Source organism: Hibiscus syriacus, unplaced genomic scaffold (genome assembly GCF_006381635.1).
Source record: "Hibiscus syriacus cultivar Baekdansim isolate YM2019G1 unplaced genomic scaffold, ASM638163v2 tig00110332_pilon, whole genome shotgun sequence".
NCBI lineage: Eukaryota > Viridiplantae > Streptophyta > Magnoliopsida > Malvales > Malvaceae > Hibiscus > Hibiscus syriacus.
The window spans coordinates 8,856,066-9,118,106 of NW_024062688.1; the positions used below are offsets into that span (position 1 = coordinate 8,856,066).

General features: G+C 33.3%; 19 protein-coding genes, 2 long non-coding RNA genes, 1 other non-coding gene and 8 pseudogenes across 27 annotated transcripts; 11 read left to right on the plus strand and 19 right to left on the minus strand.

Moving 5' to 3' along the window:
• The first annotated feature begins 4,893 nt into the window (after positions 1–4,893).
• Positions 4,894–12,108, plus strand: LOC120119728. Of its 2 annotated transcripts, none has more exons than XR_005515858.1 (5): positions 4,894–6,017; positions 6,104–6,175; positions 6,257–6,349; positions 6,429–6,505; positions 11,964–12,108. It is a non-coding gene; the product is annotated as an uncharacterized LOC120119728 (long non-coding RNA). The 2 variants fall into 2 exon arrangements; XR_005515857.1 differs by having other exon boundaries at positions 4,895–6,017; positions 11,961–12,108.
• A 411-nt stretch (positions 12,109–12,519) lies between these two features.
• Positions 12,520–14,288, plus strand: LOC120119727 (SUPPRESSOR OF ABI3-5-like). Of its 2 annotated transcripts, XM_039139545.1 has the most exons (5): positions 12,520–12,618; positions 12,701–12,792; positions 12,875–12,943; positions 13,610–13,785; positions 14,045–14,288. In XM_039139545.1, the coding sequence occupies exons 2-5, from the start codon at positions 12,754–12,756 to the stop codon at positions 14,085–14,087; spliced, it is 327 nt and encodes a 108-aa protein (XP_038995476.1). In that variant the 5' UTR covers positions 12,520–12,618; positions 12,701–12,753; the 3' UTR covers positions 14,088–14,288. The 2 variants fall into 2 exon arrangements, with proteins under 2 accessions (XP_038995476.1, XP_038995475.1); XM_039139544.1 differs by having other exon boundaries at positions 13,610–14,288.
• Positions 14,289–24,052: 9,764 nt separating this feature from the next.
• On the plus strand, positions 24,053–28,492 carry LOC120120099 (annotated as a pseudogene).
• A 3,754-nt stretch (positions 28,493–32,246) lies between these two features.
• Positions 32,247–36,446, minus strand: LOC120119934. The gene is made up of 11 exons (XM_039139724.1): positions 36,142–36,446; positions 35,948–36,053; positions 35,707–35,720; positions 35,392–35,610; positions 34,947–35,018; positions 34,533–34,622; positions 34,373–34,411; positions 34,193–34,297; positions 33,617–33,782; positions 33,412–33,521; positions 32,247–32,755 (listed from the first exon to the last, which is right to left on the minus strand). The coding sequence occupies exons 1-11, from the start codon at positions 36,346–36,348 to the stop codon at positions 32,669–32,671; spliced, it is 1,215 nt and encodes a 404-aa protein (XP_038995655.1). The 5' UTR covers positions 36,349–36,446; the 3' UTR covers positions 32,247–32,668.
• Positions 36,447–39,678: 3,232 nt separating this feature from the next.
• LOC120120100 (two-component response regulator ARR11-like) lies at positions 39,679–41,353 on the plus strand. Its single transcript, XM_039139834.1, has 3 exons — positions 39,679–40,138; positions 40,217–40,293; positions 40,829–41,353. The coding sequence occupies exons 1-3, from the start codon at positions 39,679–39,681 to the stop codon at positions 41,351–41,353; spliced, it is 1,062 nt and encodes a 353-aa protein (XP_038995765.1).
• Positions 41,354–44,168: 2,815 nt separating this feature from the next.
• Positions 44,169–48,322, minus strand: LOC120119732 (nicotinamide adenine dinucleotide transporter 1, chloroplastic-like). Its single transcript, XM_039139548.1, has 9 exons — positions 47,945–48,322; positions 47,621–47,716; positions 47,104–47,210; positions 46,403–46,451; positions 46,186–46,298; positions 45,135–45,229; positions 44,950–45,038; positions 44,749–44,843; positions 44,169–44,618 (listed from the first exon to the last, which is right to left on the minus strand). The coding sequence occupies exons 1-9, from the start codon at positions 48,033–48,035 to the stop codon at positions 44,277–44,279; spliced, it is 1,077 nt and encodes a 358-aa protein (XP_038995479.1). The 5' UTR covers positions 48,036–48,322; the 3' UTR covers positions 44,169–44,276.
• Positions 48,323–50,352: 2,030 nt separating this feature from the next.
• Positions 50,353–83,959, minus strand: LOC120119731 (protein PEP-RELATED DEVELOPMENT ARRESTED 1, chloroplastic-like). The gene is made up of 11 exons (XM_039139547.1): positions 83,625–83,959; positions 83,240–83,395; positions 82,577–82,645; positions 82,275–82,445; positions 81,132–81,275; positions 80,646–80,804; positions 80,460–80,525; positions 80,266–80,325; positions 79,719–79,830; positions 71,956–71,965; positions 50,353–50,378 (listed from the first exon to the last, which is right to left on the minus strand). Exons 1-9 carry the CDS (start codon positions 83,925–83,927, stop codon positions 79,786–79,788), a joined length of 1,173 nt encoding a protein of 390 aa, XP_038995478.1. The 5' UTR covers positions 83,928–83,959; the 3' UTR covers positions 50,353–50,378; positions 71,956–71,965; positions 79,719–79,785.
• Positions 52,245–55,526, plus strand: LOC120120102 (annotated as a pseudogene).
• LOC120119733 lies at positions 55,780–59,488 on the minus strand (annotated as a pseudogene).
• Positions 69,684–73,041, plus strand: LOC120119730. The gene is made up of 6 exons (XM_039139546.1): positions 69,684–70,124; positions 70,354–70,565; positions 71,505–71,763; positions 71,869–71,954; positions 72,042–72,133; positions 72,643–73,041. The coding sequence occupies exons 1-6, from the start codon at positions 69,804–69,806 to the stop codon at positions 72,873–72,875; spliced, it is 1,203 nt and encodes a 400-aa protein (XP_038995477.1). The 5' UTR covers positions 69,684–69,803; the 3' UTR covers positions 72,876–73,041.
• Positions 74,472–77,228, plus strand: LOC120119734 (5-formyltetrahydrofolate cyclo-ligase, mitochondrial-like). 2 transcript variants are annotated; one of them, XM_039139549.1, is made up of 7 exons: positions 74,474–74,775; positions 74,884–75,024; positions 75,101–75,250; positions 76,099–76,140; positions 76,428–76,473; positions 76,789–76,859; positions 76,943–77,228. In XM_039139549.1, exons 1-7 carry the CDS (start codon positions 74,490–74,492, stop codon positions 77,077–77,079), a joined length of 873 nt encoding a protein of 290 aa, XP_038995480.1. In that variant the 5' UTR covers positions 74,474–74,489; the 3' UTR covers positions 77,080–77,228. The 2 variants fall into 2 exon arrangements, with proteins under 2 accessions (XP_038995481.1, XP_038995480.1); XM_039139550.1 differs by lacking the exon at positions 76,428–76,473 and having other exon boundaries at positions 74,472–74,775.
• LOC120119735 lies at positions 78,012–78,968 on the minus strand (annotated as a pseudogene).
• A 4,913-nt stretch (positions 83,960–88,872) lies between the features above and the next one.
• LOC120119736 lies at positions 88,873–90,357 on the plus strand. Its single transcript, XM_039139551.1, has 4 exons — positions 88,873–88,963; positions 89,058–89,234; positions 89,729–89,866; positions 90,276–90,357. The coding sequence occupies exons 1-4, from the start codon at positions 88,958–88,960 to the stop codon at positions 90,327–90,329; spliced, it is 375 nt and encodes a 124-aa protein (XP_038995482.1). The 5' UTR covers positions 88,873–88,957; the 3' UTR covers positions 90,330–90,357.
• Positions 90,358–93,502: 3,145 nt separating this feature from the next.
• LOC120119737 (AUGMIN subunit 3-like) lies at positions 93,503–104,004 on the minus strand. 2 transcript variants are annotated; one of them, XM_039139552.1, is made up of 18 exons: positions 103,729–104,004; positions 103,576–103,612; positions 103,390–103,493; positions 102,902–103,097; positions 102,560–102,626; positions 102,012–102,115; positions 98,773–98,857; positions 97,773–97,830; positions 97,283–97,414; positions 96,770–96,839; positions 96,416–96,473; positions 96,273–96,328; positions 95,566–95,718; positions 94,744–94,855; positions 94,496–94,637; positions 94,294–94,369; positions 94,045–94,140; positions 93,503–93,697 (listed from the first exon to the last, which is right to left on the minus strand). In XM_039139552.1, exons 1-18 carry the CDS (start codon positions 103,902–103,904, stop codon positions 93,566–93,568), a joined length of 1,854 nt encoding a protein of 617 aa, XP_038995483.1. In that variant the 5' UTR covers positions 103,905–104,004; the 3' UTR covers positions 93,503–93,565. The 2 variants fall into 2 exon arrangements, with proteins under 2 accessions (XP_038995483.1, XP_038995484.1); XM_039139553.1 differs by having other exon boundaries at positions 93,559–93,697; positions 97,773–97,827.
• A 12,463-nt stretch (positions 104,005–116,467) lies between these two features.
• Positions 116,468–116,573, minus strand: LOC120120164. The gene has a single exon (XR_005515884.1). It is a non-coding gene; the product is annotated as a small nucleolar RNA R71 (small nucleolar RNA).
• An 8,164-nt stretch (positions 116,574–124,737) lies between these two features.
• On the minus strand, positions 124,738–126,129 carry LOC120119911. The gene is made up of 2 exons (XR_005515868.1): positions 125,960–126,129; positions 124,738–125,869 (listed from the first exon to the last, which is right to left on the minus strand). It is a non-coding gene; the product is annotated as an uncharacterized LOC120119911 (long non-coding RNA).
• A 7,953-nt stretch (positions 126,130–134,082) lies between these two features.
• Positions 134,083–136,066, plus strand: LOC120119739 (cytochrome P450 CYP82D47-like). Its single transcript, XM_039139554.1, has 2 exons — positions 134,083–135,032; positions 135,329–136,066. Exons 1-2 carry the CDS (start codon positions 134,100–134,102, stop codon positions 135,953–135,955), a joined length of 1,560 nt encoding a protein of 519 aa, XP_038995485.1. The 5' UTR covers positions 134,083–134,099; the 3' UTR covers positions 135,956–136,066.
• A 6,687-nt stretch (positions 136,067–142,753) lies between these two features.
• On the plus strand, positions 142,754–144,464 carry LOC120119742 (annotated as a pseudogene).
• LOC120119740 lies at positions 144,409–146,908 on the minus strand (annotated as a pseudogene).
• Positions 146,909–149,138: 2,230 nt separating this feature from the next.
• LOC120120103 lies at positions 149,139–150,593 on the minus strand. Its single transcript, XM_039139835.1, has 2 exons — positions 149,524–150,593; positions 149,139–149,235 (listed from the first exon to the last, which is right to left on the minus strand). Exons 1-2 carry the CDS (start codon positions 150,591–150,593, stop codon positions 149,139–149,141), a joined length of 1,167 nt encoding a protein of 388 aa, XP_038995766.1.
• A 14,005-nt stretch (positions 150,594–164,598) lies between these two features.
• LOC120119741 (ER lumen protein-retaining receptor-like) lies at positions 164,599–168,097 on the minus strand. Of its 2 annotated transcripts, XM_039139555.1 has the most exons (7): positions 167,884–168,097; positions 167,539–167,804; positions 167,341–167,456; positions 166,501–166,574; positions 165,267–165,330; positions 165,097–165,168; positions 164,599–164,607 (listed from the first exon to the last, which is right to left on the minus strand). In XM_039139555.1, exons 1-6 carry the CDS (start codon positions 167,972–167,974, stop codon positions 165,132–165,134), a joined length of 648 nt encoding a protein of 215 aa, XP_038995486.1. In that variant the 5' UTR covers positions 167,975–168,097; the 3' UTR covers positions 164,599–164,607; positions 165,097–165,131. The 2 variants fall into 2 exon arrangements, with proteins under 2 accessions (XP_038995486.1, XP_038995487.1); XM_039139556.1 differs by lacking the exon at positions 164,599–164,607 and having other exon boundaries at positions 164,963–165,168.
• A 5,746-nt stretch (positions 168,098–173,843) lies between these two features.
• LOC120120104 (villin-2-like) lies at positions 173,844–174,425 on the minus strand. Its single transcript, XM_039139836.1, has one exon. The coding sequence runs from the start codon at positions 174,423–174,425 to the stop codon at positions 173,844–173,846; it is 582 nt and encodes a 193-aa protein (XP_038995767.1).
• Positions 174,426–175,962: 1,537 nt separating this feature from the next.
• LOC120120105 (E3 ubiquitin-protein ligase RNF34-like) lies at positions 175,963–176,802 on the minus strand. Its single transcript, XM_039139837.1, has one exon. It carries the CDS (start codon positions 176,800–176,802, stop codon positions 175,963–175,965), a length of 840 nt encoding a protein of 279 aa, XP_038995768.1.
• Positions 176,803–181,199: 4,397 nt separating this feature from the next.
• LOC120119744 (phosphatidylinositol/phosphatidylcholine transfer protein SFH9-like) lies at positions 181,200–187,309 on the minus strand. Its single transcript, XM_039139558.1, has 16 exons — positions 187,264–187,309; positions 186,871–187,018; positions 186,464–186,776; positions 185,354–185,453; positions 184,896–185,162; positions 184,745–184,822; positions 184,541–184,642; positions 184,377–184,426; positions 184,183–184,282; positions 183,939–184,028; positions 183,754–183,837; positions 183,524–183,605; positions 182,512–182,900; positions 182,347–182,421; positions 181,502–181,658; positions 181,200–181,412 (listed from the first exon to the last, which is right to left on the minus strand). Exons 2-15 carry the CDS (start codon positions 186,875–186,877, stop codon positions 181,605–181,607), a joined length of 1,791 nt encoding a protein of 596 aa, XP_038995489.1. The 5' UTR covers positions 186,878–187,018; positions 187,264–187,309; the 3' UTR covers positions 181,200–181,412; positions 181,502–181,604.
• A 5,450-nt stretch (positions 187,310–192,759) lies between these two features.
• Positions 192,760–206,201, minus strand: LOC120120106 (annotated as a pseudogene).
• A 3,308-nt stretch (positions 206,202–209,509) lies between these two features.
• LOC120119745 (60S ribosomal protein L13a-4-like) lies at positions 209,510–211,309 on the minus strand. The gene is made up of 4 exons (XM_039139559.1): positions 210,998–211,309; positions 210,737–210,853; positions 210,553–210,640; positions 209,510–209,809 (listed from the first exon to the last, which is right to left on the minus strand). Exons 1-4 carry the CDS (start codon positions 211,267–211,269, stop codon positions 209,666–209,668), a joined length of 621 nt encoding a protein of 206 aa, XP_038995490.1. The 5' UTR covers positions 211,270–211,309; the 3' UTR covers positions 209,510–209,665.
• Positions 211,310–214,950: 3,641 nt separating this feature from the next.
• Positions 214,951–216,319, minus strand: LOC120120107 (probable serine/threonine-protein kinase PBL25; the record flags this gene model as incomplete). The annotated part of the gene is made up of 3 exons (XM_039139838.1): positions 214,951–215,432; positions 215,506–215,695; positions 216,086–216,319. Coding segments are annotated over 3 exons (906 nt in total), but the record flags the coding sequence as incomplete, so codon positions are not given.
• Positions 216,320–227,265: 10,946 nt separating this feature from the next.
• On the minus strand, positions 227,266–228,139 carry LOC120119977 (basic blue protein-like). The gene is made up of 2 exons (XM_039139754.1): positions 227,901–228,139; positions 227,266–227,642 (listed from the first exon to the last, which is right to left on the minus strand). Exons 1-2 carry the CDS (start codon positions 228,085–228,087, stop codon positions 227,443–227,445), a joined length of 387 nt encoding a protein of 128 aa, XP_038995685.1. The 5' UTR covers positions 228,088–228,139; the 3' UTR covers positions 227,266–227,442.
• Positions 228,140–242,517: 14,378 nt separating this feature from the next.
• LOC120120109 (serine incorporator 3-like) lies at positions 242,518–243,876 on the plus strand. The gene is made up of 5 exons (XM_039139839.1): positions 242,518–242,594; positions 242,793–242,840; positions 243,111–243,200; positions 243,280–243,454; positions 243,775–243,876. The coding sequence occupies exons 1-5, from the start codon at positions 242,518–242,520 to the stop codon at positions 243,874–243,876; spliced, it is 492 nt and encodes a 163-aa protein (XP_038995770.1).
• Positions 243,877–256,323: 12,447 nt separating this feature from the next.
• LOC120119749 lies at positions 256,324–258,047 on the minus strand (annotated as a pseudogene).
• Positions 258,048–262,041: the final 3,994 nt, after the last annotated feature.

A 262,041-nucleotide genomic window follows, 5' to 3' on the forward strand; every position in this document is an offset into this window, starting at 1 on the left:
AAAAAGATAAAGGCAATGTTCAAGAATTTCAAAAGGAGGTAATGTCAAAATTTCGTCTTTTGGTAATGACCACGAGTTGTTTTGGGCAAAGAATCAAGGTATTTTATTCTGGGGTTTGAGACAAGGTAAGAAAGGTCTAATCTTTCCATAAGTCAAAAATCTATAATTCTTGAAGAATTAAAAGAATCATTAATTCATTTAATATTCGAAGAACTAAAGATTAAAATTTGTTCAATTGCTCCACCTTAGAAAGCAACATAAATTCAATCATTTAAAAGATTAAGCAAACATGAAAGATCAAAGACGTGTTCAAACAAAACAATCCTCTAAGTGCAAATGGTATATGTCATACCCCCTTCTTCGGCAAGCGCCTTACAATTTTCAGAGGAATGTTTGGGGCTTCTTATGTGGTAACAGCTAACAACTACAACATCGTATCCCTTAGGATATGGGGATTCTTTTCTTAGATCATCCTGGCAGGCTTTGTCCTACAATCAGCTGATCAGGCTCCCATTGTATTGTTTTCAGTTTTTTTCTTTTGATGTTACAATCTTGCTTCCATGTGGTGTCATGTGGTTAAAACCAATTCATCGAATCCTCTATGAAGAAATTTCATGTTTATGAAAATGCTTAAAAATGAAATGTAGATGCATAACACAAAATGAAAAAAATGCATGAAATATTTGAGGCATTGATCCATAAAAGTGCCCATTATTATAAATAATCCGTATTTCGACAAAAATATTTTATCTTGTAAGAGACATAAAAACAATCAAAGGTACATTCGGACTAAATCCTCTAGACCCCGAACAACTTCCAGTAGATTGACAAGTCTTCTGTTTTCATCTGTCACTGGTTGTATGCCTTGTTGGACCACTCCAACTTCCCTTGCCAGGCCGTGTAGATGGCAAGCTGCCTTCTGTACTTGATCCAGGAAATCTCGGATGACTGCGTCTCTGGCCTTCACCTTTTGTTGTGTTTTCTCTCAACGGAAACGCCACTGCAAACCCCCGTCGAAGGGCACTATCTGAAGCTCACTCGCTTGCTTTTTGAAGCTATTGTTTTACAATCTTTCTCATGTTGTTTCTCCAGATCAGCCATTTGGATTCTCAGGCGTTGGATTCTTAGGAGTTATCCTTGACTTTATCTTGGTACCCCTTTCTCAAGTCTTCAAGCTCAAAATAGACTCTTTTCTGCTCCCTTTCCAGTTTGTCTGCTCTATCTTTCTAAAAATTGGAATCTAGTTTCCATTGATAAAGTTCAGCTTCAAGTTCCTTAACTCTCTGTTTCAGCTCATTATTCACAGCTTCAAACTCTGTCTTGACTATCTCAAGTTCAGAAGGGACAGGCCTGAGATGTTCCTCCATGGTCCGGGTGTATTCACAGTCTGGCATCGGGATGCTATCATTCTTTCTCAATCTTCGCCACTCCATATAATCCAGAGTAAGCATATCTCTGACAGCCACGACATCCATCCGGGATACTTTCTTCCATGACTCGGCTACCTCTTTGATCCTCTTCTTATAACTGTCACCGTGATACACAAACTTTGATGTAGATAATCCATATGTTGCTGGGATAAACTGACGTGCCCCATACTGTCTGAGTGCCAACAACAGAGCATACCCAACTGCACCCCAAAGTCCAAGTAAGGTCATAGTGTTAGAATCCCCAAATCAGAAAAGAACGTCACTGAAGAACAACCAGGGGGCTCTCCAAGTAATATCCTGGTCCTGAAGATGAGTGAAGACCTTCATCCATTCTTCATTCGAAGCGCCTTTATGCCATTTCATAGTGATGAACTCTCCCAATGGTGAATAGGTAGCGTTGAATCGGTGGTAGGCAACCCCGTTAGTCTTCCAGAAATGGCTGTGAATCCAGACTTGAAGGAGCTGAACACATCTAATGAACCTTCCTCCACCAGTTCTTCTGTAATGATTAAGAGACCGAAAGGTCTCGGCTAAGATGGTCGGCGCTGGGTTGACTCGCCTTGGAAGTTGTTCAAATAGTTATACTACGGCTGCGTCGATGCACCCCAAGGTCTTCGGAAAGATAATCAAACCGTACAGACCCAGTGGAAAAAGATCTATAGTCTTCCATTCATCAGGGTGGTTCTTCATTAGTTGCTTTATATGGATCCACTCGATTCCTTCCCCGCTACCTTTGTGTCGGAGTCGATCAGTCACCCATTTTTCATCAACTCCTGCAATCTTGGCCAGTCTGTTCTTAAAAGGCTGACCCTTGATATGTTTGATATATGCCTTCTCTAGTCTGATGCTTTCACAGTGCAGTAGTGTGGTATACTCTTCGATAGTGGGCACCATGTCCTCCCGATTAAAGGTGAAGCAACTATATCCCGGGTTCCAGAATTGAATCAGTGCTCGGAGCAGGGGCTCATCAGTCTTGACATGAAGTAAGAGGGCAATATCACCATATCGTTGGCTGAACTTCTGCTTTCTGTCATTCTTCCAACTGTCCCAAATGTTTCGCAACTCTTGGACATCATTCTGTTTCAGGCTGACAGAGGCATAGCTAACCAACTCTGACACGTAGTTCCCATGAAGACTGTCTCCTTTCTCTTTCTGAGTCATCTCGGACCATAGTCGTGCCTCGGCATTCTTAATCTCTTGTTTTACAACACCTTTGTCCATTAATTTAGATTATTTTGTGTGTAACAAACGTTTTTTAAGGATCAATAGCCTCTTGTTATGATGCAAATGCTAAAAAAACAAACACAAAGGCATAAAATGTTAGTAAAATAAATAAATAAATAAATAAATGACGAAAGGAAAAAAAAGACATGGTTAAGGTAAAAATATCCTAAGTTTCGGAAATGTGGTTTTGTGATAGGCTCTAATTCTCCATGGTCTCCCAGTTTAGGTTCTAAAAACAGTACCCGAGTTCTCCTTGCCGGTGCCCCCTTGGGCTTGCCATACCCTTAGTCCTAAACCCATCACAAGCTTGTGTGGACTAAGTTAAACTCGAGGGGACACATTCCCTTATGCCCGCACGGTGAATAAATTCACACGAAGATATAAGGTATATGAATCCCGAAAGCTACTTGTTAGGCCCACACGGTGAATAAATTCATACGAATGCGTCGTTTTCACCCCCACTTAAAGCAGGGTTTGGAGCTCAGGTTTAGAGCATCAGATAAAAAATCTTTAAGGGCTGAAATCATTAAAAACGGTCAGTACAACTATTTACTCGAAAATATAATCAAAAGTAAGTAATAAGGATCAAAATGTTACCTTAAAATTTAAACTTACACTTTTCATTAAAAACACAACTGGAAATTACCTTAGCCTGACTCACTTACCTGTCTCCCCAGTGGAGTCGCCAAGCTGTTGCAACCGTCTTTCGGTTGGGCCCCGGAATTGGGCTTCGACTTGAAAAATGTGAATTGGAGTCGCCACCGATCATTTATTTAAAACAAATGGGTTGATCGGATACTCTATTTCTTACCTGATCTGCGTCTTTCCAAAGATGTGTCGGGTTCGGGAGTCGGTTACGGTCAAGGAAGGATTAGCACCCTTGAACCGTCCTTTCGGTACTACGTAATTTCCAGTTGTCTTTGATTAAGAAAATTGCAAGTTAAATTAAAAGGTAAAATTTGATCCGAATTACTTACCCTTAATGAGTTTACGAAAATACCCTTAAAAATAAGATTTTAAAAGAAAATAATAATAATAATAAAAGAAAGTAACAAAACTAAAGAGTAAACCAAGGAAATAAATGAAACCAATAATAATAAACATAAAATAATTAGATGAAAAAAAATGAAATAAAATAAAATAAATGAAGATAAAAATATATATACAAAAAGAATAAAAAAGGTAAAGTGTTTTTTTTAAAAAGAAAAATAATAATAAGAGCAAAAAAACTAAAAATATAATGAAAATAAATAAATAGTATAAATAAAATAATATATATATATATATAAATATAAAAATGTATCTATAATATAATAAAATACTAAATAGTAATAATAATAATAAATAAATGAAAAATAAATATACATATAATATTAACTAAAAAAATAATAATGATAGAAATATAAAATAAAATAAAGTAAGAATATATATATATAACGTTAGGAAAATATAGTAAAAAACATAGTAAATAAGTAAACATAGATAAAAAAATAATAATATAATATATATATATATATATATATATATATATATATAATAGAAAAATAATATAATATAACGTAAAGAAAAATGAAAAAAAATTATAATAAATAAAATAAATAAAATATAATTAAATATATACATATATACATATAAATAATAAGGGTTAAATTAAAATAAAAAATGAATTAGGGGTCAAAATTAAAAGCCAATCGAAGAAAAAAAGGACAAAACACGCGGATCCACACGACCCGTTTATAAAAATCCGAATAGTTTTTCAAAAACACAAGCTTCGGGGATTAGATCTATAAAAATAGATATTAAAAACGCCCCCGTTCATCGGCCAAAAACATTTCTCTCAGTTTTCTTTCGAAATCAAAACACAGCAAGGGTAAGGAAAAATAACATGCGAAGGTATGAACTTTACATTTCAAAATATAAATGCTTCGAAAAATGGTTATGAGTTGCTTATAATTTTTTGTTTGGTATTTTGTATATCCTCCTCCGAATCTGTTATAATAGTGAGTTACAATGACTATTTATAATGCTTGTGGATCTTATCTTTAAGAGTTTAAATAATTGTAGAATTTTATCTTAATTTTAAGAGTTTGAATCTTAATAAAATTTTATCTTATCTTTAAAAGTTTAAATCTTAATAGAACGAAAATGTGTATTGACAAACTGTATGGGTTTGGGATCATTCTCTCATTCCCTTGTATACACATGAAACAAAGCCCTGCAGCACTCGGGATATGGACTCTCCATTTGCATAATTCATATTACTTTCTCTCATTGACATAGCTTCTCTCTTCAATCCACAGGCTCTTGAGGGTTTTCCTGCTGTTCTTGACCAGAGTTACCGGTGAGTGCTTGCCCAGTGCCCACTTTCTTTCATCGTCTCCACAGTAAAATTTTACATTGAATTTCTTTCTTTTTTGTGCTTCCCTACACAGGTACATGGTTAACAAGTTATTTGTTGAAATTACTCTATTTTGTGTTTTCCTTTTGCTTTAATGCTGTTGCTACCAGTTTTCTGATTTCATCTTGCTATTGAATTACTAATTTACACCAAGAATTGGTTTCATTATATCACATTTTATCTTTCCTCTTCCTCTCTCTTTCTTACTGCTACGGGGTCAGTGTTTCATATGATGAGAGGAGGTATCTAGTTGAAAGATACTCGAGGGATAATGTGTATTTCAGAGGTTCCTACCACATAGATTTTCTGGAGAGGGAGAACCAATCCGCTCCGCCTGCAGCTTCTGGTATCTGGTCTCAATCAAGGAGGACAACTTATGAGGAAGAATATCCCCACAATCGGGATTCTAGGCGTCACCAGAAGCCTTATGCTGATTCTTATAGTGACATGGATACATTTCGTGATCACGAGATCACTCAATTTCAAGATTTTGATAAGTTTCGGGATGGATATCATGGTGTTGACAACTTTCGCAATCATGAATTTGACAGGTCCTCTAAGTTTGGGGGACGAGAAAGAGATAGCTCATATGATGATTATGACTATAGGCCACGCATTTCCCATCAGAGCAGGGACACAACAACAGTGAGAGGGATTATGAATATGGCCGACATAGTTATGATTCTGATTATGAAAGAGGCAGTCAGAGAGAGGGCAATTGGAGGAAGCGTGAATCGCCTGATCGAGATCGCTTGAGTAGAGAGAGAGATCAGAGTCCACATAAAACACATGAGAGATCTCGATCACGGTCACATGGACGTGATGATTGTCCTAGATCAAGGTCACCTCGAGGTCGAAACCATGGACGAAGCCATCGTGAGGATAGCTATGATGATGATCGGAATGATAAGACTTAGAGGCGAAGGGACCGTGAAGAGAAATATCAACGTGAACATTATTCCGTGGTATGCTTCATTTTCCTTGTTCTTTGTGCTTCTGATGCTGCATTTGTTTTAAGTTGGGAATTTGAGTAAAACTTCTGCTCTCTTAGGCACCATCTACAACAATTGTTGTGAAGGGTCTCTCACAAAAAACAACCGAAGAAGATCTATACCAGATTCTTGTAATATTTTGCTCTTTGTTTGTGTTGAATGTTCTTATTATCACAAGATATAATATTTCTTAATTTTTACGTGTCCATTAGGCTGAATGGGGACCACTATGCCATGTCCGAGTCATTAAAGAGCGACATTCTGGAATTTTTCTTGGATTTGCTTTTATTGATTTTCCTTCTGTGGTACTCATGCCTCTAACTGGTCAATGCTTTCCATTCAGTATTGTTGAATGTTTTATGAGGGAAATTGTTTCTGGCACAGGGGGCAGCAAGCACTATGATGGAGAGGATTGGTGATGATGGTCTTGTTGATGGTCGGAAGTTTTTCTTCGAGTACAGGTAAATTTTCATTCTACAATCATGATTGAAGTTATTCATGTAAGACCAACTTCATTAATCTTATGTTGATTAGTGATGCTAGCTTTAATGGAAAATATTTTACCTTCTTTTTTGGTGTTCCTTTCTTGGTTTGATAGTAGAAAACAGGTTAATTTGAGGGCAACACGGTTGCTTCAAAATATTGACTATTGACGGATAATTCAAGATATCTGCAAAGCAGCAAACAGAGAACACAAGATCCTCTTAGATCTGACTAGAAGTTTCTTTTATTTAGTTGCAAGAATGCTTCTTATCAATTGTAATTCTTAAAATGGAAACTGAAATAGAGAGCTGAGTTGAATATATAAGTGAGCTCTGAAGTTTGAGCTCCGAAGTTTGAGCTTTGGATTTATATGTTAGGAGGCCTCATGCAATGGAAATATGAAATTGCTAATATTTTCCCCCTTAGAAAACCTTAGATGTTTGTATAAACCTTCTTAAATTAGGATCACTAAATCCATTTGCTTATTGCGTGATATATACACACATATTATCTAAAGCTTCTGTACCATGATGAATTGATATGGTCTTAAATTTAATGAAACGTCTATTTCATTTTGTACAGATGCATGGGTAGATGAGCTTCCTTTAAAATATCTTTTTCCTAGAATATACGTGCTATCACCAAACAAATGGGGCAAGGTTGCTGAATTTGGCAGCTTTGAATTGAACGGTTGGGTGTGGAATATTCAAACCAGAAGGAATCTGTGTGATTGAGAATTAGATCAGTGGATGGATTTGATGACAAAACTGAAGGATTTTAAACTGTCAGATTCAGTAGAAGACTTTCTATCTTGGTCTGCAAGTGGTGATGGACTGTTTTCGGTAAAATCTTGCAGAAATGCATTCGGGAGGGTGTCTGGGGGCTCTGATTTGTGGTTAAAAGGGGTGTTGTTGGGATTGTCACCACCTCGTGTTGAAGCTTTCCTATGGCAGCTAGCTCATCAGAAAGTGGCAGTAAAAGCAGAATTGGGTGAACAGAGGAATGCAACTAGGTGATGATATCCTTTGTCCTTTTTGTAAGAAACACGAGGAATCAATGCAACACTTATTTATTTCGTGTTATGTAGTATGGGAATTGTGGAACAAAATAGCAAGCTTTTGGGATCTAGCCCTAGTCTTTCCAAAGGACCCTCTTTCATTGCTTAGCTTCTGGGGTGAGTTAGGGTGAAATCGTTGATTTGGAAATTTATTCCGGGAGTCGTATTTTGGTCTATTTGGAAAGCTAGGAATGCAATGGTGTTCGAAGGATCTACTCTTGACAGGCAGTCTTTGTTTTTCATTATTAGATTCAGGTTATCTAAATGGTTTCTAGCCAAGTAACCTAAGTTTCCTATTCAGGAGGATGTGTTGATTGGTGACCCATCTCTTGCAGATGGTATTCAAGTTCATAAATCAAAGGATTGTCAGCTGACTCGCTGGATCCCACCCCCTGTAGACTTTTTGAAGATGAATGTTGATGGAGCTGTAACACTAGATGGCTCGGATGGAGGTATAGGAGGTATTTTAAAAGATTGGAATGGCTGCACTCTCTTGAATTTTTCAGAAAATGTTGGTCAAGGTCCCCCCCCAGTTGTTGAGTTAAAGGCTATAAAGAGAGGCATTGAAGTATTTTTGTAACATCCCCAAAAGTCGGATCAGTGACTAAAATGTAAATTTTGGAAACTGTGTGCTCAATTTTGAAATAAGTTAAAAGTGTTGGGATTTAAGTAAAGAATTTTGATGATGGATTGAATAGCATAGATGGATAATTAAAGGGGTAATTTAGTCTTTTCAGATTAAAGGATATTTTGTATTTCCTTTAAATACAGGTGATATACATGGTTTTGGGAGAGTTCTGGAAGCCTTCTTCTGACTCTCTTCTTCTTCTTCTCGTAGCTCCAGCTTAAAGGTAAGTTTGATTTTTAACTGTTAATTTCTGGAATTTATAAGTTGGTTTTGAATCTTTGGGGGTTATATAAGCTTAAGGAAAGCTTGTATAAACTTAAAACATCAAGAAGGGAGAATTAGAAAGGAATTTCTATTAAGAGATTAGAAATGAAGTTTTGATATAGAAAGGTTTTTGAAATTCTAAGGATGAATTTGACTTGTCATCAATCTAATTAAGAAGTATAAAGTGTTAGAATTTGAATTAGAACACAATGAAAATTTGGTATGATTTTTGAATCTCGTATGGAATATAGGATTTTGAGGTTTAAGATGAAATAAATAAATATATATGAGTTTAAGTATGTGTATGAAAGTTGGGAATATTAAAGGGAATGAAGTATGATGTGTTGAGCTGAAAATGAAGGATTTTCGAGCTCAAAATATGATTTCTGGGCAAGGGGAATCGGTACCCATTCAAGGGGAACCGATACCCCTTCAAACGAACAAGAATTTCCAGTATGTCATGGGGGAACCGATACCCCCATAGGGGGAAACCGATTCCCCCTAAAGGAAAATTGGGAATATGGGTTTAATAAGTTCGTTTAAGTTGCTAGTATCCAATTACAAGGTGTAGGTATCTAATGATTGTCTCGAAATGTACATTTATGTAGATTCTACGCATAAAGCAATTCCAGAACGTTTGGCAAGTAAGATCGATCAAGGGAAAGATAAGAGATTGGAATTGACTAGTGAGGCCAGGTGAGTGCATATTCAATAGTATACGATGTGCGATGGGAATAAGACTTGCGATGAGTCTATTTCCTAAAGTGTTACACATGAATTCATGATTTAAAGGCATTAGTGGAATATGCATGTATGTATGTTTGATTATATGGATTGATCTGTTCTTTTATGTGTTAGATGATAAAGTATAAGTAATTACATAAGAAAGGTTATGAATTATATGAGATATAAACTATGTGATCATAGTAAAATATAATTATATTACTATATGATAAGTGAAATAAGCCGGATAATATTGATCTATAGGATGAAGTGAGAATAATACACTAACTAGGAGATTTGAACATAAATGATAAGATGAACATATAAGATACGCTAGATGGGAAAGATTCATATGTTTAAATAAAACTATAACACATGGGTTGTATGATAGAAATTTATGAAGCTATATGAGAAGATTATAGGAGTTATATGAAATTGAATTAAGTAAACATAGTAGATTATATATAGAGAAATAATAGAAGTGAGATATGTTTATAAGTCTGCCCTAGATGAATATGAATACGAAATATAAGAGTGCTATATGATTTATATTAGGATAATCTTGAGGATATATATATATATATAGATAGATATGAAATGAAATGAAATGAGTTATATGAATATACAATTATGTGATGAAATGGTGGATTACCTGAACATGTGAATATCTATGTATATATATATATAGGTCTAAGAGAAGGCATAAGATTAAGATATAAGCAATGTGACTATAAGTATATGTGCTCTAAGTGATATGACTTATAAGTATTTCTATTATAATGTTACATGATATGTTATGTATGTTAAAGGAATTATGGGATGGTATAAGAATTGATATGAAATATATATGTGAAGACAAGTATATGTTATGAGATAAAACCTATGATTATAAGCTACATGAAAGTGTTCCTATCTGTTATATAAAGTATATGATCATATGTGAACAAGATATGATGAGTATGTGACATGTGAATTATATGGAAATGATCTACGTGTAAGTGAACTACGTGACTATGTGATCATATGAAAAGAAGCTATGTGATAAGTGATATGTGAAAGTGAATTACAAGTTTATGTGAATATTTGAAATGAAATAAATGATAACGCCCATGTTATGTGTCATGAGAGCTAGGGGTATAGTTGGCATGCCAAGAGTCGAGGGTCTACGCGGTTCTTAGGGACATATGTATATTCTTTGGAACCTGTGTGAAGTCTGGAAAGACACATACTTGATCCCTAGCATATGTATATGATTCTTAAAGAATTCTATGTGGTCCTTATGGACATTATTATATGGCACTACGGTGCAATTCTACGCGGTTCTTAGGGACATATGTATATTCTTTGGAACCTGTGTGAAGTCTGGAAAGACACATACTTGATCCCTAGCATATGTATATGATTCTTAAAGAATTCTATGTGGTCCTTATGGACATCATTATATGGCACTACGGTGCAATTCTACGGGGCACTTCGGTGCATTTATACGAGCTGTGGTGACAGCATAGTGCATAACCTCTATAGACTCACATATCGATAGTTCTCACATATGTACATGGGCTAATCCAGAGATATGAACAAATATAAGTTAGTGGTATGATAAATGTTATAGAAATGATATGATGTTGTGTGTGTATAGTGTTTGATTGAAAAAGTATGTGATTATATGATAAACTGTTAATGATGAATTATGTGTATGTATGTATTTACTGCAATTAATCTGATATGATTTTATACGATATGAAAAATGCATGGAATTGCTATAACATGATAGAACATAACATGCATGTATCAATATATGTTTTAAAGTGCATTATAAATTGTTATGCCTCACTAAGTCTCCGACTTAGCGTGTAATTGTTTCACACGTAGGTTTCGAGAAGAGTAAGGAGTGATGCGGAGCAAGACAGGTTAGTTTCCTTACCAAAAGATCAGATCAGAAATATTTGACAAAGTATGTATTTGGTTATGTATAAAGTGTTGGCATGTAATAAGTCATTAAGTACGAGCACTCTGATAAAGTCTTTATTTTGATTTAAATAAAGTTTTAAATTTCCCGGGATTTTTCTTAAGAGTCAAGGTTTGAAAAGTCAATGTGACACTTCGGACTCGTATCCGGGTCGGATACGGGTTGGGGGGTGTTACAATTTTTGTCTTCTTGTTGGGTTTATGTTGGTAGGTTGATTATCGAGAGTGATTGTAAGTCTGCAGTGGAATGGATTCAGTCCCCGGCTTTGGCTCCTGTTTTTTTATTGCCTTTAGTTAAAGAGATTTCAACACTCATCTCTGATAGGGTGCATTCAGTTAAGTTGATTCCAAGGGCGTGTAATGGGGAGGCAGACAGATTAGCAAAGAAGGGGATTGGTTGATAGTATGGTTTCATCAGTGGTTTTTCCTGTTTGTGTTAGTGGGTTTATGTTGTTCGTAGAGTTCTTAAGCTTTATGTTATCCAGTATGGAGTTATTGTTAAATCTTATGTAATTTATTATGATTAATAAAATGTTTAAGGCACTCTTTTCTTTCTTCCGCTGATTAAGGAGCTTCCATTCAAAGCTCCATTAATCAAGAAGGGGGTTTTTAACGAGGCCTGCAATTCCTATAAAAAAAATTAATGAAACGTTCTTTCTCTCCATTTTTTGTTCTTTATGCTGAATTTCTGATGATGAAGGAAAAGAAAGGAAGCTCTCTATCATATAAAACATATTTGGTTTTCCTACCATGAGTTTGCATGTGAAATACATTGAAATCTGTTCCGTTGCAGTAGTAAGCCAACTGGAAGCACTGGTGGACCTTTTGGTAATGATAATGCCATGAAGTTGGGCCATTCGAATCATAGGGGCATCACAGTACCTTGTGACTGGATGTGCACCATATGTGGATGTGTCAATTTTGCACGACGAACTTCATGTTTTCAGGCCAGTATTTCATCCCACACTTTCTGGTATTGTTGTCATAAATTTTACTGTTTAAAGTGGAGTGAGTGATGCACCATACATTTACATTTCTGCTATTTCACATCACTAGGTCAAGAAGTGGTGCCTATAATTTGTTAGCTTTATGTTGCTTAGGATGAAGGCATACCAGAATTTGATGTTAGAGTCTAGGCTATGGATGCTCATGGATTGCAGATGGCAAAAGTTGCAATGCACTTTATATTGGCTGTTGAAAACTTATTATGATTATATACCCAAGTTTGATTGCTAAATCCAATTATTGTTAATCTATTTCTTTTACTTGGTGGTGCATTTGTTTTGTGTAAATTTGCTTCTCTTTTATTATGTCCAAAGATTATGCTGAGTCGATGTGTCCTTTCTCTTACCCATTTGTGTAGTGTAATGAACCACGCACAGACGATGCTCCAGCAGCTGACATATCTTTATCACATTCAGCATCCTTAGGAAAGAAAGGAACTGATTCAGGTCGGTAGTTGCTGTTATTTTTAGTAGGCTTGTATCAGTGTTTGTGTTATTGCAACAACATATTAAGTTGACATGTAATTAGGTCCTACTCATGTACTGGTTGTTCGTGGGTTGGATGAAAATGCTGATGAGGAAATGCTCCGTTATGAGTTCTCTAAACATGCTCCAATTAAGGTTTATGTTTTTATCATAATTCTCTTTCGATGGTAAACTCTCTTTTACAGCAGCTGCAAAATCTTATGGAATTAATCTGCAGGATCTTCGCCTTGTTAGAGACAAGTTCACTCATGTGTCAAGGGGGTTTGCTTTTGTTCATTTCCATTCGGTAAATCTTACTTCTTTATGGCATTGCTTTCCTATAGAAGCTGTAAATATCAATGAATAAAGCTGACTTTAATTAGTATCATATTTATTGCACAGGTGGGTACAAACGTTGTTTCATGTATTCGAAGAGCTCTTTTCTTTTTCCAACTAATAATTAACATTTTATGCTTTTGTACATTTTTTTGGATAATGGGTTTTTGTACATTTATTTCACAACAATATCATAAAAATAGAATGTGAGACTATTCTATTAAAATAGTGGTCTTTTTGTAAATGTTATCAACCCTCCGTGCTTATCTTTAGGCAATGGAGAGAAAATATCCGCAGCTGTAGGTTGCTTCTGCTGATCTTATTTCATTAACGGTACTTCTAACAAGGTCTTAAAATAAAGCAGAACAACAGTATTTGACACATAACTGACCCTGCATCATGGGGCCGCCGGTACTATACAATGCTTATACCTGTGTGCTCTGTTAAAGGATGTGTGAAAGCTATGGCTTACTTATATTTTTCTGCCTCTACCTTTTTCCTCTATAGGATGTTTTTCTATAGTTATAATGAATTGCCAGCAGAAGGGTAAAAAAACGAAAAAAAAGTATAGCGCTTTTGGTTGGCAGAATTATTTTTAATGTATAAGCTATGATTGAAAATGTTTGATATCATGTAGGTTGGTGATGCCACAAAAACTCTAGAAGCTACAAATGGAACAACGCTTGAGAAGAATGGGCAAATCCTAAGAGTAGCGTATGCAAAAAGCATTCTTGGGCCTGGATCCGGGGCATCGGGAGCTTCACAGTCAAGCAGCCTACTGCTGCAATTGAGGCTGCAGCATTTTCTCAACAGGTATTTGATGGTCTCTTTAGCTTTAATGAAGATGTCAGCTATGATACTGTTTTGAAAATCATATTAGCTGCCATGCAGTGTAGAAGCATTTGTGTTGAACCTCTAACCTCAATCATGTGTTTACAAAATGCATTTTAGTGTTTAGTTATCTCTTCCGTATGATGCTTTACATTTATTTCTCCCATTTTTTATTCTGAATGTATTGTATCAAGTATCAAGTATCAAGGAGTCCTTTCGAGAAAATTTGTTGTTGTAGCAGATTTCAACAAATTAAACTAAGAGCATACAACACCGCTGAATGAGAAGAGTGCAGCAAGCAAATTGATGTGGCTTGAAGGCTGAATTAGGGCTGAATAGATGAGTAAGAAAGAAGATGGAACTTCAGAAAACTTAGGGTTATAAAACTCCAGTTTCTTTCTACTAGTTCAAGAAAAGTAACTAGAATAATGCGGCTGTAAATATTTTACAGCCTATTTATACTAGGTTTATATATAAATTTGTAATCCCAGTGCAAGATCTAAAACCTCAAGATGAGAGGGAAGGCATTATATCTGATAAAAGCCATAAAAGAAGTGGGAAGTACAAATTAAAGGAGAAAATAGAAGAAGCTATTACTTGTAAAATATGTCATTATAAGGTGTCATTTAAAGCAATATTTTCCCTCTTTTTAGAGAAAGAGAGGTTATTACTGGACCTCAGCTTGCTGGGTTAGCTTCAAGGCTGGATAAGATTTTCAATTGTGGCATATTTCTACCAGTTGGCGTGGTCTTGAAGCTTAAAAGAAGCAATCGTAACGTATTTCTGCAGATTAGGAAACTGTAGACACCCTAATTTGTTGACAAGACAATTGCTTTTGCAGTATTTCATCTTCTTTATTGTAGGAAAACTGCGCGAAGTGTATTATCTCTTTTCATAAGATTGTTAACATTTATCCCCTTTGTTTTAGACGTATATGAGATTTAAGATTCATGAATATTTTGGACACGATGGTGAAAAAGTCTTTGTTAGTTATTGACTTATTGTTTTCAATGTGGAGTTAATCAATTAAAATGTTGTAAGGCCATTAAATATGACTGATTTGTCGGTTGTGTATTATAACCTATTAAAGTTTTCATGTCTTTTGTATGGTTAGTTGTCTTTCTTCTGTTGCATTTTATGGTGCGTACAATTTAGCAAGGGTGCGAAAAGTTTGACATTTAAACACACTTTCCCTACTTAATACTTTTGGGACATAATCGGAGCGGGTCTGCTCTATTGCAACCATAATTATTCTCTCTAATAGTTTCATTATTGTTCTCCATATTGGCATCATTAGACTTGGTGCCTTTTTTTAGAAGAAGAATGGTTTTGAATATCGAGTCTTGTATTCGTTAACATACATTTAGTGTAACACCCCAACCCGTATCCGACCCGGATACGAATCCGAGGTGTCACATTGACCTTTAAAAACATGTACTTGTATAAAATAGTGAGTAATTTAAAACTTTTATAACATATAAATGACTAATTTACATAAAAGACATTTTCATTATTACAAAACCAATCAGAGCATGTATCTTTCACTTATTATTTACATATAACTATTCGAAACATTTATAAAACGGTTCATAGCTTAAACAATAGATTCTTTTGAAAACATGCCAACTAGAACTTTATATACTAAAATACATATTATTCACATCTTTTCTGATCTGACCTTTAGTAAGAAGAACTGACTTGTCTTGCTCCACATTGCTCTTTACTCTTCTCGAAACCTACGTGTAAATCACTTACACACTAAGTCAAAGATTTAGTGAGGCATATAAACATATAAGGTAAACGGTAACTAATAATCATACCTAAACAATTACTACTATCATTTCATACCACTCATACTTTTACATGTAACAAATATATGCATACATATATGTCATTATCATTCATATCTCTTATCTCATGTTCCTATGATCTCTTATGTCCATATCATATAACATATACCATAACCAATTGCACATATACATATCATGTCATGTAAACTATATATATATACTATCATAAAACACGTACACCCAAGCAATTATATTATCATCTTCATTTCTTTCTTATTTTATCACTATCATTGATTTCTTTCATCATATGGTTTTATAAGTTACCATTTGTACAATCAATATCACCCATGAAATTCCACAAGGAAACAAACATATCATCATATCATTTTATTAATATTATCTATTTAATAGCCCATGATAATCATGTGAGAACTAAAGATATGCGTGTACATAGAGGTTGTGCACTAACGCTGTCACCACAACTCATATAATTGCACCGAAGTGCCACATATAATTGCACCGAAGTGCCGCGTAGAATTGCACCGTAGTGCCATATAATAATGTCCATAAGGACCACATATCATTCCTTAAGAATCATATACATATGCTAGGGATCAAGTATGTGTCTCACCAGACTTCACACATGTTCCAAAGAATACATATATGTCCCGAAGGACCACAATGTCCCGAAAGACCGCATATCATTCCTTAAGAATCATATACATATGCTAGGGATCAAGTATGTGCCTCACCAGACTTCACACATGTTCCAAAGAATACATATATGTCCCGAAGGACCACAATGTCCCGAAGGACCACATAGACCCTCGACTCTTGGCATGCCAACTATACCCCTAGCTCTCATGACACATAACATGGGTATTATCTTTTATATCCTTTTTCATATTCATGTAACCGTATCATATATTCATATAAGCTCATGGTTTCCTTCACATATACATGTAATCACGTAGTTCATATCCATTCTCATATGAGTTCATATTCATATAAACATAGGATTCACTTTCACATATCACATATACTTTCTTTTCATATAACTCATGTCTTGTGATCATGTAAACACGTATCACATAAAAGAACATGTCAAACATATCACATAACTGATATAATATTCTCATATATTCATGTAGTTCAGTATCACATATCATATGAATCATATAATTTATGTCACATATACTTATGCATACATAAAATTCACCAATCAAATAACATTTTAAGAGTTACTTATTACCATAGTAACTCCGTCACTGGCTCATTGCAAGCAAATGCTTATTCGATAACATAAGTATAATGAAATTGCACTCACCTGGCCTCACTAGTCCATTCCAATCTCTTATCTTCCCTTTTTATCGATATTACTTGTCAATGATTCCGGAACTCGTTTAGGCTCTGAATCTACATAATTATACATTTTAAGACAATTATTAGATACCTACACCTTGTAATTTGATACTAGCAACTTAAACGAACTTATTAAACCAATATTACAATTTTCCTTTAGGGGGGAATCGGTTCCCTCCTGTGGGAGTATCGGTTCCCCCTTGACATTCTGGAATTCTGTCGTTTGAGAGGGTATCGGTATCCCTTTGAATGGGTACCGATTCCCCCTAACCCAGAAATCATTTTTCAGCACGAAAATTACTTCATTTCCTCTTAAACACTCCATATATCATCCCCTTTTTCATTATTAACTCTAGTACACATACTTAAACCAATCTATATTCATTTAATTCATCTTAAACCTCAAAATCCTATCTTCCATATGTAATTCAATAATTACATCCATTTTGCAATATGTTTCAAATCCAATTCTATTACTCCAAATCTCTTAATTTAACTATTGACAAGTCAAATTCAACTTAAAATTCAACTTATCAACTTTATTTCAAGATTTCATTCAAAAACTCAAAATCTTTAATCTCTCCTAATTCCACCATCCTTTGTTTTTAAGATGATTTAAACTTTCCTGAAGCTTAGTTATCATCTAATAATCAAAACCCAACCTTAAAATCAACAATTCATTTATAAATAAAGAAACTTACCTTTGGCTCTTGGCTTCCACGTGAAGAAGAAGAAGAAAAGAGAAGAGAACTCTGGAGAATTCTCTCCCTTTCCACGTGTATATAATTCCATTTTTTTATTCCTTAAATGATCAAATGACCATTTTACCCTTTATTTCCTTTAATAATTACTAAATAACCTTCATCATATATATCCAATAATCATTGAACTATTTCATTCTTCTACTTTAGTCATCAAATTCTGAAACTTTACAAATTGATCACTAACCCATAATTTGGGATGTTACAAATCTCCCCTCCTTTTAAAAAAATTCGTCCTCGAATTTTCACTGCACATCCTGAGAAGGACATATCTTCTAACGTTCTCAAGCTGCTTTCTGAAGTTAATCTTTTGTATCATCTTTAATAACTTGGTTCTTATCTTTCCAATTATTCGACTACCTTTTTACTTTATATCTCCTATCATGTCACTTATCAGATAGACAATAACATTAATTCTTATTACTCAAACTCATAAATCAATCAAATTCCTTGTCAATCTTCAATTGTCTTTCAAGAATCACCAAACTTTTATTTCATCCTTACTTGACTGACTCCAAAACTTCCTTAATACATATAAATCTTTATTCATTTTTCTGACTACATTCACTTGACCAAGAAACATAACCTTAAATCTTCATCATAACTGATTAAACATACACTTTGCATAACTAAACAATTTCTCATATTACCTGACATACCTTTCTTACTTCTGGTTAAACTTATAACCTATATCTCAACATAATCTTTATCACATCTAATTCTTTAAACTTCATCCTTTTATTTTCTTCATAACTCAAAATCTTCTTATACACCAATCATATCTTTCTTTCATGTTCACATACTATTTTCCTATCACTTAAACTCATCTCTGATTACCAATCTTTATTATATCTTTATAACTTTACTAATTACTTCACTTATACAGAACCCCATTCTTATCGTATCTTGCTTGTATTTTCTTCCATCAAAATTTTCTTTAAAACACATAAATATTTATCTCCTTGCCTATATCATATCTATATGATCAAAATACACAACCACATCCAGATTCGTATCTCATTTGATTAACTTACTTTATGTTTCCTTCAAATCTGATAATTCTAACATCCATGCCACTATAGCTAATTAATAACAACTTTTCAATCTAGGGCGTAAGCCCTGATCAAATTAATCATACACATCATTTCAGTTAAAATCATCCCAGTGTAATTCACTTATTGAACCCATACTCTCATTCATATACAGTATTATACCTTGTCTCCTTTATTACCTTTCATTTCAATGATTAAAATACATAACCATATCTCAATCCACACCATACATAATTAGCTTACCCTGAAATCATCTTCAAATCCTTTAACTTTAATACACTACTATCTTATAACTCTGTTAGTCAACATCGATTCTTCCAATCTAAAACATAAACCTTCATCGAACCATTCATACACATTCTTTGCAGTCAGAATTATTTCAACAATAGTTTACTCAACTAATCAAATAAACATTCAATCTCATACACCATGTCACTTTCATTATTCAAGCTTAACATTCTAACTTCCTTTATTTATAAACTGATCATTGATGTACCCATACTTAAACTCTTCTTATCAATCCTTAATTTTACTCAAACATTCGAATCCTCACTTCCTTCACTCTATCACTTTACTATAATCACAATATACAACTGTATCCAGATTCACTTCATATTTGGTTATCATAACCTACCATATCTTGAAATCTTGTAATTTCAATACATTCCGTCCCATAATCTTGTTAGCCCACGCTAACTCTTTCCATCTTAAATACAAAAACAGTATCTACCTCACTTGATACATTTAAAATACTTCTTATCCTTCACATTATTTAATTTCTAACAAAACACTTAATCCATTCCTTGATCTTTATCCATTTATCCTTTTATAATCCGCATTGTCTTATACATAACTAAACCATATCATGTTCTTCATACTCCCATGCTCTTTTATATCACATATATTTATCCTTAACTATCACTCCTTATCACATTTTCATTACTTTGATAGTCAACTTTACTCACACAAAACCTTATTCTTTACCATTCTTATACTTATGTTTTCTCCACTTGTTTTAAAAAAATCACCAGATTTCAATACTCATCTAATCCATTTAAAATACTTTTTCTGCTTCGATTTACATAACTTCTAAAAGAGCTTTTAACCCAATTCACAAGGGTTGTCTTTAACCCTGACTTATCCTCAATTAACTTTTTGTTTAATCTTTCAAGATCAAACCTACGGTTGGAGTCTGTCAAACTCTCATCTGATTTGATTCTCTGACGGAGAATACAACTAATTCATGTCTGGTTTAAAGTTGAACCAGAATCTCTACCTTTCTTTGATGGTGCTAAAATTCTATGAAGCACTAATTCTCTTAATCATCTGAGATTTTATTTCTCCAAACTTTTCGTTCTGAGCTTTTTCTCTTTAAAGCTTTAACACAATTAACCATTTCTTGAAACGATAACAAATTCAAAACCAGTAACACTCTTTTAATTTAAGGCGCAAGTCCTAACAACAAATCACATGTATCATTTTCAGTAGGAATTAACTCAACAGCAATTCTGCTTAGCTTAATAAACTTATAATCATACTTATACATGGTGTAATTCCCTTGTTTCAAGCTCGTGTATTCCAGTTTCATCTGTCTTATAAACTGGTCATCAATGCACTTATTCTTGAACTCTTATACAATTCTAATCACATCATTTAATCTTTTAACGTTCTTATGGTGATAATTGTCTACCATACTAACTTACCAAAGTAGTAACAAAACTACTCAATTCAACATCTCCACTTTGAAGAAATGAAAATCTTCTATCATATCATTCAACCAAAGGTCTATAACAATAGAACCTTCCTCAAATCCACCCTTGAACTTGGGTGCTCGCAACTTTATCAACTAATTTGATACATTCATTCTATGAGTTAAAGAAGTATAAATTGAAAACACATCAGAACATTCTTCAACATGAAGAATAATTTTCCAAATTTTATACAGGCATTTCCTGAGGTGTTCGCTCTTCTCCCTGCCTGGCCAGGGCAGGTGAATGCTATTACCTTCAGGTTTATTACCTTTCACTTCTTTCGAAGCTCTTATTATCATACTTCTATTATCACATAATAATCTATTTTTTATTAGCAAGACAGCATACTCCTTACACTATCAGATAAGAATTTTTCACTTTGAGTTGGCATGTACACTTTTTAAAACACTTCTGACTTCGATTTAAGCCTAGAATCGGCTAAACCGTAGCTCTGATACCATTAAATGTAACACCCCAACCCGTATCCGACCCGGATACGAATCCGAGGTGTCACATTGACCTTTAAAAACATGTACTTGTATAAAATAGTGAATAATTTAAAACTTTTATAACATATAAATGACTAATTTACATAAAAGACATTTTCATTATTACAAAACAAATCAGAGCATGTATCTTTCACTTATTATTTACATATAACTATTCGAAACATTTATAAAACGGTTCATAGCTTAAACAATAGATTCTTTTGAAAACATGCAACTAGAACTTTATATACTAAAATACCTATTATTCACATCTTTTCTGATCTGACCTTTAGTAAGAAGAACTGACCTGCCTTGCTCCACATTGCTCTTTACTCTTCTCGAAACCTACGTGTAAATCACTTACACGCTAAGTCAAAGACTTAGTGAGGCATATAAACATATAAGGTAAACGGTAACTAATAATCATACCTAAACAATTACTACTATCATTTCATACCACTCATACTTTTACATGTAACAAATATATGCATACATATATGTCATTATCATTCATATCTCTTATCTCATGTTCTTATGATCTCTTATGTCCATATCATATAACATATACCATAACCAATTGCACATATACATATCATGTCATGTAAACTATATATATATACTATCATAAAACACGTACACCCAAGCAATTATATTATCATCTTCATTTCTTTCTTATTTTATCACTATCATTGATTCCTTTCATCATATGGTTTTATAAGTTACCATTTGTATAATCAATATCACCCATGAAATTCCACAAGGAAACAAACATATCATCATATCATTTTATTAATATTATCTATTTAATAGCCCATGATAATCATGTGAGAACTAAAGATATGCGAGTACATAGAGGTTGTGCACTAACGCTGTCACCACAGCTCATATAATTGCACCGAAGTGCCACATATAATTATACCGAAGTGCCGCGTAGAATTGCACCGTAGTGCCATATAATAATGTCCATAAGGGCCACATATCATTCCTTAAGAATCATATACATATGCTAGGGATCAAGTATGTGTCTCACCAGACTTCATACATGTTCCAAAGAATACATATATGTCCCGAAAGACCATAATGCCCCGAAGGACCACATATCATTCTTTAAGAATCATATACATATGCTAGGGATCAAGTATGTGCCTCACCAGACTTCACACATGTTCCAAAGAATACATATATGTCCCGAAGGACCACAATGTCCCGAAGGACCACATAGACCCTCGACTCTTGGCATGCCAACTATACCCCTAGCTCTCATGACACATAACATGGGCATTATCTTTTATATCATTTTTCATATATATGTAACCATATCATATATTCATATAAGCTCATGGTTTCCTTCACATATACATGTAATCACGTAGTTCATATCCATTCTCATATGAGTTCATATTCATATAAACATAAGATTCACTTTCACATATCACATATACTTTCTCTTTCATATAACTCATGTCTTGTGATCATGTAAACACGTATCACATAAAAGAACATGTCAAACATATCACACAACTGATATAATATTCTCATATATTCATGTAGTTCAGTATCACATATCATATGAATCATATAATTTATGTCACATATACTCATGCATACATAAAATTCACAAATCAAATAACATTTTAAGAGTTACTTATTACCATAGTAACTCTGTCACTGGCTCATTGCAAGCAAATGCTTATTCGATAACATAAGTACAATGAAATTGCACTCACCTGGCCTCACTAGTCCATTCCAATCTCTTATCTTCCCTTTTTATCGATATTACTTGTCAATGATTCCGGAACTCGTTTAGGCTCTGAATCTACATAATTATACATTTTAAGACAATTATTAGATACCTACACCTTGTAATTTGATACTAGCAACTTAAACGAACTTATTAAACCAATATTACAATTTTCCTTTAGGGGGGAATCGGTTTCCTCCTGTGGGGGTATCGGTTCCCCCTTGACATTCTGGAATTCTGTCGTTTGAGAGGGTATCGGTACCCCTTTGAATGGGTACCGATTCCCCCTAAACCAGAAATCATTTTTCAGCACGAAAATTACTTCATTTCCTCTCAAACACTCCATATATCATCTCCTTTTTCATTCTTAACTCTAGTACACATATTTAAACCAATCTATATTCATTTAATTCATCTTAAACCTCAAAATCTTATCTTCCATATGTAATTCAATAATTACATCCATTTTGCAATATGTTTCAAATCCAATTCTATTACTCTAAATCTCTTAATTTAACTATTGACAAGTCAAATTCAACTTAAAATTCAACTTATCAACTTTATTTCAAGATTTCATTCAAAAACTCAAAATCTTTAATCTCTCCTAATTCCACCATCCTTTGTTTTTAAGATGATTTAAGCTTTCCTTAAGCTTAGTTATCATCTAATAATCAAAACCCAACCTTAAAATCAACAATTTATTTATAAACAAAGAAACTTACCTTTGGCTCTTGGCTTCCACGTGAAGAAGAAGAAGAAAGGAGAAGAGAACTCTGGAGAATTCTCTCCCTTTCCACGTGTATATAATTCCATTTTTTTATTCCTTAAATGATCAAATGACCATTTTACCCTTTATTTCCTTTAATAATTACTAAATAACATTCATCATATATATCCAATAATTATTGAACTATTTCATTCTTCTACTTTAGTCATCAAATTCTGAAACTTTACAAATTGGTCACTAACCCATAATTTGGGATGTTACATTTAGTATGTGAACGAATATGAAGGGAGTTTTTAATGAGACCTCCAACTTCTATAAAAAAAAACATCGAGTCTTGTATTGTGTGGCTAATGGAGGTGAATTGCTAGAACAGAACCTACCAGTGTTGTGGCTAGAGTTGTTCATATTGACATCATCAGAGATGGTGCCTTTATTTTCCTTATTCGATTTTGTATGTGGAGTCTACTCTTGTACATAACCTACTTTAAGCCAGATGTCAACCCCAAAAAATGTTCCTAATTAGTTTTTCCAATGATTTGCAAATTTCTTTTGTTTTTTAGCTTATATAATATGTAATATGCCCAGTGATGATTCCTTGCAGGTTCTCTTTCTGTTTTTTAAGCTTTTCGAAATTTTCTGTAATTACACAGTACACAGTTTATTTCCTGCGTCCTAGTTCATCTTAGTTCCAGATGCTTCTTGGACTCAGTATTGCCATTTATCCTTTTAGTATGATGCTGCTGGATGGACACCAAGGGTGCGTTTGGTTCACGGAATGTAAGATTACCAGTGGGAATAAAAGATTACCAGGGAATAGGATTACTGGGAATGTTGTATTTTGTGTTTGGTTGGTTTAGCAGAAATGTAAGATTACCGTGTTTGGTCAAAGGAATAAAAGATTATTGGAATGTATATTTGACCAAATTGTCCTTATTATATATTTGTATAATATTACAAATTGTAAAATATTTATATATTTTCTTTAAAAAATTAAATTCATAATATTTATATAATTTTTTTACAAAATTAAAAATATAAAAAATGTTTAATGAAAGGGTAAAAAAAATTTAACCCCTAAACTTCATATAAAATTTTAATTATAGACTTTTTTTGTAAATCTAAAATAATTTAAGGATAAATTTGTAATTTAACATTCGTAGAATTTTTATTATTCAATGACAGAAGAAGGATATTTTTGAAAAAAAATAAAAATTTAAGGGCATTTTAGTCCAAAACGCCGGTAATGTTACAATACCTAAGGGAAGGGAGGTAATGACATTCCCCGGTAATATACCCCAAAAAATCTACTATTGGTAATAAAACATTACCGGGAATGAGATTCCCGGCCAACCAAACATGGGAATGTGGGATTCCCATCCCATGGGAATCCCACATTCCTTGAACCAAACACCCCCCAAGGGTATATAATCCGGATGACAAACAGTCTACTAGCTGGCAGGAGCAAGTTACTGGTACAGTTCCAGTTCAACAAGATGGTACGGCCTTGCATTCTGGATTTGTATGGGACGAAGCCTCTGGTTACTACTTTGATGCTGCTTCTGGGTTTTACTACGATGGAAATACAGGTTCATTTTTGCATTTTCTTCTAGCTTTCTATGATGGCTTTTTTCTCTATTTTTTTTGGCAATTTGGGAATCAAAATTAGGATCCTGGAGTTTTTGATTTTTTTTTTAAATTTAACATAAGTTTTCTTATAGGGGAATGGAACTATTATATCATTATCAGTTGCATTAATTGGGGGTGCATTTATTGTTGCAACTGCTTTCTTGCTCATAAAATTCTCATTACGCATGGTCCCCAGCTCAAGTTGTCATTGGGGGGGGTGTGGTTAGGTTGAGTCATAGCTTCAACCCTTACCAAGAACAGATAGATTGAATAGAACATGGGAATCAATCTGTGTTGGTAAAAGGATATATACTCGTGCTATTTCTCTTGGAGACAGACATGAAGTTATATGCTTATGCTTGACAAATTATGATCGAAAGTGTGCTGTATATGAAATTGGCTTTGTTGCTCATTGGTTAAGCTGGCAAACATTATATTTGATGGAAAGTAGGGTTAGGGTTCTGGAGTGAATTATGGTTCGACTTCATTGGCATGTGTTAAGCTGTCAATTCATTTTCGATGAGACTCGAGGAGAAAGTTGGATAATATGTAGGTTTTGAGATTACAAAAAGCTCTGATACATATATTAATGAACCATAAAAGATGATACTTCGTGACAGAAATGTTGCTAAATGTAACAGAAATTACTAATAAATAATTAGACCATGACTTTTATAAAAAAAAAAAATTAGACTATGACCTAATGGTTACTGAAAATAATTGAACTAATTCAGCTTCTAAAGAACAATTATCCAACTGAGCAGTCAATGTGCCACAGAACTATTAACTATACTAGTAATTGAACAACTTTTATTCTTGTATGGAGGAAAAATTTGAATGTTTCTATGTCAATGCTTACATACGGGAATTTTTTTTGGTTCATTTTAAAGTTCTTTACTTTTGGAGCTAAGTATGTGATAATGCTTTATTGTTGCAAGTTTAGACCTAATTTCTTTTAGTTGTTCAACGTGCAGGTCTTTATTATGATGGTAAAAGTGGGATCTGGTATTCATACGATAACCAATCTCAGCAGTACATCCCTTATGATCAGAATGACAACAAAACACCTAATAAGCAGTCTGAATCTTCCAAGGGAACTGATAGTAGGAAGGTAGTAATATCTGCACCTGCTGCTACGGTCACTTCAGTTGAGAAGGCAGCCTCTTTACCTGATGCAGTTCAAGCTGCTGCAACAGCAGCACTAGCTGCAGAGAAGAAAGAGAAGGAAAAAGCAAAAGAGATAAAACTTTTTTCGAAAAGCAGTATACTGGCTAATAAGAAGAAAATGAATAATGTTTTGACAATGTGGAAACAGAGGAGTCATGAAGGGCAGGCAACCCATATAACTCTTGATGAAAATCACTTGTCTGCATCATCTGAGGATAGACCTCTGCCATCTGGACAAGATGTCAAGAGTAAAGTTAAATTTGACGTGATGGGCCAGAAGGATAGTAATACATCAAGTTCAGGAGTCAATACAACCGCCCAAGCTGCGTTTACTGGGGGTTTGGAATCTCAAGTAAAGGCAAGGCCTGTAAGCAACAGCTCAGGGGGAACTTTAACGGGAGTAATAAGAGGCTCGGCTAGAGGGGTGGTGAAGTCTGATACCCCATACTCTGGATCATCCGCTAGAGTTTCCAATTCAGCTGTTATTGGAAGTGCTGAAGTTTCATCAACTAATTTAGATATGCCCGCAGTTATGACTCCGTTCAGGACTGATGCATCTGCATTGGGTTCTTATACACCTTCAGCTGTATCTGAGACTGGTAAAAAAAGGTTTTCTGAAACGTCAGTGCTTTCTACCACCAACAAGGAGCAGTCTCAAACCGGTTACAGAGATCGTGCGACTGAGAGGAGGAACTTGTATGGTTCGTCATCTTCCACTAGAGATGATTTACCTGACTAGGAGCTCATGAATTCAAGGAGCTGTTTGTTTGTCTCTTAATGGAACTATTCAGCGCTGAATGTTAAACCGTTCAACATTCAGTTTCGTACCTCTGAATGATTCAGTGCTGATTGATTCAGTAAAACAGTGTTGAATGATTCAACACAGAAGTGCATTCTGAATGATTTAGAGCCATTATCAAATAATGTCATATTCAGAGCTAATTCATACAGAACCTCTAAATCATTCAACATTTGAATCATTCAGCGCTTAATTATTCTGAAATAAACAAACAATCCCTAAGCTTGTTTATCAGTATTGAATGTTAGTCATCTCGAAAATAGACCTAATATTTATTCTAAATATTGCTTATTCAGAGGTCTTGGCTCTATGACTTGATGGCTTCTTTGTTTTATTTATAAAAATTTCTATTAATTTATGAGAAATTCTCTTTCAAGATTGAGATATGGCATTAAAAAAATTCTCCTCAGATCCAATGCCTTTCCCACCTGGTGTTGGAGGTAGTCGTGGGGTTGTTCCAGATGATGTTCAAAGCTTTGAGGTGATCACAGCAGAGAAAGCAATTGATGAGAAAAATGTGGGCAACCAAATGCTTTGCAATATGGGTTGGCATGAAGAATTGGTACCATTCTCTCCTTTACTTTTTAGTTGTTTATTTTTTTGTTTGCCAAGTGCAATTTAGTTTCTTGTTTTACCCTGTAGCTTTGCTTTTATCCTCCCTACCTCGAAAAGAAAAACCCGAGGAGTTTCCATTTTCTCATGCCCCGGTTATTTTTTTGTTTGCCAAGTGCTATTTAGTTTCTTGTTTACAAGACATATTAGATGATATACATGTCCTTTTGAAAGGACCCTCCAATTATATGGAAAAACATCTTCCAAGACGTGATCCTCATATAACACTTCTTTCCCCAAGTCCAAGCAACGATACTCAAACCCTTTGATTTTGTTCTATTGTAACGCTTACTCCCATGCCTAAGCAACAAGGACTCAAAACCCTTTGCATTCATTCTATTGGAAGGTAAAACGATAATAAGCTTACAAAGAGAATGTAGATGTTTATGCATCAGTACTAGTTACATTGCGACTGTATTTCTCTCTCTCTCAATTGTAGGTAAAATAGAGAGATAAATTAAGTGGTTACATAAGTTGCTATTTTTTCATATTTGAAGCAGAGAGTTCTAACAAAATGTTCCTTTTGTAAATCTGGGGGAATGCTTCCCTTTGTTTTGTTGTTTAGTGGAAATGAAATGAAAAAAAGGGATTGGGGAAGGATAGAAGTGGAATGAAAGGACCGGTACAAGCGCAGGCAACGGACGGTAGAGCAGGACTCGGAAGCCAGACAAAGAAGTTGGACCCAAGCCTTGAGGTGCAAGCCGGTGATAGTTACAAAACTGTGATTCATAAGAAAGCGATTGCTAGGTTTCGTAAAATGTCTTAGCATCCAATAGGTAGAAACTATGTGAAAATTAGTTGTTCATACATATATACGTCATTTCGGAAAGAAATTCATATTTATGGCCGTTATAGTTTTGATGTGACCTGAGTTGAGCTTTCGAATTCGATTTTAGAAATCAGATCGGATCGATCCCACTGGATCAATCATGAACCCGTTGGTCTAAGATTTCCTCCATAGTAATGGAATCGGAGAATAGACCAACCAGCAGAAATCGGTTTGAACTGAGATTTGGATGAATTTTTCTGGTTGGTTGGTACGGTAAGGATAGAAAATTTGTAAATTTAATTTGAGTTATAAATTGAAAAGACAAATGATAAATTTTAGTTATTTGATTAAATATTTTAGGGTAAATTATATCAGTAACCATCTAATTATTGACCCCTTTTCATTTTGACATCATTTTATAAATTTACTCTATAATTATACATTGGTATAATTATACATGTAGTCTTTATTACTTACACATTTTATAAATTTAGTTTTAATTTCAATTTAATTTAAAAAATTTACTCTATAATCAAGAAATTTCACGTGTCAATTGATTATAATGACATTTTTTAAAATCAATTTTAATATTTTAATTAAATAATATTTCAACCAATGAGCTGTTAACATCAAATGGAAAATGTATCAAACTTTTTTTGTTGTCGAAAATATGACATTTGGGGGAATAAAATCGATGATCAAAGGTATCTCTAACAAATCCTCAACCACTAGTGTAAAGCCTATGTTTATTGTATGTTTTCAAAATACTTTATATATGGCAGTTTAGATTATCGCAAAAAAAATTAAAATGAAAAGGTTTTGATGTGAATTCAAATTACATATTTAGAAAAACCTGTAACATTATATATATATATATATATATATATATATATATATATATATATATATATATATATATATATATATATATCTGTTAATGGCATTTAAAAAAATCTGTTAATAGCATATATTTAAAGTAAATGTATTCAAGATTTATATATTTGCAAATTAAATTAATTTTTTATGTTTTATAATTATTTTTAAGTGATTATAAATTTAAATGAAATGAAAAAAAATAAAAAAAATAAAAAATTAAGATTTGAATTATAAATTTAAGATTTAAATTAAATTTTAATATAATTTTATTTTTAAAAGGAAAATGATTTAATATGTATATTAACTACGATTTTAATATGTGTATGTATGTGAAATATAATTTATTTATTATTTTTTATCATTTAAATGTCCTAGTGGTCTGAGTTTAAGATATAACTTAATTATTTTATTTTTTCCTATTAATAATATATATTTAATGATATATAAAATAATAATGCAAGTGTTTTTCAAAAAAAAATTATTTGCTTAGGTGATTAAGGTGCACCCCTTTTATTTTCTTCTTTCCTATAATATAAAACATGGGGTTTACCCTAGTGGTTTAGGCATGCCTTATTTTGCCTTCGGTTTCGGGATCAAATCTTTCTTTTGGCAATTTTAAACTTGTTGCATTGGCGACACGTGTTATCATATGATTGTTGAATATATTATTTAATTAAAATATTAAAATAAATTAAAAAACTTCAAATCAAATGGTGGTATATGATATCTCTTGATTCAGGGTTAATTTTTTGAATTAAACTAAAAATTAGAACTAAATTAATAGAATATATAAATAATAAGGATCAAATGTAAAATTATACCAATTTTCCTAATAGACACGTCATCATCTCCTGTAAATGTTAACGACAAGTGGTTTGATTGAATGCATTTAAATATTTGAGTGACCCGATTGATAAAAATTCAAAAATTATGATCAAAATGATAAGAGATATTAAGTGGTCACTGATGTATTTTACCCCATATTTTATATAAAGTTAAGCGTAAAATTTCAGATTTAAACGTGTCAAGAAGATTATTGTGGCCATACAAAAGAGAAAAATTAATAATTGCTTTAAAAAAGGTTAAAGCTACTCGGTTCTAGATTCGACTTGTGGGTGTTTAAAAGTGACATTTTATTTAATAATAATAGAATAAACCAAAATACAACACACTAAATTATAGAAAAAAATTAAACACAATAGTTTATAAAATACTCATACACAAATGTAATATTAAACTTGAAGATGAAAAAAAAAAATTCATTGAGAATGACAATCAATATTAAAATAATTCAGTAACCTTCATAAGAATTTCTTGTCTCTGTCGAATGAGACGTTTTACGAAATAATAAAGGAGTGATGAGGGAATCAAACAATTTAGCAGATTACTTTGCTACACAATTCTGATTATATCGTCATACAACTTTTTACCAAAAAAGAAATATGACTATACATTACCACAAACAAACCAATCAGAAAATAAATATCGTGATAGTTTTTGTACGAGCACCAAAATGACCGCAAAGGTATGTGTAAAACATACCAAAAATTATAAGGATTGTACTACAAGAGCATAGAAAATTCATGCCACAAGAGCATAGAAAATTCATGTCACAAGAGCATAGAAAAACGTGTCACAAAGATATATTATTATTCAAAATTAAGGCAAGAAAAAAAATAAAAGACATAGTATAAAAAATAAGAAAACTAATAATCACCGACAGTCGACAATCAACATAGTGAACCATTTTATAGTGAATATTCGAATGATTATTTTGTAACTTTTAATAATTGATAGACTTGATAAAGTAATATTTTATAGTCGTAGAACCATTTTATAACTTTTAATATTAGAGAAATTTAATAAAACAATATCCGATAGTCGAGGTTATTTATGTACTTTGTCTTTGAAAAATAATATCGTTCAGAATTTATTTAGAGATGTAAATTAATTCACCCAATTAGAATTTGATTTTCATCCTACTTGATTTAAATAGTTTGAGTATTGTGTGTTCAGCTTTTTTTACTCTTAGGTGTGATGAAAAACTAAGAATAAAGTTATTGCAAAATCTAAATTTATTGGTGGATGTGATGTGATAAACTATTAAAAATATGGTTGATTTCTTTTTTGATTATTTGATTCATTAAATTCTCTTTGATTTAAAAGAATTTGGCCAATTAACTTTTAAAAAACCGTTGAAATTTTTCTTAAAAAATCAAACTTTTAAACTCTCTTTGATTTATTAATTTTAGAGTATTTTTCAAATGTAAATGGGGGATAGCTTGAAAAGAAGAAGAAAAATAATATATCTTGATTTTACGCTAATTAAATGATGAAAATTATAGATTAAATCAAGATAAAATCTAAACTTTGATTTGTGTTTTGTCTAATTCGAGAAAAAATAAGCTAAGAAAAAGAAAGAGGAGAGAAAAGGGAACATTTTGATCCGGTTACTTCACAAACTGCGACGATCGAATAGTGATAGAAGAAGATTATAGGCATTAGAAAGAAGAATGCTAATATTTTTAAAAAAAAATTATAGAACACAAAATTTAAACAACAATTAAAATAACAACTACGTGCATTAACAATATCAATAACTTTTAAATAAAAATAAACCAAAAACATCATAGAGAATTCAAATTCAAACACTAATTTATTTAAATCTAATAATTTCATATTGAAGACCCAACACATCAGATATATATATATATATATATATATATATATGAAAAATGGTACTTTGTATAATAAAGGATAACAAATTACACCACCTCAAGGACCTCATTAAAAAATCTCCCTAACCTTAAATGGAGGAAAAAGAGTGAACCTAGAGGTGGTAAGAGACAAATACACAAATTACATGATCGTTATACATTCGAATCCCCTCCCTCCCACTATCCCCCAATACACTCAAGACAGACGAACATATACAACCCAAAAAAACAGTGTGGAGGATTAGGAATGGAGCAACACTCAAACAACTAAACCAATGAAAAAAACCAATAATATGAAGACTAGCCAGCAGCATCACCCTGATCTAAAGCAAAGCTAGGCAAATAGAATCAGCTCCCAAAATTCAGCAGATGCCACTTATATCGCATAAGTGGTTTTAAAATATCAGTAAAACCACTAGAATGCATTCAAACATGAAAAAGGCTGACCACAAAAGCTGCACGAGTTCTAAAACACATATACATGGAAACACAGCTGTAATAATGCGGAAAGTCAATCGATGGCAAAGAACAATCGAGGAACAATAAACACAACACGAAGAGTCAATAACCACTGCCGAATATAATGGAATCCGGACATCGCACGAAATTGATTATGAGACAAACAAATCAAGGGCAAGGAACAACCGTAGGATCCAATGGTGTAGATATATCCCTTTGGCACATGTTGGCTTCAATGCTTACAACACCTTCTCCCTATACATTAACCAATTTGTTTATATTTCAGGCTCACAAATAAATAACAAAATGGAAATATAACAACATCTAATTAAATAGACTTTTATTTGTTTTAATCATTTTAGCATCCAACGTATCATTTTGAGTTAAAATAATCCATCACTAGATAAAAATTGTTAGTTTATTAATATCAACAGTTGTTTGTCGATGATATGACACTACCACATATACATAAGTAATGATGTGACACATATAATAAATATATAAGTGATGACGTGACACATGTCATGTTTTCAGAAACGATGACATAACATGGACATGTGGTATGTGATGTATCATTACTTTAGATTAGTGACGTGTGTTGCATTATCACTTATGTATACATAACAATATCACATCATCATTTTGGATATATGTTATGTGTCATGTCATCATTGATGTACACGTAATAATATCACATCAGTACTTTAAAAACATAGGACTTGTAACATTAACAACACGCGTTGATAGTTAGTTAATTAACGATTTTTATTTAATTAATATCCATTTTGATAAAAAATGAATGTTAAGACTAAAGTGCTTAAAAAATAAAAATTAAAGTGGTCAATCAATCAAATATTAGGGATGAATTTTGATATCATATATACAAATATTAATAAAATTAAAGAATGTACCTTTGCAAGATTTCTAAAGTAAGTGGTGGTGTAGTTTCCAGTTGGGAACAAAATCTCAATCAGATCAGCTAATACCAGTTGGGGTTGAGAGACAGCACCATCCAACCAATCTTTAATTGCATGTAAACACAAAACAAAAGTAAAATTTCGATTATTATAGAACTAAAAAGATTAAAAAAAAGATATTTATAAATAAAAATATTACCAAGGGTAGTTAAATTTTGGATTCTCTTATCATATCTCCATAAACTTTGGTTTGTAATAAATCCAAAACATGAATAATCTTCAATGTTTATGTTTTGGAGGAATGTTGTCTCATTGTACCCAACTGCATCCCAACTGTATGTTTCATCTATTACAACATCCACTGTCTGAAATAAATAGTATTAATTGATTAACTCATTAACAACAAAAATCATAATAAGAGTAAACTACGTATTTAATCGTCTACATGTTCCTATAATTCTATTTTGGTCACTCAATTATCTATTTAAAATTACACTTAACGTTACATTTTAGTTATACTTTGATCACTCGCTATTAAAAAAAATAACGGTGATGTTTATGTGTCACCATACGATAATGTATCATTATTGAAGAAATAAAAATTATCATGTCAACAGTTCTGTTTATATTTTAACGGCAGATGACAAAAACAAAACCGAAACACAATGTTAAGTATGATTTTGAAAAATAATAATTGGTTAACCAAAACAAAATCGTAAAAATAAACTAGTGACTAAATATGTAGTTTACCTTGTAGTAATAATAAACTACTTACACATAGGATAGCATGCAAGTCTTCAATATCATCAGGATTGGAGATGTTGTATGTAATATTGTTAATGGAGGCGTCTACATTTTCTCCTCCTGCATCTTCTACATACTATTTTAATCTTAAATTAAAATTAAATATTACTTTATAATGTAAACATAAATAATTGAATAAGTTATCAAATACCTTTAACTTATATAATTCCTTTGTGAAAGACCATATGCCCTGCATTCATGCATGCAAAGTGCAAAACGTGAGTTAATTTAAGTATGTAAATTATAAAGACCATATGTGTATGCATGTATGTATGTATGGCCAATGGTCATGTTGTGTAGTCTCTACCTACATTCTGGTATTCCATCCATGCCACTATTGGTTTAAATGTTTTTTCGTTGGCCTCTGCAACTTTAGTTAGGCATAAATAATTGGCTTTTACCTGCAAATAATTTCAATAGCAAGAGTCAAGCTAAAATTTCATTTCATTTATTGTAATCTCATAAATAGTATCATCTATATTATTTACTGAATTATTGATTAAATATTAGAGTCAAGTTGACAGAAATTTAATTAAAAAAATGATCAATATAACTTCATTTATCAAGGATAACAAATATTATTTTAAGAACATTTTTTTACATTTATACAAATATTTAAATAAAATAACAAAAAAATTATTATTTGAAGAGTTCAAATTAATAATAATAATAATAATAATAATAATAATAATAATAATATTTAAGAAATGAAAGCAAATACTAACCGTTTTGTAGACTTGATTTGCTCTATTTTCCAAATTTGCAAAAGCCCCCAAGAACTTGATCCATTCTGCTCTCTATCATAAAACAAACAAAGGAGATCATACATGCATTTGTACATATATACATGGTTGTATCGAGGGGCGGTTGGGGAGTCCTTGTCCCCTTAAAATTTGACAAGTTCACTCTCTTAGTATAAAATCTTGCATTATTCCTTATATATATGCAGGGGTGGATGTACATGGCTCCATAGGGGAGCCATTGCACACCCATTATTTTAAGAAGAGTGTTAAATTTAGTTTAGTTTACTAATGGGAATAGGAAAAAATAAGAAAATTTGTATACCCAAATTTTTTTAGAATCGAGTATTAAAATTTTGAATCCCATTTTTTAATTTTTAGATCCGTCACTGTATATATGTGTGGCTAAATTAAAAGGAAATAAAAATACTTGTAAAGGAGTGTCCTCCCCAGTAGCAGCAAAGTTGGCAAAATTGCAAGCTTGAAATAGATCAACGTTAGAAACAAAATGGGCTGCAAATGGAGTGAGCTGCTGAGGCTCACTGGCGTTGATCATATTGATTTCTCCTCCTCCAACCAATTTTAATACGCATTCCGAGGCCACCGAGTTTGATGTCATCCCCTTCATGCTTCCCACCAATCCCAAAAGCTGCATCCATATTCCATAACATTAACCTCTTCATCCCTCTAATTTCTTACTATGCATAACAAATACTTAGCAACTTGTATTGGTTTTAGTTCTTACCTCAAAAAATGAAACTGAGAGCCGACCACAAGAGGAAAAAAGAATGTTAGGTAATGAAATTAATAATGATATGTATATCAAATTGCAACAAAACAGAACTAAGTGAATTAAATTCATTATTTTTTAACATCTACCTGTCCTAAATTAAACCAAAATCACTAAATTTAACCAGTATAAGGAACTCTTTTAATTATTGCACCAGAACAGAGGTCGGTGAAATGAGTCATGGAGACCAAAATACCTGGAAAACTGTTGGTTGTATCGGCTGAGAAATTGGAGAGTGGGATGACAAAAGACTTAATCCTTGGCGTGCAGTATCTTGTCCTTCCGGCCATCCTTGTATCACTCTACATATAAAAAATTCAATCATTTCAACATGAAAATGAAAATGGCCAACCAGTTGAGATTGAGAAATAAAGAGAGTACAGAGCCAACCTGGATGAGAAGATAACTCTTGCCATCGATGCCATTCTTAATGACCTTGAAAGTCTGACCATAGTAGATATGGTAGTTCTTAGCATCTTCTACTTTGGAGATGTTGCCTTGCACTTTGACGTTGGCCGCCCCAATGTTCTTCCAACTCAACACCCACACCACCATTACCACCCCTTTGATCCAATAACTAGAAGAACCACCAGACATGATAAAGCTTTTTTGAGAATGGAGGATTGAACAAGTGAAGCAGTTGCTGCCTTGTTGGGTGGAGAAGAAGATGAAATGAATGAATTGGGGAACCCGTGAACTTTGCTCTCTCTTTTTTCCCCACCTTTTTTAGATGATGAACAAACCAAACCCGTGAACTCGAGTGTGTTTTGTCTTTTTGTCATCTTATGTTAACGCCGTCTATTTTGGTGCGACTTTCTTACCACCATTCCAAACTTCCCTAATATTCCCCTTCCCTTCCTGTAAACATGATCCCACTCCCGCATGTGCCCTGCACTAACACTACAACTCATCCACTTACCAACCCTGAAGAAACATCCCAATATGGGCTGAGGTTGCCTCTTTGATATGTTGTTGGAGTTGCATTAGTTCATCTTACACTCCTTTAGACTCGATTCGGTTTAGATGCTATTATCATACACTCCTTTACCCATTATTATGCTTGCATGTCGGTTTTGTTTGTTTTCTTTTTTGGCACCTCTCATTGATTTTTGTCTAACTTAAACAACATTAATTTTCCTTCCAATTTTATTTTTGGTGCTTCACCAGGCTCGAGGATATCAGCTTCTTTTCCTTGCACTAGTGTATTTCACTTCTAGCTTGGCCATTCGTTCATGAGTTATGAGGAAGTGGCCTGGTTGTAATCCCAATTCTGCTTCTTGTTTGGTGGCCAATAAGCAAAACTCCTTTGGAGAGTAGAGCATAAATGTTAATAACAAACCTATTTCTTACTGTGTCAAGGGCTTAGTTTTGGATGATAATACAACATTATTAGCCCTAAAATTAAATCCAAAACCCTTACTTCCAAGTTCCAACTGCAGCATTGGAAAATGTGAGTGAAGCCATTATAAATTGAGAAATGCAGCCCAACCCGTGCATTAGGAAATCAAAACCCATCAACTTACCTGATCGAACCCATTAGAGGAAAATAAATTAGTTTTTGTTTACCAATTTAAAAAAATATATTTAAGAGATTAAAATAGAGCATTAATATTTGTTTTGTGGTGATAACAACTTCAATGGTGACATTAACCATCCTTCCATTTAAGTTGAAGTGAGTTAAATTTTTGCCAATGAAATGTAACAAAAAACCCATCCATAGATGGTAGCAACTTTCCTTTCCATTTATGTTCACACCTGCTCATTAAATCAGTCAACACACTGCTGACTGGACTCCCCCCAAACCAGTCCACTTTCGTTGGCTGATTTCTCCACGTGTTGCTCAACCATTGGCTACCAGATGAGCCCCACAATAAGCACAAAGATGGAATGCGTTGCTGTTTTAGGGCAAAGTGCATGCATGCTCTCTCTCGCTATTTAATACTGCCAAGTGTTAACTCTGTGGAGTTCCAATCTTTTTCTTTCCTCCCCTTTGTCTGCTGCTGCTACTCTCTATCTGCTCATTTTGCACCGGAAATAAGCCGTGGAGATGGAGGAGGGGCTGAGAAGAAGCGCCGGCGCCCTTCCGATCCTGGTGGTCGATCGAGACACGACATCCCTCATGTGCCTCGCATCCATGCTAGAACAATATTCCTACAATGGTATGAATCTTCATTTGGAAAAATTATTATATGTAGCTTTCATATGCATCATCTTTTTTCTTTTCTTTTTCATCTCATACTTTTTTCCTATAGAAATTAATTTTAGTGGTTTTAATTTTTTTTATCAAACTATAAGTATGACATGAAAAAGACTTACTTGTATTAATAAGAACAATAACTCGAATTTATATAACAATATTTCCTTTAAAAATTCTGTACGGTAATCGATGATGTAATTGAAGTTTAACTAGTAAAGTCACGTGATTTTTTAAAACTTATTGGTTTGATTATTTAATTTTATCGTAATGGATGATCTTTTAATATTTTAATAAAAAATATATAAAACTTAAATATTTATTAAGTAAAAAAACTAATAGTATTCTTTTAAATGAGTATCCACTCCCATAGGAAGATTTACCATTCACATAAGAAAGACTTGTGTTGTGACCCAAATAATAGATCTACTCAGTCAAGTAAAATAAGTCTCACTTTGAGGGGAGTTTAGACAATTTCATATTTAAGCTATTTAATTTTTAAAATCAAGTAATTTTCAAGTCTAATAAAATTGGACCTCTATTGTTTGAAAAGAGTTGATTTTGAGCTAATATAATTAAAAATATTATTATTTAATGGTAAAATATCTACGATTAGTAGCTTATATCATAAAAAAATTATTTGTGTTATACAGAGTTGTAGAAGAATAAAAAAGACTTTTATCTGTATATTTTTGTAATTAAATTTATGATTAGTAATCAAATTATTTTTAACATCTTCTACCTGAGGAAAAAGATCTTTAAAAATTGTTATAAAAATATAAAAATAATAAAAGTAAAAAACATTTATCCCATGAAGTTTGGTGTAAAATAAACTTAGGCCCCAATGGTTTGGAAAATACCTACCGACCCCCTTAGGCTTGAAGAAAAGTCCATATATCCCCTTCGAATCCATTTACTATGTAAATTTTAAATAAAAATATAATTTTATCTATATAAATCAATTTCAATGGTTAAGGGATCCGTTGTTATTTATTGAAATTCTGAGTTTGAACACCACATGTGTAGGAGTACGAGTATCATTGTGATTGAGAGATTTTGAATTGCATTGTATTTACTCAAATTTATAAATAAATAAAACTATACACTAATTATTATTTAACACATTTATTTATTTATTTTCTCTAACTTTACTTACAAAATAAAAAATTAATTAGTTTTAAATTACATTGAAACATTATAAAATTAAAATTTTAATTAAATTAAATTAAATTTCACTTCAAGTAAAATCAAATATCTTAAACTTATGTTTAATTTAATTATATGTCAACCTTGAGATAAAAATTTGATTAAATTATAAAAGCAATGAAATAAAAGAAAATATGTAATCATTTCAAATGATAATAGGTAAAAGTAAATAACAATTAAGTTTGTAAAGTATAGTTATAAAATTAATTAATTAATAAATGATTATTGATGTAGTAATGAAATTATATATAAATTTATGTGCAGTGACGACAACTGAACTAGCATCGGTAGCAATTTCCATGATACGGGAAGGAAGCGAAAGATTCAAACTTGTTCTGGCCGATATTTCAAATGATGAAACCAACACTCTTTCATTGTTGATCGTATCAGTCAGGATGAATATCCCCGTCATACGTAAGTTTTTTTTTTTTAAAAAAAAAACTTCAAATCATTCGCTGAAGTTGTCTTCATTAATGAACTCAACTGAATCATCTCTCTCTTTCTGATGCCTATACATACAAGCAGTGATGTCCAATGAAACAAACCCTAAATTTGCCCAGCAACTCATTGGCTATGGAGCAAGCTTGTATCTCCAGAAACCCATTTCCCTGCATGATCTTAAATACCTCTGGCAACATGCGTTTCGATGGCCTCGAGTCGCCGCTGCTAAAACGTATACGTATCTACGTGGCACTGGTTTGTCGACCATTAATGATCCGGAGGGGAAGAACAAGGAAGTGATTCCGCCAGACAGGGGCAAAGATGATCGACAGAAGCGAGCAGTAGACATGGGGGAAGGTGGTCTGAAGTTCGGACATGTAGCATCCATGTCGAAGACATCATATGAAGAGAAAAGTAGAAATGGGAATAGGATTGCGTCGAGCCTGAATAGGTTATCCGGAAGCAGGACGAGGAAAGCGCGGCTTGTTTGGTGTAAGGAGCTCCACCATAAGTTTGCGGCCGCCATCACTGCATTAGGCGATGAGAGTAACAACTGAATATTCCACTTGCTGTGTCTCCATTAAACCAATCTATTATTAATAGACTTTTTTTTTCTGGATACAGAAGCTCGTCCGAAGTCGATATTGAAGATGATGAAGGAGCCTAATTTGACGCATCGCCAGATTGCTAGCCATCTGCAGGTTCCTTTCTATCATTTAGTAAACTGTTATTATCTTTGTGTCTCTTTGTTCCACTTCCTAGAACTACGCCACTACGGTTTACTAAAATAGTACAGGTATAATACTAAAATTCTCCGTAATAAAATAATCACTTTCATTCTTATTTTTTAATCACTTTGATCCTATCGTTCTATTTTGAAGAAAAATATTTCTCACTAAATGAATATCATTAATTAATTAACAGTTAACACTTGTTATTTATATAACAAGTCCTATGAGTTTAAAGTTCATCCCACCATTTTAGACACATGGTATATTTTCATCTAATTAAGTAACATTTTATCTTAATCAAACTACTCTAAAAAAAATCTGATTATTCATTGAAACATAAGGGATATTTTTTTATAAAAAAAATCTGATTATTCATTGAAACATAAGGGGTATTTTTTTATATTATTATCAAGTATTTCTGCTGCTGCATGCTATTACGTGGTGGGTATAAATAAATAAGATCGTTGAGTACTTGGCCTTTGTTTTCCATTTTTTCTCAAACCAGAAACACAAGGCACAAATGCATCGTACGCCAAGGTCTAGCCCCAGTAATTTAGCGTCGAATACGACTGCATCTACAAGCATTTATGACAAACCGGGATTCTTTTGCTTGCCTCAAACGCCAGAAGTAACTCTACAACCAACAGGTTCGGCTATTTGTTTTAACCGGAATAATCAACAGTGGCATCAGAAGCTGAATCATAGTCTAGGTTTCGATCCCATGAGTTCAATGAATGGAACTCTACAATTGCCACCAAGCATGCCTGCGTCTACTGGGATTATGGGAAATCAATTTCAGAACAATATGTGGAGTCAAACATTGGTAGATAAATCTGGGACAGAGGTGGAGAATGGAGCTGCAACACAGTCAGAAAAATGGACACCAGAACAGTCAGCACACTTGGTTGATTTGCTGAAAGTTCTTGATGATGATGCAGATGATTGTATGGATCCTGCCATTGAACCACTTCCAGCTGAGGTTGATCAAGTGTGCCAATGGCTCAAGGAAGCTATGCTTGGAAACGATTAAAATCCTTGATTTGCTACAAATATTTGTCCTTACATCCAATAATGGTTTTTTCTTCTTTTATTAGCCTTGTCAAATCCCCAAGCTTCCTCTTTCTCTCCAGATTAATGAAGCAGATGAAAACAACTTTATGAATAATATCTTAATGGAAGCAATTAGCTAAGTTGTGTGTTTTCTTGCATATTATTTCAAAGGATAACTCTCATCGATTTGTTCTTGGCGTTTAACGGCACTGTAGCAAATATCACTAATATTTTTAGGCTTTGATTTTATGGTAAAGCAAGGTTGTAACAAGGATAGATGCAATATCTTATGTTAAGAGATGAATTTAAACATATAAAATTATAAAGAGAAAAACATATCTTCAATAAAAATATATATAAAAAAATCTAAAATATACTATAATTTTAAATTTTTAAGAATCCGTCCTACCTACCAGCCTCTGTCCATCCATAGCAGTAACTTGTTCGTTTCTTTTGCGATAAAGTGACAGCCTGAAAGTACTCATCGCCTTGACTCAGTTCAGATGTTCTTTTTGGTAGTTCTAAGAAAAGGAGCCGAACGATGATATTTGGGTCGCTGTTGAAAAATAGCACAGCTTACCAAGAACCGAGACATTCCTTTGGCCCTGCATGCATGATGCATCCAACGATGAACCATCCCATTGGATATCACAGTGGATGCTAGCTGCTGCAGCTGTTGAAGGTATATACTAGCCGCCAGTGATAATTTACTCGTGACATTGAAAAGTTTCATCACAAGTAATTTATTTGTGATAAAAATTATTTTTATCATTTTTAAAATAAATAATTGTAGTTTATTTTTATTTGGTCATTCATTAGATAATTGTGACATATTATTAGTGACAATAAATGATAATTCAAAAAATTTATCACTATGATATTCATTAACTAAATTACTTGTGGTAGTGGGTGAAACTTAACCTAAGAAACATGAATTTTGCAAGGGAATTAATAACTGATAAAACTGAATAAGCTGGATAAATTCCTAGCCTGCATAATGTGGTAGTGGGTGAAACTTAACCTAAGAAACATGAATTTTGCAAGGGAAGATACCGACTTGGATGTTTTATTTGGAACCATTACATGGCCATTATGGGAAAAGCGAAATAGGATTATCTTTGATTTTTAGGTCATTGAAAGGGACTCAATCTTGGATAAATGTACAAGATTCACACAAGAAATGAATATTCTGATGATAGGTGAGATTAAGCATTATGAAGGGAATGAGATACATAATCGTACCCTGGTCAGATGGCTAGCACCCAATCTGGGGTGGTGCAAGTTTAACACGGACGGGGCACGATATCTCCATACGAATAACGCCACCTGCTGAGGACTGGTCTATAAGACAATAGGGGTTGTTGGAAGTGGGGATATGCAAAAAAAAAAAAAATTGGAATTTGTACAGTACTTGAAGCGAAACTCTGGGAAAAAAAAGTGATACTCAAAACAGATAATGATAAAGCTACCAAATTACTCCAAATGGATGATGCTCACCTTATTACAACATAGTGATGCTTTACTAGGCAGAGATTGGGTTGTCTCTATCAAACATGTTATGCAAGAAGGAAACAAGGTGGCGGATGCATTTGTCAAGCTTGTATAAACATTTTCAGTCAATCAAAATGTTCATAGTCGATTAATCATACTATATATTTAACTTAAACAACCAATTGATTGTTATAATAGTTATTAATTTTTACTAACCGTAATATAATTATTAAGAAACGGTCGATCATTTAACTATTAACCGTAACTGTTATAGAATTAACCGCCAAACATATATAATAGTGTTCTGAAGTCAGCAAGTAGTATGAAGGCCAAGAGGGAAGGAAGCTCTAGTGTTTAACCACCACCACTATTGATGCATATGGTAAAATATGTATATTAAAAAGCCGAAATGAAAGACGATCGTCAAATCTGTCAATGAGAGAGCTTGGATGAGTGTGGAGGATGGTTTGACAAAACCCACACCAGCAACACATGGCCTGAACTACTCCCGGTCGCATTAAGCTAATTCTCACCATATCATACATCAAGAGCTCTATAAAGCTATCCCACCTATGTCTACTTTACCGATCAGGTTCTACATTATGTTTACAAGGGTTTTACTACTATATTATTATTTTACCATTAATAAACATATACATTGAATACTAGTTCATCATCATATCTTTCAATCATGCAAACCTATCATAATTTTGGCTGTGAATTTATAACCTTAACAACAAATACAAAATTAGACAATAATTTATATTTCAAATCTTTATAAACAGAACATAATAATTAAGGTCAGACATGAGAATTAATAAGGGGGTAATATGGTATGTGAAATGAGGTGATGGGATAGATTGTAGATACCTTTCATGAAAAGGGGTCTAAGAATAAAAAACCTAATATTGACGGCGCTTATTAACAACGCATGCACATTCTATAACTTAGATAACAACATTCTTTTGTATTGCTGTTTACAACATGTGCACCATATAACACCCTACAACTAAGAAAACAACATTCTTTTTTATCATTGAGTTATTTTTTGTATCTTTACACGGGTATCATATAACATCGAGAACAACATTCTTTTTATGATTAAGTTATTTTTTTTATCATTGAGTTATTTTTTTTATCATTGAGTTATGCAAAAAGTTATTGTTAAATTTTTAGATTTCACAACTTAAATACAATAAATGTCTATCTTGGTGGAATTTTCTTCCTATGAACAAATTATGCATTTACATTAACAAATAAAACAAAACAAAAAAAAGTATTACACTTTTATTGACTTTTAATATTTTGAGTACATAAGTTCAGTTACATTTATGAAAAAATTTCTCCAACAAAATCTTAGTACACACTTACCAGGCTCTTGTTTGATCCCTAACAAAGCATCTACTGGGATTTTATGGTGTAATCTTATTTGACTGAGTTTGCGATAATTTATTGTCTTCCACACTTCCTCTATTATTAGGCCAGGATTTGACATGGCCATCATACCTAGGGTCCACCTCTGAGTTCTTAGTTCCCTGAGGTAAACCCTGGTTCAGAAATCTGTGAATCATCTCGTAACTGGTAAATGTGATGACAGCTGATGGTGTTGTTCTCAGGAGATTAGTTGCACAGCCACGGTAAAAGCCTGAAACACCTTCCTTCTGGAATACCTTTCTAATGCAATCAACCACCCCTGCGTACTGCACCTGAGTGTTCCTCACCTGCCCTTGCTCTTGCAGCCTCGATCGAACAACCTGAAGAAACAAAATCAAAGAGCAAGGAGAAAATAATCACAACATGATCCACGAAACAAGAAAGTTTCTTCAATGACGGTGATCCCCAATAGCAGTTGAGTACATATATCAAAGACCAACAATAACACACCTCATGTGGGTAAGTCATAATAGAGGCCAGCACTTTTGATATTGATGAGGCAATTGCAACATCAGTAGGATTTAGATGGTCAACCATTGTATCTCCTGTCTTGAAAGAAGTATGAAAAATTAATACAATCAGGACCACCGATGAAAGAAATTATATACAACCCGGAAATTATGTAACAATAAATAAAATTAACTGTTTTACCCTTTTTTGCCATATATGATTTGATCTTTTCATATGCTGGAAACTGGATCGCAACATGACTAATCCCAGCCAAAGATGGCAAAACTCCACTGTAAAATACAATGAAATGGAAAATTGTTTTAAGCTCGCAATTGGTGCAAATGAGCTCAAAATTATACCAAGCAGTGTGAAACCCGATCACTGACCTATACAGCCCTCGAAAGCCTTCCTCATGTACAATTCTTCTTAAAGCAGAAAGTACACCTGTATAGGGAACCACACCTGTCCTCATTCCTTGCGTCTAAACAAAGACCAAAAGGGAAAAAGAATGACAATTAATGCATAAAGAATGACCATACTTATAAATCCACAATGATATCTAATAAATACGATGTCAAGGTAAGTCCAGGTAAATGCAAAAAAAAATGTAATATTACTTGCCATATTAATTTAGGGATTGGCGCACACAGGGAATGGAGGTAAACTTATCATGCCGTACAAGTAAAAAGTATAAACACTAAACCCGTTTGCAAACTTGTTTTCCATGTAGATGTCAGCAAATTCTATGTTATTAAACAGATTAGCACTTGAAACTGATTGGATCTCTAAATTTTTGATAACCATGGTAAGTCAATGATCAGGATAACCAGGCCAGCTGAAATTGGCCTAGTTCATGTCGTGAAATAATCTTGCCCCAACTCACAAAAAAACTACAAAATGGAATCAGTCTTTACCCTGACCAAATGATAGAAAATAAATTTCTAGTCCAGTTTTATAGAAGGTACAATCCAACTTGCAGGATAAAGTCGAATAGACTTTATACAACAATGGAACTTCAAAGGAAGTTAAATTCTCTGATATAAAATCAGAACTGATCACTCTCATCCATGTGTCCAGAAAGGATTACTTTTACGGTTCAAAAACTAAGCTTGTTTGATCATGCTCCCGTAAAAGCATTGGTAAGGAGTTTGACCTTCCAAACCCTAGTCACTACACAGGTTTGGGTACCTCCAGAAAACAACATATGGAAGCATATTCAGCTGCAAAGAGAATGTACTCCTATTACCGAAACTAAGTACTAACTAGAGCCACTTAACACTGAATTATAAGTAATGTGTGCATCAATATCAAGTTCATATAGCACATCTAGTTATGTCTTATGAATGGATTATCATGATTGAGTGAATAGACCAACAAAATGTGATCCAAAACACAGATAAGTTTTAGAGGAACCACCATGCATAACAATGAACTTACTTGGAGTCTTGTCTTTACAACCCATAGTGGATTTGTTGTGATGGCTGTGGCAGCCCCAGCACCAGCAGCAGCTACCATATTCGCCCCAATTGTGAGCTGCCCACTGTTATCATCTGCAACATAACAATGTACAACTTTAGTAGAAATTAAAACAACTGAAGCTGGATTATGTAGAACACATGTCGAGCGTGAACTTTAGAAAATTACAAGAACCAACCATGTGAAGTGACTAGGCCTTTTAGTTGCTCATAAATTGTAAAATACACCTACATAAGAAATGAGAGTTTCAGTTACTTTGCACTGCAGAAGACAAATTATATCAAATAAGTATTTTGCTTTGTAATTGGGGGAAAATTTTTCCAAAAGCAAAGAGTTTTTGAACATGGTAGCAGATTGCTGAACTTTCCTGCTATAGATATAATGATAGGATAAATACACAGGCAAGAAATCACACACAATCCTTTTTCCATGGGATCTTAAGAAATTTAGTTACACAGATTGCCTTAAAGCTAGTTTCGAATAGAAGGGGGGAGATCATAGGGAAAGGGATAAAGTTTCCCTTTGGGGCTTGCAGGCTAAGGGAAAAAAAGTTGGCCACACAGTAGCATTTACAGCAGCATTACATCAAAAGTTATGTGATCTGGAATCCCCAGTTTATTGTTTATCATAACATACCCATGTCTGACACCTCTTGGAACTTCAGTATTCATATACAAGTATGACCACTTGATTCTAAAAATTAATCTTAAAAATTTCCAAAACCATAAATCACCAACACTCTATGACTGGTCCATCTAACATATCAAAAGTTCAAAGAGAAACTAGAATTCTGAATCATAAAATATAATGGAGAGAGAAAAATCCAACACTCCAATATGTAGCTTCCAATTACTTGATTAAGGGTGATAGGTTACTTACCGCCCAGTTTGGAAGTAGAGCAATTATTGTTGGTGAAAGTCCACGATACAAACCCTTCAAACCTTCATTTCTTATTATATTTTGTAGACTTGTTATAATGACACTGCCTGAGTATAGATACGAAACAAGGCAGGAAGAAGAGTTGCACGTCATCAATGATAGCAAAACACACCATCTATCATTAATTCAAGCACAAAGAATTTCACATACTATGTAAAATCAAACATTCTTGGTCTAGAAAGAAAACTGTACTACAAATTATAAAATAATAGCTCTTAGCAAGAAAAATTTGCAGATACATCAATTTTAGGTGCAGAGCAGCATAAGAAAGCAAGAATTTTGAATTCCAAAGATTTCTTACGAAATGATGAAAAAAATCAGAATCCCGGCCTCAATTAATATTTCAAGCTTATTCAACAATACAGTACCATACAAGCAATAAATTCAATACGAGTACTTGTGCTAAACCATGCATCTCAAATAAAAATCAGTTTCAAAGTCTCAGAATCTACAATACCTCTAACACCAGATTGTGAAGTTTGAGGGAGTCCATGCACTTGTAACCTTGTCTTGATTACATCTAAAGGGCACACAAAGGTGGCTGCAATTGCACCTTCGAATTCGAAACCAAAAGAATCAATAAATCCGAAATTCCGATCAAATTAAAAGCGACACTAATATTTTCAATTGTGTTTCGTGACATTCATAATGAAAGGATCAACCTGCAAACCCTTACTTTCATCAACAACAAAAAAATCCACGAATTTTTTAATTCATTCGCAAGAAGTGATAAAAGAAAACCCTAACCGAATACATCAAAGTAACAAAAGAAAAGCCTTACCTGCTGCAGCACCAGCGCCCCCGTTGCATATAATTTCTCGGATACATATACTTTGAGAAAAAGAAGATTGGCCACCTCCACCACTACTCATCTTCAAAAGCCTTAAAAAAGATTCTCATAGACAACTTAAAAAGAAAAACAAAAAGCATCTATGGCAAAAACCCATCAAAGATCTGTATATATAGCATCTGCCTGAAAAAACTCTCCCTCTATTTCTGAAAATTTTCTGGGTTTTGGCTTGTTTGAAGGGCTAAGAACGCGACTAAAACTTTCACCTTTATTCTTTGAAGGAGTCTTTGGCAAAAAAGATGGAATTGAAGTTGAATAGGTGACTTTTGTTTTGTTATCGTTTGTTCTAATAATCAGGAACGAATAGTAATGGGAAAGTGGAAGGAACCTCTGGGCTAAGAAAATTTTGTTGTGGTTTAGCAAAATTAAAGGGAATTTCAGAGAAATGGGTTTTCCTGTGCTGTGTTTTTGCGTGGGTAATGTATGGGGAGCTTCGGCCACGAGATGCATTGCATTGCGTAAGTTTGCTTCACCGGCTTCATTAAATATAGTAACGTAGGGTCGGTTTGTTTAACTGTAATTGGTTTTTCATAAAATGAATTACTGAAATTTAAATTACTAGAATTTGAATTACTGTAAAATAAATTACTGGAATTTGAATTCTGGAAAATGAATTACATTTCTATAAAATGAATTACATTTCTGGAAAATGAATTACATTTCTGGAAAACATCTGAAAAAACGTTTTATAATGTTTGGAAGATGTTATTTAAACATTTTTTCGGTATATTTTAGTGAAATAAAATTTTATAAATTATATTAATTATTTAGTAAAGTAATAGTACTATATTATATTTTAAAAATATTAATTAGTATATTTTAATATCTTTACTAAAATATTATTGAAATATATAAATAATATTATTCATTATTAAATATATAAAAAAAATTTATTATATATTATTAAAATAAAAATATAATATCTTATATTATTATAATATAATTGATTATTTTATATAATATTAAAAATATAATATATATTATATTATTATAAATATTAATAAATATATTTTAAATATTTTAATAATTAATATTTTGATGAAAATGATATTAAAATATTTTATTAATATTAAATTCATAAAATAAAATTATTTTGAGTATTTTTGCTTTGAAGTGAAAAGTTTGGAAAATGACTTACGGAAAATGAATCTGTAAGTCATTTTACAGAAAACACAAAGGAAATTCTGTTACTAGGAAAATGAATTACATTCCGGAAAACGAATTACGTGAAACAAATACGGGAAAATATTTTCCGAAAAATGAATTACGTGAAACAAACACAGAAATTCGAAAAAAACCAATTCTGTAAGGGAAACAAACATACCCTTATTTAATATTTTATCAAAATTACAATTACAAATCTGCTTGGCGGCTAGTGCTCTATGCTCTCAAGTCTCGAGTCGTATGCGGTTATGGTTAGGGTAGTCCGATTAATTCGTCTTTTTTTTATTGGGTAAAGTGCACAAATGGTCCTCCATCTGCTTTGTTGAATTCTATGACTATTAAAAATTATAAAATGATCGTTCGACTATTCGTTATGTTCCAAACTCATCTTTTTTCATTAAAAAATTAACGACATGTTGAGTTGAATGTTAACATATTGTTTGAGATATGATAGTCATTTGAGATTCTGGGATCAAATTTAATCATGCTCAAACAGGACAATATTTTAACATTCAACTCAGATTGTCATCAAATTTTTAATAGAAAAATATGAATTTGGAACATAATGAATAATTAAGTTACAAATTTGTAACTTTTAATAGTTGATGGACCCAACAAATCAACATTTTATAGTCAAAGAACTACTTTGTAACTTTTAATAGCTGAGGACTCAATAAAGCATCACCATATAGTCATAGAATTATTTATATACTTTACCCTTTATTATTTTATACATTATAATCTAAGGATTTATTAAATGGTTTATTTGGTTAAAGAGTGTGTTGTTCTCTCTTAAAATCTTAAATTTAAGCGGTTGTGTTTGTAGGAAATGTATTATCAATAGTTAAAAGAGATTATGAATATATATCACTTTATAATCATCTCAAATTATTAAAAAATATATGATTTAAAACTCAATAACCAACTTTAATAATAAATGTGAGTGTTGTTCTTCTTTGAGGTCTCGATTCTATAAATTATGTTTGTGACGATAGAACGTGTATTTTTAATAAGAAAAATATTAAATTTATATTATCTTGCAATTACCTTATATTATTTAAAAAATTAAATTAAACATAAAATTTATAAATAAATATTTTGTTTCTTCCATTACAATTATTTATTAAATATTAATACCTACTTTTGATATATTTATATAATGTGATACTTAACATTTTCTCGATAATGTAATTTGGTATTTAGTTTTTTTATTGTAATTAGATATTTACTAGTTTTTTAATTATACATGTTTAATTTTAATTTATTCATACTTGTAATTTTAATGTTGTTTAGTTGAAGAGATAATATACTTTATGGATTTAAAAATTAGACATTAAAATTATAAATAGAACATCTGTAACTAAAAACTATTAGATATCTATTATAGTAAACAAAAAAATTAGATACCGAATTACATCAATAAAATATATTCTTCAAAAAATTTAAATACTTATGTACAAAAATAATAAAATAAAATTAGTTATTTAATTATGTCGTTAAAAAGTTTACATTACACATAAAAATTAATATTAGGTAGAAAAAGTTATATTTAAAAAATATATAAAACAATATAATATTTATTATGGATCATTTAAAAAATATTTAATAATTAATGATACGTTTTAGGACAGGATTCAGATATGTTTAATTAGTTTTCTTACTAAAAAGGAGTATTATCATTAGGTATTTGTCATTTTTCAGGGAATTTTTTCTGACTGTGAATTTTCTGTTTGGATTGTAAAGATTCTCAATCTCTGATAATAAGTCACTCACAACAGTGACATTTTAGGGGTTTATTATCGGGAATGTGATTTATCCTAATCCCTTAGGTATTTGTCATTTCCTGGCGTTTTGGACTAAAATGTCCTTAAAATAATTTTTTTCAAAAATATCATTCTTCTGTCTTTGAATAAAAAAATTATACGAAGGTTAAATTACAAATTTATTCTTAAACTATTTTAGATTTACAAAAAAGTCAATAATTAAAATTTTATATAAAATTCATGGATTAAAATAAAATTAAACCCTTTCATTAAATATATTTATCTTTTAAATTTTGTTAAAAAAATATATAAATTTTATGATTTTAATTTTTTAAAAAAAAATATATAAATTAAAAATAATAAAATTATATATTTTCTATGATCTTCTATACAAATATTTTCATTTGAATATTTAAAATTTAACTTGTTAAAAAATAAATATATAAAAAACAATTTAATAAAATATATCTTATAATAATCTTTTATTCTTTTAACTAAACACTGTAATCTTTCATTTTTACTAAACGAACTAAATATAACAATACAACATTTTTAATAATGTATTAAATAATATTACACTATATTATTCATATTCAGAGATAATACTACGTTGCAATGAACTAAAATTACCCTCAGATTTCGCTCCTTTTGTACTCTTCTTGTGTGTCTGTCAGTCACTGACTCCACATTATGAATCAACTTCAAAATGTTCCTAAATTAATCGGAAACTAAAACAAACGCGGTTTACTAAAAAACTATTCGTTTCTTGAAGGATCTTTTCCACAGGTAAGTTCAAATTCACTCACTCTCTCAGTTTTGTTTTTGGTGATTTTTGTTTGGTTATTGTGCAAATTTGAAGGCGAAGAGACCCCGGGGGGGGGGGGACCAAAAGACGGAGTTCTATTGTTTTGACTCGTTTGGCCATAGCTGAGTGCGAGAGTCTGTTTGTCTCTTTGGTTTCCCTTTCTTTTCTTTTTGGTTGTATTCTTTGCTTCTTTGATTTGTGCTATTTTCTCGATTAAATTGTAAGCCAATCGTCCTTTTGATGCTCGGACTAAAACTGAATCACAACTTTCTGTTAGATTAGTCTTAAATTATTTGTCATTTACTTACTTTAAAATTAGCATTTTATGCTGTTGTTGACTCTAATTTATGGTTTGCTTGACTGCTTGTGTTCGTAACCCTTGTTTTCTTATTTTCTATATTGGAAATTATAGTGTCTACTTATGTTTTGTCAATAGAATATTGACTTCGTTTCGTTATAATGAATGGTTTATTTCATATTTTTTTAAAGATCAGAGAGAATGCCAGAGATATAGTTGGGTGCTCACACTTTAAGGTCCCATGGGGTTCAAGTTGCAAGGACTCACATGCATGACTGGCTTATTTTTTTGCTTCTTGTTGTCACAGAGGCCATCTTAAATGTTATAGAACCATTTCGCCGCTTTGTTGGAGAGGATATGATGACTGACCTCAGATACCCCTTGCAAGACAACACTCTTCCCTTTCGGGCCGTTCCTGTAAGTGCTAGTCTTTGAGATTTTCTTCCGTATTGGAATCACTTTTTGACATGAGATTTGTTCCTCAGATCAATTCAATGAAAACACTAAAAGTATAATGCTCTGTTCTTCCTTGAAACAGATGCTTTTGATACTACTTCCGTTTTTTGCCATTCTTGTCTACTATTTCTTCGGAGGAGATGTTTATGACCTACACCATGCCATACTGGGTAAAACATCATCTACCCTGAGATTCCGAAATTTAATCACCTTTTATCTGTTTGTTACTGCATCCAGTAACAGTTGGTGTGTTTAATCGTTATTCAGGCCTTCTGTTTTCTGTGCTTATAACTGGTGTTATAACCGATGCTATTAAAGATGCTGTCGGTCGACCTCGTCCAGACTTCTTTTGGCGGTGTTTCCCTGATGGGAAAGGGGTCAGCCTCCTATTTCCCCTAATTTTACTTTTTTTTTCCCCTTTTGTCATTTAAAGCATACATTATCAAAGAGTCTTGTTTGCCAACATTCAATCGGTTCATCATACTTGCAGGTGTTTGACCCTGTGACAGGGGAGGAGCTCCCTTAGGGCTGGGCCCCTAGCCCCTGTAAAATTGTTTTATGTTCGATAGATTTTGATCTAATAGTATTTTGGTTAATATAAAACCAAGTATTTAAATTAAGAAATATAATAATTTATTAGATATTTAATCAAGTAGGGGTGAACTAAAGAATGATAATCCAATACCAACAATTGGTTGGTCTAGCGGGTGAGACACTAAATCTCTTAAGCAATGTCAAGGGTTTGAATTTTGGCAATTGTGAATTGAGCAAATTGGTTGGGAGGGTCCCCTCGCCTCTGCAGTACCTGATCCGAATTAGTCGACCAATAGATTGAAAACCGGTGGTTATACAAAAAAAGAAATGATAATTCAATGTTCTCAATTTTTTTGTCTAATAACAATTTAGGTCATTATAAATTTAATTATTAGACAAATTAGACATTGTTTTCTGAATTGTAAGTTTAAATACATAGTAAGTCATTGTATTTTTCTTAAAAAAATTAATATTTCGGCCCCTGTATACATCTAATCCTGGCTCCTCCCTGCCCTGTGACAAAAGATGTTATGTGTACAGGAGTAAAGAGTGTCATTAAGGAAGGACACAAAAATTTCCCGAGTGACCACACTTCATGTACGCATTCTAGTTATTTCCAGCATTGTGCCTTGTTTTGCTTGAGTTTTGTTCTCAACATTCGATGAATATTTTATTTTTGGTTTGCATGCAATACCTGTATATATGTCTACATGTACATGTAGTGCACCATAACTCCCTGCCTTTAGGTAGAATTTGGCCTTGTTCTTTTTAGTAAGACATTGATACAATGATACCTTCTCCATTTTGATATTATATCTGCATAAAGATGCGTTCATTTGCACATTTTTCACTTCCCCTCTTCTTTCTTTCTTGTTGCATCACGGACTTCTCTATATATCCCTAAAATGATGCCTCAACTATGTAATCAACAAGAACTATTTCAAGTATTTTATTAAAATTACCTTGAAACAATTTCCCCCCTTTTATTTTACTACACTTTCATCCCCTTGTGAACAATTTGGAGAGTTCAGAAAAATAGGAGCACTGAAATTCTTATTTATTCTATGTTTATAGTAGTTCAGATAAATGTTTTATTTCTTGAAATTTGAAACAACTTGATTGAATAACTAGGAGATATTTTCACAAAGACTCCTAACGTGGTTTGGATCAATTATCTGTATAACACGATGAGCATGATTAATATCTATTCTCCAACTCGAGGGGCAGTGTTACAGATTTATAAGCTGAATATCAAGGTTCATATATATTGTATGATATTAAGTAGTAAAGGTAGGATGTTACTGTACGTATTATATGACCTTTATTCTTGTTTCTCAAGTAGTTGCATTTATTTACGTTGAGTTTTTTGCACAGCTAGAAAAAATGACTTCATGGTAACTTTGTTCTTAAACATACAGGTTTCTCTGCAGGCCTCGGTTTTCTTGCATTGTACTTGTCAGGAAAAATTCAAGTATTTGATCGTCGGGGCCATGTTGCAAAGCTATGTATTGTCTTCCTACCATTACTTGTCGCTGCTTTGGTGGGAATTTCTCGAGTCGATGATTATTGGCATCACTGGCAAGATGTTTTCGCTGGGTGTCTTTTAGGTTTGTCTACTGGCACTTCCATTCTCTCTCTCTCTCTCTCTCTTTTAATTATATGCTTGCAACAAATCACTTTTCCTTTGTGCGGCTAATACTTTTTACAGAGATAACAGTTTCATCATTTTGTTACTTGCAATTCTTTCCTCCTCCATATGATGTAGATGGTATGTTTCCCAGGACACTTTTCTCATCTTTTAGAAGTCATGACTATTTTCCTGATTCTGTTTGAGCTGTTGACTATTTTCCTTTGTTTTTAATCGATGAACACCCTGAAAAAATGCAAATAGGGATGAGTATTTGATCCAAACCTGATGAGTTCTGTTTGAGTTGTTGGTTCGGGTCTAGTGTTTTGAAGGATGGAGTTATGTTTAGGGTGAAAATTCAATTAGGTCTCTATTTTGGATAAAGAAAATATATATTTTTTAAAATATATATTTGTGTTGGGTCAAGTTGAGTGCAGATGCGATTTTTATTCAAAAATTAGATCTAATTTTAGGTCGTGGAGTTTCCCTGAATCTAAATCGAGTCAGGTGTGAGTATAAGAATATAATTTTTGAGTCGAGTTTAGATGGGACAGAAACCCGACACGACCCATGGTCATCGGTAGAGTAGATGCAGGCATATTGAGTGGAAAATAGAAGCTCATATTCGAATTACATTTAAATGTTGATATTGGAGTTTGTTAATTGTTGGTGAATGGACTATGTTTGTTAATTGTTGGTGAATGGGCTATGCACCTCATGCATATTTTCAGATGTTGGCAGAGTCCCAAACCATCAATGGTTCAAATTTACAGCAATCAGAGCTGGAGAGTGTAGGCGTAGATGGCTGGGAATTGTCAAGGCCCAATACTCACGACGACCCAAACAACGGGTTGATGATGTACTGAATTTTGTGTAAACTCAAGACATAATCTGCTATATATGTCACGGTGTTTGAGATTAAAACCAAGTATACCATTTTGATATGAGTTTGCTTCTCTTGGAAATCAAATTTATTTGTTCATTTTCAATAGGTTTAATTTATTTGCTGATGAATAGAGCTTATAATTTATTTATTACTTCACTATTTTTATGTTAATTCATATTATATGTTAGTTTACCATTTCAATAAAACCCCAATCTAAATCTTGTCATCAGCGATTCAGCATGATCATGTCCCATGACATATATATATGTTGAGATGTCCTTGATAAAAACTACTTTATCGAACACAATTTGTTTTCTTTTGTATTTAGCTATAAACTAACAGAGATAATGCCGATTCAATCACTCTCTAGCAACAACCACCACCTGTTTTCCCACATTGCGACCACTGAACAGTCGTTTTAAAGCTTCAAGTCCGTTCTCCAAGCCTTCAACAATGTCTTCAACATACTTAATCTTTCCTTCTCTTATGCAAGGCAATATAAACTCCAAGAACTTCGAATACTGCGGATAGTAATCCCATACTGAAAAACCTTGGACCCGGACTCTCTTGTACACGATAGTCATTAGATTGTGTACCCCTTCTGGTTGAGCAAGATTGTACTGTGATACCAACCCGCACACAGCGATACGACCATGGATTCTCATGTTGAGAAGCACGGCATCCAACAATTTGCCTCCAACGTTTTCGAAGTATATATCAATGCCTTGGGGAAAACATCTAGAGATCGGTCAACAGATTAGAATATATGTCACTGAAATTCAAATCATTTTTTTTATCTTTATAGTATTCATCAGTATTATATTATACATCTTATTTAGCTACCATGACTGACCTTTTCAAAGCTGCATTAAGATCAGGTTCTTCCTTATAATTAAAAGCATCGTCAAACCCAAATTTGTTCTTCAACAATTCAACCTTGGTTATCAGAAATAACAGGAAGTTAATAGAGATGAGTTTAGAGCCATAAATCCAAAACAATTCATGTAGTTTCTTGAGACATAATTGTGTCTAAATTGACATAATAATAAAAATATCTCTAATGCTTATTCAAATAGTCACTTTGATCCCTATTTTTTTGAAACACTTTGACCCCAACATTTAAATTGGGACAATGTGATCTATAGTTGAATAAACATTGTTAATCGACTAATGATCAGTGTTTTTCCCTTACATGGCAAGACTTGTGTGTCCAAAGTACTAATATGACATGACATGTATTGTATGTCCAAAATACCTCATGTACATGAGTGACAACATGGTATGTGTCAAGTGTCAAAAGTGATGATGTGACGTGTGACATTATCATTTTTGATATATAGATATTGATACATCAACAAAGAATATTGATCATTAGTCAACTAACGATTTTTATCTAATCAATAGTTATTTTATTCTAAAATAAAATATTAGAGGCAATGTTTATGATTATACCTCTAATATATATATATATATATATATATATATACACAGATTTATTCGTAGCATGTTCAATGAATGTAGCACATGTTAGTATAAATTGTTGGAAATAATAACTACAAAACAAATACGTTAGCACTTACTGGAAAAATTTAAATTAAATAAATTGAAATTTAAAACATGTCGCGGTGATCCATGATCTTAGAAGCTAATTCGACCCGGTGAGTGTAATCGCAACAATGGATGAATACCCCCTGAGGTTAACACGGTTCTCCAAAATCTTGTACACTCAAGAAACAAGAGTGGACAAAAGTTAGGGGTGTAAATGAACAGAGCGTTCAATAAATTGTTCATGAACTGTTCGTATAACGTTCGTTTATGTTTGTTTGTTGAGCTAAATAAACGAACATGAATAAAAAATAAATTATGTTCATTTAATAAACGAACGAATATGAACAAATGTGTGTTCAGTTCGTTTATGTTCACGAACAAGCTCGTTTATAAGCTCGTTTATCAACTTATTCATTTATGTTCATGAACAAACTCGTTTAGCCGATTCTTCTTTATTTTACATTTTAAATATTAGTGAATATAAGGATTAAATATAACACATGATAAAAGTTGCATTTTAAACTATGAATAATAAATAAATGAACACGAACACCTTCAAAAATAAATAAACGAATATGAACACGATATTAAAAATTTAAGTGAACACGAACCGAATACAAACACCTTCAAAAATAAATAAACGAACACGAACACGAACACAACCTTGTTCGTTCAAGCTCGGTTCATTTTCACCGCTAGACAAAAGTGATGTTTCTCTTCACCAGAAAGGAATTATAAAAGACAGTAAAGAAAGGAATGATAATAGTTTTGTAAAACGAGAGGAGAAATGTTGTTGGATGATTTGAAAATGCTGCAAATAACTTGTATTTACAGACTCATTATCTGGACCAAGAACAGATAATAAGGCATGAATTAAGCAGCTCATTCAGCTGCTGCAATATTACAGCAATTAAGCTGTAACGAAACAACTGTAACCGCTAAAATAAACGGAGATTAATATGTTGTTTGCTACGAATCTAGCTGAGTCTAGATTCATAGTCAAAATACACAAAAAATAACCGTTGTTAAACTACAACAAGAATAAATCTCGGAAATTATGTCATGCCAATTTCAAAAAAATTATACTGAAAATTATGTCAAAGACACATAATTACCACGATCACGAATCAATTCAGTCAGATAACGACGTATGCAAAAAGAAATTATCATTCCACATTCAATAAAAGAGGAAAAGGATAGTCCTTTAAATACCTTCCTAAAGGTGTATGCCTTCCCGACGTGGGGTATACGGGGTATATGTAATTTTTTATAGCATTACTAACATTTACCCATTAATAGGTAAGAAATGTCCTTTAAAGACCACGAGCCGGATTGCGGCACATTGTCAAGGAATTATCTTTTCACATTCAACAAAAGAGAGAAATTACACTCTTTTAACTACCTTCCCAAAGATATATCCCTTCTCAACGAGGGATATATGCCATTTTTTATAGCATTACCGACACAAATAGATAGATCAAACTACAAATAGAGCATGAGAAGTTAAGATCAAAAGATGTAACCTTTTCTTGAGTCCCTGCACTGCCAACAACATAGCAACCCATGAGCTTTGCAAATTGGCCAACAAGCTGGCCAACAGCACCGGATGCAGCCGATACAAACACATATTCCCCTTCCTTCGGACTACAAACCTCATAGAAGCCGCCATAGGCAGTCACACCAGGCATGCCTGTGTTACAATCAATGAAATATTATATGATGAAAACACAAAGGGATGGCTAAATTTTGAAGTCTTTTACCAAGAATTCCAGTATAGTAGGAAAGGGGCACATCAGTGTGCTGAGTTTGAAGAGTAAATTGTCTGGTTTCAGCACAGAATACTCTTCCCATCCTGTCATGCCCCAAACCAAGTCGCCTGCTTTGAATTCTGGATTCCCTGAATCCATAACTTTACCCACTCCGAGCCCAGTTATTGGCTGCAACAAATAATCCCAAAAGATTGTTAAAAAAACTGGGTTTTGATTGGGGATGCAAATGAATCCAATTCCAAAGAGATTTTGACAAGAAAAGAGAGATACAGAGCCAGGGGTATAGGGACTGAAAATCCCAGAACCGGTTTCCATTAAGAGGCGCATATAAGGATCACATGATAAGTAAAGATTCTTGACGACGATGTCTTTGGAACCATCCGCCACTTTCAGCTTTATATTCCCGGTAGTGATGATGGCCATGTCTGATTCCTTCGGAAACCCCGTAACGTAATCCTTGAATATCACCTGTTTGTTGCTTACAACTGCTTCTTTATCACTGCCATCCGCCATTGTTTTCTGTGCTCTCTCTCCAGTGAAGTTCTGTTTTCTTGTTAGCTTGACCAAAGAAAAGATGAATATTATCAAAAGTATTTAATATACAATCAGAAATAATTTCAATACGGATTAACATTGTCTATTTTTAGTTTGATTGCGTTTACGGGTAGTACTGGTATTTTTCCACAGAAATATCAGGAAGGCGTAATGTTTATGTGAGGCTGAAAAGCAAGCAACTTTATTCAAGCCTACTTTATTCGATAGTGGACGTTATTGCTTGCTCAAGTGAATAAAACTCAATTTTAGTTGAAAATTTTAATTTTTTATTTGATGTGACGTTAAATTTTTTGATAGAATTTAGTTTAATTTGTAATATAAATTTTAATTGATTAAAAAATAAAATAAAATTTAAATTATAAAATGAAAGTTGAATAACTTACATTTTTTAATAATTAATAAATTAGTTTTAAATTTTGAGTTATCATTCAAATTTGCATGATATATATAATGTATATGAAAAAGATATAAATATATATAGCATATGATTATAAAAATTGTTTAAATTAAAATCAATTATTATTGTAATATTATAAATATTATAATTAAATTTAAATATAAATTTGAATATTTTGATTTTGTTCGACTGAGTTTCACCAACTGTAATCAATTTGAAAAAAAATTCATATAAAATTTTAGTTATAAAATAGAATTTATCAATTTAATTAATTTTAAAAAAATAGCTTAATTCAATTCGATCGAATACTTATTCTTAATCTAATTTAAGTAGTTCTTGCTCCATAATATAAAATGATATAGGATCTAAGGTTTGCCAAAGACGTGGTTTTTTCAAAATCGTGGTGGAATGCGATGACACCATTGTTGTAGGCTTGCTCAAAATTGTGATATTTTTCTATTATTAATATATATATTAAAAATATTTTTAACGTATTCATGTTTGTTTCAAAGTTTTTTCCGACCAGGCTTTTACCTAGTAAACTGTAACCCAAAATATTATCTCAAAAATCGAAGACTAGAGATAAGTTTATCAACACGATTCCAATGGAAAAAAAAGGTTATTGAGAAATCATTGTTTCAGACAAATTCGCTTGTTTCAATATTTTGTTAAAACCAAACCATAAATAAATTTAAAAAACTTAAAAAAATCTAATAATGTCAAATCACCAAGAATAAAATAAATACTAGATTTACGGAAACGTATCTGAATTTATTGTTGGAGATTATCTAGAAGGTTAAAATCTTGAAGATTGTCATTTGATTATGATCTTCTAAGAATATAGAACTCCCTTTAGTATTAACTCTGTGACGGGAATAAGAGTAATACGAGATATCTATTTCTTTGGGACCATAACCCTTTTGTATAGCTAATTGAATCATTTATTGTCTGTTTTCATAAATCTGTCCCTCATCGAATTATAAATATAAATTTAATAGTATCTACACTTTTATTTCCATGACACTTTTAATACCTTTCGACTTTATAACATAATTGGTCACTTAATTTATGTCATATTTATGATAACATTATACACTATAAATATGTGCCCATAATTATGAATTTTAATCCAACAATCTCCCACTTGGGCAACATATGTTTCTTGTATAACCTTATGAACTCAAAATTTGTTATCATGCAATAGATATTCTATAACAATCTCGTCCATCAACTACATCCATATAGGATCAAAGGGCCTTTGCCATATATATCATGACTAGACCCATCAATGGTCACGTATACAAACACAATCAAATGACATAGATCAATCATGGAGCATAGCATGGAAATTACATGCAATGTGAACCACACATGTATATTTCCAATCGATCATCTTTAAACATAAATGAGGACAATCTTTAAACAATAAAAGAGAGTGAATGAACTGAATACTTTATTTCTGATTAAAAAAAAACCAAATACATAAATGTCTGAAAGCTAACATAAGTAAACAAAACTCTCACTTAAACAATGATATCATCAAGTGATATAACACCTATATGAGCAATGTGTTCATAAAAGACCTTGGGTACTAAACATTTTGTGAGCAGAACTGCTATCATGGAGTTTGTTCTAATGTGTTCAATGGATATTTGTCCATTTTGCACTCTCTCTTTCACAACTAGGAATTTTATGTCAATATGTTTTGACTTAGACGAGCTCCTATTGTTGTTGGAATATAGAACTGCTGATTTATTGTCACGAAATAATTTAAGCGATCTTTCAACATTCTCCAAATTATGCAACCCAACGATAAAATTTTGCAGTCATATTCCATGGTTTGATGCCTCATAACATGCTACAAACTCTGCCGCCATAGTGGAAGAAGCTACAAGTGTTTGTTTGGCACTTTTCTATGATATAGCTCTTTCAGCTAGCATGTAAATATAACCTGAAGTGGATTTTCTACTATCTTGGAATCCAGCAAAATCAGAATCAGAATGCTCGATGACCTCCAAATGATCTGATCTCCTATAAGTGAGCATGTAATTTTTTGTTCTCCTAAGATACCTCATAACCCTCTTGGATTCTATCCAATGGTTCATACTAGGGTTGCTTAAGTATCTGCCTAACATCCCAACAATGTATGCAATATCTGGACGCGTACATACTTGAACATGCATTAGACTCCCAACAGCTAGAGTGTATGGAATCTTTTGCATTTCCATAATTTCAAGGTCGGTTTTAAGACATTGAGCAAGACGAAATTTGTCTTATTTAGTGACAATGGTATCAACTGATTTACTATTTTACATATCAAACCTTTTAAGTAATTTATCGATATAGTTCTTTTGTGGCAATCTAAGAATACCCTGAGATTGATCTCAATGTCTAGATTCTTAAGACAAAAGAAGCGTCACCAATATTTTCATTTCAAAATTCTTAGACAAAAATCTCTTGGTTTCATGTAACAAACTTACATCATTTGTGGCAAGCAAAATGTCATCAACATATAGAACTAGAAATATATGCTTACTCCTATTGAACTTGTGATATACTTAATCATCAACCATATTCATCTCAAAACCAAATGAGACAACTACTTGATGAAATTTGTGGTATTGTTGACGAGAAGCTTGCTTGAGTCCATATATGGATTTAGTTAATTTGTGAACTATATCATTTGGATATCCCAACTCAAAGTGTTCTGATTGCACCATATAAATTGTTTTTTCAATGTTGTCACTTAGAAACACAGTCTTAACATCCATTTGGTACTTTCCATCTATACTCATCTTGTATGGCATCAATCCAGTTTTGAGAGTTAGTACTTTCCATGGCCTTACAAAAGTTGATTGGATCATCTTCCATCATTTCATTATCATCCTCATTTTCTTGAAGAAATACAATGTAATCATCCGAAATAACATTTCTTATTTGTCTCATGGATCTTTTTAATGGAACATGTTGAGTTTGTTCTTCTGGAACAATTACCTCATCTTGAATAGGGATTTGTTTAACATTGTCTTGTTGAAGTTCTGGATTTACTTCTTGATTAATAGGTATAGAAACCTAAACAACATCAAAAGTGATAGTATGAACTGAATTGGAATTCAATTCCTCCTCAAAAGCAATGTCTTTAACCTTATTTTTCCATCCAAACTCAACATCCTTAAAAAATGTTGCAATTCTCGTCTAATTTTTTTTCTTAATTGTGGGATCATAAAATTTATAGCCCCTAGATCGCTTAGAATATCCAATAAAGTAGTTCACTGTTTTAGAGTCCAATTTATCTTTATATGACCTATAAGACCTTGCCTCAAATAGACATCCCCAAATGTGAAAATGATTTAAACTAGGCTTTTGACCTGTCCAAAGCTCAGAATGAGTTTTTACAGGTACTTTAGTGGGTGCTCTATTAATAATGTAAACTATTGTCTTTAATGCTTCTCCCCAGAGAGACTCGGTAAGGTAAAATGAGCAATCATACTCCTTACTATATCCTTAAGAGTTATGTTACATCTCTCATCTATACTATTAATACTAGGTGATCGTGGCATGGTGTATTGTATTGTGGGACAATACCACATTCTTATAGGAATTTAACAAATGGTCCTGGACGTTGTTCACTTAAGCTATCATATCTACCGTAGTACTCACCACTACGATCAGATCCGACTTTCTTAATTCTTGTTGTATTGATTCTCAACTTCATCTTTATAAGCTTTGAACACGTCCAAAGGCTGAGATTTCTTGTGAATGAGATATAGGTACCTATAACGTGAGTAGTCGTCTATGAATATTATAAAGTATGTTTGACCATTCCAAGATGTCGTAGGGAATTACCCACAAATATCCATATGAATTAACTCTAAGATATTTGTAGATCTGTTGGCACATAATCTCTTAGTTTTGGTTTGTTTTCCCTTAATACAATCAACACTTGCATTAAAGTATGTAAAATTAAGAGACCCTGAAATACCATTAGACATTAAGCATTTAATTCTACCTTTTAAGATATGACCTAAGCTCTTATGCCATAATGATGCTGAATTTTCCTTATTTAATTTTCGCTTAGTACCACGTGATTCCACTTGAAAGCTTTCGGTATAGGATGCAATTGTATCGAGTAAATAAAGGTTGTCATACATATTCAAATAACTAGTTCCAACAACATTTGAATTTAAAGACAAAGTAAATTGATTATTTCCAAATGAATAATAATATCCATATTTGTCCAATAAAGAAATATAAACCAAATTTTGCCTAAAAGATGGTACAAAAAAGTGCATTTTAAACCCAAATAATAACCATTTCTTAATAGCAATCTAAAAAATCCAATTGCTTCCACCTCTACCAATTTTCCATCACCCATAAAATGTATCTTTCACCATTATTTGGTTTTTGAAAGTTCGGCCAACCCTATATAGAAACACTTATGTGAGTAGTAGCACCAAAATCTATCCACCAAGTATTTCTAGGTACTGAAGTTAAATTAACCTCAAAACATACCTAAGTAAGAATCATACATTTCTTTGCACTCTAAACGTGATATTTGGTACAATCTTTCTTCACATGTCCAGACTTATTACAATAGAAACAACTTTCTTTATCATGTTTTTGTTTCTTTTGAGTTGGACCCTTAGCAGCTTTATTCTGATTTTTCTTTTTCTTACAATTATCTTTAGAGGCACAGGCTAAATGATCACTTTCAGTTTTGTCTTGCTTCAACCTTTCTTCCTCTTGCACACAATGAGAAATAAGCACATTTAGAGTCCATTTCTCCTTTTGGCAGTTATAATTGATTTTAAATTGGTAAAACTGCTAAAAAAGCAATACCAAAACCATAATAACGAGTAGATCTTCAGAAAGCTCGATCTTAAGTGCCTTAAGTTTTGAAGTAATATGGAACATTCCCATAATGTACTCCCTCACATTTCCTTGACCCTTATACTTCATAAACAAAGAAGTCAGAAGTGATGTCATCTCAACCTTATCGTTTTTAGCAAAACATTTTTAAATTTTGTTAAGAAAAATTTTAGCCTGAGTAATCTTTTTAGATTTTGTCCTCTTAAAGGCTTTCAGAATGTTGTGTTTCATGACCACTAGACTCGTGCGATTTGAACGATCCCACCTCTCAAAATCCCTTTTTGCATCAGGGTTACTTTCTTCAATGAGAGGTTCAAGTTGTTATTCCCTTAATGCAAGGTCTATGTCCATACAACCAAGCACTATGAGTAAGTGTCTTTTTCATTCCTTGAAATTTGTCCCATCAAGTGTAACATCCTCAATACCAGGTTAGTGACTAAATTGTAAAATTTCAGAATTTGGTGATAAAAGTAAGATAGTTGAATAGTTCAATGATTTATTTGAAAATATTACCTGAAAGTTATTAGTAATTTTCAAATGAATTAAAGGGAAAATGGGTCTTTGGACAAGGAAATAATTAAATAAGAATTTATGGGTATTATAATAACCCATGTTGAGCATGTTTGGAAACAAAGTTTCCATACAACTCTCATCTTCTTCCATTCTCCAACGTGAAGACCCATGTCAAGGTAAGTTTAATTTCTTTTGGTTAATTCTCAAAATTCAAGAGTGGGTTTTGATCCTTAGGTGATACTTAAGCTTAAGGAAAGCTTAAGTTGTCTTATAATCAAAAGATGAAGAAGTTATGAAAGATTAAAGAGAATGAGTTTCAAAGTGAAATTTTGAATAAGAGGGTTTAAATGAATTTAGAGGTTGAATTTGACTTGTCTTCAATCTAGTTAAGACATAAGAAGTGTTAGAATTAAATTTAGAACATGTTGAAATTTGAGTATGATTCTTGAATTTCATAAAGAGGAGAGGATATTGAGGTTAAAGATGGGATAAATGAATATTAGTAAGGCTAAGCATGTGTATGTATGTTAGGATTATTAAAGGAGGTGAAAGATGAAGATTTGAACTGAAAAGAGAGTGAATTTCGTGTTTAAAATGGAATTTCTGGGTTGTGTGCATCGGTACATCTTCAATGTGTACCGATGCACTCTCAAATAAATGAACATCGAATGCAATTAGTGCATCGATGCATAAGGAGTGCATTGATGCACCCCCTTAAAATACAAACATCGAATGGGATTTGTGTACCGATGCATAGATAGTGCATCGATGTACATGTTAAGGGATGCATATATACACTGTATAGTGCATCGATACATATCTTCATTAAGAGATGAAATTAGCCTTTCTTTTAGCCTAAGAAGTGATAGTTTAGAATATATCAATTAGTATATTGATATGTATCAATGTATTACTATGTTGATATAGAACGTAATCTTGTTCCGGAACAATCGAAGAATTAGAATCGAGTCAAAGTAAGCAAGGCTAAGGTGAGTGTACATACTAGATAGAATTGTATGGAGATAAGACTTGTGATAAGTCTATCTCTTATAGTTGAATTCATGATTTCATATTCATGTACATGCATATATATATATATTGAATACATTGATTTCATGCATAATTCATTTATGTTTTAATATGATATTATATGAAAGGATGCAGTTGTCAGAGAATCAATCCAGGTATGTGAAATAATGGAAATGATCATATGTGTACATGTGAAGTTAAATATGTGTTTATATGAAAAGTGATGAAAAAGATATGAAAATGAGAAATGTATTCATATTTAAGCCAATGTTATTTAATATGAAAGTTGTAGGTATAATTGGCATGCCAAGAGTCGAGGGTTATACAGTGGTCCTTCGGGACATATACAGTGGTCATTCGAGACATAGTGGTCATTCGAGATAAATATTCAGTACCCCTAGTGGGAATTTATTCGAGCTGTGGTGACAACATTCGTGCACAACCTCAGTGTACTCATTTACCTCATGTTCTCAATAATGTACATGGGCAATACAAAGATAAAGTGAAATGAAACTTGCATTAGATGATAAATTTCATATATGCATGACATGATCATATATGTTGTAGTGTAATGGATACATACAAGTTATAATGTTACAATTGAACGGTAAGAGTGCATGTTTCATGAATTTATTATTATATATTTAATTATGCCTCACTAAGTCTATGACTTAGCGTGTAAGTGATTTACACGTAGGTACCAAGAAACAAGAATAGCAGAAATAGAAGTGGCAAAGACAATATCATTACTAGAAGATCAGATCATAAGTAAACAACAAAGTATGTATTTTGATTGTATATAGTATGTTGGCATGTAAGAAATGTTTTAGTACAAACGCTCTGATCGACTTTTCTAACGTTTTAAACGTATTTATGTAAATATAAATGTATAGTAATGAACGGTTAATTTTTTACGAGTTTTATGTACGTTTTACGAAAGTTACTATAGCAGTTCATCGATGCACTGTTCATTACTGTTCACGGCACTGTTCATACCGTATTTTACTGTTCATCAAATGTATATTTTCTTAAATTGGTTACAACAAACATAATTAAATAGTATATTATCATATTTCCTTAATATGAATTCAAATGTTTTGTTATTTTGTAATAAAAGTGTTTTAAAAAGTCAATGTGACATTTCATATTCGTATCTGGGTCGGGTACGGGTTGGGGGTGTTACATCAAGCATGGGAATATAATTGATGTTAGCAGAAACTGTGACAGTAGAAGAACTAGCTGAACAAAATAAATGACAAGCTCACATAAGCAAAAAATAAATTGAGCGGATTATTAATGAGATGTTCTAATACTGGTGTAAGTCATTGTTGATAGTTTAGTGGCTAACTTACATCAATGTAAGTCAGTGTTGTCAGTTAAATCGATTAAAATTGAATAATACTCACCCTTACTAATGTATTTGATGTGATCTGAATCCATTTAGCTGTGGGGGTGTTAGAGATGGATTCATCAACACGATCTCAACCAGAAAAAAGATTAACGAGACATTATTGTTTCAGGCAAACTCATTTGTTTCAATGACTACCTTACAACTTTATGTTATCTTAGAGGTGATAGTTGATAGAGTAGAGATGATAAAAAAAAAGTCAGAGAACAACGAGATAACTGAAACACCATTCTCCTTAACTCCTTCAACATGATGTTGATTCTCACTACAACAATCATGGTTAGTGTTGTTGCTGCAACTGACGACAGTGACAATGTTGGGTTTTCTCTTTTGAGTTTAAAGTTGGCATCCACAATTATGTTCTTATCGGACACTGAGATGTTGATGTTTATGAACAAGATTCAACCCAACTATGCACTTCCAACAAACATTACCATCGGTGAATGACAATAAAAATGTCATTATCGCCAAAATGAGAACAATTTAAAATCAAATTAATATCATTAATGAAGAAGATCAATGGTTGATGAAGACATGAAAAAGAGATTTGGTGAAATGTTTCAATAACTTGAAGAATAATTATGATATTCACAAGTGAAAGGAAAAGAAATTAGGTGGGCAAAATGGAACTATAAGAATAATTGAGTGACTAAATATGTAATTTATCTTTGGTTTTTGACAGGGTTAACTATTCGGGGTAAACAAGATAACAATTTAAACTTTAAAGGATAAAATGTCCCAAAAATACTTTAAGATATAACAAGGTAAAAATTGCATACTTTAGCGATAATAATGATTTTAGCCTTTTAAAAAAATATTACGTATATAATTTTTTCCCTCCTTCCCTAAAGTACTTTAAACTAATTTTTATAATTTTTTCAAAATAACCCTTAAGAATTCAAATGCATCCACCCTGATTTTATAGAAGAAATATTCATAGTAAACAATGCTTAAGAACCAAGACATTCCCCACGTGTCAAAGGCATCAAGGACATAATGTTTCGTTACATACAATCCCATTTGATGGCACAAACCAATGCCTCCACTCACACAAAAGCATAATATAAATGCACTTACGGGTCACCCTTTGCATCACTACATAAATAATGTCCATTTATGTCACATTCCTAACTTTCAGCATAGCATGATCATATACATCTAATTATCAATTTTCTCATCTTTTATTTTTCACCAAATCACCAACATGGCATATGATAATTTCATAAATCTCTTTCTATATTTATTAATCACAATACCATAGAATTATATCATTACCATTTTCTTGTAATCATTGTATATCATCACATAATATCATTTTAAGCCATTGTTATTTTCTCTTAACAAGAATAATGTTAGACTTAATATATATCATTAAAGTATCATACCTTGCTTAGTATGACATCATAATTCACTATACGTTAAAGTTAATACTCAAACTATGACTCTCGTTTTAAATTATGGTTTTATTTTAAATTAATTCTTAAACTTTTAAACATTTTCATTTTAACCTCAAACAATAACTCTCGTTTTAAATTAATTCATAAATTTTCAAATATTCTAAATGTATTCCTAAACTATGACACTCAATCAAAATTGATCCCTAAACTTATAAACATTTCAATTTCACCCCGAACTTTTGAACGATATTGGGGATATTATTAGAATGCTCAAAAGCATGGGAATCAATTTAGAATGAAAGTCATAATTTGAGAATGAATTTGAAATATTCAAAAGTTCAAGATCAATTTAAGATGAGGGTTAAAATTTAGAGATAAAATTAAAATATTTAAAATTTTAGAGATTAATTTAGAACACATATCATAGATGGACGTGTAGTGCAATTAACTAGTCTAGGTTTAATATTGAATAAAATTTGGTGTTAATAGATATTTTACCTTCATTAGACCGCAGATTGGGATTCGAATCACTAATAATTAAATAAGCCGTGATGTGACTAAAACAAAAGAAATTTAGGGATACGCTGCTCTGATAAGCAAATATCGCATTATTCGTTGCCTCTTTTAAAAGCACTTCTCTCTGCCGTGCAACTTTGTGTTCTTCCTTAATCGCGTTGACTGGTCTATCCATCATCTTCTTCTTCCTACTTCTATGCAATCCTTTCTCTTTTGATCCACACTTCGGATTATCTGTACCCAAAAGAAATCGAATATGTTGGGTGCAGGATTGGAATTCGGGAGAACTCGAGGCGAAGATCGCTTTTACAATCCTCCTAAAGCGAGAAGAGAGAACCGGAATCAGCAGAACGATCAGCCATGGAGAGATCATGCCGATGTTTCCGCGACTCAATCGAAGGATAAACCCATCGTCGTCACTCATGTGACCCGGGAGTCTCAGAAGGTGATTGGTTCAACTGACAATCACAAACCGGTCTCGATTCCCTCTTCCGAACCGATTGTTTCTCCTTTGAGTAATTTAGAGCGGTTTTTGGAGTCGGTCATGCCTTTCGTCCCTGCGCTCCATCTCTCTAAGGTTTATTCAATCTCAATTTGATAATGTTTTTTGGGTTGTTTAATTCCTTGTGTATTTCTTTCGTTTAAATTAGTTTTCCTTATAAGTGAAAACGGGAATAATTTATTTGACACTGTTTATCAAGCTGTGAAACTAAATTTATTTAAAAAACGTGAAAATAAAAAAATGGTGTAAATGAGTATTTTCTGTAAAAAAAATGTGATTGATACGTAAAAGTGGGGTGTTGCAGACGAAGATGAGAGGGTGGCGAACGCGTGCGGATGAGTTTGAGCCATATTTTGTGTTAGGTGATTTATGGGAGTCGTTCAAAGAGTGGAGTGCATATGGAGTAGGTGTCCCACTAATTTTGAATGACTGTGATTCTGTTGTTCAGTATTATGTACCTTATTTATCCGGTATTCAAATATACGCTGATCCCGTGAAGATGTCTGCCAAGTCAAGGTAAATTATACATTGCTATCGTTGAAGTTTATTCTGAGTACACTTTGATATCTTATTATTAATTTTAGTGTTGTGTATTATTCTTACCGTGAATTTTATTGAAGTCCCCTGATTTTTCAATGCCTCTTTGCTATATTCCTATGTTGAGGGCTTGTTGCTTGCTTTGAACAGAAATTATACCGTTCCTGTCTATTTAGTTAAAGCGTGATGCTCTTCTTGGAATGTAATTAAATACACTCTATAACTCTGAAAGTTTGGTTATATTGCTCACATTATCTCAAGTCTCCTGTGCTGCATTATCTGGATTTAGCTGTTCTTTGGTTTAAGCGTTCCTTCCCCTGTGTTAATTATGATGGGAATATTTATAACTTCTATTATAGCATTTTTTTGTGGAAGTGAAGATAAGTTCTTGTCTTGATGAACCGCATCTCTTCCTTCCCAAGGCAAAATCATTTTTATTGTGTCCCAGTTCGTATTTAATGTTAAAATGCTATGTACGTGATGACAATTTTGAAGTGAACCCATAAATGTGCCTTAAAAGTGAATCAATCACTGTGTTTTAAATAAAATTATGCACCCCAGTATTTTTTGTGGGGATATCGACTCAATGATTTGTTTTCTGTTTAGAATTTTTCAATAACCAGGTTGTATACAGAGTTGAAATGGTGAACACTTCTATTTATAATTTTTTAATTCTTTTCTTTGTTTGCTTCCTCTCGTTCTCTGGTCCAAGCATATGAATTTGATGTCAATTCACCTGACCCCCCCCCCCCCCCCAAGAAAAAAAAACCCACCCTTTTTTCTATCAAAAAAAAAACCCACCCTTTTTTTCACTTAATATGTCAGCAGTTGTTTACATTTTGGTTCTTGCATCAAAATTTAAAATAATACAAAATATATTTTATTATATTGTATAATTATTGATTCCCTTTAAGATAGGCAACCAGGGGAGGACAGTGATAGTGACATTAGGGACTCAAGCAGTGATGGTAGTAGTGATTGTGAACTTGAAAGAGGAGCAAATGTTTCGAGAGAGAAAAGAAATCACCACATGGACAGATTGTTCATGGGAGACCAGCAGATACTTCAAGAAGACTTCTTTAGTCACGAGGGCGAATCTGTCAACTCCCGAAGTTGTCTGATTTTTGAATATTTTGAACAAGACACTCCTTACAGCCGTGAACCTCTAGCCAACAAGGTTAGTTTACATTCCTCTCCTCTCTTTTCTACCGCAGGAGGTTTTTAGTGTCCAGAACAATGCTTCTCCCTTTTGTTCAGCTCCTAAACTTATCCGTGGGAACAGATCGTAGATCTAGCTTTCCGATTCCCCGAATTGAAGACGCTAAGAAGCTGTGATTTATTATCTTCCAGCTGGATATCTGTGGCATGGTATAATCATCCTTTTTTCTTGACATTACATTTATTGTCAATCTTGTTTTTGCATATATGATATCTGTTATTTTGAATTTCTTGTAGGTATCCAATTTACAGGATACCTACTGGACCTACATTAAAGGATCTAGATGCTTGCTTTCTGACTTATCATTGTCTTCATACACCTGTAGGAGGTAATATAAAACTTCTTTTTAGAACATTTTTCGCTACGGGTGTAGACGTGGAAGTGATTCTATGCTTTCTTGTTGAGCGATCTTTTCTGGCTTTGCTTGTAGTTGTGAATCTTTTTCATCTCTAAAAAGTTTTGTGAACAACTGTATCAAATGGTGTCGAGAGTCTCTCATGGTGTGTCTAACAACTTGTAAAACCTGAGAAGTAATACTGAGGGTTTTAAGAGCCATATCTTTTCTTCATCTCATTTTCTCAAAAGTTTACTGCTTGACAAAAATCTTTCCCTGTTTGAACTCAATTGTATTTTCCGTTCGTTTCTTAGTAAATAGGGATGTTGTTTGTAGCAGCTTTTTGCAACTGAATATTTACTAAAATACAGAGCGCATAAGCTGGTTTTTATAGACTTGCCATTAATCAGAAATAGTTTGTGCTTGCTTAAGTTTTGGTAGCATCCATGTATTGGCAAAGAAATCTTTGTCCGTTTTCTATGCTGTAACTAGTCATATTTCAGGTGGACAAAGTGCTCAGTCACCGACCATGACATGTTCCAATGACATGGATGGTCTTCCAAAGATGTCGTTGCCAGTTTTCGGTCTTGCTTGGTACAAGTTCACGGCTTCATTGTGGACACCCAATGGAACAAGTGATTGTCACTTGGCAAACCTCCTCTTTCAGGCTGCAGACAATTGGTTGAGACTTCTTCAGGTCAATCAGCCAGATTTCACATTTTTCTGCCGCAGGTGATATTCAGATTTCCCTGTAATGTTAGTATACCTTTAAATACCAGAGGAGGGTAAGTGCAATCATTACTCATCGAACATCACCTACAAATTATAATACCTCGGTTTTGGAGGTGAAAATCAAAGTGCAGTCTGGGGCCTGTCTTCTTGTATAAAAGAACTGGGGAAAATGTATGGCACAGAATACTTCAGGATCGAAGTGAAGTAAAGCTTTTGAAATAAGGCTTTAGAGGAAGAGAAGGGAGAAAACTTCAACATCAGAAGCTGGAGTACAGAGCTTGAGCCCCAGTGTGAAAGTGGTTTTCCCCTGCCCTGATGATATGTTATCGTTTTCTCCTCCCTATTTCTATTTGGAATTATGGATAAGTAAGAAAAAGCAGGCCCTTTTTTGTTTGGTGTCCTGATGGTCAAAATGTAGGATTTCATGTTCTACTTGACATTAAAAAGGGGATTTTGGTATGTTGGTTGTTTGAGATGTCCCTTAATGTGTTTGTAATGCTAATTTTAATTACTAATTTATAATCTCAGACAAACGGTGTGTTAAGAGAAGGGATACTAATGAATTGGAGTTTCTGGTTTTATGCTCTGAATAACAACAATTAGTTCCACTACAAGTGGTAATGCACATGAAGTATAATGTGATTCGAGGTGATCCCTTTAAAGGAAATAGACTTTGCTTAAGCAATTTTACTGTTCAAGTGATTACTCAGTTATATGTTGCATCATCCGAGGACAGTCTAACCGGCATGTAAAATTTGATGGTTTTTTTAAAATTAGTTTAAGATGATTATAATATACTACTGAAAGTTGTTTAATGAATTCATTTTGACAGAATTTATAGTTGTATTAACGATTGAAATAAGATTTTTAAATCTAAAAATAATAATATAGTTCGGATTAAATTTTAAAATATTTTATAGTATAAGAAATGCTGGCATATTTTAACCATGATTTAAATATTGGACGATAGGAGTTAGGAGCGAAATTTGAAGTGAATCTGATACAACATTTGACTGAATAGGTACGTGTTTGACATGAAAGTAGTAAAAAAAATTATTAATCAAATGATTAACAATTATTTGATTAATAAATTTGTCTTTCTTTCGTTACACAAAAACAAAGAGGAACTGAGTTTAAAGAAGACTTCATTGGATGCGATACAACACCTAACTGAATAGGTTTGTGTTTGCCATAAAATTAGGAGTGGGGCCCTGTACATGGTCGCAAGCAAGGATGCAGAGGAATGAAAACGAACGTAAATTCGAGGATAACAAAAAGAAGGGAGAGATATTTCCAGGTGGATGAAGAATTAAACAAAGTAAAAAGGACTTTTGGTATAATATAGTGGCCTAATTGACAACATTTTTAATTTAGTGGTCAAAATAATATAAAATTAATAGTTTAGTGATCTTGGTGTAGTTTACGCAAAATGATAACATCAGTGTATGATTTGGACAAAAAAAAAGTCCCAAAAATGATTTAAATGGTATACAAAAGATCATGCTCTAAGCTGAAATCATGTGGCTGGTGCAATTCTCCCTCCGTTCATCAAGCACAGTGAATAGCAACATTACATCAACATCAACCGGACGGCACGGCACCCCACTAACCATTAGAAATGGGCGTCATCCATTTCTATCCAAACTCCAAACTGCAAACCATGTTCCTTCCCCGCAAAGCCACTCATCTAATTCGCAAGGCTAATGTGGCGGCACACTTCACTCCACCCCCAACCGTCGGCTTCTCCGCCGCTAACGTAAGCCGCGCAATGGTCACCATGAACAAGGACGGCCTCGGAGTCGATACCCACGAACTCGAACCCATATTCCAACAAAAACAATCTCTTAGATCCAAAGTACGCAAAGCTCTAAAAAACATGGACCCGATCCAGAAATCTCAAGAAGGTAGCTATATAATATCAATTCAATATGTGCTTTCAAGTTCTACTTTTGATTGCATTCTAAGTGTTTGTTCATTTGTCTCATCGGGTATTTTTCTGCCTTGGGCTTCAGATAATGCTATTCAGAATACTGTTGTGGAGTCTTCATGGTTCAAAGCTAGTAAGAACGTATGTGCTTACATAAGTTCTCCTGCTTTACTCGAAGTCGACACCTCAAGGATTATCTCGGAAGTTTTGTCAAGTCCTGCTAAAGGTTTTTTTTTTCTGGGTTAAGTTTTAGATTTTGATTGTTATTTTTTTTATTTATTGTTTCGTATTGAACTTTGAAGAGAGGAAGAAACTTTATGTTCCACGGGTGGTGGACAGGAATAGCAACATGAAAATGCTGATGATATCTAGTGTTGATGATCTTATTGAAAAATCAATGAACATTTTGGAACCAGCCTTAGTAGATTCTGATGGGATCCAACGTGAAGACGGTGCTCTCCTCTCCTTATGTGCTTTTCATTTTATTATTGTTATTTGTTAAATTGGTGTTTCTTCCCTTCCCTAGGTCCATAACATCAACTGTTTCATGCTCCATAGCTGTCTGATCCATTAACTAGTATGTATGCTTAAAGATACTCGTCTGGTCATCATTTCTTTGGGTGCATGCATTGGTATTTAAGATTGTAAGTGGGCTGGGAAGCTAAGCCTAAGACGCTGCATTTCAACTTCTTCAAATTATGTTGCAAAGCGATTTTGTTACCGAGTGTATATTACAATGTGCATTTTGCCATCAGTTGGCTTTTGTTGCCTTTGTTTGTTTTATCAGTCAAATTCAATATTTTGGTACAAAGTTCTATAGCTATCAGCTTCTGATTGGAATAAGGAATTGAAGCATCTACTTGTTTCTGGCTTTTTTATCAATGACTCATGCTGATTGTTTATAAGAACAGATGTTTTTCAGACTGTTAACCCATATTTGCTTTTATTATTCATCCATTGCAGCAACATATGTATGTTTAATATTCTTAACACTACATCACCTTGTGGATTTAATGTAGACAAGTCGATTTCATGTTTTTTTGTCTTCAGGATGTTCATTAGCTGATTCATGTTCTCGTAAAAATACAAGTATAAAAATATTTTGTTACCTTTTGGGTTTCCACTCTAGGAAGTACTAGTTCTTTTCCATTTTGGTCTTGAATTATTCAAAGTTTTAATTTCTTGACATAACTAAGTGTATGATCCCAAGCCTGTTTCTTGGTTTATTTCATGGAAATGCTGCATATAGCTTTTTTGGCATTAGAAAGGTTGCTAACTATTTTTGAATTTCCCAGTGCAGTTATGCAGGCAAGTGATCCACTCGACCTGTTTATAATGCCCGGTAATTGCCTTCATTCTCCTGTTCGATGTTTCCTAAACGATGAAATTTCGATATAACTGTTTAATCTATGTTGTAACTTTCACATTTCTACTTGCCAATATGACTCCCTCAAAAACAGCATGAAAAAAAGGGAAAACTAACATTCTCAACATCCGCACTTAATGGAGAATTGAAGAAGCAAACCATGGAGTGCCGATATCTAGACATCGCACTTTTTTTTATTGTGCTTCATTTCTCTTTCTGCTTGGATTGCATGCAAGAACTCATTGTATTTCCTTTTCTATCAGGGCTTGCATTTGACAAATCCGGAAGCCGTCTGGGACGAAGTGGGGGGTGGGTTAACACTTTCCAACTTTCTGGTTTATTTTTAATTCATTTTTAATGGCATTGTTAATAATCATATTCATTACCGTCAGTGTGGTTCTATTTGCTATATTGGTTTTTAGGGTTCTTTCCGTCCATAAATATATGACTATTAGATTCAATACAACTGCTCGCACATGACCCTGAGGTGTTTACCAAAGAAGTTATTTACAAATTTGAAGATTTCTATTTGTACTTTCATTTACTTATGATTTGATTATATTGTCTTCTAACATTATTGCTTATGTTTCCCCCTTCATGTCAATTATTGATAATATCTGGAAGTTACTATGATTTGTTCCTTAAGAACTACCAAGAGCTCACAAAGAAGAAGAGATGGAAGCAACCCCTCCTCGGTAAGTGCCACTGATGCTCCTCGATGTAATTTGCACAATACAATACTGTTTTAAAAGTTTGCTCGACTATTATTCGGTTGCAGTTGCACTGTCATATTCAGTTCAAATTATTGAGGAAGGAGCAATACCAGTTACTCCCTTCGACATTCCGGTGGATGCTCTTGTTTCTCCTGCTGGTTTCATTCCGATAAGCACAGCTGCTTTCCGGAGATGTGAGTGAACAAAGCCTTCTGGTTCCGTTCGGCAGTTGCATAATGATTGTGTTTCACTTCATAAGAGGCTTGCGTCTAAAGAAAGTGTATGTATCTTGGATGAGTGATCGGATAATCAAATAATGGAACATTTTAATAAGATTTTTACAAAAAAATCTGATTAGACATTTGTCCCTGTGGTTAGGGGTTAAACTAGATTGCAAAAACAAAGTTTATGACTTTTGAAATTATCATTGTTTAGGTTGATTTGAGAGATATTCTTTGTGGGGGGGGGGGGGGGGGTTAGTGTCCAAGGAAATCTACGATTGAATTAGTGAAAAACTTGTTAAGCAGGAAGATTTTCGTTGTTGATTTACTGAATTCTCGAAGTGGTGGAGACAAGGCGTCGATCGAAGGGGCAATTGGTGCCACAAACGGTAAGTTTTCGTCTTTGTTAATTTTTTAAGAAAATATATGATGAAAATTTGGTGGGATGTATGGTATGTGGGTTCAATATGCAGAAAATAAGAGAATATCAATAAATTAACTTTTCCATATCCATTTTCTATAATAATGATTAAATTGTTGGAATTTTTAAATATGAAATATGAAATTTATTGAATTATTTTAAATCAATATTAAATTGATAAAATATGTAAGTTCTGGAAACTAAAATTATGATTATGTGAAGTCATGTCATCGTCTTAACAAACGATAACTTTATTGATGATAAAATGAAAGTCGTTTCGTAATTTTCATTTTGTAATTAGAATAAAATTGACCTAATAAATTTATGACCAATTTAGTAGTTTAACCTTGAAAATAAATGTTTTATTAGGACTGAAGCTATCAATTTTCTTGAGTGTGATGATGATGAAGATGAAAGGGCACCAACATTTTAAAGAAATGAATCCAATGGTCTTATTATTTAGAGAGAAAAAAAAGACAAATACACTTACATATAAAAACATGGTAAAGATCCACTAAATGAATTGTTGTCAATTTCTTATTCAAAGCAAACAATCTCAAGATTTGGCAGTTCCAGGAGCAGCTCCTCTCACTCTGCCCATAATCATCTTGGCGAACTCCGCAAGCTTTTCAGTCTGGAGCATGACATCCTTAACGGCATCATGAGAGCAGAATTCGTGCGCCCACTTAAGCAGATGAGGAGGGTAGGTCTCATTAAGCAACCCGATACCGGACATCTTCTCTATCACTCTTAGCCAGCCTAGGAAGCACCCAAGTGCGATGTCGAGATATCCGATTCGATAGCCTCCGCCTCCCTCTGCTGCACTCATCAAATACCTCCTCCAACAGCACCAGCCCTTCCTCCACTTCCCCTATTGCTGCTCCCCTTGCATCCTCTCCTTCTGCGATGCCAATTGCTCTCATGGAAGGGAGCCACTACAATACACGGCAAATAATTAAATCCCAAAATATGTTAACCGTTAGCTAATAACATTCGACTACAATGCTTCAAAAAAAATAAAAGGTACAAAATGCAGGTACCTTTTCGTCAAGATAGGCAGCCAAGAAGCGAGCGTGGGCACGTTCATGGGGTTGGGAAGGAAGAATGGAGGGAGCAGAAGACCAAACCTCATCGACATATTGGACAATAATGAGGGACTCACAGATGGTGTTATGGCCATGAATAAGGTCAGGGACCTTCTTGTGAACAGGATTGGAGAAGAAGGTGGCTTTTACCTTCCCATGGCCTTTCCTGAATAAATTCGTAGTCGACAGACTTGATGTTAAGGGCGATCCTTTCCCTCATCACAAATGGACTCGACCACATTCCCAACACTTTCACTTCCCCATCACTCTCTGCCATGCCTAGTTTCTTTACTTGTCTTCACCCTACAAGTGCTTATATATAAATTGATGGAAAATGCAGATGGAACTCAGACTTCATAATATTAAATGAGTTTTTAATTGTTTATTCTCGATGTAGTCATGTCAAGATTGTGCTTTCTACATTAGTCATTAAATTATTGTATTTTTTATTTTAGTCATCAAACTATTTATTTAATTAAAAGAATATTTAACTTTATATCTTTTTAATTTTAGTCACGAATGATTAAAAATTAGTGATTTGTTATTTTATAATGTTTTCAGACCAATAATGCTCAACTATTAAACTATATTAATAATAATGAGTTTTCCCCATGGTTAGGTGATGGGAAAGTGCATCTGTACGAACAAATGTAGAATTATGAAGCGATTAAACGTATTAATATGTCATCCTTTCTCTTCGTTAAGTCGCGGCTGTGTTTTAAGCAGGGATGGATTAAATGGAGGCGAAGAAAATTGTTATTTTTTAAAAATTATAAATTTTTATATAATTTAAATATTTTTATTTATTTATTTACTCATTTTTCTAAATTTTATAAGTTTATTTCTCTTAAAAATTTATAGAATTATCTATATTCGCTTTAGATCATTCGCATCTGTAACAACATAAAATTTTGTGTTGATTTTTTATTCTAGATCATACCTAATGCTTTAGATCAATAGCATATTTTCTTTCAATTCGCTCTGATCTCATAGCAGGGTAAGTCGAATTATTGTTTTATCTTCCTTCTTCGATATCATAATTATGGGTGAGTCTAGAATATAATCAATTAGCATAAGACTAAAAACGACATAAATCAATTATAATTGAAAATACTCTCCCCCTTAGATGTAAATTAACCTCAAGATGTAATCTGACTTTCTGGTACATGCTGCTCAAAGAACTAAAATGCAATTTCCTGCAGAATTTGAAGTGTTTTCTGATGAACCTGGATTGAAATAAATAAACCGAACCACGGAGAAACGGTGATCAATATGACTGGTTAAAACTTAAAACGGTTCTACAAGCTTACGTGCACAAAGCCCTCGATGAGAAGAAGCAAATTCTAGTTCATTTAAAAATATGAAAAGTGGAATGTTAATATGTTAATTTATGACTAGATTTTACTTCAAAGTTCCCAATTAATTACCGACCACCTTTAGTCTTTAGGCTGATCCATAGAGGATGCACCATGTATAGCATGCGAAGGTATTATAATAACATGAATGCACTCTAGTTAAACTGTCAATGAGAGTTTGGAAGAAAAGAATAAAAGATTCTAAAAAACGAGAAATAGCTGATGTTAATGATTTCTACGGTTGAATCAAATGTATGGGATCGATTTTGAGGAGTTACCAAGAAGGCAAGGTAAAAGATAACTTACCCATTCTAAATGTTGTGCTGTTATGCCAGAAACATTTCCACTATATATACCACCCAACACCTAAAAACGCAAACAAATAGTTTCCATTACTATTGATCTTGCAAGTAGAAAAAAGTCAATCAACTCTTTGCATGGCTTTAGGTCCATCGATTGAGTGAAAATCATGTTGCCTAAAAGTGTACTAGAAATAATACCTTTGTGACAGTCTCAAGAAACATGCCGGGACGAACAGGAAGTGGTTTTCTCCCTGTAACACTGCCCTGGTTACCATGAGAAGAAGAGAGTGAATAAACTGGAATTTCAATGACTGAACACGTCAGCCATTCCAGCCATATTTTAATCAAAAAATGAAAAAGTATATGAATGAACATAAATCTAACCCTTCCTGCAATTCCTCGAGGTCTCGTTCTACCAGAATTAGCTTCTTCATCAGTGTCAGAGTGGTCTGCACCTTCATCTTTCCCTAGCATTACATTTCTTATCATTTCTTGGACAGTTTTCCCAGGTTTCAGCGCTACAAGTTTTGTCAAGAAGTTAACCTGCATTGATAAGATCAGAATCATGCCAATATAATAAAAACTAAAGTATATTTGTTTTGGACCAAGAGGACCATCGATAGCTTATTTCGGTATTAAATTGTATCATATTCTGTGTGGGTATGTTTGGGTGTTTGTTAATGTTCATTGCTTCTCACTCTGTTTTCACTCTCCATGTAGGCCTGCATTCACAGTTGTCATACAAGTCTTCGCTTAAATGGTAATGTTAGATGGGGTTAACTCCCAAGATTGCTTTGGTTTCCACCTGTTAAGTTTGTAGTTTAGCATAGTTTAATCAATTTTAGTTTATATAAATGCAATCATGCACACCTCTGATTCAGGAAGAGTACTAAAACCACGGTCATTTCTTTCATCAAGGATTCCACCTCCCATCATATTTCGAGCTTCCTCCCTGATCAAGACAAGTCTTGCAAGTAGCTTCCGGTCCGGAACAACGGGCCGAGTTTCCATTGTCTAGAAAACCATTTATAATGCAAAACAATTTTAAATACAACGAAATGTAGCAAGCCTTGCCAATGCAATAAAAAAACTAACAGAAATACACCCCAACCAGTTGTGGTCTAACAAAAGCAGGATAACATAAAAGATGGTAACAGGAAACAAATGTTTTTCAACATTTTATTCTATATCCTAAAGCCCATGCAAAGGTAAAGGAAAGGCTCCAAAAGAAATGGTTTCATAATTGTAGCTCTGAGCAGAACCTTATCCTTTCCCCACCTTAAGTTAAGAATATCAGTCATTCTCTCCATTTTTTTTATTGAAACAAAGTATTAGTCGAAAGGGTATCTTTCCCTCCTTTTTAAATAACAATTATGGAAATATGTAACCTAGCAGGCTAATGTTTTTGACATATCACAGTAAACTTAATGCGCTCCTTCACCTAGGCAATAGCCCAACGCCAAGCCAGTCACCCAGGTAAAGTCAGATTATCTACCAAAAAATAAACCAAAACTAAACTTGGAAACTTTCATATCAAAAGAAACAGTGACTGCAATGAAGGTTGAAAATTTTAAATTCATAAATAGTGAAATAAAAAACTTTAAGGTTGACATTGTTGAAAGTAATGTGTCATTTATAGTTGAAGATGCTGTTCTCTTTTTATTCATCGAGTCATATGTGAAGTTGCATGTAGATCCAATGAGCTTATACTGTGAATGGTTACTTTTTTAACATGATACTATCTCAAAGAAAATAACACTATACTAAAATGCATAAATAACTGCAGTCCGTTTGTTTGCTGATATAGAAGCTGACCTACATCAGTGTTTGGAATATCCTAGGCAAATAATCCACAGCGGCAACTTAATTTACATATTAAAATACACTCAATCAGTACCCAGAAATGCTTATGAAGATGCAATAATCTCCTGGAAGCTCAAGCATCTATCAACTTATACAAAATCATAAATCACAAACAATATCTGATTCATTATAAGATTTTTGTATATATACCTCTAGCAGATCATCGGCCTGGTTTGCTATATCGTTTAGATTTGCTCCAGGAAGATGAACTTTGGTGCCATTTTCACTTTTGAAGGCACCACCGCCAGCAGCAACTCGACGTAGTAGCTCATGTCTGCTTTCTTTCAGGGGTGTTCTACAGAGAAGTCCAATCACTTGAACCTTGAGAACAAGGACAAGCAAGAGAAAAGTAAATAAGCATTTGGTTCATGTTAGTATATGAGTAATATGACTAACTTTGTGCTAAAGTTGAATCAGGAATAGCCAGATTGGGCCTCGGGGGACTTCCTTACATGTGGAGGACATTTTTTTGTGAGATGTGCTAGCACGCTCTCCTTAATCACCTCGAGCAGTGACTTTCGCTGAATAAAAAAAGTCCATTTGGAATTTATTCATATGTGAAAAAGAATTAACTATAAAGAGATGAACAATGACGCACGACAACGAGCAAAAAGTGGGGTGGCAATATCAAACCAACAACCAGAAAACATGCAAAACAAACTACATGGAGATTTAAACGATCCAGTTAAATTTAAATGAAACACTATTGGTGACTCATAGCCGTTCTAAGCTGCTATTACTTTCGAAATCCTATATCAAGAGAAAGGAGTAGAAAGAAGGGAGATATCACCTTCAACTAATTTTAAATGATGATAGAAATTCCATAAAAAGAGCCAAATTACCACAATGGCCAGTATTACTACATGGTTCTGCTAATAGCTCATAAGTTGGCAACATGGAAACACTACAATTTGGTCTTGGATACAAACAAGATAAGGTTGAAAGAAGAGCGGTTCACGGAATAATCAATCAAGAAGTTCAATTATTCTTCAAATCAAGTTTTTCAAACCGATGCTAAAATTCTTATTTTCTGTGAAGTTTCAGCATTTTAGTCATCTTACATCCCATGTTACGAGCCCATGCTAAAATTCTTATTTTCAGTGAATTTGCTGTACCTTGTCATCTTGGTCCTTTTCAGCAACCTGTATCATGTAATCAAGAGCCATCATGAACCCGGATTCCATTTCGTCCACTCTTTTCCCAATTACTCCTTGTGCAGCTAATTCAACAGCCACCTCCTCGGACGCCTCATCCATGTTCATATCTTCCAGCTGTACCAACGTTGTACAATTCACTAATCACTAAAGCCTTTGTGTAGAACAAAGAAGAGTGATTCAATTTTCTAAAGATTATAAGCTACGTGACTGATTGGTTCATAGCCAAAAGCCTGAACTGTTTTACTATTAATGACATTAAAACAAGCATTCCATCAAGCACAAATTAACGTATCCTACAACATATGGTCTGGGAAAAATCAGAAAAGAAGAGTGAGGGGCTTACAAGGGTAATAATTTCTTCAAGAACAGAAATGACTTGGTCTCCTCCCTTGAGTAAATCATCATACTGAGAGGAATCGAGGTTTTGGGTGCCTTGACCATGTTGGTTCTGGGTTTCTTCATCAGGGTAGCCACCGCCAACTTCATAGCTGGAGGAGACGCGGCAGAAGAGTTGCTGCTTCTTTATGTTGGGTTGTTTTAGTTGCCAATGGAAGTGAGGAGGAGATAGGTTGAAGGGAATGGAGGTCGAAGAAAGATTTGGAGACGAACAAGGAGGGTTTATGAAGAAGACACTGCTCTGCAACATTTTCTACCTTGGGGTATTGGAATATATCTGAAATCTGGAATTTTTTGCTTTTAAAAGATAGTTTTTTTGGATAGCTTCGATGTAAAAACTTCCTTGGATTTGCAAGATCACTTTCCCAATAAGAGTGGAGTAGGCTTGCATCCAAATCAAGTGGACTAAGATAAATTCACTTCAGGCCTCCAAGAAGTTTTGATCCATTTTTATTTCCATCCCAATGATAGTGTTTTGGTTCAAGTTGTAATGTACTTGTAATTTAGAAAAAAAAAATTATCAATCAAAGATGTTCATATTATTATATCTTATTAAATTTGAATTTTGGTATTTATTAATATCTCTACTATTATTCTATCTTATTAAATTTGAATTTTGGTATTTATTAATATCTCTACTTAATAAAAAAATAAAAAAAGTACGATCATTCAAATATTAATTTTATGGAAATATTATTTTAATTATAATTTGATTTGTTTCATTTGTAAATGTTATTCAAATTTATTTTATTTATTTTAGTGATTCAGATATAATCAAGTATCAAAATTTATACATATATCTAATTTGATTTGAGGAGTGTTATACCTTCTCTATAATAGTTGACAATCATTCACCTATCAAGGGCCTACGAAAATCCTCTATATTGTTAATCTCATCTTCATTAAATCATTTATGTGGCAATTAAGTTTACTCAATTTTATCGACTATAAATAGTTATCATCGCCCTAAATTTAACACCAACACTGAAAACACACATTCTCTCACTTTTGATCTCTCGTTGTATATTGTACATAATCTTCTTCAACTTATTAGTACCACCAAGCACGACTCTTCACTCAAATTAAAAAGGTGAAATAGTCTAAAATTGCCACAATTTGATTTCTTCCATCGACAAACAAAAACTAATAATATTCGAAAACCGTTTAATCTAAGCTCAAAACAATTCGAATTAGGGTAATTAAAATCCAAATAATTTGAACAAATGATATGAACTTAAAACAGTCAAAATCGAATGTAATCTAAACTTAAGAATTTAAATATGAAATTGCTTGAACCTGAAATTAACTTAAACTTAAAAGGATGAGACAATCTGAACATAAAATTGACTTGGATTAAAATGGTGAAAAATTGTAAACCCTAAATATGAAATTGACAAATCTGATGTTAATTGATTCGGAAGAAGAAAGCAGCGAAATGTAGACAAGCAAAAAGAGAGCGCAGTATATACCAACCCTGAAAAGATATAGGAGATGGAATGTGTTGTAATTGTATTGTTAAAGAGCATGTCAGAACCATAGAGGACAAAATATAGGGAATATATAAAGAGGGAATTCGTGTATTTATGGAACCTCGCGTTGCTTTCATTCCTTTTCGTTTCAATTTTCTTTAAGAAGACGAAGATGTTTTTGTCTTCAAATGGCTTAATATGTCTTTACCTGTCTATTACATAGTTTTTTTTTTAATTATTTGTATTCAATTTTCTATTATATATTTTTAAAAAAAATCATTATGAGAGTGACCTCTCAATCCAATTTACATGCAAATACATCTAGGTCTAAATAAATAGAGTGGTAAGTAATACACTGACCTTTATATAAAGACCTGTTTTGGTGCTTATGTCTTATGTTTAACTGCCTGAAAAAGATTCATTAAAAGAAAAACACTATCCGAGGACGTATTAGCTAATTTAGAGGCCAATTAAGTTGGTGTTATTTTTATGAAGAAATTGAGAGGCAAATAAGGTTATAGAGAAATGGAAAAGATGGTGATAGTTGCGATTCGCATACAACGGAATCAAAGACAAAATAAAAGAGAAATTGATGTAAACAAGTGCTAGAGCCCCACCTCTGTCTTCCCTCTCTAGTCACACTTGACAGCAGACTGTATACTTTATATTTTATTCTCACACTTTTAATTTAGTTTCGTACTATACACAATGGTTAAAATATTTGTGTTATATCTTGAGGTTTTAAGTTCAAACATTACATACGTTATCATAATATGAGATTTATAAAACTATACATAAATCGTTTACTACATGACTTATGAACTTACATTAAATAAAACTTTATTTTATTTCATTCATATTACGAATATGACATAATTTTATATTAAATGAGACAAATATCATAATTATATACGAAATTTGATCAAATATACAATGTGATATATGGCTTCTTTTTTGCAACCATACATATAAAACTTTAATTTTATTTAAATATGCACATAGAACCTTAATTTCAATATTATTACAGATATTATAAAAATAAACACATTCTTTTATGTTCAGATTAAATAAACATAATTATTTGTGTATGTATTACGGAAACATAAAATGGTGCTACGTCGAGTGGTCGATAACGGATTTTAAAATTAAATTACATCAAAATTTCTTATATATATATAATTATACAAAATCCAAATTCATGTATTATATTACACATTTAATTAACCAATTTTTATGCACAATGTTAATCTACATATCTACGTAAACACATCCCTTGCAATACGAACCAAACAATCTCAGTGGTTAATGAACTATTGTTATCTTTTGAGGGTTCGAACACCGTATAAACAGGGGTATGAGTATTCATTATCAAATAATTGATTATTTGAATAAATATTATATTGTATTTAACCCAAACTTATAGAAAAACATTACTTGCAACTTGGGACAAGTGAGACAACATATAAAATATTCAAAATTAAAATTAATTGCATTGCGCTAAATTGAAAACAAAATTAAATGGATCAAAAGTGAGAAGGAACAAAAATGGATACACAGTGTTATAAATTTTGATTCTTAAAGTTTGATGATATTAGTGTCATGAAGTGGTAATTGGTTCAAATCTACCCCATCCCCGCCCTACTTCTCCCTTTTATCCTCTTCTGGTGTAAGAAAAGGATTATTTTTCACCATTGGTAATTACTAAAATTATGGTAGCAAAACAAAAGGATTAGTATTTAACTATAGGGTTAGTGAAATAAAATAGTAAAAGCAAAGGCCAGAACGCACACGTCCTTTTCTATTATACATTTTTCACTTTGTCTATTTCACTTTGTCTTCTGCAGTTTTAACTTTAACACTGTTACCTTGGATAACTTACCCTCTCGTATGGTCTCTGTTGCTTTACATTTGTTCCAAAGATTCACGGAATGTAAGATTATCAGGGGAATAAAAGATTATTAGAATGTATATTTGATCAAATTATCCTTATTATATATTTATATAATATTACAAGTTGGAAAATATTTATATATTTTATTTAAAGAATTTAAATTCATAAAATTTATATAATTTTTTTTACAAAATTAAAAATATAAAAAAATGTTTAATAAAAGGATAAAATTTTATTTTAACCCTTGAACTTCATATAAAATTTAAATTATAGACTTTTTTTTGTAAATCTAAAATAGTTTAAGGATAAATTTGTAATTTAACCTTCGTTGAATTTTTATTATTCAATGACAGAAGAATGATATTTTAAAAAAAAATTAAAGGCATTTTAGTCCAAAACACCGATAATGTTACAATACATAAGGGAAAGAGGTAATGACATTACCGGAAATGACATTCACGACCAACCAAACTGGGGAATGTAGATTCCATTCCCGGGGGAATCCCACATTCCCTCATCCAAATGGCCCCTAAAGGTTTGGTTGTTGACCTATTACTGACCAAATTTAAAATAAAATATTTGTAGTTTGGTCTCTATTTATTTTTTAATAATATATAATGATTATAAGGTAGCATATATTAAAAACATTAGCTACTAATAATGCATACATGAACCCACCAATTGGTTTTAGTGATTAAGGAGATTGTTGCTCTCTTTAGAGGTCATAGATTCGAACAGTTACACTAGCAAGTATGTGTGCGTTGTCAATAATTAAAAAAGATTATGAACAAATACTATTTTGAAATCATCCCAGATTATTAATATATATATATATATATATATATATATATATCCTACAGACGCAACAGTTCAAACTCAAGTCTTATAGGAAGAACAACGTTCTCTTTTACTACTGAAGTCACTCAATGAATTTATTTAATCTCTATTTCATAGTATTCTTAGCAAGCTCAAGTTAATAACATTGTTAGTTGTTATCGCATTCTACGAATATATAAAATTATTATTTTTAAAGTAACATCATGAATTAGAGAGAATAAATTAAACAAAATTGAAGGGGTTAAATTACAAATTTCAACATAATAGAAGGACTAAAATTAAAAGAATTCTAAAACGAACCAAAAGGGGAAAAAACAAGATTCAAAGCATTGGTGTACATTTGATCAGCGACAAACTAGGACATAATTTTTTTTTTAGGAAAAAAAGTTTAAAGATATAAAGAAAATTTTGAAAAATCCAGACCAAAAGCAATAATCTTTTCTTTTAGCTTATCTTTTACCTCTTTGTCCATGCGTTTCTCACTGTGCACAGTGAAATTTGGCTGTATGGGTTATTTTCTTTTGGCTTATTATATAAATTGATCCTAAATGTAAAAAATTTCTTGAATTGATATTTATTTTTTTTGTCTCAAATCAACACTTGAATTTAGAAAGATTTTTAAAATTAACAGGTGGACTTGTAATTTTTTTATAAATTGATAGTTGGTGGTATTGTAATATTTTAACAACCAATCAAAATATGTCTTTATTACTTAATGATACCATTATTTTAATCGATTAATCTCACATCAACAATATAATTGATTGTTGAAAGACTAAATCAAAATAATTGTCCATTTTATTTCTTTTATAAGTTCATGTATTGATTTAAAATTTGTTTTATAAATTCAGGTATCAATTTAAAAAGCTTATCAAATTCAAGTACCAATTTATATAATAAACCTTTACTTTTTACCAAACGCCAACGGGAGATTTTACTGCTTTCATCGATTTAAAACTGGCAGGCTCCCACTCCCACACTCAACAAACAATCCAGGAGAAGAAAAACCTCTAATTTTAGGCTCTCTCTTCGGTCAATCCTCTGAGTTCCGAGTTCTCACTCACTCTCCATTTTTATCACAGTATGGATGTAAGTGGATTGGCTTTCATTTCATCGTGTTCGTTATATTTTCGGTGTTGGGATGAAAATAATTTGAAGTTTCTGATTTTGGTCTGGGTTTCAGGATTACTACAGGAGAAGCCATGTTCCAGCTTTTGGTACCTGGGACTGGAACAACGCTCGACAAGCTGCCTTGCTTCGTTACACCTCCTACTCTCAGGATCGGGATTTATACGTCGCCGGTGATCTCTATCAAAACGACGTCGTTACGCCTGCCGTGATCATGATTCATCGCTCAAGGGTAACCAACATGTTTAGACTTCCATTTTTTTTCTTCCTTTTAGAAAGCTGGTATCTGGGTTTTTCAGTTTGTTTGTTTGCATGTGCATTTGAGTTTCTTTTTTTTTTTCATAATTAACTCGGCAGTGTCGATGCGCGTGAAAGGGTATATGCATTGAATTGTTCACGAAAAAATGTCAAAATGGAAAAAGAAGAAGAAGAAGAAGAAGAAAATTTGTAGAAAGAAGCTTACTTTCCGTTAATTTAATGTTATTAGCATAATCAGGAAAGAAACTCTCCACATAAGGTCAGAGAAAACATAGCCAAAAACTGCTTTTCCGGTGTGGTGGGGACCAAAATCTTGTCATTTCTAAAGTCAATTTAATGCGAGTGGATTCCGTTATTAACCACTCTTTATTTCCAAAACTGAAATTTTTTAAATTGCGTTACAACGATGATGATGAGTTGATGAACATGGCTGGGTTTTAGTGGCAATGATCAATGGAAATTTCACAGGGAAGAGCTAGACAATCACACATCAAAGAAGATAAAAAGCAAAGCTGGGAAGAAGCTCCTATGCCAAGGCCAAAACCCAAACCCGTTGATGAAGATCTCTATAAAATCTCACCTGTCCTCTACGCTAAACCCAAAAAGGTGCTCTCCCATTAATATAATACGATAGAAATGTTTGAGGATTTATTGAGTCACTTTGGTAGGAAAACGAAAATATTATTATTCTTGAAAGATTGAAATTTAAGCCGTTATATTTGTAGGTATGTACTTTCTCAATAGATTAAGGAAAATTATGAATTCCTTGGTGACCTCTCAATTAGATGGATCAAGTTGAATTTAGATCCCATAAATTTAGGTTTATATTTTTTTTAATATTTTAAATTTGAGTCAACAAGATAAGATTATTATAATCTCAAATCATTATGAAATTGAATTAGGTTATGCATAGATTCTGATTAATCAGATCATATTTTTATATTGGGATTAGATTTGAAAAGTGTCCTCCATCCCACATTTTAATCTTATTAACTTACTCTATATTTTGATGCAGAAGAGAGTATTGAGCTTCTTTTCAAGCTGCTTGGTGCCAACTTGTGTAAAGTGAAGTTTTCGATGTTGACAAGTGCATGCTATATATATAAATAAGTATAGTTTAAAGGAGTTGAAGAAGAGTGAATGGAGGATAAGGCATGTGATTTGTATTGCTTACCCTTCCCTTTGTATATTAGGGGGGGATTATTTGGTTAACAAGAGAATCGACATTGTGGTTGTTTTTCTTTTTTGGGGGGTAAAACCCCCATATGTCTTTGTTAGGCTATCTTTTTTTAAAGATATCTCCCTTCTTCTTTCTTTACATCAAATCAGAATCTCAGTTAAAAATCAAGGCATTAGTTAGAAAAAGAAGTAACAAGACAAACAACGACTTGGACTTGCGAAAGAGAGGGAAAAAAGAAACAAAAGCAAGCAAAAACTAGTAAAGGAAAACGAGAATAAAAAACATACGAATTAAAGACCCTTGGCCGAGTCCTTTGAGGCCTTTGTTGCCGGAGAAACCGCTCTTCCCCAACACAAATCGCGCTCAAGATTGGACCATGGACACCGAGAAAAGGAACCCCATCAAACATGTCAAAGAGAATTGACCGAAAAATAAAAAAGGGAATGAAAAATCAACCGACAAAACGATCGGAAAATGAAGAATGGAATGACAAAACAACCGAAGGCAAAGGGAAACGACATCGAGGCCGGTTGCAACATTATAGTTCGTTTGATTTGGGTGATAATTAGATTTAATGATGTTAATGTGGTCTAATGTAGTTAGAGGGTACCCAAGCGTATGCTATGCATGCTGCTTGGCCAGGATGTTTTGGAATGACATATTCCTGGTAGTTCAGATTGTTTCTATTATTGTAGCAAGTAATTGTAGAACAAATACTGCATTAACTTATTAGAGACTATGATTTCACATAATTAACTTGCCCCCTAAATGAAAGAGGATGATAAGATTAGTTTAAGCAATAAGTAGCTAGAATTTGCAATAACATTTTTTTCAACAAGATGTTTTTCTACAAGGGAAGAAACGAATGACAACGAGACATAATATCCAATACCTCTTCTTCATATGCTGCTCTAGTCGATTTTACATTTTGGGAATGAATGAACTTGCTCTTGGCTTCGTTCCCATCATGATGATCCAAATAAATCAACCTATTTCAATGGAAAACAATTTTTGCTAGCAGAGTTTTTCACATCTTTCCCCACTAATTTTGAGGGTTTTCTTTTGCTCAATACTCGAGCGGATTAATTATTTAGGTTATTGGGTCAACATGGACTTTGTTTTGAAAACTATGACATTATTTACAGTGAACATCAAACTCGTTATCTTGAGGTGACAAGTTCCTGAAGATATTATTTTTAAATTGTCCTCGTGAAGTGGGCTGAGCCATTATTTTATTATCATTAAAATGACTCATCACCTCGGCGTGACGAGTCTATTTAAAAATAGTTTTTAAAATTACAAAAATAAAATAAAATAAAAAGTACAAATTAAAAAAATTAAGTGAAACTCATCACGTCGAGATGACGAGTTCCTTCAAATTAAAAAAAATAGCTATTGGTCAACAGCTATATGGGCAACGGTCATAGAAAAATGTCACTCGGAACTCATCACCTCGAGATGACGAGTTTTTCCAGATAAAATTTAAAAAAAAATTAAAAAATACAAAGTAATTAAATAATTGGAAAAAATAAATATTAACAAAGAAAAATTATTTATATTTCCTAAGTTCTTGACGATGTCGCGAAGTGGTCCGATGATAAAGTTGCGAGGCTCGTCGAGTACGCCGGGGTCGTAGGCTTTGATCGCCGCCATTGTTGTCGTTGTCGTCTTTACAAGGAGGTTTACTTAACACACTCTACAATCCACATTCGAAATACGGTGATGAATTTATGACATTTGAAGTCATCATTGTTGTAACTGCTTCTACTTGGCTTGTACTTTGTTGATCATATAGGATATGGTCCCATTCACCCGCAACAGCATATTCTGTCGAAGATGCTTGAGTGTATTGCGATGCATCCCATGAACCTCCAACCCAGTTCGGTCGAATCTCGACTGAAGTATGAAATGGAGGATAGAAACTGAAACTAGCCTGAGATGCATAATAGTACTCTTAAGGTGCAGATGCTGAAGCAGAAGACGACGATGACGATGCTTTCTTCTTGGACTTGGACTTGGACTTGGACTTGGCGTATATGGCCTGATGATGTTCCCATTCTCCCTCTCTTCCGATTTTGTGAGATATGATTTCCCATTTGCTTCGTAATTTTGGAGATATGGAGAATAATCAAAATCTAGGTCTAACTGTGTAATGTCGAGACGCGGGGGAAGCATTTATTCACGCTGATTTCATGCATCAATGTATATAGTGTGTTTCACCAGCCAATTTTCAGTATGTTTCCCACGCATATCAATTCTATAGACTGCTTCCATATCCACCATCTGCGTAGGAATCGGCTGATGCGACGCAAGCTGTTGCATCACTCTATCAGCATCGTGCCACTCAACAATCGCATAATACAATAATGGCGTAACAACACACCATAAATGGGACCTCTCAAAAAATCCACTTGGCAATAACTGATTGATCTCCTCGCCAACATACAGAAGGCCAGAGAACTGTAAATATTAAATATAAAAAAATTAGTATATATAAAGTTAAAAAGATACAAAAAATAAAAAATCGTATGACATACCACATATCGAACAACAATGTCGATTCTCATTTGTATATCTCGTGCAGTGGCACCGACTAACTTCTAGGATATTTTATGACCTCAAGATGACGAGTTCGGTGTCACTATAAAGAATGTTGTATTTTCAAAATAAAATCCTATTGACCCAATACTCTAAATAATTAATCCGTTTAAGGTATTGGGCCAAAATAAAAACAATTTCGAGTTGTTGAAAAGCCATGTTCATTTTTACTAAATTAGAACCCCTTGGCATCATAACTCTGCTCCTTGTATCGGGGTCGTTTAAAGGTCAGGCCTGTCCGCCAACTTGCTTTGCATTATTTTTAAATATGTTGAAATACATTATTTTAACCTATTTTAAACTATAAATTTATTATCCTACAAGTTAAATCCGTTAAAGCCTTGCTACACACGTAATATAATAAAAATAACTATAATCAAATATGATTTTTCTGATTTCTTTTCTTAGGAAAAGAGTAGAGAACTGCGATGATAAAAATACAAACCAAAAGGTACAATCAAACATTGAAATCAGATTTTCACAAACACAAAAACGAATAGTTTTCATCATATACCAAACAGAAAGGTTCAGGAATCTTGCAAAGCTCGAACACGAGCAGTTAATTCCCTTACTTGGCTCCTCAATCGTTCCGGATTGCAGAAGAAGTCCACAAACACCCGCCTTTGAAGACCAACCTCTTGCGAGTGATGTTTTACAATCTGCATACCATACCAAAATTTTCAGAGCTCTATATGATCGATTTTAGAAAAACACCTTCGAGATTTTAAACATTTTAGCATTCTCAATGCAATCACACAAGCAATTCAATAAGTTTTTATGCCAGCCGAAAAATCTTTCGTCCACTGGTTAAGAGGGACTTCTCAAAAGATTCTCCGCCATTATGTAAATCTAGCACATATCTTCTTTTTCTGAATTTCTAGCACATATCTTCAACTGTGATAAATTGGGCATATACTGGAATGGGAACTGAAAAACGGTTGTAATCATATGAAGTGATATGCACGACTTCATCCACGAGGGAAACTGTTTTATTAACTCCGATTACCTCGTTCTTCTTGCAGTGTTCAAGTGTAACCTCCTCGACTGCGGCAGAGAGCTTTGCATTGATCTTTTCCATTTCATCCAGCTCTTTCATAAGAGGCTAAAAGGGGGCATCGAAATGTCAGAAAAGAACGTGAATTTTATCATGCAAATGAAAGGCCGTGTAATGAGGATATGATAATTGACAGAATAATGCTTCAAGTGGAAATGACAGGAAAAATCGACACGGCTTTGCACAGATAGTTGGACATACCCGAGGTGTCAATATCGGCTGTGCAGTTGTTGAAGATGCAAATAATAGTTGCTGCAAACTTTGAATAAGAATGCACCTGGCACAATAAAGAAATACCAGATACTCAAAATTTATCAAATCACAATTCTAAAGTATTTAACTATGTTTCCAATAGCAATGTTGAATAAAATTTCTAAAATACAAGCAAAATAGAATAACTCACAACTCATTGATGCATCTATATCTGTCCTCAGGAAGAGAATTCTCAAGATCGGATTGAAGAGCCATCAATTCCGAATGCAGAGCAGATATTTGTTGCACAATGCCAGGAGCAGATACGTATGTTGATAAACCAGCCTGTGCATCTAAAGGAAACGCCAAAAGCAACCACAAATCAAAATCCTTCAGCTAAACGAAAACCCCATATAGAAACAATAACCCGGTCTAAATATGTAACCATGGGGACATTACTTGAATGGATACTTAAAAGGTCTCTAACACCATGCAGAAAAGTGTCCCGGTCATCCACTGCACCTTGCTCTTGGACCTCGGATGCAGCTTGAATTAGTGCCAAGCAACGCCCCTAATTGATAATAAACAGCTTTTAATGTTAGGATTTCCAAGGAAATCAGAAACAGTACCCAAAAGACTACTACTACCTCAGATAGAATTGAATCAAGATTTTAAAGAAAAAGGATCCAAAAAGCACTTCAGAAAGAACAGGCTCTAGATTTAATATCAAATAACTTTTTAACCAGTGGCTGAGAGTTAGTTACCCTCATTGATAGCGACACATGTACTGTACTCAATGAGAATGTCCAAAGTTCTAATTTCCCTTCAAACACTAGCAGAACAAAAGAAGAGAAAAATAGAGGGGGGAAACAACATATTCACCAAGAAGGTAAAGACCTATAGGAATTTTATTGGAACATCTTTTTTTCTTACTTCCATCTTTAACAATGGTAAATAATTTGAATTTGATAGTGCTATTTGCCTTGTTCTTTTTAATATCAGTACAAGTAAAAACTATCTTACACCAAAAAATAGAGATTTCAATTCAACCTCTAACACTCAAAGCTTAGACATTAACATGGACCATATCACAAACAGAAAGGCGAAACAAAAATGTGCAACATCGCAATTCATAAAATTCCAAACTAGGAGAGCAGTAACTTGTAAGTTAGAAGTGATAAATGTATTAATGTCCCTTTGGGCATCATAGAAAAAGGCACACTGATAGAAACATAAGGATGCACATAAAAATACCAGACCACATCATAAGATCAAACATACCACCCGGCCTTTGGTTGCTGACAGGTATGCCTGAAGCTCTGACTCAATAACTTTAAGCAATGAATATGCTCCAAGCATATTCTTCTTTTCCAATTGACAAGCTATTTTTAAGAGCTGATGCCTTGCAAGATGATTGATCAGATGATTGATAAACTGCAAAAAGAAATGGAGAATGCTTAGCATGGCAGTGCATAACTAGAGAGATGAGAGGGGGCAACTTTAAACAATTCATGACTGTTGCTTCAAGTGGTTCTGATGCTAGTAAAAATCTGAACGCTACACAGGTTCTTGATCACAGCAACATGTCAAACATATTTAATTAGAGTGTGCTATAAATATGAATTATTTAACTGGAACAGTTATCAACTTCCATATTTGCACTGAACTGCCATATTTTCCTACGAGGAAGCATCAAAGTCTAACCAACACAGTAGACATGATTGAATACAACTGACATGCCAAAGGAACATTTTTTTTCTTAACAGGTATTGTAAAATGGTGATTATTCCACATGTCTGTTCTTAGAATCTTAGTTTCTCGTCAACGCAAAATGCATTATGTCTCCAATAAAAACTAAGAAGCAAAAGTTCCATGGTCTTAAAAGGTTTAGGATATGGTTCTGCTTTTTATGTTGGGGGGGAGAAAAGAAAAGAAACCCAAGCAAGATATAATGAAATAAACAACTTTTGAATAGTAGCCAAACATACCGCTTTTTGTCTGCTAATATAGAACTCTTGCCGCATAACCTTTAGATCATAATCACCTACAAGCAGATATATTTACAATATGATCACTGACATAACTGTTGACCTGCTTTCAGTTCTCAAAAAGAAAAGCAAGGAAACTATACCTTGCAAAATGTATGTGTCCTGCAGTTGCGCTAACTCCCAGCAAAGATCTGGAATAGTCTGGAAAAAGAGAGGTGAAAGCGGAAAAATAAAGAGAGTCAACTTAAATAAATCCCCGAACTCCAAAAAAAAGAACTAGGACATAGAAGTAAAATAATTTCTGAACATCATCTCTTTTTACCAAAACACTCTTGTATTTCAGGTCATGTTCTGGCACAATCTCAAATGGGGCACCAATTTAACAAAACTCCAGTGTATATAATTTACTCATTTTGGAACACAGCAAACTACTTATGTAGAAGATTTGGGTAAAATCAGGAAACGCAAAAGACAGAAAGAAAAATACTCAAGCAAACCTCGGATAATAACTTCTCTTCTTTGTGATAAAGGTTTGAAACTTCTCCAACCAATTCAGCATGCTTTCTTCTGCAAATTATAATCATGAGTATATAACAATCATGATAAGTAGGAAGATCTCTATAGGTATTTCCAGGGATGATGAGCCACAGCCTTAAGAAACTCAGGCCTTTTTGAAGTTAATTTTCAAGAGTAGAACATTTTTTAGTCTTATGATAATTAAGTCTATATAAACATTTGATTATAAAATTGTGGTTGGGATGGATATTTTTTTTCAAAATTTCTTTTTAAATGATTTTTTTACAATATCTTCCTTAGACCAGCATATGGATTCCCTAAAAGCAGATCAAGGGCATTGCCCATTACAGCAAAGTTCATTTGAACACAACAAAGGTGTCGCTTTACAGGATCAGTTAAACAGTGAGATGGATGCATTAATCAAGGAATTGGTTAATGAGAACACAAAGTCTTGTACGCTGATTTCTATAATGAATTAAATTGTAAAACAATACCTAAGGGAATGAAGATCAAGATGAATATGAGCTTCATCTGATGATATTTGAGATTTAAGTGTCATGAGAATGGCTTGCTGCTTGGCATTCTCAACCTGGGCTTCTACCCATTGTCTTTCACTTGTTCCAAATCTGTCAAATCATGACCAATAAATTTAAATTATACGTCACTTCCACATCATATGACATGCTGCTGAAGAACTAATTTCAAATGTTCTGACAAAACTTGTTTTATCTGTTTGTTTTCTAACCTATATATAACTTGATGCAAGTGTAAGAAAATAATTTGCAGCAATAATCATTCTACTTTTTTATTGTAAAAAGGGAAAAAGTGATATGGAAAGAAAAATCTTCTCCTATCTCCTACAAAACCAAAATTTCCTCAGTAACTACTAACGTTCAAATAATAAAATTAGTTGAACTGCAACAGGTTTAAATCATGATTTAAAAAGAATATTTAGAAAGTTGTAAAGATTAAAAAAATACACACATGGAACGAAGCCGCTGCAATTCAGATACACGTTGATGGTGTGACTTCTCTAAATCCGCTGCATTCAGATAATAATAGAACCAAAAACAAACAAATGTAAATTTACCAGTTGATGTGCTACTACATAAAACCGGGACAATATAATCTGGCAGAGCTACATTAAGTCAGTATTCCACTATCTTTAAAATATAGTACGGGTGCATGCCATCATTTTCTTCATACCTTTGCGCCTACATCTTCAAAAGTTAAAAAATACAATCTAAAAACATAACCCACGCATTTGGTAAGAATGTAACAAAGAACTATCAAATTCTTCCTTTGATTAAGCTTTTGCAAAGAACCACGTGCAAGAAAATGAAAAAGCCTTCCAAATATTCACCTTAGATGTTCAAAATAACAGATAAATATGCATTCAATGACTCATATTCCTCTAACAGAAACTAAAGTGAAAAAATATAATAAAATGGAAACAATTTTAAGAAGATAGGTCCTTAAAATACATAGTTAACCCCACCTATTTTTAGAAAGAAGTAAACCATTGCACAAAGCCAGTTGTTACTGTTTGTACAGTGCTTTTGCTTGTTTTATATGAGGTACTTATTAGCTTCACCACTCAAAGAGGCTCTAAAAAGGCAGCAGCTGATGCTCATTTTAAATAGGAAAAGCATATACTTCATCGGTTCAAATAAATACTAAGAAAAATAGAAAATACAGCAACTGCAAAAAAAATGAAGGGAAAAGATATAGGAACAAGAGAACAGGGACAGAGAAATTTAGAATAAAGGCACAACAAGACAAAAGAAGATGGACTTTCCCGTTTTCCACTAGAAAGATAATCTGGGAACAGGTTCGAGTGAAGACTCATTCAACCATAAAGTTATGAAATAACGGTATACATATATACAAATAAGCAAAAGAAATACTTATTCCTTGAATCTAAAGCATACCATTACTAAAAGGAAACCACAGAGCTTTACTCTAAGAGCAACATAGTGAATACCTCTTACTAAGCTGTTTGAGACATCGTCAAGACTAACCCATGAGCATTTTGATTTACCCTCTTCAGCAACTAATCGAAAAGGAACCTGTGTGAAATTACTAATTGAGTCAACAAAATTAATAGAATAAAAATACATAAGTCTCCGTATGTATTAAAGAAAACTGTTCAAGGCAAAAACCTTTGACTTGCTACATTTTAACTTATATTACCTCGAGAATCAAGCATTTCATGAAAAAATAAACTTACTTTGAAACATAAAAGCATATAAGAAAACTTAGACCTCATTAAAGACATAAAAAGTAGCAAGAAACTTCACAAGATGGAAACCTACTGAAATAGTTGAAGATCACAATATTTTCTTGCTTGAATTGAAATGAAAGCAAAGTTTCATAGTATCACAAATCAAAGCTACTATTCCCAATCCTGTGGCAGCTCTAATTCTTAATAAAGGAGACCAAGCCGCACATTCTAACACACTGTCTTTGCTATTCAAGTCTCCACAACTTTGGATTTAACACGTCTGAGTTGCTGGTCAGATAAATTTTAAACCAAACAGTTTACCAAATGAATTATTCATCATAACTAGCAGCATGAAAACTGAATACAGCTTGTCAGCCCCTGAAGACCAAAAATAATTAAACTTGTCAGTAACTTTTATTCCCTCTGACCAGCACCAGCACACGTAATCGAATGATGTATTTTAAGAAATTAAAACTCCTATATATTACCCACTGATGCATTGCCTTATGTTATTTGTTACTCCCTGAGCAGACACGTCAGAAACAAGAAGGTAACCAGCACTACTTTGGCATGAGTGTTAATGGTATGGAAGGATCATATATTTAGGCGACCAGAAATAAATACAATCTAAAATATGCACTAGGACATCTATTGCCATATGGAGATAAGAGGCTGATGGTAATCTACATGCAACTGTTCCAGTTTGTGAGCTGCCCAAACTACATACTATATACTTTATAGAGTGGTGTCCATGCAAATGAATTAGAGGAATTAAAATTAACATCATCACTACAGAACAAGAGAAATGAGGATAATCAGATATTAACTAGGCATAGTCCCATGTGTATACTTTCAGGAAAGCGAACTGCTTCAGAAAACCATTGGATACAACTAAATAATATGGTAATTACATGATATACAATCTGCTTAAATTGAAATGCTTCATTTTGTTACTCTCCTTTGGGGAAGGATTTCTTTTTCTGCCTCGTACTCTTAAATTCTCTCCCCTAGGGTGACGTTTGGTTCGTTGGAATGTTTATGAGGGAATTGAAATCTATGAAGGAATTGGACTCTGTCAGGAATTGGAATCCAATTTCATATTCTGTTTAGTTGGCAGAAAATTGAATTGGAATCCAATTCCATATTCTGTTTGGTTCGCAGACATATCAGATGAATTTAATTTCAGTAATGTAAAATGACAAGATTGTCCTTCTTGTTTTTTGCTTAATTTTAGTTTGTTTTATAAATTACATATAGCAATATATTATAAAAAAATTTAAAAAAAATTAAATTTTAATTTTATTGATTGATTATTCATTTTAATAAATTATAAAAATCATGTTAATAAACATCATAAGTTAAAATCATCCCAATTAGGGATGGCCATGGGTCGGGTTGGGTTTTTGGTCCACCCGACCCGACCCGAGAACAAGGGAACTTCCATACGAGACCCGACCCGACCAAAATAAAATTTTACCCAACCCGACCCGAATATATGAACTAGAAACCCGACCCGAAATAATAAAACAAATATTTTTATTCAATAAAAATAGTGACTTAATTGGAAAAAATATATATAGAGAGAGAGGGGTATTATTGTAATTATTCCTAAATATATAAGGCAAAATTACATATTTTTTGGGTCGAGTCGGGTCGGGTATTTTTCACCCTAAACCAGAACTAGACCCAAATATCACACTTAAAAAAACCCGACCCGACCCGACCCGAAATAATAAAAAATATTTTTATTCAATAAAAACAGTTACTTAATTGAAAAAAATTATATATAGAGGGGTATTATTGTAATTATTTTTAAATATATAAGGTAAAATTATATATATTTTCGAGTCTGGTATTTTTCATCCTAAACCAAAACTCGACCCGACTTGAATATCACACTTAAAAAAACTGACCTGACCCGACCAAAATAAAGTTTCACCCGACCCGACACGAATATATGAATTAGAAACCCGACCCGAAATAATAAAAAAATATTTTTATTCAATATATGAATAAGTTACCAAAAGATTGACGAGTGTAGTATGGTCAAATTTTAATTCCCTCCAATAAGGGAATTAAATTCCATCATAGAATGGATGAAATTCACTTCCCCTCATTTGATGGAAAGTTGGAGCCATGAGGGATTCCAATTCCCTTAAAAAACTTGAACCAAACATGGGAAAGTCGTGGAATTGGATTCCAATTCTCCCTAATTCCAAGGGATTCATGCCAACCAAACGCCACCTAGGAGTGAGGAAAAAGTTGATTAAACCAAAATAACCGAACAAACAGAACTGATTTAACCAAAATAATCAGTTTATTTGGTTTTTTTATTTATTTAGCTTTATCCCAATAAACCGATTTAACTTTTAATTAATAAATAAACCCTAAACTCATATTCATACCCATCCAAATATTCAATATCATATAAAACCCAACCCCAACATACTCGAAATATAAACCCAACCTAAAAATTAAAATACAAACACAATTGAATTGACCAAATAATTAATTTAAATATCCAATTAATTAATTTAATCTAAATATGAAATTAAATATACAAACATGAAATAACTTAACCCAATTATCCAATTAATTTGATTAATTGCATATATGTTTAATTTGACAATGGTAATTTTTTATTTTATAAATAAATAAATCTTAAAAAGCAAAAAAAAAATGTATTAGTTCAGTTTATGCAGTTATTTCAATTTGGTTAGGTTATTTCGGTCTTAACAATAAAATCAGTTCAATATACTCGGTTTAGATGGCTTAACCAGTTAATTCAGTTATAGGAATATAAAAACCAAACTGACCAAACCAACTGGATGCACACCTCTAATCTCTCCTGAAATTTTGCAAGGAATTTTTTCCCGAGTTTTACACTTTAGGGAGAAAAATGATGCTTAACAAAAAAAATGATATGTTAATGATAAAATTGTTGAAGACTATGCAGCAGAAAGAAATGAGATTAAAAAAATGATATTTCCAGATCATACCGTGTCTAGTTGCTTGGCAAACCACTTATTTAACTCCATTATGCAGGATGAATCTCCAACCAAGTACGGATGGAAGTCAGAATAAGCCAAGTAGATGCCTTCCTCTGCATGTAAACATCATGAGTTAAAGCTTATCAACAAGAAGCATGCAAATAGAAAAGTTTCCCTCTATTCTTTCATTCCCCTAATGCTAAGGACAAAATCTCAAGCTCCTATATCCATTTGTTATTTGACAGTTTTTGAGAACCAGCAAGGAAACAGCATAAATATATTATCACCATGAAAAGAACCAAATACACAGTTACAAACGTAATGCAGAAGACAATGAGATTCAAAGTAACACAAGCAAACTGATGGGCTTCCAAAACGGGTATAAGGGATTAGGCAGAGCATTATAAACTAGGCAGGGTTAGGGGCAGTCTTCATTGACGTAAATCAAACCCATACTGAGATCAGCCTCTTACACAACTGGATCAAAATCAAATGCATCATTTTGAAATGAAGATAACAACGTAGAACTTAACATAATAAAAAAACAAAAACAGTACCATCTCCGGAATGGTAATGTGCCAGCTCTTGTGCTGTAGATGCTATTTTTCCAAGAACTTCATTCATCTAAATCACAGAGGAAAAAGAGGGATAAATACTGCTTCAATATTAAAGCAGATAAACAGTTTCCTCTGAGAAAAAAGCTATGAAAAAAATTAAAAGGAAAAGCTATCTTTTAAGATAAATTTTCATTTAATTCCTTTTATACTCTTTTCTGCGGAACCAAGTCATGCAGCATAAACAACAACTCAGAGATATATATTCCATCCTAGTTTGATCAAATTTGAACATAAAAAATTTCAAATATTTAAAGTGACAAGAGATAGGCTAGATTTACGTACCTGCAAGTTCCTTCCTGAGAGACTATCATCTATTGTTGTAAGGTGTCCATTAGCGGTAGATGTAGCAGCAACTCGTGCCCGTCTTCCATGGATCAAAGCTGAAGCCTGACCCGTAAGCATATCAAACTGAGACTGCAAATGCCTAAGTTGTTTCTGAAGCTCTAAGGCTTCAGCTTTATACGCTGCAGTTGCATCCCTACAGAAAAAAAAAAAAGAAATCCATCAGTATAACAAGCTATTCTGGAGTACACTACAAATATATAATCCTCTCTGAAAATGCGACATCAAGAAAGATACATCCAGGCTATCTAAAAATACCACACCAACACCAACCCTTAGCTAATGTCTTCAGGGTTATCAGCAGCTTAATCTTGAGTCGCATCATGCTTAATCTCTTCATATAGCAAGAAGAAAAATATTAAAGGAAACGCCAATAATGACACAATGCCGTCTGCTACTGGTGTGCAGCGATAAAGCAATAGAAATACCTAATATCTTTTAATCCTTCTTCAGCTCCAAAAACTGCCTCCTGATTGTCCCTCCTCGAGGAGAATGCCGAAATGCTATCATAAGCAAAGTCCAAGTCTTCCCCCTATTTAATCAAACAAAGTTCAGATATTAATGCCCTGCCCCAAAAATTGCAGCAAAATGACACGTAATAAATAAAAATTGACCTCCAACAGCTTCCCTTCTTGTACGATTTGCTCATAGCTGCACAAATTTAGATTGATTCCATCAATGATAACCTAAATAGAGGGTTTAATCTATCGATTTTATTTCCTAACCAAAGAGAAATAGAGGAGAGTAGAAATGGAGAGGGAACTGACAGGGAGAGTTCGGAGAGGGAGAGGACGTTGGAGGGGCGGAGGGAGGAGCAGATCCAGTCAAGGATGGGGCGGGTATCGTCGTATTGGAAAGGCCACTCGAAGCTATCGAGGTCCAATTTCTCTGCACCTTCGTATCCCAATTCCCATAGCAATGCGCAGAGTCTCGCCCCACTCATTCTTCACTTTCTCCTTCTTAGATCTTTATCTTCATTTCAAAATTTCCGAATTCCTAGCTTTCCTTTTGTGAGAAACTAAGAGAGAGAACTTTTTTTTGGCGCCGGCCTCATTGAAAATAATACGAAAAATAAAATAAAAGAAAATCATAATATAGGGGGAAATTATTAGTTTCTCAATTGTAGTATATTTTTAATTTTGTATTTTGATTGTGAAACAATATTAAATGATCATTTAAGTTTTCGAAAATTATGAAACGATAACCGACTGTGGATAATTTTTGGACGAAAAGTTAAAATCACAATTAATATCATTAGTATAACAATAAATTTAGGGTTAATTTAGCATGACTTTTAAAAAATGACTTTAAAAGTGTAGTAGAAAATAATTTTTAAAAATGCAGTTTAAAATTTTATTGTTTAGGGTTATTAAAAAATAGTATGAAAAGATAAAATTTCCATTACAGACATTATGTTATAAATTAAAGATATAAAATTTAAATTATATTTACATTTATTAATACTATGATATATAAAAAAATATATCAACTTAAACAATTATAAAAATATAAAAAAATATTTTAAGGTAACTCATTAATAATATTTTTATAAATGAAATATTTTATTAAGAAAAAATATATATTATCAATACTTTTTAACATGTGAATATAAAATTATTATGAAATAATAATTTAAATGCTTGTTTGTCAAAAAATATTATAAAAAATACATTAATGCTTGCAAATTAAAGTGAATTTTAATATAAAAATCATAAATTTTATTTACTTTTAAGTAATTAAAATAAATTATTTTTTAAGGATGTTAATATTAAATTATTAAAATAAAATGTAAATACATGATTCAGTGGAGACCATGCATTAGTAAGGGTAAAATTTTAATTTTCTTCCAAACACAAAATTGAAACCGATTTTTTTTATTTTTTAGCCATTTGACATTGATTTTGATTTTACGGTCAATACGAGTTTTTTAGGTAAAAGTGTGTTTAGAAAACCCTACACCAAACAAGGCCTTAATCTCTAACTTTTACACATAATTATAAATCTTAAGCTTAAAACCTTAACTTCTAATAAACAAATTATGGTTAACGGGTGTATTCAATTTGATTTTTTATTGAACAATATTGTACAATTAAATTGAATGACAACAATTTAAAAAAAATCAGTTTAATTTAGTCCAGTTCCATTTTATACTTTTTGAATGTTCACTATTTTCAAACTCAACATCAAGAAAAATAAATAATTTCAAACTTAAATGAATACAAACACACAATTTAAATTCAAAATTATTCCAAACATAAGTATCTCTGGCAGGATCTTAGTAAGTTGCCCTTGATACGAGCCGTTGGATCTTGGAAGACAATTTTAATATCCTCTTTTCTAGCACAAAAAATTCAAATATCTGATTTTGTGTAAAAAAATATCCGAAATTAGATTGAGAAAAACTAATTTTTTTAAACTGGATCGGATATTTAAAAATCGGATAGTATAATCAGTTTGTAAAAAAATTGGACGATCGGTTTTTTTATCAGATTAAAAACCGATTTTTATCCGAAAAAAATTCGGTCTGGAGTTTTAAAAACTACCCGTTAATATAGCCGTCGGGGGGTTTTGTGACCGTTTTTTCTAAAAAAAATCACCATTTTACCACCCTAAATATGTATAAATAAGTTGGGGATGTATTTGGTTGATTACAACTTTTTCAAATCTTATTACACAACACCTAAACATCTCTCAAATCTTATTTTTGTAATTTTTTGTTCATCATGGCTACAAATACCGACCCTAACACGACTGAATCTTCCGTCGGAGAAAATTTTGAAGTCGTGAGAGTGATCGAACACACTCGAAACAAGAGTAGTGCTGCTCACGACCACCGGTTTTTTTATATCCAGTTTTTTTAAAAAAACGGTTTTTTTTTTCAAACCGAAACCGGTTACACCATCCGATCCTCTAAACCGATTAGGATCCAAACCGATTTTTTTAAAATCTGATTTTTTGACTAGACGAAAAAACCAGATCGGTTTTTTATACGACTTCGTGCATGTCTACAAGAGAGGGAGAGCTGGAAGCATATCGGGATGTAAACTTTTCCAAAATTTTATAGACCTCCACAACATTCAGGACCTCGATTTTAAAGGCCTTAAATCCACCTGGACCCGCGGGGCGTATTCGAACGACTGGATCGTATTGTGGCTAACAATATGTGAGCCTCCCTAGCCCCTTCCTTAGTGGTCCACTACCTCCATTGCTTTAAGTCTGACCCTCGACCTCTGCTTCTCCGCACCTTGGATACCGCTCCCCTTGCCCAAATATGTCCATTTCATTTCTTAGCGGGTTGGATTAATCATCCAGATTTTAAGTACTTCATTCGTGACAATTAGTCCTCTAATGGTAATATTCATCATTTGATAAGCAATCTCCCCAAGGCCCTTAAAGAATGGAATAAAAACATCTTCAACAATGTTACCTAGGAGAAAAAAAGGCTTAAAAATAGCTCTCTACAATTCAAGTTGCTATGGACAACTACGGAACTAGTTTTCATCATGAAGAAGAACTCAGGATCCACACTAAACTTGAAAAGGTGCTTGATCAATAAGAACTTTTGAAAACAAAAATCATGTGACACAGAGATCTCGAAAGGCGATCGAAATACCAAAAACTTCCATAGTCGTGCCCTTAATTGTCGTAAGACTAATCGTATCCAAACGCTGCATTTGAACGATGGCAATTGGTTTTATGATGAGAATGTGCTTCGTATGGAAGCTGTAAACTATTTCGCCAACATTTACCGTGATGAAGGAGGTCGTACTGAAACTTTCCCTATCAGAGAGGTTTTCCTCGCTTATCATATCGAACATTTGCTCTCTTGACGCCTAGGTTTCTAATGAGGAAATTCGTTATGCGCTCTTTCAGATGAGTCCCCTTAAATCCCCCGACTGCGATAGTATGCACGCTGCTTTTTCTAAAATCAATGGAATACTATGTTGGATCATAAACTTGATCCATTATGGGAGCCTAAACCCAAACCCAAACTAAATTGATGTCATTACTTACATCATTTAATTAAAGATGTCATTGCTTACATCATTTAATTAATGATGTCATTGCTTACATCAATTTAGTTAGGTGAGAGTTAGATATTTGTTGAATTTGTAATGGTTTAAATTAGTTTATTTGTGTGGTGTAGGATTGTTCTTGAGTAGTATAAATACCCCTTCCCATTTTAGTTTTAAGCATCAAGAAAAATTAAGAGCTTCTAAGTGAGTGAAGAAGCAAAGTCTTATAAGAGTGAGTTGTAGTTCTTGTTTTTGAGTGAGAGTACTCTTGTAATATTTGTTTGAGTTTCAATAAAAGTTGTTTGTGTGAGTGTTTTATTTCCAACAAAGTGGTATCAGAGCGAGTTGGAAAGATCGAAGGTCTCGACAAGAGGAATACGACGCCGCCAGAATTTTCTCAATCTGAGTTCTGACGCACCGCCACGCACCGCCGGAAGACTGCTGCCAGAAAATCGAGTTGACTCACCGAGTTGAGCCGATTCAGCCGAGTTGGAGCCCTTGACCGAGTTGTCCAAGTCCCTCCAAAGTTTTTTTCATCGTTCCGGATTCATCCGTGCAATCGGATTTTACAAAATCTCATTATATTGAGAGATATGGCAAATGGTATGGCACCATTCCAAGTTCCGACACTCAACAACAACAACTACGACAATTGGAGTATCAAAATGAAGGCACTTCTTGGATCACAAGATGTGTGGGATATCATAGAGAAAGGCTATAATGAGCCTGCGGATGATGATGTTTTTGCTACTCTTACACCAGATCAAAAGACAACTTTGAAGGATTCAAGAAAGAGAGACAAGAAGGCTCTCTACCTCATCTATCAAGCATTAGATGATGATGGTTTTGAAAAGATTTCAAGTGCAAGCTCTAGCAAGGAAGCGTGGGAGAAGCTGCAAACCTCTTACAAAGGATCCGAGCAAGTGAAGAAGGTTCGTCTCCAAACATTAAGAGGTGAATTCGAATCCTTAAACATGAAAGCATCTGAGTCTATTTCAGATTATTTCTCAAGAGTAGTAGCTGTTTCTAATCAATTAAAAAGAAATGGTGAAAAGTTAGACGATGTGAGGATAATAGAGAAGATACTCCGTTCGTTGGATCCCAAATTTGAGCACATCGTCGTGACGATTGAAGAAACTAAAGACTTGGAAGAAATGAAGATCGAACAGCTCCAAGGATCATTGCAAGCATACGAAGAGAAGCATAAAAAGAAGCATGAGTTTACTGAGCAACTCCTCAAGCTGCAACTCAAGGATATGCATGAGAGCCAACGCAATGATAGAAACCAACGTGGCCAAGGCAGAGGTAGAGGCCATGGACGAGGTGGAAGTCGAGGTCGTGGACGAGGCTGGAATTACAACAATAACAATTCCAACAACAACTATGAGAAAGGAGAAAGCTCAACACGAGGCCGTGGAAGAATTAATCCAAACTCAAAGTATGACAAATCTCAAATTCGATGTTATAATTGTCAAAAATTTGGGCATTATGCTTCAGAATGTAGAGCTCCCAACAACAAAATTGAGGAGAAGGCCAATTACGTGGAGGAAAAGACAGATGGCAAAGAAACTCTTCTTCTAGCACGAAAGGAAACTGATGGTGGCCAAGCAAATTCCTGGTATCTTGACAGTGGTGCAAGCAATCACATGTGTGGAAGGAAAGACATGTTTGTGGAGCTAGACGAGTCAGTAAGTGGAAATGTTTCGTTTGGAGATGATTCCACAATAGCAGTGAAAGGGAGAGGTAACATTCTTATCCGTTTGAAAGATGGGAGACATCAATTTATTTCAAATGTCTACTATGTGCCCAATATGAAAAGTAACATTTTAAGTTTAGGGCAACTGGTAGAGAAAGGTTATGATATTCATATGAATAATTATAATCTTTCTATAAAAGATGATAAGAATAACTTCATTGCTAAAGTGCCGATGTCAAAGAATAGAATGTTCTTGATCAACATACAAAATGATGTTGCAAAGTGCCTGAAAGCTTGCTACAAAGATGCATCATGGCTTTGGCATCTTCGATTTGGGCATCTCAATTTTGGAGGTCTAGAGCTATTATCTAAGAAGGAGATGGTGAAAGGACTACCTCACATCAACCATCCTGACCAACTCTGTGAAGGGTGTCTAGTCGGGAAACAATTCAGGAAAAGCTTTCCAAAGGAGTCAGAGACAAGAGCTAAGAAGCCACTTGAGCTCATCCATACCGATGTGTGTGGACCGATCAAGCCAAGTTCTCTCGGTAACAATAACTATTTTCTTCTCTTCATTGATGATTTTTCAAGAAAAACCTGGGTATATTTCTTGAAACAGAAGTCAGAAGTTTTTGAAGTATTCAAGAAGTTCAAAGCAGCAGTGGAGAGAGAAAGCGGTAGAAAGATCAAAGCCATGAGATCCGATCGAGGTGGAGAATTTACTTCCAGGGAGTTTCAAGAGTTCTGTGAAGCAAATGGAATTCGTCGACCAATGACAGTTCCTAGATCCCCCCAGCAAAATGGTGTGGCAGAAAGAAAGAATAGAACAATCCTCGACATGGCACGAAGCATGCTCAAAAGCAAGAAACTACCCAAAGAATTTTGGGCGGAAGCAGTATCGTGTGCAGTCTACTTGTCAAATCGATCTCCAACAAGAAGTGTATGGGGAAAGACACCGCAAGAGGCATGGAGTGGAAGAAAGCCTGGCATTTCCCACTTGAGAACCTTTGGAAGTATAGCCCATGTTCACGTACCAGACGAGAGAAGAACGAAGCTTGATGATAAAAGCGAGAGTTTTATCTTCATCGGCTATGATGCTAATTCGAAGGGCTACAAGTTGTACAATCCAGAAAATAAGAAGTTTGTGATTAGTCGAGATGTGGTCTTCAACGAAGAAGGAGAATGGGATTTTAACTCCCATACAGATGACTTCAATTTCTTTCCTCAGTTTGAAGAAGATGAGCAGACAATGAGGGAGCAACTAGATGAATCTCAACAAGAGCTTGCAACTCCACCCACTTCACCAACATCAACCACTCAAGGAGACTCATCACCTTCATCATCGTCAAGTGGGAGTCAAAGTGAAAGAGTTGTGCAACGCACAAGAAGCCTTAGAGATCTCTATGAGGTAACTGAACGACAAGATAATCTTACATTATTTTGTCTGTTTGCCGATTGTGAACCAGTGAGCTTTCAAGAAGCGGTACAAGAAAAGAAATGGAGAGATGCGATGGACGAAGAAATCAAGGCCATCGAGAAGAATGACACATGGGAACTTACCTCACTTCCCAAGGGACATAAGGCGATAGGTGTCAAATGGGTGTACAAAACAAAGCAAAACGCCAAAGGAGAGATTGAAAGGCACAAGGCGAGGCTAGTTGCTAAAGGCTATAGTCAAAAGGCTGGAATTGACTATGATGAGGTATTTGCTCCTGTTGCTCGATTGGAGACTATCAGACTAATCATTTCTTTGGCAGCTCAAAACAAGTGGAAGATACAACAGATGGATGTAAAGTCCGCCTTCCTAAATGGAGTTCTTGAAGAGGAACTTTACATTCAGCAACCATCAGGCTATGAAGTCAAAGGGCATGAAGACAAGGTGTTGAAGTTGAAGAAGGCTCTTTACGGGCTAAAACAAGCACCAAGGGCATGGAATAGCCGAATCGACAAGTACTTACAAGAGAATGGCTTCAACAAATGTCCCTACGAGCATGCTCTATATATCAAGATCAAAGATGAAGATATTTTGATCGTGTGCCTCTACGTGGACGATTTGATCTTCACTGGAAGCAACCCAAGCATGTTTAATGAATTCAAGGATGTGATGATGAAAGAATTCGAGATGACAGACATGGGGCTCATGGCGTACTACCTTGGCATTGAAGTTAAGCAACAAAATGATGGAATTTTCATTTCACAGGAAAGCTATGCAAAGGAGATACTGAAGAAGTTCAAGATGGAGAACTGTAAGCCAATAAGCACACCGGCAGAATACGGGATCAAGATGACCAAACATGAGGAAGGCGAAAGTGTAGATCCAACATTCTTTAAAAGTTTGGTAGGAAGTCTACGCTATCTAACTTGCACGAGACCCGATATTCTTCACGCAGTTGGATTGGTTAGTCGCTACATGGAATCCCCAACAACTACCCATTTTAAAGCCGCAAAGAGAATTCTTCGCTATCTGAAAGGTACAATTGACTTTGGCTTGTTCTATTCAGTTTCTAATGATTACAAGCTTGTTGGATATAGCGACAGTGATTGGGGTGGAGACATAGATAATCGAAGGAGCACTACTGGATTCGTATTTTTCATGGGAGATATTGCATTCACATGGATGTCAAAGAAACAACCGATTGTCACATTATCCACTTGTGAAGCGGAATATGTTGCTGCTACCTCATGTGTTTGTCATGCAATTTGGCTTAGAAATCTATTGAAGGAGATTGGTTTGATACAAGAAGAGCCTACCAAGGTTTGTGTCGACAACAAGTCAGCCATTGCCTTAGCGAAGAATCCAGTATTCCATGATCGAAGCAAGCACATTGATATTCGCTACCACTATATAAGGGAGTGTGTTGCAAGAAAAGATGTGGAAGTTGAATATGTGAAGTCACAAGATCAAGTTGCTGATATTTTTACCAAGCCACTGACCAGCGAAGACTTCTTAAGATTAAGGAACCTACTAGGGGTCACGAGATCAAGTTTAATGGAGGGTGTTGGATCATAAACTTGATCCATTATGGGAGCCTAAACCCAAACCCAAACTAAATTGATGTCATTACTTACATCATTTAATTAAAGATGTCATTGCTTACATCATTTAATTAATGATGTCATTGCTTACATCAATTTAGTTAGGTGAGAGTTAGATATTTGTTGAATTTGTAATGGTTTAAATTAGTTTATTTGTGTGGTGTAGGATTGTTCTTGAGTAGTATAAATACCCCTTCCCATTTTAGTTTTAAGCATCAAGAAAAATTAAGAGCTTCTAAGTGAGTGAAGAAGCAAAGTCTTATAAGAGTGAGTTGTAGTTCTTGTTTTTGAGTGAGAGTACTCTTGTAATATTTGTTTGAGTTTCAATAAAAGTTGTTTGTGTGAGTGTTTTATTTCCAACATACTATTGGTCCTTCTGTATGTAATTGGGTGAAAGGCATTTTGATGGTAATCCCATTGACCTTGATCTTAACAAAACTCTTATTGTCCTCATCTCCAAATACAATAACCCTGAGTCATTTTTTGATTTTCGTCTGATAAATCTGTGCACCTTTCTTTACAAATTGGTTATGAAAGTGATCGCTAACTGGTTCAAGACTATCCTCCCCAAGATCATTGCTACCAGTTAGACGAGCTTTATTGTCGGTCGAAACATTACGGACAACATTCTCGTCGCTCAGGAAGTAGTTCACTCTATGAGAATCAAGAAAGGGAAAACTCGCTGGATGATAGTGAAAGTTGATCTGGAAAAAGCTTACGATCAAGTGACCTGTGATTTCCTTTCTGATTCCCTTCTGGGTATGGGCTGTCCAGCTCGAATCCATCGTATCATTATGGACTCAGTCTCCTCCTTTAACATGTATATCCTTTGGAATGGCTCATTTTTGGATGAGTTCAAACCCACTAGGGGCATTCTCCAAGGTTGCCAGCTCCCCCCATCTGTTTGTGCTTTTCATGGAACGATTGGGTCATAGCATCCATTATGCTTCTAATATTGGCCTTTGAGAACCCATGACTCTATCCCACGATGGTCCTCCTCTCTCTCACTTATTCTTCACAGATAACCTGTTTTTGTTGTGTAAGACGTCCATTAGCCAGGAAAACCTTGTTTGAGCTACTTTGGACAATTTCAGTAGAATCTCGAGCCATAGAGTCAATTCTAATAAAACCCACGTCTTCTTATCTACCAATGTCAATGAAGCCTTGGCTAATGACATCTGCTCCTTTTTGGGCTTTCAGCTTTCTACATATATATGGAAGTATTTGTACATTCCCTTATTCCACAGTAAAGTTACCAAGAACACCTTTCAGTTCATCGTTGATAAAGTCTGAGGAAAGCTTAATAACTGGACGACCTCTAAAGTATGTTACGCTCGCTAAGTCGACCCTTTTAGCAATCCCTAACTATTTCATGCAAACAGTTACGATCCCGATAGGTGTTTGTAAACAAATTAAGGCCGTTGTTCGTCATTTTATCTAGTGTGCTTCCAGTGCCTCTTTTAAGTCGTCTCTTGTGAGCTGGTACTCGTGCTGTCAACTATCTCTCTACAGTGGTTTAAGCCTGCGACCCCTTCGTTGTCAAAACAAATCCTTCTTGATCAAGCTAGGGTATAATCTTTTGATGCAACTTAAAACTCTTTGGGCCCGAATTTGTTGCTCTAAGTACAAAATCAAGGATCCGCTTCCTAATCGCCTTGATGTCAAAAACTACTATTTCGTGTGGCGGTCTCTCTCTAAAGTTTGGAACCTCATCAAAGAAAATGTTTGTGGTCGATTGGCGACGGAACAAGGACTAATTTTTTGACTGACACCTGGATACCCGGGATGAGTCATTTAGCTGACCATACTTCTTATGGCCAATCCTGTCACTCTGATTGCCTGCTCAATTGCCTCCTTACCGATACTGGTAACTGATACATCGCCAAACTCTAGCACCGGGTTGACGAGAATCTCATCCGTGAGATTATTGTCATCCTTTCCCCTTGACCTAAGGTTGGGCCAGACCATTCTACCTGATGTTGGGAATACATTGGTGTATGCACTGTCAAATCCGCCTACCACGTGTTGTGTTAGGACTTAGGACCACTGGGACGCGAAAAATCATACTTGGAATCTGGTGTAACTTTTGATGGCTCTCAATGTGTTAGGAACTTTATATGATTGATCCTCAAAAACAAACTTATGACTAACGTGAAAAGAACTAAACGCGAGGTTGCGGTGGACCCTTCTTGTCTGGTGTGTAAGAGTGGCGACGAGACGATCATCCACATCCTTGGGATTGCACTACGACCCACATACTATGACCCTTATCACCCCTCAACACTTGACATGAAGTTTCTTTACCTTATATCTTACTGATTGGCTGAGTAATATTCTTAACGATCCTGCAAGAACCGTGGGCAATGCTTACTATTGGAGATACCTTTTTGGTATCTTACTTTGGAGACTTTAGAAGCAACGATGCAGCTTTGTCTTCAGTGGCGAGGTTTGGTCCACACCAGTCATCATGCAATTGGGGTGTTCTTGGGCTCAATCCCTTCAAGCTAATAAGACCCCCAACACGCAGAATGCTATTAGTACGCGCAGTAATCAAGTATGACATCCACCCACCCCAGGACTATCAATATGAACACTGAAGGCATAGTCAACCTCTCCTCCATGGATGCAACAAGATGTGTGCTTCGTGATGCTGATGGCACCTGGCTGTTGGGGTACCACCGCAGTGTTGGCAGATGCTCGACCCTCAATGCCGAGTTGTGGGCTTTTTTGGATGACTTGACCATCGCTTGAAATCGAGGCTTCATATGCATTGAAGTTGAGATGGACTATAGTGAAGCCATCAAGATTCTCACCTCCCCTGCTCCTACGTCTGAACTGTGCCTTGTTCGTAGAATCCGTGCTCTCCTCCTTTGTCATTGGAGCGTTAGTAATAAGTGTTTAATTTAGTTAATATTTTGCTTTTAAATTACTCCTTAATTATTGGTTTTTATGGCTTAATTGTTCGTTTTCATTCATTTTCTGTGCAAGACGTTAGATTTTGGAAATTACACTAAAAGGACGGAATTCTGCAATTTTTTTATTTTCGGAATCAAAGCTGACTGAAATTCGGATTTGGATTAAACTCAAGTTTTAGGATAATATTTTAAACATTATATTTTATCTTTGTTTTAGGTATTTTAGTTTAAATATGTTTTAGTATTTTAATTAAGTTTTAGGATATTATTTTTAAATATTATTATTTTTAGGTATTTTAGTTTAAATAGTTTTAAGTGTTTTAATTAGAATTTAAGATGTTTTAGCTTGTTTTTAAGAATTTGAAGGTTATAAACACCCTCTCAGGGTAAGCCTAGAAACATATATATTTCATCTAAGAATAAAATCTTCTTTTTTTATCTATAGTTTTCTCTATATTTTTCGCATACTTTTCAATTATGTTAAGTATGACTTTGATCATGCTTAACTAATTTTCTTTCAAGCCGAAGACTAAAGCGAAGGCTCAATTCAAACGTGAGAATTGTAAGGTACTTAAATCGCTTCAGATTTCTCTCTCTGTTTTCTGAGATTACTTTTCAAATCAAAACGATTTCGACATTGGTCTGGATATTGTTATGGTTAACGTTTGAAGAATGATTTGCTTATTGAAGCATATTCAACTTCCCGAGAACACACTTAGCAAAATTGTTTGTTAAGAGGAAACTGAGATCGGAATCAGTTATTGTTGAAACGACACAATCGAGTTCGCATCGAAGAATTGTCCTTGTAAGCTTACTTGAATCTTGAAGTAAAAATATGTTTCGATGATCCGAGGAATTTGAGGCGAAACTGAAGTCTGAAGCTGCTTTTACAATAAGTATTCTTTATCCCTATCTCTTTAGATTATTTATTTAATTATTTCTTTTATTTAATTCTTATCTTTTATTTTAAAAGTAACTTTTTAAAAAATCCCTTTTTATTTTACTATTATTATTTATTATTTTATTATTTTTCCCTTTTATTTATTATTATCTATTTTATTTTATTAAATATTTTTAACTTTACTTGGAATTCTATCTCCTCCTAAAATCAAGAAACAATTTTACTAAATCAGAAACACCACAGTCCATGTGGATCAACCATGTTTCTCTATACTACCTTTTTCCTTTCTATTTATTAAGAAGCCAGATATTATTTTGATAGTAAAATGACGATTATCAAATTGGCACCGTTGCCGGGGACTAACGGCAACTACTGATTTATTTTTATAGATTTTTATTTATGACCAGAAGAAACCCAGGTGAATTAGTAGATCTAGATCCGGAGATCGAAGCACCAGCACGAAGAATCCACGCACAAACACTTCGAGAGAATAGAAAAAGACAAGAAGAACAAGAGCATAGATCAGAAACAGAATCAAATTCGGACTCTGAAGCAGACGCATACAATATCCCGATGGCAGAAGAATAACAAACAATACGAGAGCTAGCCACATCCCCTGTCACTCAAATGTCATTATGCATTAATTTTCCTGGTGGCGGAACTCCGTTTCAATTAAAGACGGGACTCATTCATCTTCTTCCCACTTTCCATGGCTTTCCCACTGAAGATCTGTACAAACACTTTTTGGAATTCCACATGGTTTGCACTAGCATGAAACCACAGGGAGTTACCGAAGATCAAATTAAATTGAGAGATTTCCTTTCTTTTTAGCCGACTTGGCTAAAGATTGGTTATTTTATTTACCTCCCAATTCAATTAATTCATGGGCTGACATGAATCGAATTTTTCTTGACAGGCTCTTTCCAGCGGCTAAAGCAAGTGATTTACGAATGAGCATTCTTTTCATTCAACAAAAGAGCGAAGAAAGTCTTTATGATTGTTGGGAGCGATTTAAAAAGCTTTGCGCACGTTGTCCGCAACACGAATTAAGTGAGCAAACATTACTTCAATAATTTTATGAAGGCCTTTTACCAATAGAGATGAAAATTGTGGATGCCGCCAGTGGAGGAGCATTAGTCAACATGACTCCAACAACAGCAAGCGAATTGATTTCAACCATGGAAGCCAACTCTCAACAGTTTTCAAGTGAACCCAGCCGACGGGTTCACGAGATAAGTACATTTTCCCTTGAAAATAAGTTAGATAAATTAACTGAAGTAGTTAATTCACTTGTTGCAGGAAAATCTGGAGCAACAAGAGCATGTGGGATATGCACTAAGCTAGACCATCCGACGGATTGCTGCCCGCTGATACAAGGAGGCAAAGCAGTAGGGAACTTTCCAGGTCCTCCACAAAGACAATACAACTCGTACAATAATACTTACAATCCAGGATGGCGAGACCACCCAAACTTTAGCTATACGGGAAATCAAATACCAACTTATCAACCAAGGCCTCCTCCTCAACAGTAAACGTAAAACTCATCATTGGAGGAACTCATAGGAAAGTTAGCAATCTCACAAGAAAAGTTGGTTACATCCCAGGAAAAGTTCCAAAGTCGAATCGAAACACATCTTCAAGAGTTGGATAACCAAGTGAGCCGACTAGTTAAAATAATGGGGAAATCGGAATCACAAGGAAGATTACCTTCTCAAACTGAGGTACATCCAAGGGAGAATGTCAGCGCCACCACTCTTCTGAGTGGTACAATAGTGGCGCCACTTGTTTCAAAAGATGAAGCAATCCAAAAAGGGAAGAATACTTTAGATTCAAGATCCCAGAAGAAGAGTGACGAAGTACAAACAGATCCAACACCATATCCCTATGACGTGCCACCACATTTTCCATCGAGGTTAGTAAAAAGGGATAAAATAAATTAGGAAAAGGAAATACTATATGTATTTCGGAAGGTGAAAATCAATATACCTCTCCTTGAGGTTATCCGAAAGGTTCCAAGATATGCTCAATTTTTAAGGACCTTTATACAACAAAGAGGAAGCTTACCGGGAATGAGAATGTAAATCTAGGAGAACATGTCTCAGCTGTATTCTAACAAAAGTTACCACCGAAACTAAAAGATCAAGGTATGTTCGTAATACCCTGTAAAATTGGTAAAGTTGGGATAAAACGAGCTATGTATGATCTTGGTGCCTCTATTAATGTAAAGTCTCTATATCATTACAATATGATTACTAAGGAGCCCTTGAAGGATACAAAAATATCAATTCAGCTTGCCGACAGATCTGTTATTTACCCAGAAGGACTCTTGAAAAATGTGCTGGTGGAGGTAAATAATTTAATATTTCCCACTGATTTTTATGTAATTGACATGGAGAATGATCGCACCAATACTTCTTCCGATATTATATTGGGGTGTCCTTTTCTAAGTACTGCGCACACAAAGATCGACGTAAGAAGCGAAACTTTAACCATGAAGTTTGATGGTGAGATCGTTAAATTTGATGTGTATAAGAAAATGAAACACCCATACAATATGGAGAGCATAAATTATGTTGGTATTATTTATCATTTGTAAAATGAGTTTGTAGAAACTAATTTTTCTTTTAATTTATGCAGGGAGTTAGAAGATCGAGATGAGGAAATCAGGAAGTTGAAAAAAATATTTTTTGATTGTACCGATCTAAAATTGATTCCTGCTAAGTCTAATGTTCTGCCTTCTGTTTTGCAGGCACCTGAGATAGAACTGAAACAAATGTCAAAAAACTTTTTAGGAGAAAATGCTACTTCACCGGTTATTTCGGATAAGCTGTCAAAGTTAAAAAAGATCTGAAGAATAACCTATGAGAATGTCAAATTCTACAAGTAGAAAATAAAAGAATTATATTGTCGACAATCATTTTCGTCCTAGACTATCATATTATTATTATTATTATTACAAAATAAATTGGGAGCCCATTTACAAAACCATAGGCCCAGATCTAGATCCAATCTAGCAAGAATCCTAGGGGGACTATTCCGGCGCCGCCTCCAGGTGCCCCAATCGGTGACTAATACGACGACGTCGCCTCCAACAAAATGATCCAGAAGAAGCAAGAAGAACCGCACACCTCGCCCTACAGTGAGTCACCATCGTAGATCCGGTGACTCACCAAAATGAACGGTGGTCCAAGATCTTTCGAGGGCTATAAAAAGCCTTGATTTCCCTACAAAAATGAGAACAGAACAACGGGAAGAACGAGAAGAGAGCAAACAACACCAAATGAGTAGGAAACAAACCGAAATGAGAAGAAAGGGGAGGAGATCTTACCTTCGTTGAAGCCCAAATGTCGTCAGAAAAGTTGATTTTACCGAAGGTAAAATCTTAGATCTAGGTCGTTTTGAAGTTTTTTAGAAAAAAATGACGGTGGTTTCGGGTTTCGGGTGAGTCGATCTACGATTTGAGCTATTTTTATTTTTTTGCCACGAATAGTGATCGGAATAGTGACCGATAACATGAATAGTAACAAACGATTACTGGAATAGTGACCGATGACGTGAATAGTAACCAACGATTACCGGAATAGTGACCGGTCGGTGGTCGACCGGTGACCGGAGCTCCCTCCGGTGAGAGGATGTTTAGAGAGAAGAAATGAGGGAAAATGAGGATTTTAGGACATTTAAGGTCTATTTATATCCTCCTCAAAACTACGTCGTTTTGGGGAGGGGCTTCTGCATAATTTCATAAATGCGCAAATCATGTTTGTGGTCCTTGTACTTTATATGCATTACAATTTAGTCACTAGAATTTATATTTGTGCATTATAATTTGGTTTTTTGAGTTTATTTTATTTTAATTATTAATCGCATATTTACATATATTTAGGGTAAATAATATATTTAGTCCCTTATATTTTATTTCTTTATATTTTAATCCCTAATAATCATTTAGGGTTAAATTACACTAATAATACATAGATTCATGATATTTAGAATTAGATTTTTAATTTCGATATTTTACAATTTTAATCTTTAGTTTTAAAATAATAATTTTAAATATTATTTTTAGAATTATTTACTATTATAGTACTTTGCATATTAAGTTTTTATTAATAGTAACCTAAAGTTTTAGTATTTTCATATTTTAATCATTAAAATTATTATATGTAATATTGTTATTTTATTTTATACAATAAGTCATAAAATATTTCCTTAACTGATTAAGAAAGTATGTTAAATGATTTGTTGGTATAAAATAATATCCTTAATTTTTTTTATGGGATTACAAATTGAAATTAAATACAATTTTGGGCGTTGTGGGGGTGTTAATCCTTCCCCACACGTAATCAACTCCCGAGCTCATTTTCTGGTAAACATACCCTTTTTGTATTATTTTAATAATATTTTTATAAATTTTATTAAAATAACATATCATTTTTGGTGACCAATCACACCACTATAAATGATTGGTGGAGACTCCTCAAAATTGTGTTTTATCAAAGCAAGAAGAAAAACACTTACTTTTTTGAGACGAGATTTAGAAAGCAACGACACTTGTTTTCGTCGGGCGAAATACCGTCTCGACATATACAATCGTAGAATTTCTCATAATGAAATTCTTAGTTGAAAAAATGTGGTAGAAGTATTTCTCTTAGAATCTGTAGTCTGAATCAGGTCGTCGAGCTAACAACATTAAATAAAAGAGCTTGATGGGAGACAAACCATTTCGTTTTATTTTCATTTTAATTTTGCTTTATTTTTAGCCAAATTTATTTCATTTTATTCCATTTATTTTATTTTATTTTATTAGATGCTTAATTTTATTTTATTTTTCTCTAAACATATTCGAATTCCGATCGAATATTTCTTACCTTCGCCCGGGCTCGTCTCGACATGATCGTGGTCGCAATCGCTACTAGATTGGGGAGTATTCCTTTTATCTCTCTTTGTTTTTAATTCGACATACGTTTTGGGACAAAACAGATTAAGTGAGGGGGAAAGGATAAGCATGTGTCAAATTTTTCCTTAACTTGTTTAATTGTTTGAAATTGAGTTATTCTGATGTTGGTATGTTGGGATCGTTGGTTGCTAGTCTTGAAGTTCGCTTTATACTATTGCTTCCTTTTGGATTATGACCATGTTTTTGATCGAATTAATTTGCATGATTGGTGATTGATATAGCTAGTGAATTTTTTTTTGTTGAGTATTGATATTTCATGGTTTTGTCGATAGAGATGAACTTGACTCAATGCATATAAACTTTTCTTGTGAGATTTGAGCCTAACGAACATACATTTTCTTTCTTATTCATTGTTTGAGTTGTGTGTGCCGAACTAATTAAGATATTCTAGAACTTGTAATCACAATGCATATAGAGACTACATGTTGAACGTAATGTTTTAATGTGATAGGAGCACCTAGGATAAACCCATTTTTCCCAAAAAGCCTACCCGTTTATATATCCACTAGTGAACCAATTTTGAGCTTATTTCCCTTTCTTTGTTTTATAGCTCATAATTAAACCTGAAACCTTTCTTTTATTTTTCCTCTTTTTTCACACTCTTACCGAGACTTGAGATCTTGTATCACTCTTGTTCCACGAATAAAAAAATGATGAAAGCAAAAAAAGAAAAGAAAGAAAGACCATTTGTTCGAAAAAAACTAAAAAAGGAAGGAAAAATCGATCGCTTCAATTGTCTTTCATATATTCTTTTTCCTTGCTTTATTCTTCATCGCGCTTCATGTTAATTCGTGGATTGTTCTTAATTATTTTGATATATTGTTTCGGTATTTTAAACCTTTCTTTTCAGCCTTTTCCCTAACCTAACCTAAGCCCTGTTACACCTTGTTCAAAGACCCATTAATTATTGCATTATGTTCATTTTTCGTAGTGGAGACTTGATTGGATTCTAAGCCTATGGTAATATTTTGGTTAGTTTCGGTTTGAACAATTTCATTTACCCCAAACACTTTGAGTGAATATGTGTGAATCTTTGTGATGTATTGAGTCATGTTTCATTGAAGTTGGCAATTAATTGTGATATCTTGCTTACTTTAAATTTTCTTGGTTGTATCTTTCTTTGATTGTAACTTGAATTCGACAAATATCATGTACTTAGTTCGATTGGAAGTCTGAGGAATAAATTGAAATTGAAGATGACAACTTATGATTTTGATATGTTAATTGATTAATGCTCGAGTACAAGCATTGAATAAGTGAGGGAGAATTTGATAAGTGCTTAATTTAGTTTATAATTTTGCTTTTAAATTACTCATTAATCATTGATTTTTGTGGCTTAATTGTTCGTTTTCATTCATTTTCTGTGCAGGACGTTAGATTTTGGAAATTGCACTAAAAGGACGGAATTCTACAGTTTTTTTTTATTTTCGAAATCAAAGCTGGCTGGAATTCGGATTTGGATTAAACTCAAGTTTTAGGATAATATTTTAAACATTATATTTTATCTTTGTTTTAGGTATTTTAGTTTAAATAATTTTAAGTGTTTTAATTAGGATTTAAGATGTTTAGCTTGTTTTTACAAATTTGAAGGCTATAAATACCCTTTTAGGGTAAGCTTAGAAACATATCTCTCTCATCTAAGAATAAAATCTTCTTTTTTTCTCTCTAGTTTTCTCTCTATTTTTTTGCATACTTTTCAATTATGCTAAGTATGACTTTGGTCATGCTTAACTAATTTTCTTTCAAGTCGAAGACTAAAGCGAATGCTCAATTCCAATCGTGAGAATTGTAAGGTACTTAAATCGCTTCGGATTTCTCTCTCTGTTTTCTGATATTACTTTTCAAATCAAAACGATTTCAACATTGGTTCGGATATTGTTATGGTTAACGTTTGAAGAAGGATTTGCTTATTGAAGCATATTCAACTTCCCGAGAACATACTTAGCAAAATTGTTTGTTAAGAGGAAACTGAGATCGGAATCATTTATTGTTGATATGACACAATTCGAGTTGGCAACAAAGAATTGTTCTTGTAAGCTAACGTGAATCTTGAAATAAAAATATGTTTCGATGATCCGAGGAATTTGAGGCGAAGCTGAAGTCTGAAGCTGCTTTCACAATAAGATACACAGAGCTCATGTAAATTACATGTTTTTTATCGATACTGCACGTTTATTATTTTTAAACTAAATTTATAATTTTTTCTTTTTTTGACACTTATTTTTTTGTTATTTTATTTTAGTCCAAGTCGTGTCTATTTAGGCAAAAATCACGTCCTTTAAGGTATATATTTAAAGGCGCTTTCCACATAATACGTTTTTACATAGTAAAATGGTATTAATTCAGAAAATATTTTAAAATGTGTTATTTTTGTATTATTTTTTATCTTAATGATATCTGGGTAAAGAATTAGTACGAAAAGGTGTTGATGAAGATGTGAAAGAATTGTGGAGAGCGAAGGGATTAGACAGTTTCCAAATGGTGACTATAAGGTGGTGACTAATACTAAGTGTGAGAAACAGTTGGGGTGTTGAGGAGGTCGGGTAACATCAATCGAGTGTTGAAAAGGAAAATGTAGTGAATAACTCCAAGGCAGGTATCGAGTGACCAATTAAAATTTGTGTTAAAAAAACATAATAATAAAATTAGTTATGTCTATTAAAATGATCCCTTCGACTTATATTTATATATTTTTTGGAATACTTTCGCCGTTAACACTTCAATTTTTGGTTAAAATAGCATTTTCATGTGTGTAAACCATTAGTTGATTAGCAATCACCCTACATTGTTGACATGTCATTTCTCTATGTATTTAATTTGTGACATGATTAATTAACAGATTTCTTCCAACAATGGATTTTTCAATCAAATCTTGAAACATTGGGACTTAAAAAAAATAAGATTAAAGTGATTATTTTGATAAATATCGGGGTTTAATTTTTTTTCCAATTATGCCAAAAAAGGGATAAATTACACTTATAGTACCTAAACTATTAGTTTTGGTCAATTTTAGTACCTAAAATTTCAAAACCACACCTAAAATTTAGTTTTTGTTTCATTTTAGTACTTCATTCAAAATTTAACGTTAAATTTTTAAAAAAAATAAAAGTATATGTATTAAAATGAACCAAAATTGATAGTTTAGGTACTAAACACGTTAAGTTTTTAACGACGGGTACTCAAATAAAATAAAAAATAAACATTAGTTATATAAAAAATTAACAGTTTAAGTACTAAAATGAACCAAAATTAATAGTTTAGGTACGAAACACGTTAAGCTTTTAACGGCGTGTACTAAAATGAAATAAAGACTCAACGTTAGGTATACTTTTGAAAAAATTGAAAGCTCAAATAATAAAATAGACCAAAACTAATAGTTTAGGTATTAAATGTGTAGAAAAAATTAGCCAAAAAAACAAAATTATATAAATGTTTTAAAAGAATGGATAATGTGCGAAAAAAATCCGTAATTGTTTTAGTATTTGCAATCTGTCACCCAACTTTTAGTATTGTTAGATTGACCTAATCTTTTTGAAAATCATGAATTAACCTGTCATACTTTCAAGAATTCTATTTTTATACCCTATTTTCACATTGAGCTTAATTTGATCCCAAATTCTTAAGACTCACATATTAACACCTAAACTTTCCATTTAACACTTGAACTCATTAATTTATAATTTAACCCAAAATTCAGAATTGAATTAATAAAAATCTCGTTTGATTTAATTCAAAAATGTTAACCCAAGTTTTAAAATGTGAGAGTTACATCTAAACACATATTTCATTGATTTAAATATTACCAATATAATATTTAGTTTTACTATCATCGATCTCATCCAAAATAATCTATCGATGTACTATTAAAAAATAGGTAAATTATATGTTTAGAATGGTAACTATCATTTTTATTTCATTTTAGTCACCTAACTATTTTTATTTTCAAATCATATTCAACAATACATTTTGATTTTATTTTAGTTACACATTATTAAAATTAATAGTATTGATGAAGTATCACCATAAGGTAATAAGAAATCTTCATTATTTTTTTAAAATATCACATTAATAGTTATGTTAGTTTTAAAGGTAAGTGACCAAAATAAAACCAAAACATAATATTATATATCATTTTGAAAAATATAATATTTAATTGACTAAAACGGGATACGAAATGATAATTGAGATACTAAATGTGTAGTTTACTCTTAAAAATTATTTTTTTATTAATCTAAAGTAAGTATAAGACAATATATGTTTAAAGATAACTCTCAACATTTAGTTATTGAACGTTCACATTCCTTAAATCTATAGTGCTTGAACTCATATCCTCATAAATAACAACAATTTCTCATAGAGAGGCCAATTGGTTCATGCTAAAAAAATTGAAAAATTGAATAGACTAGAAGCACCACTCTCCGGGCATTCTGAAATCCAACGGTTAGGACAAGATTTCTCTAACGCGAAGCACGAAAAAAAAAATCCCACTCCCGCTCTTGCTTGTCGCCCATAAAACTGAAAAAAAAAAATTATTAGCAGTAATTCATTAGTTCACAAAAAATTTCACAAAACTCGATTGAAAGCAAAAGGATATGTGCGGAAGAGCTCGTTGTACGATTCGCGCCGACGACATCCCCAGAGATTGCCATCGCAACAACGACCCGGTCCGCCAATCGCCATGTTAACATGGACCGGTAAAGTTAACCTCTCGTGCGTCTGTCTTTTTTTTTTGGCTGGTTTTGGAATTTGAGTTGAAAAATCATATAGTTACCGTCCTTCGTATAATGATGGTCCGGGAATGAATTTGCCCGTTGTTCGACGAGACGATGGATCTAGTACCCACGGAGCAGGTGTTGTTCTTCACTGCATGAAATGGGGACTCATTCCTAGTTTCACTAAGAAAACTGACAAGCCGGACTTTTTCAAGACGGTAATCCTTTTATTCCAAGAAGTTTGTTCAAGTTCAAATTTGTATAGTCTTCAGTTTTAATCCATTGGCAGTTTATTTTCCCTATTTAGGGCATTCATTTTGAAGAAATAAATGGGTCTGAATGTATACTATATTTTAGTATTTTACTCATTTCAATCAAGTATAAAAACATATAGAATGAAAAACCAAACAACGCCCTATAAACATGTTTAGCAAAATCTTCGGTAGCTTATGTAAATTATAGGAAGACTACTGCAGCTTCAAGTTAATTTTGACTTCACAATTGTATCCTAGCTTCAAAATCTCTACCAGCTTTAATGAAACAGGTATACACACACATACCTTTTGACGTCATAAAGTGGAAAAACCTTTTCTAGTGTTAGCAATTTTGCAAATCCACAGTTCAATGCTTGATCTGAGTCTGTATCCGAAAAGGCTTCTTTTCGACGCCTCCTTACTAAAAGCCGATGCGTGGTGTTAGCCATATTCGAACGAGAGAGTATGAAACAAAGTGAAAGAAAAGAGAACTGCAGTTCAAAAAACGCACCTTGAGGTGAGATTCGATCGCCATTTTCTTCACCGGAGCAACATCATCCCGCCACCAAAGATATATATTTTACCTCTAGGGATCTGACCTTCCATTCTTCGGGTATGAGTGATTGTGGGATTGGTTTTTTAGAGCTCTCTCCCCCATTTGTTTTGTGTGTTGTGGTTGAGATGATGATAAAGGGGTTAGGTTTTTTTTCAGGGTTATAATAGGGTATTTAAAGGCCCTAAAACAGCGTCGTTGCACTCTAGATTTCACCCGTGTTTTTGAGTCTTCGTGGTTAATCCTCTTTCTGGTCCCTCCTTGTTTTTAATGTCTTATTTGAATCCCTAAATCAGTTTTAATCCCTTAATTGATTCAAAATTTGCCCCCGATTTATTTTTCCTTTCAATTTGGTACCCTCGCATTTTCATTTATTTATTTCTTTTTATATTATTTTTATATTATTTTCTTTAGCATTAATATTATATATATATATATATATATTCTTCCCTTTATTTATTTTATTAGTATTAATATTAGTTTTTTTATAAGTTAATATTAGTATTTATATAGTATACGTATATATATTTAATTATTTAATTATTTATCTTTTTTATTTTTGGTTTTTTATTTATTACTATTATATTATATTATTTTTATTTTTATTTTTTTACTATATTATTTTCATTATTCTTTTATCTTTATTATTATTATTATCATATGTATTTTATTATATTAACATATATTTTTCTTTCTAAACGTTTTTCAACCTCTTTTTTTCCACTCTTTCAACCTTTTCCAACTTTTCAACGTTTTCCTCTTTTACACCTATTTACTTTTTTCAACCTTTTGACTTTCTTTTTTCTTTTTTGAATTTAAAATTATTTTCCCCTTTCTAAACGTTTTTTATTTTTTTATTTCATTTTTTATTTTTGGTTTATTTAATATTTTTTATTATTTTTTTAAAATTGTAATTTTTTAAATTATTATTTTCCTTTGATTTATTTTTATTCCTTTATTTATTTTCATTTTATTTTAATTTTTTATGATTTTATTCTTTTTAATTTTATTCTTTTTAATTTTTCTTTTGATTTATTTAATATTTATTTATTTTATTTATTTATGTATTTCCTTTAAAATTTTTATCTTTGTTGATAAATTCCAACTGATCAAAGGTAAACAATTCGAATCAAATGTTTTAAATTTTCGCAATTAAAGACAACCGTTAAATTAATTGGTACCGAAAGGGCGATTCAAGGGTGCTAATCCTTCCTTGACCGTAATCGACTCCCGAACCCGACAAATCACTAGTAAGACGTAGATCAGGTAAAAAATAGGTATCTGATCAACCTATTTGTCTTAAAATAAATTATCAGTGGCGACTCTAAATCATTCTATTTAAGTCGAAGCCAAATTCTGGTCCAAACCGAAAGACGGTCGCGACAGCTTGACGACTCTGCTGGGGACAAGTAAGTGAGACATGCCATAGTTAATTTTCAGTTATCTTTTTATACGAAAATAGTGAATTTAAATTTTAATTAATTTATTCGATTCAAATTATTTACCTTTGATTATTTTTCAAGTAAATAGGTGTGCTAATCGTTTTCTAATGATTTCAACTTTCCAAACTTGTTTTTCACTTAAGGCTCTAAACCCGAGCTCTAAACCCTATTTAAGTGGGGGTGAAAGCGAAACATTCGTGTGAATTTATTCACCGTACAGGCCTAGCAAGTAGCCTTTGGGATTCATATATATTATGTATTCGTGTGAATTTATTCACCGTGCGGGCATAAGGGAATGTTTCCTCTCGAGTTTAACTTAGTCCACACAAGCTTGTAATGGGCTTAGGACTAAGGGTCTGGTAAGCCCAAGGGGGCGCCGGCAAGGAGAACTCGGGTACCGTTTTTTAGAACCTAAATCGGGAGACTATAGAGAATTAGAGCCCACCTCGAAATCTCATTTCAAACTCTAGGTTGCCTGAATTATTTCATGCTTTACTTTCTGTTCAAAGCATGTGAAATAGACAAATATGCGGTTAGGATTTGTTTGAAATTAGCATGCGGGATAGAGATCATGTCCGGGTAGGAATAATAAAACATGCGGGGTAGGATTTTTCATTTTTTATTGTTTTGATTTACCTCACTAACTCTATTTATTTTTTGTTCTCTTTCATTTTGTTCTCATCATTCGCATAATTTAAAAGAGGTGTTGATCCACCAAAAACGTGTATGTATTAATGGACAAAGGGGTTGTAATACAAGAGATAAAAATGTAGAGGACAATCTACAATGCGACTATGTGTCACATTCAATCCAGAAGACGTAGTGCCTACAATTGAAGAGTATATCACCCTGCTGCATTATAAAGGACTCAGAATGAACCGGGTCTACATCAAGCATAATGAAAGTCTATCTTTGAAGAACTGACTGACAAAGGTTGCAGGGCAAGATGAAGGTTACTGATCTTGGGAGTCCCTTCAAAGACAACAATGGCAAAACAATAGCTGAAATTAGAGACTATTGCTGGCGAATTCAAGAAACAGACAAATGAACTTCACTAGTTCCTATCAATTGAGGGCTCCAATGACATATTCGTTGGGAACATGTTCAACAAAAGATAAATGCCAAAGATGCAGTCATTAGAGACTTATTGGGCCAGTACAAAAAGTAACTCAACATTTGCACGGTTCATCTAGAGAAGCCAGAGTGGTTCGACAGGTTATTCAACCGGTGACAGACGAAGGCAGAAGACTAGTAAACATGTGAGAAGCTGTCATGATATTTCTGTCTCTTAGAAGATAAAACACTTTTGTCCCCAATAAGGATTATTTATAATAACAGACACATTTTTGGATCAATACCTCGAACATTGCATGCATCATGCATTCATGCATATTTTGCATTATTTTTCTTACATTCACATATCTCATAAAAAATGAGAACATTTCGATTCTATTCCCATGACCTACAAAGAGCTTTACCAATAACTTATTGACACCCATATAGTGTCACCATACCTGGTGGAACCCATGAAACCCCATACCCCAGTGGTATGATGAGAATACTCATTATGAATATCACGGCGATGTCCCAGTGCATACTATTGAGAACTATTATGCATTCAAGAGAGTCATACAGAAGATGCGTAACCAGAATTGGATCGACTTCAACAACTTGGGGGCATCCAAGTGAGGGAGATTATTTCATCATTTGAGGCATTCTGTTTGAATTTGTTTTTTCATTTTTTTCTCAAGTTTTTGTAAGGAATTTTAAAGAAATTTATGTTACTTTAAAGATGTTATGCAATGAATCACATTTGCAAACTTGCAATTCTTTGAATATTATTTGAATTAAGAAACTCTGTAAATGATTCAAAGTTACAGATCTTCGACGAAGTAACATGATTTAAAACAAGGACTTTGACCTTACCCAGAATATACACTCAAACATCGTACTCTGCTCTTGCAATTAACCAATGTAACATTTCCTTTTCATAAGGTGCGAATAACATGGGGCATCATTTGTATATGAAAATTACTATACTTTTCGTTTAAGACGTTCAATGATGATCATTATTTTTACATATGGAATAGTCGAGTAGGTAAATCTAGTTTAGGTCAGTTGCTTGGAAATTGAACTCTAAAAATGAGATTTCTTGACTTTCAACAACACCTAGACTATAACAGGTTCTTCTTGACAAGCTTAAGAAATTAAATCCGTAAAGCTGAGCTATTTCACTAAGGCAATTGGTTATAGAGGAAACTTGAAAGCCCTGGCCTTATGAGTAGATTACGTTCAAACCATGACATGGCTCGAACATTTGGTAATTTGGTGTTTGCTCCACTGCTATTGTCCGGTCGAAGACTTTGTGATGAGATGAACCCTTCAGTTAACTTGATAAAATTGATTATAATGTTAAGTTGTCCCTCTAAAGCAATTGGTTAAACGCCCCGGATTTATGGATTCAGCTAGCCAGATAACGTCAAATTAAATGAAATTAATCTAAGCAAGAAATTTTCGGTTATGATGGACTAAGGGGGTTAAGGAACACCTGTTATAGTAAACTTCACATGAGCACTCAGGAATTTCATTTTTAGACCAATATTTCTGCACTACCTTTGTTAGAGGAGCTTACGAGGCTTGAACAAATGGAAGATTTCAGAGGACCGAAATAAAAGGTCTAGTAATTGATCATGCTAGTTTCGTCATTCTATCTGCACCCAATTAAAATGCCAAACCAAAAAAAGCACGTTGCAATAACCCAAAAAGTGACATTTTTATGACTGAAACCTTAGGTCAACCTGAAGTCAACTCATCCATTTGAACATTTGTAAAAGAGCTATAACTCTGAAAGCATTAAAAAGAGCTATTGATTCATTTGATATACTTTGAACTCATGTTTACAATTTGATTCAATTGCGAACAATATTTTACAGAATTTTTATCATTTTCCCTCCTAAAATAAGAAAAATGAGAAAAACATTTTCAAACAGGACAATCTAAAATATGAAAGGTCTGTAAAGCCAAAGCTCGATAAGCAAATAGGGCACGATCGATTCCAATGACCAAATTGACAAACAAAACACGGGACTCCAATCCAAGAGATAAAACATAACTCATTCATGTTGCATGCATCTTAGACATACTTAAGAGCATCACATTTATCATTTTTAGCACACATAATTTTTTACAGCTTTTAGAGTCAAATTTCAACTTCAATATGAAAGATACTCGATTCAAAAGCGCATTCATAAATTGATGGTGGTTGCTCAACTTCACAGCGAAGGGGCGACTATCAATAAACAACTTTTCAGTTTCATTCAGAGTCAATTTCAACTTCACACGAAGGATATTGGACTCGAGACAACACAAGCTCAACTTCACAACGAATGGGCGACTGACTGTCAACAAATAACTTTTCAGTTTCATTCAGAGTCAATTTCAACTTCACAGCGAATGATATTGGACTCGAGAAAATACAAGCTCAACTTCATAACGAAGGGGCAAATGACTGTCAACAAATAACTTTTCAATTTCATTCATAGTCAATTTCAACTTCACAATGAAGGATATTGAACTCGAGACAACACAAGCTCAACTTCACAGCGAAAGGTCGACTGACTGTCAACAAATAACTTTTCAGTTTCATTCAGAGTCAATTTCAACTTTACAGCGAAGGATATTGGACTCGAGACAACACAAGCTCAACTTCACAGCGGAGGGGCGACTAACTGTCAACAAACAACTTTTTAGTTTCATTCGGAGTCAATTTCAACTTCACATCGAATGATATTAGACTCGGGATATCACAAGCTCAACTTCACAGCGAAGGGACGACTGACTGTCAACAAACATTTCAGTTTCATTCAGAGTCAATTTCAACTTCACATCGAAGGATATTGGACTCGAGACAATAAAAGCTCAACTTCACAGCGAAGGGGCGGCTGGCTGTCAACAAATAATTTTCCAGTTTCAGAGTCAATTTCAACTTCACGGCGAAGGATATTGGCCTCGAAACAACACATATGGTTGGATTTCAACTTCACAACAAAGGGGCCATCCACGGTTTCAACTTCACGATGAAAGGAATCGTGCCCACTAAAGACCTTTGAGTTTGACTACGCTCAGCTCCAAGGCATATAATTTGCAGCATAGCTTAAGTCGAGAAGGGTTATCTGCCAAATGCCCTCGAGTTCGATTACACTCAGCTTCGAGGGCCCATCATTTACATCATAACTCAAGGCTATAAGGGTTATCTGTAACCAAAATACCTTCGCGTTCGACTACGCTCAGCTCCAAGGCATATCATTTATAGCATAACTTAAGTCGAGAAGGGTTATCTTCCAACTAAAGACCTTCGAGTTCGACTACGCTCAGCTCCAATGCACATCATTTACAACATAACTTAAGTTGAGAAGGGCTATCTGCCAAAGACCCTCAAGTTTGATTACACTCAGCTTCGAGGGCACATCATTTACAACATAACTCAAGGCTAGAAGGGTTATCTGTAACCAAAATACCTTCGAGTTCGACTATGCTCAGTTCCAAGGCACATCATTTGCAGCATAGCTTAAGTCGATAAGGGCTATCTGCCAACCGAAGACCTTCGAGTTTGATTACACTCAGCTCAAAGGCAAACCAAATTTACAATATAGCTCAAGGTAAGAAGGGCTATATGTCAACAAAATTGTCGAGTTCGATTCTATTCAGCTCGATGACACATCAATCATACTACTATCCGGTTGTAGTCGAGGTTTTCAAGTCGAGAAAAAGACTTAGGTTAGCCGTGCCATAGTGACAAGAAACCGTTTCTCGGCAGTATAGCTTAAGTCGAGAAAAACTATCTGTCAATGAAGACTTTTCGAGTTCGATTTCATTTAGCTCGAGGGCCTGTCAACCACACGATGCAATCAAAGAACTATTTTTCAGTCGAATTTTTAACTAAGGTCTTTAAACCAAGAAGAATATCAAAGGGTAATAAGAAGCCACATTCCGATTCAAATTCTGAACTACGGCTTCAATTCCATATCATTTCAAGATGGACTCGACTTCATGACGGAGGAGCCATCCGCAACTCAATTCGACAGTAAGTTATTCTTTCAGAGTCATTTTTTCAACTCCACCGAACGAAAATTTGTAGTCGGATCCCATTATCGATCACCGTCTACCGCCTTAGACGATGGTCGTTCGGTCATAAATTTCATGGGTCGCTTCTCCTCGACACCTTGATTCCGAATCCAACATCTATTTTGTTGGAATGTGTTCAAAAGTCCACGAACTGGAGATTAAAAGTAAGGAAGAACATTTGAATCTCGATTCAACGATTTTGAGATATATTCCGGTGAAACAACCACCATATTTGGAATCAAGGGGTTGAGAAGAACCGACCAATGAATTTTGAGACCGAACGACCATCATCAACGATGGTAGACGGTGGCAGGAATGAAAAATGACGACAACCGATCACTTTATTTACAAAGTAGAGAAAAAATGGGGAGAAAGAAGATGATTCAGAATGACGTCGTTTTGGTGTATATTTGAGTTTTTTAAAATTACGTCGTTTTGATGCTTATGTCATATCATAACATCGTTAAAAAATTAACGACAGAGTGATCAAAATAATTCATTTTGTAACAGTGAGCAAAATAACAAAAATTGAAAATATAATGAGTAAAATAAGAGAGAATAAAATTCAACGAGGAAAGATGTAATTTACCATAATGTTAGTTACAACTTCAAATTAACATATACATCTGTCTATGTAGATGTCGATTAAAGCAATAGAATAGATTAAAATAAGATCTATTTTATGTCACATTTTAAAATCCTCTATTTCTTAGAATTTATTAAGGTGTCATAATTTAACTCCACTTTCTCCCTCTTTGTTCAACAAGCCAATAATTCGCTTTTTATTATTTGTACGACTAATAATTGAAAGCTGGGGTCTGTTGAATGGGATAATTCAATATTTTATTATTTGTTCAACAAATCCTGAAAGCTCGTAGCCATTCCTTTTAATTTCCTTTTATTATTTTTAATTGGTTAAACTACAATAAATAGTCATTAATATATTTGAGTAAGATTATTTTTTTTTCTATTGTCATTTTAAAAGTAATGATTTAGTTACTAACAATATTCATATTTGATAAATTGATCTCTCGTCATTAACGGTATTTAAAACCGACAGACTGTTTACCAAGATTGATAGACGATCAGGTAAGGAGCTTGAGAAAGAATAAGAGCTGTTGAAGAACATGGATGCAACAATATGGAAGATAATTCCGACCAAACAATCAATTAAAATGGTGAAATGTCAGAAGATTAACGTGTTACATTAGTAGTTTGTCGGTCTCATTAACGACTGCTAATGATGAATAATTAATTTATTATAAATATATTATATTAATTATTAAATTATTACTTTTAAAAAATCAGTGAATTTTTTAATCATATTAATTATCTATTTAATTTACCCTTTTTATTTTGTTGAAAAAGTTGCACGCTGCTCCCAACGTTCTTGTCAGCATTATTACGAAATATGGACATCAGCAGCCTCAGTTAAAGATTATGAACCACACATTTTTTTTTTCTTAATCTATTTATTCAGTTTACTTCCATCAAGCTAAAATTGCCAAGGACTCTTTAATCTGAATTTCTTCATGGATTTCTCTTCTTATCTACCAGCAATCTTTGGGAGCTTTATAGGATTATTAATAGCTTACTACATATGGCGACAGAGGCATAAGCACGACGAGGGTAAATTGCTAGCCCCGGAAGTGTCGGGATCTTTGCTGATCATAGGCCACCTTCACCTGCTCGGTGCTCAACCGACCCTTGCTCGAACCCTTGCGTCTATGGCGGATAAGTACGGGCCTGTTTTCATGCTCCGATTCGGCCTATTCCCAACCCTCATCGTCGGCAATCACGAAGCTGTTAAAGAGTGTTTGACCACAAACGACCGTGCCTTAGCCACTCGTCCACCAACGTATGCTGGCAAATACATGGCGTACGATCATGCCGGCTTTGGGTTTGCTCCTTACGGACCATTTTGGCGTGAGATGCGTAAGTTCACCATGGTTGAACTTCTCTCCACACACAAGTTAGCAAAGTCAACCCATGTTAGGGACTGGGAGGTGAAGGCATTAATGAAGGATTTGTACACTTTTTTCAATAAACCAAACCAGACGATCTCCATGGATGAAAAGCTTGAGGTTTTCACCTTGAACATGGTCCTAGGATTAGTTGCAGGTAAGAGATATTTCTCGAATGCGGAGGGTGTTGATGATAAGGAAGCACATCGTGTCATGAAGATTTACAAGCAATTCTCGTACCTGATGGGGGTTAAGGCGATTTCGGAAGTGGTTCCGTTTCTGAAATGGACGGATAAGTGGAGCTGGCAAGTGAAAGCCATGAAGCGTGCTTCCCAAGAGATGAACCATCTTGTTGAAAGTTGGGTGGATGAACATATAGCCAAAGGGATTGGAAATGGATCAAACCAACACCAAGATTTCATTGACGTCATGCTATCTGCGATTGACGATGAGATGGTTTTCGGCCATACACGCGACAAGGTTATCAAGGCAACAACAACGGTATGCTTTTGCACAGCACTCTTCATTTTTTTTCTTCTTTAATTTTGGAGCCGGTTTCTTCATTTTGCATGTTTGGTCCACCGTTAAAATATATCCCAAAGGTTTGATTAAATATAGTAATTAAGATTCTTTTTATTTATAAAAATCTTAATTTTTTTATATGATCTCGTCTATGTTGATATCCTTTGATTATTTTTTTAATTTATGAATCTCTAATGATTATATTTATATAATTTATAAACATGAATTTCAAAAATTAGTATTCTGATTTGGGTTTATCCTTTTATACACTTTAGACTCTAATCTCAGCGGGGAGTGACACCACATCCGTTTCAATGACATGGATTTTAGCCAACTTGATGAACAACAAACATGCCTTGGAGCGAGCACAAGAAGAGCTAGACCTCAAAATAGGGAGAGAACGATGGGTGCAAGAATCTGATATGGAGAAATTAGTATATCTCAAGGCCATCGTTAAGGAAACATTTCGGCTGCATCCAGCAGCCCCTATATTAGTTCCTCACGAGGCAATGGAAGACTGTCGTGTGAGTGGCTACCACATCCCTAAGGGCACTCGTCTAATCGTTAACATATGGAAGTTGCACCGTGACCCTCGAGTTTGGTCGAACCCGGAGGAGTTCCAGCCCGAAAGATTTCTCACTACACATGAAAAAGTGGACATCTGGGGCCAATTTTTTGAGCTGATTCCATTTGGTTCCGGTCGACGGTCGTGCCCCGGGATTACTTTGGCATTGCAAGTCATACACTTGACGATTGCTAGCCTGCTTCAGGGATTCGACTTAAACACACCTTTGAATGCGCCGGTGGATATGAGTGAAGGAACATCCTTTAACTTGCCCAAGAGTACACCTCTTGAACTTGTCCTTACTCCTCGCCTTCCTTCTCATCTTTATCAAATCTAAATGTAGCACTTCTAAAGCAACGAGTAATGTAAAATTTGGATAAACATGGCCGCTTCAGTTTGTCTCCCCTGTTTTTTCTTTTTCATTATATATATATATTAGTTTGAACGATCTTCGAGCAATTAAGTTTGTTAAGTGTGTAAGCTCGTTATCAATAAATTAAGAAATTTTTTAAACATATATACACTTCTAATTATCTTGGACTAATAAAAATAAATATTTTCTATTATATTTTACACTCATTTTTAGTCTTGTGACATTAACAGTCATAAAACACATATAATAACTTTTGAGAATAAAAGACAATATAATAATGGATACTTGAAGTAGGATATTTGGGATTCGACATATATATACAACGATGATGAAATGGTCATCTGCTATGACATAAGACATACAAAAATGATGTATTGGTAATTGATGAAATTTGTTTAACAACTTGTGTATTTACATGTCTTTGTGCCATTGTTATGCATTCGAAGGTGTATATTTTCACCCTAGAATTCTCGAGTGCAACTGAGTTCCAATGAAACTCAGCGTACAGTACAACATGTTGTTAATATGGTAAACCATACAGTTGACCGCTTAACTATAACTTTTTTTTTTCTTTTCGACCACTATTTTTTAGTTTTTGTAAATCAAACCTGTAACACCCTTAACTCATATCCGACCCGAATACAAGTCTGAGGTGTCACATTGACTTTTCAAAACCTTGACTCTTATAGAAAATCCCGGGAATTTTTAAACTTTCATTAAAACGAAACACATTAATTTACACAAGACCATAAAATACAAAATCGATCAGAGTATTCGTAATGAACACTTATTACATGCCCACATTCTATACATAACCAAGTACATACTTTGTCAATTACTTCTGATCTGATCTCTTAGTAGTATTGTTGTCCGTGCTACATCTATTTCCACTTTTCCTGATTCTTTGTACCTACGTGTAAATCACTTACACGCTAAGTCATAGACTTAGTGAGGCAATAAATGAATATGCAACAATAAACTTATGAATGTTCATACTTACCATTGGATCATGACATTTCAAGATGCATGTATCTATCACACGATAACATATATAATCATATAATGCACATACGAAACTTACCTTCTTGTATCACTTTCACTTTAATTCGGTATTTCAATTGCATTGCCCATGTATATTATTGAGAATAGAGGTATGTGAGTGCATTGAGGTTGTGCACTAATGCTGTCACCACAGCTCGTATCAATTCCCTCATGGGGCACCGAACCTTAGTTCAGTATTCGTCCCGAAGGACCACGATCCAGAGGTCACAATATAAACTGTTCATATGTGCCTTTAAACATATGTAAAATGTTCATATGTGCCTTCAAACATATATAAATTAGAGAAAATCGCCTCAGTGACCAAAAATGTCTTATAATATACGATTTTAATCAACTTTTTTTGGATTTGCCAAAATGACCAACAAAATCGCAATGCGAAACAAAAATCGCAACGCGATTTAGAAAATCGCAATGTTGAAAAGAAAATCGCAACGGTCAAAAGAAAATCGCAACGCGATTGAGAAAATCGCAACGCGATTCCAGGAATCGCAATGCGATTGAGAAAACGGCAAAAGAAAATCTCAAAAGCAGTAGAGTTGTTCGTATTGCATTTGTTTCTTAAGAATTTTCTCTAAAAAGATAGTATCCGCGCGGACGTGTCGAAGACACGTATTACCACGACCACGACCACGACCACGACCACGACCACGACCCGAGACGAGACGGCGGCGGCGGCGGAGCGCGAGAGTCCCCCTTGTTCTCTTTCACTCAACAAGGAAATGAGAAATTCAAACCTTAAATACACTTTCCAATAGTGTTTCCAATACTATGTGGGATTGAACATTACCAACAATCTTCACATGTCAACCTATTTTGCTAAGAGCTTGAGTGTGACTATAAGAGAGATTAGTTCATTTGGTATGCCAAAATTGTTTTGTTTAGTGAAAAAGGGTGGGTTGCCGTATACAAATATAATTTCTACTCGGTTATGCATACATGTGGATTTATACACAACAATTCTACATTCAAGACTCTCCTCATAGCTGATCAATTTCTTGTAGATTTTTTGTTGCTTTGTGATATTGGAGATAAAGTTACAAGTTATGATTTTAAATTCTCTACTGGATGGAACTGGAAGCATAGTTCAAGTTTATTACAAGGTCCAAAGTTCCACCAAAGGTTGCAGGGACATCATTTCACGACAAATAAAAGCAATTTACTTGGCTTATGGTTTATTAGTTACACTTCTTCAAATTAACTAATCTCCAACAATTTTAGTGAATGGCACAGTCAAATTAAGCACACAAAATAGGTTGACATGTGAAGGTTGTTGGTAATGTTCAATCCCACATAGTATTGGAAACACTATTGGGAAGTGTATTTAAGGCTTGGATTTCTCATTTCCTTGTTGAGTGAAAGAGAACAAGGGGGACTCTCGCGCGCCGCTGCCGCCGCCGTCTCGTCTCGGGTCGTGGTCGTGGTCGTGGTCGTGGTAATACGTGTCTTCGACACGTCCGCGCGGATACTATCTTTTTAGAGAAAATTTTTAAGAAACAAATGCAATACGAACAACTCTACTGCTTTTGAGATTTTCTTTTGCCGTTTTGCGATTCTTGGAATCGCATTGCGATTTTCTCAATCGTGTTGCGATTCTTGGAATCGCGTTGCGATTTTCTCAATCGCGTTGCGATTATTGGAATCGCGTTGCGATTTTCTCAATCGCGTTGCGATTCTTCGAAGATCGCATTGCGATTCTTGGAATCGCATTGCGATTTTCTCAATCGCGTTGCGATTCTTGGAATCGCGTTGCGATTTTCTCAATCGCGTTGCGATTATTGGAATCGCGTTGCGATTTTCTCAATCGCGTTGCGATTCTTTGAATCGCATTGCGATTCTTTGAAGATCGCATTGCGATTCTTCGAAGATCGCATTGCGATTCTTGGAATCGCATTGCGATTCTTTGGCTCGCATTGCGATTCTTGGAAGATCGCGTTGCGATTTTCTTTTGACCGTTGCGATATTCTTTTCAACGTTGCGATTTTCTAAATCGCGTTGCGATTTTGATATCGCGTTGCGATTTTGTTGGTCATTTTGGCAAATCCAAAAAAAGTTGATTAAAATCGTATATTATAAGACATTTTTGGTCACTGAGGCGATTTTCTCTATAAATTATTCATATGTGCCTTTAAACATATGTAAAATGTTCATATGTGCCTTTAAACATATGTAAATTGTTCATATGTGCCTTTAAACATATGTAAACTGTTCATATGTGCCTTTAAACATATGTAAACCCTCGACTCTTGGCATGCCAACTACACCTATAGTTCTTATATCGTATACTATGAGCATTATTCTTATACCTTTCATATCACTTGTTCTTTCTCTTCTGTCACATACCACATGTATGTGTAATTATATATTTCATATCATATCACATGTATCACAAGTGCATACATTCACGTAGATCATGTAGCTCATATCACTTAATTCATATCATGTTCTCATATCACATATCATATCACCATAATTATCATGTATGCATGTTCACAATCATTGTATTATAAAAATCAACATAAGGATTAGACTTATCACAAGTCTTATTCCATTATACTATACATATAGTATGCACTTACCTTAGCTTTGCTTTGATTCGATTCTAATCCTTTGATCGTTCCGGAATAAGCTTACTTTTAGTATCTACATGATCACACATGGATCTATATCAATATTATAACTAATATACTCTAATGATTCACTCTTTAGACTAAGAGAAAAGTCAATTTCATCTTTTAATGAAGGTATGCATCGATGCACTACTGATGCATCGGTGCATAAAATGTATTCCATGTTGTATTATTGCTGAGATGCATCGATGCACTCCTTATGCATCGATGCACCAATTGTATTCGATGTTTTTATTTTAAAAGAGTGCATCGATGCACTACCAATGCATCGGTGCACATTCAAACAATTTCTGGGTTTTAACCTTGATGCATCGATGCACCATGAATGTGCATCAGTGCACTCTGTCGAGAATCCTCTTTTTGAACCCGAAAGTTCATTCATTTGGATTAAATCCTTCATGTTTAATCCCCTTTTTCATTCTTAACTCTAGTACACATCCTTAAACCAATTTATACTCATTTATTTCATCTTAAACCTTCAAATCCTATCCTTCATATGTAATTCAAGAATTACATTAATAAATCAACATGTTTGAATTCCATTTTTAACACTTCGTATATCTTAACTAGATTGATGACAAGTCAAATTTAACTTTCAATTCTAGTTATGAACTATATTCCAATATTTCATTTAAGAACTTCAAATCTTAAATCTCTCCTAACTCCATCATCCTTTGATGTTAAGATAACTTAAGCTTTCCTTTAGCTTAGTTATCATCTAATGATCAAAACCCAAATCTTAAAATTAACAAATAATTAACTAAGTAGAAGACTCACCTTTGAGCTTGGAGTTACGAGAGGAGAGGAAGGAGAAGGAGAAGTTCTGGAGAAATATCTCCCTATATGCTTATCTCTTAATAAAGAGATAAGATAATTATCTTTTAGATAAAAAGACCATTTTACCCATTAATTCATTCAATAATTACTAAAACTTTTAGGATTTATCTCCAGATAAATCATTAAACTAATCCATTCTTCTATTTTAACCACTAAATTCTGAAACTTTACCATTTAGTCACTTACCCATAATTTGGGATGTTACAAAACCACCCAATTATTTATATGCATTCAATTAAGTCGCTATCATTTAACAGTTAACGAAAGTGCTGACGTGATAGTTAATAACTTTGGTATAATTTACATTTAGTCCTTACTACTTACACAATCTATTAAATTGGTCATAATTTTAAATTAATTTAATATATTTAACGCTTCAATTACATGATGACACGTGTCACAATATCATTGGAGGTTTTTTTATTAATTTAATTTATATTTAATTTAAATATTTTCCCTCCAATCAGACGATGACATGTGGCACCATCTAATGGAAGAAAAATAAATTGAAACAACATTGTCCTTGGAGGGAAAGAGGGAATCAAACCTCTGCTTAACCACTGCTCCAAGCATTTTTTATAGTATAATGCTTATATCAACTAATATTTATCTTATAATATAATGAAGACCATAACAATAAAAATAGATGTAACACTAAAACTACTCGATTCAATTCGGTATAAATTATTAGTATATTCTTCTATATCTATATTCGAATCAGACCATGTTTAAGGAAAACTATATCATTTTTACTATTTAAATTATAATAAATAATTATAAATGTATTGTTTTAACTATTTTAAAGTATTAACATATTCGAATCAGGGCGAGGTCGGGTTTAAGGTAAGAAATCACCGGCCCGACCCCAACATGTATAAATTACTAGTTTACCTTTTTTATATATTCAAATCGGATTGAGTTTAATGTAAAAATATATTATTTTAATCATTTAAAATATAATAAATAATTTTAAGTATGTTATTTTAACTATTTTAAAATATTGATTTATTCGAATCAAGTTGGGACGAGTCAAATATAGACAACATATTTTCTGGGTGGGTCGGTTGAATATAAACAATATATTTTAAAATATTAATTTATTCGAATCAAGTCATTTTAGTGTTGCTTCTATTTTCATTGTTCTGGCCTTCATTATATTATGATATAAATATTAGTTGATGTAAGTATTATACCAAAAAGAAGTCTTGGAGCAATAGTTAAGGTTGCTGCTTATTATCCAAGGTCTCCCAGGTTTGATTCCCTCTCCCCCTCCAAGTATAATGTTGTTTCAATTTATTTTCCTTCCATCAGATGATGCTACATGTCACCATCTGATTGGAGGAAAAATTATTTAAATTAAATTAATAAAATCCCTCTAATGATATTGTGACACATGTCATCATATAATTGAATGATTAAATATATTGAATTAATTTAAAAGTATGGACAATTTGATAGATTGTGTAAGTAATAAGGGCTAAATGTAAATTATACCAACTTTATTAAATGCCACGTCAACACTTCTGTTAATTGTTAACTGCAATGCCCTGATTGAATACATTTAAATAGTTCAGTGTTCTGATTGACAAAAATTCAAAAATAGTGATCGAAATAAAAAAGGGTTGTAGTTAAGTGGTCAACGATATAATTTACCCTTGTTAATATGATGACCATACACCAATTATTTTAGCATTCACAAATTGTGAGACTGTTCATTATGTTCTATTTTAGTGTGAAAATCATAAGGATATTTACGGAGATTACATCAAAATTATTGATTTTCTTTAAAAAAAATTCAAAATAATGGGAATTAAGAATAGTTTAACGAGAACAAGGTATCTTAATTATTTTTACTCTTAAAATTACATCAACTTATCCGAAAGCAATCACTTCAAACTTGGTTGATAAAAAATTTTAGTTTCTTTAATGAGCTCTATATGTGTACTAAAATTCAACAAGTCATTTGCATAAAAAAATTATAATTAGATATAGTTTTAAAAAAAATTAGTTGGTGACCAGAACGGAGGTGAGTAGCCAAATACGTAGTTTATCCTTTATTTTATGACAATTGTTTTGTGTCATTTGCTATCCCTTTCATATAAGAATTATACACCTTAACCTAACCCGAATTCCACAAGATAACGAGGTGACCTGTTGAATAATCTTCAACAGCCGACAAACACAGCTGAGATCAAATTAGAAACCCTTAATCTCAGCATCATCCCTCTCACTTTTAGATAAAAAAAAATGGAATTCTTATCTTCTGTAGTAGCAATTGCAGGGATTCTAGGATTGTTACTATTATACAAACTGTGGAAACTGGGGACTCCGAGCGACCAAAGTAAGCGCCTACTGTTAGCCCCAAAACCTTCAGGAACCATACCACTCATAGGGCACATGCACCTCCTTGGAGGTCAACGAGGACAGGGTGATAGCTAATCGTCCACGATCCAATGCTGGAATATACCTCGGCTACGATCATGCCGGATTTGGATTTGCTCCTTACGAGTATTGGCGCCAGATACGAAAACTAGCTGTGGTTGAACTTCTCTCTAGTCTTTGACTTGAGACATTAAAGCATGTCCAGATCTCCGAGGTCAATGCTTTTATCAAAGATTTATATTTGTGTTGCAAGAAAACGAACGAAATCCAAACCCGAAGTTGGTGATTAGTCAAAAGCTCGAATCCCTCACCTTAAATACGATCATGAGATTGATCGCTGGCAAAAGATGTTTCTATGATGCTAATGATGACGAAGCAGCAGCGCATGTGACAAAAGTTGTCAAAGAGTTCATGTATGTTTCTGGACTTATTTCTCCTTCGGAAGTGATACCATTCCTAGGATGGATGGATTCCGTGTTAATGGGGCAAGTGAAATCCATGAAGCATTTTGCAAAAGAGATAGACTCCATCGTTGAAATGGGTGGAGGAGCATAAACTGAAGTGGCTCGAGAGTGAACCGAAACCGAACGAGCATCCAGATTTCATCAACCTACTGCTATCTGCAATTGAGGAGGATTCCATGTTAGGCTACACTCGGGAAACAATTATCAAGGCCGCAGTAATGTTATGTTCTTCATATTGCAAAAGTACCTTTCCCAGTTAAATTGTTCTTTGGAGTGGATTTCATCATATAAAGAAGAAAATGACATTTCAGCTAACCATTTATACCCTATTAGAAGGGGAAACATGCTAAGAGAATGTATAATCCTCAATGGTTAACTGTTTATGTGGCCCTAATTTATTTTCTTCAGTAGAATTAGTTCTTAGCAGGATCAGACACGACATACATTACATTGACATGGAATTGTCCAACTTGATGAACAATAGGCATACTTTGAAGTGTGCTCAACAGGAGCTAGACCTCAAAGTGGGCAAAGAAAAATGGGTGCAAGACTCTGATATTGAGAAACTAGTCTATCTCCAGGCCGTTATCAAGGAAACATTGCCACTATACCTGCCCGGGCCAATATCTGTTTCCCATTGGCAAGAGAAGAATGTAGCATCGGCGGCTTCCACGTCAGAAGGGCACTTGTGTGATAGTGAATCTGTGGAAATTGCATCGAAACCCTCGGGTTTGGTCAAATAATCCTGATGTGTTTGAACCTTAAAGATTTCTTACGAGGCATGAAGATGTAGATGTTGTGGGCCAACATTTTGAGCTGATCCCGTTTGGGTCAGGTCAACGATCTGTCCGGGGATGACACTGGCATTGCAAATGACAAGCTTGATTATTGCTTGCATGCTACAGGGATTCGAGTTAACTACAACGTTTGGGGGGCCAGTGGATATGAGTGAAGGGCTAGGCATCACCATGCCTAAGGCAAACCCACTTGAAGTTATCCTGACTCCACGTCTTCCTGCTGCAATGTATCTGCACACCTGATAACTAAGTAGATTTGATAGCTTTCTAAATGCCTCTCCTTGTTGCTAATTAGAGAGTTAAAAGGAACATTATGATTACAAAATAATATAACAGTTGAACATCAGCTGAGTGATTTTAATTGCGATACTTGTATGGACAAATTAATATGCTATGCTACGCTAGAGTAGGGTAAATTCTACTTTCCTTCCACGCAGAATAACAATAGTCGATTAAGGTGAGATTAAATATTTCTTTTTCTTTAGACACCGAAATTGCAGGCCTGGATGAACTCCAAATTGAAGTCAACATACTTACTCCAAAGGGGCTTGAACTGATTCATGGCAATATCCAGCCATGATTTCATATTCCCATTGAAGTGTACCACCGCGGCATTGCGGATCTCCTACATGCTAATGCTTGGATTATAGCCTAGTCCAAGAACATGCCATGGCTTGTCTAGCGGCATTGTTGTGGAGTAAAATGTGATCAAACCAGGGGGAAACGTTCCCAATTTCCACAAGGTCCTATTCTCATTCTGCAAGCAAAGCCAAGGTAATCCCCACCAGTTAAATCAACGCTAACTGCTATGACCCAATAGTAGCAGCCACGATGAGAAAAACAAAACATTAAAACCAGAAGCTGCTATAATTTCCACCTTAAATTTCAGTGTATTATTAGCTTCCCACTAGCAATTTCATCTAACTAACTAAAGTTCTGTAACAATTTAAACAAGCTAGACCATGGAACAAATTGCAGCATCTAAAGGTAAATAGCATAATCAAACCAAAAGTAGCATAAGGCTGCAAGGTAAACCAATCGAAGAACATAAGACTGGGTATCAAAGCTCACCAGATTCTGCCAGTAATGATATTCCTCAGTACACTTTTCCCTTCTCCAAGCATCCAAATCAAAGAAATTCATCCCCAAGCACAGGCTTTGGGGTTAAACTTTTGCTTAATCAGTGGATGTGAGAAATTCATGTACTGTGCATACCTATGGAAAGACCCGGAACAAGTCTCCACTGCTCCATTCACTTTCCCATCCTTATGAATTTTCCACAACCCAGTCAAATCCTTCTGCACCACAATATCATCATCCAAAAACAATATCCTATGCAACTTTGGATACATCTCTGGCAAATAAAACCTCAAACGATTCAAGATTGATAAATACTTAGCGTTCCTAAACTTCATGTTAGTAGTATCTTTTGTGGCATTCTCAAGTGTGTTCTCAAAGTAAAACTTTTGCAGGTTCGCCGATTCCTACTGCCTTAACTTCAATATGAGCTCCATTATAATCTTTCAATTTGAACATAACCTGCATTGCCCCATGATTCATCTTATCTGTTACCACATGGAAAACGTGTTTCCATGGTTCTTTTGCGTTTTTTGTGGCTGAATTCACCACCACGGATGCAGCAAGCACATTATCTGAAAAGATAGCGTAATGATAAAGGTTTGAATCCTCAAATTCGCGAGGAATTGGCTTCCCTTCATCTGTATATTTGTCTGGATGAGAGATTCGTTCCTCCATCAACCTCATTGACAACAATGTAAGCTTTTAAGGATCGATTTTGCAGCGATAAGGCTGGAAAATGCGCCTTGTTTTTTTGCTTTGATCAGTTGCTCATTCACAGAAAAGATCGTCTTTCAGTTTCTGTATCTTCAGTTGGTTATCAAAAGATTCCTTGGCTTCCGAGATCATTTGTCGTGTGGTTTTGATTCGCTCTTTGACTTCTTTCTCGAATTGTTGTAGCACATGCTCCTCGATGGAGAGGGAATCAGCTTCGAAGAGAGCTCGATACGCTGGTTTGTTGATGAGATCAGAGTAGCTTCGAGATAAATCAGCAAAAACCCTAAGGAGCTTCGAGTTCTCGAGCTTTAGCTTTCAAGCGTAAGAGGCGTATGCGAGGGCAAGAGAGCGGTGATCGTTGGCTTGTTTCTGGATCTGATACAATCGGGGTTTGAGCGGATCCGATTTGAGTGCCAAAACGGACCTCCTTGTGGATCCAATTCCGTCGGAACCAGTGGAGAAACACTATAACCACACAGAAAACGACGCTGTTCAACCAGTAACCAAGGAAATGTTCATTTCTCATCTGTTTTCTTCACTTAATTAACCTTTTAATGCACAGAATGAGAATACCCAGAATCGATTATTTAGAAAAAACAATAAAAGAAAATCTAATTTTCAGTTAATTAAGAGGGAAAAGTTAGTTACTACTTACAAGGTTGGTCTGGAGATGAGTAAAATGAGAGCGGGAAGTGAAGAAGAAGGATCAAAGAAGAAACAGATAGCAACTGTAATTGCTGAAGCTAAAAATCTAAAAGTACATCCAAAACCTCCCAACACTGTCCCTCCTTCGCCCCCAACGCCGATTCTTGACGTACGGTGGTGATTCGCCATCACCGGCGCATTAAAAAGGAAAAAAAAAAGGATGATAGTGCTTAAGATAAATAGAGTTGAGACAACAACGAACTCACTGATGGTCACTGACTCTCAGTCTCACTCTTTGCTTGCTTTTGGATTGGGCTGCGTTCTTTTTAACTCGGTAGTGACAGCCATGAGAGATTCATTACTACATGGACTGTGGATGTTGTGAGATCAACGGCTGTGATTTCGTTTAGTTAACTTTGGCTATAGCTGCCACGCGGAATTCTGTGGTACAGACAGACTGTTATTTATTTATTATCAATTTAAAATGCTCGATTAGGCGGGTTGAGCACTAACTTGGCAACGCTTTATTATAGGCTTAAGTATTATAAAGGCTATTTTAAAATAATTAAAAATCAATTAGATTTTTGGGTAAAGTACACAGATGATCCCCAATTATAGAGTATTTATTTATTGAAACTTCTGATTATTGAAAGTTTCTACATGGTCCCCTAATTGGAAGATGTTACTTTGTGGAGTCTCCCTACTATTATAAGTTATGAAATGGTCACATAACTATTCATATGTTATTAACTCGTATTTTTTCCTTAAAAAATTGAAGATATTCTGAGCTTGACGTTAATCTATTGACTCAGATGTGATAAAATCATATTTTAATAATGCATAATGACATTGTCATTGTTTTTAAGTACCAATCGACCGACATAATCTTTCAAGAATTTGTTCGACGACATAATGTAAATAGAGACTTGCTCCATAAAATATAGCTCAAACAATTATGAGATTAAATTTTATCATATCTCAATGAGCATGTTAACGTCCAATTCAGATAATTGCATTTTTTTTAACATGAAATGATAAATTTGAAACATATGATAGTTATGTAATTTTTAATAATAGAGAGACCCAACATAATAACACCTTATAGTCAAAGAACCATTTTATAATTTTCGATAGTTAAGAAATTTAACAAAATAAATCTTACTCTGGTCGGAGGACCATTTGTATATTTTGTTATTGCTTTATTATAGGCTTAATTAAGTATTATAAACGCTTTATTATATCCATCTTCACTGTTATTTCTTGCTTTGTTCTACTACTTTGTGGAAGTGGATGCTGCAGATCCGCTGTTACATCCCATAAGTTTATGGTTCAATGGAGGCATAAATTGAAGTCCTTTGATAAGTTTCATCATCACCACTGTTTTAGACATTATTTGCACCCTTGATAAGTTTATGGACGCTCCATCTTTTCTTTAATATGTTATTGGGGGTCCTAGATGTTCATCTCTTGGCTTTGGTGCATTTATGGAACACGGTCCTTTCCAGCCAGGAGAAGATGGAAACTTGGTCAAGAATCATGGGATTTAGGTAAAATCTTTTAGTATAGTGTAAGTCTTGGGGTTCTTGAAATTACCTTATTCGAACTGATAGTGTTATTGGAGTTCTCAAATCACCCATGTCCTTGAACTGAAGGATCACCAAAACATGGAGAGGCTTCTTGAGGAGAGACATGGTTGTTTATGGAACAGAGATGAACGGGATATGGAGGAGAGATGGGTATAGGTATTTATAGGAGAAAGGGCGGAAAGAAAAAGGAGAAAGAAATTGTATTGAAATAGGATTGGGAGTGGGGATTTATATATTTTTAAGAATTAAATTGACTGGTCAAGGATGCCAATTCAGCGTTCAAGCGTGCCATATGAGACTTTTGTACCTTCAGCAGCGACGGATATATACGATTAAATCATCAATTTGTTACAAAAGGATAATGTTATTGACCGTTTTATTACTTTTGAAACTCTAGCATTGAAAAAAAGAAACTTACTTATACTTCAGTGATTATTTATGTTGTTTACCCTAATCTAAATATTTTAACTACATTATCTACACCTTCCCACGCATAAATAAATAAAAATACACAATTCAAACCCGCGTACTCTCCTATGTTACAACTGAAATCAAATCTTTGATCGAACAGGATGAAAATCTTAGTGGAAAGTCTCACGCGACACCCTTAATAATTTATTAAGTTAAGGAAAGACGTTATTGATTTTATTATTATTTTTTAATAAAATCGGTAAAAAATTATTAGAAATATTATTATTTTTATTAGTTTTATTATTTTTAGGCGTTTTACTAGTTTTTTTAATATATCTAGTAAAATGCTATCAGTTTTTTTTATTTTTTTATTAATTTTGTTATTATTGAATACTTTACCGAAATTATTAAAAATATTAATGTTTTAGGTAAAAATAATAATGTTTTATATAATTTTTTATCAGTTTTATTAAAAAAATAATAACAAAACCGATAACGTCTTATCTTATTTTTATATCAAGGGTGTTCGTACTTCCCAAATCTCACCTGTCTTCCTCACTCTTCTTTTTACCATCAAAACTAAATCTTGATTCAGACAACCCAATTCTATTCACTTCCTCTTGTTGTTCGCACTTGAAGCTATTAAAAGAAAGAAAAAGAAAATACATAACTGTACTTTGAGCATTCCATGGATTTCATTTCTTTAACATCTGCTGCTTTTGGGCGGCATTTAATGTTCTTCCAATCCTAGTAACCCAGTTTTCTTCCTCTCCGATCACTCATGTGACCTCATATAACCAAAGGGTCCACAATTTGGTTGATGACTTATTGAAACACATTTCATCAGATACACATGTCCAATTCAATTTTCTCATCAAAACATAAATTATTCAAAGAAAGAAAAAAAAAATCTAATTCAGTGGGTACCTTCTCTTGCCATGCCTGTTGCTAACATTGTGCAACCATCCAAACCCTTTCAGGGCCTTTGAGATTTTAACAATGTTTGACCTTCCCATTCCCAAATTCATCTTCCCAGCTGAAAACTTCAGAGCCTGTAAGCAGCATAACTGACCGACCGACTCTTCCTCGTATTCGTACTCGTCGATACCATAGTAGTCATCGTCGACGATGACTTTGTTCGACCTACTTTTGAGTAATTGTGCCTTGTTGGACTCGGTTTCGTATGTTTCCCAAAGCAAATCCATCGCTTCGTCTCCGTCGGTATTTTCCGAGCATCTCTCCTCGAATAGCTTGCATGCCAATGTCCTCTTCCACTCCTTTTCTTTCCTGGACCCCAAATTCCCACTGGAATTGTAATTATGATTCCCACCATTTTCAGTCATTCTATTGGAATTCACCATTGGTTTGATCACAGCTTTAGGATCACTTGTTATGAATCCTTGTTTTTGTACCTCACCTTTATTGGACTCTACAATTGGTGACCTGACTTGTCTGTCTCTCTTCTTCCACGGATTATTTTCAACCCCTTCCTTGTCTTGCAAGAAATCTTCAAAGATCTTCACGACGGCCTTGACCTGATTCGTTTCTGGACGTTTAATTTGTGTCGATTTTTCATCTAAACACTCGGCAAATAGATCTTCATCGGCCTCATGACAAGTTGACTTATCGAACACCATCTTACAAGCTTCGAGCAATTCCGAGAATCCGAATCCGTCACTCGGTTCGTCGTCGACTTCGGACCTTACCGTTTCGACGAGTTTCCAGTAGGTAGCTAGTAGGGAAGCTATTATCTTGGAATCTGGTAATTGGAGGTGGCAAACAGAGGCAGCTGTTTGGTTGTCGAGAAAGCTGTGAGAAAGGGTGAAAAACGAAAGAATGAAAAGGGTAGTGGTGACCAAGAGAGGCGAAAGAAAAGAGAAAATCTTGAACAAGTAAGGGGAGAAGAAGATGAAGTAAGAGAAATAAAGAGGGTGGGAGAAAATGGATGAACAAAAGAGGATCAAATCCGAAACCAAAAGTGCTGAAAATTTAGACATTTTTTTTAAAACACAGAAGTAGCAGACGCTGGTGGATGTAATGGAATCGGAAACAAACAAAAGAAAAAACTTAAGCTGCCATGCATGAACAAAAAACAAATGTAGTAACATTTTGTGTGTAAGCAAGGGCTCCACCGAAAGTATCAACATTAATGATTAGTTAGAGGAAGTATTCAATTTGGCCCGCTTTTGTTTAACAATGAAAGCTAACAGCATTGGCTCCTGCTTCGTCTTTCCATTCAGATACATCAAGTTTTGTTACGTTTTACCAGTAAATGGTTTTAATATCATACAAATTGCGTTATGGGAGTGTTGTTCTTCCTAGAGTTTTCGGGTTAGAGTAATTACGTCTACATGATATATGTGCGTCGTAAGAGGCGAAGAAAGAATCTAAACAAATACGTTTTACAGTCGATGATTATATGAAGCAGTTGAGAAAGTGCGCATGTGTATGGGCGTTGAAAGTAGTTGAATACAATCTTGGAAAGCCATATCATGAATATAAATTTCATCTAACCAACTAACTCCATTAATCACTAACCCCCCAACACAAGGTGGCGTTGTATCCTAATAAACAATGAAAGACACTAGTCACTACACGCTACATACCAGCATTTTGCTTTCAGTTGAAGACTTACTGTTATTAACTATAACTTAATGAGTAGGCAGCGATGGGGAGAGCATTTGGCTTTATTAAATTAGTTCAAATAAAAGTTTTTAAAAATTTAAAGATTTTACAAATAATATTATTGAAAACAGGACTTTACAATTAATTAATTAGACGTAAAAAATTATAATTGATATTAGAATAAATATAATTTTATTTTAAAACTATATAATTATTAAGAATCAATTTAATAGTAGTTGCAGATTAATAAATCAATAAAGAATACATTGATTATTTGATGTACATTTTGTTAAAGAAAATATTTTGTATAAAAAAATTATGTTTATTATAAGTTAAATCAATAAAGAATACATTGATTACTTGAAGTATGAATGGCTTTTCTTTGACTTCTTGGTTGCGTTGATATGAGTTTGTTTTCCATTGCTATTTCTTTACCACAAATGTAAACTTAACAGCTTGAAAAGACTCCTTTTCTTGGAGTATAGAGGGCGTCCCATGTTGAGGATGTACAATTAGAATTAATTAGGCATATTGGAGAGAATTTTGGGATGTATCGAGATGACGTTTGATCTTTATGCATGTATCGAGAGTTAGTTTTTAGATTTGATTTTTAAAATGATAAAAACTGATTTTGAATAAGAAATTGAAGTTGATTTTGAAGTATGTAATATTAGTTGATTTATTATGAATCTTTGGATGGGATCCAGGCATTTCTGGGCTGAAATGTGTTTAACTGTATGAACCGCCTTTAAATTACATTTCTAACAGATTTTGACACGTTTCAATGAACGTTGGAAACTCAAGATATATTTATTTTAGCAAAGATAGTACAAAAAAAAGATCTGAAATAAATAGGTGATTTTGTAGTAATTATGAATTTTAAAATTTACTTTATTTTTATTATACTTTTGTTGTATCCGTATCAAATAATTCTAAAAATTATTGTTTTACATCTCGTATCTATCTCCATATCCGTATTAATGTAACATAATGAGAGGTGTTGGGTTTTGTTAGTTGTTCTTAACCCTCTCCCCCGTCTTCCTCTTTAAATTTTGTCTTGTAACTTGTCTTTGTCTGTAGTATACTTACTGATGTGTTTTCTACAACATAGTAATCCTATTTCGACACTTCACCTCATTAACATATATAGACTAAACCATTCGGGAGAGTTGGTCTTGTTTACTTTTCTATTTTCTAGAATTGTTATGTCCAATGTTCAATATAAAATCCTATTTTATTTGATTTAATTAGAATATTATTACTAACAACGTTGTTATTTCATATTTGACACTAAACATCACCTTAAATTATTGGATCTTGTAGAACATAAAAATTTATAATCATTTTTTGTTTTAGACTAATTAATAAAATCATATATTTTCTTAAATTCATGATATGTCTCACATCATTAGATGTTCTAAAATAATTATTGAATGCCTTAATCTTGATTGCATTAATATCTACAATTTTACCAAAATAATTTTTTTTTTCAAAAAAAAAATACCACTTATAGTTATAATTGTATACGTTACAAACAAATCTCAGTTGAGATTCATATAGAACTACTACTAGAGTCAAGACTTCACTTCTCGTTTATTATTATGAAGTCTTTAAGAAAATAATTAAAAGTTTGTCATCGTCGTAATCGTCTATTACGTCAATCGCTCTAAATTTATGATCCTATTCCTTTACGATTATCAACATATCTTTGGTTTATATTAACCTTAATATACATTTTTTCTTGTAATAACTATATATTTCTTTACATTCTTAAATTTTGATCCAATTTCGACGTCAGTATCAGAATATTTTTTTATACTCTTTTTCTAGGAATCAAATCTATTTATCATACGAGGATAATAAATTATAAATTTAGTCAATTGGTAGTTAGAGTTTTGTAGATATAGTTACCCTTGAAATTGACGAAAAATAAAGTGGAGCCCCACACATGGAAAGTTGTAGTGACAGTCAGAGGGGGATGTGAGTGAGGCAGACACTCTACCAGCTCTGTTTATTACCCCAAGTAGTATTATTATACGAATTTTAGACATCAGAAGGCTTCAGAGGTAATGAAACTGAAATGAAAATGCTTCATACTAAAGTATATTCCTATTTAATATTTGTATGGAATGGACCAATCCAGTGATCCACCCTACTCATCAGTATTCAATAAATAAGGTGCTTAAAATTTTCATCTACCATTGTCAGAACAACCTAAGACCAGACATTTAATATTTTAAGTATCGTATACTTGTACTCAACAAAAACATGAATATCTATAATCCTTAATTTTTTATAAGAAAATAGATAATAAGGTTTTTATTAGTCTAAAGTAATTATAACCTAATGCATGTTTAGAATCTTTTTTAGTTATCGATAGCGCACACACATCTTATACACACAATAATTCAAATTCAAGATTTTTAAAAAGAAAAACACTTTCTTTTATCGTTGAAACTACTCAATAAATTCAAAATAGATACTAGTTAATTAACAACAATTTCATACTCATAAAATATTAAAGGGTTTCTAAAATAATCAAACTTTCCATTGCATAATGCAGTGATTACACCTCTCAAATAGAGTAACCAAAGCGTCATAATTCACTATAAAACGGGGTCGAAATGGAAGAAGATTTCCCATGAGACAAGAGGTAATATGAAGAAGAAAATGGCTACGGCAACAACATTTCTTGTGTTGTTTCTAATGGTCACTACCCTGAGTGAAGGAGCAAGGGATACCCCAGTGAAAGACGAAGTGTACAGCCCCCAAGGTCTGCTTGGTCCTTGGGGCCTTCCTTTGTTCGGCTTGCCATTTCCCTTCCTTAAGCCATGGCTTGGACTTGGAGGATGCTGCGGAGGTCTGTTCCCATTCCTTGGGACACCTAAAGATGGGGCACCCCTTAATAAGATCACCAAAGCTGATGGCAATGCCATTGACCCTTCACCATGACCCCCCGCCGGTGAGAGTTAGTAGTGGCCATGGTGTTCGCGGTCGCCGGTTTCACTGTAGTCATCAATAAAGAGTGCTGAAACCCGGGACTTGACACCTTATGGTTTAATGTAATGGTACCACCCAGTTTGAGTAGGAGCTATGTTTTGTGCATTTAGTACTTGAATCAATGGAAAGTTCACAAGCTTCTATCTCTCTTTCCCTTACGTTATCATCTTTCAAACTTGCATAGCTAACGCAATTCATCTTTTCTAGCAAAACAGGCTGACAATCGGTTAACGAAACCTTACATGATCAGGTAGGTATAAACCGAGCCCGAGGGATGATAGCTACCATAACACCTTTAGAAATTTCAAATTCTCATATAATTTAAATATTTTTTATCAATGATCTAATTTTGCATTCCATTAAATTTTATAATTTTACACCCTTAAATTTATGATATAACTTCTTAAGTTGGTACTCCTTAACATAAAATCTTGTATTCGTTCAATATAAGAAAGTCCAGAAACACAAGCAACCTAAAATCATTGAATTTGATTTCTTTTACTGTATATAAAAAAGTTGTTTAATTAAAGTAATAATGAAGCTGAGGTAAACAAGTTATGAACAAGCAGATTTGCATGCATCTAAGAAAGCAAATATATAAAGCATGCTCAGATAATCAAAAACATTGTCTGCTAAAACATATAGTTGAAAGCTGGACATTCTAAAATTCAAAAAAAATAGATCCATTGATGGGCTGACTACATTGCTTCTTTCTCTTTTCAGTGGCAGTTTGTATTATCCCTGAAATAAGCAGCAATCATCATTCGAAAAACTGTCACAGAATTGAAAGATCTTGAAGCTGTTGCGGAAGACGACTATCGGATAGAGCAAAATCGCAACTGATAATTTGAGAAAATAAAAATGAATATAAAAGAGACACAAAATTTACGTGGAAAACCCCTAAATAATATAGGGTAAAAACCACGGGCAATGGTAGAAGAATTTCACTATGAGAAAATAGGAATTACAACTTCTCTCGATCGACCAAGGAGAAAACAATGATATTCTCTCTTGATAAAAAGGAGAAAACAACTCTCAAGAAACTCTCTAAATTCTCTCTAGTATTGGAAGAAAGCTAGAATGTTTTCAGATGGTTTTGAAACTAAATGAGCTAGGGTATTTATAGTTGAAGCTTAAGGATCAATCTTGTAAATACCCTAAAAGTACAATGACTAATTGCATAGTTTTATCATCCAAAATTTTCAACAATTTGGTGGCCAAATTTAACCAATTTTGCCGCCCCATTAATGCCACCAAATTGTCACCCATAATGTTGACTAATGATGCAATTTGGTGTGCCAATTTTCAACAATCTCCCACTTGAAGATTTGATTGGAACAATCATATCTTCACACCATTCTTTCTACCTTGTACCTTTCATGTTACTTACGTCTCTGACAGGCCACAAGAGGATCGACACAAGGTAAATTTATCAGCGTTGATCGTCTTCGTCATAAAATCTGCTATGTTGTCTTTGGTATGGATCTTCTGCATATCTACTGTCCCTTCTTCCACCTTTTCACGAATGAAATGGTACTGAACTCGTATGTGCTTTGTCCTTTAATGAAATGTTGGATTCCTTGCTAGATGCAAGGCGCTTTGACTGTCACAAAACTGAGAGACATACTCTTGATTGTGCCCAAGCTCCTCCAATAGTATCTTCAACCATATTGCTTCTTTACTGGCTTGTGTAGCTGCTACATATTCTGCTTCTGTTGTGGATGTAGCTACAACTGACTGCAAGTTTGAAACCCAGCTTACAGCTCCACCAGCAACTTTAAACACATATCCTGTAGTAGATTTGCTTTTATCCAAGTCCCCTGCATAGTCAGAATCTACATACTCATTGATTAGTAAGTTTGATCCTCCGTAACATAATGCAACATTTGAGGTCCCTTTGATGTATCTCAGGATCCTCTTTATTGTATTCCAATGCTCTTTTCCTGGATTCGCCATGTACCGACTAACCACTCCCACTGCTTGTGCAATGTCTGGTCTTGTGCATATCATAGCGAACATTAAACTTCCCACTGCTGATGCATATTGTACTCGAGACATCTCCATCCTCTCTTCTTCACTGCTAGGACTCATACTGGAGGATAATTTGAATTTAATAGGAAGAGGGGTAGAAATTGGCTTACAATCTTGCATGCTGAATCGTGACAAGATTTTCTTCAAGTAATTCTTTTGTGAAAGCCAAATCTTCTTATTACTTCTGTCTCGGTGAATTTGCATCCCTAGAATCTGTTTGCTGATCCCAAGTCCTTCATTTCAAATTCCCTAGCTAGTTGTGCCTTCAATTCTTCAATATGATCTTTGTTGGGTCCTGCAACCAACATGTCATCCACATACAACAGCAATATAACAAAATTGTTATCACCAGACCTCTTGAAATAAGCACAAGGGTCTGCATTAAGTCTGTTGTATCCAAGGCACATAATGAAGGAATCAAATCTCTTATACCAACACCTCGGCGCATGCTTTAGATCGTACAGAGATTTGTTCAACCTGCAAACCAAGTTCTTTTTTTCCTTTTCTTCAAAACCTTCAGGTTGGAGCATATAAATCTCTTCTTCAAGATTTCCATGAAGAAAAGTTGTTTTAACATCTAGTTGCTCTAGATGTAAGTTCAATGTGGCACACATTGTCAAAACTACTCGAACTGTTGTTAGTCGAACCACAGGAGAAAATATTTCATTAGAATCAATACCTTCTTTTTGAGCATATCCTTTGACCACCAGTCTTGCACGATACCTCTCCACTTGATCGTCACCATTTCGCTTGATTTTGAAAACCCATTTGTTACCAATTGGCTCCCTTCCTTATGGTAGTGGCACAAGGTCCCATGTATTATTTTTATGAAGGGCTTCGATTTCTTCTTGCATCGCCATCATCCACAGTGAAGCATCTGAGTTGTTTATTACCTCCTAGTATGTTGATGGCTCACCGTCCTCTGTTAAAAGGCAGTATGCAATATTACCTTCTATAACATAATCTGAGTACCAATTGGGACGTCTTCTCACACGATCTGATTGACGAGTTCTTGGAGCTTCATAGCTCTCTGGTTCTTGTTCATCATGTGTTGGTTCTGCTTCAGAAGAATCTCCTTGTTCAAACTCATTTTCCACATGTATCTGTGTAGTCTCTGACTTTTCAGCGCTATTATCGTCTTCTTTTCTTTGTAGCTTATCTTCTACAAATATAACATCCTTGCTGATGATCACTTTGCGGGCAGTGGGATCCCACAAGAGATACCCCTTTACTCCATCAGCATACCCCAAGAATTTGCATTTCCTGGATTTTGGATCCAGCTTTGAAATTTCTTGGGAGTTGTACATCACGTACACTATACTTCCAAATACATGGAGGTTTGAATAATCAGCTGGTTTTCCAGTCCACATCTCCATTGGTGTCTTCAGCTCTATTACAGTTGATGGAGCTCGATTCACCAAATAACAGGCGGTATTGACTGCTTCTGCCCAGAATGATTTTTCTAGGCCTGCATCCCTCAACATTGCTCTTGTTCTTTCTAACAAGGTTCCGTTCATCCACTCTGCCACTCCATTTTGTTGAGGAGTGTTCGCCACTGTGAACTGTCTTTTGATGCCTTCTTTCCTGGAAAAGTCATCAGATTCTTCGCTTATGTATTCTTCTCCATTATCTGTTCTGAAACACTTGATCTTATTTCCAGAATCAAGTTCCACCCGTGCTTTGAAGTTTTTGAAAGTTGAAAACACGTCTGACTTCTTCTTAATAGGGTACACCCAACATCTCCTGGAGTAGTCATCAATAAATGAGACAAAGTATTTTGCTCCGGCTAAGGATGTTACTGGTGCTTTCCATACGTCAGAGTGAACCAATTCTAGAACACTTTTGCCCCTAGAATTTGATGTGTTGAATTTCAACCAGTGCTACTTACTTGTTATGCAATGCTCACACAAAGTAAGTGATACATTTGTTAAGCCTGGAAGTAGCTTTTGCTCCACAAGGACTTTCATTCTTTGTTCTGACATGTGTCCAAGTTTCTTATGTCATAGCATTGCAGAATCTGAACTACATGAGGCAACAGAGGCTTCTGCTTCTAGCAATGTCTCTCCCTTCAGCATGTACAAGTTTGCAACTATCTTTTCACCTTTCAGTACTATAAGCGCTCCACGGAACACCTTCATGATTTCTTTTCGTGTTTCAATCTTGCTAGTATTATTATCCAACAATCTGTAGGATAATAAATTTTTCTTCAGACCTTTCATGTACCGCACATCTCGAACAACTTTAATTGTTCCATCATACATCTTCAATTTGATGGTTCCCACACCAACGATCTCTAAGGCATGATCATTGCAACTATACACAGATCCTCCTGAGACATGTTCATAATGATGGAAACATTCTCTTCTTGAGGTCATATGATATGTTGCTCCTGAATCAATGATTCATATATCTACAAATCGTTTTCTTCCTTCCATAGTGGTTGACGCTTCACAGTATAGAGCATCTCCATCATCTGAAGTGTTTGCGGTATTGCCTTGTGGATTGGAGTTTTTATTTAGACTCCAACAATCCTTCTTCAAGTGACCCTTCTTTCCACAGTTGTAACATTTTAAATTCTTCTTGCTTCTCAACTTCGATCTACCATGTTTGTGACTGCTGCTTTGGCCACATTCTGTTGATCTCCCTCTCATCGTTGTCATCGTTGTCAACGCTTCTGCTTGTTGCAAATTTACTTGTCTGTCTTCCTTGTTCTTGCGCCGATTTTCTTCTTGTAGAACAGCAGCTGCAACGTCATCGAAGACTAGACTGGTGACATTACTGTTTGTCAAGTTGATGATGAGTTGATCATATGAATCCAGTAGAGTTGAAGTAGAAGTTCAGCACGTTCTTGTTCTCCTATTTTACAGCTTAAGGATGTAAGCTGAGAAAATAAAGTGTTCAGTGTATTTAAGTGCTCTGTCACTGAAGTAGATTATGGCATACGGAGAGTGTACAATTTTCTCTTAAGGAAAATTTTATTGTGCAGCGATGTGGCCTCGTACAGTTTGGTGAGATGATCTTATATCTCCTTAGTTGTCTTCTTCTCCTCGATACTTGACAATACTTCATCTGCTAATGCTAGATGAAAGTTTGACATAGCATTTCTGTCCATTTCGATCCATTTGTTGTCGTCTGTGAAATCTACTGGCATTTCGCTGATAGCTGCTAGACAACCGTCTTTCCTCAGGATGACCTTCATCTTCAATTTCCACAATGAGATATTTCTCCCATTGAACTTTTCAATATCAAATTTCGTTGCCATTGCTTCGTTTACGGATAGCTCCCACTATTTCACTATCGTGAATAGTTCTCTGGAACCTTCAAAGAATGTGTAATAACTTCTTACTTTTTTATGTTGGAGGATCCACCTTTTGGTGGCAACCACAAAGACAATAAGCAGATATTACACACTCTAATCTGGCTCTGATACCAATTGTTGCGGAAGACGGCTATCAGATAGAGCAAAATCGCAACTGATAATTTGAGAAAATAAAAATAAATATAAAAGAGACACAAAATTTACGTGAAAACCCCTAAATAATATAGGGTAAAAACCACGGGCAATGGTAGAAGAATTTCACTATGAGAAAATAGGAATTACAACTTCTCTCGATCGACCAAGGAGAAAACAATGATATTATCTCTTGATAAAAAGGAGAAAACAACTCTCAAGAAACTCTCTAAATTCTCTCTAGTATTAGAAGAAAGCTAGAATGCTTTGGGATGGTTTTGAAGCTAAATGAGCTAGGGTATTTATAGTTGAAGCTTAAGGATCAATCTTGTAAATACCCTAAAAGTACAATGACTAATTGCATAGTTTTACCATCCAAAATTTTCAACAATTTGGTGGCCAAATTTTACCAATTTTGCCGCCCCATTAATGCCACCAAATTGCCACCCATAATGTTGACTAATAATGCAATTTGGTGTGCCAATTTTCAACAGAAACCTCATACTATGTCAGTGAATAAAATGCCTTAAAAACAACAAGATTCACTTAAATAATATAGCGCTCGAAAAATCGATTATTCGATCCAACTAATCTCTTGATTGATCAATTATTCTGATAATAATCTGATTTAAATATTCTAATTCTTGTTCATTTCGTTTGCTTTATCAAGTTAATGGAAAACGTAATCCAATCCGACCCGAAGTCTAGAGGATTTAAATATCATATGGAACCACCAAAGCGGCTAACAACTTTTTCATTTAAAACATCATATATTTGTAAAAATACATCAATAACAATAATAAAATCCCTTTTATAAATTGGAGCTTCATGAAACAATTTAAAACAATCACTACAACTCAAAGTTTACAAAATATAATACATAAGTAAGGGTCCTATGAATACATATGCTCACTACAAGTAACCAACCAGTACTCCGTGAGGAATTCTGAGAATCCTAATGCGATAGTGCTCATCGAACGACTCCATATGTTAACTTATGAACGGAAACATCCGTACGTTGAGCTTATAAAGCCCAATAGTATAATCGCTAATCTAGAGTAGCATATGAACCTCATAAACATAAACATGTTAAAAGACATGATAATAAGTAGTAGGTACATGCATGATCCTAATCAAGTGCTACCTACTTAAGGTTCAACAATTCTACCTCTTTAGTGTAAGTCGCACGCTTCCCTTAGTCTCTTCTAAAGGCCTCGCCATGAGTAAACGTATACTAGGTCTCTAACCTCTGTATTATCCTACAATGCATCATCATGCAACACATAATGACATTATCCGATATCACAAAGACACCAAGTACAACCACACAAAAACAAGTAAGCATCATGATATAGTTCGGGATCACTTTAGCATCACATGACTCACACCCTTATTTGCTTACTAGAGGTACCTTGGGTAATATTTGGGTCACATAGCATCAACATCTCACAAGTACCCTAGGCGTGGTTTGGATCACACATCAACACCTCGCAATAATCTTAGGCTAGGTCCGGTTAATATAGCGTCAGCACCTTTCCAAGCTAACATACTCCGCTAGAGTACTCAGAATGTGTCTGGGTCACACAACATCAATACAACGTTAAACTAGCATCTGAAGTGCCCTTGCACTTATTTGGATGTATCAAGATATTTTGCATACACAAGACGATCGTCAAACTATTAAAGTAACCCGGGTGTCATTGTTGTTCCCCGAGCGTTATAAAAAGGCTAGTCTTATGGAATATTACCTTATAAGGTTCTTATGATTATGACACATATATCATTATTGTATCATCTTTATTACCAAGTTGTTCTAAAGAGATAATGTCTGAACATGCACACATCAACCAATACCACACAAGGGTAATCAAACTAGTTCAACTATTCATTATCGAACTTATCGAAGTTAGGAGAGGCCATTCCCCTCACTCACTACTATCTCACTCGTTTTCTCATCTAGAATGTTATGCAAAGGTTTATTAGTCTTTTAGTATTTCATGCCCTTAAGGCGGTTAATACTCATTTCTACGTACTTGGTATATTATTCCTAGCCCAATACCCAACTTGGGTTGGATAATTAATATCGACTCTCTAGTCGCTCTCACCATACTTCTCATCGGTTAACCCTTGAACTGGTTGGTAACTAGCTCGTTTTTTATTAAAGGTGTTCATGTAGTACTCACTTTCCATTATCACTCAAGTCACTTTGTTCATCCTCTCACTCGCTAGCACATCTTTCATAACGATCCTTCATTCACGATTACTCTATATGTGTTTGATTGAAGAAACTCAGAAATATTATGCTTGGTATGATTACTCTGATCGTAACCCACTTCTATGAGTGTTTTTAGTCTCATTTGGCCATTTACGTCCTTCACGGACTAAGTTCTACCATTTCAAATCATCTTTGATTCTTACGGGCCTTAACAAGGTCAAATATAATCATCAAAGGTAACTAGTATCGATACTCTACTTGTAGTATGGATACCCTAGGGTCAAGTATCGATACTCCTATGAGTATTGGTACAAAAACTGGCTTCTGTTGCTGAAAATTTGGCCCAATATCGATATTCAAAAATCCCTTTTTTATAATTCATTGGACTCAATTCCAATTTAATTAAGCCCAGACTTGACCCAACGACTTCAATTCCTAACTTCATGAGTCCACGTGTCTATCGGAAAAATCTTAAACTATTAACCTGGAATTTGGGGTGTTATAGTTAAATATCGCGGGGTAAAATAATTAGAAATGCTAATGTGAATTATGGAGATTTCAAAAATTTTTAGCTGAAATTAACTTGATATCAATATATATATATATATATATATATATATATATATATATATATATATATATATATATATATTACAATCTTGAATCTAGAATGTGTTTGAATAAAAAATTGATTATAAAATGGTTGATAATTTTGTCTTCTTTTATAAAGAAATCGTTTTAAATACATTTATTTAAAAAATCCAATATTTTAAAGGGCTTATTACCTAAAAAAGTCGAATTTATAGGGCTCATTTTTTTAGTGTATTTCTCCTAAAATCTTTCCCATGTTTAGCTATCCGTCTATCTAAATGTGTACCTAAAAAATAAGGCTTTTCCTTGATCATTAAATCTTTTCCTAAAATCCGATTTATGTAATTCTCTTTTCTTATTCGCTATCCGTCTATCTAAGATTATTCAGGACTCTCAAATCGAAAGATCTTCTGTTTCAATGACTAGCTTTAATGAACTGTGGGAAATTAGGTCCAAAATCTAACATAGTTCATCTAACTCGTCATTTTTCCTTCATGTATTAACACATCGGTGTAAGAGTACATGTATATGATTCTCAAATAAACAACTTGTATCGAATATCCATATCCATATCCGACACTTGTCTCGAATCCAAGCAGCATGAGCAACTGAATCAAGAAACAACCATACCAAAAATGCCAGATTCGAAAATCTTATCAATTTTCTTTATCAATTCTCAAGCCCTTACATTCAACGATTTGATGCGAATGGGCATAATTTTGCACAACAAAGTTTAGTTAAAATCTTCACAATGTCAGGAAAGATATATATGATTGAAAGTTTCAAAAACTAAAACAAAATAATCAATAGCTCAAAATGATACAAAATCCTGAGGTACACTATTCTTTCATTTTGCTCGTATTGTACACTGAAACTTCTATATTTTCATGAAAAATAGTATTGCCAACATACAGCAGTGCAGCTACGAGTATGACCTTGAGTACTAATTTAGAGCTAACAAGGGATGATGAACCTGGGGGCAAATGACCCGAACGCCTACCTTTAAGCTTGGCTGACAACTTTGATAACAGCAGAGGTAACCGGCCGGTTTTCTTGGCAGCTGCAAACCAAGAAATAAAAGGCAAACATCAGAAAGAGGAAGATGAGAATCTATTTAATCATTGAAGTAACTTGATTCTTGAATAAATATCTCATTTTAATCAAGACCACGGAAGTTGGATAAATTATATATTTAGCTACCCAAACATTAAGTCCTTAAAATATTAATAAATTATTTAATCAGTCATCTAACTTCTAAGACGCTTTTGATTGTAAGATTTTTTTTTTTGAATTTTTTTTTTTGAATTTTACATAAGTTCCACTCCACTTATAATCATTATAGAATAATTTATTTAAAATAGATATAATGTTCATTCACGTCATTAGTATAACAAAATCTAAATATGTATTAAATGTCAGATAAATATTGAAATAAAAGGATTTCTCCTTACAGATGTTTTTATACGGGATGTCTAAAGTACGATAGTCTTAATATACAGTTAAAAAAGATGTTATTGGAAATGTTAATATTTTTTAACATTTTCGGTAAAACATTGCCTAAAACAATTTTTACCGGAAATATTAATATTGGACCCTACCTAAAATGTTTAACATTTCCGGTAAAACGTTACCCAAAACATTTTTTTTACCGAAAATATTAATATTGGACGTTACCTAAAATATTATTTTTCCACTGAAAATTAGATAGTGAAATCAACATTTCCAATAAAAATAATAATATTTTAGGTAGCTCTTTACAGGAAATGTTAAAAAAATATTAACATTTTCGGAAAGATCTTTACTTAACCGTATATTAAGGATATCTTTTAACAAAACTACTTATTTCTACACTAAGAATGCATAAAATTATAGTCCGATAAAATAATATATAAATATTTAAAAATTATTTTATAAAACTGATATCTAAATTTGTTTTTTTTTAAGATTATCGAACCTCTCATTCCTTACGATATCCTATAAGTCCTGTAAATTTCATTTACAAGAATTAATATACTTGATTCCGTACAGCTTAATTATATAAAAAAGGTTAATAAAAACAAATAATTATATAAAAAAAGATAGACTACACATTTAATACCTACACTATCAATTTTGATCTATTTTAGTACCTAAGCTTTTAAATTTTCAAAATCATACATAAAATTTAATTTTTGTTTCATTTTAGAATATGTTTAAAACTTAACATTAAATTTTTTTTAAAAAATGAAAATTTAAGTACTAAAACAGACCAAAACTTGATAGTTGAAGTACTAAACGTGTTTAATTATTAACAGCGCAATACTAAAATAAAACAAAAACTAAACATTATATATGATTTTAAAAAATTAAAAATTTAGATACTAAAACAGACAAAAAATGATAGTATAGGTACTAAATATATAGTTTACCCGAAAAAATGGGATATATTCGAACATCAAACTTACCGGATGACATCTCTTAAAGCTAACTGAAATTATATGAACCAACTTGGATTAAAACATTCAAAATCAATCGACTTTTTTTTGGTTTTATCTAAGAAGGTATACATCACTAAATGATATGTAAAATGGAATGAATGTTCAAAAACAAAAGTTCGACACTTGTAATCCTTTGCACAAGGAATCACGCCGGCAACTGGAGCTTTTTGTTATTCTTCCAGCTGCAGCCATCATAACGCATACAAATATATAAATGAGACACATTCAGCTAGATAAAAACCACCATACATTTTTGTATCAAATATTTAAGATTTTTCACCTGTCAAAGTAGTAGTAGAAAAAGTCTGCATAAAGGAGTGTCTGCACAATCCCGGAAATCCAAGCTGGAAGAGCCATAAAAGAATCAATTAAAAAGAAATGATCGTAAGCACAAAAGAAAGCCAAATAATGTAGGCAGAAGACCACGTATGTCACACCACACACTCTAGTGGGAGTATGTAAGATGCTTCAATCTCTCGTTAGAAAAGAAGAAAAGGTTTGTAAACCCAACAAGCCAGTTTTGCAGGGAGATCCGGAGAGAGTAATAGGCTCGTGACAAGTGGTATCCAACCCTTGACTACCTGACCCCATGCCATGTGCCCCAACAGCGGATAGGCAGGGTAGACCAGGCAAACAGCCATGACAAGCCACACAGCACCTTATGGGGGGTAGGCAGGGTGAGCTAGCTTGTTATAAGGGCTTCACAAGACTAGGTGGGGGTAAATGTCGAGCCAAGTGTTCCAAGGTAAGTAAGGCACTTCCATCTCACATTGGAAAAGGGAGAGGTCTTTGGGCATATACCCAATAAGCCAATTTTGTGGGTAAGAAGTAATCATCATATGCTCAAAAGAGTTAAATGTTCTAGAATTAGCTTCATGCGATAAAATTGGTCATCAACTTTATCCATTCATAAACCCAACGAATAACTTAAGAGCTGCAAAAAAAAAAAAATCTACAAGCCAGAAGATTCTTTCTAAAAGCCATTACACCACCCTCTTCAGAATTTTAAAGCTACCAGTATTAATGAAATAAGCTCTGTCTATGAGGATGTTAAAGAGTTTTGTCAAGGTGACTCCACAATCACATGTCTGTCTAGCTGTACAAGGCAGGGAGAAAAACACTAACTCCAGAACCAACTGAAGCAATCAATAACTATGCAACCTAATTGCCTTTTGAATTACTTTTATAGTTACTTTTGAACTACTGGAGGTCCTAGAAATCCCAACAATAAAAATAAAACTTGAAAAGTAGCTTCAATATCAAGCTTAAATAGATTAGAACTCATATATCTGGCTATGCTTCAACTGGATGTGAAGGTACAGGCTCTAAAACATCTACAAAGAGATGAAAAAGCTTAAGGGGAGAAAAAGGAAAGAGAACAAAGACACTCTTTGCATCCTTTACAATGCAAAAGCTTAAAAGTTGGATCATAAACTACTTTGTAAGTGTGACAAATGTAGAACATTCAAAGAATAAAAGCTCAGAAAGACACAAATAAAGAGAGAAAGACTTACGTATCCAGTGGACATAGTGTGGTTCAGTGAAGTACCGATAAACCCAATTAAGAATGTATAGTCCTCGATATGCACTGCAATATAAGAGAAAGACAGATAAGCAAATCTGTCCATCACACACTAATCCTGTACACCTGATCGATCTGCTTTACAGAAGGAAAACTTGGTCCTTTACACATCTAGGAAGACATCATCAAGTAAATATTTTAAACAAATAACTCATTTTTTAATTCAAAACTACATATTATGGTCAAAGAGCATTTTTTTCCCCAGCAACCATACTGCATATAATACTTCCAGTGTATTTTGAAATCATATGCAGACAACAGCCTAAATTTTATATTTTTAGTTTGCAAAAAGTACTTTTATTTAGCTAGAAAACCGCCTAAAATATAAGGTTTATATTTGGATTCATATGCCTATTATTCTTTTCCCTTTTGGTCCTAACACAAAACGGAAATCTAAACATAAAGAAGAGCAACATTATCATATTATCGCTTGAAACTTCAAACATAAACCTTCACAAGGTTGGGAAATTTAGAACTCACAAAAATAACAAACTTCATCAAGTCCTAAAAAAATGGCATCTCAAATGAAACACAAAGGAAAGCCCAAAGTTTTGATACGGAGACTGTAAACTGAAAAGTCTCTGGTTCAAACTACAGATTGTTAACTGAAAAGTGATTAGGTTTAATAAGTCATTAAAAGTTAAAGCATAAGGCATAACCAATTCAAACAACAACTACACCGACCTAAAATGAGGCAAACAAAGCAAAAGATCTAAGATATAGTCAACAAATTAAATATAAATCAGTTTAAGAACGTTAGATTAAAATATACCCAAGAAGAAACACATATTGGCCAGTCAAATTGTCAATGTTTCTAGTCCTTTGCAGGAGTACAAGCTGAGGAAGTATGGCGACAGCTTCTAGATACAACGAAAAGGTCCATATTACCTGGAAACCCATTTTCCATAAGCAAATAATAAAAAAGAAGCATTTTTTTAATAAAAAGTACAAATAAATAAGAAGCGGAGACCTCTTTGAAGGTGAATTTCTCATGAACGAGAAGGGCCAAGAGCAAGCAAGGCAACAGCAGAAAATAATGGCGGAAAGTGTCTTGGGATTTATCGTAAGACCTTCGAACAACGCTGTGGCTACGGATGTACCAGACAATCGAAAAGGAGCTTCCCAAAAATATCAGCTTCATCAAAGTGTTGTAAAGGGAGATAAAATCAGTAAAAATGTCCAGGTAACGGCTAGCGAAAACGATGGCGTAAAGTTCTTGCGTCTTCAAAGAGATACCTGATCCAGTTCAGAAGAAACAAAAATTGAAACCCGAAACCTAAGAATCCAATACAAGGAGAAAAAGAGAAATGGTTACCGGCGCAAGATTTGATGGTGTGGATCTTGAGGAGCAAGACGAGAACGCTGGCCAGGTGAGTCATATCACCTGCTAATCTGAATAAATTCATTTTCGCTACTTCAGATCCAAAACCCTAAATTACTTTGAACTCATAAATAAAAAGGAATGCGGAAATGTTTTCAACGGCCTCTTTTTCAGAGTGGTTTGTGCTTTAGATCTTGTAGTTCCCAAGTTTGGCCTTTTTATGTTGTTGTTTTTCTTCGGTTTATTTTTTTTAAAAGAAAATGGAACATCTTAACGGTGGAAACTGCACAAATCGCTGCCCATAAAATATAATGAGCATAGACTCTCCGTTTACTTTTAGGACGTGTTTGGTCGGAGAATGTTATATTTTGATGAGAATGAAATTTATATTTTTTTTGTTTGGTTAGTTGGAGATGTCATTTTTGATAATCTTACATTATTAATAATAGATTTTTAGGATATATTACTGGAAATATCATTACCTTCATTTCTTCAAGTATTGTTAAATTACTGATGTTTTGGACTAAAATACCTTTAATTTTTTTTTTAAATATTATTATTCTGTTATTGAATAATAAAAATTCTACGATGGTAAATTACAAATTTATCCTTAAACTATTTTAGATTTACAAAAAAAATCTATAAAAATTTTATATGAAGTTCAAGAGTTAAAATAAAATTTTATCCTTTCATTATACCTTTTTATATTTTCAATTTTGTAAAAAAAATTATATACATTTTATGAATTTAAATTTTTTAAAGAAAATATATAAATATTTTTTAAATTTTTAAAAAACAAATATATAATAAGGATAATTTGGTCAAATATACATTTTAATAATCTTTTATTCCTTTAACCAAACACGGTAATCTTACATTCCTGTTAAATCAAACAAACACAAAATACAACATTCCCAGTAATTCTATTCTCTGGTAATCTTTTATTCTCACTGATAATCTTACATTCCGTAAACCAAACGCACACTTAATGAATTATTGGATTTATTATTGAGTAACGATTTCCAATAAAATGACAGCCTTCCATGTTATTGTTTCTCTTGGGCTAGGTTTTCTTTATGGGCTTTGATCAATTGCAGAGCTTATACTTTCGGCCTTTGAACAAATATTGGACTTTGTCTTGTCTGATATTTCGGACTTTTTTTTAGAACTTTTGTGTCCCCTTTCTTCCTCTAATAAAAATTGCTATCATCTGTGTGTACAGACAACGATGCTGAATACAACTTAAATGCATCAAGTTATTGTAAAAATTTGTTAAAGAATCATTAAAATATGGCTATAGGCACATATTAACTCGGTTAAACTAAAGGATAAAATTATCAAAAATTGTATAAAAAATAACATGAATTAAAATAAAATTTAAAAATATATTAAACTACATCATTATTTATTATACTATTTTTGATAAATCTTCTATTAATATTATTTTTATATTTTAAAAATCAATTATTATTTTTTAATGACGGTGATATTTTATTTTTTATTTTATTCAACTAATTAAATAGTAACATGTGTCATATTTTATTAAGCAAATAAAATCAAAGGATAATAATGTTGGTGGTGGAAAGAGGTTTTGAATGTTTGAAATCTTGTAAAAAGAAAGTGCATAGCAATTGCCGATTAGATTAAGAGTCAGTTTGGTATTATTTTTGAAAAATGACTTTTAAAAATTTGTTATTTTTTTTAAAATGATGATTAAAAATGTATTTTAAAATTTGGTTGTTTGTAATTGTTGTTAAAAAGTAAGTTTGAACAGATAAAATGTTTATTATAGACATTATATAGTAAATTAAAAATATATAATTTAAATTATATTTACACTTCATACCATGATATATAAAATATATAACTTAAACTATAATAAAAATATAAAAAATATTTTAAAATAACTCATTAATAATATTTTATAAATGAAATATTTTATTAAGAAAGAATATATTATCAATACTTTTTAACATCTGGATATAAAATATTTTATTATATAAATTAGGAATTTTATTTATTTTTAAATAATTAAAATAAATTATTAAATACTAAATTATTTTTTAAGGATATTAATAATAACTTATTAAAATAAAATATAAATACATAATTGAATTGAGCTCATGCATAAATTATAATTTTCTCCCAAACGCAAAATTAAAAATGAAAAAACTACAAATTCTATTTTTTTTGTGGTTGGTTTGAAACTATTGTTTTTAATGTAATTTAAAAAAAAATTATCGTCTGACATTGATTGTACTGTCAAAACGGACTTTTAAGCTACAAGTATTTCACGTCAAACGGAAGTTAAGTTAATTGTTGAGGTAAAATGAATTAAATTGTTAGCAAAATGAATTAAACTTAATACCCTAATACTTAATTATCGAGGTAATTATTAAAATTCTGTCAAAATTAATATCTAAATTGAACTAGTGTAGATTAAATTAATATCGTTGATTTTATATAAAAAAATAATTGGTGAATAAAGTTGAATATTGTTACTTACCTTAAAAAATGGTTAAACCCAATAACAAAAAGGTTTATTGCATAAACTAAAAAATAAAAGTAAAATAATAAAATGATAAGACGGAGAAAAGCAAGAGACGACATTTATTTTTGTTTTAAGCAGCGAAAACAAAAATAGCACATAAAGGCCAAAATAGCGATGGTGCTGGTGCTTCTACTGCTTTATAATATTATATGTAGACGCATTTGTGTAGTGGTAGTGGATTTCTGTGCAACGGCTACTTTTGATTGTGTTGTTGAAGAATCGAGGACTGAGAGACTAAGATTAAGAAAAGGGGACATTTGGTTCAGTTCTGAGGAGAAGAAGAAGAAGAAGAAGAAATGGATTACAACAACGATGAGAAATTTCTCTTATATGGCACTGGCTTTTAAAATGCATGTTTTTTATGTTGTTTCTGCCTTTTTTTTAATTTAATTTTTATGACCAACTTATTTGGGTGATAAATGCTGGTTTTTCTCAAAAGGGTTTCCGCTGGATTTGCGTGTGTTTATTTATTCATTTATTTTATGGATTGAATGCTGCATTTAGGAATTAGGTTTACTTTGTTTTAATTTACTCCAGTTAGTGGGGATCTGCTGTGTTTCTATTTTGTACAGTAAATAAGATGATGGCTCAACGTGTTTTAGTTCTTTTTTATTACCATAAAAATCAATGCCGATAAACAGACATCCCTGTTGCTAGATCCAAATGCTACATGCTAAATTGCGGTTTCGATCGCGGTTGCTGTTACGGTGTCGTGGTAGCGGACTACGTGAATTGTTTCCTAAAAATGTTAAAAATCAATGCCAATAAACAGACATCCCTTGCATTATTCTATATGTGGGGAAGTGTTTACTGTTTGCTGTTGTTAATCTGGATAATATTCCATTACTTTTTCTCCTCCTTATGTCCATGTAATTTTATGGATTCTGTTGGTGATTTAATTCTTATTTGTTGAAACGCTGTTTGGGATTTTGCATAATGTGGTCTAATGTAGCTCGGATTTCACTATTTTGGAAAGCATCAGGTGATTCATTGTCTTGTCCATCTGCATTTGCTCTTTGTTTGGTCCGAATTCTATATTTTCTATGTCTATTGTTTGATTCGTGGCAGGGAGCCTTGGAATTGGCATGGGGATAATTATGGTACTCAAAAGAACTACATTTTTGGTTAGTTATTGGCTCAGACGATGACTTATTTTAAGTCGATATGTTTGAAGTTGCCTAGTGAGTAAAATGATTTAAGAAATCTGATTAGAGATGTCTGAACAACATCTGAGCAGATGCCACCCGAGTTGCATGCGCTCAAGTGACCTTGAATGAAGAAGACCTTTCCTATATGTTTGATGAAGCAACCCCGGTTAAGGAATGTGGGAATCTGTCACATTTTGTTAATGGTAAACCTTGATGCTTGAAAATGTATTATTTGAAACTTTCTTGTTTTCTTAATAGTTGCTCTTTTCTTTCCTTTAAAAGTAATTAGACCATCGATTTTAGATAATATGAGCAAGGAGAAGAGAGAGGACCCTTCACAAACTAAAAGGCGTAGAATGCTTCAATATGAAACTCATGCAATAGATTCTAACCTTGTCTGTGAAGAGGTGCCATCTGCATTGCTAAAATCAAGGGTGAACGCTAGATAACATTTTTGTTGCCGAGAAGCAAAAGCATGCATTACATCATATGTTTCAACCTGCTATCTTTCATTTATGTTCTAAAAAATTGACTTGGACTGTATGCTAGATGCGGAATGTGATGTTAGAAAACATCAGTATCATCAGTTGTTTTATATTGCATGCAAGGAAAAATCTTTCATGTATATTATTGTTCATCCATCTACAACCTGTTTGCACCATACAACGTCGTATAGCTATTAATCTATGGGGTGGAGTGTTATGAAACTTGAGAAATAGAGAAGTTGAGATCGAAGAAAATGAGAGGATTTAGAAGAGAAGAATAGAGAATACATAAAAGGATTTCTTCATTCATTCATCAAATAAGATTTCTCTCCTTCAGTACATAGTTTTATATAATTACAATGTACTATGGCTAATAGATTCTCGACAGCTGTACATTCTATAATTAATTGTAACAACTTCATTCTCATGTTACAACTAAGGAAGACATCTCTGGTGGGCTCCCAACATGATTCACTGTTGGGCTTGCTCTCTTTTTCTTCATAGAGTCCATTTGTGCCTTACGTCATTCTAATCCCATGTTAATCCTTTTTTCCCCAATTTCTAAAATCGAATTCTCTAATTCATCATTTCTCTTTTTCAAAATCCCTAACCATTTCTTTGATTTCCTTAATTCCTTCGCTTCACTTATGAACCCTTTGTTTTGTTATTCTCCTTCATTCGTGACAATATCCCCTCCACGAGTAGATTCTTGTCCCAAGGATCGAAACTTGGAAACTGAGGCCTGAGATTGGTATGAGCTTCCCAAATATCTTGATTTGAGTTCAAGTTCATCCATCGTACAAGTAAATTCTTCTAGTAAGGTTACAATCTTAGGTATATTTCTTCTCCAATTTGAAATTGTCGTTCACTTCGGTTTTTATCAGCATGTTGTTTTATTCTGTTCTGCAACATATCTGAGACCTTATGCATTGTGAATTTTGAACACCATAGCAGAGTAGGTGGTTTATCGGAATTCACATTCACTTCATAAGACACATCATCATTGTTTTGTGAAACTTTGCTCTTTCCTATATCTTTTGGCCTCTCATTTCTCCGTTTCAAGGTAACAAGTTGCCCAACTTGAAGACCATCAGATTAAAGAGGTAGAAACCCAATAGCTAGGCATGGGTCGTGGATTGGCAGCTGCAAGATTAGAGCACTCCAAAAGATTAAATTATGACTGGTATTGAAATTAGAACAATAATATTTCAAAGCTTTGCAGTTCACCAAGTTTCCATTGTGACCAACCTCAATAGACCCAAACTTATACCCTACATCTTTTTTATATTTGCCCCAAACACATTGTTGGGTTTCAACTTTTGGAATCGCTTCAACAACATTTAGTACATTACCTTCTATTGCCTTTCTGATAAGAGCAAGCATCTCTACCATTTGAAGCTTAAGGAAAACAATTTCAATTGGTTTAGACAATCTAAGTTCTCCCGCAACTGAATCTGATCTAACCGATGTGTACCCAAATAACAAACGAATGTTATAATCTGCATCATTAACCTCTTAAGTTTTAGCATTAACCACATTGATGAGAATGATTGTTCTGTCAATAATTTCTCTATACCAACTAAGGAGAGTTGATCTTTCATAGCCATTAGAATATTCTTCCTCCCTAGAGTTTATACTTTAATCCAGAATAGTCCAACGTAATACACCCACATATTCCATTAGATGAATAAACATAATTTTCTTATCTTCCACCAACCCACTTAACATGGTATTTGCACTATACCATGTATACTTTCCAACACTACAAATTCATGCATGATACTTTTTCTTTAGAAACTGGATAACTTCTAATGCCTTGACCCTATCCAAAATATTAAAGTTTTCTCCATTGAACTGATAAATCTTTTTCTCTACGTCCAGGATAGATACATCATCGTGATTTAGTGAAAATCGAGCAAAAATAACCTGCTTCAAATTGACAATTTTCTTTCTGTTGTATACATCCAATCGTGTGTCAAACACCTCTTCCTCTGATGTTTTGAATCCAAAAGCGACACTACTCTCAAATGGTACAATACAAGGCTTAGAGTTTAACAAAAATTTGCTAATTTTATGGCTTTGAAGAACACTCTGTTGCGCAGCACTCCCTCCTAACATTGTATCTAGCTTAACTGATATGATAGCAAATGTTTCCACTTCATTTTGAGTGGCGTCATTCCTAATCCAAAAGTGTATGTTATACACACAAGAATCAATCTTGTTATGTGCAATATTTAGGGCAGCAAATTTTTGAAGCCTAGGTTTTTGATCAACTCCTTGAATTGCAAGAAGATCTCTTATGACTAAAGTCTTAGATGTAGTATTGTATCTTATAGTCTCTCGCTTACTCATGATGTGAAAAAATTCACGTGTATGTAGTAACCCATTCTTTTGCATCCAACAAAACAAATGTTAGCCTACAATAAGAACTAATAACCTTTTCAGTCACACTCAAATTCATAGCAATTTGAATCCTACTACATCCCATCAATAAAAGCTGAAACACAAAAGGCTAAAAAAATTAACATGTTTATTGACATCCCTAAACATCTTAGAACAAATTTCTTTAAACGCGGATGTAACTAGATAGTTGAAATTATTTGAGTTACCCAAAGAAAATCAACCATTAAGGGTGTAAAAGTATTAATTTGAACTGATGTAGGCAAACCTAGCTTCTCAAACAACTCTTAATTGTTGCTTCACATGGCATTCACGTTACATGAACTTAATAGCAAGAACATCAGAAGGGCAGTTGCCATTGAAATGGCGTATGCTCCAAAATTGTCTGCCGGAAACTCTGCCAAGACATTGATTGTATCCAAAACAATAGCATTTTTTTCTGTTATAGGAAGATCAGAACCAAACAATAGACGTTTTTCACTTGGTTCAGATATTAGCCATTCCAGCTTTTGTTCTTCAGACCACTCACGGTCAGAACCAATTTCCAAGTGTTGGGTACTAGTGATGGATAGCATTGCATCAATTACTTGTGTTGGCATTTTATCAAGCACTTGACACCCATCATGTGTGCCTTTGATTGCCACAGGTAACATCGACTCAGTTTCAATGCTGTTTTGGTCTTGCTCCACCGTCTTCCCTATCAAGATATTAGAGGACATAAATGAAAACAAGAATCAATGGAAGAACATCATGAAAGAATAAACCAACATTCAAGTATAAAAAATGGTGATCAAGCTTCGAAGTCTTATTTTCTCTTGTAAAACAAATACTTGTGAGTCATTATTGTTACATTTGCTCGAGTGTTTAAATATGTTGAGCGTAAGCGTGAAAACTCCTCAATCTTGTGAGCATTACTCTTTTTTTTGTTAAATTTGGATTTTTTAGAGAGGTTTGAGCTCAAGATTTTGATAGTCTTTGTAGAAATCTTATCTTAAGGGTTGTAAGGTTAAAAAGATTTAAATCCAAATTAGTAAATTTGAAAAAGAAATAATAATTTTAAGACGAAAGATGTAGATTTTATTGAAGAAGTTAAATCAGTATACAACATTATATTTTTCTTTTTAGCCACCAATTTTTTTAAAAAACCAATTTATTTTTATTTGATATTTGGATGAATGGATGGAACTAACAAACTATAGATCAGCTTCCCACATTTGGTGTTTACCTATTGTATACGTATTTGGAACATAGAGACGAGAACATGATATGAGTAGCATCAACCAATTCCCTTATCTGGGCTAATAGATTCAACCACTTTGCCATTGCAATCTCAATAACTCAATCAATCTTTTTTTTTTTTTTTGGCTTATTTATTATCTAAAACACAAACAAAACCCAATCAAAAGAAGAGAGTGGGAAGTGCTATTGTTTTACACACGCTATTTCATTCCTCAATGGAACATGGGATTTTTAAAAAGAAAAAGAAAAATCAAAATATATCAAGAATCTCCAAGATGTAGCCATGGCAAAGAGGGCAGTTCCCTCGCTGAACCATGAGCTCCCTTGAACAAAGGCGGCAGAACGTATGCGCACATGGAGTGAACGCCGATCCTTTATGCCTAACCATGCAAACGCAGCACGTATATTCCATCCCTCCCCTGGATGACACCGACACATTGTCTTCCTCTTCATCCTCGTTTTCCTCGTCATCTCCCATTGCGTACCCCGTCTCCCCCAACAAGTCCATCAACGACATCTTCACCGGCTCCTCTCCTCCCACCGCCGCCGCTGCCGCTGCTTCTGCTGCTTCCTGTGCCGCCACCGCTTCCCTAGCGGATAATGACCTCTTCTCCACCGTTGCCTCTAAAGGTGATTCTGATCCATCCTCCTCTTCTCCCGAAAATCCGTAGTCATCATCATCGCCTTCGTCCTCAATATCGTCGTCTTCGTCGTCGTCATTCTTGGTGGAAATTCGACCTGATGGATGTCGTACCATCGTTAGTGGCTTCAAGCTTTTCGAGCGTGGACCGTCTTTCGGGTTAGAAGCCGAGACATGTTCACCCCTATCCTCCGAGTGGTTTGTGTCAGTAGCCGTGGTAGAATAATGCGGACCACGTGGCGAGGACCGGGGTCTGCTAGTATGAACGTTAACATCGGAAGCAGGGACACGGACCGAGGAGGTCCAGGCAGAACCGGCTCGCTTGAGCCGTAGCTTGTCCCGGAACGTTTTCCAACTCTTCTTGTCCTTGATGGACCTGTCGTCTTTTATAATATCCAGAAGCGTCCGGGGCTGAACCGGATTATTCCGGCCATTGTCAGCTGCTGACATCTGCTCAAAAAGCGTTAGCCTCCTGTTACCACATTCTATTACGTTACAATTAAAAGAAGAAGAAAAATAATTAAGTTGTTGGATTTCATGGATTGAGGATGAAAGGTGAAATAAACTTAAGTTATAATCACAAAATTAATTTCCAACATTTTTATAAATTAATCTTTTAGCTCGTATTTCCCTTTTTTTTAGTATTTTTAATTTTTAAGTTATGTCGATGAAAACCGTTTAACTAATGATTAATATATATATATATTAGTGATATGACGCTTTTTACTTATGTTTAATTGATATAGCATGTGTCGTATCATGTAAAAATAATGTAACATATACAACGATATTCAAATGATGATGTAACACATTTAATGACATTCAAAGTGATGATGTGACATTTACGACATCAATAATTAAACACTTATAAAAATAATATATTATTAACATACATTACGTTAGTCAACTAACGATTTTTATCAAATATAAATTATTTAATAAAAAAATAAAACATTTAAGTTAAAATGTTAAAATGTTTTAGAAAAAAATAAAGATTATTTTGTACAGAGATCGAGAGTTATTTTGTCCGTATACCTAGATGTGAGTAAAAGTGTATCATTATTACTTAGTGATCGAAGGATACCTTAAAAAAGATCGGCGTGGCAGTTTGTGGGGACTTACATTCGCAGAACAAGTGTCATTTCACAGACAGCCTTCAATGATTCACCTGTAAAACACAACTACAGATGATTATTTTGTTCATAATACGAGACAGATAACCAAACCGTTCATATTTTCTCAGCTTTTCTTATTAAAAATGCAATGAAATACTAAAGAAGAAAAGATGGGACACGCACTGAAGAAGGATGTCCTTTGTCTCAAACCAATGGTTTAGTTTTCCGTTTTGTGTCTGCCTTTCTTTCTGGTGTTTTTGTTTTCAATGAAGGGAGAGATAAAAGAGAGGTTATGAAAATGGAGTCCGAGTCTTATGGGGAAATTAGGGGAGGGGCCTTTTCTAGTTTCCTTGGTTCCCGGAAAATAAAAGCAAATTGTTAGTTTAATCTGTTTTTTCTCCAACTAGTCGTGTTTAATTTTACAAAATGTTTATTGTATTTACTTTGGTAAATTACAGTGTTTTGAAAATCAGACTGGACCGGCCGGTTCAACCGAGAATCGTTGTCTAGTACGGTTCAATCTATACCGGTTGAACCGTTACTAGTGAACTGATCGGAACCGCTGAACCGGACCGGCTGAAAACCAGAAAAAACCGTTAATTTTGTTTTTTTTTAAAAATTAAACCAAACGACGTCGTTTGTTAAACGAGCCAAGTCGAACTCGAGTATTGCTGAGCTCGACTCGAACTTGAAAACTTTAAAAGTAAGCTCAACTCGACTCAAACTCACGAGCTAAAAATTATCAAGTTCAACTCGAACTCGAAATATAATATTGAAACTTGAACTCAAAAAAAATTTAGAAGCTCGATTGAAGCCTAAAATTCGAGCTTAAATGAAGTGAAAGAATAGTTCACTCAATGCTCACCAAAAAGCTCCATGATTTTAAATGTCAAATTACCTCCATTATTTATAAAAGTTAGTTGAGATGTTCTTCTATGTTTTTTAGCCATGTGAGATTGCTTTGTTCTCATATTTTTACTCTTTAGACTTTTGGGATGCTCTTCTATGTTTCTTAGCCATGTGAGATTGGTTTTAAAAAAAAAAAAAATAAACCAAACAATATCATTTTGTTATAATTTTTTAGCCCCAAATTTATTTTTTAATTATAGTTATATAATTATATTTATTATTTAATATATTTTACCTTAAATATTATGTTGTAGTTAATTTGAATCATTTTGTTTCACTTTATTTATGGTTTTTAACTTATATATGTTATAATTTACTTTGAATATGACTTGTGATATAAAAAATATTTTTTATTAAATATTTTTAGTATTTTTATTTAATTTTTTAAATAGTTATGACGTCGTTCGGTTCTTTCGACCGGTCAGACCGGTTCGACCGGTTGAACCAGTGAACCGGTAGTATAGCCGGTTTGCTAACCGGTCCGGTTCTGAAAACTAGGGTAAATTATACTACAAATCACTCTATTATTAGTAACTGTACAATTGAGTCATTATATTTTAAGTAGTCACAACCGAGTCACTCAATTAATTGATTGGACCATAAATGACGTTAACTTTTTTTGAGAAATTTACATTTTGGTCATTCAACTTTCAGTTGTGAGCCAACTATTTTAGATTTTCGAGCGTTCGTATTAGAAAAAAGTTTTTCTTATCCTTTTATACCTCATCAATGGTGCAACCAAAAGCTCAGAGCCTCTTCGTAACTTCAAAAGCACAGAGTCTTTTATTGCTTACGATTGGTACACGTGTATAAAGGGTTGCACTGGCTTACAACAACTCTCTTTCTTTCAATTTTTTTAATCTTTCTCGTTCTTCACCAGTTTCATTTTTTCACCTTTATTTTGCTTCTTATTGTTTGATTGGGTTATCAATCGTTTGAAATTTGCAGGCATTGATCTTTCCAGACCACTGTTTGGTACCCCAGAATATCAACAATGACTCATATCCTTCTAATCTGCTCTACTCCTGTACCATTGAAACAATCAGAAGATTAGTTTATAAAATAGACATTTGTTTTTGTTTGTTGTTGATTCATTAACTAAAGCTAATGTGGCAACCAGAGAGAGAAAGATCGGGAAAGGGCTCAATCCAGGACAGGCGGCAAAGGGAAGAGTGGTTCTAAGGACGATGGATTGACCCCTGAACAACGCCGTGAAAGGTTTCCTTTTCATTTCATTTTGTATCATTTAACCTAATTTGGCTTAACCTTTTATGAATGGTGAATTCACAGAGATGCAAAGGCCTTGCAAGAAAAGACAGCGAAGAAGGCAGCACAGGCGGCGAGTGGAGGTAGCAATGGCAGCAGTGCTAATAACAATAAATGATTTGAGGATGCACGTTAAAGATAGATCGGTATTATGTTTGTTACCAAAACCCTTGGCTTGTTTATTTACTTGGCATTCGTGTTGATTCTTTAAATGCTCTTATCTTGTTTGGAATGTGATATAACCCCTTTACAATTTCCATCATCTTGTTCCCATCTTAGCATTATACAAGATGATGGAAATTGTAAAGGGGTTATATCACAAACATCTCGTATAAATGCAGATGAAGCTGGTTATTCCGTTCATTTCGGTGTTGGAATGTCTGAAAGCGGAGGCTGCTATTTGCTGGATAGAAATTCACTGGAAAAAAGGGGACATTTTAGGTTTGTAGGGTTTTAAAAAACGGTCCGCGACTGCGATTTCGGTCGTGATATAGCGGTTTCGCCGCCGTCCGAGTTACCCGTGACGGCCGCAATAGCGCCCGCGACGGCCGTAATCACGGTAAATCCGAAATAACCGAAAACGACCGCGATTTGAAACCCTAGTTTGTTCCTACTTTGGTTTTATTTTGTGCATAGGTCTTATCTCCAATTTCTTGTAATTTATTCCCCTTTTTATTTCAATGGTCTTTCAGCTGATGTGGCAGGAGAGGGCCTATTTCTTTTCTTTTCTTTTTTTCTTTTTGGTTGCAACTTGCAAGTAGGGATGTGCATCTAACCCGAACCCGACCGGGTTGGATTTTTTTTTTTAAATTTCGGGATCGGGTCGGGTTCAGGGTGAAAAAAATCCGACCCGACCCAACTCGGAAAAAATATATAATTTTACCTTATATATTTAATATTTAGGAATAATTATAATAATACCCCTCTATATATTATTTTTTTCAATTTAATCACTGTTTTTATTGAATAATTTTTTTTTTTGGGTCGGGTCGAGTCGGATTTTTTAAATTATCTGTCGGGTCGGGTGAAAAACTAATTTTATCAGGTCGGGTCACGGGTGGAGATCCCCTTCTTCTCGGGTCGGATGGACCAAAAACCCGACCCATGCCCATCCCTACTTGCAAGTAGATAAAAGTGGATGTATTCTTATAGGGGCTTACAGATGAAAGCGGGTAGCAATGGTTGTTACGGGCAAAAGCCTCAAGAAATTTAATTGTGAATATTATCAGAGTGGCAAATCTCTGACCGACTGCAGCGAGGGCATGTAATTTTAGTAATTTAATACAAGTCCTCATATCAGAATTTTCACAAAACCAAACTGATCATTTTCCATTTCCGGGTGCAGGGTATTTGAATTTTTTTTGTGAGGCAATGCATTTTAATTTATTTGTTTTCATGCGACAATAATCAATTAGTATTATAGATTATCATGTCAATGTAGACGACAGTACTATGACATTCAATGATGATTTCTATTGATCAAAGGACAACACAACTCATAAAGTTGAAGGGCAAATTGACAACATTGTTCCAAACAATGAGGAAAGTAACAACTGGCTATGTATCTTAACTGTGTGATCTCAAACATTGTTCTTCTAGATGACTGCCTGAGAAAACAAAGGAATAAAGAAATGTGGGTGACTATGTACAGAAGCTTCAAAAACTATATGCACAACTGTCTCCCTAACTACTATTGTGGTTGTCAGAAAGATTTTATTTCCATGGACTATTATTCTCCGTTAACGTCAAACCTCTGGTGCGTCACCTTGACTGCCCAAATTCAAAACAATAACAGACATGAGATAGAATTCTTCAGAATGGGGATGAAAATCGAGACTAATGTGAAATAGTTTGACAACCTGCTGCTGCTCAAATCACGCCACAGATTAGCATATCTTGCTCATTATAGCATTGCTGATTTGACAATAGAAATTGCATAATTGGATACCCAAAAAGGCAAATTCATCTTCCTGGATTCAAAGGTTTGTAGTTTCTTCGCCAACATGAGTTTGTCCTCTGCAAATGCCATACCATCAGAATATGCACTTTATTCTATGATATCCAAGTGCACTCAATCTCATGCTAATATCTCTATCCTTTTTTTTTTTTTGTAAAAAATGAAAATATACAAAATAATTTGAACTAAAAATACATTGAGTAATTGGAAACAACATATTTCCATGAACGATAATACAAATTCGAGAGATAATTGTAAACTCAGAAGAAGAAAAAATCATGAATCTAGAGAAAGATTCGTTAGGGGAGTTCAATTAGTTTTCAATGTCAAAGAAGGCGTATATATTAATCTAACCCATGCTTTACAACTAGGTGATAATTTCTTACAGCCTTTTTGAAGGAAACGAATATGCTTATATCCCAAATTCTTTCAGATATAAGAAATGGGTAACTCAAGTTCAGTTACTCAGGCATATGCCAAACCTATTAATAATAAAACATAGATTCATCATAATCTGGGATAGCTTTTGGTTAAACCTTATTTGCACCCCACCATTCTTTGTTAATTATTATTAAAAGTCCAAATGTCAATCATACCGGCTTACACCTGGCGTCCTTGCCATCTAAATGGACTGGCGTCTAGTAATCAGAACAGACTACTGTCACCCATTTAGTTTCCTTGAATTAACTGTCCAAATCCATTCATATCCAGTTTTATATTTTCTTCTCTAAAAAAATAGAAACTTACAGGCAGGCTGTTGTCTTTTAAATGTTCCAATGACTCAGCAAGCTCCTCTTGCTTTGATGCAGTTGCAAGCAATGCCTACAAAATTAAGTCCGTGTTTAATGACCAGAACATTCAAAGGTACAAAAACTGGTTGCAATAAAGACCCATTGTAGACAGAAGTCTTACTTTCTTCGTTCTCTGTAAATCTTGTTCGATTGATTTAATACGACTTAATGAATCACGAAGCATGTCTTCCTTTTCAGCAGGAATTTTTGTGGGTTTGTTACAAAGCTCAGTTACCAAGGTTTCTAAATTTTGTAGCCTCTGCCAACATGGACGGAGTGAGTCCTCTTTTGATTCAGTCGAAGTACTGTTTTCTTGAGACCCTGAATCTGCCAGCTGGTTATTAGATTGGTTTCCTACTTGTGGGTTTAAATCTAGTGCTTCCGAAAATCTTCCCGTTCCAGGGGCAAAGAAAAATACACATGCCAAAAATTTGAGTACAAAGTAAACCACAAAATCTATTACATGGAGGACAAACTTCTTCCTTAGAGTAACACCACCAGTTGCATCATCTGCCAACAGCAACAGATAATGTAAAAGCTCTAGTGGGAAAGAAACTTAGCGTAGCCAATATGAAGTTCAAGTGCTGAGAAAACGGAGATGATGTTATAATGCAATAAAGACAAGTCAGCTTCTTAAACAGTCTGCAAGTCAAAACCTGAAATTTTGATTGAGTAGTTCAAACAGAGAACTACAGGCTTGATATCTTAATTAATCAAGCATGGCTGATTGAACATAGTGTATATCCTACACATGGCAGTAAACATAAGGGCTACTAGTTTTGTTTTGATGCTGCCCTTGTTGGACTACAGGGTAATTATTTACTATGATGTAGGACCAACTATATCTGTTAAGAGTCAGAGCCACACTTCAAAATTTGATTGGGCATATAAGTTCAAGCCCGGTATAACCAAAGAATAACACAGTACTACCAACTTCCATATCTTAATAGAATGGATGATGGCCATAATTTTTCCTTTACCTTCGAAAGGCTAATTATTGCCACTAATTATGCTTTATTTCTCCACTTATCGATCTTTGTGGAGGTTTACTATGATAAAAGTATGATCTGATTCAAAGCGAGAACATAAACACAAATACAATGTTCATCAAGGACCACTGAGTGATTACTCACTTGTTGAATTGGCTTCTTCAGTTCTTGCAGTATTTTCTGGTTCAATAATGTCATGCGTTGAATTAAGAGCATTCATCCTTCCCTGACACAAGGATTATAAAGATTAAATAATACTTTTGCAGAGTATCACAGGAGAAGCATGTATGAAAAATTATAACGATTAAATTCTTATAGTTAAAAGAAAAGCCAGAATGGTGGTGAGGCAGAGCCAATTACTTTGAAAAACTTACTTTTTCAGAAAGTGACACTAACTGCACGAAACCAGAAGTATCTGGCCTCACATCGGAAGCATAAGATACTTCACTACTTGCAACCTGCCAAAGATCCATTTAAATGGAACTAGATGCAAAGCTAAATAAAGATAAATTGACAGAAGACAAGGGAACTTGATCAATAAAAAGGCAGTTGGAGAAACCTTTGTAGATAGAAGTTTGGCTTCCAAATTTTCATTATCAGAAGAACATTCTGTTTTCCTCAAATACAGGGCATCTCCTAACCGTACCAACTGCAAACAAAATACAAGCAATGGCTTTTAGCTTTGGGCATAAAATAATAATCAGGGGTTTCCTTAGACATCAATATGTGTGAACAGAGAGGAGTGATGCCAAAGGCTAAAATTATTTATTCATTTTCCTTTTCAATACAGCCAAGGATCGTACCTTCATTATTTCTGGATTATTCCAGGGTCCCTTGTCAGATCTAAGACAGCCTCCATCATTAGGGCATGAGCATGTTCCACCAAGAAACTCCGGCAATTGGCTGCTTAGGAGATTTTCACAAAAGAGTTTAGTAAGAAAGGTCAAAACCAGCAGGCGGTAAGACATTTCAGCAACGGTACAGAAGAAACCACAACCTTGGATCAATAATCTCCAATAATTTATTATGAAATTTGTTCCCAAGAACCTGTATAATCAAAGAATACTAGCAGATTAGTTGGAACCCAACCCTCAAAAGTTGAAAAAGGATAATATATATAATATATATTCTTCATGATCACATGTTCCCAAATTCTTGTACATGAATCTTTGCTGTAGTCCTAGGATCAAGAAAGCCTTTTGCTGTGTTCCATAATAGTTTGAATCCATTTCCAGCGTTAACTATGTACATTTGATGTAAAGTCTGTAGACAGAATGCTGATATTAGTAACAGTTTAGGACATCATGCATGAATAATTTAGATATATATATATGTTAGTTTTGCTTAATGAAACAATGAACCCACCTCAGGATAGTTGTCTCCGTCAATTTTCTGCATGCGCATTACAAGATCATGTGCAACCTTGCCAAAGCTCATCCAGTTCTGCATAAAGAGGAATTATGAGAAACATGAAATTGAATGAATTTTATGCATTCAGTAATTTATGAACACTGACCAACCCATGGACATCCAATATTGTGGTTGTACAATCTATATGCCTCTTGGCAGCAATAGAACAGGCAGGAAACTTCTCCAAAAAGGCCTTCTCAAAGCCCTGCACGTGATATTTCAAAAATCTGTCCACTGTAGTAACCTTCATCAGCTTGGTAGGGTCAACTTTACCAAGTCTTTCAATATAAACAGGGCGCCCCTGTTTGTCTACACCATGGTAACCATGGGGGTAACAGCGCTGAACTTCTTCGTATTCGTCATACACAAAATCCTGCATATACATCAGAGCATCTGTTAAAACCATGAAAATTAGAATCATCAAACAAAAAAGACAGACATCACAACACATCTTCCGTAAACAACAATATAAAAACAGTTGCTTGTATACGTTGTATAATCATAAATAGTACGGTAGATATTTGACTAAGAAAGTTTAAATAAGATAAGAAGAGTGCATTTTACCTGTATAATAGTATCTGCTCCATACTCTTTCCTCCAGTTCAACATATCTTCCCACATCTGGGCAGTTTTATCAAGGTCAAATTTCCTTGCTTTCAAAAATCTGCAATAACAGTTACCAGCTTTTTTAAATGAAAGAATATAGTCGAATGCAAGGAATCATTTTTCTTTTATGGGAGGAGGGGGAATTGAGACGATTATTATCTTCTTTCTATTTGGATAAGCTGGCATAAATATTTTTAAAAATACAACTTGATATGAAGCGCAGCTTCTACTTCCAAGTCTAATGGTTCTGAAAGTCTAGCCTAGTGTGAAATTAAAAGATTAAGTAGGTGACTCTTCCGCTCAATAACTTCTATTCAAAAGCAAACTCAGAATCTCATGCTTCACTACAGTTCCAGCAAAGAAGTTTGCATCATGTTTATAAAAACGCACAAAAATTCAAGAAAAAAACCTTATTTTTATTAGAAGAGGCTATTATTAAGACATTTGAGCTAGACAGTAGAAGTAGTTCATTTTAGTGATATGCTTGTCAAATTATTTCCGCTAAAGATGGGATGATGAAAAGTGAAAGCTAGTACAAAGAGCAAATCTCAATAAAAGGGACAGTTACAGTCCATGAAATAGCTAAACTGTAGATGATGTGATATAGAGCACCATGCCACTGCTCTTAATAAGAAAACATTTAGTAAGAAATCAAGAAACAATTCTTATATTTTATTCTAAAATTCTAATGAATTTGTTTCTGGAAACCTACATATCCTATACATGTCATACTAAAATAAAAAATCCAAAATTTTTCTTCTAGTTTAGAGATTATTTACAAATTTCTAAGACAATACAAGAAAATTATAGAACAAATAGGAAATAATTTCAAGCACAACATAATTCTACCTCAAAGTCATACTCAATTGTAAACAATTCAAAGCTTGAGATTTCTGGAAAGTTAAAACAGGACATATTAGTAGAAAGCTAAAACAGAACAGATTTGTGTACATGGAATGATCTCCTCGTGTTATCAACATAGTTTAATATGAACTAACCTCGCAAATAGATACCATATCTTTCTACAAAAACATGTACTAATATAAATCACCTGGTTGGTTAAATTACCTAAACAAAGTGTGGTAATCATCATGACTTGAGGGGAGCTGATCTTTGGCAAGCAATGCCTGGCGAAATGCTCTGACGACCTTTTCCTCCTCCGCATCCCTCACATCCTCGATAGAAATTGCCGCGAATTTGCAGTCAGCCACGCGTTTTCCACGCTTCCTTATACCGTGTGTTAGCTTCGTCGAAGCAGTCATCGCTTTCTTCTTCAGAGATCTCCCTCGCGTTGATCTTCTTCTCTCGTCCTCATAAATCTCGGAATCCAAATTCCCTTCTTTTCTAAACCTCTCATTTTCTTGAAATTCTATTAACTCCCCTGATATGAATCAAAACAGATCAACAAAAAAATCGGCGATTACAATTCCGATCTCGACATGAATCAAAATTCAGTAAAATTAAACATAATTTACCAGGCATTGTAATCTGTATCAGCAATCGTGATCAAACTTGACTCTGTAACCAAACGGGAACAAAGAATCTCAGAAATAACGAGATGCTGCCACTCTTATAATTTACCAAATCTTACAGATCTGTGCGATTCTCTATTACAGCTGATTGCTGTAGAAAACAAAATCGAGTTTACCAGAAAATGACAAGAAATGAATCGGCATCAGCAGGACAATATAGTATTACTGGTCAGATGAAGGTAAAGCAAAAAAAACCGAAATGAAATCACGTCAGATCCAAAATGAAGATCAAACAAACACAATTAAAAGAAAAAAAATATAAAAAAAAAATCTTCAATGACATAATTAATGCATCAATAAAAAAACACTGAAAATAGGAAACATATGAAAATATACCTTGAAAAAGATACCGCATTCATTCCACACGGATTGAGCGAGGTTAACGGGTGATTGAATTTTCGATTTCTCTCGTTATTTCCTTATAAATATAAATAAACAAATATAATAATAATCGGAGCCAGAGCTAGCTTTACGTTGCGAGGCGGGCTTTTCTTCTTTTCTCTCTATATTGTTTCTAGAATAATAAAGTAAAATAATTATTTTCTTTTTGTTAATCTTTTTTGGGGCCAGACCAGTTAGCTGAGGCGTGTCGTTGTCAAAAAGTTTTTTTTTAATATATTTTATATTTTTATAAAAAACAAATTCGCTTTCGGAACGTAGCGTGAAACCACCGCTTCACCTTCTCATCAAGTGACGGTGGTTCCCGTCAACTATTACCGATTTTTTGTCCGTTGCTTTGGTTTTTTCCCTCCATTTTCCGCCAAGGCGGGAGCGGGGTTTCGACGTTTACGGCCGTTACCAGATATTATCAGATACGGTGGAATCCAGGGTACCCGAAAAAACTAGACGGTGCAAGCCAATAGCAATCTAGGTTTTTTCCCCTTTTGTGTATTTATTTTAAATTGTAATAAAAAAATGTTTGGTAACGTTCCACGTCAGATACCATTAAGGTTCTGCCACGTGGATAACGGTTGGCTAGTGGGACAGTGGGACTATGGAATTCGACAGAAAGTGCGCTTACAATAATTAATTCACGTGGAATTATTTCTTCAAATATATGATCAATATTGCGTTGGAATATGTGAATTTTGATCTCAAATTAAAATTGTGATAGGATGAATTTGAATTTAAATAATTTTTATTTATTTAATTTATTTTTTATTTAATCTAAATTAAAAATTAATTTAAACTTTAAATAATTTTACATCAAAATCAAAACTTCAAACTTAGAAGAACTAAACTCAAAATAATGTGAATATTAAATAATTTAATTTTGAATTGATATAAATATAGAATAAATTTAATAAAAATGCAAAGTTCCTAAAATCCACAAATCAGTTGAGATTGATATGAATTTGTACTAATGGATTCCTTTTGGATGAATAAAACAAATTTATCTAAAAAATATGAATTTTTCTATAAACAAATTTAATGAGAACATTATAAATTTGATATGCTACAATGTAAAAAATATTTTTTTTCGAATGAGCATTTGATGCATTGGCGGTGTATAGTTCTTATATTGATAGTATATAACATAATACAATTTTATAATTAAATTTATTATTAATAATGTACCGTCATCTAATTCATTAATTAAATATTAATTCTTATATAAAAATTCTTTAGCCCTGTTTTATATATATATATATATATATATATATATATATAAAACTGTAGCAGTGCAAAAATAATTAGGAGTGTAAATCAATTTGACATTAAATTGGGATGACATTGATATTGAAAATAAATGGCTGATAATAAGGGAAATTATAATTGACATATGCCTTCAAAAAACTATACTAACAAATTATCAATCATAAATTATTGAGATATAAATAGAGATTAGTGTAAATGAAAAAGAAATCAATTTAAAAGTACATATTGTTTTTCGAAATTTTTTGCTAAACTTTTAAGGGAAATAAACTTTATTTTTTTTTATTAATTTAGGGTGATTATAAGTGATAATATCCGGTTTAGAATCTCTCAATCATTTGACAATGAATGTTTAAATACATTACAATCTCTGGTGCTCAAACTCATAACCTCTAGGAATAATAATCATCCCCTTAACTACTGAAATATCATTGTTCGACAATGAATTGAGTTTTCAAAATTTTTTATATTCATTGATACTTGATAAATTATAATTTTTTTAATCTAATATATAGTTTGTGCACTTTTTTAATAGTAATTTGTGTAAATTTTAGTTTATATAATTCTGTTTATTTTAATATAATGTGTCATATTTAGGTTTAAGATGTAAAATTTATAGCTTAAAATTAAGAAAATAAAATATTATTTGTAAAAGAACAACAAACATGATCTATATATCTCAAATAATAACTTTTTAAAAAAAAGAATAATATCTTTTATGAAATACGCTTTTCCTCGCATATCAAAGAAGAGGGACATAAAACCAGACACGTTTATGAGGTGCAATTAGATACAAAATGTCCCATGCTGACATTAAATTTTGAAAATGCTTTTGATGTTTAACACTTAATAAGTTTTAGAAGTAATGTTTTAATGGGGAAAAAATAAGGAATAGGAAAACACTAGAATAATTTATTGCAGCTAAGGCCCCATTGAGATGTAGAGGGGAAATGAAAGGTGGTTTGTTAAATACCGAAAGCTAAGTACTTTAGGGTAAGACATGGTGCGTGCGTGGTTGGGTGCGGTACAAGCAAAGGGTAAAGATTCATGTGTTAGTTTCATGCACATGATCAAACCACCATAAGAATTGCCTCAAGCTGACCATTTCATATTCCTTTGCATCCAATTTTACTTTTAGGTTTTCATTAAAACAAATTATATTTTAACATTTATAATTGTATTTTTTATAATATTGTACAAGAGAAACAAGGTAAGCTAACAATCAGGTAAAGCTTCTCCATCCATGCTCTAATGTATCATGGATCGCCCATAACTCCGTTATCACTGTCGAGCAGTTGCATATACTTCTTGTGAAACCAAAAATTTAGTCAGCTTGATCGTTTCGGAGAACACCTCCCGTTGCAGTTGTGCTATCGTTGTAAAATACTGCTCCATCGACGTTTCCCTTCACCAAACCTAACGATGATTTACTCCAATTTGCCATCGTTCTCTCGAGCCTAACTTGGCTTACATCACCCCCTTCTCGAGATGTTTTGTCCTTGGTTATCTCTACTGATAATCTGATGCTACTTGCTAATATGTTTTCTTTCTTTACATAATCTGTTAAAAGATAAAGACGAGTATAGTTATCACACAATAAGATGAAATAACTTTCAAGTGCATTCTTCTAATTCTTCTAATCATAAAGAAGATGGTGACCACATAATGTCAACTTTTTTTTTATATATTTTCACTTTCAAACAATAATTACATCCATAGGCAGCCCCTCGGCCTAACTCGAGGAAAGATGACAAGCAAGTGGTCAAAGTTGGCCTTTGATTATTTGTTTATGTGGTGGTGGGGGGGCAACATTTGAGGGGTCAACTAGACACAACTTTGAAGCTACTCTAATTCAATTGAAAGTAGAAATAATAAGGGAGTGTTTGGTTCAAGGATTGTGGGATTTCCATGGGATGGGAATCCCACATTCCCATGTTTGGTTGGCCGGGAATCTCATTCCTGGTAATGTTTTATTACCAATAGTAGATTTTTTTTGGTATATTATCGGAAATGTCATTACCTCCCTTCTCTTAGGTATTGTAACATTACCGGCGTTTTGGACTAAAATTCCCTTAAATTTTTATTTTTTTCAAAAAATATCATTCTTTTGTCATTGAATAATAAAAATTCTACGAAGATTAAATAAAAAATTTATCTTTAAATTATTTTAGATATACAAAAAAAATCTATAATTAAAATTTTATATGAAGTTCAGGGATTAAAATTTTTTTTACTCTTTCATTAAACCTTTTTTATATTTTTAATTTTGTAAAAAAAATATATATAAATATTATGAATTTAATTTTTTAAAGAAAATATATAAATATTTTACAATTTGTAATATTATACAAATATATAATAAGGATAATTTGGTCAAATATACATTCCAATAATCTTTTATTCCTTTAACCAAACACGGTAATCTTACATTCCTGTTAAACCAACTAAACACAAAATACATCATTCCAGTAATTCTATTCCCTGGTAATCTTTTATTTCTACTGATAATCTTACATTCCGTGAACCAAACGCACCCTAAAAGGATTTTACATACAAACAGACACCAACAGCATCAGCTAACTTCTAAGGATATTTACAGATTTTATCCACAAATTACCAACTAATACTCAAATAATAAGTTACCTATGGAGAAGGACCCTACACTTTCTGATATTAGCATCAGACCTTAAAACATATCCATACCACCTAAAAAGCAGTAGCTGAAGTAAGTTCTAAGGAATGATGTATGGACATCTGAATTGTTAATAAGTTCTGTGAGAAAATAATAGTGGTAAATCGGAAAACGATTTCCTTCAAGATGTATTTGCCGATCATTATCGAGCAATTAACCAACAGAATCGGAGTTGAAGGAAGATGCGACTCATTGGGATCATATTATGTGTCCAAATAGTAACTCGAAGAACACTTTTGAAATGCTAACATATCAAGCATGCAACAAAACGGTTCAGTTGAAATGTTACATACCTGCTCCTCAATGTGTTTCAATGGGATATCTATCATTTCCCTCTGATCTGCAGACGAAGTCAGCTTCTCTTTTTCTCCTTGAACTATTTGTAGCCTTTCTGTAAGGTGTTCGATTTTAGCACCGATCTCCAACCTTTTGTTACTGGTGGCAAAAGAACACCTCCCTAAGTCATAGCGGTGTCTCATGGTCTAAAGCATAACAAGTTAGCACTTAGCAGTTCACATTTTTGCCATTCTCCTCCTTAAATGTGCCTTTGTTATCATTGATAACATGGACATCAAAAAATAGTTGGCTCTCTACCAAATGTGGAATTTTGTATATTGCAGCTTAGTGGCTCACCAGATACGGCATTTCTCTCGAGTTCTTCTATGCTTAAAGAAGTGCCACTGAAACTTAGTGATGTTCCTATTGTTACTGCTTGGCATGCTATGACATCATCAACTAATTTCTCAGCTGCTGGTGTCTCAATTTTTGAAGGCCAACTTGAACCTTTTCCCACCCCATTCTTCGCAAGGGATCCACTATTCCCCATTAGAATGGATCTTCATCTAAACCAAATGAAAGTGAAGGCATTTGTCCAACTTTATTCATAGTGCAACAAAAACCACACCCCTCTGCGCATCTCCACGTCTATTCATCTGCCTGTAAGCTTCAACTTCTTTCACCAAAAGGTGATTCTCCTTCTCCCTCCCGACCAGGATCTCTTTCAGAATGTTCATATCTTCTTCATTATAAGCAGAATTTTCTTCTACCATCCTATGGTGTTGCTTCCATTTCTATTGATGCCTTATCCTCTTGTAGAAGCAAAATCATTGCCATAGCTACATCAGCAGCAGCCCTTTCTTTCTCTAACTCCAGGTATAGAGCATCACCCCAAGCCTTTCCTTCTTCAAGAGCTTGACCCAATATTCCCATCCGGCTATCAACTGCAATGTTTTTTCTTTTATGAATCATATGACCAACGGTGTTAGATTAAACTATGTCAATATTTTTGTTCAGTCTCAGACGTGCGAAATTCTATGAATCATATGACCAACGGTTTTAGATTAAGCTATGAATTAAGAAGCCGGTTTCATTTGTTCATTCTCATATATTAAACATGCCCTCCCTTGAATCGTACAGGGAATTTGGAGAATGTTTCCCATATGTTGTGCTTGCTTCAATTGCATTATTTTAGTACCCTTTCCATGTTGGATGGTTTGGAAAATTACTCAAATATAAGACACTGTTATTGCTTGCCATTGACAGAATAGATACATATGCAGTCTTATAAATACACTCTACCATAACCTACTCTCTTTTCTCACATATGAGGCCTTTTTTCCGAAAGAATTATATGCCTCACTTCGCCCAAAAAAAAAAAACCGAACTCCATCTTTAAATACTCTGCTCGAAAAGTTTTCAATATTCGAATATTAAATATGAACAATCTTTTGATCTTCCATTTTGCTAGCTTAACCTGGGTGTCCAAAAGATGCAAGATATGATAGCTGAAGACTGTAGGCTTCTTTCAGCTCCGCCAACACTTGCGCAATAGTTGGTCTACGTGATGCATCTCTTTCCACGGACCTTACAGTGGTTAAGGCTGCCTTTCTCATGCTCTCGACATCAAAGACATCAAAGATTCCCTTTAAGCTGTCATCCACTATCTGGAGTGCACCTTCCTGCAAGTACGGTTTCGCCTGCATTTAAATCATATGTAAATCAGTTGTTTAGAGCTAAGTATTGATATAGAAATTTGAAAAAGTATTGCATGGATCAAGCAACTGTTTTAGGAGGTTATATTAACAGCTTAAACTAATTTGCCTTCTTAAATCCATGATTTTCTGGCATCTAAAGTTCTAAGCATCATCAAATGTAAACAAGTTGACATTGTGGGCACTTACGAGAGTTCAAAATCATATATGTGACGCACCATCATGCTCCTCGTGCAGTACGATATGGAACAAACTGAATAAAGTAAAAAAGAAAAAGAAAATTTTGGTTACCCATAGCACTAAATTGAAGGAATCTGGAGTTCCAGAATGAGTCAACGGTTCTATGAGCTTTAAAAGAACAACCCCAAAACTGTAGACATCACTTTTCTCAGTCAACTGTTGGGTGGAATAGTACCTACACTTCAAACATGTCATTAAATGATCATGTGTTCTGGTGCTGTAACAGCACAACTTAGTAAACGAAAACTTACTCAGGATCTAGATAGCCAGCAGTTCCCTTGACAAAAGTTGTCACATGAGTTGCATCTTCCCGAGTTACTTGCTTTGAGAGGCCGAAATCACTGACCTTGGCTTTCATCTGACAATCCAAAAGGATGTTACTACACTTGATATCGCGGTGTATGATTCTCGGATCACTCCCATTATGCAAATAATCCAGCCCTTTGAAACAAAGGAGGCTAAATCCTTAGTAATTTTATATGAGGGCAGAAACATAATACATACTAGACATTTAGATATACCTTTTGCAGCATCAATAGCTATCTTCAGTCTTCTAATCCAAGCTTAAACCTTTTGACTCTTTGGACCTGAAACAAACATCAAGAACAAGCTATAAAGGTTTCATAGATGAGAGGTAAATATTTAAAGGATTTGTTTTGAAAACTGCAAAATGAAAATGATAAATCTTGAATTCCGGAAAACATACCATAGAGGTGATCAGACAGTGATCCACCCGGTAGATACTCATAGACTAGTACCTGTTGCTTCGATTCATGACAAAATCCTTCCAAGCTCACTAGATTTTGATGATGAATTTGTGACAAGAGATGAACCTGCATGCCATCCCTATGAACATGAGGTAACTTTTACAGCACTAATGCGAGGTATAATAGACATAAGTACATTACAGAACAGAATGAAAACTCATCCTAGATCAAGAAAAAATGAGCCCAGAAAACCATAGGGAATTTTAGATGATAAACCTCGCTAATAAAAGAATCAGCACCCAATTGAGTTTTATCAAACCGCACTTTTACTGCAACCAGTTTACCATCTGATAGCTTTCCGAGCTATACGGATCCAAAGCTACCACGGCCTATCACTTCCTTAAAGTTCTTCGTAGCTGCTTTTATTTCTTTGTAGGGAAAGATTATTGCTGCATTCCAGTTCCGCATATCAATTGCTGCCCCTGAATATAAGAACAATGTGCACATAAGAACCTTGTCATCAATTTCCATGGTAACAACGTTGTGAATAACTGTTACATACTTGTAGTATATGTAGCTTCACCTTTCCTCTTATTTATGTATAATAATACCAAAAGAGAAATGAGGAGTAGAGCAAATAAGGTTCCCCCAGCTGCACCAAGTGTAATTGCCAACATCCTATGCCGTTTGAGTTTCCTATCGGTAACAATTGTAACTTGCGGTGTCTCGATTGAAGGATTTGACGAGATATCATTGCACACCATCAATGAAAAGGAAAGGCACAAGTTTCCCGTTGTTCTGCATGAAAAGTTATATATCAGGATACCGGATAAATATCTAGAGGAGGAAAAAAAGAGAATACAAATTACATACCTAACTTCCAAACTTTCTCGATTCAAAGATAGAGGGAGGGTACCTTGAGGTTTGTTGTTCTCCAGATTCCTGAAGAATGGAGAACACTGTTTTTTATCTGGTGATACTCGGGGTGGCAAGGACAAAGAAACTGCATAATTGTTGAATTCACTTACAGTAGATGGAGGTTCTTTAACTCTCCCAAGCTGTCGGGAACAATTCCTTTTAAACTGTTATTATGCAAATCCCTCCATGAAGAAAAAACAATAATAATGAAGTATTAGTTCAATTATCATGTATCAACAGATTCCCTTCATGAAATACAGTGACATACTGCTAACTATAAACTCATAAATGAAATTATTGTGTGGTAGCATAAGAAAACAGTTCGAGAATAAATCTCAGTTGATTATCGGAGAAGATTATAACTTACAGAACTCGAAGGTTAACCAAGCTGTCTAAATCGGAACCAAAGGATGCAAGTTGATTGTAACTAAGATTCCTGAGAATTCAGTCAAGGTCATATTATTAGTCCTGGTACTTGAAGATACTGAAAAGGGTGAATACATCAACAGACATTACAGTTTCTCAAGACGCTGCAGGCTGCCTAGATTTTGTATTGCTCCAGAAAGTGATGTGTTATGCAAATTCCTGAAAACCGAATCACAACGATTAGCACAAGTTCTATTTTGAGGATACAGAGATATTAATAGTACAGAAACTTCTTTTGCACCGATAGGAATTACAGTGTTTTAAGATCCAACAAGTCACGAAATGTTGGACTAGTTGACCTCAAGTTGATGTCCGAATTCGAAATGTAACACCCCCAACCCGTATCCGATCCGGATACGAGTCCGAAGTATCACATTGACTTTTCAAACATTTATTCGTATAAAATAGTGAGTAATTTAAAAACTTTGATAACATTTAACTTATTCAAAACGTTTACAAAATATATCAGAGTTCATACAATTTATATCTTTAGACTACATGCCAACTACACTCTATAAACAGTACATATATTTTCTGATCTGACATTTGGTAAGGAGAACTGACCTGTCTTGCTTCGCATTACTCTTTACTCTTCTCGGAACCTACGTGTGAAACAATCATACGCTAAGTCGAAGACTTAGTGAGGCATAAAGAAAACACATCTAATGGAATTCATACCCACTAATCATGCATGATTGTTTTATGCTATCAAATTATACAATTCATTTACATATACATCAACATATATTCATGCATACTATGTAACAGATACCATTACCCCTATCACAGATATATCATATCATGCACACATCATATCACAAATCATATACATATATCACATACATTGTTCTCATATCACCAATATCCATACCTGTAAGCATATTACTTTAACATTCATGAATTTGTATCAATGAGTTTATTGGCCCATGATATTATATTGAGAACCTAAGGTATCTGAGTACTGTGAGGTTATGCACTATGCTGTCACCATAACTCGTATAAATGCACCGAAGTGCCGCGTAGAATTGCACCGTAGTGCCATATAATGATGTCCATAAGGACCACATAGAATTCCTTAAGAATCATTTACATATGCTAGGGATCATATATGTGTCTCACCAGACTTCACACATGTTCCAAAGAATATATATATCCCGAAGGACCGCGTAGAATATTGTCCCGAAGGACCGCGTAGACCCTCTACTCTTGGCATGCCAACTATACCCCTAGCTCTCAAGACACATAACATGGGCATTTTCTTTTATACTTATCATTTCACATAACACATAGTTCAATTACTCATAGAACATTTTCATATGAGTCACATTTACATGTCACATAGCTTATATACTTTCTCACGTAGTTACATAGATCCATATCATATAACATATATCACAAAGTGCACATAATCACACATATCATATCATATAGCTTAGATCATTTCTCAGATATTCATATAAACATACATATCATATCTTGTTCACATATGATCATATATGCTTCATATAACACATAAAACACTTTCTCCTAGCTTATATCAATTTTCAGAGTTCTTTCATATTACCTGATGACATATATCATATAGATATATAATAACGGATATCATATTATCTACCTTATGCTCTATTTCTTTGTATTCCCATAGATTATAAATTATGTTGTATTTCTAAACATATATCATTTAATAGTATTTTTTATTTAGGTACTAATTTAATCTCTTTTCTTAATTCAATTTCATATATTCATTATAATCTTTTCATATAGTTCCATTATACTAATTCTCATAATAAATCATACCACTAGGTACTTGTCCAACTCATGTTTCCATTATGCATATACTGTTACCCATGTTTACCTAGTTCATATCACTTCTTATAAACTCACTTTCATCATATTTTCCTATTATTACATATTTTATCTCATAACCATGTATCCACATAGTCTTATATTTCATTATCATATTACATATATTTGTTCTCCTATGACCCTTAATAAACATCTATTTCTATTTCCCTACATCTCTCGACTTATCTTCTATATTCCTATAATTTCATAACTTATTTTATATCATTTCCCCTTTTTTATTCACATAAACCATCTATTTATTTAGTTCAATTTCTCATGACTTCCACAATACTCTTTAATAAAACTTTGTAGCTCTTCACTATAATACATAAACCATAGTTTCCTTTAATCTATCAATCTTCCCTATCCTTGAATTCATATTATTCTCTTAGAGTCTCCTAACATTTCTCGTATAATCACTTATACCATATCATATGACTTATACTTGATTATCTTATTCTCTCATGTTCATTTCATTTCTTATGACTCTATCATATAACTTATTCCATGTTCTTCCATTATTACATAATAAAGTCTTACATAAATCATATAGCATATACAAATCATATCATTATCTTTAGTCATGCATACATACAATCATTGTAATACATATAATCACATATAGTTATAACCAACACATAATCATGTCTATGACTTCATGCATATTACTCTAGAAATAGACTCATCGCAAGTCTTATTTCCATTAAACACTACATGTCACTAGTATGCACTCACCTTGGCCTCACTAGTCAATTTCAATCTCTTATCTTTCCCCTTGATCGATCTTACTTGTCAATGATTCCGGAACTGCTTTACGTGTAGAATCTACATAAATGTACATTTTGAGGCAATCATTAGACACCTACACCTTGTAATTAGATACTAGCAACTTAAACAAACTTATTAAACCAATATGCACATTTTTCCTTTAGGGGGAATCGGTTCCCTACTATGGGGGTATCGATTCCCTAATGACATTCTGGAAATGTTGTTCGTTTGAAGGGGTATCGGTTCCCCTTGAATGGGTACCGATTCCCCTTGCCCAGAAATCATATTTCAGCCCAAAAATTACTTCATTTACTCTCAAACACTTCATATATCATCCCCTTTTCATTCTTAACTCTAGTACACATACTTAAACCAATCTATATTCATTTATTTCATCTTAAACCTCAAAATCCTATCTTCCATATGAGATTCAAAAATCATACCAAATTTTCAATGTGTTCTAATTCCAATTCTAACACTTCATACTTCTTAATTAGATTGATGACAAGTCAAATTCATCCATAAAACTTCAACAATCATCCCATATCAAAATTTCATCTTAAAACTCATATTGCAAATTCCTTCATAATTCCTTTATCTTATTGTTTAAATCACATATAAGCTTTCCTTAAGCTTATTTAATACCCAAAGAATCAAAACCAAACTTAAAATTTAAATAATAATCAACTAATAAAATTCTCACCTTTGCCTTGCTCTCCCACGTATGAAGAAGAAGAAAGGAGAAGAGAACTCTGGATGTTTCTCAAATTTCCCACGTTTTTCACTCTTATAAAAGGGGAAGAATATCTTTTAAAGGAAAAGACCATAATACCCTGTATTTCCTTTAATAATTACTAAATAACCTTCAATATATATTCAAATAATCATTGAATTATTCATTCTTCTACTTTAGTCATCAAATTCTGAAACTTTACAATTTGATCACTAACCCGGTATTGAGGATGTTACAAATCTCCCCTCCTTATAAGAAAATTCGTCCTCGAATTTTCACTGCACATCTTAATAGGAACATATCTTCTAATGTTCTTATGTTGCTTCCCTGACTTATTCTTTCTTGTCATCATCAGAAACTTACTTTTCAATCCTTTAGTTTTCCAACTATCTTTTTCGTTTATACATTCATCTCTATATCATAAATCCATCTATTTCTTCATAACTCTCTAATTACCTTATAACTATACCAAACTTATATTTCGTCATCATTTGACCAAAACACAACTTTAAATCTTCTTCAATGTGATTAAACATATACTTTAAGGAGTCAAACAATATTTTCACATCACCTTGCACACTTGTCTTATTTCTATATCAAAATTGTCCTCTGTACTTCCATATTTATCGTATCTGATCCTTTAAATCAATCCCTTTCATTTCTTTATTCCTTCTTCCTTATACATAAATCATGTATTTCCTTTCATGTTCACATACTCTTGTCTTATCACTTATACTCATCTTTATGTACCAATCTTCATTGCATCCTCATTACTCTGATAACCCATTTCTTATACATAACTTCATTCTTTATCATTTCTTATACTTGTATTTTCCTTCCTGAAGGTTCCATGCAAATACTTATCTCTGTTTCTACATCATAGTTATCTACTCAGAATATACAACTATATTCAAATTCACATCATAATCAATTTACTCCACTATATCTTTCCTCCAATCTCATAACTCTAGCACCTTTACTCTGACAGCTAGATAATAACTTTTGGTCAATCTAGGGAACAAGCCCTATTATACCAATCATATACATCCTTTCCAATCTAAATTATCTCAAAATTCGCTTACTCAACTTATCAATTTCACCTCTATTCTCATACATCCTGAAATTTCTTTTGCTCAAACTCAACAGTCTGACTTCCTGTGTCCTATAATCTGATTATCGATATACACATTCTCAAACTCTTCTTATCCATCCTCAGCTTTACTTAAATATACAAATTCTTACTTCCTTTTCCTTTACTATACCACATTACTATGATCCAAATATGCAACTATATCCAGATCCATTGCAAATCTGGTTATCATATCCTGACAATATCTTATAATCTTATAATTCCAGTACATTTTTATCACATACTCTAGTTAGCCAATGCTAACTCTTTCCATCTCTACTGCAAACCCTTATCATAAACATACTCTTGTTTATGCGCTATACTATCACTTCGTTTCAAACTCATAAGCTCTGACTTTATACATCTTATACACTTGTCACTGATGCACTTATCCTTGAGTTCTTCTATACGTACTCATCACGTCCTTAGATCTTTTTAACCTTCTTATGGTGACACCTGTTCAGCATATTCTATCTTATCCACATAATAACAAAACGACTCTATATCGTTTTTCCGATTCCAAACGATGAAAACTTTCTATCATTATTCAGATATGATTTCAGCTTTCTGAAATCAACTTTTGATCTTACTAGGCATTTCCTGAGGTGTCCGCTCTTCATCCTGCCTGGCCAGGGCAGGTGAATAGCTATCACAATCAGGAATATCACCTTTCACTTACTTCGAAATTATCACGATCGGATTTCTACTGTATTAAACTGTTCTTATTCTATTAGCAAGACAACATACTCCTTACACAATCAGATCAGAAATTCTCACTATTTGTTGGCATGTATTCCATTTAAAGACTCTATAGACTCTAGTTCATGCCTAGAATCGGCTAAACCATAGCTCTGATACCATTAAATGTAACACCCCCAACCCGTATCCGATCCGGATACGAGTCCGAAGTGTCACATTGACTTTTCAAACATTTATTCGTATAAAATAGTGAGTAATTTAAAAACTTTGATAACATTTAACTTATTCAAAACGTTTACAAAATATATCAGAGTTCATACAATTTATATCTTTAGACTATATGCCAACTACACTCTATAAACAGTACATATATTTTCTGATCTGACATTTGGTAAGGAGAACTGACCTGTCTTGCTTCGTATTACTCTTTACTCTTCTCGGAACCTACGTGTGAAACAATCACACGCTAAGTCGAAGACTTAGTGAGGCATAAAGAAAACACATCTAATGGAATTCATACCCACTAATCATGCATGACTGTTTTATGCTATCAAATTATACAACTCATTTACATATACATCAACATATATTCATGCATACTATGTAACAGATACCATTACCCCTATCACAGATATATCATATCATGCACACATCATATCACAAATCATATACATATATCACATACATTGTTCTCATATCACCAATATCCATACCTGTAAGCATATTACTTTAACATTCATGAATTTGTATCAATGAGTTTATTGGCCCATGATATTATATTGAGAACCTAAGGTATCTGAGTACTGTGAGGTTGTGCACTATGCTGTCACCACAGCTCGTATAAATGTGCCGAAGTGCCGCGTAGAATTGCACCGTAGTGCCATATAATGATGTCCATAAGGACCACATAGAATTCCTTAAGAATCATTTACATATGCTAGGGATCATATATGTGTCTCACCAGACTTCACACATGTTCCAAAGAATATATATATCCCGAAGGACCGCATAGAATATTGTCCCGAAGGACCGCGTAGACCCTCTACTCTTGGCATGCCAACTATACCCCTAGCTCTCAAGACACATAACATGGGCATTTTCTTTTATACTTATCATTTCACATAACACATAGTTCAATTACTCATAGAACATTTTCATATGAGTCACATTTACATGTCACATAGCTTATATACTTTCTCACGTAGTTACATAGATCCATATCATATAACATATATCACAAAGTGCACATAATCACACATATCATATCATATAGCTTAGATCATTTCTCAGATATTCATATAAACATACATATCATATCTTGTTCACATATGATCATATATGCTTCATATAACACATAAAACACTTTCTCCTAGCTTATATCAATTTTCAGAGTTCTTTCATATTACCTGATGACATATATCATATAGATATATAATAACGGATATCATATTATCTACCTTATGCTCTATTTCTTTGTATTCCCATAGATTATAAATTATGTTGTATTTCTAAACATATATCATTTAATAGTATTTTTATTTAGGTACTAATTTAATCTCTTTTCTTAATTCAATTTCATATATTCATTATAATCTTTTCATATAGTTCCATTATACTAATTCTCATAATAAATCATATCACTAGGTACTTGTCCAACTCATGTTTCCATTATACATATATTGTTACCCATGTTTACCTAGTTCATATCACTTCTTATAAACTCACTTTCATCATATTTTCCTATTATTACATATTTTATCTCATAACCATGTATCCACATAGTCTTATATTTCATTATCATATTACATATATTTGTTCTCCTATGACCCTTAATAAACATCTATTTCTATTTCCCTACATCTCTCGACTTATCTTCTATATTCCTATAATTTCATAACTTATTTTATATCATTTCCCCTTTTTATTCACATAAACCATCTATTTATTTAGTTCAATTTCTCATGACTTCCACAATACTCTTTAATAAAACTTTGTAGCTCTTCACTATAATACATAAACCATAGTTTCCTTTAATCTATCAATCTTCCCTATCCTTGAATTCATATTATTCTCTTAGAGTCTCCTAACATTTCTCGTATAATCACTTATACCATATCATATGACTTATACTTGATTATCTTATTCTCTTATGTTCATTTCATTTCTTATGACTCTATCATATAACTTATTCCATGTTCTTCCATTATTACATAATAAAGTCTTACATAAATCATATAGCATATACAAATCATATTATTATCTTTAGTCATGCATACATACAATCACTGTAATACATATAATCACATATAGTTATAACCAACACATAATCATGTCTATGACTTCATGCATATTACTCTAGAAATAGACTCATCGCAAGTCTTATTTCCATTAAACACTACATGTCACTAGTATGCACTCACCTTGGCCTCACTAGTCAATTTCAATCTCTTATCTTTCCCCTTGATCGATCTTACTTGTCAATAATTCCAGAACTGCTTTACGTGCAGAATCTACATAAATGTACATTTTGAGGTAATCATTAGACACCTACACCTTGTAATTAGATACTAGCAACTTAAACAAACTTATTAAACCAATATGCACATTTTTCCTTTAGGGGGAATCGGTTCCCTACTATGGGGGTATCGATTCCCTAATGACATTCTGGAAATGTTGTTCGTTTGAAGGGGTATCGGTTCCCCTTGAATGGGTACCGATTCCCCTTGCCCAGAAATCATATTTCAGCTCGAAAATTACTTCATTTACTCTCAAACACTTCACATATTATCCCCTTTTCATTCTTAACTCTAGTACACATACTTAAATCAATCTATATTCATTTATTTCATCTTAAACCTCAAAATCCTATCTTCCATATGAGATTCAAAAATCATACCAAATTTTCAATGTGTTCTAATTCCAATTCTAACACTTCATACTTCTTAATTAGATTGATGACAAGTCAAATTCATCCATAAAACTTCAACAATCATCCCATATCAAAATTTCATCTTAAAACTCATATTGCAAATTCCTTCATAATTCCTTTATCTTATTGTTTAAATCACATATAAGCTTTCCTTAAGCTTATTTAATACTCAAAGAATCAAAACCAAACTTAAAATTTAAATAATAATCAACTAATAAAATTCTCACCTTTGCCTTGCTCTCCCACGTATGAAGAAGAAGAAAGGAGAAGAGAACTCTGGATGTTTCTCAAATTTCCCACGTTTTTCACTCTTATAAAAGGGGAAGAATATCTTTTAAAGGAAAAGACCATAATACCCTGTATTTCCTTTAATAATTACTAAATAACCTTCAATATATATTCAAATAATCATTGAATTATTCATTCTTCTACTTTAGTCATCAAATTCTGAAACTTTACAATTTGATCACTAACCCGGTATTGAGGATGTTACACGAAAGGTCCCTAAGAGGAAACAATAACGCTGTATGAGTAGTTCTCTAAGGTAAGACAGAAAATTACAGAGTAAACGGTTACTAAGTGCATACAATGATGTTACTGTACTTCCTTCACATTGAATATGATCCCATGGAGTTGGGAAGCATGGATCATCTTGCCACCCAAGATCAAAACCATTAGACTGCTCGATAACTTGAAGTGATGGATCGAGAGAGAAGAGCGACGGTCTTTTGAAATCGTATATTTTAAATATTTTTTTATATTTTCTCTTGATAATTTGTTTTTATCATTTTCTAAAATATTATAAATTTATCTCTCAACATAAAATCTTGTGTTCGTCTCTGTCAACAATAATATATCGCGTTTGAAGTGTTTAAATCAGTTTGGCCTATGGAGAAAGAGGTAATCTTTGTCTTCACTTTGTTCAAAATTCTAACAAAGAAAGATCATGGAAGGAGAGCTAGGGTGCTTAGATCGTTCTCTCTGGTCATAAAGAGCTTGAAGCCGTCTCTTGGTCCGAATGGCTATGGTTTTTGGCTTCACATTTATGACAAAATCAAGGTAGCCCTTCGTACTTAATTGAAGGGTAAATTATTCGTTTAATACCTAAACTATCATTTTTGATTAGTTTTAATATCTAAACTTTTAATTATTTTACAATCGTACATGAAGTTTAGTTTTTATTTCATTTTAGTGTCCATGCTCAAAATTTAACATTAAGTTTTGGGGAAAAAATGAAAGTTTAGGTACTAAAACGGATATTGATATTCTTAAACATAAATTGATACCTATTATTTATTTAATATAAAAATATTTTAAAATAAATAAAATCAATATATTTTTAACTCAACTTGATACTCTTAAACATTAATTGACACCTATTATTTATTTTATATATAAATTTAATATAAAAATATTTTAAAATAAATAAAATCAATATATTTTTAAAAGAATATTGATGCTCTTAAACATATATTGATACCTATTATTTATTTTCATCCACTCAAAAAGAAATTATTTGTAAAATTTTTAAATTTGATACCCCAAAATAAATTTTCTAGCCCTGCCCCTTGTAATATTAATATTTACAACTAAATTCAATAGAAACTTGAAAACTTGACTCGAGTAAAAAAAATCAAATCAAATTTGAGTTATAAAATAAGACTTGTCTACTCGAATAACTCAAAAGTTTTTAACTCAACTCGAATAAAAAAAATTCAAGTCAAGTTTGAGTTATAAAATAGGACTCGTCTATTTGAATAACTCGAATTTTTTTTGACTCGACTCTATCGAACGCTCACCCCTATTTGTGTGATCGAGGATAGAACTAGAGTATAAGAAATCATCTCGGAGACTGATTTTTATTCTTGTAATTAACTATTGGTATCAAAATTTGATTGATTAATCCATATCAAATGTTGTAAATATCAATTACGAAACAATTCTTTCAACTCAATTTACTCCATTCGTAATCATTAAAATTTAAACTTCTAACCTTACTTAAAAAATACAGTGTTTCATCTATTAAATCAACTAGTTGTTGTCTCAAGTTTGAAATGAAAATGGAATTCCACAGGTTGTTTCGATTAGCTTCCTTGATTTTGTGATAAATGTGGTATAATGGGCATGTGGTGGGTGATTGTGTGAAGGATTGATGATGCTAATGGGAAGAGTTGCCGGTTCAGCTTAATTAATAGGAAACCCCTTCAAGCAGTTCAAAGATGATTTGAAAGACAAAAAAATAATTTGTCATAATATACTACAATAATGATGAGTATAAAATTTACGTGAAAATTCTTAACAGGTATAAGCACGAGCAAAGAAAGATTTTTTTTTACTATGTCGCAAAAAATACATAAGAGAATTCTAACTGGGGATTTAAGTGTCTTTTTCTTAGAGGATTATGTAGCTTTGACATTTGACGTGTCCAGTTTGGATGGCTGCTGCAAAGATAATTTGACAGTGCCACCAAAACCTTCTGAGGACTTTTGCTTTGCATAAAACAAAAGACGTCGTCGGCAGGGTTCGAACCTGCTCGGGCATAGCCCAAAAAGCTTCATATCGGTCTCCTTAACTACTTAGACAATAATATATATTCATAACTTTTATTTTATTATTAGTTACTTTGCATATAATTTCTATAAACGTAGTTATTTGAATTTAATATTTTTAAAAAAATTAATTATTAAAATTTCTCAATAGATTCGTAACTGATAAATTTTCAAGTTTAATTTTACAAATTATACGAACATAAACTAAGTTAAAGACTACATTGATTTTAGGATAACAATCAATTAATTTTAATAAAAAGGAGTCTCAACATAAATGTAAAGACAACATAAAATCCATGTTTATTTTGGTAGTCAAATAAAATTGTATTACTATATTAACATAAAAGTTTACTTCCCAACATTGAGGCAGTCAATATGTCCGAGTGGTTAAGGAGACAAATCTGTTGGGCTTCGCCTGCTCAGGTTCGAACCCTGATGTCGACGTTATAATTTCCCCCTTGTCTTTACGTTTTATTTTAAGCTACATAATTTATGGTTGATATAATAACTTTTGGTACTACCTAACTTTTTTTAATGGAAAAATTTGGTACTTAACTTTAATTTTTTAGTATAATTAGATATTTAATATTTTTAAAATTAAATTTGTATACTTAAAATTTCAACATAACTTTTGATTATGCAATACATATTAGTTCTTCAACTGAACATTATTAAAAATTAAAAATTAAAAATAATTATGATTAAATATGTGTAAATTACAAAAATGTTAGGTATCCAATTCTTAAAAAAACTTAGATAATTAATTACAAAAAGAAATCGAGTATCAAATTGCATGCTAATACCAAATATAGGTACCAAAAGTTATATTAACGTTTAACATTTAGCTAATGTTAATTCACTTGCCATGTTACATTGAATCTAGGGTGTCTTTTTCTTCCAGACAAATCAAACTTCCTACTAACATTTTTATGTTTAATACTCCTATAAATTATTTTAAACAAAATTTATCACCCTACATTTAAGGTTGAGCAAAACTCAACTCGAAAGATTGATTTTTTCGACTCGACTCAAATTGATTTCGAGTTGTACTCAAATTGATTTCGAGTTGTAATTTTATAAATTTATCTTGAAAAATTCCAAGTTAAAATCGAATTGTAAAATACAACTCGAATAGTAACTCGAATAATTCAAAATTTTTTGACTTAACTCAATCGAACGTTCACCCCTCCTTACATTCAATATCAAAAATGATTTCAGTTAGTTTTATATTTTCTTTCTAATTTAAACAACTTGCAGATTTTGCTTGAAACATTTTAAAATTTAAAGAATGATAAAAAGGGAAAGAGAGGATCAGAGCCTTCACGGAATTTCCCAAATAGTTATCGGATAACGTTTAGGGTGCGTTTGGTTCACGAAATGTAAGATTACCAGTGAGAATGTAAGATTACTAGGGAATATAATTACTGGGATGTTGAGTTTTGTGTTTGGTTGGTTTAACAGGAATGTAAGATTACCGTGTTTGGTTAAAGCAATAAAAGATTATTGAAATGTATATTTAACTAAATTATTCTTATTATATATATTTTTTTTAACAATTTAGAAAATATTTATATATTTTCTAAAAAAAATTAAATTCATAAAATTTATATATATGTTTTTTTACAAAATTGAAAATATAAAAAGGTTTAATGAAATGATAAAATTTTATTTTAACCATTGAACTTTATATAAAATTTTAGGAGAAAATAACCTCAGTGACCGAAAATGCCTTATAATATATGATTTTAACCAACTTTTTTTGGATTTGCCAAAATGACCAACAAAATCGCAACGCGAACTCTAATTTTTCAACTCAGTTTCCAAATTCGCAACACGATTTTGCGTTGCGATTTTCCAAATTTACGTTAGTCCAAATTCGTTGCGATAGTCCAAGTTCACGTTGCGATAGTCGAAGTTCGCGTTGCGATTTTCCAAATTCGTTGCGATAGTCGAAGTTATTGCATTTGTTTCTTAAGAATTTTCTCTAAAAAGATAGTATCCGCGCGGACGTGTCGAAGACACGTATTACCACGACCACGACCACGACCACGACCACGAGACGAGACGGCGGCGGCGGCGGCGGCCGTGCGCGAGAGTCCCCTTATTCTCTTCCACTCAACAAGAAAGTGGGAAATCCAAGCCTTAAATACCCATTCCCAATAGTGTTTCCAATACTATATGGGATTGAGCATTGCCAACACTTGGGAATCTTTTACACTATAGCAACACATTCTTTATTGTTTCAAACTAAGTTCTTACAAATAGCTTGGGAATTTTTTATACTATCGCAACACATTCTTTATTGTTTCAAACTCCACGTGAATTTGGAATAGTTAAAATGTAAACTTATTTTAGATTTTTCGCTATCGCAACACTTTTTCACTATCGCAACAACACGTTTTTCAAACTCTCGCAACACATTTTAACTATCGCAACACATTTTAACTATCGCAACATATTTTAACTATCGCAACACATTTTAACTATCGTAACACATTTTAACTATCGTAACACATTTTTTAAAATCACGTTGCGAATCTTACAATTGCGTTGCGAATCTGGATATTCGCGTTGCGAATTTGGAAACTGAGTTGAAAAATTAGAGTTCGCGTTGCGATTTTGTTGGTCATTTTAGCAAATTCAAAAAAAATTGATTAAAATCGTATATTATAAGGCATTTTCGATCACTGCGGTTATTTTCTCAAATTTTAATTATATAATTTTTTTTGTAAATCTAAAATAGTTTAAGGATAAATTTATAATTTAATATTCGTAAAATTTTTATTATTCAATGACAGAAGAATGATATTTTTTTAAAAAAAAATTAAGGACATTTTAGTCCAAAACGCCGATAATCCAACAATACCTAAGGAAAGAGAATTATGACATTCCCGGTAATATACCCCAAAAAATTCACTATTAGTAATCTTACATTACCGAGAATGAGATTCTCAGCTAACCAAACGAAGGAATGTGGATTCCATTCCCATGGGAATCACACATTCCCCCAACCAAACACCCCCTTAGGGTTCCTCACGTATCTCTAATCGAAAATGTTAAAATGAAAAGAAATGCTTTTCATAATCATTTTTTAAAACAAATGTTTCTAATTTGTAAGGAAAAGAGAAGAAAATACAATAAAGTAAAGAATTGTTTGTTTTTTCCTTAAAAAACACTTTATTTTATTTTTTGTTCAAAATTCTTCCTACCAAAACAGGAGCTCTCATGCAAAATTTATTCTCTATTCTCTAACGAAGAAATGACATACACAGCATTCACACTAAGAACACGTGGGAAATATATTCAAACAGTCCTGCAGCCTTTAAAAGAAAAACAGGGTAACTCAAGATTCATCAAATTTAATTTTCAGCCCATTTAGTACAAATTAAAACAGTAAACTGAATCCATAGAGAGAAGCTTGACAAAATTGTAAGAAACTAGCAAATGTCGAGAAATTCAGTACTTAACAGGGGCAAGGATGTCTAATTGAGAACCAAGTTTCTCCTCAGCAGCCTTGTCAGCCTTTACCCTAAGCTTATTCAGCTGCTTCTTCCTCTCATATGCAACCTGAGCCCTCTCCTTCCTCTTCTTCTCTAGCTCCTAAAGTCAAAATATTATAATCAGAAACAAAACTTCAACAATCTTTGATGGTACCAAAGTACAAACAAGATGGGTGCATGTTGCCCCAACTCCAAACCATTTCTCTTTAGTTCCAATCCGGATAAAGAAAGGGAAACATTACATTTAAACACGACTGTCATCCATAACATGTAGAATTTCAAGAAATAACCCTAGTGTAATACTAAGGGCACTTCACATAGGGCCTATATTGACAATTCAATATGCATAAGATTGCCATTGTTGTTTGAGCATTGATATCAGGCACTCTCAAGACTTGCATTTCTTACGATTATGAAGATAAATTCAAAAGGATGATTAAATCAAAACCCAATCATATCCCTAAAATGACAAAAGTGTAATGCATAATAATATGCATACAGGGTATGATTCCAGATATCTTTCCCCCAATACTTAGAGACAACTAAATTCAATTCAAACAGCTTCTAGTTGAAAAGATACTATCCTTGTTTAGTACCGATTCATCGCTGCAGCCATATTATATAATTGTAGTCTCTAAAAGCATTTAAGAAAAAAGAGAATTCGTGATGGAAAAAGAAATTGATGAATGTATGCCTCAAACTAAACAAGCAAATAACAGATGCAGATAAGGAAATACAAAGTTAACCGATAAAACCTTAAGCCATATGTTAAATCCCCAAAGTTTCAAAAAATTGATAAAAGGACAAGCAATGGCAAAGCACTGAATGACAAGATAAACTCACCCTTATGGTATCGTAATGATTCCATCCAACCTCTGATGACAAGCGGCCCAACAAGCAGTAGTTGTGCCCTTTCTGAAGCCTCAACACCCTATTGCATTTATAAAAGATGATAGTTGAAAACATTAGATCAAAATCACAGGATTACAATTGAAGCAAAAAAAAAAAGTATAATCTACAAACTTACTTAAGTGCATCAGGGATGACCATCCTCTTAATCTTATCATACGGGGCAGGAACACCCTCATAAGCCTTCAAACGAGCAAGGGCAGCTGCACCGCGCTTGGTCTTATGAGGTATCATTCTGCAAATATTTCACTATTTGGGTTTAGCTTCATTTCTAAGCATAATTGAACAAAACATGAATTTCGACAAAACCATTTCAATTTAGCAGCTCCCATTATAAAATCAGTCCAAAAAATATAAAGAAAAGGTTAAAAAGACTGACCCGCGAACGGTGCGCCAGAATATCTTGGCGGGGGCACGGAAGTGGATGGGGCCATGAGAAGGCTTGGTGTTCATGCGTTTACGGAGGAATCTCATGTACTTCATCTTCTGGCGGACGAGTCCACCGGACATACAGATTTCCTCGCATCTGACGACGACGACCTTCTGGCCGTTGAGCAGCTCCTTGGCCACGATGGAAGCCAAACGGCCGAGCATGTGGTGGCGGGCATCGACCACCACTTTCTTCGCGCATAGTCCTGATCCGGACACCATTGTCTTTACCTTAAAGGTGCTTCCTCTCTGATTCTCTCTCTCGCTCACTCTGAATGAGCTGCTAAGTGAAGAAGAAAGATGTTTATTTACCAATGACAATAAATTTGCTAGGGTTTGTTAGTACGAAGATTGTTCTCTGTTTAGTAGCGTGGTTTAGTGCGCTTGGATGTATTAGTGAGTGGGATAGCAGCCAATAAGCTTATGCCATGTCAGTCACCCATTTTTATGGATAAAAATGCATTATTACTAAACTATGTTAAGGTCATTAAATTTTAAAAAAGTATAAAATAGTCATTACATGTCACATCCCAATCTTGATCTAGAATTTATTCAAGTAACTTGGTGATTTAATTGTTAAATAGTAAAGTTCAGAATTCAAAGCAAAAAAGGAACTATGGAAAATTAAGGACTAGATTGAATTTGGGGTAAGTTTATAGTATAAAAGTTGAAATCACTAAATATTAGTGTCTTTGGGTGTAATTTACCCATTTATATATCAAAGAAAAAAAAGGCATAAAGGAGTGATTGGCACGGTTTGAAACTGTGAGCTATACGAGCATAAAATTAACTGATCATTTTTCTCATATGTAATGGTGTAGGGGAGGTAAGATAATAGGTTGTTCCTAATGTTAGGTTGAGAGCAATTTCCGTAGAAGACCTCCAGCAATTATGAATTGCCCACCGTAGTACTCCCATGAGCTATACGAGCATGGTATTAATAATTATTTTTAAACCGTTTAGTTGGTATTTTAAATCTCCAAATAAGTTCCTCCCTTTGTGCATCGAACCAAAAAGTCAAGAAAATATTAAATGTCGCAACCGGCCATTCGGGCGGAATGTCGATTAGTTACGACAATGAGGGGTTTTGAAATGATTTTAGAATGAAAAGTTTGGAGTTGTCATTAATTATTTTTAAGGTATGATTGGATCACCTAAAATCATGTAGTTTTAATAAAAACATTTTATTTTATCAAAACATCAAATTTAATTTGCGAAAACTAGAAATCAAGTTCAAGAGTCGGTTACGCGTGAGGAATGATTAACATTCCCACAAATCCCAAAATATTGGTACCTAGTTAAACTATCCTATATTAAAAAATTGAAAATTTTGAGTTAGAGGTTTTATTTAATTTAAAATACATTATGTATGTACATTTCGAAAAGGTTATCGATTTACCAAGACCATGACCACTCTTGGACATTTATGCGAAAGTTTCGTAAAGTGCCTTGAAGATTAAAAATTATGATGCAGGATTTTAAAAAGGATATCGATTTACTCTAGAAATTATCAATGATCACCCCCTGAGCAAAATGCGAAAAATACACTATTAATTTCTTGATAAATGAACATTACCTTATAATTTGAGTCAGTTTATTGCCTTATAATTTGAGTCAGTTTAAGCAACACCCAAAGGAGTCGCACTTGGAAGCAATTTATAGCCTTAAGGTACATAAAGAAGGATCCTGGACAAGGGATACTGTTGAAGGCAAATGGTTCTTGTCAATTGTCAGCCTTTTGTGATGCTGATTGGGCAGCTTACTTAATGACTATGAAATCGATTATTGGTTTTTGTATAAAATTTGGTGATTCCTTAGCTTCTTGGAAATAAAAAAGTAGAGCACTATTTCGAAATCTTCATCAGAAGCAGAGAGTATAGGAGCATGGCAATGACCACAGCTGAAGTGGTTTGGTTCAGGGGAATGTTAATAGAACTAGGAGTAACAGATTTGCAGCCTATTAAATTGTATTGTGATAATAAAGAAGCTCTCCAAATTGCAGCAAATCCAGTCTATCATGAGAGGACAAAGCACATAAAGATAAATTGTCACTTCATAAGGGAGAAAATCCAAGAGGGTGTTATAAAAGCTGAGTATGTTTCTTCAACAAACCAATTAGCAAATGTGATGACAAAAGCACTTGGAACACAGCAGCATGAAAGTTCAATTTCCAACTTGGGTGTTAGGAACATCTTCTCAACTACTAACTTGAGGGGGCGTGTCAAGGATTAATAGTTGTCGATTATACAGTTATATATTCTGTTAGTCTGTTATCTGTTTGTTATGTTGACAAATAGCAGTGTATATATTTGTAATTAGACATGTACATTGTGATTGAGATGAATGAAATATACAACTGAAATCCATTCTTAACATTTTCATCCTTGAATCAAATGATAGTGTAGAGTTAAACATTATCAACTTCATGTTCTCTTAATAATTTCAATCAAATTAAGATTCGGTCGTTGAGGCAAGCTTTTAAATTAGAGAATGTTTTACCTAGTTGCACCTAAAGCTCTCTTGAGACATTTTACCCCCTTAACTCATCATATCCTAAATCTCAAGCCCAAACAACCCATTCCAAAATTCAATTTCATAACAGATAAAAAATAATAACATTTTGTGTATTACTAGTATCTTTTATTACAAGCTGATTTCAAAGGTCCTTTGTACACATGCTTAATAGGTGGTTACCAAATATTGTTTGTATTGCAAATTTATGTACATTATGATATTTTAAAATACAATTAAGGGATGAAAAGGTAACACAAACAACGAACATGCAAAGCTATTGATTTTCTCCCTCTTCTTTCACTCCACTACTTAAAATATTTAAAAATTTAATTAAATCTCTAATTTTTTTTTTTTTTTAAATTAATTAGACCCCAAAACCTAACGTCAAGATGGTGGCAAGGAGAAGGCATGATGGTGCTATGAATCTGTAATTAACCGAATCCCATTGGCATTCGGTTAGCGCTCTTCATTATAACTTTCAGGTTCTAAGGAAGGGTTCGATGAGGAGGCCTCGGTGCTCGACGGACCAGTTCCGAGGAAACTTAGAGCAGTGACCACATCGCTCATTTGTGGACGTACGTTTGCTTCCTCTTGCAAGCACATGGCCGCAACTGCAATTGCTTGATGCAACCCTTTGCAAGGGTAATCTCCTTTCAGAAGTGGATCAGCCAGTAGCGGGAACCTACGTTCCTTGAACAGTGGTACAGCCTGGTATAAATAGCAGTCATAAATGATACTACTTTTTAGGGCATTATATTATCCATGACATTATAAATAAATAAATAAATTAAAAGATGAATTATATAATTTTCAATAAATTACACAAATGATCTCCAATTATAGATATTATTTTGTTGAATCCTCTTATTATAAGGTGTTTCTAAGTCTCCGACTATTAAAAGTTATAAAATGATCAATCGATAATTTATATGTTCCAAACTTATCATTTTATGTTAAGAAATTGACGGCAGTTTGAAGTGAACGTTAACCTATTCGTCAAGATATGATAAAATTTGATCTTAAAATTGTTTGAGTTGTATTTTGTGGATCTACTAACCATTCACATTATACAGTCGAGCCAATGTTTGAAACATTATGTTATCAAACCAATGCTTGAAAGCAACAACGGTGCTAGAGATGTCATAGAAACATGATTTTATCATATTCCAATTAACATATTAACGTCTAACTCAGACAACCGTCAATTTTTAAATAAAAATTATGAGTTTAGAACATATAAATAATCGAATGACCATTTAATTTGTAACTTTTAATAGTCGGATGACTCAACAAAATAATATCCTATAATCAAAAAATCATTTTATAACTTTTAACATTAAGAAGATTCAACAAACGCCTTATAATCAGGAATCATTTGTATAATTTATCCTATGATTTTTTTGGGCATCGAAAAAGTATTCTTAGCATGTAAAGAAAGAAACAGTAGAAAGGGGGAGAAAGGAGGGGAAAATGGCGTACCCATGCAACTAGATTTTGCTCTTTGCCTGGTCTGGTGGTGTCGATAACTCTCCTTCCGGTGATCAACTCGAGCAAAACAACTCCGAAACTATAAACATCGGATTTCACCGTCAAACGTCCGGTTCTCTGATATTCCGGGGCACAATAACCGTACGTTCCCATGATCCTGGAAGATACATGCGTCTTATCTCCCACGGGTCCTAGCTTGGCTAACCCGAAATCAGAGAGTCTAGCATTGAACTCTTCATCCAGCAAGATATTGGACGATTTCAAATCTCTATAGATGACAGGCACTTTAGGCTTGTCATGCAAATATTCTAAACCTTTTGAAGCACCTAATGCTATCTTCATTCTTGTATACCAATCTAATGGCTTCCGATGCGGTCTAATATCTGAAATTTTAAACGTCGGTGTAACTTGGGTTGAATCCGATTAGAAATCAAATCAAACGAAAACTAAAATTACCGAGTAAATGGTCCTCTAAAGATCCGAGTGGCATGTATTCATAAACCAGAAGCCTTTGATCTCCATCGGCACAATAGCCGATAAGATTGACAAGGTTTGGATGGTGCAAGAAGCTTAGCATTAACACCTCAATAAGAAACTCTCTATTTCCTTGTATTCCATTTCGATCAAGTTGCTTTACTGCTACAACCTGAAAATGGAGGTATACCCATGGTGATTATAAAAATGATTCTCATGTACAATCTATCTATGCAAGTGTTAACATTAAAAGTATCCAACGGTATAATGTCAAAAAATATCTACAACATTTAATTAAATAGTTATTTTGACATCTATTCTTTTTCTTAAATATTTTAGCCCTTAACTTTTTATTTTAGGACAAAAATACATTTATTCTCATACAATAATCATTTATTAGTTAACTTTCACGAATGGATTTTTTTGCCTAAAATGGAATACTGGGACCAAAATACCTCAAAAAAAATTATGGATTAAAGTCACTATTATAGAATTACAGGTATTGAAAATGAAAGATGAAAACTTTGAGATTAAGCAATGAAGGAAAATGTTATGTTTATACCTGGCCGGTTTTTTCAAGTTTTCCCTTGTAAACCCGCCCAAAGCCACCTTCCCCTAACAAACATTCTCGTCTGAAGTTCTTGGTTGCCATGGCTAATTCACGGAAGCTGAAAATTTGTGCCTCAATGTTGTTGTTGTTGTCGTCTTTACAGGCATCAGAAATCTCAGGAATTTCAGGTTCTGGGGCCTTTGGTTGAGGAACATCATCATCTGTTGATATCGAAACAAAAGCATATCATGCATTATGTAACCCAAAAACGCATACAATAATAAGTTCACCTCTCTAAAATAAAATTATACATCCGTTCTTATACAAAATGTGACATTACCGGGAGGCGGTTGCCGGAGAAAAGAAACTTTTGTTGGGGAGTTAGGATTTGATTTAGAAGTCTGGGGGGAAGTGAAACATGAAAAACACTTCATTTCTTGTTTAGGGTTTGAACCCTATCTTACTTTTCTCCACAAACTTCAATGATCAAATCCAAACAAGTGCCCCCTCTCTAAAACCGTATCTCCAGCTCGGCCTCGTTTGGGCAAATGGCGTAAATATACAATTCAACGTAAGAAAAAAAAATGACCTAAGAAGCTTTAGGAGGTTCCGAGGGAGAAAACCCAGATCCCAGACCCATGGAAACACTAGTAAGCTCAAAATGGAAGATTTCGCCTTATAATAGGAACGAATGTCGTTGGCTTAGAATTGAAACGAAAAAAACGAAAAATCAGTTTGAAAATGTGGGATCCTATCTTTATGGAGATTTCACATCGAATTTCAAAGCTCAACAAGAGTGGCTAGCATTTCATATCATGTAAGGCCAACTCGTATTGGAGGCTGTAATTGCTTATAACGTGCCTTGGACTAATGACGAATTAATTTACTTGAAAACAAACCAAAAGGATTCCCCATCTTTCACTGCTATTCTTAGTTACTTCCATTTCACCGATGCTTCCTTTCAAAACTTGGGTTTTAATTGTGACGTCAATTGATAAAAATAAAATATATACAATATTAAGATTTTGTTTAATGTATAATTTTATCAATATATAATATATAATTACATGAATCAAGCTACCTTACTGGTTAAGAGATTATTGTTATACTTATCTCTTGAGGTACTAGTTTCGAGCATCACGTATGTAGGGGTCTGAACATTCAATGTCAATAATCCTCGTGTCTTCTAATAAGTGTTAGTAATGCTATAGAAACCAAAAGACTTTAATCCCACATTGGATAGGAATATACATTTGGGAAGGTATTTAAAGGGATACATTTTCTCTTATATATCGAATGTGGCTAGATAACTTTCTTGCATGTGCATTGCCTTCACTCATTTGAGTGGTTGATGGTTGTTATGTGTTTTTGACATGTATTGCGTGAGCTTTCTTTTTGAAGAAAATTCATAAGATTTTCCTTAAGGAAAATTTATTCGAGAAAACTGAAACAAAAATCTTAATACTATATTTATAGACACAATATCTCAAGTGTGAAAACGAATGTTTTTCAAAGTGTGAAACCGAATATTTTCTCTGAATTGGCATGGTTTGAATTTCCAGAATTTAGTTGTTGTATTTAACAACTATTACAACTGGTTTCTCCTATGTATTTTAACTATGAATCTATGTTATTTTTCGTCTAAGTTCGTAGCTGACAACCTTTTAATTTTCAATTTTTTTGCTCGACAATAATTTACTTATTTATAACAATTGAAGAGTTGTATGTCTGGAAGAACACCAAATACAAGTAACTCAACGGAATAAAGGTTACAATCGTAACATATGAACAAATTCTGATACTCCTTCAATACCTCGACCAAACAAACAATTTTTTAGACTCGTCCCTATCAACACGACTCGAGTGACAGCGGCAGAACAAAAGATTCCAACTCCTCTCTAAATCCTAGATAGCTTTTGAATCTTATATCTCTCCCACACCTTCCCAGACTAACCATTCTTGTTCTATGGATAATTTAAGCGCTAAAATAATAGTCGAAAAAACCCGCAATTTAAATAGCCCTTTACAGCCCGATGCATCCAGATTCAAGGCTCCAACTTTAACCACATGGGCGCTCTCTAAATGAACCAGAGTACGACCGACAATACAACAGCCAAAGAAAACACTACAGATTCTGACAACGAAGCAGACCCTCTATTGCCCAAACTAGAATCCACTTGCTCTACAAACGGAAAGCTTCCTCCCAATGTAAATTGAACAAAACAAATCACAAAGGACAAAGATGATTAAACAGACTGATTCAACCTTTGCAGGTCATCAAACTTTAATCAAGTCAGAGAAAGAAAGACGGGTAGCGTTCGCATCAACTAGTTTTCTGCTATGATACACAACCAGCTTTAAATAATTCATCCCTCGATAGACATGCTTTGGCTCGGAAACCTACCTCGAAACACCACCACAACCACCTCTCCCAACCTTGGTCAAACCAGAAACAAGTAATGTAGCACTAGAAGATCATCCTTCAAAGCAATCAGCCAAACCAATGCACACAATATCGAGGCAAAAATCAAAACTTTAAGAGTGACCCTCTTGACATTAAAATACCCTGATATTCTGAGCTTGCCATACGCTCCATACAAGAGCCTCAGATGAGACAATCCAATCACTTACACCTCACCAACTAAATTGATTGAAAAATAAAAGCGCTAAAGGGTCTGCAGCAACACAGCACTCATACCAAGAACAATTCACCAACTAACAATGGCACTCTAAAAAATCTTTAAAAAACTGCAGCTCACAACTAAATGGACAAGCTGGAAACTTCTAGAATGCCTCAAAAGACCACAACAAGCAGCAACACCATGGAGCTGAAACCGAAAAGAGCCTAAGCCATCCGTGCTTTAGTTTCCAGCTATTACAATCATTCATGCACAGTTTTATTGCTGTAATATTGCAGTCGATAGATCAATTCCGTAACTCATGCCTTTATCTCTGTTTCTTGTCTGGAGAATGCCCATATAAATACAAAACCTTTGTAGGATTTTCAAATCATCAAGCAAACATTTCTTCTCTGCTCTCAAAGCTTTTCTCTCTTTCTACAAAGATTTCTTCCGCATTTCGAAATTCTCAGTGGTGATGTCCGCTCTAAACTCTTGGGTGTATGAGTTTTTGGAGAATCATGTTAACTTCGGAGAACATTTGACCATTGTTGCGAATTACACTCATCTGACCGAAGTAACTTTTAAAACAAATGGATCACCACGACACGATTTTATTATTACAATTTGTTTTTATTTATTTATACTTTCATTTAGTACTAGCAACTTTGTTTTGTAGTTATTATTAATTTCCATCAATAAACACGGTATAAAGCATCCTATTTATAAAAAAACAAAGTGGAGTGTGCATTACATGGGAATTTTTTTTACTACGTCAGGCAAAATTGCCCTCTGTTGAGAAAATAGACCCCTTGTAATCCAACAATCCCTTTAGATCACAACATTAACAAAAAATACTTGAAAAATAAAAGAGAGAAAAACACAATAATTTAACGTGGAAAACTCCCAAATGGAGAAAAACCACAAGCGTTGTCAAAAGACAACCAAGAGAAAAAATATTTACTATGTGGAAAATTATTACAACCACACTACAAAATATTTAACTCTCACACATGCCCAAAAGCTAAAGTACACCCAAGAGAATTTCCCTTTAAATTCTCTACTAGTATAGCTAATAACTTTCTAATACACCACTTGTATTTTGGTGATTGACATACATTTAACCAAAGGGAAATGTTCTATTTATAGGCTAAGAATTTTTTTATCCTTTGTTCATTTCCAATGTGGGATTTGGCCAATTTTTGCCAAAAACTAACAAATCTCCACCTTGGCAAAAATTCCATACAATTCTTCACCATAAAAACAACAGCTACCTCAATAACACCATCAGCTATGATAGTCACAATTCTAAAAACAAGAATTGTCATACTCCACCATAAGAGTATACACACTTGGAATTCACTAACTCCAAGAATTTTTACCTTGACCAGTTCATGTCGAAAAACTGCTAATAAGTTATGGTGCAACTTCCAATATTGACTTTCTAGGAAGTTCATTAGCCATCGACATCAATTCCACCACACACCTTGCATCAACTGTCAACCAATGCCCATGTGTAAATGTGGACATGCTACCTTTTCATACATCCTTTTCCATGGCAACTCAATTGGTAGCTATCATGCCATGAGGATATATATTACTTTAAAAAACAAATTCATCGTCTTCATTTTCAAAGACGACTACATTAGTAGCATCACTTTTGGAGCCATTAGCCGAATTAGCTCCACCGTTTTTGCAATCCTTCTTTAGATGTCCAGGTTGCCCACATCCCCAGCAGGTAATTTTCTTTTTGGAGCCTTTATACTTCTTCCCATTTCCACAAACCGACAATGCTCCACTTTCAGAAGATTTGTTCTCTCCATTTTTCAGCCTTCTTTCTTCCGAAATCAGCTTACTTGTCACTTCTGAAAAATTCACATTCTCTTTCCCGTACATTAAAACGGTTTGCATGTGCTCATAGGAAGATGGAAGAGACCAAATAAGTCTCAATGCTTTATCTTCATCATCAATCTCCACTCCAATAGATTCCAGTTCAGAAACAATCCCATTGAGTGCACTAAGGTGGTCAGAAATTTTGTACCTTCTTCCATTTGCAATTTGTGAAATTTCTCCTTCAAATATAACCTATTTGAAAGACTTTTAGCTTGGTACATTTCCTCAAGCTTTTCCCAAAGCTCCTTTGTTGATGACCATCTAGCAACATTAGCAAGAACATTTTTTGCTAGACATAGACGAATTTGACTTGCTGCTCTCATGTCTAACTCCTCCCATTCTTCTTCACTCATCTTGGATTTTCCCTTGTCTCCACTGCTGTCACTAGGTTTATCTGGTTCCTTTCCTTCGGACAAAGAAGCTGGCTTTCCCTTTAAGGCCTTATACAATCCAGACTGGATTAGTATATCCTTGACTTGTACTTGCCACAACCCAAAATTAATTCTCCCATCAAATTTCTCAATATCAAATCTGAAACTCATTTTTGCTCAACAATGCTCCAGTGATCTCACACGTAAATAATGAGTGAACAATTGTGTCTACAAAATGCACTAAGAAAGTTTCCAGGAAAGATTGGGGGGACACAAATGGTACCGCTTAAGTCCCAACCTCCTTAGGCGATTATAGCCTTTGTGACAAAACTTTCTTGGCTGCACTTACTTACACAATACCACACTCAATAAACATAATAACGTATTTAAAGGACCTCCAGTTGGACCACAACAATTTCTAAAAAATCTTTTCTGATGTAGAAGATCGGACAAAGCCGCAACCACAGAGCATACTAAGAATTTTAAAGAAATTCTTACCCCGCCTTGAAGTTTATCTTTTACCAAACCATTGACTCCGATACCAATTGTTGAGAAAATAGACCCCTTGTAATCCAACAATCCCTTTAGATCACAACATTAACAAAAAATACTTGAAAAATAAAAGAGAGAAAAACACAATAATTTAACGTGGAAAACTCCCAAATGGAGAAAAACCACAAGCGTTGTCAAAAGACAACCAAGAGAAAAAATATTTACTATGTGGAAAATTATTACAACCACACTACAAAATATTTAACTCTCACACATGCCCAAAAGCTAAAGTACACCCAAGAGAATTTCCCTTTAAATTCTCTACTAGTATAGCTAATAACTTTCTAGTACACCACTTGTATTTTGGTGATTGACATACATTTAACCAAAGGGAAATGTTCTATTTATAGGCTAAGAATTTTTTTATCCTTTGTTCATTTCCAATGTGGGATTTGGCCAATTTTTGCCAAAAACTAACACCCTCAAATTACAAATTTTACATAATCTAAGTTATATTATTTTTTGTTTAAATATTTTTTCCTTCTCGTATTAAAATAATGTATCTTTTTCAAGCTTATGGCATATTTTTTGTTTGTTCTTGTAACATGTCTTTTCTTTTCTTTTTTTCAATATTGATTTTGATGTTGTTTCTCCGTATGACATTTATTTAATTATTTTGTTGATCTATTTTTACTTTAGACATATAAATCGGATATTAATAAAGTTTATAATCACCAAAGATAGATTGCATACTGAGTTTTGATAATATTGATTTGTCGATAAATCATTATTATTTTATACATTTTTATATTATTGCAGACGATGTTTATTTTTCAATGTCAACAACTTCTTTATGAATTTTTTGGTTGTGTTTTTAACGTTCTTTTTTATGATTTTTTTCTGTGAATAGTTCGTGCACTTTGATGATTTAAAAAATATTTGAATTTTGAGATTAGTTTAATTTTTGTAATTTTGAGTATTAATTTGCTCTTTCTATAATAAAACCAGATGTCATTATTAATTTTTAAAAATTTCACAAATGTAATTTCGAGTTTTAACAATCTTAAGCAGTGAACCGTTATAGTTGAATCAATAAATGAATCAAGAAATGGGATAATTACTATTCTTCATAATAATTTTTTTATTAATTTAGGGAGCTTTCATGTGATAGTATCTGTTGTAAAGATTTTCAATCATTTGACAATGAATGCTTAAATATACTACAGTAACTCAAATTTGGGACCTCTAGAACTAACAATCATTCATTTAATCACTTTTATTTAATCATGGATATAGCTTGGTTAATACTTCTTTATAATAAAATTGAAATTACAGTGAGGAAACATGTAATACCCCAAAATTTGTCTAGTGACTAAAATATAAGTTTTGAAAGTTTAATGGCTAAAATATAAAGTTTAAAAAGTTTAAGGACCAAAATTGTAATTTTGGAAAGTTATATATTTTAACAGTTTAGATTAAAATAGAGATTTTAGTGAGAAACAAATTTTTGATACGGGAATTATGTTAAAAGCTAGAAAGCAGTAAAGACGGTATTGGAATCGGATCGAGCCGAAATTTTACGAAAATTTAAAGGATGTTAGAAATATTATTTTTATAGTTTATCCCCTTACCCCATTACATATGGGAATAAGGGTTAACTAAAAAAATTATTTTCATATTTTATATCATAGAAATTTTGCTCAGAAAAATGCAACTTTTCAGATTTGTCCGAACAGTGGAATTTTAGTGATTAAAATGATACTTTTGAAAATTTTATGGCCAAATTCGAAATTCAAAGTCAAGTTAATTTATCATTAACCAAAGAATATTTTAATGGATGATATGACAATGGCATTTGGTAATTTTCAAGATTTATTAAGGATATTTTTGAGATTTTTCATTAATTGAATATTAAATTCAATTAAATTAAATATTACCAAATATATTAAGTATTATATTAGAATATTCAAGATAATGAAGCCATTTTCAGCTTTTTTTTCTTCACCAAGGATGAAACTCTCAAGTTAAAATATGTAAGATTTTTTATTTTCATTTTTGAAGTTATTTTCTTGAGAATTAAACTTCGGTGTAGTTAGAAAAATATTCTACATTCAATTCGCTACGTTTTGACATGAATATCACTAGGGTTTATGTTCAAGTTCATCTTGAGTTGATGAAGGGGATGTTGATTTCTTGTTTTTTAGGGATTATGAAGAGTTAAGTGATTTTAAAGAATTGGTTGTAAGAATTGATGAAGAACTTAAGGATGAAGTTAATGAAAACAATTTAGATTTTGAATCTAGAAATGAGTTTGAAAATTCACCAGAAATTCTATAAAAATTATTTGGAGATGATTTTTATATATTGTGTTAGTATATCAATCTAGTTTTGTTTAAAATAAACGGAGATCAATTTCAATGTATATACAAAAAGATATGAATTTTTATCCGTGGAAAGGTCAGAAAAACGGGCAGCAGATTCGGCACAAAACATATTCTGTCAGTCAACTTTGAAAATTCACCATAAATTGTACATAATGAATTAGAAGGAGTTCTTTATATGGGTAGATTCTTATTCGAGTATAGTTTTCAACGGAAGAAACAAAATTAAATTCCAGTGTGTATATAAATACAGAATACTGATTCTTTAGAGGTAGTGTAAGTTGTCTGAATATGGAAATTTTAGAATTTAAGTTGAAATGGATTAGAAGATGAAGAGTAATGTTTAAATGTTGAGTATATTTTTGGATGCTTGGAATTGAAGTTAAATGGCAAGATACCATTTTGAATAAATTGGAAATGTTGAGAAGAATTCTAAAAGAATTCGTTTTAATGGTTAGATGGTGGAATTCGAAAGGTTCCAAAACTTTGGGGACTTGTTTGTAAGTTCTTAAATGAAGAAGTATTATTTGGGTTATTTTATTCAAGTACTGAAATTTTTGTAATTAATGTACAATTATCATATTGGCGAAGGACCATTATGAATTAAAGGAAAAGTTGAGTTGGATTCTAGAAAGAAATTAAAATATGTGGTTTGATTTTATTATTGGTAAAAGTTGAAGAATCATGTTGGGAATAATTATTTATGGAATTGCATAAATGTTTTGATAAGTTTGAAGTTATAATGGAGTTATGAGTTTGGTTGATATCGATTTAGTTATCGATTTTGTTTTATAGATTTTCAAATGTTAAAATGAGATTATATTAGTACGATACTAATATGTAGTTCAAACAATTTTTGTGTTATAATTTGGTATTGTCAGACTACGTTAAATCTAGCAATTCGAACGATTCGAAAGGAAATGACAAAGCTCGTGACTAGGATTATTATATACAAATTTTGTAGTGAGGCAAAGGTGAGTACTGCTATTTATTTAATTATTTTGATCGATGACGACTTGCGATAAGTCAACCTCATTTCAATTTACAGCATGATTTATAAAGTTTATAAAGAATATTTTTATAATATCCTATATCATTTTTATGAATGATTTAGGGTATGAACTACCCAAGCATGATATTTTTATGATAGAATTATTATGATACGTCAGCCCATTGTGTGTGTAATAGTGAGAATTGTTGGTACACTTGGCATGCTATTAGTTGAGTATTATCAGCTTTGATACATGCGTGTATCAATGTTATCATATCACCTTTGGTATATTCGTGTATCAATGTTATCATATCAGCTTTGGTACATTCTTATATCAATGTTATCATATCAGCTTTGATACATTCGTGTATTAATGTCCAGCACTGTTGGTGCTTATTCAGGTTATGATGGCACTGAAGTGCATCATATCTAAATATCAGTTACGATTTACATAGTGTTGTGCATAGTGTGCACCTTACTCACTGTTGAAAACATTTTGATGTTTCGATATAACAAATTAAGTTAAATGAATTTTAAGATTTTACAAATGATTTTCTAAGTATATTTGATTTAATTACTCGAATATCAAAATATTACTCCAAGTCTTTCAAATATCAATTTCAATCCTTACTAAAGTGTAAAATTGTGTTTTAATCTTAAAATATTTTTGAAACAATTTTCACAAAAACCAAAAACGAGCCTAAAATCAATCTTTCAAAAGAGTGTACCGATGCACCATTGAATAAATTGAAAATCAAATGCATTTTATGCATCGATGCACATACCATGCATCAATGCACTCAGGTTTTTATGAAAACATCGAATGCATTTTATGCATCGATGCACAAGCCATGCATCGATGCACTCAGGCTATTTTAAAACATCAAATGCATTTTATGCATCGATGTACCCTTAGTGCACCAATGCACTAAGTGTTCCAACGGTCGAAATATTTGAATTTTACACATAGTGTACCGATGCACTAGCCCTATGCATCGACGCACACACGCTCCCAACTGATTTTATTAATTGTTTTCACACAATTACGGCTTTAATGACTTCATTAAAGATCCCCAACGTTCAGAAGTGATTCAAGGAGTATTTAAACAAGCTTAGAAGCCATTGATCAACAACAAGAAACAACAATCATCAAGAATCAAGAGAAAATCAAAGAGAAAACATCAAACCTCAAGTTTGAGCATTTCAAGCCTATTTTTCATTCAATATTCATTTTTGCTTTCAAGAACACTTATTGTGCTCAATTGTATTTATTCTTGAGTGTTCTTTCTTTGTTCTAGAATTGTGCAAACACATTTGCCTTGTGAGGTTTTTCATTAAGTTTGTGAATTTGTAATATTCTCTTTGAGAAAGAGTGTTCTCAAGAATTGGGGTATATTCTTGAGGGAGTTGTAAGGTTATCTCTTTGGCCTCAAAAGAAAGAACAAATTAGTGAATTTGTTGGAAAATCCTTAGTGTGGATAGCTAAGGTAGTGGACGTAGACTTTGATTGAGAAAGTCGAACCACTGTAAATCACTGTGCAATTACTTTCAATTTTCTGCAAAAGTTTCCACCAAATTTTTAATTGCCAATTCACCCCCTTTTGGCCGATTTCGTCGATCGATTAACTCAACACTCACGTATCTTATGTTCTCATAAATATTCATTGGGCTATGAAAATGAATATGCAAGTTGTGAATGATTTTCAGTTGACAGAAAACATGATATGCTTATTTTATCAAATATGATTTATCAGAATTTTCATGAGTTCATGATTTAAAAAGAAATTTCAGGTCTCAGTGAAGAAATTGACTTGGATAAGTTGGTTTTCCAATTTAATGTTTTAAGTTGAATTATTTTATTTATGTTTATGATATTTTCAGATTTTTCTCACCTTAGATTATTACTGCCTCATTAAGTTATACTTAGCGCGTAATGATTTTCCTGCGTAGGTTCTAATAAGGATAAGTACGATCAGTAAGGAGCTATCGGAGCATCTTTTTGGAAAGACATACATATCATCAGTATCAGTAAGACATTTATGATATTTCTTTTAACTTATAGTGGCATGTATAATTATGTCAGTAGTTTCTATTTATCGTATTTATTTTAAATGATTTGTAATAGTAAACTAGAATTATTTTAGTTTATTTTACTTAGTTTAGTTTTATCAGTATCTATGTGTGACAAAAATTTATTACATTATTATGTTTTTAAAAGATTTTACGAAAAGACGTGGTTTAGTAAAATTACTGATTAACAAATGATTTTATTTTCTTATAATAAAGAAATAAATTATAAGTTGAGATATACTTTAAAATAGATTTTTAAAGTTAGAATAAGAGTGTTTTCAAAGAAACAAATTTTTAGGGAAATTTCAGTTCAGTAAATGTTTCAAGTTGATGTGACATCTTTGACTCGTATATCGAGACATATACGGGTTAAGGGTGTTACAAAACACATCTTGATTTTATTATAGATAAACATTATACATATATATGCTAGTGAAAATAGTAGTTGGAAGAGAAGATAAAATAAAAGATAACCTATTATTTATTAAAGCACATGCACCATCCACCAACCAGGATTAAATTGGGTATGGATGAATTGACATTGTTTCCACTTTCAAGCAGCATCGACAGCAATCTTCAACCCCCCATCACAATGGCCTGGAATGCTGCAAATGAAATAATTTCTTCCTTTCGACAGTTTTATCTCATCATTTCCACTGCCGTAAACCGCAGAGCTTGGAGAAGCTGAGCAACTGTTGTAGCCATTCATATCAACTGCTGCAACATTATGCACCGATGGATCGTAATTGAACACTGCATCAAAGCATTAAATCAGCTAACTAAATATATATAACTCAAACACTAGCTATTTAATTTGCTATTGTTGGATGAGTAAAAATAGAAGGCTGAGATTAATTCTTATTTTTCTTTTACAGTGAATATCTTCTCATTTTGTTATAATAATCTCGTTCGTCTATTTCCACTCATCCAACAATTTTAAATTTGTGTAAAATTAGAAAATGTTACAATGTAATTGGATCTTATCCTTATATATATTCATTCAATTGATACCAAGAGCATCTCCGGCCTTGAACTTTTTCCCCTTTGTCCAACTTTGAACGTTAAAACTCCAGCCTGAAGCATCACCCACTGTAAAAGTTTTAGCCTGAGTGATCTCCGATTGAGCTAAGACCAAAATGAGAGTGCAAGCAACAACTATGGCTGAGCTTGAACTGCATCTTCCCTGGTGGTTACTCATTTTTCTTAAAGCTGGAAAGGGTATTGAATACCAAGTTATTGTAAGAGGTTGATGTTGGATTTTGACAAAATGGAAATGCATGCTTGGTTGGATTTTATAGATAATATTCCCCACCAAAGGACATGTATAAAGTGTTCGTAATGACAAATAAATTTTATTTGATTATATTCTTCTCGGATTTAAATAACAATAAACCTTATATATTGACTCAATTTTTAATTATAAATTAAGTTGGATTTCTTATTTAAACAATAAATCTTCGACAATTATGATTTTATTAAGGATTTAAACAAATCATCTCAAAATCTAAGTTGTATGTCTCTTAAAAATTTTCCTAAATCTATATGGAAGAAAAGAGTACAACACAACTAGGTACAACTCAATTAGATACAATCTGACAATCATCATCCAAAAACAATAAAACACCTACACACTCAACTCAAAACCAACCACAATAGAAAACACAACAAACACGAAATACCACAAGGATATAATTGTTTTTATAGCCTCTACAACTTTTGAGGTTTACGTTATAGAGATATGTTTGATAAGGATATTAGGACGGTATTTTGGGATATACCTTATTTTGGTATATATATATTGTACTTTGATATATATGAGATAACATATATTTGTACTCTTCATAATCTTTATATTTACAGTGGATTATTATCTTTTTACTCGTAAAAAAATAAAATTAAACCACGTTAAATCTCATTTCCTATGTATATTTTATGTTAATATTGTTTTAGTTATATTTCGTTCACAAATTGCAAACAGCTACAATACGATTAACTATAAATCTCGTGAGCTCTTTCTTAATCAATGAAAACTCGCTTGTTCCACTTTCTTGATTAATAAAATGGGATGAAAAGGTGCATTGACAAGCGTTTCTTACCTAAAAAGTTACTTTTTAGAGTTCTCCTTTCTCGTGAGTATTTGTTTAGCCAATGACACACCTTATTTAAGGGTTTCTTTTAGATATTGTGCTCTTTGGTTGGTGGTTTTTGTTTTTGCTTAGCAGATGATTCTAAGATTCCAATTTCCCATTGTTCGCCACTATCTACTCTTTTCCATAACAAGAATTAAGGATGTCTGCAACACATTAATAATATGTTCTTAAGAACTCAAACTCGAAGGAGTTCTTGACCGCTTGTATTTTGTTCCTTATGAGCTTAATGATTTTTGACATTCTTCATCTCATTCATGGACTTTTAACTTCTTTATCACTAATGTTCAGTAGTCAGATATTTTTGGACCATTCATAGTAGTTTGGTTCGATTTAATTTTTATATTAATTTTAAACTTTTAGATTTTGTTTTTATAAAGTAGTATTATTTTATTCTTTTTGATATTATTTCATTAAGTGTTAAAGTTATTTTATAAGAGAACAAATACATTTGGTCGGTTGGTCAAGCTACTCATCTTTATTGTTTATATTTTTTTAGGTTATGGATTCTAGGTCTACTAGGAGCACTCCCCTTTCTTCCTTTAGAGTCTCTTGTTCCACTCCTTTCCAAATAAGATTAAGATTAGATTTAAAATTTGTCAAAAATATCTTTTCTAATAAATATTTTTAAAATACTATATCAAGTAAATAAAAATGTTTAATATAATTTTTATATACTAATTTTAAGTTGTTTTCATTGTTGGCTTCTACATTTATCCAGGTCCACCCAAAACTAAGACAAAACCCAACTTTTGTCTAGGTCAGCCCAACCTACTAAGGTCTAGTTTACCCAAACAACTACCTGAAAGTCAGATTCAACCCAAATTTATTCTCACTTATCCGAAATAGTTTTTCTCCCACGAAAATTATGTTAAACTCAATCTCCAACAAATCTGGTTAACCTTACGAATCAAGTGATCTCAATAATAAATGAGTTATTATTTTTTAAGGTATTGAATTCGAACATCATAAATACTAAAAATATAAACATTTAATGCTAAGTGATTGACAATTATTTGTAAACAATTACTACATTGTATTTACCCTGAATTAATAAAAAAGAAGAAGCTATTTTTAGGGTCTAAATGCTAAACATGTAAATAATTTATGTACCGACATGAATATGTCAAATATAGCATACATACATGATAAATGAAATTAAAAGTATAAACAAGCTTTATGTTAAAACCCCAACTAAAATGGGTTAGAACTTATCGTTAATTGTGATACCGAAATTTAGGAATTATTTTTGTAAAATATTATTCATGTAAGTAATAAAGGTTAGAAATTAATTTTAGAGGATTTAAAATACAACTTTAAATAAGTTTACTCGAACTTAAAATTGAGGGTTTGATCTTTTTCTTAAAAGATCTATTCTTTTAGTGGAAGGATCATTCTACTAGAAAAAGAATTGATCATTTTTTTTATCTGAACTGGTATAAATCTAAAAGTAGATGTTGTCCTAATATTAATAGGACCTTCAAAATTCCATACAACTAAAATGAGGAAATGGAACTCAACTGGTGTTGTTCAATTCGAAGAAATATTACAAGAAAAAAAAGTAGAGGAAATGTTTGCTGTGTCAAATATGGAAAAAATCTACGTTGTTCATTTGATTCCTCATTCTTCTCATATGATTTGTTTTCCATGAAATTCACTCAAAATCGATGAAATTAAACACAAAAAATCTACCATTTATTAGATATTTTGAGACTTTATTAGATTTACATGATTATGTGTTTGTTAAAAAAAATATGAACAGTGAAAAGTATTATTTTAAGAAAACGAACAACGTACCTCAAAACTAGTCTCATTTGGTTGGTCATTAAAAGAGATCAAAGTATTAATATGTTTAGTTTTTAAATGGACTTTCGTCGATTTTGAGTGGATTTCATGGAAAACTAATTCTACGAAAAGAAATAAGAGTGAAATACTAACATTTTGGTATCGACCTTACCGAGACATATGACCTATAAAAGACGATGCTTGGCTGTCGACGGCGGTCGGAAAGTATAGTGGTAAAAAAGAAAATTATTTAAAAATTTAGTGACAAAATAGATACACCCCAAAAATAAAATAAAAAGTCAAATGGTATAAATGAGTCAATAGATAAAATTCAATATTTTACCCAAAATATTATTATCATCTCTTTATAACCGTTTCCTTCACTTTTCATTCCTTTCATATTTATTAGTTATCTAATCGTCGAAACTGTCTTTTTAGCCCGACTATTAAAACTCTTTAAAGATGTGCGTACGTTTTCTTTTATAAAAGGAATTTTAAAAAACATTTTAATATATAAATATATATTTAAACTATGTGAATATTTAAATTTTCAGAAGTATGACTGCAATAGCCTAATCTCTCTCACGGTCCATCTCGTATAATTGTACAAAATTTGTCGTGAAATTTAAATTTTAAAGCTAAGCATTTAAACGATCATTAAAAAAAGCAATGCAATTAAAAATTTTGGGGGCTCTTATTTTATTCAAGCGAATTGCACAAAGAGATTCTTATTCCGTAATTGTAAATTATATTCGATGCTACTAATGAATACAAATATTTATGTGAAATATGGATGAAATTGCAGGGTGATAACATCACTCAGTCCCTTAAAAATGCAAGAATTGGAATAAGAGAACATCCATCCACCATTTGCAACTACAAAAGCTAAAGTAATTATAAACTAAACCATTTAGTCATTATAATGGAATAGTAATAAAGCTTAGTAGATGAATCAAGAAAATTACGTAACATATAATCAAATATGATCGATAAAGAGACACCCTGCTATGGAAACAAAAATGTTGAAAATTGGAGCATGTTATCCATATATAACTCAAATTAAAATTGATTCAAATCCAAAACAACTAAATAATCTAAACTTAGAAGAATTATGACAAATAACTGGAAATGACGTGAGCCTAAAGTGATCAAACCCTAAAATGATTCTAAACTAATACATAAACCTCAAACCTGAATGTTCCACATGCACAATCTAATCTTATCATTGACTTAACCCCGAATAAATTTTAAAACTCAAATTAATCCAACCCAAAACTATACTCCAACTGTTAGGCATTTCTTTTTTTACTTTTTACTGAAAGCTGAGGGTTGACTGTCACTCAGTTAAAATGTTCCGACAAGGATCAAACTTTTTTACGTGAATGCAACCCCATAAAATTGTTGAAACATATAAAAATAAGATGTTTTGGACCCCCAAAAAAACATAATAATTACTTGAATGAGAAAAAAGCATATGATTGGATAACACTTTATATTGAAGAATAGGGAAGATAAATGATACAGTAATAATGATCAAATCATGACTTTGGCATCTCAACTTTCTCGAATTACGTGAAGACAAAACCAATGACTGACCAAAATAATTTTCAGACAAAACAAAAGAACTGGTTCTTCTGATCACCTCTTCTTCACTGTGCCACACAGTTGTTCTGACGAGTGCTGCTCCCAGCAGACCAGATTCCCTTTCTTCCCTCCCCGTATCGCTTCAAAACCAGGGGGAAAAGAATGAAAGGAAATCCATGCACTGCTCCCTCACTTAAAACATGCTAATCTTTCTCCCCTTTCCTTCCCTTTATCTATTTTTGTAATTCCATCCAAAATATCTAGGAATATATTAACAATATTGTATCATGTAAACACAAATACAATTTTATGTTAGGTCATGATCCGCCACTGACTGGATTTCTAGGGTTTTTGTTTTATAGTTTCGAGATCTTCACAAAAATATTAACAAAAAGAGGTTGCAGAGATTTGAATCTCTACTGCATGAACTTACTGGACTCATGTTTTACATGTAATCAAAAGGAAATATATAAACCATACCATAATCTTCTATATATGAAATAAATAGTATCATACATACAAGTAGAAAAATATAGAGTACTTCTCTTCCTATACATTTCTAGTTAAAAAAAAACAAGTAATATGGTAGAGACGATGACGATGACAACAAAGGTAACAACAAACTCCTCTTAGAGAGGACAAGACGTATTAATGGTGGGACTAAACACAGTACTAATAGTGAAAGATATATAAGTAGAAAAAAAACAAATTAACAATAACTCTGCCTTCAAGACTCATTATTATCTTCAACCCCCACGAATCAAAGTTTTACCTGTTGGAAATAGGATTCGGACCACTCGGAACCTCGTGAGCTTCGGCTCCGAACTCCCTACGTGAAGGTTTCGACGACGCCGAGCCCTGCTCGGTGGGGTATGAGTTCACGGTTGATGATTTTGATGAGTTGTTTAAGAGGATCCTCTTGAAAGGAATTGAAGGGGTGACATTAGAGGAGTGGATGTGGTTTGTGGAGAGGTTGAGGAGTAGAATGAAAAGGAAGAAAAGTGTGAGGATCAGAAGGGGAAAATGGGGTTTTTCGAAGGTGTGAGAGAGTGATGATGACGATGCAGGTGCCATACAATCAAAGAAAATAAGAAAAAACCACCCCCAAGAATCCACAAGGGTTCAATATCCATGAACCAGCACCAAGGCTAATAGGTTAGAAGAAGGAAGGTGAGAATAAGAGAAAAAGATATGGAAAATCTTCAAAGAAAGGAAAGGAAAGAAGGTTAAAAAGTTATGAAAACTCGATACACATTTGTAGCTGAACCGAGTTAAAGTAACATGGAAGCTTATATGAAAGGTGTATTGGAATTTGGTTTGATGAATTCACCAAATAGCCCTTTCTTAATTATTAAAGTGAGGATAATATTAATATAGTGTTTAGTTTGGAATAGTATGTGGAGATTTTTTTTATGGTTTCATAAAATGACTACAATGCCCTTACAGCTTGGTTTAGCCTTTGATGAATCATGCATGGACTAATGATTACGTACAACCAAAACCCAAATCATAAATCAAACTATTGTTATCATATCAACTCTAAATCAAACTATTAATAGGTCAATTGCAGCCTACATGCATGCAGTCCTACTTAATTTATTTCATTTGTTGTTGCTAAGATTGTTTTAACCTGAGAAGCTCAGTTATTCAATTTCCTTGTTGTCAAATTAAATTTATCCCTCTCAAAATTCAGATTATATATTTAAAAAAATATAATTAACTTTAAAATTAGATGATGTAACCTTTTGAATTGTCTAGTATTGATTCCATTTCTACTTATGGTCCTGAATTAGCAACACAAGATGCACCTAACAACGACTCTTGCATATATTTATGCCAAAGAGGGTGGAGTAATTCAACAAATGGCTTTGGTAAACATGTTCACATGATGAGTTTGATGATGCATCCACTAATGTGAGATTCCTTGTTGAGTGGAGTAAGCATAATATCTTATGCTTGATATTTATTTATACTCGTAAAAGGTTTCCATGAGTTTTTCGTTTTAATAAGAAGAATGTTATTTTTGTAAGAAAATTTACCCTTATAACAGAGCTTCAAAACTCAAAAATCCTTTTCTTTATCCATAGCTATAATATCTTCTAAAACTAAAATATTATTTTATAACAAATATTATTTTATAATCACCTTAATTATAAAGATCAAAATCTCAATAAAATCGTTTAATATACTTGGTCGACTTTTCAGTTAAACTTGCCGACTAGAAGTGGAGAAGGGTGCTATGGTCTTGGTGTCAAATTAATTGCTAATGCGGCATTTACTTATTTATTTGCAAATATTAAAGAAGCTTGGCCAAAGACAAAAGGCAATGAACTGGAAAGAAAAGGAGGTGTGGGGGAACCAAAAAGTGGTGGTGGAGGAGGAGGAGGAGGTTGTGACGGTGGCTTTTGAGGCTTGGTCGGTTCCCTCAGGAAATGTTTCTTTGACATGGTGAACCCTAAAGTGGGGAAAACATACCAATCATCTTTGTTCACGGCTTTGCTTTTATCTGCAGAAGATGTGGGGTTTCTCTTCTTTTCGGAGCGTAAGCTCACTTACATATCCATGCGTTTGGTTTTAGTTTCTATGGAAGAAATTAAATACCAATCGAAAAGGTCCGGTCTAAAAGTTGATGCCCTACGCTATTTTAATTTTTTATTATCTACAATATTAAACAATAATATGATATCACTCGTCTCAATAAATATATAATTTGGTTAATTTGTTTTTTTTTTTGTTTTTTTATATTTTTATATTAAGAATTCTAAATTCATTAGGAGGGTTTATTCTTATCTTAGAGTCTCTTCTCATCCTTCTAAATAAGATTAAGATTAGAATTAAATTTTATAAAAAAAATGACATCACTCATCTAGATTTAAAGGTAAAAAGTATTGTGAAACATTATTCATTTACTCCATAAACACATTTAGAAATTCAAGTAATTAGTCAAAGTTTTTATGTGACAAATCGTCAAATTTAAAAATTTTATATTATACACTCATTAAGCGATTTTGATGACAAATGTTCTACTTATCCCATATTAATAAAAAAAAGTTATATATTATTATTATTAAAATGGTTTTAATAGATTAATTATCATGAAATTGCTTCAATTTAGATAAATTGGATTCAAGATTTCAAAAAATATATAATAATTTTAAATATTTAGCATAAAAATTTATTATTTTTATAATTTTACCCAACTCGACAAAACTAAAATATATTTAGAACATAAAATAAACAAATATAATTTGTACACATGATGAGATTTAATATTAATAAGAGAATCGATGATTGATTAATCTATTAGAATGAAATATTAGATCTTTTAAGTAAGATCAAAGATTTAAATCATGACGTTATGAATATAAATTGAATTTAAAGAACCATACTTATAATAAGACTTAATTTACATTATTATATCCAAATTAATCCATCAATAAATCATCTATTATCTATATAGATAATGATAAATGTATGTCATATATGCACTACTCTTAAATTAATTTGACTGCTATAAAAAAGAAAAGTGGTCTTTTGATATACCAAAAAGGAAACTAAAGTGATGAATGAAATGATGACGGAAACCACTACAATTTACTTGACATCTTTTCATTTGCCCTCTGAAAACATAGTCTAATGGAAAATAAAGTTGATGTGATTAAAATCCGACGGCTATGGATCAATGGAGCACATTAAGAAAGATTTAAGAACGAGAATAGAGAGTGATGCAGTAGGCAAACGCTTTCAAAGGAGGAGATGTGGGATCGGAATGGTCTGAGGGAGCGGACGAAGGACAATCGTCCCTATTAAAATTTTTAAATTCGGTTTTCTTTAAAATTTTATAAATATATCCTTAATATAAAATTCGACGTGTGGGACAAGGTTTGAAGAATATGAGGTGGGAAAGCAAAGGGATCGTATTGTGTTGATTTGTTTGATTTTTGTGGTGTAAGGAAGAGGGCAATTCTGTGAGCATTGTGTGTGTCTCCCATGAAGGGTGATACATGGGCCCTTACTCCTCGGTAACATCACCATTTGGCCAACCAAATCAACATATAATATTCTACGTTAAGGTTTAACGTGGTAAATTTGCTAGGTACTGTCCTGAGCGGTGTGTTTTTTTTGTTGTTGCCTTGCTTAATCACTGCCTCAGTCTCTTGTTTTTGCTTCTTTCCACGTTGTTTGTTTGTTTTTATCATGTTCAAAGGTTTAATATTTATATCTATAAATGATATTTGAATACTTAACAAGTAACTGAATTAAATTTTATGATATTTAAATTCATAATATTTATAAAATCACCTAACAAATTTATTATGTCGAGGTATGTTGATAATCTCATATCTAGTGAATAGGATTTAAGTTTTACTATTAATATTATTTATATGATATTAATATTGTATCAAAAGCCTTCATCAATTCTTAATCTACAATAAATCATTATTTGCGTATTATCCTTCTCAAAGCTCACAAATGATCTCGTAACAATGTTAAATTGAAGTTTAAATACTAACAGAACTGAATTGAAATAACACTCCATAATAAGTTTATATAATACTCCATATAAAATAATTGACCAGTAAATGAAATATAAATAATTACAGAAATTTTATCGACACTTTAAAGATAATCTCACACACATACAGTGGTCGAACTAGGAATATATTATAGTGGAGACTAAAATAATTTTTTATTTTATATAAATGCAAATTTTTAATTAAGGGACTTGATAAATTTTCCTTTATTTATTTATTTAAAAAATATTTTTTCTATATTAATTAATAATTAAAAATATAATTGACGAGGCCAAGAGTCTCTTTGCCCTTCCTTTGGTTCTTCCCATGCGCGCATATATATATATATACACACAATATATTTTTTTTTTTTATCGTTAATTTCAGCATTTAATTTCTCTTATTCAATGATCCTTAAAATGTATAAAACTAACAGAGTTATACACATAGTAATTGGATCTGTCCTATATATATATATATATATATATATATATATATATTCCCATCATTTTTTTCTTTCTAGATATATTACAAAATGGAAGAAAAAAGAATATTTAATTGATTTCCTAATTTCTTTCATTTTTTATATTTTCCCATCATTTTTTATATTTTCAGTACGACATAAAACATTTCGTTAAATTAATAACATAAATCAGGTGATATATTTCATTAATTTTTTTTAGAGGTGAAAAAGTAATTTTTCATATATTTTAAATTTTTTTCACTTTTTTATTAGGAAGTAGGTTTGCTATATTCTAATAATATAATATATAATATAAATGATTAGTTTTGATAGCAAATAAAATTTATGCATTTGGTATAAGCAAGGGGGACCTTAGTTCCATGATAGAAAAGACTAAAGTTGGCTATATAGCCATAATTATGAGGAAGCAATATAACTGATTAGACCTTACTGAAATGAACTTGCTACCTGCTGCCCTCTCCAATTAATCCCAAAGTTAAAGTTTTTGCTTTTCAATTATCTTTTCCAAAGGGGAAAAAAAAAACAATTTCATGTTATCTTTTCCAAAGTCTAACGCGATTGTTTTTTTAGTAAAAAAAATCCGATATGTTAAAGACTGTGAGAAATGTTTTCTTCCATTTAAAATTTATATTTTTATTAAATTAAATTATTTAAAATTTAAACTTAAGTTAATATCTTTTCCACCAATAGCGAACTTTTTTTAATATATTTTTGTATTTGAGACTTTCCAATTTTTAATATAACAAGCATGTACATTGATAAATTTATATGTTTATAATATTTATAATGATTATTTTAATTTTATACATTTATAATCAAATTAAATTGTAATGAACGGTGTTTAGAGTTTTTTTTGTGAAATCATTATTTTCGGCTGAGGGGAGTTTGATTGTTTTTTTTAAATATTTCATTGTAATTATTGGTGTTTACTCATATTATAAAATTGATGTTGAAATCATTGATAAGGAGGTCATTCGAATTTTAACTCTACTTATTTTACATGGTTTAAAGGTACGTGGGAGTTGGTTGTTTATTCTCATGATTTTGTACTAGATTGACTTTTGGATGTTTATAATTGATTTAATATTTTAATATTTTTAAACTAAATTTATTATTTTTATATTTATTTTTTAATGACTATATATATATATATGAAATCATTAATAAATGATTTAATGTTTAAATTATAATCATAAGAACAAATATTTAAGATTTAAATTAAATTTATTTTTTGATTTTAAATTGTACCTGTGAGTTCGGTATGTTAAATAAAGTTTTAATTTAATTTTAAATATAATTTCATATATATAATCATTAATAAATAAATATAAAATATTTTAATTGATTAAGTTCTCACTTATCTATTTTTGTTTCTATCATTGACTATAATATATAATATATAATATATAAAAATATTTTAATTGATTCTTAAATATTAGATTTAGCCTATTGGTTAAGGCTTTGCTTGGTTACTAACTAATCTCGAGTTCAAATGCAAGTTATTTTAGTTTTATTTTTCTGTCTACACCTGAACAAGTTATATAACATATGTATTATCTTGATAACAAGTGTGAGAATTGGCTCAACACTTAATTCTAAAATCTAGGTGATTTAATCTATAATTTTAATACATGACTAGAATAAAAGATTTTAAAGTTAATGTTCAAATTAAGGCATTAGACGAATTAAAAACAAAATAGGGTCAAATTGCATTAAATGAAAATCCAAGGAAACAAATCTTATATAAGTAGTGACCAAAATGGAAGAAAACAAAATAGGGTGCCAGCATCATGAATACATAATTTTACAAGGATCCATGGCCTAATTATACCAATTTGTTAATTATCACGTAAACACTTCCGTTAGATGTTAACGACATGTGGCTATATTAAAATCATTAAAATAGTTCAGTGGTTATATTGACGTAAATTTGAAAATAGTGGTCATTTTGCGATCCAACCCTTAGTTATGTGGTCATTTATGTAGTTTACCCTAAAATAAAATGTTATGAACTAAAGTATTTCAAGAAAAAAAAAATTAAAATGATTAACATTATGCTTAAATAAAAATAGCATGTGCATGAGGATGGAAAAAGTCAATGAAGAAAAGCATTTATCTTAGTTGTTGTTTAAGTGGCAATAAATCATGAATAATTTCAACTTCTTTTAAAGATAACACAGCCTTTATTTATGGGACCAATTTTGTGTTAGGTGACCAATTTTGTTGGCTTTGCAGCAAATTCGAGACCATAGTATTCTCACCCAATATGTCAACTAATTGAGGTAAGCTCTCAACCCCATCTTTGCGCCTTTATTATTTAGTTTTAATTATTTTCACTATTTGAAGTGTAACTATCAGTATGCATTAACAATTCAAACATTATTGAATGTTAAATAATGGCTGAACTCACGTAATAATACTGTGAAAAAAATTTATTCACAGCATAATACTCTCCAAGAATTAATTCTTGAGATGGTGCGAATGCTACAGGGGTGAGATTGGTCGCCATGCAGTCGGGGCGAAGCAGGTATTGGTCGCCATGCAGTCGGGGCGAAGAAGTAGGTCGCCATGCAGTCTGTTGAAGGTCGCTATGCACGCTCGGCGTTGTTCTGTATGCACGGTTGGAGGTAGCTGGAAAATAATCATTTACTGGAAACACCCATGGATGATGATTCATATTATACTATTCCCTCAATTTTATATTTGTTCTCATAATGCACATATTTTAAGAAAGTCAACCTTCTTAAGCTTTATCATATCATTATAATTATTTTAACCCATTATATTAAAGTTGTGTGGTTGTAAGAGTATTATATTAAAGTGGGGTTGTAAGAGTATTATATTAAAGTATATAAATATTTATTAAACCCATTAATAATAAAATATTATTATTGTTATTAATAGTTTAACACTTGGGCCACATGTGATATACTGGCTAACGGAAATATTGTTCATTAAACAATCTAAATGGTTCAACGAAAATATTGTTCATTCTAGAGGTCTTAGGTTCGAACAACTGGATCTGTAAGCTGTGTATACGTTATTAATTATTAAGAAAAATTCTAAATCGATGATATATTGTAATTATCATATACTATTTATAAAAAAAATAATATTTTAAAATATATTATTAAAATACAATATACAACACATAATATAATTAACTATTGATTTTACGAACCCTAAACCCTAAAATATTTTTATTGTTGCTGAAAACCTTTATAAATTCATGGTATGTTGAGGGAAATGAAAGTGGTAGAGGATGGTGATATCTACCATGATGGTGGTTACAAATTTGTTTTTTATAAGAAGAAATTGTTTGGATGGAGAATTGTTAGGGTTTAGGGTTTAAAGTCTAGGGTTTAGGGTTTTTAGCAACAACCAAAATATTTTAAGGTTTAAGATTTATGGTTCACAAAATCAATAGTTACTTATATTATTTTTTGTATATTGATTTTACGAACCTTAAACCCTAAATATTTTTTGTTGTTACTGAAAACCTTTATATATCTATAGTATGTTGAGGGCAATGAAAGGGGTAAAGGATGGTGATATCTACCATGATGGTGGTTACAGATTTGTTTTCACACCGGACTGTGAAAAAAATTTATTCACATCATAATACTCTCCAAGAATTAATTCTTGAGATGGTGCGAATGCTACAGGTTTAAGGTTTTCAGCAATAACCAAAATATTTTAGGGTTTAGGGTTCGTAAAATCAATAGTTACTTATATTATTTGTTGTATATTGTATTTTAATAATATATTTTAAAATATTATTTTTTTATAAATAGTATAGGATAATTACAATATATCATCGATTTAGAATTTTTCTTAATAATTAATAACGTACACACAGCTTACAGATCCAGTTGTTCGAACCTAAGACCTCTAGAATGAACAATACTTTCGTTGAACCATTTAGATTGTTTAGTGAACAATATTTCCGTTAGCCAGTATATCACATGTGGCCCAAGTGTTAAACTATTAATAACAATAATAATATTTTATTATTAATGGGTTTAATAAATATTTATATACTTTAATATAATACTCTTACAACCCCACTTTAATATAATACTCTTACAACCACACAACTTTAATATAATGGGTTAAAATAATTATAATGATATGATAAAGCTTAAGAAGGTTGACTTTCTTAAAATATGTGCATTATGAGAACAAATATAAAATTGAGGAATAGTATAATATGAATCATCATCCATGGGTGTTTCCAGTAAATGATTATTTTCCAGCTACCTCCAACCGTGCATGCAGAACAACGCCGAGCGTGCATGGCGACCTTCAACAGACTGCATGGCGACCTACTTCTTCGCCCCGACTGCATGGCGACCAATACCTGCTTCGCTCCGACTGCATGGAGACCAATCTCACCCCTGTAGCATTCGCACCATCTCAAGAATTAATTCTTGGAGAGTATTATGCTGTGAATAAATTTTTTTCACAGTATTATTACGTGAGTTCAGCCGTTAAATAATGATCACCAATGTAGCAACTTTTTGGCCATTAATGGGGAAAATTTTATAAAGGAAAGTATAGGGATCATCTAGTAATTTTTTTTCAAATCAATTGAGTTGATAAGCTTCATTTTATAAGTTAACTTTTATTTGAAATTTTTTAGTTAAGTATTTTAATTTTTTCGAGTTTATATTTAAATTTAAGGGTAAAGTATAGTAATGGTCACTGAACATTTTTGAAGCTTGCATTTAGGTCCTCTAACTTTTAAAATTTGCAATACAGTCCTCTAATATTTATTCTGTTTGCAATATGGTCCCCCAACTTAAACCACGTTAGAAAATTAGGGTAAATTATATAAATGGTAATTGAACCTTTCAGGCACTTGAATTTAGGTCCCCCAACTTTTAAAACTTGCAAATCAGTCCTCAATTTCATTCTAAATCCCAAATTCCAAAGTAATTCAATTTCATTCTAAACCCTAAATGAACCATGTTTTCCTTGTATCTGTTATTCATTCCCTGGATTTGTTTTCCTGTCTTTGAAAACTGAAGTCCTTGACAGACATATCATATATTCTTTTTTCTCATGTTTCTCACTACATTTAGCACAAGAAAATTGTATGAAGCTTGCGGTAAATGGCACTCGGGATGGTGGGGGCTGAAGTGTTCCCTATTGGTCGTATCAATGGTGGTTTCATTCTTCGTTCCTCCAGGTTTTATTCATATGTATGGTATGTTTGCTTTGTGAACCAAATCTAAGAGCTTGAAATGCTATGCTAATGACTATTATGAACAAAACCAGAGCTCAACTTAAACAATTACATCATTATGAGTTATATCAATTACAAACTACAGAAAATGTATTTCTTTTCCCATTTAACTTTTGGTTTTTCATGGTACCATGAATTCAGGAGTTTATTTTCTCTTCTTGCAGGAGAAGTTGCTCGCATCGGTGCAAGGTATGCTTTATACTTCTCAGTTCCCACCTTTAATTTAACATCTTTTCGTTTCTGAAATCACCCTCAACAGAATTCTTGTGTTTGCATCATGGTGCTCATTGTAATCTAATGTTACAACCATTTAATATTCAATGGACTTGCAGCAAAATATATACCAAACAGAATCAAAGTTTCACAGCAAAACTGGCTGAACTCATTACTTGCATGAAGATTATTGTTTTATTTTCGGTCTCTTGATTAAATATGTAGTTTTGTGCTCATATGATACAGGGTTTTTCTCCTTCTGCAACTTGTAAGCGTGATCGAGTTTATCAGATGGTGGAATAAATACTGGGCACCTGATGAGCAAAGCAAAAAAAGGTAGTGTTTTTGGAACTTTTCATTTTCTTAAAAATGATGTAATTATTTGCTGACAAATCACTATCTTCTTTTCATTCAGCATCTGCTCCATTGCATTATTTACCTCGACGGTTTTTTACGTCGCTTCCATCTACGGAATTGTGTCTATGTACTATTTTTATGCCCCTAAAGGATCATGTTCTCTCAACATATTCTTCATTACATGGACTTTTATTCTGGTCATAGTGATGATGGCTATGTCCTTGCATTCAAAGGTATGCTCCTCAAGGAATCAATTTCTTTGATTGCGAGTATTTTCCTGCACTTTTTCTAATGATACAGACAATACAATCTCTGTCGAGAAAGGGGAAGAAATAACTAGCATAGATGTGATCCTTGTCATGTAACAAATATGGCAATGTCTTAACTCATTACCGTGATGTTTTGGCTTTACTTCTTTGTTAATTGTTATAGCATGGATCATCATTGACTACCTATGCTTATATGAATGCGATTCTGTTCACCTGCTGGTTAATCGATTCTTTTCATCTAAAGTGATTTGATACAAAGAGGACAACCATTTCATTCAATGCAGGTTAATCGAGGTCTTTTATCTTCAGGAATTATGGCCGCTTATGTTGTTTTCCTCTGTTGGTCTGCTGTTAGAAGGTTAGGAATTTCTTACTGGGTGCATTGAACTGAGTTTAAGCTCGCGCGTTATTGCAGTTCCTGTTTTTGATGGACATAGGTTCACTTTATATGCTTCAAGCTTCACATAATATGCATCTCTGTTGAACAAAATTTTGGTCAAGTTTTATGCTATGCATTAATAAGTTGGTCTAAAGATGATTTTCCGTGCTTCAATAATTTGGTTCACAAAGCAAACATACCATACATATGAATAAAACCCAGAGGAACGAAGAATGAAACCACAATCGATACGACCAATAGGGAACACTTCAGCCCCCACCATCCCGAGTGCCATTTACCGCAAGCTTCATACAATTTTCTTGTGCTAAATGTAGTGAGAAACATGAGAAAAAAGAATATCTGATCTGTCAAGGACTTCAGTTTTCAAAGACAGGAAAACAAATCCAGGGAATGAATAACATATACAAGGAAAACATGGTTCATTTAGGGTTTATAATGAAATTGAATTACTTTGGAATTTGGGGTTTAGAATGAAATTGAGGACTGATTTGCAAGTTTTAAAAGTTGGGGGACCTAAATTCAAGTGCCTGAAAAGTTCAATTACCATTTATATAATTTACCCTAATTTTCTTTTGTGGTTTAAGTTGGGGGACCATATTGCAAACGGAATAAATATTGAGGGACTGTATTGCAAGATTTAAAAGTTGGGGGACCTAAATGCAAACTTCAGAAATGTTCAGTGACCATTACTATACTTTACCCTAAATTTAATTATAAATATTTGTAACTTATAGTAATAACTAATTCCAATTTAAACGAACCATATACAATATTTATATATATTTTTTCAAAAAAAAATTCATATGTGGTATACATATATTGTGTAGAGTTAAGTGACTCAACTCAAACTTGAAAATCAATCTACTAATTATTAAAAAATTTGAGTAATTCAATTATTATTTTATAAATCAAGTTTTATTTAAATGTATTCCGAGTTGAGTCGAGTTTGTGAAATTTCGAGTTAATTCAAATCAAATCAAGTTTTTTAACGTTTAGGCAGGAAAAAAATTTTGGACTTTTTAAAATTGAATCGAACAGTAAGTAAAGAGAAAGAATTTGATGCTATTTTCCCTCGTACAGCCAATAACCAATGAACACTTAGCGGTTAACAATTTGATTCTATTTTTCGTCCTTTTGCTGCCGACCAATGAATAGAAAACTCGATTCCTAGCATTAAAGTGAATTGTGGAATGGGAAATTTTCCAATCTAAGTAGAGTTCGGAATAAGGAAAATTTTCACATGCATATAATAAAATTTAAATATAATGTCTTGTTATATTCTTTTCCCACTTCTTCATCAGCTCGATGTCAAATGGAATAATCCACTGCAAAATTCCAAACGATTTTGGTTAAGGATATAATAAATATCTTAAAATTCAAGAAAAAATATGTTTGTTGTTTAGCAGGTAAAACGACTGCACCCCATTCATCCTTTTCCAATCGTGTCATCAATTTTTTTTTTACTTTTTTTCCTTTTTTCAGGTGTCATAAACTTTTGCTTTTCCAATTAATGAAAGCCTTACAGTCTTGAGTAAAAAGAATTTATGTTTCTTGAATGCAAATATATGAGGTATCGGTTGTAGGGTCATCCTACTCCTACATGAAGTTAGTAATGTGTGACATCAAGGTCTGTCAGATAAAGTAAACCCTACCAACTGCACTTTCTCAGCTCACCCTTTGATGAACTTCAACTTCATCCAGCCATGGTGGAATCATTGGACAAACTTATTTCAAATATCATTTGTCTTGATGTGTTTTTGTTATATCTTCGAATATCATCTCTAAAACTTATTAGTTTTATGTAAGTTGGGACTTTCAAATTTATATAGTCTCTTTCACGTATTGAAATTTTTAAGAAATTTATATCCTTCAAACACATAAACATTATAGTTTTTGAATAAGCTATAGCACATAGACAAAATCTATGATATATTTATATGATCTATTAGAATAAAATTCAAGATAAGACAAATAAATTTATTTAGCATGGTGACTTACAATCAATCAAAATTATCATATGCAAGATACCATCAGCTAGAGTCACTATAAATACATCTTAATCACGACCGACAGAAAGATCATCTCCACTATTTTCTTCTTTTTCCACACTCTTATCTTTCCTCTTATGCTTTCATATCTATCTCATAAGAAAACAACAGTCAACGATCGTTACTTTACCGATTACAGCTCTCCATCTAAATCAATAGGAATGAATCATTAATAACCAACGAAATCAAAATTGTTACCATCAATAATTTTAATCTTAGACATTGATTTTGACTTTTGCATTTAAAGATATAAAAATCCACTTACTTATATATATATAAATATATATATATATAGATGATTAAATTTATTGATTTCAATATTAATTCAAAAATTAAATTCGATAAATTTATATTAAAATTTGACCTAATTCAACATGATCATAATACGTTCATGTAATTTGTACAACAAATATAGGATATAACTATAGGGACATGGTGCCTAGCTAGGCCTGCATGTGTTCTTAAGACCTTTAAACTGATGTGCCATCACTTCAACCATTGAATTAATTAACCTCCCAAATCCCAGTTTTGCTATTAATAATAATTATAATGCCTTAAAATTACTTTGAAGATATCAGTCAAATAACCATTTCTTTTCTCTAACCTCCCAAAGTTGTTTTTGTACTTTTCTTTCCTTTACTTAATTTTTGGGTGCGTGGGTCAAGTTGTGCATCATCTCCAGGCTGATATATAACATAGTCAAAATTGCAGCAGAAAGGAAAAGCATTATGATATCAATATGGCTACTTTAACTTTGGATAAGTTTCCTTTCCATTGATTTCTCTAATGCAAATTCAATATATTATAATATATATATCAAATGTAGAAAAGCTATATGAAAAAAGTTGTAAGACCACATATGTATATGTGTATGTGTATACATATATAACTTCAGAATTAAATCTCCCTTGCTCATCTTTGGCAGCTTTTTCTTCTAAAGTAAATATGCAGCCTTCTGCACAATGAATTGCGCAGCAAGTTTGAAAGCTGTATTATGAAACTTTATTTATTGAAACTACATATCGTGTGATTCATGTCAAAGAAACAAACAAAAGGAGTGAAGGGGAAGCTGGCCAATGCATGTCTTTTCAAATTATGGAATTCTGTTGATGGCCCGGACTTAAAATGAACAAGACTGTGTTCGTGTTCGAACATAAATTCACCATAGAAAAACAAGTTTTTAACGGAACTTTTATATCAGACGTTGTCAATTTTTTACATGTCGTGACATTTACGGAAAAAATGCCACAAAATAGAAACATTGACACTAATGTTATACGAACGGTTCATAAACAATTTATCGAACACTCTGTTCATTTACAACTCTATCCAGGTAAAGCATCAAATAACTTGGAACAAATTCAAACGTTCAGCTAAAGTCACCCTAGGTAGGCTAAAATTAGACTTACTTTTGTTTTCTTCTTCAGAGAAACGTATGTATACAGAAATCCAGTTTCAAGGCTCAACGCATGTAAAGGTAAAGAGAGTTCGAGTGATAAAAGTTGGATAATAATATAATTAATCATACGTAAGACAACCCAACAACTTGTATACACACACACACATATATATATATATAGAGTGAGTGAGAAAAAGGGTTAGAAAATGGAGAAAAAAACATATAAAGAAACCTGTAGTCTAAAGGCATGTAAAAGTTGAAGGTTTTATAATTCTGAAGATGAATCGTTTCCGTACGCCGCCGCAAATGCTTTTTTTATACAATATCTTTGATGTATGATTGATGGAAAATAATGTTATTCTCTCATTATTCATACCAATCAAATTCAGTGTAGTGTTTGTTTAAATGGAAAAGTAAATAATCTCTGCAATTTCTTAGATACTAAGTTCTGATTAATTTTGCTGTGAAATGTTGACAAACTATACAATTAGCTTACACTATAAATGCTGATAAACCGTTTTTGGAGAGAGAACAGCCTTGATTTGATATATTAATAACATGTAGCTTGAACCAACAATTAATTGACCTAGTAGGATTAGATATTAGATTCTTAAAACAATGTCAGAAGTTCGTCTAGGATTAAATACTAGAATAAAGTTAACTGATTGAGAGGATTACTGGATCTTGTAAAACCTAATTCAAAATAATTAATCAATAGATATGATACCGATAGTTAAAATATAAAGACATGGTAAGATGAAAATTATAGCTCATGCAATTGTGGAAGATGACAAGTAACAAGACAGAAACTTTACTTCTGAAAACCAAGGGAACCAAAAGGCATTGCTGTTTTAGTTCTGAACTCCATTCTCAATAATTCAAGAAAACCCTGTCATAAAAATGAAGAAAACAAGGTACCTTTGCACGTTCCATAACAATGACTTCCACCTACCATCTCATCTTTTCATAATGCTTTTGTTTTTTTTGTTTTTTTGGCATGATGACAAAATTAGTTTTCATGTTTACTTAAATGATTATTTTGCCTCTTTTTCTTATTTTTGAAATAATTTAACTCTTAACTAATATACACAATTGCTTGAACTCACTATCTCTAGAGAGACAACACTTCCTTTACTATTGAGACCGCTTAATGGATTCTTACTAAAGAGATGAAATTTTTTCTCTAGTTTGTTCTTTTATAATATGACAAAATGAAGAGAATTTTTTTCAGTGGAAACATAATTTGAATGTTTTTGAAAGCAGTCTATAATCCTTAGAAGGAACTCATCAATGGAAATTAAAAGATATTCTTAAAACATTTAAATCGAGAATTGGCACAATAACTGAAGAGAAAGGAAAATGACAGATTGTGAGATGAAGGCAACTGGTCCTTTTTCTTCAACGAAATCACTTTCATAATAAAAAAACAAATCACGACAGTTCCACCTGCCTGCTGTCTGTGTAAATTAGATGAAAGGTCCCTTTCACCAACCGAGAAAATATAAATAAAAACACAAATCACCAAGGGGCCAAAGGTCCATACAGAAAACAACATAATCATATCTTACATATCTGATGATTCTACAATGATAGCACATAAAAAAGTTTTCACCACATTTTTCTTCAGTTTTGGATAGTGATGCTTCATCATCATCAACCCTTTTTTTCATTTTCATTTTCCTTACCATTTTCTCAACCTCAAGTCCTTGAATAAGAAATGGCTGCATAGATTAAACAATGTTTCAATATCTGCAGCCTTCTCTACTTCCAAGTTGTTCACTCTATGTACCTAAAAGTAAAAGGGGAAAAAAAGAAGAAAACTTTGCTTTGTAGAAAGTTATGGACACCATGAATTAATTAATGTAGAATAAGAGGTTACTAAGCAAAAGAGATTTTCATGTAAAGATGGGAGGGCACAGAGATTATCTTCTGAAGTGTACCTTTGCTTTTGAAATCCTTTCAAAAATATTATAGTCCATCACTTTCCCATGTCTGTGTTCCCACCATTTTCTTCATGCACGTTAAGAAAATTCAACATTAAGAAACTTTGACGTGATTACAAATAATAACAACAAGATGAGCACGACAATAGCACGGCTGCAGTGATCAACGAACTGAAACATAGTCTTTTTCTATCACCGAAACTGTTTGAAAGTAGAAAAATATTTTATATGTTTACTTAGTAGGTTTACACGGTTTAAATAAGAGTCTCATATATGGTTATAAAGCCTAGATTAGTTTCCACCTACAAGCCACAAGAAACAAGAGAAAATAAGTGATTAGTGAACTAATGGAAGGGCAAATTCAACATTAATTAGCACAGATGGAATTGAAACCACCTGGTAGAATCACATATGATAAACAAAACAAAAGAAAGTGTTTTTAACATAGAACTGAATCGATGCTTCATAATTTATTGAATAAAAGACTGAGAGAAGTAGAAGGTTGCACCATGGCAAACAAAGTAAGGTTTTAGTGTAACAATGCAAAAATCATATTTTCCAGGTTACAGAGAGGAACAGGGGTTTCAAACTTCAACTATCATAACAGATCAAATTGAGAAAGTTACTGTTCCATGCCCAGCTCCCCAGGTAGTTTAGATATAGTCGTTGGGATGAAAATGAAATCGATTGGAAACAAGCACAAGCATGCTGGCACAAGGTTTAGTAGTATGTATTTAAGCATTCTTGCATCTAAGAGCATACTTATATCAAGGCAGTAGCCAGATTTTGTGCCATTTTTATGCAATTATCCATGTTAGCATTCATCATCATGAAACTTAATCTGCATGCCCCTGAAAATTGATACAGACAAACATTCATCACTTCTGACAATATTTTTTATCCACAACATGAATTCACTCCACCAAATCATGTTTAATTGCATAGTTTTCATACTGTCCACACTATGTGAGATGATAAAACACCTTTATGCACATGGAAAATGCAAGAGGTACTATGCATACTCCCGAAAATACCATCAAAGAGGGGCATATCTCAGTCACCAAGATTAACCGGCCGGAAAAAATATAAGTGCCATAGAGTTTCTTCATATATGACAAATTTCAGTGCTAATCTAATGTAATGATTTATGACAGATGAAAGCAAGTACTAACGGGGTAAAGAACAAAGAAAACATTCAACCCTATCACAGACAGATCCTTATTTTTTTCTTTGCCAAGCCGTGATTTTATTAGAGGATGTAAAAGTCAATCATCTTACGCAGAATTGACTCCAGATTCTGATAAAACCAATGGTTCCTTAAAATCACCTGTTAACAGCAATATAAAATATTGATTTAATTATAACCAGAACTTCTGATATGTAGTGCAAAGATCTATAGCAGTTCTGTCAATGGCACAAGGTGAACTGTAGGTGCTTGGTCCCCCTATATTGTTAGAGGAACAAGGCACATAAAAGGCCCAAGACGCATATGTGTGTATTTATATGTGCGCCAATGTATATAAATAAAATAAACTTCGGGTTTGTTATTCTGATAACAAACTCTAAAGAGTGGTTCAATTTATCCAACACGGCTCAGATATGACGAAGGCTGAAAATAAACACTACTGAAGAGATCCAAATCCAATTGAGGAATTTGATTTCACGTGAGCTTTGTACATAGCATCTGGATATACATATTCATAAACATAAAATGAAACAGATCAACATATATGCATTTGCAAGTTGACATGCAATGCAGGGCAACGGAAAGATGAACAGTCTTCATGATTTCTGCCATAAAGTTATCGACATGCATAGTATCTGCACTAAATCACTATACATGGAATATTCAACCAGTCCATCCATCAAACCACATAGCTAGAATCTCATTCTTATATTTCTTGAGGAATAGTACTTAGAAACATGCCGATGACCAGGAGCTGGCTAGAAATAGATTCTAAGAGTAAATCACTAAGAAACAGAGCATAACTTTTTCTGCAACCTTCGAATGACAGGTTACAGATAGTATAAAAACCAAATAAAGATCTTATTAATGGCCTAGTCCAAAGCATGCTATTCCAATGCATAGGATTAGGTGTACGCCCTAAATCATGGGTTAGTAGTTCGGGTCAACCCGAAGCCCAAAATTGAGCCATTGAACCTTATTATATTAGTTGGACCACGTTGTTGTTAGTAGGCATGAGTTAGGGCCCAAGAGAATTAATGAAGGGAGATGAGTAATTCATGATAATAAAAGTAAAGGGATTAAAAGTGTAGTTTACCCATAGCTATTTTGGAAGCTAAATATCCCTCCTTATATTATGTTTTCACTGTGAACAACCCCTTACACAACTCACCAAAAACTCTTCCTATCTTTTCATCTTTCTCTCTTCTTCTATCTTTCTTTAAGTAAGAATCTCTAATAAATTCAAGCCTAGTTAGATCCATCTAAGGTAAGATTATTAAATCTCATCCTTCTAGCTTCGTTTTGAGCTCCCTTTCACTATTTTTTTATCCATAGAACAAAAAATGGGTATTGAGAGATTTGTAGGAATTTATGGATTCTAGCTAAGTTTTGAGTTATAGGGAGTTTATTTAATGTTATTCAACCCCTCGATGGATTAATAATTCATTTTCTTATTTTGTTTAGTGAAGGAGATAGGAGAAAACTCAAGAGCTAAAGGGAAAAAAAGTTTAATCTTGAGTGAGTTGAGAAAGTTTCTAGCCATCCAAGAAGCAAGGTAACACCTTCACAACTCTTCCATACTCTTAGTGAGTCATCATAAATTAAAAATAGTGTAAATGGTTGAGTTGAGCATGATAAACATTTTCATGGTGAAAATCTTATTTTAGAGTTATAAATGTGTTTAAAGCCTCTGTTATGACCCTTGTCGATCAAATAAAACTTTAAGCATGTTTGGGGACCTCACTAAGCTCTTTGGGATTGAATTATAGCATTTTAGTATGTGTTATATGATTTATGCAGGTAAAGTATCGATACTATTGGGATAGTATCGATACTAGTTCTTCGTTTTGGGGAAATTCGTGTACTAGTTCTTCGTTTTGGGGAAATTCGTGAGTTTCTGGGCAGAAGTATCGATACTCTTTTCAAGAGTATCGAAACTTTGGGTTATAGTTTTGAAACTCCCATAAAGTTTCGAAAATAGGCAAAACAAAATGTTTAAAAGTATCGATACTTATATAAAGTATCAAAACTTCTGCAGTAGTATCAATACTCTTGTGTTAGTATCGATACTTTCAGTTTGTTTTAGGCAAAAATGTCAGTTTTTAAGGGAATTAGTCTCGAAGTACCCCAACACTTATTTTTATCATCAAATAAGACTGCAAGTGAGAATATTAATGATATTAATTACACTTACAAACAAGTTTTATTAGGATGACATAAAAATAGTCTTGGATGATGCTCGGGAAACGACCAGGACACTCGAGTTCCTTTAGAAAATGCTAGCATTATCGAAAGTATAGATTCAATCCAGATATATCCTTAGGTAGGGTCGAGGCTCTTCTGACTAACTATGTTTGTCGAGGCCTTAACACTCTTTAGAAGAAAGGGTGGGTTAGTTAGGGGTATGGTTTCCAATACAGAGAATTTTAGGGGCCATATACAGGGTAGATTAGAAGGGTGTGAGTTCCGAGATGCAGAACCCTCAGCCACACCATGATGTCTTCCATAGCGTAGAGAGTGAGTATTCGATAATACTCACTAAAGCAGTTTTAAAGCAGACTAGCTTGGGCGCAAGGTTCAACACTCAAGGAGTAAGCTAGTAGAACAAAACAGATAGTAGAACATGTAGCAGTAGACTTGATAGCTTGAGCATGTCATGAACACTTTTAGTATGGCTCAGTTTTTAGTGTGGCACTGGGCTAGTTAGCTCAACATTTGGAATTTGTTTCCTTACGTATGTTATTCGAAGAGCAGTTCGAGGACTTTTTGACAACAATGATCCAGACCCAGCTAGTACAGAGTACGTCTTGAGTTTATCTTTAGAGAGCATGTATATTTGTAAACCTCGATTTGTATATTTTTGTATGAGTCGTAACTCGTTTTAAACTATGGTATGTATGATTTAAACATTATTTTGGGAGCTCCTAATGTAAACTATTTTATTTAAATTGTAGTTGATTATTTTAGTATGAGTGGTTACAAATGGTCATTTTAAAAGAAAAAAAAATTGGTTACCCATTCCGGTGGTTTCATGTAGCATTATGATCGATCGACTGTGTGTCGTATTAGTTTAGGGTGTTACACTAGGTAAACATATCTGGCAAATCAATCTAGTATCCAACCAGTGGATTGGTATAAGGAACATGGTGTGGTTTTCAGAATAGTATCTATTCAAGACTTATATTTCTTAAAAGCTATAGGCATAAAACAAGAGTAACTAATCTTTTCTATGAAGAAAGTACGGGGAAACTGGATTTCAGTGGGGGGAAAAGCTTAGTCAGTTCTGCAAAATCTATGAGTAGCAGAATTCAGTTTGATGGAACATCTGTTACTTACCAAAATAAAGAGCCATCAACATCATTTTGATCCCACAAATTGGAAATATCCAGGCTCATTTCCTTGGAAGTATCTTAAGCCTCTTGTTCATGCACTTTGAAAACCCAACAAGAAAAGAGATTCCTAGTGGTGGTTAAGGGGTTTAAACTAGAAGAAAAGAGTTTAAAGCCAACAGCAATAAGTAAGAGACTTATTGTACATCTTCAAGCATGATTTAATAGGAGTTCATCAATCTCCATTCATTCGCATACATAAACGCATCAAACTACTCGATCAATGAGAGGAATGGAATCAGGAACTGTCATAACTCTTCAAGCATGATATAATAGGAGGTTATATACAGCTTTGTCCCTTGCCCCCCCTCCGCCCCCAAATTTTTTTATCATTAATTTTTTTGGAAAAATTATCTATTTAGGGCTTCAAATTTTGATTTATTTTGATTTTGTCCCCTCATTTTCTATTGTTAATTATATTTTACCCTTTTAACTAAAAATCTTGGCTCTTTGTCCTCCTTGAACTAAAATCCTGACTCTGTCCCTGCATATATGTATGTATATTGTCATCAATCTCCATCCATCCATCCATCCATTAGCATGCATAGATGCATCCGAAGTACTTAATAAACGTAAGTATTTCAGTTAGGAACTGATAAACCATCACATTCCACTAAAGACCACATGCAAGTAGGAAAAGAAGAAGTTTTGACAAAGGGGACGTTTCCCGATTTGGGAAACACGAGAACTCCATTTACTTCTTACAAGCGTATATGAAATAGGATCAAATGCTGACGACAGTGTGAAACCCCCCAGCATTTGAATAACTATATCAGATTGCACAATTGGTTCAGACCCAATGATCTTTTAATTTTGAGAAACATTAAAGAGATAAAGAAGAAAATGAATGTGACTGAGGGAAAAAAGGCAAAGCAAAACTAATTTCTGACTAACACTCAGCACAAAAAATGTTTTGGACCCACGTAACCCTCAAAATCTTTCATGTGCCTATCTGCTTAAAGGTTGGTATCTCACTTCAAAGCCTTTGAAAGCAATGAGTAGCATAGCATTTCTGCTTATGATTATGATCTAACCAGTGCTTGCACTTTCGCATGTGATATCAGGATACTCTACTGGAAAGTATAAAATCAAATGAAGCAAGCTATCATGATAACTGAAGATTTGACGAATCAAATTAAATGTCACTCCAACCAGAATTATTTATTAACTCAAATTCGGTAAATATATCATTCTATATGAAAATTTTAATAATTAATTATAATTATGTTATTTTCAGTATTAAGTTCATGCTTAGGTTCATTTTAGGTTTTTTGGGCTCATACCTTTTTAAAAAAAATACTTTTAGGTTTGAGCCATCTCAGCTTTGGTTTTTTCAGGTTCAATTTTTTTTTTGCAAGTTTAAATTTTTTCAGTTTTGAGTTTTTTGAGTTGAGTTTTTAGATTTAAGTTCATTTTGTTACATTTAGCTAAAGGATCAAGTGATATAGTAATCATTTGATTAATATATTACATCATCCTCTTAACGACATTTAATAATTGAATGACCAAAATGTATCTTCTTTATAAGCTTAGTAACTATTTTATAATTTTAAGCAACTAAAATAAAATTAATTTATAGTTTGGTGACTAAATGGATAAGTACCCCTTTTAGAAAGACAAACTATCTTACGTAAACAAGCGGGTTAATTAACTTTGTTTAATTAAGGCAAAAAGGCATCAGAAACTCTTGTACTTAAAAAAAATTAATGTACTCCTCGTATTATTTTTTTCCTCTTAATGTAGTTATCTATTAAAAATATATATATTTTGATCTAACAAATAATGATAAAATATTTTTGGACTTAATTGAATTTATTCAAATGATTAAAAAATAATTCAAATCCACAAAACTTGAAAAATGTTTTTCAAATATTTTTGACTTGATCTACACCATAAAGTATGTTTAGAAACTCAAAATAAGTAAAAAATATTCAATTTTTGGAGTAAGATTTAAAACCCTCTTTAAGGTTTCGAAACCTCTAAGGTAGAATGCAGTTGAAGGTATGCTCAACACAAAGATGAAAAGAGCAGAGAATAAGAAAAGGAGAAAAACCAAAAATAAATCAACCTCGGGGGATTATGCTATGGATGATGATGACGATTATGACTTTGGTGTGGATTATGTCAAGGGAAAGGATCAAACTACTGGAGGGGTGCCGATGTCGGGTGATGAAGTTGATGAGTGATGAGAATTAAACCTGCCTATAAAATGTTATGTTTGTAATTATTTGCTTTTATATTTGGTCAGAATGTAGACACCGAATGCAATTAATGCATGGACGATGTGAGAAATTTTGTTTAAGTGATAATATCTTTAATGACAATGGGTTTATTTGATGAATATATGTGTGATATGAACCTGCAGCATGAACGCATAACAAAAACTGAGCAATTAGATTCATCAGTTTCTCCGAGAGCATTTTAAGTTATTTCACAAATCTAACATATAATTTTACTTGGGAGCAAAAATTGTTCAACAGAAAAGGATCATAGATATTAAACACCCTGCATATTTATTTGGTACTACGTAAATCTGTTGTATTGTATCTGATAAGTAGGAGATAATACTTGGCAATCGGCATCATTCATTTCTAGTTGGATTCTGGACCAGGGCCTGTATCAGCAGCAGGGGTGGCAGAAGCTCCATCATTTGTGGTTGAGGGTGAAACTTTTGATGCAGAACCATTGTGTGCAGCGCCTTGGGCTACTGGTGTAGGAATCAGCCCTTGTGCTTCCAATGCCTCGCGCGCCGCTTTCTCTTCGGCTCTTTTTGCCCTTTCAAACACATCTTCCTGTGTGCATGAATTAAGGGGATGCCATATTTAATGAATTATCAAAATATATGTAGGATAGTAACATGCAACAAATTTGCAGATGTACAAATCCAAATTCCAGAAAAGTAGAAACTATTGATACCCAATTTGTTATTGCATTTACTTGGGAAATGCCAATAGATCCCTATGTTGCAAAGAAGTTGGATTGAGATATTATCCATGAGGTCCAGGTAGAGAAGAGGTACAAGGTTATCAAAAGTGCCAATGATACAATATTTAAGGTTCCATTTGTAAATGATATGAGCACCGTAATACTATGAAGCAGATACAGATACAATGGCCCAAGCAGAACACAAGAATATTAATCCAAATCTCAAATTCAAAAAAAAAAAAACCGCTGGTGGAATTTGTGTATGTATATTAGCAAATAAGCTTATTCCAAATGTTTTGCAATAAACCCATAAAAGTGATTATGCAAAGACACAAAATCCTTGACATAAACCATGAATTTATCAAGCATTAGATTAAAGAACAAAGTCTCATTACCTGGAAATCCTGAACTTGCTTAAGTTGTTCGGCCTGCAACCTACCAACTACACTAAAAATTCCCCAATTGTGAACTCAATTCGCTCATTCAAAGCTTCAGCTAGAGCCTTTCCCAAGAAAAAAGCATCCAGCACACTCCTGCTTTCATTATCACCTGCAAAACCAAGTATCTCACTCAATTGCACATAAAAGAAAGGAAGAAAAACAAAAGGAACACAGCTACAATGGATTATGGGGTTTGATTTATTTATTTTTTACGTATTTTTCCAACAATATAAAATTTGTGCTTTATTACTTCGATTATATCGAGCTTAATGATGTTATCTTGATGAGTTCATCAATGTTTTCACATTGTAAATAGCAAAATTAGGGGGGATTCGTTCATGTGTAAATACACCCTCTATTGTGTATTTTCACACACAAAAAAAACACCCAAATCCAATTTCAACTCAAGGAATCAAAGATATTAATCATTATGTTAATATATGTTCTCGATTAATTTGAACACCAAAGAAAAATCACGCAAAGGAACTGCACCTGAACCAGGAGCGCCGGGTCCGGTGCTACTTCTGGAGATAACACTGCGTCTCCGAGTCACGTCGGCGCCACCGAAGCTAAAACTTGTAAGACTGAGATCTGAGGAACATAGCTTGGTACTAGGAATCACAGCGAAGTTACAAGGACTAATACAAAGCCTGCTTCGAATCTTAGATTGTTGAGTCGAGGGGAAAGTAGAAGTGGGTGCTGGAGCCGAAGCCAGACCACTCATGCTTAATCTCTGTAACTTGCTACTTTCTCTTCTTTTTTCGGTAAGAGTCTGTTCTTCTTTTAGTCCTCAGACTTGAGCTTCCATGTTTGATATTTTTCTACCTCCTTTGCCTGCGACCAATCTAGTAGATTTTCTTGCAATAAAAATGGGTTTGGGTTTTTGGTGTTTAAATCCAACTGACTGGGCTTGGAGATTTTGTTTTGGTTGATACCTGCATGCTAATGAACAGCCGGCTCTACCACATATACATGGGCTTCAACAAGATAATATGTTTTTGGACTTAATTGTCCCAAACGTTTCTATTCTATGCCTAAATTTTAAATTTATCATCAAACTTTAGAATATTTTAATGGATAAATTATCTGAATGGTCATTTTTTTTCTTTTTTTAGGTATAATATCAAAAAATATCCTTAATTTTGATAACATAATGAATTTAACTCCTATTCCTTTTTCTAAAAAAAAACTTTGGCCTCAACATTTTATTTTTTAGTATTGTATAGAAATCGTTAGTTGACTAATGATCAACACTTTTTGCAGACGTTATAAATGCCATGTGTCACTTCACATATATACGTGTGACACAAACCACATTATCACTTTTAATATACAAGACTAGAAACGTCAACAATAAAATTTTGATTATTAGTAAATTAATAGTTTTCATCCAATCATGAATCATTTTTTCCTAAAATGAAATATTAAGGTTAATTTTTTTAAAAAAATTAAAAATAATATTTTATTAAATATTACATACATATTGTATCACCCGGTCCACTAAACATGTACGCAACACTAACCCACAGAATAAAGATGTAAACTTTATTGTCTATTTTTATACAATAATAAAAGTTCGCATAAATACATTGATCGTAAATGAATATTTAAAATCAAGAATAAATAAGTAAAGGTACATTGTCGATAAGGATTTAATATCGTTTAGTTTATGAATGTATATAGTACAAAATTTATTGAGAGTAAATCAAATGGTACCCTTATTTCCAAATAAGATATGTATGCTTATGCTCAACAGTTTTGAGATTAAAGACATGTAAGAGATAAAAAAACGATGAAAAACAACACCCTAAACGCTCTCGACTTTAAATTCCTCAAAAAACAACTTAGTCGTGATGAAGATCCTTCGGACTCCACCACACCTTTCCCTCCTGCCCCTCCCCCAAACACTCAGATGGACTGCGACTCTCGATCTCCTGATCCTAGGTCATTTATCTCCTACAGAGACATGCTTGACGAAAATTCTATTGACCAAAACAAAGGCAACATTGAAGATCTTGTTGAAGATGACATTGAACTCCTAGAGGATGACATTGCCATTGGATCTCTAAATGGCATCACCACCATCGACTTCTCCAAACGTGCTCAATCATAGGCTATCAAAAGTATGGACTTAGTGCTTGTGGTTAAAGTCCTTGGTCGTCGGATTGGCTACAACACCCTTCATAACCGCATCTATAATATTTGAAAGCCATCTCACCCCATTAAACTTATGGATATAGAAAATGAATTCTTCTTGGTTAAATTTAGTGACAAGAAGACTTCTTTTATAGAGGGTAACCGGAAGTCCCGGAAGACGAATCCACGCCATAAGAAAACTAGGGTGGGCTTGTGAAGGTTGAAAATCTATCTCAAAGTCCTTACCAAGGGACCTTGGTAAATTTTTTGCCACTATTTAACCATCGAGCCATGGTCGATAGATTTTCAACCTTCACAAGCCCACCCTAGTCATCTCATGGCGTGAATTCATCTTCTGAAACTTTCGGTTACCCTCTATAAAAGAAGTCTCATTGAAGCAATTGACAGTCAAAATCGATTATCAAACCAACAACGGATGTCATGGAAGGTTCGCCCACATGCCCATTAATATGAACCTTTGTAAGCAACTTGTGAGTAAACTTATCATTAATGGAAGAACTCAAATTATCGAATATGAATCTCTCTTCGGTTTGTGTTAGAGTTTGACTCAAATTTAAAGTGACATAAATTAATATTTAAATTTGGGAAAGTAATCCTAGTTTGATTAAAAGTATAAAACTTTATTAAAGTAGATTTCTACTTTATTTAATTTTACTTTTTAATAAAGTATCTATTCACATAAATAGATATAAAAGGTAAAAGGTTAGATATCAAGTTTTTCTTTCATTAAAATCCTCTTGTATTTTCTCCCTTCATATTAGTGAAATTCTTCCCCTCTACCCGTGTTTTTTTTCCTTTTAGGTTTTCCACGTAAAATATTGATGTTTTTCTTTTTTTTATCGTGTTTATTTGTTTTCCAATAATCGTTCTGATGTTATAACAAATTGGTATCAAAGCTCGAGTTCGAGATTATGGAAACAATAAAATATGATATTTCGTTGTTGGATCGAAACACTAGGTTCCCATTGTGGCAGGTGAAGATTCGGGATGTCCTTCATAATTGGACTTAGCTTTGGAAGAGTTTGATAATGAGACATCGTCAAATTGGATGAACGAAGAAAAACATAAGGATCATAAAATCCTATCTCATATCTATTTACACTTATCAAATCAAAATTTACAGGATGTGTTGAAAAAAAATTACTTCTTTGTGGACGAAATTAGAGCAACTACACATACAGAAATCGTTGATCAGCGCACTCAAAGCAACATCTTTATTCGCTCAAGTTGGCAGAAGGTTCGTCTCTTGAAGAGCACCTGACTGCATTTAAGTAATTTGTCTATGATCTAGAGACTTTATAAGTGAAGTATGATAAAGAAGATTTAGGGTTAATCCTCTTGTGTTCACTACCTCCTTATTCATCTTTCAGAGACACAATTCTGTACAGTTGTGAAACACTCACTTTTAAGGAGGTGTACAATATCCTACACTCATTTGATAAGATGAAGTATCTTGTATTTGGTTTCGAGCCTCAAGCAGAGGGTCTCATGGTGCGTGGATCGACTAGCTCAGACCATGAAAGAAATTAAAGGCAAGCGTTCTTCTAGTAGTGAAGGAAAGGGAGATCAAAATCTCTTCAAACCTGTTTATATATATAGTCACGCCCGGATTAAAAACTCTTCATTCTCATTTATGTTAAAGTCCCTTGAACCCATCATATCATTCGTCCTCTTATATATATACCCCGACTATATGAAAATATTTTTTTAAGTACTCCGACTATTAAAAGTTACAAAATAATCTCCTAATTATAGGATGTTGCTTTGTTGAGTCCTTCGACTATTAACAATCTAAGTATGATATTAATCTACTGTTTGAGATATGATAGTCGATTGAGATTTTGGGATCAAAATTTATCATATCTCAAATGGCATATTAACATTTAGCTTAGACTACAGTCAAATTTTTAATGGAAAATGATGAATTTTGAACATAATGATTAGTCATGTGACCATTTTGTAATTTTTAAATGTCGAGGGACTCAACAAATCAACATCCTATAATTAAATGATCATTTTGTAACTTTTAATAGTCAAAGTACTCAATAAAATCATATCCAAAAGTTGGGGACCATTTATATACTATACTCTATAATAAAATGGATAAGATCCACTTACACTACATAAAACTAGTAATTTTTATACTAATTTATGATTATTAGATTTAACTAAATAAATAACTTGAATTTAATTAAAATTTACATGCGGCATAGAAATATTTAGTAAAATATATATTTTTTTCATTTTAGCGTGAAACTCATCTTCTCCATCGTTCCTATTTTCTTTTTAGATGGAAAAACTTATTCTCGTCTCATCGATTCTTGTTGTTACCTAATTATTTCTACCAATCGATAAGTCGGTGGTTACCTATTATTTCAAATGGTTTGGGTTAATGTGTTTTCTGGTATTATTAAGGGAGCTTGACGAATTTAAGTCGTTGACTGCCTTTGACGGATATAACCATTGTCCAAGCTCAAATTACTAAGATTCGCTGGTGAATGCATGTTTGTTGAACGAATGAGCATATGACGATGATCTTCATTGCGGAGTAAGCGATGCACTGAGCTCATAATTCAAGTTCGATACCAAAATTTGGAAAATGAACATTGATTCTTTATCTGTGGATGATATATGTAAGGATTTCGATTTGAAAAAGCCTAGAAA

Bases quoted from the DNA above. Each gene is read 5' to 3' on its own strand.
- LOC120120105 (XM_039139837.1), bottom strand. From the start codon at position 176,802: ATGTCAGCAGCTGACAATGGCCGGAATAATCCGGTTCAGCCCCGGACG.
- LOC120119741 (XM_039139555.1), bottom strand. From the start codon at position 167,974: ATGAATTTATTCAGATTAGCAGGTGATATGACTCACCTGGCCAGCGTT. The intron at 167,805-167,883 runs GTAACCATTTCT...GAACTGGATCAG, and splicing joins CACCATCAAATCTTGCGCCG to GTATCTCTTTGAAGACGCAA. The intron at 165,331-166,500 runs GTAAGTCTTTCT...TGGCTCTTCCAG, and splicing joins ACACTATGTCCACTGGATAC to CTTGGATTTCCGGGATTGTG.
- LOC120120104 (XM_039139836.1), bottom strand. From the start codon at position 174,425: ATGAGTAAGCGAGAGACTATAAGATACAATACTACATCTAAGACTTTA.
- LOC120119732 (XM_039139548.1), bottom strand. From the start codon at position 48,035: ATGAGTAGTGGTGGAGGTGGCCAATCTTCTTTTTCTCAAAGTATATGT. The intron at 46,452-47,103 runs GTAAGTAACCTA...TTTCTTATGTAG, and splicing joins CTCTACTTCCAAACTGGGCG to GTGTATTTTACAATTTATGA. The intron at 44,844-44,949 runs GTAAAACAGTTA...CTTTCAAGACAG, and splicing joins ATCATATATGGCAAAAAAGG to GAGATACAATGGTTGACCAT.
- LOC120119744 (XM_039139558.1), bottom strand. The intron at 182,422-182,511 runs GTAAGACTTCTG...TTAATTTTGTAG, and splicing joins ATTTACAGAGAACGAAGAAA to GCATTGCTTGCAACTGCATC. The intron at 181,659-182,346 runs GTAAGTTTCTAT...TGGCATTTGCAG, and splicing joins TAAAAGACAACAGCCTGCCT to AGGACAAACTCATGTTGGCG.
- LOC120119731 (XM_039139547.1), bottom strand. From the start codon at position 83,927: ATGTTGCAGAGCAGTGTCTTCTTCATAAACCCTCCTTGTTCGTCTCCA. The intron at 80,805-81,131 runs GTGTGCATGATT...TTATCAATGCAG, and splicing joins GTACTCTTCCTGAATCAGAG to GTTAACTTCTTGACAAAACT. The intron at 79,831-80,265 runs GTAAGTTATCTT...ATTTCAATCCAG, and splicing joins CAGCACAACATTTAGAATGG to GTTCATCAGAAAACACTTCA.
- LOC120120109 (XM_039139839.1), top strand. From the start codon at position 242,518: ATGGCACTCGGGATGGTGGGGGCTGAAGTGTTCCCTATTGGTCGTATC. The intron at 242,595-242,792 runs GTTTTATTCATA...CCATGAATTCAG, and splicing joins TTCATTCTTCGTTCCTCCAG to GAGTTTATTTTCTCTTCTTG. The intron at 242,841-243,110 runs GTATGCTTTATA...CATATGATACAG, and splicing joins GTTGCTCGCATCGGTGCAAG to GGTTTTTCTCCTTCTGCAAC.
- LOC120119730 (XM_039139546.1), top strand. From the start codon at position 69,804: ATGTTGGGTGCAGGATTGGAATTCGGGAGAACTCGAGGCGAAGATCGC. The intron at 70,566-71,504 runs GTAAATTATACA...CCTTTAAGATAG, and splicing joins AAGATGTCTGCCAAGTCAAG to GCAACCAGGGGAGGACAGTG. The intron at 72,134-72,642 runs GTAATATAAAAC...GTCATATTTCAG, and splicing joins TCTTCATACACCTGTAGGAG to GTGGACAAAGTGCTCAGTCA.
- LOC120119737 (XM_039139552.1), bottom strand. From the start codon at position 103,904: ATGAGTGGGGCGAGACTCTGCGCATTGCTATGGGAATTGGGATACGAA. The intron at 96,474-96,769 runs GTTTGCTTGAGT...CTCTTTTTCCAG, and splicing joins AAGAGAAGTTATTATCCGAG to ACTATTCCAGATCTTTGCTG. The intron at 95,719-96,272 runs GTATGTTTGGCT...TTCTTTTTGCAG, and splicing joins ATATTAGCAGACAAAAAGCG to TTTATCAATCATCTGATCAA.
- LOC120120103 (XM_039139835.1), bottom strand. From the start codon at position 150,593: ATGTCTAAATTTTCAGCACTTTTGGTTTCGGATTTGATCCTCTTTTGT. The intron at 149,236-149,523 runs GTACCCACTGAA...TTCTTTTAATAG, and splicing joins AACAGGCATGGCAAGAGAAG to CTTCAAGTGCGAACAACAAG.
- LOC120119977 (XM_039139754.1), bottom strand. From the start codon at position 228,087: ATGAGTAACCACCAGGGAAGATGCAGTTCAAGCTCAGCCATAGTTGTT. The intron at 227,643-227,900 runs GTATCAATTGAA...GCTTTGATGCAG, and splicing joins CAAGGCCGGAGATGCTCTTG to TGTTCAATTACGATCCATCG.
- LOC120119739 (XM_039139554.1), top strand. From the start codon at position 134,100: ATGGATTTCTCTTCTTATCTACCAGCAATCTTTGGGAGCTTTATAGGA. The intron at 135,033-135,328 runs GTATGCTTTTGC...TATACACTTTAG, and splicing joins TTATCAAGGCAACAACAACG to ACTCTAATCTCAGCGGGGAG.
- LOC120119734 (XM_039139549.1), top strand. From the start codon at position 74,490: ATGGGCGTCATCCATTTCTATCCAAACTCCAAACTGCAAACCATGTTC. The intron at 75,025-75,100 runs GTTTTTTTTTTC...TGAACTTTGAAG, and splicing joins TTTGTCAAGTCCTGCTAAAG to AGAGGAAGAAACTTTATGTT. The intron at 75,251-76,098 runs GTGCTCTCCTCT...TTCCCAGTGCAG, and splicing joins TGGGATCCAACGTGAAGACG to TTATGCAGGCAAGTGATCCA.
- LOC120119736 (XM_039139551.1), top strand. The intron at 89,235-89,728 runs GTAACCAACATG...GAAATTTCACAG, and splicing joins TCATGATTCATCGCTCAAGG to GGAAGAGCTAGACAATCACA. The intron at 89,867-90,275 runs GTGCTCTCCCAT...ATTTTGATGCAG, and splicing joins TCTACGCTAAACCCAAAAAG to AAGAGAGTATTGAGCTTCTT.
- LOC120119934 (XM_039139724.1), bottom strand. From the start codon at position 36,348: ATGTCTGGTGGTTCTTCTAGTTATTGGATCAAAGGGGTGGTAATGGTG. The intron at 36,054-36,141 runs GTTGGCTCTGTA...TTTTATATGTAG, and splicing joins AGAGTTATCTTCTCATCCAG to AGTGATACAAGGATGGCCGG. The intron at 35,019-35,391 runs GTATTTTTATTT...GTTTTATGATAG, and splicing joins GGGAGGACACTCCTTTACAA to AGAGCAGAATGGATCAAGTT.
- LOC120119745 (XM_039139559.1), bottom strand. From the start codon at position 211,269: ATGGTGTCCGGATCAGGACTATGCGCGAAGAAAGTGGTGGTCGATGCC. The intron at 210,854-210,997 runs GTCAGTCTTTTT...AAATATTTGCAG, and splicing joins TTCTGGCGCACCGTTCGCGG to AATGATACCTCATAAGACCA. The intron at 210,641-210,736 runs GTAAGTTTGTAG...TAAATGCAATAG, and splicing joins GTCATCCCTGATGCACTTAA to GGTGTTGAGGCTTCAGAAAG.
- LOC120119727 (XM_039139544.1), top strand. From the start codon at position 12,754: ATGCTCCGTTATGAGTTCTCTAAACATGCTCCAATTAAG. The intron at 12,793-12,874 runs GTTTATGTTTTT...ATTAATCTGCAG, and splicing joins CTAAACATGCTCCAATTAAG to GATCTTCGCCTTGTTAGAGA. The intron at 12,944-13,609 runs GTAAATCTTACT...GATATCATGTAG, and splicing joins CTTTTGTTCATTTCCATTCG to GTTGGTGATGCCACAAAAAC.
- LOC120120100 (XM_039139834.1), top strand. From the start codon at position 39,679: ATGTCCAATGAAACAAACCCTAAATTTGCCCAGCAACTCATTGGCTAT. The intron at 40,139-40,216 runs GTAACAACTGAA...TTCTGGATACAG, and splicing joins CACTGCATTAGGCGATGAGA to AAGCTCGTCCGAAGTCGATA. The intron at 40,294-40,828 runs GTTCCTTTCTAT...TTCTCAAACCAG, and splicing joins AGATTGCTAGCCATCTGCAG to AAACACAAGGCACAAATGCA.